Raw genomic sequence first — 264,196 nt, forward strand, 5'->3', positions numbered from 1 at the left:
GAGCTAGGTGTGAGGCAGGAGCACCGGCCCCATAGGGGGGAACAGTATTCCATTGAGCTGTGGATGAAAGCCTTGTATGTGGTGAGGAGCTCAGGTGTGCCAAGGAAGGACTTCGCACGACGGAGGATGCCCAGTCGGCGACTGGCTTTGGAGGCTAGCTTGGAAATGTGGTTTTCCCAGGAAAGATCATGGCAGATAGTGAGACCCAAAATCTTGAGCGACAGAACTTCTTGGAGAGGATTGTTGAGAAAGTCGATGGGAGGATTTTCCAGTCGGTCTTTTCGGAGAGACATAGTAAGAGAGTGAGATTTGTCAGGATTGAAAGACATGTTCCACTTGTTTGACGAGTCTGTGATTTTGTCCAGGTCTGCAGAGAGTGAGGAGGCTGCAGATTGCCGATCTGAAGGATGAGGAATGGAGCGGCAGAGAGTGGAGTCATCAGCATAGAGATGGAGAGGATTTTCAAGAGGGTCAGAGAGATGTTGTTCATTGTTGTTGTGTTGTGTTGTATTGTGTTGTTCATTGCTATGGTGATGCTGGTGATTGATTTTGATTCAATGTGATTCTGTATTGTGATTTTCTGGTCTTCTCTAGGATACAAAACGTGAACTGTTCACCTGGCAGAGGTATGCTCTCTACTGAGTGCCGTTCTAATTTTAAATGAGTTTGTTATCGAATGGATTCAGGAACAGACTGGAGCTGGTTGATGTGCAGATCCAGGATTGTTAGTTTGGTAACTTCAAAATTAAACTACAAATGATATCTGAAGTACATCCGGTAATGACATTTAATTATTTACTCTCAGTAATTATTTGTTTATTTGGAGATTATTTGGCTTTTGTAGTTGTTCTGATTTTGATAATAATAATAATGTTGTAGTTTGTCAAATATCATTGTTGTTGATTTTGTGAGTTTATTTTGAGAGGAATTGTGGAAAATTAAAATAAAGAAATTCCATATCAACCGTTTATTTTTAACCATGAATACAACAGGGGGGTTACCATTTCCTTTAATGCACACTTTGCATACATTGCTTTCCATTAATGTTTATATTTTAAACAACTTGTACATAATGTGCATAATCCCTCTGGAATAATGGGATTCCATTACACTTTGTCGGAGCTGTTTGGGAATAAGTTAACTCTTGATCAGAGCAATGGAGCTCGTACAGATTTTGACAAGAGAAGGGACAGGAAGAGACTTCAGCTGGTTGTTGTACAGATATAGATGTGTTAGTCTGGTAAGTTTATCAAACACTCCACTGGGTAAAGACTTAAGCTGGTTGTTGTCCAGATCTAGGATTGTAACTTTGGTAAAATCAAAATCAAACTCCATATTATATCTGAATTACATCCGGTAATTATATTAAATTATTTACTTTCAGTGATTATTTGTTTTTATATTCGGGGATTATTTGGCTTTTGAGGTTGTTCTGATTTTGATAATAATAATATTGTAGTTTTTAAATATTATTGTTGTTGATTTTGTTTGTTTTGTGAATCCAGAGGCTCAGATAATCATTGCTGGGGCAAGTGCAGTCCCATGGGTTGGTATGAAGCCAGGTGTACTGCAGGCTGGTCATGTGACAGGGTCAAGACTTAAATAAAACACAAGAAGAATAAATACCTTCCACCAGGTGTTGTAAAAACATAAAATTCCCACAAATGAAAGGAACAAGATCAGTGGCGACACCACAACGAAAAACACCAAAGTTCATCCTCATCATATTGTTATGGACACGGTTAAAGGATGTTATTTTACCGAGCGGTGGTATTAACGCGACCGAACAGTTATTCCCCGACTAGAACCCGATTCCACCCAAACGTTGGCCGTATCGCACCGCGGCTGCTCAATATGGAAAACTCTAAAGCGACCGAATACAAAGAGGAAGAAGACGTACAGAAGAGTAATTGGATTTATTATTTACACATATAAGCAGGAAGAAAGCAATCACGTTTATTTACAGAAGATATTAGATACACAGTGCAACGCTAGCTTACCTACAGTCTTAATTAACCCAGGGACAGAACAAACAAGGACAGACTCACGCGGGGAATGATGATAGGACTGGCGTGAGATGGATGGCTGGCGGGATAGGGAGGTCCAACTGGTCCTGCAACCGATCGACTCGTTGGGCAGCCGCCGCTCCTTCGCGGCCCTGCTCCAAACTGCCGTCCAGGCCTCACGCTGCTGTGGCTGCAGTTTCGGTGGCTCCAGCTGCAGTAAGTGCAGTTTCGGTGGCTCGAGCTGCAGTAAATGCAGTTTCGGTGGCTCGAGCTGCAGTAAATGCAGTTTCGGTGGCTCGAGCTGCAGCTCAACTCTGGACTTCTCTCGGACTCAACTCAAAGCGCCTCTCTTGGACTCAACCACTTGGACTTCCTCTCGTCTCTCTGTAAAAGCTCATCTCCTCGGGAAACGCCCTGCCGTGGGTTATAAAGGCCCCGCCCCTCAACCTTTGCGAACCCCCCCCCCCCGATCGCTCTTCCTCCGCCCTCTCTAGCCAAACCCCTGGCTCATGGTTGGTCAAGTGGGGCTGGCTCACTCCTCCCCTCTATGACGAGGTGGAGACACGCCTTTATTCTCCGACCCTGCCTCGTGGTCAATGGCGGCAATTGGAGGGGAGGTTCTTGGCAATGGCACTCGAGGCCTGGCAATGACGAAAGGGGAAATGAAAGTTTTGGGAATGTGAATGAAGGGAATCTATCTCTTTCACTGGTGCAATGGAGTATTTCAATTAATGGGAGACACAGCCTTACCCTAAAACACATAATAAGATATAACTATCGAACAGGGGTATTCTATGATGGGCTGACGTGCATGCTCTTGGACTAATTATGGGACGCCCTTTGACCTTTACACAGCTCCGGAGGCAGGAGGCGCAGAATAAACAATATTCATCACCAATTTACCACAATACAACACAATCAAAAAAATGCAATCCTCATATCCGCAACAATATCATGGACCTCAGGAGTTCTCATACAAAAAAAACATGTTGGTGAAGTCTTTGGGTGAAACATGGAAGCAGCTTGGACCTGATGATACCCCACAGGTGAATCACTCAGACCTGATGATACCTAGCAGGTGAATCATTGAGACCTGATGATACCTAGCAGGTGAATCATTCTGATTTGATGATAACTATCAGGTGAATCATTCTGATCTGATTATACCCAACAGGTGAATCACTCAGACGTGATTTGACCCAACAGGTGAATCACCTATGTTTGGACCATCTATCTAATAACATAACACTGATCCGGTGTCTGTGTGTCCGTATGTGCGTATGTGTTCACACTTGCCCGGTCCGTTTCCTCTCCAAAATGTGAGGATGTGCTCACCGACGAGCGCCAGACACTGTGACATGTTCTGAGAAAAACATCAAACTGATGAATTTCATATTTAATTTTGAGAGAAGTAACACAGGTAACACATTTTAAATAACTTTAAAAAAACAATCGTTTGTTCCTGAATTTGACAAAGTAATTTCATATTATCTCATGAAAGTGTGAGATGATGCTGACTACACGCATGTTGCTCATGTCACCACCTCATGTATGGAGTTTCTGTTTTGCTTTTCAAAAAAACAGCTTTAGTAAAGCTCCTGTAGATCTTTCAAATGAAATATTACACTTGTCTGGAAGTTCTGCAGATGGAAAAATGTGGATCTGCAAAGCATGTCATTTGATAATGAAAGGAGGAAAGATGCCAGGACAAGGCAAATGTAACAAAATGACACTAAAACCACAATCAACAGAACTGAGAGACCTGAATTCTTTGGAATTAAGACAAATATCACAACGGATCCCTTTCATGATCTTGTTGTTCTTCCACATGGCAAACAACATGGGATCCATGGACCTGCTGTCAATGTCCTTTCCAAGCTCAATGTTGTACGTAAATAGTTTGATCCATCGAAGGTTGATCCAGTTCATCTTACCCTAGATTCAGCAGCCAACAAAATTATTCCTTCAAGATTATCCATCCCTCATTCACTCATCCATCCATCTCTACTTCCCCTCATTCACTCATCCATCCATCTCTACTTCCCCTCATTCATTCATCCATCCATCTCTACTCCCCCTCATTCACTCATCCCATCCATCTCTACTCCCCCTCATTCACTCATCCATCCATCTCTACTTCCCCTTCTTCGACTCATCCCATCCATCTCTACTCCCCCTTCTTCGACTCATCCCATCCATCTCTACTCCCCCTTCTTCGACTCATCCCATCCATCTCTACTTCCCCTTATTCACTCATCCATCCATCTCTACTTCCCCTCATTCACTCATCCATCCATCTCTACTTCCCCTCATTCATTCATCCATCCATCTCTACTCCCCCTCATTCACTCATCCATCCATCTCTACTCCCCCTCATTCACTCATCCATCCATCTCTACTCCCCCTCCTTCGATTCATCCCATCCATCTTTACTCCCCCTCATTCACTCATCCATCCATCCATTCCTCCAACCATTGATCATGTAAAAGACAAACTGTATGTCCGAGCTATGGTTCCCACATGTTTGCCACTCTGGGTAATCTGGATTGAAGTAATCGATCGTGTTTTTTTTTTTATACAAGATCGAGGCTCGTGAAAGAGCTAACATTAATCACACAAAAAGTCAAACCGACACATAAAACACAAAATAAGGGGAGCAGTAGGCAAGATGGGGAGAGAGGGGGAAGGACACAAACACAATATTTGAGAGCAGGGACACCGAGAGAAATGTGGGAGGGAGAGGGCTTTGGGGGAGGTGAGAGAGGTATAAAACATATGAACACTGCAAGGACTTTCAGGAATGAAATTTAAATTTCAAACAAAGTGTATCTGGGATGAATTAGTGGGGGTAGAAAAGATCAAGGTTTTGTATGGGGGAAGATAAGAGATGGTGGTGAACAGCTGTTTTGAAGACCTGGAGGGAGGAGTGGGATTGAAGGGAGTGGGGGAGTTTGTTCCAGAGGTGGGAGAAAAGGGGAATGAAAGAGTGAAGGTGAGCAGAGAGCCTAGATTTTGGCAGTTTAACCATAAGAGGGTTCCTTGCAGATCTTTTGCGACCTGAAGGAATATTGGGGGGACAGAGCACAGAGAGAGCTGGGGGAGCAAGGCCGGAGAGGAGTCGGTAGAAGACAGAAAGACCACCAACCTGCCTGCGGTGAGTGAGTGAAAGGCCCTCAGAGATAGCTTCATCGCAGGAGATTCCAATGATTCTGAAATCTTTGGTTTCAACAGCGTGAAGCCGAGCTAGGTGTGAGGCAGGAGCACCGGCCCAGAGTGGGGAACAGTATTCCATTGAGCTGCGGATGAAAGCCTTGTATATGGTGAGGAGCTCAGGTGTGCCAAGGAAGGACTTTGCACGACGGAGGATGCCCAGTCGGCAACTGGCTTTGGAGGCCAGCTTGGAAATGTGGTTTTCCCAAGAAAGATCATGGCAGATAGTGAGACCCAAAAGCTTGAGCGACAGAACTTCTTGGAGAGGATTGTTGAGAAAGTATATGGGAGAGTGAGGAGGCTGCAGACTGCCAATCTGAGGGATGAGGAATGGAGCGGCAGATTGTGGAGTCAGCAGCAAAGAGATAGAGGGGATTTTCCAGAGAGTCAGAGAGATCATTGATGAAGACCAGAAATAGCACAGGGCCCAGAACACTGCCTTGGGGAACTCCAGCCAGAACAGGAAGGGGAGATGAGAGAAATCCATTCAGGGCCACATGTTACCTACGACCAGAGAGGAAGTCCGCAAGCCATGAGTGGATATTTCCATGGATACCATAGGAGGAGACTTTGCTGAGCAGAGCTGGGTGCCAGACTGTATCGAAGGCACGTGATATGTCAAAATGACTCTCATGACTCTCAACGTGTGTGGGTCACTTTACACTGATGGAGCTCCTGCCATGCTCAGAAACAAATCAGACTTAGCTACCCTTGTGAAGAAGGAGATGCTCCATGTCACTGTCACGCACTGTGTGTTGCATCGTCATGCACTTGCCACGAAGACGCTGCCAGAACACCTGAAGAATGTTTTGTCAATTGCTGTGCGTGCAGTAAATTTTATCAGAGGACATGCCCTGAATCACCATCTCTTCAAAGTTTTTTGTGAAGAAATTGGAGCTGAACATAGTGTTCTTCTTTTCCACACGGAAGTGAGATGGCTTTCTCGTGGCCCGGTGCTTACTCGTGTCTTCGAACTGCACGAATAAATGAAGCAGTTTCTTCGAAAGCAAGACGGTGGCATGGCTGATCACTTTGAAAATAGGGAGTTCATTTTTCCCTGGCATACCTGGCAGATACTGTATATTCACACACCTCAACGATTTGAACACATCCAAGGAACAGGGATGAACATGATCACTGCCAGGGAAAAGGTGTCCGTCTTCACCCAAAAACTTCCAATTTGGATGCAGCGCATTGAGAATGGAAATTTTGCAAACTTTCCGAAACTTGATGAGGCTGCTAATGCGGGAAAAAAACTATCCATCGTGACTGAAGTGAAAGAACATTTGCAGGTGCTAATTCAGTCCTTCCAAGGATACTTTCACCATGGAGAGGTTTCTATTGCACAGAGATGGATACGGGATCCATTTATTTTCAACCTGGATTCCATGGATGATGGTGATGTAATGAAAGATGATCTTGTTGAGAGCTGGACGCCAATGAAAAAATCCAAATGGAGTTTGAATCAATGCAGTGAGACATCTTCTGGTGTGCACAACTCAAAACGTTCCCACAGTTAGCAGAGAGACATCTGGAGATCCTCGTGCCATTTGCGACCACCTATTTGTGCGTGACAGGTGTTTCAACACTCCTACACATCAAAACAAAGGCCAGGAACCGTTTGGATGCAAGTGACAACATGCGTGTGGCTATTTCAAAGAAAGAACCTCGTTTCAGCATCATCATTGATGAAAAATAACAACAAAAGAGCCACTAGAAATGTGTCTGTGTGTCGTGTGTGGTATGTTTTTCTACAATAGTTATTATTGCACTGAAATCTACTTCAACAAAGTGACTTTTCAGCTAACACTCTGCATTATGATTATTGTTTCCATAAATGTGTTATTTATAATGTGAAAATAAAGAAACTTTATTAATCTATTGTAGTTTTAAGTCATTTTTGACAAGGCGTATTATGAAAACTCAAGGGGTACGGGCCCTTTAAATGGTTAAGAAGTACCCTTTAGAACCCATTAGAATTACACTTTAAAATTACCCTTTAAAATTACCCTTTGGAATTACACTTTATAATCCTTTCGAATTATCCTTTATAACACTTCAGAATTATCCTTTGAATCCCATAAATCAGGGTTTCTCCACCTTTTTGCCTCCACGGCGCCCATGTGTCCAATAAAATATTCCAGGGACCCCCAGGGCTCGGCTTCGATAAGATAACTCTCCCCTTTTTACGGCGTAGCCATAAAACAGGGTGATGATAGCCGGCGAAGCCGGTGTTGTGAATGAACGTGTATGTATTACGTTGAAAAGCCAGATTATGCTGGATCCTTTGAGAATTTCGAAGCTTTGACGCACCAAATCGCTCCATGCAGGCCGCCATCTTGCGGATGCGGAAGTATGCATAAAAAATTGCGAAAAAGTTCAATAGGAGTTTGTTTCACCCGTCTTTGTTTGATTCACAATCTTATGCACCTCTAATTTGTAATTAAAATACTTTAAGACTAATCTCGTTCCCCGGGCCCGCAGGCAGCACATGCCCTGGTTATCATCAACGAAAATCTTCACCAAACACTGGAATCAATGAGATTCGAGCATTTGAAAAAATATTTCAAAAACCAAATCGCTCCATGGAGGCCGCCATCTTGCGGATGCGGAAGTATGCATAAAATTGAGAAAAAGTTCAATAGGAGATTGTTTCACCCGTCTTTTTTTGATTCACAATCTAATGCACCTCTAATTTGTCATTAAAATACTTTAAGACCAACCTCGTTCCCCGGGCCCGCACGGGCCCTGGTTATCTTCAACGAAAATCGTCACCAGACACCGGAACCAATGAGATTCGAGCATTTGAAAAAATATTTCAAAAAAGCTTATTACCACGTTTCGGAGGCTGAAAACGGCGTCAAATATTCTAAAATTGACGAATAATTATTTTTTAGAAATCTCGCGGCCATAGGGGATAGTTTTTCACGGCCGGAAATATCCGAAGTTGAGACAGAATTCACCGAATTAATCAAGAAGGAAATTTTATAAATTTTAATCTCATCCAGAATGCAAATGGTGTCATTTTGAACTAGGTACGGTACCTACTACACCTACCGACGACCAACTACCTAACCTACTGATGCCACAGTGATGGGTAAAATAGTGGCAAGAGGCTTTGGCTTCGCCGGCTCATTGCGGCTTTGCAGTCGGGTACCAGTAATTTTACGGAAATAATGGGCAAAGCCGTTTGGAACAGTGTTTGTCTGTCCGTATGTATGTATGTATGTATGCATGTATGTCCCCTCAAACGTACACCAATCAGAGCTGAGGATCTGGTCACATGACAGGGGTGATGTGATGTCATTACGGCGGTGTGCCGGCTGACTCCACATACCGCCATTTTCATTCCGATGCCGTTCAGGCCAGACATATCGTTGAACCTGTTATGTGTCACAATCTGCATGCTCTACCTTTTCATTCAGTGTGAAACACAAACAAACACGTGAAACACATGAAGTGAAACACATTAAAATAAGGCTCGTTTGTAACACTCAATTGTTGTAGTGTATGTGGTTGTTGTTGTTTGTGGGTTGTTTCTGTATAGTTTTATAAATTTTAAATATTGCTTCGCAAATATCACTAGTGCACTGTATATATAATTTTGTTTGCTCGTTTCGTGTCCTAAAGGGTTTCTACTGTCATAGAGTAATAAATGTTTCCATTCAAACTGCTGTGTGAAGAAACCATAAATACCGCTTCTTCTTCTTCTTCAAACTCACAAAGTCTGTTAAAACTGGCAAATTCGTGATTAAACAAACGATTTTTGACGTTGTCGATGTTTGGTTTCTGTGTTTACAGCGTTTGTCTCTCTGTATGTATGTATGTCCCTCACATTTATCCTACATATTGGGTGAGTTTTATACCCACAATTACACTTCTGAAAGGTAGAATGGAATTCCATTTTGATTTGCCAGTTATGTTTCATTCAACATCCTTTAGGGAACGTTCAAATATTACGTCATATACCTGGTTGGGGCAAATTATCACACTTGATAATTGGGGGGAACTGAAATGAAATGATGACAACAGGGTGATGATATGTGATGGGGGCGGGGGGGGGAGGAGGTGGTGCATGCCCCCCAGATCAAATATCATTAAAACTTTGATTAAGAGCTCTTGAAACATTGAAACATTTCTTTTGATTTCCTCCAACCACCCTCAGCCTGGTGTTCATATAAAATCCATGACTATTCTACCGAACCTTTGAAAGAGTAGATCGGGGTGTGAAACACTAGTCTGGGGTATTGTGTTGTTCATTGCTATGGTGATGCTTGTGATTGATTTTGATTCAATGTGATTCTGTATTGTGATTTTCTGGTCTTCTCTGGGATACAAAACGTAAACTGTTCACCTGGCGGAGGTATGCTCTCTACTGAGTGCCGTTCTAGTTTTAAATAAGTTTGTTATCGAATGGAATCAGGAACAGACTGGAGCTGGTTGATGTGCAGATCCAGGATTGTTAGTTTGGTAACTTCAAAATTAAACTACAAATTATATCTGAAGTACATCCGGTAATGACATTTAATTATTTACTCTCAGTGACTATTTGTTCATATACAGACTTGACATTTAATATGGAATTTTTTTTTTTTTCTTGACTTGGGTTTACTTTCTGAACTCAGTATATCAATCTGGTGAGTTTCTTTTATGCTTCGGTGATTTCTTTGTCAAAAGAACCATGTCACTGATTGTCTTTCGCAGCAAGAAGTCAATAACAGGATAATATCACAGGTGGCGTGACAAAATGTAAGGACAGGTACATTTGACGATTGGCTTCACAATCGGGTATATAAGGGTTGTTGGTTCTGTATTAGTGGAAAACAACTGCTGCACGTCTACAAAAGTTATTGCCGCTTCCTCTGGAGATGGTCCGTCAACTTGACAATGCTGTTTGTCATGGAGTGGTGGCTTTACGAAATTCCGGCATGAAACAGCGTGCTATTGCTTGGCAGTATGGCATCACTCAAGGTCAGGTGTCAAAGATCCTGAAACGAAATGCTCAGAGGGGACGTCCCCGCATAATCACAAGGAGAGATGATCGCCAGCTGCACCGGTTAGTCTGCAATGGCCGTACCAAGTCAGCTAATCGGCTTAGGGCTGAGTGGCAGCAACTGACAAATGTGCCTGTATCCAGAAGGCTAGTCAACCAACAAATTGGTTCAAGCAGGCTATCGTTCCAGGCGTCCCCTGAGAAAGCCATGCCTGACCAGACAACACAGCCAGCGCCGATTGCAATGGGCCAGAGAGCACCATCAATGGCAGCCAGGCCCCTGGAATCACGTGACCTTCAGTGACGAGTCTATATTTCTGGTCTATCGTCAAGATGGCCGCGTCCGAGTGTGCAGACAAGTGCATGAAGCCGACAACGAAGATTGTATAGTGCCAAGAGTCCAAGCTGGAGGTGGTGGGGTGACCGTTTGGGCTGCTTTTCATGCAGGGGGCAAAACTGACCTGGTTGTTCTGAATGGAAACCTGAACCAGTTCAAGTACAGGGCCATTCTGGAAGAAACATTGCTTCCATTTTCTCGTGCAGCCTTTCGAGGAAACTTTGTCTTCCAAGATGACAATGCACGGCCTCATCGTGCTCGCATGATCCAACACTTTCTTGCTGACCGTGGTGTAGAGCATATGGAGTGGCCTGCCATGTCCCCGGATATGAATCCGATAGAGAACTTGTGGGCAGAATTAACGCGTCAAATCGACCACTTGGACCAGCAGCCGACCTCTGTGCGTGAATTGCAGCAGGCTATTGTCACTGCATGGCAAGCGATTCATGTCCAAACCTTGGCAAATCTCGTGAACAGCATGCCTCAACGTGTACGTGCTCTCCTGAATGCTCGTGGGGGTTACACGAAGTACTGAACTGTAATTTTACTGTCCGTAATCCCAGTCATGATTTAACTTTTGTTTTTGTTGAAAAAAATTTTGGCTCATGTGTAAAATAAAGAGATACTTCTGGAAAACGTACAGAAGTTTAACACAGTACTGTCCGTGAATTGAGTTCGATATCAGTTTACATCACTTTCAAGGATCAATTTATTTGCTTCGAAATGTCAAATGTGGTTTTTGTTTCTTTTAAAGGTCACATTAACAAAATCTAGAATAATTTCAACATAATTCCAATGAACTTTTGGTTCTAAGTCATCTTGAAAAGTAAGTTCACCCCCACAAAAAAAATGCCATTTTAAATGCCAAGTCTGTATTTGGGGATTATTTGTCTTTTGTAGTTGTTCAGGATTTTGATAATAATAATAATGTTGTAGTTTGTCAAATATCATTGTTGTTGATTTTGTGAGTTTATTTTGAGAGGAATTGTGGAAAATTAAAATAAAGAAATTCCATATCAACCGTTTATTTTTAACCATGAATACAACAGGGGGGTTACCATTTCCTTTCATGCACACATTGCTTTACATTAATGTTTATATTTTAAACAACTTGTACATAATGTGCATAATCCCTCGGGAATAATGGAAATCCATGATACTTTGTAGGAGCTGTTTGGGAATAAGTTAACTCTTGATCAGAGCAATGGAGCTCGCACAGATTTTGACAAGAGAAGGGACAGGAAGAGACTTCAGCTGGTTGTTGTACAGATATAGATGTGTTAGACTGGTTAATTTATCAAACACTCCGTTAGGGAGGGACTTCAGCTGGTTGATGTGCAGATATAGATGTGTTAGTCTGGTAAGTTTATCAAACACTCCACTGGGTAAAGACTTCAGCTGGTTGGTGTGCAGACCCAGATATGTGAGTTGTGTAAGTTTATCAAACACTCCATTAGGGAGAGACTGGAGCTTGTTTTGTTGCAGATCCAGATATGTGAGTTGTGTAAGTTTATCAAACACTCCATTAGGGAGAGACTGGAGCTTGTTTTGTTGCAGATCCAGATATGTGAGTTGTGTAAGTTTATCAAATACGGTTCGGGAGAGACTGGAGCTTGTTTTGTTGCAGATCCAGATATGTGAGTTGTGTAAGTTTATCAAACACTCCGTTAGGGAGAGACTGGAGCTTGTTTTGTTGCAGATCCAGATATGTGAGTTGTGTAAGTTTATCAAACACTCGGTTCGGGAGAGACTGGACGTGGTTTTGTTGCAGATCCAGATATGTGAGTTGTGTAAGTTTATCAAACACTGCATTAGGGAGAGACTGGAGCTTGTTTTGTTGCAGATCCAGATATGTGAGTTGTGTAAGTTTATCAAACACTCGGTTCGGGAGAGACTGGAGCTTGTTTTGTTGCAGATCCAGATATGTGAGTTGTGTAAGTTTATCAAACACTCCGTTAGGGAGAGACTGGAGGTGGTTTTGTTGCAGATCCAGATATGTGAGTTGTGTAAGTTTATCAAACACTCCGTTAGGGAGAGACTGGAGCTTGTTTTGTTGCAGATCCAGATATGTGAGTTGTGTACGTTTATCAAACACTCCGTTAGGGAGAGACTGGAGGTGGTTTTGTTGCAGATCCAGATATGTGAGTTGTGTAAGTTTATCAAACACTCCATTAGGGAGAGACTGGAGCTTGTTTTGTTGCAGATCCAGATATGTGAGTTGTGTAAGTTTATCAAACACTCCATTAGGGAGAGACTGGAGCTTGTTTTGTTGCAGATCCAGATATGTGAGTTGTGTAAATTTATCAAACACTCCATTAGGGAGAGACTGGAGCTTGTTTTGTTGCAGATCCAGATACGTGACTTGTGTAAATTTATCAAACACTCCACTAGGAAGAGACTGGAGCTTGTTGTTGTCCAGACCCAGGATTGTAAGTTTGGTAAAATCAAAATCAAACTACAAATTATATCTGAAGTACATCCGGTAATTATATTAAATTATTTACTTCCAGTGATTATTTGTTTTTATATTCGGGGATTATTTTGCTTTTGTAGTTGTTCTGATTTTGATAATGATGATGTAGTTTTTAAATATCATTGTTGTTGATTTTGTGTGTTTCGTGAATCCAGAGGCTCAGATAATCATTGCTGGGACAACTGAATCCCATTGGTTGTTATAAAGTCAGGTGTACTGCAGGCTGGTCATGTGACAGGGTCAAGACTTAAACAAAACACAAGAAGAACAAGCATTCTGAGTATTGCGCTGCAATACATGTCCGCTACCGGCAGTGTGAATTATATAATTACCAACTCACGTTCTGAGGTAACTCGGCTAAAAATTATCCGATTTTCACCAAATAAAGTTCATGAATGGTTGCACAGACCGCTACTTCTCACTAAAAGTGGAAACAAAATGTAAATCGGAGGCAAAATAAGCCCGCAAGGTCGCTCCATGGAGCAGCCTGCACGTATTGCACTGTGTGAATTATATAATTACCAACTCACGGTCTGAGGTAACTCGGCTAAAAATTATCCGATTTGCACCAAATAAAGTTCAGGAATGGTTGCACAGACCCCTACTTCTCACTAAAAGTGGAAACCGAATGTAAATTGGAGTTAAAACAAGGAATATTAACAGCTTTGACTTACCGCACTCCAAATTATAGTCCGGAAAACTGTTGGGGAAATTACCAAAGTTCAAAGTGCCGTAACTTTGTCAAAAACGATCGAAACGTCGTGAAGTTCGAACTTGACCTGTAACGTATCATGAGGAAACCATGTACCAAGTTTGAAATCATTAGCATTAAGCTTTTCGAAAAAAAGTCCGGAAAACTGTTCTTTACGTGACGGACTGACGGACTTACGGACGGAGGGACGGCGTGCAAACCTATAGTCCACTCCACTGTACACCGGTAGGGGACTAATAATGAGAAGCTATGCCATATTGTAATTCTGGGATGCTGGTCAAAGTTCAGGGAGAGGGAGGGGGGGGGGGGTTACCCCGAATGCGGGCATTAGAAGACTCAAAGTATTTTCAAATGTTTCCAAATGAAAGGTTGACTCCAGAAACATTGGTAAAGACACCACGTTTTTGGGGGTATGATGAATGGTTGAGAAGTTATGCACATTTGTAATTCTGAGTTGTGAAGCAACGGGTTTGGGGTAGGGGTACCCCCATATATGGCAGAAGGAATCATCCAACACTACTTTTAGTACTTCCATATAAAAGATTGCCTGGTGTTGGCTTAGCGGTTAGGGTGCCGGCTTGGGATCCGAGGATCCTGGGTTCGAATCCCGGTCAATCGCTGAATTAACACCAGGGGGGTTGACTCAGCCTGACCATCCTTCTGAGGTCGGCAAATTGAGTACCAGTTCACTGGTAATTCCCTGTGTATCGCAAGAGGCGACGAACAGAGTTGGCGCCAGGAAGGGCATCCGGCCATAAAACATTGCTTCAAAAAGGGGACCACGGTGCCCCAAAAAGGGCCATAAAACATTGCTTCAAAAAGGGGACCACGGTGCCAAAAAAGGGCCATAAAACATTGCTTCAAAAAGGGGACCACGGTGCCCAAAAAAGGGCCATGAAACATTGCTTCAAAAAGGGGACCACGGTGCCCCAAAAAGGGCCATAAAACATTGCTTCAAAAAGGGGACCACGGTGCCAAAAAAGGGCCATAAAACATTGCTTCAAAAAGGGGACCACGGTGCCCAAAAAAGGGCCATAAAACATTGCTTCAAAAAGGGGACCAAGGTGCCCAAAAAAGGCCAACCCCCGCTCTGTGGGGAAAATGGGCTCTAAAGGTGGTTCATATGAAAGATTGCCCCTGAAAACCTAGGGAAAGATGGTGATTTTGTTGGTTTATCTTGAAAATTGGTCGAGTTGTGCCTATCTGAAAATTCGGCAATTTAATGGAAAATGAGTTAAAATCGACAACTTTCATCCACGAAATACACCATGTTCGACTCCAAAGACTTTACAAGACTTTTGGTATGTTATAAGGTTGACTTATCTTCGACAGATACATGAGGTTTCATTTCTGTTGCAATTAGTGGTGGGTCTTGTTGTATATTGACTGGACTAACATTGCAGGGTGGTGGTGGTGGTGGTGGTGGTGTGATGGGGTGATGGTGTGGGGTGTGTTTTCATGGCACACATTGGGCCCCTTGATAAAATTGGAGCAACGTTTGAATGCCACAAGATATGTGAACATCATTGCCAATCAGGTGCATCCCTTCATGGCAGCAGTGTATCCATCTGCGAATATATTTCTTCAGCAGCATAATGTCACCATGCCACAAGGCTTGTCCAGGAATGGTTTCACGAACATGACAGTGAATTCAGCTTACTGTAGTGGCCTGCCCAGTCACCAGATCTCAATCCAATTGGGCATCTGTGGGATGAGATGGAATGAGCTATTCCGAGTAGAGATCCACTTCCAGCCAACTTGACACAACTTTGAGAAGCATTGGAGTCAACACGGGCCAACATCCCTGTGGAACACGTTCGACACTTTGTAGAGTCGATGCCCCGACGAACTGAGGCTGTTCTGAGGACAAAAGAGGAAGCAACTCAATATTAGGGGAAGGTGTTCCAAATGTTTTGTACACCAAAGATGCATCAACACGGTATATTTTTTGCAGAAATTCGAATTTTTTTCGCTGTTTGGGAAAACCTCAAAAAAAGAAAATTCGAAACCTCCTCCCCTTTACGAAGAAGAAGAATATTTAGCCTTTTAATAGCAAAATGGCTCACTTTATAAATCGGAAAAAGACACATCATATCTATTTTTTAGAGGATCAAGGGATAGATGATCGTCGAGGTAGTCTCATCGTTTGAGTTCCCCTTTCAGGAAACATCACTTAACTATAGCTGTCCCATTTGGTATGAGGTTGGATCCACTTATTTGATCCACTCACAATCGATTATATCTTGGCATAAAAATTATGGAGAGCAATGAAAATGATTACAGAATGGACTGGAAATTTGTTTGTGTTGTTGTATGCTTTGGTATTGTTCCTTTCAATTGTGTGTTTGGAATTGATATAACAGGGCAGTATTTGTGTTGTTGCTGCTGCTGCTTTTGCTTTTGTTGTTGGAATTTTTGTGTTGTCATTTTGTGGTTGTTGTTGTTGCTGCTTTTTTTGTTGGCATTTTTGTATTGTTGGCATTTTGTGGTTGTTGGCATTGTTTAAACTTGCCCCAGCCACCTGACCAGCCTGCAGAACATATATCTTCATACTAACCCATGGGACTGCAGCTGTTCACCCCGATCAGTACATTTTCATTTCCTACTTGTATGTCCGTCCCATGACATTTCACACTTGTCTCGTAAACATAAAAGACGAATATAAATTTTCTCTTTTAAAAAGTTATTGCAGGGATTGGTGAACAACTAAAGTGACTTTAATAAACGCTCTGATATGATAAAATAACATTTATAACTAAACATATCTACCAAATAAACACAATGTCAGTTGTGTGTTTGTACAGGTGTCTGTCCTCCTTCATAAAGGTAGGTTTTAAAGGCCAATATTTCAACACGAATGTGTGTTTTCCATAAAGAATATTTATTTTAAAAATATTTATTACATATTAAAAAAAAATTAGATTATAAAAAATATAAAAAGATAAAAAACATTTTCCATTAAGAGTACTTATATCTCTTGTATTGGAATTGTAGACGGTGGCTTGCAAACAGCCTCAAGGGCATTGTACAAAAGCGTTAAAAAAAAAAATAATAATAATAATAATTACAAGGTGCAGGAAGGTGAAATTCGCTGCACATGATGTGCAACCTGCTCAGAGTAAAATAGTGTTTATTTATGTCCAGAGGATGTCCCATAAATAAAGAAGATATAAGCACAAATGACACTCGGCCAAGGCTTCAGAATTTGGCATTCTCACTCGGCTGAAAAATATTGGCACCCTTGCATTTTTTCAAATAATGCACCATCTCTTCCAGAAATTGTTCAAATTAAAAAATCTTTTGGTATCCACATTTGTATTTCTTTGGTTTCCAGTGGAAAAAAACCCAAAAATGCTGAAAAAATTACTAAATCTTAGCTTATTCCACACAGAAATCCTAAAATGGTCTGGACAATATTATTGGCACCTTTCAGAAGTTGTTAGAAATAATTAGATTTCAAGCAGGTGATTCTCCTTTACTTTGGAATTGAACTCACCAGTGGTGAGATGCAGGTGCCTGCAATATAAAAATCACTCATTCAACCAGTTTGAATAGAGAAAAGGAGTCATTCTGCTGGTTTGTGTCACTGTGTGGATTGCAATGAGAATGGAGAAAAGAAAGAAAACCAGAGAATTGTCTGAGGAGGTCAGACACAAGATTGTAGCCAAGCATGGACAATCTCAAGGCTACACGTCCATCTCCAGAGATCTTGATGTTCCTGTGTCCACCGTACGCAATGTTATCAGGAAGTTTAAGGCCCATTCATTTTTGAACTTGCATTGTATTGCTGGATTGGCATCTATTTGCACACTGTGTATCGTAAGTGGGGAGGTGTAAGATTGCCTGAGCACTCGGATAATTTCACTCGGTCACATCTGTGTGCTAAAAGGCGCGACCCACCAAAGGGGAACGTATTGACCTCCCGAGTACGTCAATTTGTTACATAAAGGTTTATATGCACATCCTTTCATGAATGTTTCAAAATTAAGTGTACTAAATGTTCCTGTGTATGTGGGGGGTTTTTTATTTTATTTTTGGTCTCTCAGGATTTGGGGAATTTTCTTTTTTTTTTACCAAAAAAAACGTCACGTTAATGCATTAATGGGTCATAATGACCCGGGATTTGTCAGGCAGGTTATTTTTATAAAAAAACAAAATACAATTATCTCTATTGCTGTATTCTTTGAGGTGTGTTTTCTTGGTTTATATCGATGTCTCTTTACTCGACTAATCTTGCTAACACATTCTATTTTGTTTGTCATTTGTTTGTTAAACTTTTTAAACAACCCTCATAGCTCAGGATATTGGAGTCGCCAATGTTCAAATCACAAAAATGATGTTGATCCTTTTCTAGCAATGTTTGTATTTCCTAAAAAAAGTACAGTGATGTCCCATAATGTCTTTGTCCTGTTCATAAGAATTCTGACCTCGGAAGGATCACAGGCTGAGTCAATGCACCTGGTGTTACTTCATCGTCTTGAGAGGGGCTCGATCTCAGGACCCTAATATTTTAAGTCAGCCATCTTAACCGTGAAGATCATCAATTTAAGTCTTAATGAAATGAACAATTTGATGTTTCTATGGAAACGTTTTTTTGGTGGGTGGGGTGGACCTTACAAGTATCATGTTCTGCACAACGTTTGTCTGTTTGTTTGTGAACAAGATATCTCAAAAGATGTGGATGGATTTGGATGAAACGTGATGGATAATTTGGGCGTTTGACACAGAAGAATTTTGGTGAAGATCCCAATACGGATCCGGACATGATAATTTTTTGATTTTGTAAGTTATTCTTCACCATTGAATGATGGAACCAAAAACTATATAGCGTCATATTTCAAAAAGTTGTGGACGGCTTATAACAAAAACGTGGTAGATGAGTTGGTCAGGAGGCAAGAACAAGCCGATTGCATTTTGGTTCATGTCCGAATGTATATCTAGCCTATCATTGGGATATGAAAGATAAACTGTTTAGCCTGGCGGAGGTATACGCTCTATCAAGTGCTGTTCTAGTCTCACTTTATTGATTACTAGCAGGAGAATCTGGCGTTGCCGGGGGTGGGGGTGGGGGGAGGCAGGAGAGGGAGGCGTGAGGAAGGGAGTGAGGGGAGTGGAAGGGGAAGGTTGAGGAGGGAGGGGAAAGATTATACTGGAGTCCCTCCATAGAGAGAGTTACGACAACCCGGAATGAGAAGCCATTTTGTTTCCATTGTTTGTGCCACGCACTAGTGCACTGCCCGCTAGTGTGTATACATTGTGCGTAACCGAGTACAAAATTTGAGTGCCTACATTGTGTAATTTGTGATTTGCACCGTGCCCCTCGCTTTTGATATGATTTTCTCTTAGTCCAAGATAAGAATCGGATTTTGTTTATTGCAATAATCTTTGTTCAGAAATGTAGTTTTATGTGGGGAGGAGAGGGAGGAGAGGGGGAAAAGGAATAAAAGGGAAAGAGGGGCCAGGAAGTGCCTATCATTTTCTGGACTACCTTGCTCTCTTGCGTCTTACTTTCTTGACTGGCATGCATGCACACAAAGCCGACAATGTGAACATTTTCAAATCTCTGTTAAAGACTCATTTATTTGAAAATGCCGACATCTGATTATATCTTAGGTTTTCTTCTTGTATAATTTGTATTTGTATATTCATCTCGTTGGCTTTCTTCTCTTTTCTAAGCGCTTAGAGGCTCCTCCAATTTACGCTATATAAATTCCTATTATTATAACAACATTGCCTTAAAACCATCTTGACAAATGACAGAAAGGTTGATTTTAAATATGAAAATTAAAAAGTGATTTAACTTTTCATGTCGGTGCACCGGGAGAAATACATATGCACAATTAAATTGTAATCTATCTATAATTCCAGTAATCTCTGTGTGTATGTGTGTGTGTATGTGTGTGTGTATGTCTGTGTGTCTGTGACCGCTGTTTCTCGACAACCACGGGTCCGATATACTTGAAACTTGCCAGGTATATTGCTGGGGACCTGAGGATGTGCCTTTTCAAGGTTTCATATTAATCGGAGAAGTAGTTACCGAGCTATGTCCAAAAAACGATTCAACCAATCAGAGAGCAGCGAGCTATCACGTGTGCCGAACGTGGCGAACAGACTCTGCCTCGGACGGCACATTTGAGAGCGTATTCATTTATTTCACGTTGGCAAACTATGTTGGCGCTATGTTGGCGTTAAACTATGTTTTAAAACTAATTAAAACTAATTTGCGATTCATTGTAACTGCGATATGCGACCTTCCGGACAGTCAAATGAGGACGTCACTTCCGGACTTACGGATAGTCATAGTGACGACGTACTGATGCTGAACGTGGCGAGCAGACGCTGCCTTGGACGGCACATTTGAGAGCGTATTCATTTATTTGACGTTGCAATCTGTGTTGATTGTTGTAAGGTACGATCGATTGTAGTACACGTTTATAATAACTCTGCCGATACAGGCCCGATTAACTGCAGCGCCATCCGAGCTGCGGCGTCGGGACGATACATTCATTGTACGGTCACATCACGCACTTACGGGCACGCCCATGGGCCCATGGGCACGCCCATGCATGCATGGGCGAAGACATTTTTTTTTTTTTTTTTGGCAAGGAACGGGCACCCACGTACGGGCACGTCCTAGTTATATAAAAGGCCCAGAAATTGTAATCCAGACTTGCAATGGGAGAGAATGCATGTAAAACATACCCATTTTTCATAGCAATGTACAATTAGTTGCATGGTGTACATCTAAACTATTCCAAATTACATACATCTATCTATAATTCCAGTAATCTCTGTGTGTATGTGTGTGTGTATGTGTGTGTGTATGTGTGTGTGTCGTTTGTCTGTGACCGCTGTTTCTCGACAACCACGGGTCCGATATACTTGAAACTTGCCAGGTATATTGCTGGGCACCTGAGGATGTGCCTTTTCAAGGTTTCATATTAATCGGAGAAGTAGTTACCGAGCTATGGCGATTTATTTACCCGTACTCGCAAGCCGTTCGCTTTGGCTTTGCGAATGGACCAAACCATTTCATGTAAATAGAGAGGGGGGGGGGGTTCTACCGTACTCGCAAGCCGTTCGCTTTGGCTTTGCGAATGGACCAAACCATTTCATGTAAATAGAGGGGGGGGATTGTCACCGTACTCGCAAGCCGTTCGCTTTGGCTTTGCGAATGGACCAAACCATTTCATGTAAATAGAGGGGGGGGGATATAATTTTAGATATATATATATATAGTACGGGCATGCCCTAGTGTACATAATAATAATAATAATAATAACAGTATTTATATAGCGCCTTAGCATGAAATGAACAAAGCGCTTCACAACATATCTTGAAGACTACAACTTACATTACACAATCTTAGAAGAAAAGACTTAAAGCTACTTTTCAAAAAATACAATGAAGTCACTTTGGAAATAAATGTGTTTTGAGTTTTGCTTTGAAAGTTTTTATGTTGTGTGAGGTCCGAATAGTTATTGGTAGTTTGTTCCAGGGGGCAGGTACTGAGTTGCAAAAGGCTTTGTCCCCGTATGGCATATGAGTTCTATTACAGACAAGGAGAGTCTTATCAGCGTGTGATCTTAAGTATTTGGCATCATTAGAATGAGTGTGAGTATTAAAGACAATACTCACATTATTAAATATTATCAAAGACAACAAACAAAACGAGACAATAAAATAGAGCGTTCCTCGTATGTATTCAATGCAAGGCCAGAAACACGTGAAGATCGGACAGGAAACAACATGGCGTCCACAGACCACGTGACCAATTTTTTTCGGACTCATCATGTCGCAACTCTCTATACAGGGATTCTAAGATATACTACATATACGTATTTTGGGGTTGGGGTAGCTTTGACAGGCCCCTACGTTTTGGGGGAGGGGGGAAGGGAAGGAGGAAAACTTTACCGTGCAAAGAGTGCTTTAACCTCAATGTTGCCCAGGTAAAAAAGGAAATTGTAACACCCTCTGCCACCATGACACACGGGACACATTTACATAGATAATTTACACCCCTTTCCCGGTGCCCCACACCCCCAAATGAGGCCGTGGCCACATAGCCTATGTTGCCCCCCAGACAAAGTTGTATTTGTAACCCGAGTAAAGTAAATAAGTGTTTATAGCTGGAGTACCCGGCGTTGCTCAAGTGAAAAAGAAACATTAACATATTTGAAATGAGGGCAAATATCATGGAAAAGCAATTACATCCAAATCAGAATCCATCACAAATGTCAACTCATCATTTTACCTTTTAGTTGAATATATGCTGCTGAATGTACCGTTGATCATGTTTCTGAGTTAAGTATGATGACGTTCAGGAAGAAGAAGAAGCCTTTATATCTATATATATACACAAGATCGAGGCTCGAGTAAGAGCAAACAGTAATCACAAAAAAAAAGAACGGACGCAAAGAAAACATCATAAAGGGAGCGGGAGACAAGAAGGGGAGAGAGAGGGAAGCACTCAAGTACAACAGTAGTAGAGAACAGGGACATCGGAAGATCTGTGGGAGGGAGAGGGCTTGGGGGGAGGAAGCGTGGGAAGATGGGAGAGGTAAAGACCACATGGACACAGCGAGGACTTCCAGGAAAGAAGTCGGTATTTCAAAAAAGTGGATCTGGGATGAATTAACGGGGGTAGAAAAGATCAAGGTTTTGGATGGGGGAAGATAAGAGATGGTGGTGAACAGCTGTTTTAAAGACCTGGAGGGAGGAGTGGGATTAAACCAACTTGAGTTGATTGACTTGATTGACTTGACTTTATTGTTGTTTATTGACTTGACTTGATTGTTGTTGATTGATTGACTTGATTGTTGTTGATTGATTGAGTTGATGTGATTGAGTGGGAGCCTTTCCACCAACTTCCACCACTTCCGGAATTGTTTGATTATTTGTGTTTAAATGTCTGGTGATTGTTTTGTATTTATTTATGCCAATGTGTACCTGAATATTACTGTCATTAATCAAAAAGGCTTTGGCACTCTCGAGCGATTCTTTTTTTAACCCAACAAAACGAACTTTTTATTTTAAAATTTCTCTTTTTTTGCCAAAAATACTTCCAGACAGTCACTGATGAACCTCTGAAACTTGGCAAAGATCGGTTCAGCCATCTCTGAGAAAATGGCGACAAACACACACACACACAGACAAAGTAACGGCTCTCTTATATAGTAGATTGATTATTGGGATATTTAACATCCACTTTTGAATTTTATGCTCATTAAGGCTAAATTGCGTCAATGCAGGTGAATATGAAAAAAACATCAAACTATATTCCCCATGGTGAGTCGATCATATATTTGTATAAAGTTTCTCATTGACCTGTTAAGTGGTTCTGGAGAAGAAGGCTTTATTTACGTTTTTAATATCAATCCAATATGACCTCCAGATCACGAGACCGATGACATCGTAAATTTAATTCCTCACTCACATTGGATCGCAGATCAGATTTATGAAGTTTTAGATTTTTTGGATAAGGATTTCGATTCAACCAATTATGGCTGGAATACCACTTCACTGATGACGCCATCATTATCACCCTATATACCCCAAGTAGAGTTGATGACACATGCAATGTTTCAATTTTTTCGTTGAGTGGTTTCAGAGAAAAAAACATGTTCAAATCATTTCCTTTTATCCAATATGGTTGCCATACCATGTGACCTATGACCTCAGAGTTATCAATAAAATTTAATGCATGGGGAGTCCGTCCTGTATTTTTAGTTTTGCCTCGATCGGACAAGCAGTGCATGGAAAAACTTTTTTAAAGCAAAAATATATAGACGTGGACAGACAGACAGACAGACAGACAGGCGTTGCAATAGTCTCATATCCCCTTTGGGGCAAGAATAACAATGTGAAGGATGTTTTGTCTCCAAACAAGATACATGGACAAACCTTTGGGCACAGATTACAAAATAGGAAGTGTTTGTAACCAGATGCTAATAAAAAGCTATAAATATGAGAAAGTCATGTGAACATCATTTATATGTGAGTAACTCACTGTATTAAACTCAAAAATCATTTGAGGACACAAATAAACTGTAACAATAATTACTACAATGTCACAGGTTCAGGAAGTGGAGACATCTGCTGTGCTGTTCCTGCATGGATGATCCAACTCAACAAGGCAATCGATTATATCTCATTCTCAATCCATAATGTGAAGAACCACAACTTCCCCAAGTCACATCATCAAACACATCAACCATCAACTCATTTGAACATATTTCCTCATTGTGGTGTCATATAAGCCACGAGGAAAAACCACTCCCAAGAAGGCTCAACCCGCAGTATCTCCCTTACAGATGGTGCAGTAACAAAAATGACAAAACTACGAAAGATTCCCTCATCCCGTCGATATTACCTGTAGATATACCTGAGGATGCCCTTCAAAAGCCTGAACTGTTGTTTTGTATTTTAGTCATCTTGAGGGATTTCAAATGGCCCTGATTTTTCATGGGAATCATTTCCATGTCCGGCTTAAGTGAACCCAAGGACTTAAGGATGAACGTCAACATTTGGATTGGTGGCACTTGGACCAGCCAAGGCAGCCAGCCATATTATCCTCTTCCTGAAGATGATGAGTGAGCCAGTCGGGTTTGTCATCATAGTCTAATATTGATTGGGTAATTCTCCTAAGATAAGCTCATTTACAACAAATATCGACTCAATATTCTTCACATTCACACCTTCTGCCAGATATGAACCTATATTAACCTCTATGACGTCACTCTAGTGTTCTCACCAATCGGTGATGACTTTACTCTGATTGACTAAAGTGTTAAGTAATCTATAATAATAAAAGGCAATGTGTGTCCATTACTTTGTCAGTCAGTGTGTCTCCAACATAACTCCAAAACCATGAAACCTAGTAGGCCCCAAACTTTGCGACTTTCTAAGGGAACTCCAATGGAGTGCATGAATGAAAAGTGGATGTTTGGATAAATCTCAACACTCCTTTTTAAGATAATTAACCAGCTTGTTAAATTATAACAAAATCAGTCTTTATCCTCGGTCAGCCCGCTATCCCTCACAGGGGTCTTGAGTTTAGGCCTGCTCAAAAATGCCTTGCCTTGGAACAGGCCGCAACAGTTTCTGCACGATTAAGCGTTCAAAATGTGTTTTTTCACTTTCCTCACTCACATCTTCGAATGTCTGATCTTCATACCGACGAATCACTGTATTAAACTCTTTAAACAATGCTACCTTTCACTTGCCAAGAAGCGGTTCCTTATCAACCGTTTTGTTGGAGTAGATATATTTATTTATATAAATATTTAAACAAAGAAGCACACTAACCCTATGACATGACGCTGACATCATGTGCATAAATGATACCAACACATTACCTCCAAACTAGGAGGCATCCGTGTGGTACTCAAGTCTCAATGTATGTATATATATACAGTAGATATATTTATTTATATATATATTTATATAGAAACCACCTCGGACCCCCTGGAGGTCTTAACCCCCACCAGGGTCCGGTGACCCTGCTGGCTCGAGACACCTGCTCGGGCGGCGCCCCGATGGACAAGAGACGCCACACTCCACCAGACTCCCCTTGGGGCCCAGGTCGTACCATGACACCCATGGTCGGACCCCACGTCCAAATCTCGCCAGCACAGCCCCCCAGCTGGCCGGCATCACCAAATTTCGAAAGGGACAACTTTTCCCCGAGACCATCCCCAATGACCTCTCCTGGTCGAAATTCCACAGCCCGGGGACCAATTCCCACGAAGGCTGTTCCAAATCAAATTCCCATTGCGATTTGATTTTTGATTTTCTTTTTAAAAATTTGACCTCACGTGTCCAATCTCCGCAGCTGCAGGTGACAACCAGTTCCTCAGGTTGTTCTGCCCCTCCCTGCAGCTGTTCCAAATTTCCTACAGGGACCAGATCTTCGGAGGCTCTATTTCCCGACTCCTCCACATCCGAATCCAGCTCGGAGCCAACATACTCCCCCTGCTGGGTATGCAATTTCGGAGCCGATGGTGCCCATTCATCGTTTCTAATGAGGGTCCCCTCGATCACCTCAACCTCCTCCTCGGACCGACTCACCTCAACCCCCAAGCTCCCTTGGACCTGGTCAACCGCTTCCTCAATGGTATTGTCCCAGGTCTTCAGCCACTGTGTCAAATCATGCTCATCCCCATCCCCAATCAATTGTCCCCACCAGGCCTTCATCAATAAATACCTTGGTCCGGTTCCGTAACACGGACCTCTAATATCTTTACCCCCTGTTGATCTGCACAACCACCCTGGTGCAGCAAAATTTCAAATTGCTCCATGCAAATTGCTGGTATGTTGCGGCATCCACACCAGCCCCATAGCCTTCCAGGCCTTCATGTAACAAACATTCCCCATTTAAATTTGCACACTCCTCATTTACTTCAAACACTCCCCATTCGCCTCCAAACGTGCCACCTCCCGTTTTAAGTCCGTTGCAATTCCCTGCTCCTGTGCCCCATCACCACCATTCTTTTGTTCTTCCTTCAATTCACTCGTCCATCCAACAATTTTTCCGGTTTGAGAATTAATTTGCTCACTCATTCCCTTCATTTAAATCTTTTTTTCATCCATTTTGTTATTCATTCCCCTCATATCGTTACTCATTCCCTTCATTTCTCCCCTCAATTGTTCACTCTGAGCATTCACTTCATTCCTTTGGGCATCCATTTTGTTATTCATTTCTTTCATTTCTCCCCTCAATTCGCCCAATAATTGAGCCAGGCCCTGGTCGGGTATCGCGGCCGCTCCATTCCTTTCCCGCCATGGGGCAGGGGGGTTCCACCACTACCCTACAATTCCCCTATATTCGGCCCACTTCCATAGCCTTCAACATCCCCAACTCGTTCATCCATACCACTCCCTTCCTCCATCCGCGGTGAGGAAGTCGTTTTCCCGTGCGCGTATTTAATTTTACCTCAGAAAAGCAAATTATAATTTTTCGAAAACGCGATGTTGCGTCTCGCACGCCCAATTGACTATACAAATTTTATCGCCTCCAACTAAAAAAAATTTTTTTTATCCAAATGCTGGGCGCAATTTGCACCCAGTCGGTGTCGATCTAACACCCTCGGACACCGAGTGTCCGCGAGAGTCCGGATCCCTACTGCCTGACACCCATTTTACTCAGAGGGTAGAGGATGATGTGGTTGAGCTTGAAAGTCGTTGGATGTCAATGAAAGCTAGTCTGTTGGGAGCCGTTGGTGAGGTATGTGGATGGACAAAAGGACCACCGAGGCACTCGGAAACATTGTGGTGGGATGATGAAGTTGGAAAGAGGATTGCCGAGAAGAGGAAGAAGGGCAAGGAGTGGCAGAAGGCGAAGGGTATGGGCGCAGAAAAAGCAAAGCATGAAATTTATAAGGCAGCCAAGAAGGCTGCAAAGAAAGAGGTAGCAAAGGCGCAGGAGGCATGGAGGAAAATGTTCGGAGAACGCTTGGATTCGGAAGAAGGTCAGAGAGCGGCATTCAGGATTGCAAAGCAGATAGCGAAAGAGAGGTGTGATGTGATGGGGCCGAGTTGCTTGAAGGATGAAGTGGGACAAATCGTTGTGGACCCAGATGGAATTAAAGGAAGATGGAAAATATATATGGAAATGCTGTTGAATACAGAGAATGAATGGGATGGCAATATAGAGAGTAACCCAGTTTTAGGACCGGCAGAGAAGATAACTGAGAAGGAAGTTGAGGAAGCGATAAAAGCAATGAAGAGTAGAAAAGCGGGAGGGCCGACGGGAGTTGTGGGAGATATGTTGAAGGCAGCAGGAAGTTGGGGCGTGAAGAGAATAACAGATCTGTAATCTGGTGGTGAAAGAAGGTCGCATCCCAGTGGATTGGGAACTGAGTACCCTCGTCCCTCTATACAAGGGGAAAGGTGACCCTCTGGAGTGTGGCTCGTACCGAGCGATAAAGTTATTGGAGCATGGAATGAAGGTATTGGAAAGGGTGTTGGAAAGGAGGATAAGGAAGAAGGTGAAGATCGATGAAATGCAGTTTGGATTTATGCCAGGAGAGGACCGACAGACACGCTCTTTATTGTGAGGCAGTTGCAGGAGAAGTACATGGAGAGGAGGAAGAAGTTGTTTCTTGGGTTTGTTGAACTGGAGAAAGCATTCGATAGGGTTCCACGCGAAGTATTGACATGGGCATTGAGGAAGTTAGGAGTGGAGGAATGGTTGATCAGAGTAGTGATGGCAATGCACAAAAGAGCGTGCACAGCTGTAAGGACGAAGGACGGGGAACAGTGGTGAGTTTGAGGTGAAGGTGGGACTGCATCAGGGGTCGGTACTAAGTCCACTACTATTTGTAGCTGTGATAGAGGTGCTGGCTCAGAACGTAAAGGAGGGTTTACCGTGGGAGTTATTGTATGCAGATGATCTGGTGTTGATTGCAGAAAGTATGGATGGACTGAAGGAAAAGATGAGCAAGTGGAAGGAATGTATGGAGACAAAAGGTCGGAAGGTGAATATTGGAAAGACTAAGGTGATGGCAAGTGGTAAAGCATGTGGTGAGGTGGAAAGAACTGGGAAGTGGGCCGTGTGCTGTGTGCAGGAAGGGTGTCGGAGTGACCTCCATTCAATGTACAATGTGCGCTGAGTGGGTTCATCAAAAATGCAGTGGTTTGAGAGGGTCATTAACCAGTGTGGCATCTACATTCAAATGTAAGGTGTTCACCTTACATGTTCAAACCTGGTGTTGGCTTCGCGGTTAGGGTGCAGGCTTGGGATCATAGGATCCTGGGTTAGAATCCTGGTCGATCGCTGAATTAACGCCAGGGGGGTTGACTCAGCCTGTCATCCTTCCGAGGTCTGCAAATTGAGTACCAGCTTGCTGGGATGAATGATCACGGTGTGTACCCCGATTTAGAATAGGTACACCATATCCCTGCGCATCGTAAGAGGCGACCAAGGGTTGGCGTCAGGAAGGGCATCTGGCGATAAAAAAAAAACCATTGCCTCAAAGAGGGAATCATGATTGTCATGGGACCCTCAAGGCTAACCCTCGCTCTTGCACTGAAAATGGCCTTAAAACGATCATTCATTCATTCATTCACAGAGGGAGCTGCAGATGGAGGAAATGTTGAGTTGGATCTTGGAGACGGCGTGAAGCTGGAAGGTGTGAAAACATTTTGCTATCTCGGAGACATGCTGAATGGAGAAGGTGGATCAGACTCGGCAACGGTTGCTGGAGTGAGATGTGCATGGAAGAAGTTTCGGGAACTGAGTGGCGTGCTGATGAGGAGGGGAGTGTCGTTCAAGCTGAAGGGAAAGGTGTATGCTGCATGTGTGAGAAGTGTTATGATTTATGGGAGCGAGACATGGGTAATGAACGTAGAGCAGCAACGAAGACTGGAAAGGGTGGAAATGCGAATGGTTCGGTGGATGTGTGGAGTATCGTTGAGAGAGTGGAAGACAAATGATGAATTGCGAAAGATGATGGGAATAGAGCCTGTGATTGATGCTGTGAAAAGGACCAGGTTGAGATGGTTTGGTCATGTGTTGAGGAAGGATGAAAGTGACTGGTTGAGAAGAATGATGGAAATGAATGCAGAAGGAAGTAGAGGACGGGGAAGACCGAGAAAGACTTGGCTAAAGATGGTGGAAGAAGAAATGCGGGCAAGGGGGTTAACAAGGAGAGATGCAGAAAATAGGGCAAAATGGAGAAGATTGTCATGGGGACCGCAAGGCTAACCCCCGCTCCAGCAGGGAAAATGGCCTTAAAATGCATGTTGTTGTTGTTGTTGTGTACATGATGTGCATAATCCCATGGGAATAATGGGATTACATGATACTTTGTCAGAGCTGTTTGGGAATAAGTTAACTCTTGATCAGAGCAATGGAGCTCGGACCGATTTTGAAAAGACAAGGGACATGAACAGACTTCAGCTGGTTGGTGTGCAGACCCAGCGTTGTTAGTCTGGTAAGTTTATCAAACACACCACTGGGTAAAGACTTCAGCTGGTTGTTCCACAGATACAGCTCTGTTAGTCTGGTAAGTTTATCAAACACTCCATGAGGGAGAGACTGGAGCTTGTTGCTTTGCAGATCTAGGATTGTTAGTTTGGTAAAATCAAAATTAAACAGCAAATTATATCTGAACTACATCCGGTAATTATATTAAACTAGGGCATGCCCGTACTATATATAAGCTAGGACGTGCCCGTACGTGGGTGCCCGTTCCTTGCCAAAAAAAAAAAAAAAAAAAATTTGTGTAGGGGTGTGTGTGTGTGTAAACATCCTAGGGCGTGCCCGTACGTGGGTGCAAAAAAACATGCGTGCAAACAACAACAACAAAAAAAAACTTTGAAACCACGTGGCAGTAACGACCACAGAACCCCCCCCCCCCCCCTCTATTTACATGAATGGTTTGGTCCATTCGCAACGACCACAGAACCCCCCCCCCTCTATTTACATGCAATGGTTTGGTCCAAAGCGAACGGCTTGCAGTGTTTGGTAAAGAAATCGCCATAGCTCGGTAAGTACTTGTCCGATTAATATGAAACCTTGAAAAGGCACATCCTCGGGTCCCCAGCAATATACCTGGCAAGTTTAAAGTATATCGGACCCGTGGTTGTCGAGAAACAGCGGTCACAGACAAACATACACACATACACACATACAAACACACAGAGATTACTGGAATTATAGATAGACTAGGGCATGCCCGTACTATATATAAGCTAGGACGTGCCCGTACGTGGGTGCCCGTTCCTTGCCAAAAAAAAAAAAAAAAAAAATTTGTGTAGGGGTGTGTGTGTGTAAACATCCTAGGGCGTGCCCGTACGTGGGTGCAAAAAAACATGCGTGCAAACAACAACAACAAAAAAAAACTTTGAAACCACGTGGCAGTAACGACCACAGAACCCCCCCCCCCCTCTATTTACATGAATGGTTTGGTCCATTCGCAACGACCACAGAACCCCCCCCCCCCCTCTATTTACATGCAATGGTTTGGTCCATTCGCAACGCCAAAGCGAACGGCGAACGGCTAAATCGCCATAGCTCGGTAAGTACTTGTCCGATTAATATGAAACCTTGAAAAGGCACATCCTCGGGTCCCCAGCAATATACCTGGCAAGTTTAAAGTATATCGGACCCGTGGTTGTCGAGAAACAGCGGTCACAGACAAACAGACGTACAGACGTACAGACGTACAGACGTACAAACGTACAAACGTACAGAGATTACTGGAATTATAGATAGATAATTTACTCTCAGTGATTATTTGTTTTTATATTTGGGGATTATTTGGATTTTGTTGTAGTTCTGATTTTGATAATAATAATAATAATAATAATAATAATGTAGTTTTTAAATATTATTGTTGTTGATTTTGTGTGTTTTGTGAATCCAGAGGCTCAGATAATATGATTGCTGGGACAACTGCGGTCCCATTGGATGTTATAAAGCCAGGTGTACTGCAGGCTGGTCATGTGACAGGGTCAAGACTTAAACAAAACACAAGAAGAATAAAGACCTTCCACCAGGTGTTGTAAAAACATAAAATACCCACAAATGAAAGGAACAAGATCAGTGGCGACACCACAACGAAAAACACCAAAGTTCATCCTCATCATATCAAGGACCTTAGGAGTTTTTATACCAAAAAACATGTTGCTGAAGTCTTTGGGTGAAACATGGAAGCAGCTTGGACCTGATGATACCCAACAGGTGAATCACTCAGACCTGATGATACCTCGCATGTGAATCATTGAGACCTGATGATACCTAGCAGGTGAATCATTCTGATCTGATTATACCCAACAAGGTGAATCACTCAGACGTGATTTGACCCACAGGTGAATCACCGATGTTTGGACCATCCATCTAATAACATAACACTGATCCGGTGTCTGTGTGTCCGTATGTGTTCACACTTGCCCGGTCCGTTTCCTCTCCAAAATGTGAGGATGTGCTCACCGACGAGTACCAGAGACTGTGACATGTTCCGAGAAAAACATCAAACTGATGAATTTCATATTTAATTTTGAGAGAAGTAACACAGGTACCGTACCTTCCGAAACCGTGCATTTTAAATAACTTTTAAAAAACAATCGTTTATTCCTGAATTTGATAAAGTAATTTCATATTTTCTCATGAAAGTGTGAGATGATGCTGACTACACGCATGTTGCTCATGTTACCACCTCATGTATGGAGTTTCTGTTTTGCTTTCCAAAAAAACAGCTTTAGTAAAGCTCCTGTAGATCTTTCAAATGAAATATTACACTTGTCTGGAAGTTCTGCAGATGGAAAAATGTGGATCTGCAAAGCATGTCATTTGATAATGAAAGGAGGAAAGATGCCAGGACAAGGCAAATGTAACAAAATGACACTAAAACCACAATCAACAGAACTGAGAGACCTGAATTCTTTGGAATTAAGACAAATATCACAACGGATCCCTTTCATGATCTTGTTGTTCTTCCACATGGCAAACAACATGGGATCCATGGACCTGCTGTCAATGTCCTTTCCAAGCTCAATGTTGTACGTAAATAGTTTGATCCATCGAAGGTTGATCCAGGTCATCTTACCCTAGATTCAGCAGCCAACACAATTATTCCTTCAAGATTATCCATCCCTCCTTCGACTCATCCCATCCCTCTCTACTTCCCCCCCATTCATTCATCCATCCATCTTTACTTCCCCTCAATTACTCATCCATCCATCTCTACTTCCCCTCATTCACTCATCCATCCATCTCTACTTCCCCCCCATTCATTCATCCATCCATCCATCCATCCATCCATCTCTACTTCCCCTCATTCACTCATCCCATCCATCTCTACTTCCCCTCATTCACTCATCCCATCCATCTCTACTTCCCCTCATTCACTCATCCATCCATCTCTACTTCCCCCCCATTCATTCATCCATCCATCTTTACTTCCCCTCATCCCATCCATCTCTACTTCCCCTCATTCACTCATCCATCCATCTCTACTTCCCCCCCATTCATTCATCCATCCATCTTTACTTCCCCTCAATTACTCATCCATCCATCTCGACTTCCCCTCATTCACTCATCCATCCATCTCTACTTCCCCCCCATTCATTCATCCATCCATCTTTACCTCCACTCAATTACTCATCCATACATCTCTACTTCCCCTCATTCACTCATCCATCCATCCATTCCTCCAACCATTGATCATGTAAAAGACAATCTGTGTATCCGAGCTATGGTTCCCACATGTTGCCACTCTGGGTAATCTGGATTGAAGTGATCGATCGTGGTTATTGAAACATGTATCATGTTTTATGTTTGGATTGTATACACAAGATAAACTACAACGGCACTCAGTAGAGAGTATACCTCCACCTGGTTGGCTCAATGGTGACAAATCACTTTAAAAATTATTGTAGCCGGATCCGGATCTTCACCGAAATCTAATCATTTAGTCCTCGTCACATCCGCTACATCTCTGCCAAATTTCGTACGAATCCGTCCAAAACTTTTTTGAGATATTTAGTTCACAAACGGACAGACAAACAAACAGACAGACAGACAGGGGTGACAACATAACCTACATCCACCTTTGGTGGTGAAGGTAATTAATTATTGGTTATCTATTATATACTAGCGAGGTACCGTTCCCGTGCTATGCATGGGTGGGAGGCCATAAGCAAACAAACAATGCGGAAACGGTGAACGCTAAACCATGGAACCAATAAATTCCATATTCCTGTGCCACCTGTAGTCGAACATTAAGCAAGGTCAGCAGGTTCTTGAAGGACTTCCACGAAAAACGTAGCAGTTTGAATGGTTCCATACCCAGTCAATGGCGAATCTGTATAAGGCGATCCAAGAATGTCCCGTTTGAATGGTTCCATACCCAGTCAATGGCGAATCTGCATGTTGCGATCCGTGAATGTCACGCTTAGAAAGTATAAACCCTCATGTAATTTCGTCATTCACTTGAACTCAATATCTCTATTTTCATTCCAAACAGCGTAACTCCAATCACAAATTAAATAACATTAATATAAAAAATAAACTTTTACCAACATCCGTGACAAAAACAAATATTTAAACCCGGATGTGAAGAAGATCCGTGCAGTTGGATGAATACAATTACGAATTCAAAATCGTATTCACTCAATCCCAAACGTCATTCCAATCATAAATTGATCGTTTAACCAAATACTGCTTTCAATGACGGTTGTATTGGGATATTATCAAACCAACTCATTGCCGTCATCTGTCGACTTCCGGATTCGCGGGCGATTCGTATCGAGTTAATTTCAAAATCATAATTTTATTGAGGAATTTTTTTTAACCTCCTTCCTACCTTCGAACATCCGCTGGGACCCCAAAACGTTCCACAGGAAGTTTGGCGGGGCTCGCCCCAACACAGAGGGAGTGTTTTGGGGATGGACGAACAGACAGACAGACAGACACTCCTGTTTTATAATACTAGGGCATTGCCCGTACGTGGGTGCCCGTTCCTTGCCAAAAAAAAAAAAAAACGCTACCCGTACGCTCTACCCCGCCCGTACGCCCGTAAACAAAAAAAACAACGCTCTTCGCTTCCGCCCTTCGCTCTGACTGAATTGGGAGAAATAATGCGCATAAGAAATCGAATTACGTACCGTAATGGCGGTCAGCTCGTAACGCGCTCAGCTCCGCTCGTCTCACATCGGCCACGCCTACGCAACAAAGCGTTCTGTGATTGGCTGCCGGAAGTGAAGTCTTCACTGTCCGGAAGTTCGCAAATCGCAGTTACGATGAATCGTTTTAATTTAATCGCAGTTTGAATTCGTTTTAAAACATAGTTTAACGGCAACATAGTTTTCCAACGTGAAATAAATGAATACGCTGTCAAATGTGCCGTCCGAGGCAGAGTCTGATCGCCACGTTCGGCACACGTGATAGCTCGCTGCTCTCTGATTGGTTGAAGCGTTTTTTGGACATAGCTCGGTAAGTACTTCTCCGATTAATTTAAAACCTTGAAAAGGCACATCCTCGGGTCCCCAGCAATATACCTGGCAAGTTTCAAGTATATCGGACCCGTGGTTGTCGAGAAACAGCGGTCACAGACACACAGACACACAGACACACAGACACACAGACACACAGACACACAGAGATTGCTGGAATTATAGATAGATAGATGCAGATCTGGTGACGTTTTGCCACTCCTTCATACCCTTAGTTATTGTAAAGTTCACTTAAACTGCCAATAAATATTTGAGAGTAAAACTGCAGTAATAACTGCACCATTTTAAGAACAAGTGTCCTTTACCAAATTCTACACATGTCCTTTACTAAATTCTACACGTGTCCTTTACTAAATTCTCCACGTGTCCTTTACTAAATTATACACGTGTCGTTCACTAAATTATACATGTGTCCTTTACTGGATTCTACATGTGTCCTTTACCAAATTCTACACGTGTCCTTTACTAAATTCTACACGTGTCCTTTACCAAATTCTACACGTGTCCTTTACTAAATTCTCCACGTGTCCTTTACTAAATTCTCCACGTGTCCTTTACTAAATTCTCCACGTGTCCTTTACGAAATTATACATGTGTCCTCTACTAGATTCTACATGTCCTTTACTAAATTCTACATGTGTCCTTCACTAAATTCTCCACGTGTCCTTTACTAAATTCTCCACGTGTCCTTTACCAAATTCTACACGTGTCCTTTACTAAATTCTACACGTGTCCTTTACTACATTCGACACGTGTCCTTTACTACATTCGACACGTGTCCTTTACTAAATTCTACACGTGTCCTTTACTAAATTCTACACGTGTCCTTTACTAAATTATACATGTGTCCTTTATTAAATTCTCTACGTGTCCTTTACTAAATTATACGTGTCCTTTACTAGATTCTACATGTGTCCTTTACTAAATTCTACATGTGTCCTTCACTAAATTCTGCAAGTGTCCTTTACTAAATTATACGTGTCCTTTACTAAATTCTACACGTGTCCTTTACGAAATTCTACACGTGTCCTTTACGAAATTCTACACGTGTCCTTTACCAAATTCTACACGTGTTCTTTACGAAATTCTACACGTGTCCTTTACCAAATTCTACACGTGTTCTTTACTAAATTCTACACGTGTCCTTTACTAAATTCTCCACGTGTCCTTTACTAAATTCTCCACGTGTCCTTTACTAAATTATACATGTGTCCTCTACTAGATTCTACATGTCCTTTACTAAATTCTCCACGTGTCCTTTACCAAATTCTACACGTGTTCTTTACCAAATTCTACACGTGTTCTTTACTAAATTCTACACGTGTTCTTTACTAAATTCTACACGTGTCCTTTACTAAATTCTCCACGTGTCCTTTAGTAAATTCTCCACGTGTCCTTTACTAAATTATACATGTGTCCTCTACTAGATTCTACATGTCCTTTACTAAATTCTCCACGTGTCCTTTACTAAATTCTCCACGTGTCCTTTACCAAATTCTACACGTGTCCTTTACTAAAATCTACACGTGTCCTTTACTACATTCGACACATGTCCTTTACTACATTCGACACGTGTCCTTTACTAAATTCTACACGTGTCCTTTACTAAATTCTACACGTGTCCTTTACTAAATTATACATGTGTCCTTTACTAAATTCTCTACGTGTCCTTTACTAAATTATACATGGGTCCTTTACTAGATTCTACATGTGTCCTTTACTAAATTCTACATGTGTCCTTCACTAAATTCTGCAAGTGTCCTTTACTAAATTATACGTGTCCTTTACTAAATTCTACACGTGTCCTTTACGAAATTCTACACGTGTCCTTTACTAAATTCTACACGTGTCCTTTACTAATTTCTACACGTGTCCTTTACTAGATTCTAAATGTGTCCTTTACTAAATTCTACATATGTCCTTCATTAAATTCTACACGTGTCCTTCACTAAATTCTGCAAGTGTCCTTCACTAAATTCTGCAAGTGTCCTTTACTAAATTATACATGTGTCCTTTACTGGATTCTACATGTGTCCTTTACCAAATTCTACACGTGTCCTTTACTAAATTCTACACGTGTCCTTTACTAAATTCTACACATGTCCTTTACTAAATTCTACACATGTCCTTTACTAGATTCTACATGTGTCCTTCACTAAATTCTATAACTGTCCTCAGACTATAAAACTAGAAACCCTTCAGCATTATCCTTTAAGATCACCCTTTAGAATTACCCTTTAGAATTAATTACCCTTTCAAATTAGGTTTCCTCTCCATCCAGTGTGGAGGAAAACCTATTGTTTCTGCTATCGTTTTTCTTCTTATTCTTCCACCCCTGTTTTTCACGTCCAAAAACTTTAAAATGAATGTTCTCAGCAACCGTTGGTCCGATTGACATGACATTTTTCACCAAGTGATTGGCTATACATGTAGAATGTTATACTGTTAATTATGACATCATACGTCACGTGGTATGGGGCCATCTTGAGAAAAAAACCTTCAACTTCTCCGAAAACGGAGAAGCCCCGCTATATCTCAAACGGCTGAATGGAAAAATTGATTCATGGCTCATTATCAAGAACTCTGAAATGGGACGGAAAAAATGTTTATTTAGGATATTGAAGCTGCTGACATTATGAGGTTAGAATTCGACAAATAGAACCCTTAATGCCACGAATATTATTTTATTTTTTACATGACCGAAGTGAAAAAAAAATAAGAATCCAAAGTTTTTTGACGTCATACGTCTCATGGTTCGGCCGCCATATTGTTTTCGTGAAAAATACGAAAAGCCCTTTCAGATTTAGCCCAAACTTTGCAAGCATTATCACATACCCACAACGAACAAAAATTTTAGCGATCATGACGTCGTAGGTCAAAAGGTTTCGGAATTATGACGTTTTAAAGCATAAACTTCTCCCTCAATTTTGAAGATATCAAGTGGAAACTTCAAACATACACAACATGACCAAGTGTATGTGGACACCCGAACATCACACATCTCATCCCAAAATCATGGGCATTAGTATGGAGTTGGTCGCCACATTGCTGCTACGACAGCCTCCACTCTTCTGGGAAGGCTTTCCACTTGATGTTGGAACATTGCTGCGGGAATTTGCTTCCATTCAGCCACAAGAGCATTCGTGAGGTCGGGCACTGATGTTGGGCGATGATGCCAGGCTGGTATTCGGCGTTCCAATTCATCCCAAAGGTGTTCGACGGGGTTGCGGTCAGGGCTCTGTCCAGTCCAGTCAAGATCTTCCATCGACAAATGATCTCGACAAACCATTTCTGTATGGACTTCACTTTGTGCACGGGGGCATTGTCATGCTGAAACAGGAAAGGGACTTCTCCAAACTGTTCCCACAAAGTTGGAAGCACACAATCGTCTAGAATATCATTGTATGCTGTCGCATTAAGATTTTGCTTCACTGGAACTAAGGGGCCGAGCCGGAACCATGAAAAACAACCCCAGACCATTATTCCTCCTCCACCAAACTTTACAGTTGGCACTATGCATTTGGGCAGGTAGCGTTCTCCTGGCATCCGCCAAACCCAGATTCGTCCATTGGACTGCCAGATGGTGAAGCATGATTCATCACTCCAGAGAACGCGTTTACGCTGCTCCAGTCGAATGGCGGCGAGCTTTACAACACTCCAGCTGACGCTTGGCATTGCGCATGGTGATCTTACGCTTGTGTGGGGCTGCTCGGCCATGGAAACCCATTTCATGAAGCTCCCGATGAACAGTTGTTGTGCCGACGTTGCTTCCAGAGGCAGTTTGGAACCTGGTAGTGAGTGTTGCAACTGAGGACAGACAAATTTTACACACCACACGCTTCAGCACTCGGCGGTCCCGTTCTGTGAGCTTGTGTGGCCTACCACGTCGCAGCTCAGCAGTTGTTGGTCATAGACGTTTCCACTTCAGAATAACCACACTTACAGGTGACCGAGGCAGCTCTAGCAGGACAGAAATTTGACGAACTGACTTGTTGGAAAGGTGGCATCCTATGACGGTGCTGTGTTGAAAGTCACTGACCTCTTCTGTACAGCCCATTCTACTGCCAATGTTTGTCTATGGAGATTCCATGGCTGTGTGCTTGATTATATATACCCTGTCAGCAATGGGTGTGGCTGAAATACCGAATGTCCGAATCCACTGATTAGGAGTGTCCGCATACTTTTGGGCATGTAGTGAATGTTCCCCATTTTGGGAAGCTCAAATAGTCTTTTGGAATTTGCGTCACGTCGTGTGGTTTGGCCGCATTATATGATTAAACGGAAATTTAAAAAAATCTTTGTCTTGAACCGCTGCATTGATTGACCTGAACCTTTAATGTAATGTACCGTAAACTGGGGCTACTTTGAACATTTTTTTTCTTTCCCATAGAACCCTGGCTAATGTAATAAATATATCTGACTCCTTTCATTACTCAAATAGGGGGACTGAATGAAGCTAATGATAGCATGCATCAAAACTTCTTAGCTGTGCATATAAAAAAATTTTTTTTAAAGAAATTAGGTGTTCACAGTAACCCCGCGAATGAGGCTACTTTGAATCTGTGTGGATTTGCTATACATAGTCAAAGGAACCCCTCTGTTGGGGTGTCATTGAACGCTATAACTGTTTTAAAAAATAAAATGACAAAAACAACATTTCAGAAAACTTTTTTAAAATAATACCGGTACTGGATATCAATTTTGGATTGTGAAAAATTTGAAAATCGGCATAATGAGGAATATGATACCATTTTATCATAAAACTTCCGTTAACAATTATATTACTTGTATTGCGCTTTACCAAGGCAATACAATCACAAGAAACATGTGAAATTACAGTAATACGGTTCCAATAGTGAAGAACAAATCGACGGAATGGACGGTGCAAAATAACCCTTTGTATAGAGGTCATATCACATTGGGGTATGTGTCCCCACCCTCCCCTCCTACTGCATTTTAAAGTTTTGCAGTTCCTTCGCATTGAATGTAAGTCCACCCCTTCTTTCCTCTTTTGGGGGACTCAGCAGTCTAACCAACTGGTTTACAGTAACATTACCCTCATCAGGTACGGATGGCCAAACAAATTTATTGTCAACTTTCTTCGATGACCTCATGAACTTCATAGTAGTAGTGTATATATGTTGCTTCTGGGACACTCTCATTTTCCCATTGACTTACATGTTAATTTTTCCCCTCCCTCATTGCCCCTAAACACCTCTATTTCTCTCACCCTGTTCTTTACGAACCTTCTAACCTTTTGACATGTTATCCTTATTCATTAGACCACTTAAACAATGGTCCTTCTGTGTGAACCTGTGATCCTTCTGACCTTATGGACCTTTTAACCTTTTACTCTTAATATCATCTGGTGAATCATCTTTGACCCACTCAAACATCAACCCTACAAATATTTGTTTATGTGTGGGAAATAATTTAATTCTCCTCCAACTTCCATCACCATACTCAAACCTTTTTAAAATTAATTATTCGCTTTTGAGAAATGACGTTGTTTCACTGACTTGGATAACTTCCCAGAAAGTTTTCATTGTTTCGTTTCCTGTTTTCACACACGCCTTGAGATTCCTCGAAATGCTGTCAGCCAGTTCTCTTCCCTGAATACATTTTACATTATAAAAAGCCGTATTCAGTTCAATTTTAAACATTGTGAATCGACGAAGATGAACGACAACTTGTCTTATTCCAGTGATGAAGAATACTCACCAGGGTAAGTTTCATTCAGAATTGAACTGTTGGTGAGAGCTTTGTATGTGATTAATTTAAAGTTATATGACATGATATATATATTTTTATTACAGCAATTCAGGTTTTGAAAATGACCTGGTCTTGGCAGAAAATGAAGTTTTTCCGAAAGAGATTTACAACGAGGCGAATGGGCATTTAAACCATTTGCCTGTTTCACCGTTCTTGGAAGATTCATATGCAAGGTAAGATACTAAATATAATACATTTGTGTTAAACGACGCTGCCTTAGTGTGTGTGTGTGTGTGTGTGTGTGTGTGTGTGTGTGTGTGTGTGTGTGTGTGTGTGTGTGTGTGTGTTCGTGTGTGTATGTGTTTGTGTGTGTGTTCGTGTGTGTATGTGTGTGTGTGTATGTATCTGTGAATGTGTGTGTGTATGTGTGTGTTCATGTGAATGTGTGTTTGTGTGTTCGTGTGTGTATGTGTGTTTGTGTGTGTGTATGTGTGTGTATGTGTGTGTGTGTGCGTGTGTGTGATGTTTTGTCAAGCTTACTTCAGCATAGTAATTTCTCCTTATTTTCTTTGCAGCCTCGAAGACCAAAGCTTGGAGTGGGATGATTTTGATCTCCCCAGGAATGGTTATTTCCTGTCATCCTGTGATATCCTTAATTTTCATCTCAACGATCTTGACGCTAAGCTGGATTTTTTGGAGGTAAGCATGTGTGTGTCAATGTGTGGGTACACCGTTTCGAATAGGTACACCATATCCCTGTGCATTGTGGGAGGTGATTCAGGGTATATCATTCATTTATTTCTCTCCTTGTTTTACCCCTCTTGCCTTTGACAGAAAGAGATTCAAAACCTGAAGATATCTGCTGCTGTTGAAACTACCTTTGACTTATGTTGGGAAGAGATTGATGATTTGTGCTGGGAAGAAGTTAAATGTGTAATACCTCAAGAAAAATGTCTTAAAAATATAAAGATTTTGTTTAAAATATTATTTATATATATATGCTTTGTCCAGAATTATTTAATTATTAATTACAAGAAAAGAATAAAGGTTAGAAGGAAGGGAGAGTGCGTTCCCCCACCCTTGATCCCCCCTCATCCCACCCCTCCCCTCCCCTTGTGTGTGTGGGGAAGGTGGGGGTGGGATGAGGGGGGATCAAGGGTGGGGGAACGCACGGGGGGTGGGGGGTGATGGGTGTGGGCGGGGTCTGTGTGGGCGGGGTCTGTGTGGGCGTGGCTTATGATTATTTATTTATTTAATTTTTTTTTTATATTACCACGAATTAAATTAGCTAATCTGGGTGGGGTGAATAGAAATGTTGTTTAATGAATTATTAGCTTTGTTTTTTGTAATTCTTGCGAGTAAAATGAACCCAAGATTTCTTCTCGATTTATATCATTTAATTTGTAAGTCCAAGGGTTTGTAGCCATTACATCAACGATTATAAATAATTCATTAGTCCATTTTTGTGTATAACCTTTCTCAAAATGGCTTTTCCATTTGTATATCCTTACAATATCACCAACTTTGAACTTGGGCTTTCTCAAATTAATCTCCTTTTCATATTCTAATTTTGTAAATGTTTCTGATGGTTTTGATTTTGTTGATGAATGAACTGTATTGTTGTAATCATCTACAATATCCTGAATTAAATACACCCATTTTTGAGAACCGAGTTGTGTGAATTTTTTATATAATTTCTCTTTCAAAGTACGATTAAAACGCTCAATAACAACTGCCTTTCTTTCATTAAAGGTGCTGTATAATTTAATACCCCTCCCCTTAAGAAATTTCATGAATATTTTGTTGTAGAACTCTGTTCCCTCATTGGTCCACAGTTTCTTTGGTTTTCTTTTATCACTATCAAATATTAGCTTAAAGGCTAACATTAAAGTATCACCCCTTTTATTTTTTAAAGGGACAACCCAGGTAAATCTACTCAAATCAATAACGGTTAAAGCATACCTGTATCCCCTGTCATTATTCAATTCAATGAAATCAGCGGACCATATGTGGTCAGTGTATTTAGAATAAACTTTTCTTCTTTTAAACTTTGTGATTATAGGTTTGTGTAATTCATTAGCCAAAAGCTCCTCAGTCTTGATGACATCATTGGAGTCTAATAGTTTTTTGAGGGTGAATAACCAAGACCAAGTTTCAATTTGACACTTATCATTTTTTTAACAATAAACCGATCAACTTTCTCTCTCAATGTAGGATTTTGTATCAAAGACAAATTATATAACATTTCTCTGTCTGCTTCATGTTTTTCATCCAATGTAGTGGTTTTCCCATAAGCAATATCATGCTTCATACACACTTCATCAACCCTATTTATAGGTTTAGACCAAGGTTTAGGATTGTCAGCCTCATCTAATCTTTTATCTAGGTTTGTTCCAGGACCACAGAACGAATATCCAGATAGATGTAGTTCCCCTGGAATTCCAGTTGTTGTAAATTTACTTCCTGAGAGAAACCTTTGTATGTCTCCTCCTCTTTTAGGAGAGATGAATTGGCACTTTTTAGAGCCACACACTTGACATATTCCTTTTTGATAAACTATTATTTTTAGCTTTAACATAAGAGATATTTTTAGATTTAGTTTTCTTTTTACATTTGAGACAATAACTCATATTTATTTATCAGAAAAATTCCGACAGAGGATCAAAACCTTTTTGGTTTTCAACATATACATTTCTATCTTAATTTTTAAAACATAAAGAATCCTAAGGAATGCCTTCACTCTCTCCTCCATTTATTTACAAATAAAACTAACTAAAGTCAATAACACCAACATCATCAACCACATAATCTTTTCCTTCTTCTTCTTCTTCACCACTTTCTCGTTTAAATCTCCTCCCTGAAAGTGAAGACATTGACGCCGTTATTCTTGAAAATAATATTTCCATTAGACTTTTCATTTCTTTATTTTCCTCCTCAGTGCGTTGAGTTTGATTTATTTGCTGTAATACCTTCAATCTTTTATTAATCTCACTGATTTCCATCTTTTTATATTTTTCCTCCCTCTCTCTTTGCTCCCTCTCCTCCTTCTCTCTTTTCTCCCTTTCCTCCCTCTCCTCCTTCTCTCTTTTCTCCCTTTCCTCCCTCTCCTTTTTTTCCCTTTCCTCCTTCTCCTTTTTCTCCCTCTCTTCCTTCTCTCTTTTCTCCCTTTCCTCCCTCTCCTTTTTCTCCCTCTCCTCCTTCTCCTTTTTCTCCCTCTCCTTTTTCTCCCTTTCCTCCTTCTCCTTTTTCTCCCTTTCCTCCTTCTTTTTCTCCCTTTCCTCCTTCTCCTCCTTCTCTCTTTCCTCCTTCTCTTCTTTAACTCCTTCCTCATCCCTTGCTACCCTTGAGCTTGAGCCCCAAAGAATATTATACATATACTCATCTGGATTTTGAGATATTCTTGTATCTATAATTATTTTTCTCATAATAGGATACCAATAAGATTTGTTGACGATTTCTAAAAGAGTTTTATATTTCATAACTTTGAGAAGTTCATTTTTATTTAATATTTTAAACAAGTCTCTATTTGTGGGTTTAACAATATCAGTATAAGGCCAGTTTTTAATGACAAAATTCCCATGTATATGCTCCAAATCATAAGGTATGTAATACCGAGCACCCTTTTCTTGTAGGTATCCTTGAATACAAAAATTATAATTCTCTTGTAGTCTTCTTCCTGCCATTTATGTATCAGAAATATATGTGAGATTAATATTATGACAGGTAATACCACCCCATCTTCCCACTACCAAATTGGTTTGTATTCCTTGGCTTTCTATCCTTATCTCATGACCTTCCTTCTTTGTCATGCTAACCATCGCTATACTATCATATATTTTTCTTTTCTTAAAACCATGTATTTGTTGTTTATTAATTGTACTTCCACATAAATCCTTATCCTCACCAAGTGGATAATATTCTTCTTTACGAGACTGATTAAAATCATGTAGGTCTTCTATGTTTATTGAAAAAGACCAATTATACCCTAAATCAGGCATATCATACCCCCATTTATTAATTCGCATATTAACTATATGTCCTTCTTTATAAAATTCAATTGTAAGCAGGTAGTTAAATTCAATGAGGAAAGGTGTATGGTCAGTATAACCAGGTGTTGTGGTTGTAAATTTTACTTGTTTAACAAAACGTGCTGTTTTCTTTAAAAATATATATTGTGATAAATCACTTAATCTAATTAAGTCATTCGCATCTGTAGGGTTTGGATAATTGATTAATTTATAAGTATTCTTCATATTAATATTTTTACTTACACTATATTTTTGTCGTTCAGCCTGTGCCTTTGTATAATAATTTGATAAATCAATATCCTGAGAGGATTTTCCAAAGATAGAACCATCTTTTCCAACATAAGTCATTTATATTAGATTAAAAATGATATCATAAAAATTTTCATTATTGTTGAGTTGAAATAATACATATAAACATAATTGACCACAACATTTAGAATTAATTTCTTGAACTTGAAATGTTTGATAAACACCATTCTGTAAGAATTGTATTACTTCAACAGGTGGTGGCATACCATAACTATCAAAATAATATTTATCCTGACTATTATGAATACAAACCCAATGAGAACCATTCTGTGTGTCTAAATTCATAATAATATTCTTTGTATTCTTATTTATATGTATTAATTCATCTCTCATACAAATAACCACATTATCAATTTTTAGTGTTTTACAATACTTAGCTAGTTCTATATTTGACGTTGTATTCTTTCCAAATTGTTTAAACCATTTATCCATTTATTTATGAGAAAGATACAATCCATTACCCCGTTTAGTTAGTTTAACACCCGCTTGAGCGATAGAGGAAAGCATATCTCCAACCAACAATCTAGCTTTATCAGGTAGACTTTCAAGTTTTTGAGCAAAATCTACAATTACACCACTTCCACTAATTTGTTTCTCCAACTCCTTGTTATGTCTTTCCAATTCTTTTTGAGCTTTTAGTTGTGCCTTCCTTTCGTTAGCAGTTTTTACCGCTGCTGAAATACCACCAGTCAATGCTCCCGCCGCACTTAAACCAGCAAATAAAGGAATTAGAAACGGGAGAAATCCTCCTCTTGACTCGTCTATTGAATATTTCTTTAACATAGGTTTCGTCATTTTAATTTTAAGTGATCCAACATCATTTAGTGTTTTTACTTGTGTGTGTGTGAGTAAAACATCAATTCTTACAGCTCCTTTTCTTTGAATTGTATTAACATTAATAATACAAGGCTTTTGATTTTGAATAAAACCACCTTTAGATGATTTTATTAGATTTATTATTAGATTAGATTAGATTAGATTAGATTAGATTAGATTGATTAGATTTATTAGATTAGATGATGATGCTGATGATGATTTAGATGATTTAGATGATGATGATGAGATGATTTTGAATACAAGATGTTAATTTATTAAGATTGATTTGATTAACATATACCCCAACCATTTATTTATGAGAAAAAACCTATGTGATATTAATCATAACACCATTATCTGTATTAATCTGTAATTCTGTTTCCTCCAAAAGCAAACAATATGCATTAACCTCTTCACTCTCCCCTCTTTCAATGTATAGAGAAGTATCCACTCGATTAGACTTTATAGTTTCCTTTTGAGAACTCAGGTCAATTGCGTAGATTGTATAAAGTTTTTGAAACGCAACCATATCCAAAATAGGATCATTATTACCATTACTTTCACACACCTTTTGGTAGGACTTGTAGGCTTCCGCATAATCATTTTTTTCCCAATCAATTTCCAATCTATCTCGCGGATAAAATGTGCCATCAAGAGAAACCCGAAGTTGTTTCACCTTAGCATTATCACTCAGGGCATTATTCTTATTAGTACCGTCCTCTCCATCTGGTTTTTAAAAAATGAGCCAGAGGTATCGTGGCTTTCCTTGAAGAACACCCAAATTCCAAATGTAGGTAGTGTGTTCCAGTTTAACGTGTTGACATCTTCTTTTAAGGTATGATACATTTAGCGGTTTCTTTGAGTTAAGTCTTCTATTTAACATCTCTTCCGTTTTAAGATTAGGAGTATATTCACTGATATACCAACACAAATCATTAATAACAAATTTATTATTTTCTCCAAAAGCATTTTCAACCCCAAAAAGCAATCTATTTACATTATCATTCCTTTGTAGTTGAAATCTAATTTTAAGACCATACAAAACTTTATCATAATCACAAAATCCAAATATACCTTTCAGAGGTACTGCTACGGTAAAACTATTCTCAGCTTTTGCGTCATCATTATACATTGACTTCCTTTGACTATAACCAGGGTCTGCGTTTGTACCCGTTGACATATCAGGAATAAAACCTTCAACAGCTCCCTTACCCATTCTATCACTAAACGAATATAGTGTAAATTTCATCATTTCAGATGTAGCAGAGACATAATCAACCGCTTCAACCTCTTGTGTTCCAATATACAGGCGGACACTATCAAACATTTTCCAGAAGAAATCATTTACGAGTGTAGCATTAGTATTATTCGCAGCCTTAGTGAATTTAAATTTACACAGCAAGAAACTATCAGCTATATTCAAGTAAGTTTGTTGATTATTTATTTCAAAACTTTTTGTTCCGTTTGAATTCCAGTCTGTTCCTGTAATAGCATTTACCTTAAAATAGTATTCCTTTTTAGTGGAGTTTGAAATGATAATCGTATCATCCAAATCATAGATACTATCAATCGCTTCCATACTTGTATTTATATAGCATTAAAATTGTTGAAACCCTGACCCAAGTATTTTAATGATTTTTTGTCGTTCTTGTGAAGATAGTTGAGTTTTACCTTTTTTTATTTCTTTGATTGTTTGTAATTTATGAGACTCCTTTTGAGCATCTTTTATACTCTTTATAGCACCCGCAACTGAACCCACGGCAGAAGCAGTTGAACCAATTAGGTCTTTATGTTTAAGGATGGTTGAACCAATACCCATTAGAGTATCAATTATCCCATCTCCTTTATTAAGAAATTGATGACCCACACCCCGTTGTCTCTTTGGTTTATAGTATCCTCTACCCACATACCTTGTATAGTATGGTGAAAGGTACATGCCCTCCCCTGTAATTATTTTATATTTTCCCAACTCGTGTTTTCTCACAATAACCATTATTTATTTATTGAAAAACTTCACGTAGGTGAATTCTGATGGATATAATTTCATCATTAAAGGATATCATACGATTATCTTGGTCGGTTATCCTAAAATTTACTCTGTATATGGTTTTTCCTGACACAGGTAAATAGACAAGATTTTTTGGTTCCATATTAAATTTATAACCAATCGGGGTTGAGTATGCACTGAATGAAAATATTGTATTTGTTCTTATTCCATCGTTATAAGCACCATCAATCAAATCACAATGAATTAATACTGAATTTATACCGGAGGATATTTGAATGACATTATCACTGTAAGACGTCCCGTTAGTTTCAATCTTTTTTGAAGAGAAACCCAATAGCTCTCTGAACGAATTTTCAATCGTGAAATCAACTTTATAATTATTTTTAAGTTTAATCGTTGATTTTGAAGTGTGTTTTTGAATATCTATTACAATATTTTTTGGTTCATCACCTTGTTCTTTCATAAGGCGAGAGACTTCAGAAGATATTTGAGAAATCTCGTAAGCTCCGGGTGAAACGGTTATAGTTTTATATCCACTTCCTGGATTATAACTAAACTTGTTGTTTTTCTCTGTGATATTAAACAAGGTATTATAAGTTTCCATCGACAATAAAGATGCCTCATATGAGGTAAGGGGGTCAAGTTGTAGTGGGTAAGGGAATGAAGCTGTGTAATCGCTCGTTGTGAAATTAAAACTAAGAATTGTGCTTCTCATCTTATTTAATATCTAATAAAATATCTTTGAATTGACATTTATTAATTATTTTCATATTCATCAACTGATCTAAAATGGCTGAGGATTCATTAAAACAATTGTTGTTTCCAGCCTTCTTACTACCTAACAACAATAATAGCCTATTAACTAATTGTGATGGGTCATTTGGAAGAAAACTAACACCCGAACCAAGCTTACTTAAAGCATCAATAATATGTTTCTCCTTCTCATTCTTCTTACTTTTACCAGCAACAGAAACTCCATAATCAAGTGCATTTAGCAACTCAATATATACCCTATCTTCCTCTCTTTCCATATCAAGTGGTTCCTCAAAATATTTTGAACCGCTGAATCCGGGGTTTGTTAGAAGAAACATTAATCTTGGAGTTAATTTAACATTTGGTTGAGTAGAACTCAAGAACATCAATTCATCATTAAATATCAATACCTTTTCTTTCACAAGATGGAACACTGCTGGTTCTTCTGTTGGAATGAGACCTGCTCTGGTTTTTGAATCTGCCAAATATTCATTGTTTTGAAGAGCTTCCACTACATAATTAGGGGGTTGATTTACCTCCTCAAGTTTCTGAAATAATTCTTCATCATTATATTCTAATTTTCCAAGTTCTTGTTTTGTTATCTGACTAAAATCTTTGAGCATTTGAAGTTTTTTCGGAGTAAATTCTACCGTGGGAACTGTAGGGTGTTGAGTTTTTAAAAGCGGTTTAAAAAATTTCTCTTGTTTTCTTTCAAAGGCTTCTTCACCAGTTAGTTTCTGTCTCCGTTTCTTCTTTATCTCTTCCTGTTGCTTTACAACTTTTGAAACCAACTCTTGATGTTCTTTAAACTTTCTTGCTCTTTCTTCGGTATTCATTTTCTGTATTTATTTATTGAAAAATATCATTTAATGAATTGTAAAGGTCAATGGGAAAATTTTCCTTTTCTTTGTCATTATAGTAAATGTGTTGAAATAAATCCTTTTCTTTAAATATTTCATCAAATTCTTTATTGGTATTAATACGAGTTGTTATTTCTTCTTCACTAATACTTGTATCTCTGCTTTTCATACGTTTGCGTTGAGTCTCCTCATCGATATCAAAACCGAATGATAAAATCTTAACTCCATCACCACACAACTGTTTAATAATTTGTCTCATTCCTTCAGGATTAGTTTCTAAAATCCCAAGACCATTAGATTTTACTTTATTTAACTCACTCTTACAATGTGAATATTTTGTAGAACCAAGAGAGACCTCCTCAAATATTTGACCTTCGTTCCTCAATCGCATATGTTCCTCCATTAAAATGTAGTAATAATCTTTCCCTTCTACTTCTCCTGGTCGCTTTGCTCTGGTTGTAGTACTCACAAAACGAATCATAGGGTGTTTTTAAAAAAAACTTACAATCTTTTCATTTTTACTATTCAAGAGTTTAGATTTATGAAAGTTCTTTCCTGAAGCAGATTTACCCACAAGATTAATAATAATAGTTATCATTTATATATGTAATTATGTTTAAAATAAAAATACATCCTTTAATATCTCATCTTGTTTCACAACAATATATTTATATTTTTCAATCGTGTGTTTCATATAATTTTCAAATTCTTTTTTACTACATAACGTAGAGCAATTATCTCTCCAAAAATTATTTACATCTATTGAATTTAACTTAAATAAAATAAAAGTATTGGCATTGTTTCTTATTGAGCGTCGAGGGAGTTGAAAATATGATTGACTAAGATATATACAATTACAAGAAGAATGTCTCCCTCTTGTATAGTAGCTATCCATTACTGTTTGGTTTCTCTCATTAACACAATCATCAAAGATGACGAGGTTCTTTTTTGATTTATCTAAATCTTGAGGTGAAGGTATATCATCCGTATTATCACTGAGAATACAAGTTATGGGTTTTGGTTTCGATTTTGATTTCTGTGTATCACAAAATAATTGTATTATATCTTCAATATTATAATCATTTAGTTTGTTTTGAAGTTTAAATAAACCGATAATGTCTTCCTTTTTAAGACCCGCATTAAAACCCTGTGAGAGTAGTTGATACTCGGGTTGAAAACTTGACTTTGTAAAAATTATTAAATTATCATAATCTAAAAAATTAGGACCAAGGAGCATCTTTAAAAGTAAACAGGTTTTCCCACATCCGCTTGAACCAACTATTAGACATCTCAATGAATTTGGAATGTTTTTATGGTTATTAAATTTTATCTTATTTTCCCAAACGGGTAAAAAATCATTCATTTATATATTTGGAAAACAAGTCATCTAACTTTTTTTGAGCTATTTTAGAAACTCTATATTTTATCCTGAGTTCGGGTTTAATTTCAAAATAATTCATTATTTTATTTATATAGTATCTTGTATTAACATTTCCATTTTTTTTTTTTTTTTTTTTTTTTTTTTGTATACAACATCGAGGCTCGTGAAAGAGCGAACATTAATCACACAGAAAGACAAACCGACCCATAAAACATATAACATCGGGAGCGGTAGACAAGATGGGGAGAGAGGGGGAAGGACACAAACACAACATTTGAGAGCAGGGACCGAGAGACATGGAGACATCGAGAGATCTGAGAGAGGGCGAGGGCTTTGGGGGGGGGGGGCATGGGAAGGGGGCGGTGGGAGAGGTATAAAACATATGGACACTGCCAGGACTTCCAGGAAAGAAGTTGGAATTTCAAACAAGGTGGATCTGGGGTGAATTAGCGGGGGTAGAAAAGATCAAGGTTTTGCATGGGGGAAGATAAGAGATGGTGGTGAACAGCTGTTTTAAAGACCTGGAGGGAGGAGTGGGATTGAAGGGAGTGAGGGAGTTTGTTCCAGAGGCGGGAGAAAAGAGGAATGAAAGAGTGAAGGTGAGCAGAGAGCCGAGATTTCGGCAGTTTAACCATCAGAGGGTTGCTGGCAGATCTTGTGCGACCTGTAGGAATATTTGGGGGACAGAGCACAGAGAGAGCTGGGGGTGCAAGGCCGGAGAGGAGTCGGTAGAAGACAGAAAGACCACCTACCTGCCTGCGGTGAGTGAGTGAAAGGCCCTCAGAGATAGCTTCATCGCGGGAGATTCCAATAATTCTGAAAGCTTTGGTTTCAACAGCGTGAAGCCGAGCTAGGTGTGAGGCAGGAGCACCGGCCCATAGGGGAGAACAGTATTCCATTGAGCTGCGGATGAAAGCCTTATATGTGGTGAGGAGCTCAGGTGTGCCGAGGAAGGACTTCGCACGACGGAGGATGCCCAGTCGGCGACTGGCTTTGGAGGCCAGCTTGGAAATGTGGTTTTCCCAAGAAAGATCATGGCAGATAGTGAGACCCAAAATCTTGAGCGACAGAACTTCTTGGAGAGGATTGTTGAGAAAGTAGATGGGAGGGTTGTCCAGTCGATCTTTTCGGAGAGACATAGTAAGAGTGTGAGATTTGTCAGGATTGAAAGACATGTTCCACTTGTTTGACCAGTCTGTGATTTTGTCCAGGTCTTCAGAGAGTGAGGAGGCAGCAGACTGCCGATCTGAGGGAAGAGGAATGGAGCGGCAGAGAGTGGAGTCATCAGCAAAGAGATAGAGAGGATTTTCGAGAGAGTCAGAGAGATCATTGATGAAGACCAGAAAAAGCACGGGGCCCAGAACACTGCCTTGGGGAACTCCAGCCTGAACAGGAAGAGGAGATGAGAGAAACCCATTCAGGGCCACACGTTGACGACGACTAGAGAGGAAGTCCGCCAGCCATGCGTGGAGATTTCCATGGATACCAAAGGAGGAGAGTTTGGTGAGCAGAGCGGGGTGCCAGACCGTGTCGAAGGCAGGTGATATGTCGAGGGAGACAGCTCTAATTTCCTGTTTGGCATTGAGGACCTCCATCCATTGTTGAGACAGCAGAAGCAGCATGTCCAGAGTAGAGTGACCTGGTCTGAAACCAAATTGATGATCAGAGATCAAGCCATTGGAGAAGAGGAAAGATTTCATATCCGAAGCAATGATGGATTCCATGACTTTGCTGATAATAATTGGGAGAAGGCTGATTGGTCTGTAGTTGCTAGGATCTGTTTTTGCACCTTTTTTGTGCAAAGCGGTGATGTTGGCTGATTTCCAAGCAGATGGCAGTTGACCTTGAGCAAAAGAGAGGGTGAAGAGAACAGAGAGAGGGTGAGATAGAGCAGCAGAGCAGGATTTTAGGACCCGTGGGCTGATGCTGTCGGGTCCAGTTGCAGAATCAGAGTCGAGGGTTGACAGAAACTTTTCCACCTTGTCAGGAGGAAAGGACACGGAGTCCAGGAGCAGCAGGGTACGACTGGGTATGGTGGGTACAGAGAGGGATGGGTTTGGGACACAAGATTTAGAGGCAAACACAGAGTTGAGGCATTCAGCTTTTTCACGTGCGGAGTCAGCTGTGTAGCCGTTTGAGGTAAGGGAGGGGATGGAGGGGGAACAAACACCAGAAACGGATTTGACCAGACGCCACCAGGATTTGGAAGAGGGAGACAGATAAGAGAGTTCGGTCTTGAGAACGGAGAGATATTGTTTCCTGGCTCTCCTGAGGGTGGACACACACTTGTTTCGGGCTTTGTGAAAGGAAATGAGATTTCCTTCCGTTGGATTTGCTTTCCAGGAGACGAAGGCAAGTTGTTTCTGGGCAACAGCCTCACCACAAGATTCCATGTACCATGGACGGGAGGAAGGGTATGACAACTGAAGACGAGATGGGATAAATCTGTGCATGAGAGAGAGCAATTTACTTTGGAAGAATTCCCAGGATGAGTTGATGTCAGAGGTGGTAGAGATGGGAGACCAGTCCAGATGATTGATGGCTGCTTGGAGACCGTGCCAGTTGGCCTGAGTGAAATGCCAGACTCGTCGACGCTGAGCAGGCTCCCTGAGGATGGTCAGAGAGATGTCCACTTTAACAAGGACATGATCAGATGATCCGATCGGAGCAGAAGAAGAGCAGCAGACATTTTCAGGGAAGTTAGTCATAACCAAGTCCAGAAGAGAAGATGTTCCGTTGACTGAGATCCGGGTCGGGAAATTGACAGATTGTGTCAGTCCCAGTGAGTCGCAGAAGTCCTTTGCTGAAGAGCCATGGCTGGTGAGAGAGGTACCCACACCCAGCCAACTGGCATGGTGACAATTGAAATCACCACATATGAGGAAGAGAGAGTTGGGATGAGTAGATAGAAGTTGGTCCATATCATCAGACAGCGAGATGTAGATGGAGTCATCACTGTTTGGTGGACGGTACAACACACATATGAACAAGAGGTGGGAGCGAAGGGGAAGCCGTAGCCAGAGGTATTCCTGGGGGTGAGGTGGAGAGAGTGCAGTGCAGGGCGAGTGAGGAAGAGAGTTTTTGATAAAGATAGCAACCCCGCCTCCAGGACGAGGCTCAGGTCTATCATACCGGAGGAGGGAGTAGCCCGGGAGAGATACTATGGAATCAGAGACATCATAAAGGAGGAAAGTTTCTGTTGAGCAGATCACGTCTGGTTTGACAGAAGCAACCTGTATGGAGAGATCAGTTAAGTTTGAACGAAGGCCCCGGATGTTTGAGGTCCATACCGTTAATGAAGAGGAAGGGGGAGCATCAGATACAGAACAGGGGGGAGGAGGGGTAGGGTAAGATGTGGAAGAGGTGGAAGAGATAGGGAGAGCTGTTGAAGGTGTGTCAGAGATTTCAGAATAGCTCGGAGAAAGGGAAGGATGGGGCGGACAAAAGGTTTGATGGTGATTGGGTGAGCCACAATGAGGTGTTATTTGAGGAGGGGGAAGAGCGAGGCAGAAGGTTGGGGGAGATGGAGGTGAGAGTTTGAAGGGGGAAGAAGCGGGGAGGACGCTTTGAGGAGGGGGAGTGAGAGGGGGGAAATTGAGAAGCAATGAGGGTGGGGAGATTTGAAGGGGAGGGGTGAGGGGGGAGTTTGGGAGGGAAGGGACAAGGGGAGGGATTTGAAAGGGATGGGATATGGGGGAGATTTGGAGGGGAGGGGTGAGGCAGGAGTCTAGGAGGGGAGGGGCGAGGGGGCGTCTTGGCGGGGAGGGGTGAGGGGGTAGTTTAGGAGGGAGGGGGCAAGGGGGGAGATTTGAAAGGGATGGGTGATGGGGAAGATTTGGAGGGGAGGGGTGATGGGGAAGATTTGGAGGGGAGGGGTTATGGGGAAGATTTGGAGGGGAGGGGTGAGATTGGATTTTTGAAAGTGTACGATTTATGGGAAACGAACATTTATTGCAAAATGAGTTTCTTGTGACCTTCGAGTTAAAAATACGTTTAAGGACGCTGGATGGAGGATGGAGTGCAGGAGAGTTTAGGGAATGTAGAAAAAAGGCACTATAGGAGATGGATATTTTTTTTGGGATGAATTGATTTGGTGAGCAAGTCGAAAGCAGCCTTTTAAAGAAGAAGAAGAAAAAGGTGTTATAAAATATGACGGAATACATAACTTGAGGGGAAAGTGTAAACATTGAAGGTTAATGAGTGAAAACTATCTGGGGAAATGGGGGAGAAACACGTGGTCGAAGAACGAACGAATAAGAATGAATAAACGAATGAGAACAGAGAAGGAAATGTTTTGTTTTTTTTTTTGTTTTTTTTTTTAGTTGAGATTTACACAAGGAAGTAGGCTATGGGTGAAAAGCCTGGGAATACAGAGAACGAAAGTTATTGGATCACAAACGACGGACCGCTGAGAGAAAAACAAAGCCTCAAGGTTGTACAGTGCACACTGTACAAGGCCTCAAGACACGACACGGCAAACAGACGATCAATTTATGAAAGATAAACACCGAGAAACAACCAAAGTTGCACACAATAACTTCACACGCCGAAAGATAAATACAGTTTCGACAAAATACAATTGTGAACAGACTTAACTTCGAAAAACGTGGAGACCGTCAATAACAATAACATTAAAATTATTTTGAATAATAAATATCATTAAACCCTTATACATTTCCTCAATACAAATAGTCTCTTCCCTTGAAAGAAATGGTGTATTATCATCACAATACTTAACATTCATCTCTCTTAATAATCTTGTAAAGTAATTCATTTTTGGTTCTAATTTAAAAGAGTTATATATATTTTTTTTTTTTTTATTATCATTAATTAAAATTAAATCACAGAAAATACATTGTTTATATGAACCCTCATTATTAAGCCCTATTCTATCACAAGCCGGACAATTCTCTAATTTATCATATGGAGAGTCTGGAAATTCTAAATATCCTTCAGAACTTATCATATTTATATAGTAAATTTTTACTTAAACTAAACGCAAGTTTATTCATTAATAAATACAATGTTTCAAAGCACAAAAGACAAATTTCAATCAATCTCTACTTCGGTGGAAGATATAGAAAAATATGTCAAAGATGTTAAATTGAACAAAGATAAATATGGAAATTTTTGGGTAAAACCAGTTATGGAAAATAACATGAGCCCCTCTATTTCATTTAAAGGAAGAGCTCTAACTATACCTGGAAAGACATCCATTAAAGTAAATCTAACAAAAGTTTCTCCTCTACTCCTGGCAATTTATTCAAAGCTTGAAAAAGTGATTGACCACGATACTTTGAAAAAGAATGATAAGACCATCAACAATACTCGTGGAGAAATTTGTATTTACTTTAATAATCCAAAGGGTGTAGATCTAAGTAAAATGAATGATGTTAATATTTCTGGTGAAATGTCATTTCGTTCTATGATAGTTAGAGATTATTTAAAGATAACTTTTGATATTAAAAATGTAGAGATTGAATCCGTTAATGAAAGAAAGTATATTGGTATAGATGGAAAGGTTTTTTCTGCTAATTAAATATGAGTCATTACAGCAGTGAAGATTTTACTATTTCATTGAACTCGGACAATAGTGATGATAGTATTTCATTGAACTCGGACGATGGTGATGATAGTATTTCATTGAACACAGATGATAGTTATGATACTAATAGTTTGTGCTCAAATGATAGTTATGAGAGTAGCTTTATTGATGACTCTGAGTATGATTCTGAGTATTCATGTGATAGTTATGACTTCGATGATTCTGAGTGAAAAAGTGTTTTAGTTTAAGCACAGCGATATATATAAAACGGAGCTGTAAAGCTCAAAAGTGTTTTATTTTAAGCACAGTGATATATATAAAACACCACGTTTTCTCACGCTATAAATATGGTTTATTGTGATACTTGCGAGAAGGAAGTAAAATATTATAAACAACATATTCTCACCGCAAAACATACAGACAACATTCTTAACAAACTTTCCCCTCTTCCACCTAAAACAAAACATTGTAAGGTCTGTAAAACAACCATCCTCAAGAAGGGGTTTAAAGCCCATCTTAAAACTAACAAACACTTGTCAAAATTGTTTACTATTAAAAACTCTGATGGTGCATTCAAAGGACATATTAAAATAAGAGTCTTTAACTTCAAACCTCCTGAACCAGAGTCTATAGTTGATGCTGTAGAAATAGTTAAACCTGCTGTTCAAACGTTGATTGAAAAAACACTAAAAGAAATGAAACCACTTAAATTTTATATGGGAGTAAAATTAGAAATGACAAAGGACGAAGGAGTTATAGATACACCATACATGAGAACTGAGCCACACTTTATATCTTCATATCAAGATTTTAAAACATCAGGAGTCTATGATGAACTAATTAAACAAGAGCAAGATGTGGATAATTCAATCGTAGGAAGTGGATTCAATATAGGAAAAATTATTTACATAGACATTCATATTCTTAAATCAGATCCTCTAAAAGCTTCTTCTTACATTGATTTACCCAGTGTTATCAAAAATAGAAAAGCAGTTATCATTATCAAAAATAAAGACAATAAATGTTTTCTCTGGTCTATTCTAGCACACTTACATCCTCCACATTTTCATGATGAAAGAGTATCTCATTATAAAAAATATGAGAATACATTAAATACGAAAGATCTAAAGTTTCCGATGACTTTAAATGATATTCCTAAATTTGAAAAGTTGAATAATTTATCAGTTAATGTTTATGGTCTAACAGAAACAAACAACATTCAGGTTTTAAAGCTTTCTGACAATTGTAAACAAACTCATATTAATCTTCTATATTTTAATTCAGACGAAAATTCACATTATACATACATCAAAGATATTACAAAATTAATAAAACCACAAGTATGTAAAAGAACAAATAAAATATATATTTGTATGCGTTGTCTTAACTTCTTCCATACACAAGAAAGATTAGATAAACATTCAAATTATTGTGGTGAACATAAATCAACGGTAATCAACATGCCTAAAAAAGACTCAAAGATCACATTCAAAGATGAAAAGAAAACAATAAAACATCCATTTGTTATATATGCTGATTTTGAAAGTATTTTAGAAAAAATTGATACTGCTTCTCCAGATCCAAAAGAATCATACACAAATAAATATCAAAAACATACTCCTTGTGGTTTTTGTTATTATATCAAATCATCCGTTGGTGATAAATATAACAAGTTAGAGATGTATAGAGGCTCAAATACCCCAGAGGAGTTTGTGAAACGACTTAAAGGTGGGCACGATTCGGAAAATTTTAAGTCCGCTTACCGCTTATCCGCTCCGCCAGCCCGTGTAGTCCGATTCGCTTATCCGCTTCAGCGGCCGAAAATCTTAGTCCGCTTACCGCTTATCCGCTTATCCGCTTCGATTCGATTTTTTTAAAGCGCTTTGACGTTTTTAAAGCGATTTTTGACGTTTCTAAAGGGAATTTAATGCTTTTTAAGCCTAAATAGCCATTTCTAACTACTACAAAGACAAACAAAGCTTTTAAGATCAAAAATATACATTTTTATTTAAATAAAATTTATTCAAAATTTATTGAAATAAAGTTTTCCACTCGACTCTACTCTACTCTACAGTTAATTTAAATATAATTTTAATATATGCAAGTTACATTAAAGAAAAATCAATTTGCCCGTCCTTTCTTTGACAAGAGAGTCTACTAGTCAACAGACTAGCAGTCTGTTGACTAGTCCTCGTCTTCCTCCTCCACCTCGTGGGCCTTCTTGAGGATTTGGAGGTTGCCCTTCATGAAGACGAGGGCCTCGAAGTTCGGTGTAGCCAGGGCCGACCTCTTAGGCCTGAGGATGTCCGACCCGTAGCTGAACATGCGCTCGACCGAGGCAGAGTCAGAAATCTCTCCATCTTGACGTTATTGCCGCTCTAGCGTCCAATAAAATATTCAGTTTTCACTTATTATTCACTTAAATAAATATTCACAATTCTAGAGTAACGGCTCAGGCTAACAGCTGATTTGGCGAATCGCGATGCGCTTTAATTTTTCGGTAGTCCGCTTACGCTTATCCGCTTCGGTTTCCGGGGGTTGTTCCGATTCGCTTATCCGCTTCGAAAACGTTAGTCCGCTGCAGCGGATAAGCGGACTTTCGAAGTGGACCGCCCACCTTTGAAACGACTAGAAAAAGACTGTGTTCGATTAACCAAGATAATGAGAGAAACCAATAAACCAATGTCCTTAACAAGTAAAGAAAAAAGGGAATTTATAAAAAACAATGTCTGTCATATTTGTGAGGAGAAAATTGGTAAAGGTCTAAAGGTTAGAGACCATTGTCATCTCACTGGTAAATATAGAGGTCCGGCTCATCAAAGTTGTAATATTAATTATCAACTCCGCTCTTTCATTCCTGTCTTTCTTCATAACAACGCTCATTATGATACACATCTATTTATCAAGGAACTCTCAAAGACTTCTGGAAGTATCTCAGCAATTCCAAACACGGATCAGAAATACATTTCATTCACAAAAACAATTCACACATCTCCTATTACTCATATCAGATTTCTTGATACATTTAAATTCATGGCAAGTCCATTGGCTAACTTGGTTCAAAATCTAAAAGAGTTTCCATGTCTTTCAGAGTATTTTTTAGATAAAGATTTTCTAACACAAAAGGGAATTTACCCCTATGACTATATGGACTCATTTGAGAGATTCAATGAAACACAACTTCCTTTAAAAGAAAATTTCTATAACAAATTAAATAATAGTCATATATCTGATAAAGATTATGTACCTGCACAAAATGTTTGGAAAAAATATAACATTAAGAATCTTGGTGAGTATCATGATTTGTACCTCAAAATTGATGTGCTTTTGTTGGCTGATGTGTTTGAGGCTTTCAGAACAATCTGTCATTCTGGATATGGATTGGATCCTGCTCACTATTACACTGCTCCTGGATTGGCTTGGAGCGCGATGTTAAAAATGACAAAACAAGCTTTGGATTTGATAACCGATGTTGATATGCTTTTGATGATTGAAAAGGCAAAGAGAGGAGGAATTTCACAAGTCTGTTCAAAGAGATATGCTAAAGCAAATAACAAGTACATTCCAAATTATGATCCATCGGTAGAGAGCTCCTACTTGATGTATTATGATGCGAACAACCTGTATGGCTGGGCAATGTCTCAGGCTCTTCCTTATGGAAAACTTAGATGGGTAAAGGAAAAAGATTACAAAAAGGTTTTACAAGATGTATGTATCTCTACACAAAAAGAATTGGATGATTCAAAGGTTGGTTATTATTTTGAGGTCGATTTGAAATATCCAGAGGAACTTCATAACCTACACAAAGATCTCCCATTTGCTTGTGAAAAGGAAAGTCCAAAGAAGGAGTGGTTAAGTGATTATCAACAATCATTTAATATAGGTGAATCAACAGAAAAATTACTTACTACATTATATAACAAGAAAAATTATGTTCTACACCAAAGAAATTTGCGACAATATTTATCAAAAGGTCTAAGAGTAGAGAAGATCCATAGGGTTCTAAAGTTCAATCAAAGTCATTGGTTGAAGGGGTACATTGATTTTAATAAACAAAGAAGAACAGAGTCAAAAACAGATTTTGAGAAAGCCTTTTATAAATTGATGAATAATGCGGTCTTTGGTAAGACCATGGAAAATGTGAGAAAAAGACAAAATATCAGACTATCAACATCTTGGAAACAAGCATCAAAATTAATTAATAGACCGAGTTTTACTAGAGCTGAGGTCTTTACTGAGAACTTTTGTGCGATCCATTTGATTAAAGAGAGTATTGAAATGAACAAACCTATTTATATTGGAACATCAATTCTTGATTTATCAAAGTCATTAATGGATGATTACTTTTATAATAACTTGAGGAAGAAATATCAAAATGATGTTCATCTACTTTATATGGATACAGATAGTTTTATTTTGCAAAATAATACTGATGATGTTTATTCAGACATGAAAAAGGACATTAATATCTATGACACTAGTAATTACAGTCCAGAGAGTGAGTTGTTCTCTTCTAAAAATAAAAAGGTGATTGGAAAGTTTAAGGATGAATTAGGAGGAAATGTCATGAGTGAATTTGTGGGATTGAGGTCAAAGGCTTATGCTTATAAATACATTGTGAATAACGTTGAAAAAACTGATAAGAAGTTAAAAGGCATAAAGAAAAATGTCATTAAAGAAACAATAAACTTTAAGGATTATTATAACTGTTTAACAACAAAGAAAGAAGAGTTTAGAAAGATTAATGGAATAAGAAGTTATAAACATAAATTATATTCAGAAGAGGTGAATAAGAAAGCATTGGGGGCTTTTGATGATAAGAGGTTTATTTTAGAAAATGGAATTGATAGTCTCCCTTATGGTTATATAAGTATATAAGTGATAAGTTAAAAAGGGGGGTTAGGGATTTTAACGGGCTACCGCCGCCTTTTTACTATTATATAAATGATAGAACCAAGTACCAACCAGACTAAAGAGTGGAGGTGTAATCAACCTTGGTATATAAATGGTAAACATAACGAATGTGAAAAATATCAAATAGGTATAATTGAAAAGACAACTGGTAAAAAAATTTACAAAACAAATAAGAGAATTAATTTAAATACCGGTGAATTGGGTAAAAAAGATGGAAATATTTTTGAGTGGACGGAAAACTTTGATGGTTGCCAGGAAAATATATACTTTAATTTTAAAATGGTATGTGGCACTGGAGGCGCTCAAACAAGAACATTGAGGGAGGTTTACCATTTTATCTTAGCTCAGTTAAAATATCTTAATAAAGAACCAAACTCAAACATCTTTTTTGTTAATATATTAGATGGTGAAGGGAGTGGCAAGAGAATTAAATTATTTCCCACGCATAAACAAATATTTGTAGGGTCGTTGTTTGAGTGGGTCAAAGATGATTCACCAGATGATATTAAGAGTAAAAGGTTAAAAGGTCCATAAGGTCAGAAGGATCACAGGTTCACACAGAAGGACCATTGTTTAAGTTGTCTAATGAATAAGGATAACATGTCAAAAGGTTAGAAGGTTCGTAAAGAACAGGGTGAGAGAAATAGAGGTGTTTAGGGGCAATGAGGGAGGGGAAAAATTAACATGTAAGTCAATGGGAAAATGAGAGTGTCCCAGAAGCAACATATATACACTACTCATAGTGCAATCATCTTCATTGACTATCACTAATTTGGCCACATAAAATTTGACAGAAGTTTTCACTTGGAATTTTACAACATAATAGTTGCCAATGGATGGTACTATGTCATCTGGCAGGACTTCCTCTTCAGACGCGATGCTATCACTTATCTGATCCTCGCTTTCTTCTACTTCGCTTGATTCTGTCTCTGCGTCATCAATGCTGCCATCATCACTCTGTGACCCATGACTGATTATGTCATCGATGGCATTGCTGGTTGGTTCCTGTAAGTCCTCTGCACTTATGCTTTTCCCCGGCTCTACAGATATTTTCTTCCTTCTCTTTTTGGGGGGAGCTTGCTGGTCTCCAACCCCACGCATATTCTTCAGAATCCCTACGACTACTTCTGACACTGTTGTAGGTATGGCAGCATCATTTTCGTCACTGTCTGGTAGCCGCTTAATAACCCCGTGTCCTAGAGTGGGGTGACGCTTCATGAAATCATTTGCCCAATCAAATGATGGAAAATTATTGTGGAACTGCGCCACCATTCTCCCTTGTTTTTCCAGATAGGAATGTGCCAACATCCGGAGGTCTTTTAAATCAAATGGAAATCCCCAATCAGCGACAATCTTCAAATGATCGGCAAAAGCCTGCTCCTCTTCAATAGTGAATACTGTAGGATGTCCGGGTTTTTTGGTATGTTTTCCCTTGAGTTTATTGTGCAGTGTTCCCGCTGGAATGTTGAATGATTTGTGTGCCTCTCTTTGGCTCATTGTGCCTTGCTCCACTGCACGGACTGCCATATGTAGTTGCTCAGTTGTGTAGTTGCGGTACTGCCTGGAACCTTCAACCCGTTTGTACGTTCGGACCATGTTTTACCAGATCAGATACCTGAAAATGAACACGTGTAGGGTGAGGTATAGAATACAGACTTTAATATAATACTTGTGCTTACAGACATCCAAAGAACAGCTTTACATTTGTCAATCAATGTATTATATCCTTGGTGTTACACGATTTTCTATTACCGGGGTTACTTTGAACACGTTCAAAATAACCCCGATTGTGACGAAAACATGCATGGGTAATGGTCAATTGACCCCTGTGATCCTATACCCAAACCATATTGACTAAGATTTGGTACCCCAATAGAGTAATTATTACTTAATATTATGTTAGTATTTTAGGAAAAAATGAGTTATACTTACAAGTCAGGAGGTGAAATTTTAAGACAGTTTGCTGCATACCATGTGCTCAGCATGAGGTGTCGGCCATTTTGAATGGTCAATATCCTTGGTCAATATCATTAATGTCCACATTTTTAATAATAAACAAACACAAAATCAATTAAACTAAATAATATCTTGTTTTATTTAAAACTTTTTTAATTATTAACTAAGTATATCATAAATCATTTTCTTACGTGTGTGTTCAAAGTAGCCCTGTGATTCAAAGTAGCCCCAGTTTATGGTAGCTGTTCTGTTATCAAGGGGAATATTGTTTAAAATTTCAACATGATTGGTTGTACGGTCTGGAAGCCAGAAGTCGTTATTTTTTGAAGAAGAAGAAACACAACACTTCTCAGGCCATCTAACTGACTGTGCCACTGCCATTTTTCAGATTTATTTCCTTTAAAAATCATTTTCTCTGCAATAGTTGCACCGATTAACATGAAATTTTTATCATAATTTGCGCCTCTGTCTGCAGAATATTTTACTTGTAATTATGATATCATAGGTCACGTGGTACAGGCGCCATATTGGAAAAAAACTTCATAATTCGACAAGTAAAAAACAATCCGATCAGGATGAAATTTTTTGAGCATCATCTCGGTATAAATTGATGGAGAAGAAAAATAATAATGACATCATGGGTGACATGGTTCGTCCGCCATATTGTTTTAAGGGAGAAGCCTGAAAAAACACGAAAAACCCATTTTCTATGAAACGACTGAACAGATCGAGGCCAAATTTACATGCATGACCGCATACCCATGACAAACAAATAGTTCCTGGGTGATGACACCGTAGGTGACATGGTTTGTGAGCTATAATTTTTTGAAGCATAAAACTTTAACCCTTTGAGTACGGGATTTTTTTTGATAAAAATACCCCCAGTACGGGATTAGTTTGGCATTTTTGTACGGGAATGCAACCACGTACTGACGATCTATTTATCGGTATAGTCGATGACGTGTCGTAACGTCACCGTACAAAAAACTTTTTCATGGGTTGCGGCACTGGATGTCATCCATACCCAAAGGGTTAAAACCTACATCCTCCCTCATTTTTGATCATTTTGAGTGCAAACTTCACAAGTATGTTCCACATGTTTTCGTGCTAAAATGCCCTTTTGGAATTTTCGACAGATCACATGCTTTAGCAGCGATAAATAATTCAACGGCAATTAAAAAAACCTTGTATCTATTGAACCGTGTTATTAATAGATGTGAAACCTGAAAGTAATGAAGAAGGGGTCAAGTGAAATAAGTGTGTAAAATTTCAACATGATAGGTTGTTCGGTTTGGCAGCCATAAAAATTGAAGGGACTACCTTTTGAACCACCTTTAGGGACCATTTTTCCCCGCAGAGCAGGGATTGGCCTTTTTCGGGCACCTTGGTCCCCTTTTTGAAGCAATGTTTTTATGGCCGGATGCCCTTCCTGCTGCCAACCCTGTTAGTCGCCTCTTGTGTTTGTTTGTGTTTCACAATGAATGAAAAACATAAAGGTGGAGTATGCAGATTATGATACATGACAGGTTCAACGATATGTTCGGCCTGAACAGCATAGGAATCAAAATGGCGGTGTGTGGAGTCAGCCGTTGTACCGCCGTAATGACATCACATCACCCCTGTCATGTGACCAGATCCTCAGCTCTGATTGGTGTACGTTTTGAGGATACATACATACATACATACATACATACATACATACATACATATGGACAGGCAAACACTGTTGTGGACGACTTTGCCCTATGGGCTATGCCGTAAAAAGGGGAGGGGTATCTTATCTCGGCCTAGCCATGGGGGTCCCTGGAATATTTTATTGGACACATGGGTGCCGTGGAGGCACAAAGGTTGACAAACCCTGATTAAGAGGATTCAAATGGTAATTCTGAAGTGTTGTAAAGGGTAATTCTAAAGGATTATAAAAGATAATTCTAAAGGATAATTCTAAAAGGGTAATTCCAAAGGGTAATTATAAGGTGTAATTCTAAAGGGTAATTCCAAAGGGTAATTGTAAAGGATAATTCTAAAGGGTAATTCTAAAGGGTAATTCTAAAGGGTAATTCTAAAGGGTAATTCTAAAGGGTAATTCCAAAGGGTAATTTCAAATGGTAATTTCAAAGGGTAATTCCAAAGGATTATAAAGCGTAATTGTAAAGGATTATAAAGGGTAATTCTAAAGGGTAATTCAAAAGTGTAATTCCAAAGAGTTATTCTAAAGGGTTATTCTAAAGAATAATTCTAAAGTGTAATTCTAATGGGTTCTAAAGGGTAATTATAATGGGTAATTTTTATGGGTTATGAAGGGTATTTCTAATTGGTAATTCGCAAGGGTAATTTGGAAGGATAATTGTAAAGGGTTGTTTTTATGGGTTATAAAGGGTATTTCTAATGCGTTATAAAGGGTAATTATAAAGGGTAACTATAACTGCCACTTTATAACTGCTGGCAGTGATCACCGATTTCCTCCGCCTTCCCGCTTTCATACAACCCTTTTTTGACACAACCCCGCTTTGACACAATCCCGCTTTGACACAACCCCGCTTTCACACAACCCCGCTTTCATACAATCCCACTTTCATCATCATTAAAGCAACACTGAAGAGTCACATGGCTGGAGAAGATGTAATGTCGAGCTTCTTATACTTCACATAATAACAACTGCAACTTTCCAGACCATGAACCAATCATACTGAAATTTTAAACGCTTGTTCCACTTGACGATATCTACATTCCATTTCAACTTTTACTTTGAACAATCTGGTGGTTCAATAATTTTTTAAAAATATATCTCCCTTCAATTTTTATTAGCCTGGTGTTGGTTTAATGGTTAGGGTGCCGGCTTGGGATCCTAGGATCTATGATTCGAATCCCATTCGATCGCTGAATTAACGCCAGGGGGATTGACTCAGCCTGTCATCCTTCCGAGGTCGGCAAATTGAGTACCAGTTCACTGGTAATTCCCTGTGTGTCACAAGAAACACATAAAGTGAAACACATGAAAATAAGTATAAAATAAAATAATATCTTTTATAACTCTCGATTGTGATCGTGTATGTGGTTGTTGTGGTTTGTGAATCAATTCTGTGTTGTTTTATAAATTTTTCTATTGCTTCGCAAATATCACTAATGCACTGTATATATAATTTTTTTGCTCATTTCGTGTCCTAAAATTTTTCTACTGTCATCTATATATATATATATATAAAGTAGAGTTGGCCTCTGTGTCTGTATCCTGATCTACGATCTCTAAGATCTCGAGAACCCGTGGACGGATTTGCGAGCGGAAAGTACTGTTCGACTCGGGATGGTCCCAGGAATGTCACGGAGACATAAACATTTAAAAAATTTCGGGTTTTAAAATTAGCGTAGCAGAAGCATTGCCGGCGCAGAAGCGGCAGAAGAGAGAGGGATTCGAAGGGAGGGAGCGCAGCGCTTCTAGCGCTTCTGACTACAGCACACCTTAAAATTAAAAAAACTTCGGGTTTTAAAATTAGTGTGTTACGCGTAATTAGCGCTAGCAGAAGAGGGAGGGAATCTAAGGGAGGGAGCGCACTGCTCCCTCCAGCGCTTCTGTTAGCGTAATTAGCGTATTTCGGAACGTTAATTTTTCAACTTCATTATTCGGAATCAGTACGTCCCAGAGAACCTTCGTAACGTTAATTTTTCAACTTCATCCGATTGACATGGGACCAACGGCATGTGCAAAGAGTGAAACATACAGGCTACATTTATTTGACGACAATGAGTTCCGACTTCCGACCTCGGTGGGATGACAGGCTGAGTCAACCCCCCTGGTGTGAAGGGGGAGGAGGAGGGGAGGGGGAAGAGAAGGGGAGGGGAACGAGGGGGAAGGGGATGGGGGGGGGAGGGGGAGGGGAGAAGGGGGAGGGGGAGGGGGAAGGGGGAGGGGAGGGGGGGGAGGGGAAAGGGGGGGGAGGGGGAGGGGAGGGGCCCTTCTTCCCCTGGGCACCCCCGCACCCTTCCCTCCCCCCTTCCCCTCCCCCCTCCCCCCCCCCCTTCCCCTTCCCCCCTCCCCCCCTTCCCCCTCCCCCCCATTCCCCTCCCCTCCTCTTCCCCCTCCCCTCCTCCTCCCCCGCTTCCCCCTCCCCCCTCCCCCCCGTTCCCCTCCCCTCCTCTTCCCCCTCCCCTCCTCCTCCCACTCCCGTGCAAAGCCGGGTACCTCTGCTAGTAGAATAATAAATGTTTCCATTCAAACTGCTGTGTGAACAAACCATACTGTCCTGTGATTCCCCTCAGTGAAGAACGGGAAATCACGAATAGCAATCGAGCGTTACTTCGAAGCGTTCAGTTCAAGAGCGGATTTTATATCCACACGCGGGCAGAAGAAACACGAAGAAGAAGCTGGAAGCTTTAACCTGACGTGATCCGCCGAGCAGTCTTCAATCCTGCAAAAAGTAACTCAAACGGATTTAGAATATATAGGGAAAATAATGTACGGATTTATTTACAACGGAATGTCGGGAATACAAAGGAAATGCAATGAACTAAACTCCTAAATTGGGATCCCTCACACCAGACTGATAACACACACGATGCGAGAATTTAAATGAAAAAAAAAGCGTCGTGTGTGTGGGCTTAGCTCAACCACTCGAAGTCTCATCGGGGTTCGTCCGGAGCTTTGGCAGAAACCGCCCGGTCGTTGGCGGGAAGTGGGCCTCAGTCCGCCTCGTTCGCGTGCTGCAAGGCCTCACCGGACATCTCGCTCGCCCCCAACCTCGTCACGCTCCAGCGGCAAGCCACCCTTGTATGCATCGTCCGCTTGGAGAACCGCAGTTCCCAGGCTGCGGCTCTTCCCATTGCCTCTGCATGTCTCCCGGTGGCGTCTTCGACACGGTCGGTCCAAGCACAAGAGCACGAGGGAGAAGCAGAAGGGAACCAGCGGAGGGCAAGATCGGAGGGCCAGCGATGGTCAGAAAGCAAGAGAATGTCCAACGCAAGAGAGCAGAGAGAGAGAAAATGTTGAACGCCCTCCCTTTATATAATCTCCCCTTGGTGAATCAGCTGGTTCCTTCTTGCCTCTGGGCTTCAGCTGCATGCCGATTGGTCCTCCGTACCACTGGTGTGATCTCCCAATCAAACCCCTCAACCAATCCGTCGCGAGGTGGGCATGGCCTCAGCTGGCCTGAACAATGTTTTATCGCCATGTTGGCACAATGCGTGGGCGCTTCCTGGCTGCACATCCGGTGAGTATTATTGTGGGGGGGTAATTTAATTAGTATGCGTGGTGCTATAAGGCCTGCCGAGTGTTTATTGGTCTAGTGCCATAAGGGACAATGGATAAATTACAAGGTCTCACGAACAGGGAAATTAGCATAATCCCTATGATAATTAGCACAAGGCCATCCTCGTATAACCACAAATATACAAGCTTAATCCAACATCCGGGCTGAACAGGTTCCTGACTTACGTACATCGAAAAGGTTCCTCCTACCCCCAATCATCGGAGCATCTACCGATACAGATCTACCTGAATCTATATATTACAACCCCAAAATTCATACCCACACTTTAATGCTTTTTCTTGTTCTTGATACTCGCAAAGAGGTTTTTCGGACTGGCAAATTGGTGATTAAACAAACGATGTTTTATGTTGTCGATGTTTGGTTTCTGTGTTTACAGCGTTTGTCTCTCCATATGTATGTTTTCCCTCACATATTTATCCTACATATTGGGTGTGTTTTATACCCACAATTACACTTCTGAAAGGTAGAATGTAATTCCATTTGGCTTTGCCAGTTATGTTTCTTTCAACACCCTTTAGGGAACGTTCATATATTACGTCATACATCTGGTTGGGGCGAGTTATCACACTTGATAATTGGGGGGAACTGAAACGATGACAACAGGGTGATGATATATGATGGGGGTGGGCGGGGGTGGTGGGGAGGGGGGAGGTGGTGCATGCCCCCCAGATCATATATCATTAAAACTTTGATTAAGAGCTCTTCAAACATTGAAACATTTCTTATGACTTCCTCCAACCACTCTAAGCCTGGTGTTCATATAAAATCCATGACTATTCGGCCGAACCTTTGAAAGAGTAGATCGGGGTGTGAAACACTAGTCTGGGGTATTGTGTTGTTCATTGCTATGGTGATGCTTGTGATTGATTTTGATTCAATGCGATTCTGTATTGTGATTTTCTGGGCTACTCTGGGATACAAAACGTAAACTGTTCACCTGGCGTAGGTATGCTCTCTACTGCGTGCCGTTCTAGTTTCAAATGAGTTTATTGTCGAAGTTTCACATGGAATCAGGAACAGACTGGAGCTGGTTGTTCTGCAGATCAAGGATTGTTAGTTTGGTAACTTCAAAATTAAACTACAAATTATATCTGAAGTCCATCCGGTAATGACATTAAATTATTTACTCTCAGTGATTATTTGTTTTTATATTTGGGGATTATTTGGCTTTTGTGGTTGTCCAGGATTTTGATAATCTTGCTATAATTCACCAAATGTCCATCTGTCCGTCTGTTCCCAGGTACCGCAAAAACGGCTGAACCGATCGCAACGATATTTTTTGTGGGTAATCCTGGGACCCCCTGGAGTAAAATGGCTGTATTGTTTTTCCAATTTTCCAGTTTTTCCAAACACGATGGAATAATATTGTTGCGGGTCTTCAAAGCCCGTTCCCGTTGCAAAGGGGAGATTAAGCCCCTTTTTCTCTCTGGGTCTTCGAAACCGCGAGACTGAGTCGCCACTTCCGGGCAGATGTGGAAAAGGGTCTCGGGACAATTTCGCACGTACCTTGAGTACCCACGCCGCAGTGGAAGCGGGGATTGAGTCTCACACGAACCACGCGTGATTGCGTATGCCCGAGCAGATGGCGTATCACGTGACCCGTGCTGTTACCTTTCTTATAGAACCCGATCAGAGCGATCTAATTCGTACCATGCTAAGCCAATGATGGAAAACACAAGATGGTCGAATCAAAAGGAAGAACAGATTTATATACTATTTACAATGATTTGGAAGAAGAAGAGACACAGGGCAGTCTTAATCAGTCTTACTTACAGTCACGTGAAAAAGTAAGGACACCCCATGTAAAGTTTTGACCTTTTCAACATATTTCAACATACAGCTATTTGATCTTCATTTCAGCAATATTTATAGATAAAGGTGATATAATATAACAAATATCATGAAACATTTACCTTTTGTAGTCCATTGTATAATTTAAATAAACATAAATGAAAATTTCACATGTGGAAAAAGAAAGTACACCCCTACATTTGTCACTACTTCAAATACCTAAAATTAGAATCAGGTGCACCAGCTCAGGTGCAAATGATTAGAACATCGTTAGAGAGGATCTTGGATGGATCTGTCTTATTTAAACCTCAGACATTTAGTTTGGTTTGCTCTTTGTTGTTGAAGTGTGCAGCGTCACCATGCCTAGATCAAAAGAGCGCTCTGAGGCCTTCAGAAAGAAGGTTATAGATGCCTACGAGTCTGGGAAGTGATTTAAAAAGATCTCCAAACAATTTGAAATAAATCATTCGACTGTCCAGACGATCATCCACAAGTGGAGAAGATTCCAAACAACTGCCAACTTGTTCCAGCCAGGCCGCCCCAGCAAGTTCAGCCTGAGAGCAGACCGCAAGATGCTGAAAGAAGTCTCGAAGAACCCCAGAATGTCATCACGGGACCTACAGGTAGCTCTTGCCACTGTTGATGTCAAAGTGCACGAGTCTACCATTAGAAAGAGGCTGCACAAATTTGATCTCCATGGGAGGTGTGCCTGGAGGAAACCTTTGCTGTCCAGAAAGAACATCAGGGAAAGACTAAGGTTTGCCAATGAACACCTGGGCAAGGACCAGCACTTCTGGAACAATGTGCTCTGGACAGATGAGTCAAAGGTAGAGCTATTTGGCCACAGTACCAGAAGACACGTTTGGCGAAAACCAAAGACAGCATTTGACCACAAGAACCTGATACCAACTGTAAAGCATGGTGGTGGAAATATTATGGTTTGGGGCTGCTTTGCTGCATCAGGGCCTGGGCAGCTCACCATCGTAGAATGCACTATGAATTCTTCATTGTACCAGAGGGTGCTTGAGTATAATGTGAGGCCATCTGTCGGAAAGTTGAAGCTCAACTGAAGGTGGACCTTGCAACATGACAATGACCCTAAACATACCAGTAAATCCATCAAGGAATGGCTGAAAAGAAAGAAATGGAGGGTTCTGGAATGGCCAAGTCAAAGCCCGGGTCTAAATCCCATCGAGATGTTGTGGGAGGATTTGAAACGAGCTGTGCATGCAAGAAACCCCTCAAACATCGCACAGCTGAAAAAATTCTGCATGGAGGAGTGGGCAAAAATTTCTCCCATTCGATGTCAGAGACTGGTACACAGTTATACGAAATGCCTACTTGAGGTTGTTTCTGCAAAAGGGGGCAATACCACCTATTAGATCCAAGGGTGTACTTACTTTTTCCACATGCGAAATTTGCATTTATGTTTATTTAAATTATACAATGGACTACATATCTGTATGTTGAAATATGTTGAAAAAGTCAAAACTTTACATGGGGTGTACTTACTTTTTCACGTGACTGTATAAAGCCCAGACAATGGGCCCACATACACAAACAGGGAGATGGAGGAAGAGGAGTTCATTCGCAAAGCGCGCCTGCTTCGGTCGCTCTGGGAACAGCTCACCTGGTGTGGCCCCCTGGCGGTCACAGCACGTGTCCCGGCGAAGGCAGGCAGGTGGGAAAATCCTCGCGGCGCGTATATCCCCAAAGGCAGGCAGAAGGAAAATACGTGCGTCTGTGGCCCGGTGCGGGTCGTCTTTACAGCGCGATTAATACTGTGCGGAGTACGGGGAGCAGGGCAAAGTTCGTATACACAGAGTTATTCAGTTCCTCCGACATGACTCGACACAACGCAATCTCACGCGCATCTTCTCACAACTCCGATTCGTAACTCTTCTCACCCGAACTGCTCTGACTCTCAACTCATAACTCAGCGTGTCTCCTCTGTGGTCTGACGTGGGGGGGCTCTGGGCACAGGGTTATATCGGCCCGCCCTAGCCCGCATCAAATGTTCCAAACCCCGCCTCTTGCACCAGTGGTGAGCCACTCCCCTCGAGCCCTGATTGGCGGCTCGTTCTTACCGGTCACTCCCACTCCTCCTGCCCCGCCTTCCTTCGGCCTCGGTCGACTTGTTCAGGCCTGCCTCATGGTATTTTGCGCCAAAACCAAAAGCATCGAAGCATAATAAGGGCACCTAATTTTCACTGGCCTACTCAACGCAAAACTAACACAGGAAAAGGACGACGCTTACATTTACGAAGAAATAACTGAACTATTGCGAGGCTACATGTTGTAGTGTAACTACCTAGGAGGGGAAATTAACCTTTATTATAGAACCACAAAACCGCAGCAATATTTACCGATATGAACAGTGATGTGGCTTTTATTGAAATTATACAAATACTGCTTAGATTTTGAGGAGAATTATGAACCTGCCGCGAATGTGGAAGTGGACAGATGACGGCAATGTGCGGGTTTGATAATATCCAAATACAACCGTCATTTAAAACAGTATCTTGTTAAAGTATCAATTTATGATTGGAATTGAGTGAATACAATTACGATTTTGAATTCGTAATTGTATTCACCCACCCGTACGGAACATCACATCAGAATTTCAACATTTGTTTGTCACGAATGTTGTTAAAAGTTTTTTTAAAATTTTTTAATGTTATTTAATTTGTGATTGGAGTTATGTTGTTTGGAATGAAAAAAGAGATATTGAGTTCAAGTGAATGAGGACATGCCGTGATGGTTTCTACTTTCTAAACATGAAATTCGCGGATCGCCAAATGCAGATTCGCCACGGACCCACGATCAATGTTTCTATACGTGAACGCACCCGTTTGTTTGTGAACGGGTCCGTTTTTCATGGAAGTCCTTCACAAACTTACTGTCCATGTCTGATGTGTGACTAAAGGTGCTACAGAGATCTTTGAGAGATCTCGCGAGATCTTGGAGACGGTGGCAGAGGTTTTCGGCGGGCCACACGGTCTCCACGTTTTTCAAAGTTAAGTCTGTTCACAATTGTATTTTGTCGAAACTGTATTTATCGTTCGGTGTGTGAACTTATAGTGTCCCCCTTGGAAGTTTCTCGGTGTTTATCTTTCATAAATTAATCGTTTGTTTGCCGCGTCACGAGCAAGGCCTTGCAGCCTCAGGCTTCCCCCGTCGAAGGTTGTTCCTTCCTTCGCTGTTTTGCTAGCTTTTTTGATTTCCCCTTCTCCACCAAGCTTCACCAAACATCTACTATTTGTCTAACGTTGTAACCCCCACACCCCCCCCCAAAAACAAACAAAAAACAAACCAAAAAAACTTTTATTTCCCTTTCTCCTCGTGTGCTTTTGCCTCTGCCCACGTGCGCTGTCTCGCCCCGCCCCCATTTTCCCCTTGCCTTCCACCTTTTGCCCTGTTCAAGTGACTCGTGGTCGTCGCTCTAGGCTTCCTCTCCCCATTGGTATTTTTGTGAATATAAGATTGTTCTTCACAGTTCTGTTTAAATATGTTTCAACTATCCCCTTCAGTGTTTTATTCAGTGGTTTATTCCAACACGCTGTTTTTCTTCTTCTTTAAAAGGCTCCTTTCAATTTCCTCTTCAACTCATTCCATTTCAAAAAAATATTCAATCTCTTATGATTCCAAATCACTCCATGCTCTAAATTCTCATTCATTCCATCCCTCCTCCATCGTTCTTAAACGAATCGCTAACTTGAAAATCACAACAAACCCAATTTGTTATATATGTTCATCTTTCATTAATCATCCACTTTCTAAACTCCCCCCTTGCCCCTCCCCTTCAAATCTCCCCCCCAAACCATCCCTCCCAAATTCTCCCTCCTCCCACCTCCTTCTCAAAGCTGCCTCCTCCCCACTTCCTCTCCCTCCTATGTTATACCTCCACCTCCCCCAACCTTCTACTTTCCTCTGCCCCTCCTCAAACAAACTCTCACTGTGCCTCATTCCATCACCATCAAACCTTTCGTCCTCCTCATCCTTCCCTTTCTTGTAACTCTTCTGTGATCTCTGACACACTATCAACTGCTCTTCCTACATCCCCCTCTCACCCTTCATCTGACCCTACCCCTCCCCTCCCCTGTCCTGCACCCGATGCTCCCCCTCTCTCCTCACTAACGGTATGGACCTCAAACATCCGGGGCCTTCGCTCAAACCTGATTGATCTCTCCATTCAGGTTGCTTCTGAAAATCCAGACTTGATCTGCTTAACAGAAACTTTCCTCCTTCAAGATGTCTCTGATTCCTTAATATCTCTTCCTGGTTACTCCCTCCTCCGGTACGATAGACCTGATCCTCGTCCTGGTGGTGGGGTGGCTATCTTTATCAAAAACTCTCTTCCTCACTCTTTCTGCACTGCCCTCTCTCCATCCCACCCACAGGAGTACCTCTGGCTATGGCTTCCCACCTTTTGTTCATATGTGTTCTGTACCGTCCTCCAAACAGTGATGACTCCATTTACATTTCTCTGTCAGACAACATGGACCAACTTCTATCAACTCATCCAAACTCTCTCTTCCTCATATGTGGCGACTTCAACTGTCATCATGCCAGCTGGCTGGGTGTGGGTTCATCTCTCAACAGCCATGGCACCTCAGCAAAGGACTTCTGCGACTAATTGGGACTGACACAATCTGTCAATTTCCCGACCCGGATCTCAGTCAATGGAGTATCTTCTCTTCTGGACTTGGTTATGACTAACTTCCCTGCAAATGTCTGCTGCTCTTCTTCTGCTCCAATCGGTTCTTCTGATCATGTGCTTGTTAAAGTGGACATCTCACTGGCCATTCTCAGAGAGCCTCCTCAGCGCCGACGAGTCTGGCATTTCACTCAGGCCGACTGGCACGGTCTGCAAGCAGCCATCAATCAACTGGACTGGTCTCCCATCTCTAATGCCTCTGACATCAATTCTTCCTGGGAATTCTTCCAAAGCAAACTGCTCTCTCTCATGCACAGATTTATCCCACCTCGTCTTCAGTTGTCTTACCCTTCCTCCCGTCCATGGTACACTGAATCTTGTGGTGAGGCAGTTGCCCTGAAACAACTTGCCTTTGCGTCTTGGAAGGCAAATCCAACTGAAGGCAATCTCAGTTCCTTCCACCAAGCTCAAAACAAGTGTGTTTCTACCCTCAGGAGTGCCAGGAAGCACTATCTCTCCACACTCAAGATTGAACTCTCAAACCTGTCTCCTTCCTCCAAATCCTGGTGGCGTCTGGTCAAATCCGTTTCTGGTGTTTGCTCCCCCTCCATCCCCTCCCTTACCTCAAATGACTACACAGTTGACACCGCACGTGACAAAGCCGAATGCCTCAACTCTGTGTTTGCCTCAAAATCTTGTGTCCCAAACCCATCTCTCTCTGTTCCCACCTTTCCCAGTCGAACCCAACTGCTCCTGGACTCTGTGTCCTTCTCTCCTGACAGGGTGGAGAAGTTTTTATCAAACCTCGACTCTGATTCTGCAACTGGACCAGATGGCATCAGCCTTCGATATGGTCTGGCACCCAGCTCTGCTCACCAAACTCACCTCCTATGGTATTCAGGGAAATCTCCACTCATGGCTTGCGGATTTCCTCTCTGGTCATAGGCAACGTGTGGCCCTGAATGGATTTCTCTCATCTTCCCTTCCTGTTCTGGCTGGAGTTCCCCAAGGTAGTGTTCTGGGCCCTGTGCTATTTCTGGTCTTCATCAATGACCTCTCCGACTCTCTGGAAAATCCTCTCTATCTCTTTGCTGATGACTCCACTACCTGCCGCTCCATTCCTCATCCCTCAGATCGGCAGTCTGCAGCCTCCTCACTCTCTGCAGACCTGGACAAAATCACAGACTGGTCAAACAAGTGGAACATGTCTTTCAATCCTGACAAATCTCACACTCTTACAATGTCTCTCCGAAAGGACAGACTGGACAACCCTCCCATCTACTTTCTCAACAATCCTCTCCAAGAAGTTCTGTCGCTCAAGCTTTTGGGTCTCACTATCTGCCATGATCTTTCTTGGGAAAACCACATTTCAAAGCTGGCCTCCAAAGCCAGTCGCCGACTGGGCATCCTCCGTTGTGCGAAGTCCTTCCTTGGCACACCTGAGCTCCTCACCACTTACAAGGCTTTCATCCGCAGCTCAATAAAATACTGTTCCCCCCTCTGGGCTGGTGCTCCTGCCTCACACCTTGCTCGGCTTCACGCTGTTGAGGCCAAAGCTTTCAGAATCATTGGAATCTCCTGCGATGTAGTCAACTCCGAGGGCCTTTCACTCACTCACCGCAGGCAGGTTGGTGGTCTTTCTGTCTTCTACCGACTCCTCTCCGGCCTTGCTCCCCCAGCTCTCTCTGTGCTCTGTCCCCCCAATATTCCTTCAGGTCGCACAAGATCTGCCTGCAACCCTCTTATGGTTAAACTGCCAAAGTCTAGGCTCTCTGCTCACCTTCACTCTTTCATTCCTCTTTTCTCCTGCCTATGGAACAAACTCCCACTCTTTTCAATCCCACTCCTCCCTCCGGGTCTTTAAAACAGCTGTTCACCACCATCTCTTATCTTCCCCCATCGAAAACCTTGATCTTTTCTACCCCCGGTAATTCACCCCAGAGTCCTTGCAGTGTTCATATGTTTTATTCCTCTCCCACCTCCCCCCCAAGTCCTCCCGATGTCCCTGCTCTCAAATGTTGTGTTTGTGTCCTTCCCCCTCTCTCCCCATCTTGTCTGCCGCTCCCCTTGTTTTTTGTGTTTTGTGTGTCGGTTTGTCTTTTTGTGCGATTAATGTTAGCTCTTTCACGAGCCTCGATCTTGTATACAAAAAAAAACAGGAATGTGGAATTTATTGGTTTCATGCTTTAGCATTCGCCGTTTCTGCATTGTCTGTTTGCTTCTGGCCTCTCACTCGTGCATAGCACGGGTACCTCACCAGTAATAATAATGTAGTTTTTCAAATATCATTTTTGTTGATTTTGTGAGTTCATTTTGAGAGGAATTGTGGAAAATTAAAATAAAGAAATTCCATATCGACCGACTCTTTTATTTTCAATCATAAATACAACAGGGGGGTTACGACTTCCTTTCATACACACTTTGCATACATTGCTTTGCATTAATGTTTGTACTTTAAATAACTTGTACATAATGTGCATAAGGCCAGATTTAAAAAAAGAGTTGGTGATCGTCCTTTTTTCTCAAAAGTTCGGGTAGGGAGGGAGGTTTTTTTTTTGTTTTTTTTCCCCCTACTTTCCATTGAGTTTTGTTGACATGGAAAAATATGAAATAAACTCCTTTCTCCTCAAAATGATTTAATTTCTTCATTCATCTCACAGATTTACAGACATTGCCCAAATCTCTATGAAACACAGTGTTTGTGTGATTTTGGATGATGTTGAACGTCCAAGCTGAGCTTGGTAGTGAAAGGGCAAGACACCTGTGCATGTATATCCACCATGACATCGGAAAAACAGATAAACACCATGCCCTTGGCACCTTGAAACTATCGAGCATGTTGAACAAGGTTTCTGCCACGCTTTGGTACTGGCTTTGCAGTACAAATGTTACAATGAGGGTATTGCCCTGCCTTTTCAACCAAATTCTCCTCAGTACCACAGTGGATGCAGAGCATTTCATCGCCAGCAGAGTCGTACGCTAGTTATATAGGGGAAGCACAGTTCAGATTGGCACGAACATAAAGATCAGCGAGTCTGGTATCCTGTTCAGGATCGTCATCACCATTGTTGTTGATCTCCGTGAACACACTTCCACAGCTGTAGAGAATGGTGTCCATAGCAGCACGAATCAATAGATTTCAGCGGGAAAAATCTCACACAATAGCCGCCATGAATGGCTAACGTAAAATGGGTGAAGTTGCCCGAGGCACTTGCGACGCTCTGCGCAGCATGCACCGCGCAGCACGCACTGCGCAGGCGGTGCAGAACGGCGCCAAATTTGACTGTGAAAAGATCGTTTTTTAATGATTTTTTCAAAATAAAAAATAAAAAAAAGTTTCGGGTCGGGTGTGTTTCGTAGGGTCGGGCGGGGACGATCACCAACTCTTTTTTCTTAATCTGGCCTAATCCCATGGGAATAATGCGATTCCCTGATAATTTGTAGGAGCTGTTTGGGAATAAGTTAACTCTTGATCAGAGCAATGGAGCTCGTACAGATTTTGACAAGACAAGGGACAGGAAGAGCCCAGCTGGTTTTGGTACAGCCACAGTTCAGTGAGTTTGGTTAGTTTATCAAACACTCCACGAGGAAGAGACTTCAGCTGGTTTTGGTCCAGATCCAGACGTGTGAGTTGTGTTAGTTTATCAAACACTCCACTAGGAAGAGACTTCAGCTGGTTATAGTCCAGTTCCAGACGTGTGAGTTGTGTTAGTTTATCAAACACTCCACTAGGAAGAGACTTCAGCTGGTTTTGGTCCAGATCCAGACGTGTGAGTTGTGTTAGTTTATCAAACACTCCACTAGGAAGAGACTTCAGCTGGTTATAGTCCAGTTCCAGACGTGTGAGTTGTGTTAGTTTATCAAACACTCCACTAGGAAGAGACTTCAGCTGGTTTTGGTACAGCCACAGTTCAGTGAGTTTGGTTAGTTTATCAAACACTCCACGAGGAAGAGACTTCAGCTGGTTATAGTCCAGTTCCAGACGTGTGAGTTGTGTTAGTTTATCAAACACTCCACTAGGAAGAGACTTCAGCTGGTTTTGCTCCAGATCCAGACGTGTGAGTTGTGTTAGTTTATCAAACACTCCACGAGGAAGAGACTTCAGCTGGTTATAGTCCAGTTCCAGACGTGTGAGTTGTGTTAGTTTATCAAACACTCCACTAGGAAGAGACTTCAGCTGGTTTTGGTCCAGATCCAGGATTGTTAGTTTGGTAACCTCAAAATTTTACAGCAAAATATATCTGAAGTACATCCGGTAATGACATTAAATTATTTACTCTCAGTGATTATTTGTTTTTATATTTGGAGATTATTTGGCTTTTGTAGTTTTCAAGGATTTTGATAATCTTGCTATAATTCACCAAATATCTATCTGTCCGTCTGATCCCAGGTACCGCAAAAACGGCTGAACCGATCGCAACGATATTTTTTGGGGGGGGGGGGAGGGTAATCCTGGGACACCCTGGAGTAAAATAGGCTGTATTGTTTTCCAATTTTCCAGTTTTTCCAAACACAATGGAAAAATATTTACCGATATGAAGTGATGTGGCTTTTTTTGAAATTCTTCAAATACTGTTTAGATTTTGATGAGAATTATGAACCTGCCGCGAATGTGGAAGTGGACAGATGACGGCAATGTGCGGGTTTGATAATATCCAAACACAACCGTCATTTAAAACAGTATTTTGTTAAAGTATCAATTGATGATTGGAATTGAGTGAAAACAATTACGATTTTGAATTCGTAATTGTATTCACCCACCCGTACGGAACTTCACATCAGGATTTATACATTTGTTTATGTCACGAATGTTGTTAAAAGTTTATTTTTTTATATTAATGCTATTTAATTTGTGATTGGAGTTATGTTGTTTGGAATGAAAAAAGAGATATCGAGTTCAAGTGAATGAGGACATGCCGTGATGGTTTCTACTTTCTAAACGTGAAACTTGCGGATCGCCATATGCAGATTCGCCACGGACGGCAATGAATAAAAGAGCGCGCACAGTTGTAAGGACGAAGGACGGGAACAGTGGTGAGTTTGAGGTGAAGGTGGGAGTGCATCAGGGGTCGGTACTAAGTCCACTACTATTTGTAGCTGTGATGGATGTGCTGGCTCTGAACGTAAAGGAGGGTTTACTGTGGGAGTTGTTGTATGCAGATGATCTGGTGTTGATTGCAGAAAGTATGGATGGACTGAAGGAGAAGATGAACAAGTGGAAGTAATATATGGAGACAAAAGGTCTGAAGGTGAATATCGGAAAATCGAAGGTGATGGCAAGTGGTAAAGCATGTGGTCAGGTGGAAAGAACTGTGAAGTGGCCGTGTGCTGTGTGCAGGAAGGGTGTCGGAGTGAATTCCATTCAATGTACAATGTGCGCTGAGTGGGTTCATCAAAAATGTAGTAGTTTGAGAGGGTCATTAACCAGTGTGGCAGCTACATTCAAGTGTTCGGTGTGCAAAGAGGGAGCTGCAGATGGAGGAAGTGTTGAGTTGGATGTTGGAGACGGCGTGAAGCTGGAAGGTGTGAAAACATTTTGTTACCTAGGAGACATGCTAAATGGAGAAGGTGGATCAGACTCGGCAACGGTTGCTGGAGTGAGGTGTGCATGGAAGAAGTTTCGGGAACTGACTGGCATGCTGACGAGGAGGGTAGTGTCGTTGAAGCTGAAGGGAAAGGTGTATGCTGCACGTGTGAGAAGTGTTATGATTTATGGGAGCGAGACATGGGTAATGAACGTAGAGCAGCAACGAAGGCTGGAAAGGGTGGAAATGCAAATGGTTCGGTGGATGTGTGGAGTATCGTTGAGAGAGAGGAAGACAAATGATGAATTGCGTATGATGATGGGAATAGAGCCTGTGATTGATGCTGTGAAGAGGAACAGGTTGAGATGGTTTGGTCATGTGTTGAGGAAGGATGAAAGTGACTGGTTGAGAAGAGTGATGGAAATGAAGGTAGAAGGAAGTAGAGGACGGGGAAGACCGAGAAAGACTTGGCTGAAGATGGTGGAAGAAGAAATGCAGGCAAGGGGGTTAACAAGGAGAGATGCAGAAAATAGGGCAAGATGGAGAAGATTGTCATGGGGACCGCAAGGCTAACCCCCGCTCTAGCAGGGAAAATGGCCTTAAAATGCTTGTTGTTGTTGTTGTTTTGATTATTTGTTTGTATACTGAAACGCAAAAGAAACTTACCACCTTTGAAACCTTTAAATATCAACAATAACACTGCGTGTAGTAAATGTGTGAACTTATTTGTGGACAATAGTGTCCTCACTGTCAGACAAAACGGTCACAGATGGTCACTTGAACCTTCAATGGTCACTTCATAGCACAGCTGTTGAACAGCCGTTTTGACTGTCAGTGATTAGCCAAGGGGTATGGGATGATTTTAATGATCTGCACGTGATGTCTTGATATTGGCTTTAAAAAGGCCAGTGCAAAATCGGCATTTCAATCAACATGCCACGATTGTCAAGGGATCAACGGCAGCGTGCCCTGGGCATGCTGCAAGGCGGACTGAGCTACCGTTAGGTGGCACGTCGCCTTGGCTGTTCACACCAGACGATATCGGCCCTGGTGGACAGAGACACGCTCCACAACTCTGCAGATGACAGACCTCGATCAGGGAGGCCAAGAGTCACCACTGCAAGGCAGGACAGGCAGATGGTCCGAAGTCACCTGCGGGATCGATTCCGTCCAGCATCCCGCACTGCGGCAGAAACTCCGGGGCGTGCAAACCCACGGATCTCCAATGATACTGCACGAAGACGACTGCATGACTATGGTCTGACTGCCAGAAGACCATACAGAGGCCCCGTGATGACGGCTGCCCATCGCCGCAACCGACAGAGATGGTGCCAGCAGCATCAGCGGTGGACCTTGGCGCAGTGGAACGAGGTCGCTTTCAGCGATGAGTCAAGGTTCTGTGTGGACAGTCCTGATGGGCGTGAGCGTGTCTGGAGAAGAACTGGCGAGCGATATGCCGATTGTTGCGTGCGTCCAGCCAACAGGTGGGGTGGCCCAAGTGTGATGGTGTGGGCCGTCATATCAGGCCGGTACAGGACGCCACTGGTGGTTGTGGATGGGAATCTTAATGCCCAGCGGTATGTGGATAACATCCTGCGACCTCATCTGCTGCCATTCCTGCTAGACCACCCAGAACTGAGAACCTTTCAGCATGACGACGCTCGTCCCCATGCTGCTCGCTTTACCACTGCATTTCTCCAAGGCGAGAACATCAACACCATGCAGTGGCCTGCGCTCTCCCCTGACCTGAATCCCATAGAGCACCTGTGGGATGAGCTTGGGAGACGCGTAGTTGGCAGGGCCAGGACACGAGCAGAGCTGCTTCAGACATTGAGGACTGAGTGGGACAGAATCCAGCAGCATTCCATCCAAAGACTGGTAGGCAGTATACGCTGACGATGCACTGCCTGTATCCAAAACAATGGTGGCCACACACGCTATTGAAAGGGGACTGACATTGCACCCTGTGCTGTTCTGTACTGTAGAACAAACTGATGAAATGGTGTATCTTGGTCAAAAACTTGACATGTCATCAATAAAATGCCAATATTTCAATTAGCAATTGTTGGTTTGTTTTATTCTGAACTGTTACAATTTAGGACTGTCCACACAGAACCTTGACTCATCGCTGAAAGCGACCTTGTTCCACTGCGCCAAGGTCCACCGCTGATGCTGCTGGCACCATCTCTGTCGGTTGCGGCGATGGGCAGCCGTCATCACGGGGCCTCTGTATGGTCTTCTGGCAGTCAGACCATAGTCATGCAGTCGTCTTCGTGCAGTATCATTGGAGATCCGTGGGTTTGCATGCCCCGGAGTTGCTGCCGCAGTGTGGGATGCTGGACGGAATCGATCCCGCAGGTGACTTCGGACCATCTGCCTGTCCTGCCTTGCAGTGGTGACTCTTGGCCTCCCTGATCGAGGTCTGTCATCTGCAGAGTTGTGGAGGGTGTCTCTGTCCACCAGGCCCGATATTGTCTGGTGTGAACAGCCAAGGCGACGTGCCACCTCACGGTAGCTCAGTCCACCTTGCAGCATGCCCAGGGCACGCTGCCGTTGATCCCTTGACAATCGTGGCATGTTGATTGAAATGCCCATTTTGCACTGGCCTTTTTAAAGCCAATATCAAGACATCACGTGCAGCTCATTGAAATCATCCCATACCCCTTGGCTAATCACTGACAGTCAAAACGGCTGTTCAACAGCTGTGCTATGAAGTGACCATTGAAGGTTCAAGTGGCCATCCGTGACCGTTTTGTCTGACAGTAAGGACACTATTGTCCACAAATAAGTTCACACATTTACTACACGCAGTGTTATTGTTGATATTTAAAGGTTTCAAAGGTGGTAAGTTTCTTTTGCGTTTCAGTATATATTTGGGGATTATTTGGCTTTTGTAGTTGTTCTGATTTTGATAATAATAATAATGTTGTAGTTTGTCAAATATTGTTGTTGATTTTGTGAGTTGATTTTGAGAGGAATTGTGGAAAATTAAAAGAAAGAAATTCCATATCAACCGTTTATTTTTAACTATGAATACCACAGGGGGGGGGGGGGGGGGTGGGGGGAGTTTCCTTTCATGCACACTTTGCATACATTGCTTTACATTAATGTTTATATTTTTAATAACTTGTACATAATGTGCATAATCCCTCTGGAATAATGAGACTCCATGATAGTTTGTAGGAGCTGTTTGGGAATAAGTTAACTCTTGATCAGAGCAATGGAGCTCGTACAGATTTTGACAAGAGAAGGGACAGGAAGAGACTTCAGCTGGTTGGTGCGCAGATTTAGATGTGTTAGTCTGGTAAGTTTATCAAACACTCCACTGGGTAAAGACTTCAGCTGGTTGTTGCGCAGAACCAGCGCTGTTAGTTTGGTTAGTTTATCAAACACTCGGTTAGGGAGAGATTGAAGCTTGTTTTGTTGCAGATTCAGATATGCGAGTTGTGTAAGTTCATCAAACACTCCACTAGGAAGAGACTGGAGCTTGTTGCTTTGCAGATACAGGATTGTAAGTTTGGTAAAATCAAAATCAAACTCCAAATTATATCTGAATTACATCCGGTAATTATATTAAATTATTTACTTTCAGTGATTATTTGTTTTTATATTTGGGGATTATTTGGCTTTTGTAGTTGTTCTGATTTTGATAATGATGATGTAGTAGTTTTTAAAATATTATTGTTGTTGATTTTGTATGTTTTGTGAATCCAGAGGCTCAGATAATAATCATTGCTGGGACAACTGCAGTCCCATTGGTTGTTATAAAGCCAGGTGTACTGCAGGCTGGTCATGTGACAAGGTCTGTTGTGCACCAAGTAGTGGTACCACCCATTTATTATCTTGAAATTTTATAGCTGGCCCATGAAATTCCTATGGCAGGACATGTGGGAATCAGGAAAATTCAGGTTAGGATCATGGCGCAATTTTATTGGCCGAAATTGCATCAGGACATCGTGGCGCACTGTTAGACCTGTCATACCTGTCAAATGATAGGGAAGCCACAGCCATCGATTAAACCAGCTCCCCTTATAACCATGCCTGTTTCTAATGAGCCAGGGTGCACATCATTTGCTTCACATGATGTTGATGTTGGGAATGCTCGACCAATTAAGCAACACCCATATTGTCTAAATCCTGACAAGTTAGCTAAGGTTCACGAAGAGGTACTATATATGCGAGAGCATGACATCCTCAAACCCAGTCAGAGCAGCAGGAGTTCGCCCATTGTACTCATACCCAAACCCGATGGTTCCACAAGATTATATATGGACTATCGGGAGGTGAATGCGGTAACCCGCAGTCCCGCACCGATTTGGATCCCATCCTGGGAATGGAAGATTGCATAGACATGGTAGGTAAGGCTGCTTATGTTAGCAAAATAGCCTTGCTTAAAGGTTATGTGATGCACATGTGTATTAGCCCTGCTGCCTGTAAATGTCACAACGAGATGTGGCTGTTTGTTTACTGCACTGCATTATGCTGTGCTGAGACTAACAATTGTGTACCTGCCTTTGTAAAAGAAAACTTTGCTTGGGGTAAAATTTTCTTCTTTTAGAGGGGTGGGGCGGGGGGGGGGGAGGGAGGGGGTGTTACGGTCTGTGACTTCTTCTTCACCACTCACCCTCATTTCCCCCCCCCCCCTTCCCCCTCCACCTCACCCCTGGGTTTGACTCGTTATGGTTGCGACCTCTTTTCCTCGCTGATGCTTCTTCTTCCTCCCCCTCCCCCACTGAGTTTGACTTATGTGGTTCAGCCCATGAGTGATTGGGTATGGGGCAGGAGAGAGACAGGAAGCTGATGCAGATGATGAGGGTGTGGCTGTTTTGAGGAGTGCTTTGGACTTTTGACTCAGAAAGCTGCAATGAGGGGATTTCCCAGGTAAGAGACTTCGTCGGCGAAGAAAAGACCGTAGTGAACACACATTCATGTTAAACGATTGGCCTTTAACACCTCCCCTTGCAGACATCAGTACAAACACACAAACAGACATTGTTTTTTACGTGGTAGATTGTTGCATGTCATCAGCTGTTCTACGTTGTATATCATGGAATGTTTAATCATATTGATGTAGCCCTCCGGTGGTCTCAGTTACCTGGTTTGAATCCAGGGAGTCGTCTCAATTTGACGATGAGGTCAACTGTCTTTGAAGACCTTTTTCCCCCTGCTGGATCTCCCATCCAAATTTCGTGCTGCTCTGCAGATTGGGGACACCAAATCGGTTTATAGAGAGACAGAGGGAATCACGAGAGAGAAATACCATGCGGTGTCTGGCGAGACACCGCTGCAGGATGGCCAAGATCCGGTCCCGGCTGCTCTGTCAGTTAATGTGCTGCTGTGTCCCATTGATCTGGCCTTGAAAGGAGTGGAGAGGGTATGGCTGTAGTATGGTTCGAGTGAACCAAGCGCACACCAGTTCGCACCAAGCTGATTCGGCTTCTCCTCTGGCTTCCGTCCACACTACACCATTTTATCCCCTTGGGCCCATATTTAATCAACGACATGCCATGACCCTCCCCTCTCACTCAACATTGGCCCACGGTCTAGTCTGCGGACGGGGCAAACTCGTCTGTGACCCTTGAGCTGCCGTTGCCTCTGTTGGTGTTAACACCAAGTTTCAATTTCCCACCCATCAGGTGCTCATGGCCCATCGAACACTTCAAAAGAACATAGAGACAGATTTACAAATGTGAGAACATTAAAATTCGTGTCAAAATGGTTGAGATTTTTAGACACAGACACTGGGAGAGGGAGACAATTTCTAACCATTACATAAGTGATGCATTTCTAATATCATAAGTAATTAAGTCACGTTTACGTTATTGCATTTAATCCTGGATACATTTACACGATATTCTGCATTATTAACCCTCCAAGGCATTTCCACAACAATATATATATCGATATATATCAACTAAAGAAGCTATATCTGCACCAAAACCAGCTCCAGTCTCTCCCTCGTGGAGTGTTCGATAAACTAACCAGTCTCACATTACTGCATCTGGGGACAAACAAGCTCCAGTCTCTCCCTCATGGAGTGTTTGATAAACTAACCAGTCTCACATTACTGCATCTGGGGACAAACAAGCTCCAGTCTCTCCCTCATGGAGTGTTTGATAAACTAACCAGTCTCACATTACTGCATCTGGGGACAAACAAGCTCCAGTCTCTCCCTCATGGAGTGTTTGATAAACTAACCAGTCTCACATATCTGAATCTGGAGACAAACAAGCTCCAGTCTCTCCCTCATGGAGTGTTTGATAAACTAACCAGTCTCACATTACTGCATCTGGCGCCAAACAAGCTCCAGTCTCTCCCTCATGGAGTGTTTGATAAACTCACTAAACTCACTACTTTGGTTCTGCATACCAACCAGCTGAAATATGTTCCTGTCCCTTCTCATGACAAAGTGTGATTAACATTTTTTCCTTATTTTTGTGAAATAATTTAAACTAATAGGAAATGAATATTTAACTAATCAGTATTGCTTATAAAATTACTTTATTTGTTGATTAAATTTCAAAAAATCCTCATTAAAATAAACAGATACATATTTCAGCAACACGTATATGGTTGTTAACAATTCGTGTACTTTAACTTTATTACTTTATATTTTTATAAAACATGTTTATTTATAAATGCTATTTCATCATATCAGATTGTTTATTAAATTTACTTTAGTTCTTCACCAATCCCTACAATAACGTTTTATAAGTGAAACATGAGACAAGTGTGAAAGGTCATGGGATATACATAGAAGTAGAGAATGAAAATATAATGCTCAGAGTGACGTTCAAAGGATGAAAGGTGAAATAAAAGAATATTAATTGTTTTTGTCCAATAATATAATTTTTAGACTATAATTGAGTTTTGTAAATATATCAGTTTCATTTATATGGTAAATTAACACCACATTTCAGGAAACAATACCTTCACACATCTAATATAGAAAGAAGAAAGTTTGTGTGTTTGTTTATGCATTCAGATCCTGCAGGAACGAGTGCAACCAAACTTTGCACAGCCTCCTCTTTCAGCCAGAGGAAGGTCAAGGGCTGTTCGGATAAAAAGTAAAATTGAATTACTTTTTTTATGACATAGTTGGCCTTCAGGCCTCTGTCGGGTATTATGCTAATACACAGCCTGTGTTTTTTTATTTTTTCCTGGGAGCAATCGAGTAATATGTTTTGTGAAGATCGTATGTTGAGGTTCTATCGAGTGATTTTTTTTCAGCAACACGTATTTAATTGTCAGTGTTTCACATGCACCTATTCTTAAAAAGATTGCTTTACACAGGTTTGTTATAAACACTTCCATGTTCAGACCTCGAGCGAGTATGTTCTTATACCCTGCCTGGGTTCTTCCCAGGAATGATCGAGCAATATGTTTTGTCATTGTCATGCAGGAAATATTTAAATACATGTTTCATTGAATTTCCTGGTCAACACCAGGTACTTCAGCTAGTTCTTAATAAAAAAGGAACTTTTGTTTGTATCCAAGCTATATAACCACAATGTATATTATGTATATTACATTTTCATTAAATTCTAAAGTATATTAAATTTAAATGTATTAGGGCATGCCCGTACTATATATATATCTAAAATTATATCCCCCCCCTCTATTTACATGAAATGGTTTGGTCCAAAGCGAACGGCTTGCGAGTACGGTGACAATCCCCCCCCTCTATTTACATGAAATGGTTTGGTCCAAAGCGAACGGCTTGCGGAGTTTGGTAAAGAAATCGCCATCGCGTGCACAAACGCGCAGGAAAGCGAATGAATCGCAAATTAATTTTAATTAGTTTTAAAACATAGTTTAACGGCAACATAGTTTTCCAACGTGAAATAAATGAATACGCTCTCAAATGTGCCGTCCGAGGCAGAGTCTGTTCGCCACGTTCGGCACACGTGATAGCTCGCTGCTCTCTGATTGGTTGAATCGTTTTTTGGACATAGCTCGGTAACTACTTCTCCGATTAATATGAAACCTTGAAAAGGCACATCCTCGGGTCCCCAGCAATATACCTGGCAAGTTTAAAGTATATCGGACCGGTAGTTGTCGAGAAACAGCGGTCACAGACAAACATACAAACATACACACAGAGATTAGTGGAATTATAGATATATAATAGATATACAATGTATATTAAATTTCTAAAGGGAACGACGTCAACACATAGTTTTCCAATGAACCGGTATTTGTTCATTTGTCCAACCAAAAAGGAACATTTCTTGTGTGTCGTATTACAACAGTCGGCTGGTCGATCACGGGGTTGGACACCGCTAATCACGTGGCTCGGGCTGTTGCAACGATCCGCCATTTTAGAGTAAATGGATTGACACCAGCTCCGTTGTGCTTTGCTTTTATTACTCTCTCTCAGAGCCCAGTGAAAGATGGCAACAAATACACACATACACACACACTCATACACAAGCATACACATATACACTCATACACACACACACACACATACATGCACCCACACACACATACATGCACCCACACACACATACATGCACCCACACACACACACACACACACACACACACAGACAGACAGACAGACATACACACACAGACAGACATAGACACACACACATGCACACACACACACACACACACACACACACACACACACACACACACACACTTGCCTTTTCTTTTAACTACTGTAAGAATCTCATTCCAAATCCCTCTCGAACGTCCCTCATAACTACAAGTCAAACCACATCAAAATGTTTGTATTGTTGCACCGTACGCAGTCTATGATAGGACATCCGATCCTCCCTATCAGTACAATTACCACAACAAAAGAAATGCCCAAAAATTCACCATTTTATCAAATGCACTTACAATGATGCAGTCCACGTGTAATTTTCCTTGCTTGTACTCCAAGATGGCGGACAGCAAATGTGATGACGTCAATTGCACATGCACCCTCTATTGAAATGTGAGTTATCAAAACAACATCCTGTTTGTTATTTACACACAAGTTTGTTATTTAAATTCTCGCTTACCTGCCCAGTGAGGATCAGGATGTCACCAGCTTTTTAGAAGGGGGTTCAAATTCTAAACTGAGGCTGTGCTGCAGGTTGGAGACATATTGCCGACAAGATGGTGGAAATAACCACGTAGTGGAGAGAAGGCCCCGAGAGCACAATGTGTATGCCTTGCTCGCAGATTTCGCCGGTAATCAGATGTATTCTCCTGTTTTTCACTGTCAAAGTTCTCAAGTATTATTTTATCCTTTTACGACACTGAAATATTTTTCTGAAGATTCATTTATAAGGAGAAAATGGAGATTTTATTCATCAGGCTTGGGAGCCACACACAAGTCCTTAAATAGCCACATGCGGCTCCGGAGTCACAGGTTGCTGACCTCCGGACAAGGAGAAGGTTACAAATTGTATTACTGGGTCACAGGTTGCCGACCTCCGGACAAGGAGAAGGTTACAAATTGTATTACTGGGTCACAGGTTGCTGACCTCCGGACTGGGAGAAGGTTACAAATTGTATTACTGGGTCACAGGTTGCTGACCTCCGGACGAGGAGAAGGTTACAAATTGTATTACTGGGTCACAGGTTGCTGACCTCCGGATGAGGAGAAGGTTACAAATTGTATTACTGGGTCACAGGTTTCTGACCTCTGGACGAGGAGAAGGTTACAAATTGTATTACTGGGTCACAGGTTGCTGACCTCCGGATGAGGAGAAGGTTACAAATTGTATTACTGGGTCACAGGTTGCTGACCTCTGGACGAGGAGAAGGTTACAAATTGTATTACTGGGTCACAGGTTGCTGACCTCCAGACCTCTTTTATCTAAATTTTTATGAGTATGCCTTAGAACATCTCTCAATAACTCATTATGCTTAATGCTTATTCTCATTAACCCATTTAAAACCACGGAAGTAATGCTTCCGAAATTGCCCACCCATAAAGTTTATTAGCATCAAAATACATAAGATATGATTAATCTTTTTCCTTATCATAATCTGGAAGATATTTATTATTTGCTTTAGCATACCTCTTACTACATACTTGTGATATACCACCCCTCTTTGCTTTCTCAATCATCAATAACATATCAACATCAATGAACAAATCCAACGGCTGTTTTGTCATCTTCAACATATCAGACCAAGCTAAACCAGGTGCTGTGAAATAATTTACAGGATCGAGACCATATGATTCTTTATTATGGCAAACATCTCTGAATGTCTCGAATACATCAGCTAATAGTAATACATCAGTTTTTTCATTAAGATCATGATATTCACCCATATTAAATATGTTGAATTTATCCCATACTTCCTGTGTTCTTTTATACACTTCGACTTGTTAAGTTTATAATAGAAATTTTCTTTTGATGGAAGTTTTGCATCATTAAACTTTTCAAATGAACTCATAAAATCATAAGGATAAATACCCTTCTTATTTAACAAGTTGATATCTTCAAAGTGACTTGAAAGAATCGGAAATGACCATGTTTGATACTAAAGAAGCTAGAGGACTTGTCATGAATTTATATGAATCAAGAAATCTAATATTTGTTCTGGGATTTGTATTTATATTTTTCTGAATGAAATGTAGTTTTGATCTGTCTTTGGAATCGCTGAAATATCACCGGGTGTTTTGCTGAGTTGTTTCATGAATAAATGGGTGTCATAATGTGAGTTGTTATGAAGGAGTACGGGTATAAATGATGGTGTTTTATAATTTAGACTCATGAGCTGCTCCTCTGAACTTTCCTGATATGTGGCAATGATCTCTGACCTTTTTATTTTCAATATTCTCTGAACATATATGACAAGTATTACTATTTTTATAATCTTCTTCTTCTTCATTAGGTAGCGACATTTCTTTATTTGTTTTATACATTATATTAACAAGTCTTACACAATCATCCTCAAGTCTCTTAACAAATTCCTCAGCTGCATCTTCTCCTCTGTAAAGTTCTAACTTGTTATACTCTTCACCAACCGATGATTTAACATAAAAACAAAATCCACAAGGAACATGTTTCTGATACTTTTTGATATCTTCATCTGATTCCAATATACAGACTTGGCATTTAATATGGAATATTTTTTTTGTGGGGGTGAACTTACTTTTCAAGATGACTTAGAACCAAAAGTTCATTGGAATTATGTTGAAATTATTCTAGATTTTGTTAATGTGACCTTTAAAAGAAACAAAAACCACATTTGACATTTCGCAGCAAATAAATTGATCCTTAAAAGTGATGTAAACTGATATCGAACTCAATTCACGGACAGTACTGTGTTAAACTTCTGTACGTTTTCCAGAAGTATCTCTTTATTTTGCACATTAGCCAAAAAAAAATTCAACAAAAACAAAAGCTAAATTATGACTGGGATTACGGACAGTAAAATTACAGTTCAGTACTTCGTGTAACCCTCACGAGCATTCAGGAGAGCACGTACACGTCGAGGCATGCTGTTCACGAGATTTGCCAAGGTTTTGACAGGAATCGCTTGCCATGCAGTGACAATAGTCTGCTGCAATTCACGCACAGAGGTAGGCTGCTGGTCCAAGTTGTCGATTTGACGCGTTAATTCTGCCCACAAGTTCTCTATCGGATTCATATCCGGGGACATGGCAGGCCACTCCATATGCTCTGCACCACGGTCAGCAAGAAAGTGTTGGATCATGTGAGCACGATGAGGCCGTGCATTGTCATCTTGGAAGACAACGTTTCCTCGAAATGCTGCACGAGCAAATGGAAGCAATGTTTCTTCCAGAATGACCCTGTACTTGAACTGGTTCAGGTTTCCATTCAGAACAACCAGGTCAGTTTTGCCCCCTGCATGGAAAGCAGCCCAAACGGTCACCCCACCACCTCCAGCTTGGACTCTTGGCACGATACAATCTTCGTTGTGGGCTTCATGCACTTGTCTGCGCACTCGGACGCGGCCATCTTGACGATAGACCAGAAATCTAGACTTGTCACTGAAGGTCACGTGATTCTAGTGTCCTGGCGGCCATTGACGGTGCTCTCTGGCCCACTGCAATCGGCGCTGGCTGCGTTGGCTGGTCAGGCGTGGCATTCTCAGGGGACGCCTGACACGATAACCTGCTTGAACCAGTCGTTGGTTGACTAGCCTTCTGGATACAGGCACATTTCTCAGTTGCTGCCACTCAGCCCTAAGCCGATTAACTGACTTGGTACGGCCATTGCAGACTAACCGGTGCAGCTGGCGATCATCTCTCCTTGTGGTTCTGCGTGGACGTCCTGGCCTCGGTATTGGAGTAGGGGCACCCCTCTGAGCATTTCGTTTCAGGATCTTTGACACCTGACCTTGAGTGATGCCATACTGCCGAGCAATAGCACGCTGTTTCATGCCAGAATTTTGTGAAGCCACCACTCCATGACAAACAGCATTGTCAAGTTGACGGACCATTTCCAGAGGAAGCGGCAATAACTTTTGTAGACGTGCAGCAGTTGTTTTCCACTAATACAGAACGCAACAACCCTTATATACCTGATTGTGAAGCCAATCGTCAAATGTACCTGTCCTTACATTTTGTCACGCCACCTGTGATATAATCCTGTTATTGACTTCTTGCTGCGAAAGACAATCAGTGACATGGTTCTTTCAACAAAGACATCACCGAAGGGTAAAAGAAACTCACCAGATTGATATACTGAGTTCAGAAAGTAAACCCAAGTCAAGAAAAAAAAAAAATTCCATATTAAATGCCAAGTCTGTATATAAATCAAACTTTGTAAAAATAAATAAATAAATAAATAAACTCTTACCTCCATTGATAGGAGGTTTGAATCCAGTTCATCAATTTGAAGGTTGAGTTCCATAAGGTAGTTTGACCCCAAGGGAGGCCAAAGTTATCCCACTCCAGCTCAGCACAGCAGTCCATTCTCAAGAGAAGCAGGAAATTGTTTAAATTTATCCTGTGCTTCAACCCTTTATATAAGACTGGTGGGTGTGGTTTCCTTTTGAAATTCCCTGGGAAATTCCCAGCCTTGTGGGACAGAACATAACAGGAAATGATGTAATAGTGGGCGGGGCTTAGGAGGGGGTCAGATGAGATAATTAAGACAACAACAACAACAACAGGCATTTTAAAGGCCATTTTCCCTGCAAGAGCGGGGGTTAGCCTTGCGGTCCCCAAGACAATCATCTCCATTTTGCCCTATTTTCTGCATCTCCCCTTGTTAACCCCCTTGCCCGCATTTCTTCTTCCACCATCTTTAGCCAAATCTTTCTCGGTCTTCCCCGTCCTCTACTTCCTTCCACATTCATTTCCATCACTCTTCTCAACCAGTCACTTTCATCCTTCCTCAACACATGACCAAACCATCTCAAACTGTTTCTCTTCACAGCATCCATCACAGGCTCTATTCCCATTATCTTTTGCAATTCATCATTTGGCTTCCTCTCTCTCAACGATACTCCACACATCCACCGAACCATTCGCATTTCCACCCTTTCCAGCCTTCTTTGCTGCTCTACATTCATTACCCACGTCTCGCTCCCATAAATCGTAACACTTCTCACACATGCAGCATACACCTTTCCCTTCAGCTTCAACGACACTCCCTTCCTCGTCAGCATGCCACTCAGTTCCCGAAACGTCTTCCATGCACATCTCACTCCAGCAACCGTTGCCGAGTCTGATCCACCTTCTCCATTCAGCATGTCTCCTCGGTAACAAAATGTTTTCACACCTTCCAGCTTCACGCCGTCTCCAAGATCCAACTCAACATTTCCTCCGTCTGCAGCTCCCTCTGTGCACACCTTACACTTGAATGTTGCTGCCACACTGGTTAATGACCCTCTCAAACCACTACATTTTTGATGAACCCACTCAGCGCACATTGTACAAGGAATTGAGTTCACTCTGACACCCTGCGGCTTTTCTGTGCATGCGCAAGATTGGAGGTCTCGTCTCTTCAAAGCTGTCCATGCGCGCTCGCTTTCGAAGTTAAGTAACTTTTCACAATTGTGTTTTTGTCGAAACTGTATCTTTCTCTCGGTGTATGTAACTATTGGTGTCTTTAATAGTATTCTTGGTGTTGGTTTTTCATACCCCAACTTGGTGTTGGTATGTAACTATTGGCGAGACTTCCCTTGATTAAGGGAAGTCTCGCGAGATCACGGCGAGGTCACGTCTTTTCGAAGCTGCTCCATGCGCTCACGCTTTCGAAGCTAAGTGATATTTCTCAATCGTGTTTTTGTCGAGACTGTATCTATCCTTCGGTGTATGTACCTATAGCGTATCTTTTGGAAAATTTTCGGTGCTAATTTTTCGTACATGTATACACAATCGTCGGTTAATGGTATCGAGTATTCTGCGGACTAGTACTCGTAGGCTTGGACTACCGTACCGTCTCCGACCTTGTGGTTTGTTTTTCTCTCAGCGATTTAATTATTTTCGTTCACTGTTTCGTCCCAGTCGTTCACCCCGTACCTCCTTGTTTAATATCTGTACTCAAAAAACAAAAAAACAAACAAAAAAAAACCCCCAAAAAAACTATTTCCTTCCCAGGTCTTATTCGTTTATTTGTTCTTTTTGTTCGTTCGTTCTTCGTTCGCGATCACGCGGTTAGAAATGTATAATCTCTCCCCTGAACAACTATTTTATCTCATATATTATAACACCCTTTTCTTCTTTTCCTACAAAAGGATGCTTTTGTCTTGCTCATCAAATCTATTCATTCCAAAAAATATATATAATACCATCTCTTACAGTTCCTCCTTTCTACATTCCCTAAACTATCCAGAACTCCATCCCTCCTCCAGTGTCCTCAAACGTATTTTTGACTCGAAGGTCTCAAACTCATTTTGCAAAAAATGTTCGTTTCCCATGATTCGTACACTTTCCAAAATCCAATCTCACCCCTCCCCTCCAAATCCTCCCCATCACCCATCCCTTTCAAATCTCCCCCCTTGCCCCTTCCCTCCCCTCCCTCCTAAACTCCCCCCACACCCCTCCTCCTCAAAGCATCCTCCCTGCTTCTTCCTCCTTCCAACTTTCACCTTCATCTCCCCAAACCTTCTGCCTTGCTCTTCCCCCTCCTCAAATAACACCTCACTGTGCCTCACCCAATCTCCATCAAACCTTTTGTCCGCCCCATTCTTCCCTTTCTCCAAGCTGTTCTGAAATCTCTGACACACCTTCAACAGCTCTCCCTACCTCTTCCTCCTCTTCCACATCTTAACCTACCCCTCCCCCCCCCTGTTCTGGACCCGATGCTCCCCCTTCCTCTTCATTAACGGTATGGACCTCAAACATCCGGGGCCTTCGCTCAAACTTGACTGACCTCTCCATACAGGTTGCTTCTGACAAACCAGATGTGATCTGCTTAACAGAAACTTTCCTCCTTCATGATGTCTCTGATGCCTTGGTATCTCTCCCAGGTTACTCCCTCCTCCGGTATGATAGACCTGAGCCTCGTCCTGGAGGTGGGGTTGCTATCTTTATAAAAAAACTCTCTTCCTCACTCGCCCTCCACTGCCCTCTCTCCACCTCACCCCCAGGAATACCTTTGGCTATGGCTTCCCCTTCGCTCCCACCTTTTGTTCATATGTGTGTTGTACCGTCCACCAATCAGCGATGACTCCATCTACATCTCACTGTCTGATAATATGGACCAACTTCTATCTACCCATCCCAACTCTCTCTTCCTCATATGTGGTGATTTCAATTGTCACCATGCCAGTTGGCTGGGTGTGGGTACCTCTCTCACCAGCCATGGCTCTTCAGCAAAGGACTTCTGCGACTCACTGGGACTGACACAATCTGTCAATTTCCCGACCTGGATCTCAGTCAACGGAGCATCTTCTCTTCTGGATTTGGTTATGACAAACTTCCGTGAAAATGTCTGCTGCTCTTCTTCTGCTCCAATCGGCTCATCTGATCATGTGCTTGTCAAAGTGGACATCTCTCTGACCATTCTCAGAGAGCCTCCTCAGCGTCGACGAGTCTGGCATTTCACTCAGGCCAACTGGCACGGTCTTCAAGCAGCCATCAATCATCTGGACTGGTCTCCCATCTCTACCGCCTCTGACATCAACTCATCCTGGGAATTCTTTCAAAGTAAATTGCTCTCTCTCATGCACAGATTTATACCATCTCGTCTTCAGTTGTCATACCCTTCCTCCCGTCCATGGTACATGGAATCTTGTGGTGAGGCTGTTGCCCTGAAACAACTTGCTTTCGTCTCCTGGAAAGCAAATCCAACGGAAGGAAATCTCATTTCCTTTCACAAAGCCCGAAACAAGTGTGTGTCCACCCTCAGGAGAGCCAGGAAACAATATCTCACCATTCTCAAGACCGAACTCTCTTATCTGTCTCCCTCTTCCAAATCCTGGTGGCATCTGGTCAAATCTGTTTCTGGTGTTTGTTCCCCCTCCATCCCCACCCTCACCTCAAACGGCTTAACGGCCGACTCCGCACGTGAAAAAGCTGAATGCCTCAACTCTGTGTTTGCCTCTAAATCTTGTGTCCCAAACCCATCCCTCTCTGTACCCACCGTACCCAGTCGTACCCAGCTGCTCCTGGACTCTGTGTCCTTTCCTCCTGACAAGGTGGAAAAGTTTCTGGCAACCCTCGACTCTGATTCTGCAACTGGTCCTGACGGCATCAGCCCACGTGTCCTAAAATCATGTTCTTCTGCACTTTCACTCCCTCTTTCTGTTCTCTTCACCCTCTCTTTTGCTCAAGGTCATCTGCCATCTGCTTGGAAATCAGCCAACATCACCGCTTTGCACAAAAAAGGTGCAAAAACAGATCCCAGCAACTACAGACCAATCAGCCTTCTCCCAATTATCAGCAAAGTCATGGAATCCATCATTGCTTCAGATATTAAATCTTTCCTCTTCTCCAATGGCTTGATCTCTGATCATCAATTTGGTTTCAGACCTGGTCACTCTACTCTGGACATGCTGCTTCTGCTTTCTCAACAATGGATGGAGGTCCTCAACGCCAAACAGGAAATTAGAGCTGTCTCCCTTGACATTTCACGTGCCTTCGATACGGTCTGGCACCCTGCTCTGCTCTCCAAACTCTCCTCCTTTGGTATCCATGGAAATCTCCACGCATGGCTGGCGGACTTCCTCTCTGGTCGTAGTCAACGTGTGGCCCTGAATGGGTTTCTCTCATCTCCTCTTCCTGTTCAGGCTGGAGTTCCCCAAGGTAGTGTTCTGGGCCCTGTGCTTTTTCTGGTCTTCATCAATGATCTCTCTGACTCTCTTGAAAATCCTCTCTATCTCTTTGCTGACGACTCTACTCTCTGTCGCTCCATTCCTCATCCCTCAGATCGGCAGTCTGCAGCCTCCTCACTCTCTGCAGACCTGGACAAAATCACAGACTGGTCAAACAAGTGGAACATGTCTTTCAATCCTGACAAATCTCACACTCTTACAATGTCTCTCCGAAAGGACCGACTGGACAACCCTCCCATCTACTTTCTCAACAATCCTCTCCAAGAAGTTCTGTCGCTCAAGCTTTTGGGTCTCACTATCTGCCATGATCTTTCTTGGGAAAACCACATTTCCAAGCTGGCCTCCAAAGCCAGTCGCCGACTGGGCATCCTCCGTCGTGCGAAGTCCTTCCTTGGCACACCTGAGCTCCTCACCACATACAAGGCTTTCATCCGCAGCTCAATGGAATACTGTACCCCCTCTGGGCTGGTGCTCCTGCCTCGCACCTTGCTCGGCTTCACGCTGTTGAGGCCAAAGCTTTCAGAATCATTGGAATCTCCTGCGATGTAGTCAACGCCGAGGGCCTTTCACTCACTCACCGCAGGCAGGTTGGTGGTCTTTCTGTCTTCTACCGACTCCTCTCCGGCCTTGCTCCCTCAGCTCTCTCTGTGCTCTGTCCCCCCAATATTTCCTTCAGGTCGCACAAGATCTGCCTGCAACCCTCTTCTGGTTAAACTGCCAAAGTCTAGGCTCTCTGCTCACCTTCACTCTTTCATTCCCCTTTTCTCCCGCCTCTGGAACAAACTCCCCCACTCCCTTCAATCCCACTCCTCCCTCCAGGTCTTTAAAACAGCTGTTCACCACCATCTCTTATCTTCCCCCATCGAAAACCTTGATCTTTTCTACCCCCGGTAATTCACCCCAGAGTCCTTGCAGTGTTCATATGTTTTAATCCTCTCCCACCTCCCCCCAAGTCCTCCCGATGTCCCTGCTCTCAAATGTTGTGTTTGTGTCCTTCCCCCTCTCTTTTGTGTCCTTCCCCCTCTCTCCCCATTTTGTCTACCGCTCCCCTTGTTTTTTGTGTTTTGTGTGTCGGTTTGTCTTTTTGTGTGATTAATGTTAGCTCTTTCACGAGCCTCGATCTTGTATACAAAAAAAACAAAAAAAACAAAAAAAAACCTGTGTACAGAATCGTCGGGCTTTCATATCGCGTATTCTGAGGCCTAAGTGTAGTACTAGGCTACCGTGTCCGACCTTGGCTTGAGGCTTTGTTTTTGTCTCAGCGGTTCTTCGATCGCGCTGCAATTACTTTCTGGTCTCTGATTTTCCTGGTCTTTTCACCCCATACTTCCTTGTTTTAAAATCTCCTCAAAAAAAAAAAAACCAAAAAAATATTTCCTTCTGTTCTTATTCGTTTATTCGTTCTTATGTGTTCGTTCGTTCTTCGACCACGTTGTTTGTGATCACGTGATCACGTTGTTAAAAAATGTCTAATCTGTCCCCTGAAGACCTGTATTCTGTCATATTCTATAACACCTTTTTCTTCTTCTTCCATAAAAGGATGCTTTCGACTTGCTCACCAAATCTATTCATTCCAAAAAAAAATTCCATCTCTTATAGTGCATCTTTCATTCATTCCCTAAACTCTCCAGCACTCCACCCATCCTTCAGCGTCCTCAAACGTATTTTTGACTCGAATGTCTCAAGAAACTCATTTTGCAATAAATGTTCGTTTCCCATTAATCGTACACTTTTCAAAATCCAATCTCACCCCTCCCCTCCAAATCTTCCCCATCACCCCTCCCCTCCAAATCTTCCCCATCACCCCTTCCCTCCAAAACTTCCCCATCACCCCTTCACTCCAAATCTTCCCCATCACCCCTCCCCTTCAAAACTTCCCCCTTGCCCCTCCCCTCCAAATCTTCCCAATCACCCATTCCTTTCAAATCTCCCCCCACACCCCTCCCCTCCAAGACTCTCCCTCGCTCCTCCCCTCCTACACTCCCCTCTCACCCCTCCTCCTCAAAGCGTCCTCCCCGCTTCTTCCCCCTTCCAACTTTCACCTTCATCTCCCTCAACCTTCTGCCTCGCTCTTCCCCCTCGTCAAATAACACCTCACTGCGCCTCTCCCAATCACCATCAAACCTTTTGTCCGCCCCATTCTTCCCTTTCTCCAAGCTATTCTGTAATCTCTGACACACCTTCAACAGCTCTCCCTACCTCTTCCTCCTCTTCCACATCTTACCCTACCGCCCCCCCCCCCTGTTCTGTATCCGATGCTCCCCCTTCCTCTTCCTTCACAGTATGGACCTCAAACATCCGGGGCCTTCGCTCAAACATCCGGGGCCTTCGCTCAAACATCCGGGGCCTTCGCTCAAACTTGTCTGATCTCTCCATACAGGTTGCTTCTGACAAACCAGACGTGATCTGCTTAACAGAAACTTTCCTCCTTCATGATGTCTCTGATTCCTTGGTATCTCTCCCAGGTTACTCCCTCCTATCATCCGGTATGATAGACCTGAGCCTCGTCCTGGAGGTGGGGTTGCTATCTTTATAAAAAACTCTCTTCCTCACTCGCCCTGCACTGCCCTCTCTCCACCTCACCCCCAGGAATACCTTTGGCTACGGCTTCCCCTTCGCTCCCACCTTTTGTTCAAATGTGTGTTGTACCGTCCACCAAACAGTGATGACTCCATCTACATCTCGCTGTCTGAGAATATGGACCAACTTCTATCTACCCATCCCAACTCTCTCTTCCTCATATGTGGTGATTTCAACTGTCACCATGCCAGTTGGCTGGGTGTGGGTACCTCTCTCACCAGCCATGGCTCTTCAGCAAAGGACTTCTGTGACTCACTGGGACTGACACAATCTGTCAATTTCCCGACCCGGATTTCAGTCAACGGAGCATCTTCTCTTCTGGACTTGGTTATGACTAACTTCCCTGAAAATGTCTGCTGCTCTTCTTCTGCTCCAATCGGCTCTTCTGATCATGTGCTTGTTAAAGTGGACATCTCTCTGACCATTCTCGGAGAGCCTCCTCAGCGTCGACGAGTCTGGCATTTCACTCAGGCCAACTGTCACGGTCTTCAAGCAGCCATCAATCATCTGGACTGGTCTCCCATCTCTACCGCCTCTGACATCAACTCATCCTGGGAATGCAACTGGACCTGATGGCATCAGCCCACGGGTCCTAAAATCCTGTTCTTCCGCTCTTTCACTCCCTCTCTCTGTTATCTTCACCCTCTCTTTTGCTCAAGGTCATCTTCCATCTGCTTGGAAATCTGCCAACATCACCGCTTTGCACAAAAAGGTGCAAAAACGGATCCCAGCAACTACAGACCAATCAGCCTTCTCCCAATTATCAGCAAAGTCATGGAATCCATCATTGCTTCAGATATGAAATCTTTCCTATTCTTCAATGGCTTGATCTCTGATCATCAATTTGGTTTCAGACCTGGACACTCTACTCTGGACATGCTGCTTCTGCTTTCTCAACAATGGATGGAGGTCCTCAATGCCAAACAGGAAATTAGAGCAGTCTCCCTTGACATATCATGTGCCTTCGATACGGTCTGGCACCCCGCTCTGCTCACCAAACTCTCCTCTTTTGGTATCCATGGAAATCTCCACGCATGGCTGGCGGACTTCCTCTCTAGTCGTAGTCAACGTGTGGCCCTGAATGGGTTTCTCTCATCTCCTCTTCCTGTTCAGGCTGGAGTTCCACAAGGCAGTGTTCTGGGCCCTGTGCTTTTTCTGGTCTTCATCAATGATCTCTCTGACTCTCTTGAAAATCCTCTGTATCTCTTTGCTGATGACTCCACTCTCTGTCGCTCCATTCTTCATCCCTCAGATCGGCAGTCTGCAGCCTCCTCACTCTCTGCAGACCTGGACAAAATCACAGACTGGGAAAACAAGTGGAACATGTCTTTCAATCCTGACAAACTATGGACACTGCAAAGGACATTTATGCTGCTGTGGCTCGTAAGATGGGTGTGCAACAACCTACAGTCTTTCTTGCATCCAAATGGTGGGTAGATAAGTTCATGTCCCATCATAAAGTGAAAAGTGTTAAGATATCTGGCGAGGCGGCAAGTGGGGACAAGTCTGCAGCCCGTAAGTACCCTGGATCTCACACTCTTACGATGTCTCTCCGAAAAGACCGACTGGACAACCCTCCCATCCACTTTCTGAATAATCCTCTCCAAGAAGTTCTGTCACTCAAGCTTTTGGGTCTCACTATCTGCCATGATCTTTCCTGGGAAAACCACATTTCAAATCTGGCCTCCGAAGCCAGTCGCCGACTGGGCATCCTCCGTCGTGCAAAGTCCTTCCTTGGCACACCTGAGCTCCTCACCACATACAAGGCTTTCATCCGCAGCTCAATGGAATACTACTCTCCCCTCTGGGCTGGTGCTCCTGCCTCACACCTAGCTCGTCTTCACGCTGTTGAAACCAAAGCATTCAGAATCATTGGAATCTCCCGCGATGAAGCTAACTCCAAGGGCCTCTCACTCACTCACCGCAGGCAGGTTGGTGGTCTTTCCGTCTTCTACCGACTCGTCTCTGGCCTTGCCCCCCCAGCTCTCTCTGGGCTCTGTCCCGTAAATATTCCTACAGGTCGCACAAGATCTGCCTGCAACTCTCTTATGGTCAAACTGCCAAAATCAAGACTCTCTGCTCACCTTCACTCCTTCATTCCTCTTTTCTCCCGCCTCTTGAACAAACTCCCTCACTCTCTTCAATCCCACTCCACCCTCCAGGTCTTTAAAACAGCTGTTCACCACCATCTCTTATCTTCCCCCATCCAAAACCTTGATCTTTTCTACCCCCGCTAATTTCACCCCAATTCCACTTTTTTGAAATACCAACTTCTGTCCTGGAAGTCCTTGGTGTCCTTGTGTTTTATACTTCTCCCTCCCCCCCGCCTCCTCCCCCCAAGCCCTCTCCCTTCCACACATCTCCCTGCTCTCAAATGTTGTGTTTGTGTGCTTCCTCTTCTCTCCCCATCTTGTCTTCCGCTCCCTCTTTTTATATTGTTACAGACGCGGTTTTGGATGTTAGTTTACCGAGCGGTTTGGTATGACCGCGTCTGCACAGTTTACCCGATTCCACTCGAACATTGGCCAAATCGCGCTATGCTAAATCAATTAAGGAAAGGACACAACGGCTGGGTTAGATGACACGACACCAGGGGTACAGTTCTCAAGACCTCCGGAGGAGGTTATAATATTTGTATGCGGAACGTTTAGATTACAAGGACAAGAGGTACAGCATAGGAAGGTAGGCACTTAGACACACTTATCTTATTCCCGACAGACCACAGATAAACGGGACAAGACTGACTCACACAGGGATTGATGGCAAGGAAGGGCAGGTAGTCGATGGACAGCACAAGGTGCACCTTGGCTCAGGGACAGGATAGCGCGGTCCAAAAGATGCAGGGAGGTATCGTCGCGCTGGAGGTGGCGTCTGGTTCTTCTTCAAGCTGGGGCCGCATCTGACGTCACCTCCGGTAAGTGGCTGCGTATATCCAGCGGGGAGTGACACGCCCTCGGCTCGTTAGCTCCGCCCCAGATGGAATCGGCCCGCCGCTTCTTATTGGGTGCGGGGGGGTTACCGGGCTCCGCCCTTGACGAGGAGCTGACAGTCAGCCTCTTCGTGGTAACCCCGTCGGAGCGCATGGGCAATGGCGGCTAACCGAGCCGGAGTGAGGACGCCCACTCCCCGCACCGCCGCCGCCCCCACTGTGGTTGTAGTTGTTGTTGTTGTTGTAGTTCCATGAGATGATGGGAGGAGGTATGGGGAGGTCCTAAACTCACTACTGGTGCCATACAATCACATTCTGGTGCAACGAAGAGTCAGAATTAATGGAAACGAGTCCTTAACTGACATAGCCTAAGAATAACTAGCAAGATGTCCTATAGTTGTCTACGTGAGATGCGGTGAACCTGGGCACGACATTTAATGGGGGAAAAAGGGGAAGGTCGGTTCTACAGAGTGTTGTTTACAGACAATGGGACTAGGGAATGGGGGATTGGGGATAGTTGGGGAGTATTGGGGAAATAGGGGAATATTTACAAGCGGATATGGATGGAGCCCAAATCCCATATCCGCAACAATATATTTTGTTTGTCTGGTCGATTTGTTTGTGAAGTAAATGTTAGCTCTTTCACGAGCCTGGATTCAGTATCCAAAAAAAACCAAAAAAAAAAAACCCTTCCTGCACATAGCACATGGCCACTTCCCAATTCTTTCCACCTCACCACATGCTTTACCACTTGCCATCACCTTTGTTTTTCCGATATTCACCTTCAGACCTTTCGTCTCCATACATCCTTCCACTTGTTCATCTTCTCCTTCAGTCCATCCACACTTTCTGCAATCACCACCAGATCATCTGCATACAACAACTCCCACGGTAAACCCTCCTTTACGTTCCGAGCCAGCACCTCCATCACAGCTACAAATAGTAGTGGACTTAGTACCGACCCCTGATGCACTCCCACCTTCACCTCAAACTCACCACTGTTCCCGTCCTTCGTCCTAACAGCTGTGCGCGCTCTTTTGTACATTGCCATCACTACTCTGATCAACCATTCCTCCACTCCTAACTTCCTCAATGCCCATGTCACTACTTCACGTGGAACCCTATCGAATGCTTTCTCCAGATCAACAAACCCAAGAAACAACTTCTTCCTCTTCTCTACTTCTCTTGCAACTGCCTCACAATCAAAAGTGCATCTGTCGTTCCTCTTCCTCGCATAAATCCAAACTGCATTTCGTCAATCTTCACTTTCTTCCTTATCCTCCTTTCCAACACCCTTTCCAATACCTTCATTCCATGCTCCAATAACTTTATCGCTTGATACGAGCCACAGTCCACAGGGTCACCTTTCCCCTTGTATAGAGGGACGCGGGTTCCCAATCCACTGGAATGCGGCCTTCTTTCACCACCAGATTGCAGATCTCTGTCATTCTCTTCACACCCCAATTTCCCGCTGCCTTCAACATATCTCCCACAACTCCCGTCGGCCCTCCCACTTTTCTACTCTTCATTGCTTTAATCGCTTCCTCAACTTCCTTCTCGGTTATCTTCTCTGCCGGTCCTAAAACTGGGTTACTCTCTATGTTGCCATCCCATTCATTCTCTGCATTCAACAGTATTTCCATATATCTCTTCCATCTTCCTTTAATTCCATCTGGGTCCACAACGATTTGTCCCACTTCATCCTTCAAGCAACTCACCCCCATCACACCTCTCTTTCGCTATCTGCTTTGCAATCCTGAATACCGCTCTCTGACCCGCTTCCAAATCCAAGCGTTCTCCGAACATTTTCCTACACGCCTCCTGCGCCTTTGCTACCTCTTTCTTTGCAGCCTTCTTGGCTGCCTTATAACTTTCATGCTCTTCCTTTTCTGCCCCCATACCCTTCACCTTCTGCCACTCCTTGAACTTCTTCCTCTTCTCGTCGATCTTCTTTCCAACTTCATCATCCCACCACCATGTTTCCGAGTGCCTCGGTGATCCTTTTGTCCATCCACATAGCTCACCAACGGCTCCCAACAGACTATCTTTCATTGACATCCACCCACTTTCAAGCTCAACCACATCATCCTCCACCATACTCAGCCTCTCTTTTAATGCCTCCCTCACTGTCACCTCTTTCAACCTCCACACCTTCATTCTCGGTTGGTACTTCACCCGCTGAGCTCTCCTCGCACCTTTCAACCTTATGTCGCAGACAACCAAGTGGTGCTGTGAAACAGCCTCCTCCCCCGGGATCACATTTGTGTCCCGGAGGTGCCCCCTATTTCGCCTACACACCATCAGGTGGTCAACGGTTGTCGTCGACCCACCTGACGTGTATGTAACAAGCTTATTATCCTCTTTCTGGAACTGAGTATTCCAAATCAACAAATCAGCTCCATCAGCAAACTCCAAAATCCTTTCACCTTCTCCATTTCTCACAACATATTCGTAACCCCCATTAACTCCCTCAAAACCGTCCATACTCCTTCCCACATGTCCATTTAGGTCTCCTCCTACCACAACAACTTCCTTATCTTTCACGTTTTCCATCAGCTTCTCTATTGCACACCAGAACTTGTCCTTCTCTTCATCGCTCCGACCAACCTGCAGAGCATATCCCGAGATGACGTTCACCAAGAGCTTTCCAATCATCATTTTCACCATCATCAACCTTTCACTCACTCTGGTCACAGTCACCACACTGTCTACAAACTCCTCAGAAAACAGGACACCAACACCATTCACGCCTTCTGGGCACCCTTGCCACACAAACTTGTATTTCTGTCCCTGCCTACCCTTCACCATTCTCACACCACTTCCCTTCCATCTTGTCTCCTGCACACAACATATGTCCACTCTTCTTCTGACCAATACTTCCACCACTTCTCCTGATCTCCCTGTCATTGTCTCTAGAATCCATGTCCCAAACCTCAGAAACCGATCTCCACGTCGGGCATCACACTTTTCGTCGTCATAAATGGAGTGATTTCCACCCTTGCTTCGATCGGGTTCCCCACCTTGAGTTTTGACGAGAGGGAGTGGGGTCCCCCACGGTGTAATTCGGGTTGTACCCTGCCCATATCTCGTTGTAATTGTCATGGTTCTCTTTTTGAGGCAATGTTTTTATGGCCGGATGCCCTTCCTGACGCCAACCCTTTTAGTCGCATCTTACGACACGTAGGGATACGGTGTACCTATTCTAAACTGGGGTACACACCGGGGATGAGATGATGATGATGATGAGCTGAGATCATTAAGAGAAGTATATAATTTCATATTAGCTCAACAGCGACATGTAGAGTCAAATTCTAATGTAATATTTATCAATATTGTTGTGGATATCGAGCTCGTTGACATACTGAGGGGGGGGGGGGGGGGGTTAAGCCCTGCTCCCCCTCGAGCTTTGAGTCCACGAGGCCCCTACCCACTCTACACTCGTGGGGGCGGATTGCTGAGCAATTCCAGCCACCAAACCCACAGCTAACACGTGGAAAGGTTAACGGTCACAACCCGAGTACCTTCAACACACGCAGCTGCGAGAACGGGGGCTGAACCTCGCACGAGTCACGCGGGTATGGTCTGCCCGAGCCGTTTGTGCGTCGCGTAACTCGTGCCGTTAATCACTATGAACCCAATTGAGCGGTTTTAACTCGTGCAATGCGAGGCCAATGGTGAAGGGACAAAAACGGCCAAGTTGGAAACAAACCACAGGATTTATTCACAAATGTACAATGGTGATATAAAATGGACACAGAGGAGAACCTTAACAGCCTTACTTACGTTTCCCGGACAAGGGCCCACAGATTCGTTCGGGGAAGGGGAGGAAGAGGGGAATGCGCACAAAGCGTGGCCGCTTGGTGCAGTTCGCCCGGACGGCTCGTTGGGCGGGTCCCCCCGAGGATGTTCGCGGCAGGGACGTCGATCTCAGTCGTGCACGTAACGGGAATCCACGGAGCGTGTCCCAACGTCAGCGAGGCAAAGCGCACGTGCAGGGAGTCCAGACAGAGGTCGTCAGGGCAGAGAGCGCGTTAAGAATCCCGGGACAGAGAGAGACCTGAGGGCTAATCCAGAGCCAGAGATCGTCAGAGTCCAGGGCCAGAGAGATCGTCCTGCCAGAGAGTTTGGGGGTCCGGGCCGGGTTTTATAGCCCCCGGAGCCCCACTAGAATGTTCCACGGGCCTCCACTGGCTGCCGGGGGGTCACGTGTCGTGACAGCCCCTCATTAGTCACTCCCCTTAGCTCTCATTGGCCGCCGTTATTGGCCACTCCCCTTAGCTCTCATTGGCCGCCGTTATTGCCCACTCCCTTTAACTCCCATTGGCCGTTATTTCCTGGCCACTCCCTTTAGCTCCCATTGGCCGTTCGCTGCTTACCAGCCACGTCCTCCAGCTCCTCCCTCGGGCCTCCTAGACTTGTCCTAGGCCCATGACATGGCATTCTGGGCTTCAATGAGGCCTACCCTTTCTCTACCTGCCTCAACGCATACTAACACTGGGAAGGAGACTTTACTTCACATTTAATAAGAAATAACTGACTAAGCGAGGCTACATGTTGTGGTGCAATAAGTATAGGGGGGTTGTCTTTATTTGCAAAACCACAACAATATCTTCGATGGTGATTCTGCTTTTAAGAAAATTAAGCTATTACCTAAAAATGAAACACAAATATTCGTTGGGTCTCTGTACGAGTCTAATGAAAAATGGGGAGAGTTAGTCAGTTAAAAGAGGTAGAAAAAGGTGTAATTTTTCAAGAGAGGGGGTTTGAGTCAATAAGTTTCCATAATTTTCCCCATTGACTTCAATGTTAAATTTAATGTGTCCTAGAACCCCCATTCTTCCTCGACTACTATTCGAGCTTTCCCAAATGAGAACCATACACTACATGCCCAAAAGTATGTGGACACCCCTTCTAATTAGTGGATTCCGTATTTCAGCCATACCCATTGCTGACAGGTATACTGTATCTATCTATAATTCCAGTAATCTCTGTATGTCTGTGACCGCTGTTTCTCGACAACCACGGGTCCGATATACTTTAAACTTGCCAGGTATATTGCTGGGGACCCGAGGATGTGCCTTTTCAAGGTTTCATATTAATCGGAGAAGTAGTTACCGAGCTATGTCCAAAAAACGATTCAACCAATCAGAGAGCAGCGAGCTATCACGTGTGCCGAACGTGGCGAACAGACTCTGCCTCGGACGGCACATTTGAGAGCGTATTCATTTATTTCACGTTGGCAAACTATGTTGCCGCTATGTTGGCGTTAAACTATGTTTTAAAACTAATTAAAACTAATTTGCGATTCTTTCGCTTTCCTGCGCATTTGTGCACGCTATGGCGATTTCTTTACCAAACTCCGCAAGCCGTTCGCTTTGGACCAAACCATTTCATGTAAATAGAGGGGGGGGGGGGGGGGGGATTGTCACCGTACTCGCAAGCCGTTCGCTTTGGACCAAACCATTTCATGTAAATAGAGGGGGGGGGGGGGATTGTCACCGTACTCGCAAGCCGTTCGCTTTGGCTTTGCGAATGGACCAAACCATTTCATGTAAATAGAGGGGGGGGGGGGGGGGATATAATTTTAGATATATATATAGTACGGGCATGCCCTAGTATAATCAATCACACAGCCATGCAATCTCCATAGACAAATATTGGCACTAGCACAGGCTGCACTGAAGAGCTCAATGACTTTCAACGTGGCACCGTCATGGGATGCCACATTTACAACAACTCAGGTCATCAAATTTCTGTCCTGCTAGAGCTGCCCAGTCACCTGTAAGTGTGGTTATTCTGAAGTGGAAACGTCGAGGAGCAACAACAGCTCAGCCGCGAAGTGGTAGGCCACACAAGCTCACAGAATGGGACCACAGTGTGCTGAAGGTGAAGCAAGTAGCGCGTAAAAATCGTCTGTCCTTGGTTGCAACAATCACTGCCGAGTTCCAAACTGCCTCTGGAAGCAGTGTCAGCACAACAACTGTTGTTGCACAAGTGTCAGCACAACAACTGTTCGTCGGGAGCTTCATCAAATGGATTTCCATGGCCGAGCAGCCGCACACAAGCGGCAAGCAAGATCATGTGCAATGCCAAGTGTCGGCTGGAGTGGTGTAAAGCTCGCTGCCATGGGACTCTGGAGCAGTGGAAACGCGTTCTCTGGAGTGGTGAATCACCCTTCACCATTAGACAGTCCAACGGTCGAATCTGGGTTTGGCGGATGCCATGAGAACGCTACTGCCCAAATGCATCGTGCCAACTGTAAATTTTGGTGGAGAAGGAATAATGGTCTGGGGCTGTTTTTCATGGTTCGGGCTCGGCCACTTGGTTCCAGTGAATGGAAATCTTGATGCAACAGCATACTGTCATGTGTCTACCCTGTAGTGAACACTGCAGGGCGACACATGACCAAACGAGCTTTAACTCCGAGGCGTTCAGTGAAAAATGACGGTGTTCTTTACACGCGAGGGAAAGGAGAATGACGAACTGAACTGGATGGCTTCCACCAGACGTCTGCAAATCTGCGATAATTAACTCCAAGCCGACACAGGATTTAAAATGTACTAAAATACTGCCTTTATTGAAGAAATGCCGGAAACAAAATAATGCACAACAAAAACTATGATTCCTAAATGGGTCATCCCCACACAGACCTGTATAAAGGGTAATATAATAGAACGAAAGTAAATATGTGTGTGTGTGTGGGCACTTTGGTCTAAGCTGCTCTTGAACCTCATCAGGAATCGTCCAGGCCCCAAGAGCGCAATCCGAGCGCGGCACAGGCTCTGAAGGGAATTAGGCCTCAGCGCGCCCTCGTTCACTCAGCCGCGCTCATCCGCCCGATCGTCCAGACGTCCAATGTCCCTGGCGCAAGAGTACTACAAAATCTTCACGTGCTCATCAATGAATCCCCCGCACCCGGTGGATGCCACAATACCCAACGCTACCTGCAGATCCATCCCAATGTACCCAAATTTCTGCGGGCCCCAATTATATTTTAAAAAACGACAACATTATTATTATTATTATTATTATTATTATTATTATTATTATTATCAAAATCAGAGCAACTACAAAAGCCAAATAATCCCTAAATATAAAAACAAATAATCACTGAGAGTAAATAATTTAATATCATCACCGGATGTACTTCAGATATAATTTGCTGTTTAATTTTGAGATTACCAAACTAACAATCCTAGGTCTGGATAACAACAAGCTCCAGTCGTTACCCAGTGGAGTGTTTGATAAACTTACAAGTCTAACACATCTATATCTGTACAACAACCAGCTGAAGTCTCTTCCTGTCCCTTCTCTTGTCAAAATCTGTACGAGCTCCATTGCTCTGATCAAGAGTTAACTTATTCCCAAACAGCTCCTACAAACTATCATGGAATCCCATTATTCCCAAGGGATTATGCACATTATGTACAAGTTGTTTAAAATATAAACATTAATGGAAAGCAATGTATGCAAAGTGTGCATTAAAGGAAATGGTAAACCCCCCTGTTGTATTCATGGTTAAAAATAAAAGTCTGTTGATATGGAATTTCATTATTTTAATTTTCCACAATTCCTTTCAAAATAAACTCACAAAATCAACAACAATGATATTTGACAAACTACAACATTATTATTATTATTATCAAAATCAGAACAACTACAAAAGCCAAATAATCCCCAAATATATAAACAAATAATCACTGAGAGTAAATAATTAAATGTCATTACCGGATGTACTTCAGATATAATTTGTAGTTTAATTTTGAAGTTACCAAACTAACAATCCTGGATCTGCACATCAACCAGCTCCAGTCTGTTCCTGATTCCATTCGAAAACAAACTCATTTAAAACTAGAAATGGCACTCAGTAGAGAGCATACCTCCGCCAGGTGAACAGTTTACGTTTTGTGTCCCAGAGAAGACCAGAAAATCACAATACAGAATCACATTTAATCAAAATCAATCACAAGAACCACCATAGCAATGAACAACACAATACCCCCCCGGTCGAGTGTTTCATACCCCGATATACTCTTTTAAAGGTTCGGCAGAATAGTCATGGATTTTACATGAACACGTGAACATCTATACAGTACAACATTATATGAACACAAACCACTCCTGGTGGCGTCTGGTCAAATCCGTTTCTGATGTTTGTTCCCCCTCCATCACCTTCCTTACCTCAAACGGCTACACAGTTGACACCGCACACGACAAAGCCAATGCCTCAACCTTGTGTTTGACTCAAAATCTTGTGTCCCAAACCCATCTCTCTCTGTACCCACCTTACCCAGTCGAACACAGCTGCTCCTGGACTCTGTGTCCTTCTCTCCTGACAAGGTAGAGAAGTTTCTGTCAAGCCTCAACTCTGATTCAGCAACTGGACCAGACGGCATCAGCCCACGGGTCGTAAAATCCTGCTCTGCTGCTCTAACTCACCCTCTCTCTGTTCTCTTCACCCTCTCTTTTGCTCAAGGTCATTTGCCATCCGCTGGGAAATCAGCCAACATTTCCGCATCACACAAAAAATGTGGAAAAACAGATCCTTACAACTACAGACCAATCATCAGCAAGGTCATGGAATCGATCATCAATTCGGATATCAAATCCTTCCTCTTCTCCAATGGCTTGATCTCCGATCATCAATTTGGATTCAGACCAGGTCATTCTACTCTGGACATACTCCTTCAGCTGTCTCAACAATGGATGGAGGTCCTCAACGTCAAACAGGAAATCAGAGCTGTCTCCCTTGACATATCACGTGCCTTCGATACGGTCTGACACCCGCCCTGCTCACCAAACTCTCCTCTTATGGTATCCATGGAAATCTCCACGCTTGGCTTGCGGACTTCCTCTCTGGTCGTAGTCAACATGTGGCCCTGAATAGTTTTCTCTCATCACCCCTTCCTATTCTGGCTGGAGTTCCCCAAGGTAGTGTGCTGGGCCCTGTGCTTTTTCTGGTCTTCATCCATAATCTCTCCTACTCTCTGGAAAATCCTCTCTATATCTTTGCTGATGACTCCACTCTCTGCCGCTCCATTCCTCATATCTCAAATCGGCAGTCTGCAGCCTCCTCACTCTCTGCAGACCTGGACAAAATCACAGACTGGTCAAACAAGTGGAACATGTCTTTCAATCCTGACAAATCTCACACTCTTACAATGTCTCTCCGAAAGGACCGACTGGACAACCCTCCCATCTACTTTCTCAACAATCCTCTCCAAGAAGTTCTGTCGCTCAAGCTTTTGGGTCTCACTATCTGCCATGATCTTTCTTGGGAAAACCACATTTCCAAGCTGGCCTCCAAAGCCAGTCGCCGACTGGGCATCCTCCGTCGTGCGAAGTCCTTCCTTGGCACACCTGAGCTCCTCACCACATACAAGGCTTTCATCCGCAGCTCAATGGAATACTGTTCTCCCCTCTGGGCCGGTGCTCCTGCCTCACACCTTGCTCGGCTTCACGCTGTTGAGGCCAAAGCTTTCAGAATCATTGGAATCTCCTGCGATGTAGTCAACACCGAGGGCCTTTCACTCACTCACCGCAGGCAGGTTGGTGGTCTTTCTGTCTTCTACCGACTCCTCTCCGGCCTTGCTCCCCCAGCTCTCTCTGTGCTCTGTCCCCGCAATATTCCTTCAGGTCGCACAAGATCTGCCTGCAACCCTCTTATGGTTAAACTGCCAAAGTCTAGGCTCTCTGCTCACCTTCACTCTTTCATTCCCCTTTTCTCCCGCCTCTGGAACAAACTCCCCCACTCCCTTCAATCCCACTCCTCCCTCCAGGTCTTTAAAACAGCTGTTCACCACCATCTCTTATCTTTCCCCATCGAAAACCTTGATCTTTTCTACCCCCGGTAATTCACCCCAGAGTCCTTGCAGTGTTCATATGTTTTATTCCTCTCCCACCTCCCCCCAAGTCCTCCCGATGTCCCTGCTCTCAAATGTTGTGTTTGTGTCCTTCCCCCTCTTCCCCCTCTCTTTTGTGTCCTTCCCCCTCTCTCCCCATCTTGTCTGCCGCTCCCCTTGTTTTTTGTGTTTTCTGTGTCGGTTTGTCTTTTTGTGTGATTAATGTTAGCTCTTTCACGAGCCTCGATCTGGTATACAAAAAAAAAAAGAAAAAAAAAAGAAAAAAAAAAGACCTTCCACCAGGTGTTGTAAAAACATAAAATACCCACAAATGAAAGGAACAAGCTTAGTGGCGACACCACAACGAAAAACACCAAAGTTCATCCTCATCATATCAAGGACCACAGGAGTTTTTATACCAAAAAACATGTTTCTGAAGTCTTTGGGTGAAACATGGAAGCAGCTTGGACCTGATGATACCCAACAGGTGGATCACTCAGACCTGATGATACCTCGCAGGTGAATCATTGAGACCTGATGATACCTAGCAGGTGAATCATTCTGATCTGATTATACCCAGCAAGGTGAATCACTCAGACGTGATTTGACCCACAGGTGAATCACCGATGTTTGGACCATCCATCTAATAACATAACACTGATCCAGTGTCTGTGTGTCCGTATGTGTGTATGTGTTCACACTTGCCCGGTCCGTTTCCTCTCCAAAATGTGAGGATGTGCTCACCGACGAGTACCAGAGACTGTGACATGTTCCGAGAAAAACATCAAACTGATGAATTTCATATTTAATTTTGAGAGAAGTAACACAGGTAACACAGGTACCGTACCTTCCGAAACCGTGCATTTTAAATAACTTTAAAAAAACAATCGTTTATTCCTGAATTTGACAAAGTAATTTCATATTTTCTCATGAAAGTGTGAGCTGATGCTGACTACACACATGTTGCTCATGTCACCACCTCATGTATGGAGTTTCTGTTTTGCTTTCCAAAAAAACAGCTTTAATAAAGCTCCTGTAGATCTTTCAAATGAAATATTACACTTGTCTGGAAGTTCTGCAGATGGAAAAATGTGGATCTGCAAAGCATGTCATTTGATAATGAAAGGAGGAAAGATGCCAGGACAAGGCAAATGTAACAAAATGACACTAAAACCACTTTCAACAGAACTGAGAGACCTGAATTCTTTGGAATTAAGACAAATATCACAACGGATCCCTTTCATGATCTTGTTGTTCTTCCACATGGCAAACAACATGGGATCCATGGACCTGCTGTCAATGTCCTTTCCAAGCTCAATGTTGTACGTAAATAGTTTGATCCATCGAAGGTTGATCCAGGTCATCTTACCCTAGATTCAGCAGCCAACAAAATTATTCCTTCAAGATTATCCATCCCTCCTTCGACTCATCCCATCCCTCTCTACTTCCCCCCCATTCATTCATCCATCCATCTTTACTTCCCCTCAATTACTCATCCATCCATCTCTACTTCCCCTCATTCACTCATCCATCCATCTCTACTTCCCCTCATTCACTCATCCATCCATCTCTACTTCCCCCCCATTCATTCATCCATCCATCTCTACTTCCCCTCATTCACTCATCCCATCCATCTCTACTTCCCCTCACTCACTCATCCCATCCATCTCTACTTCCCCTCATTCACTCATCCATCCATCTCTACTTCCCCCCCATTCATTCATCGATCCATCTTTACTTCCCCTCATTCACTCATCCCATCGATCTCTACTTCCCCTCATTCACTCATCCATCCATCTCTACTTCCCCCCCATTCATTCATCCATCCATCTTTACTTCCCCTCAATTACTCATCCATCCATCTCGACTTCCCCTCATTCACTCATCCATCCATCTCTACTTCCCCCCCATTCATTCATCCATCCATCTTTACTTCCCCTCATTCACTCATCCCATCCATCTCTACTTCCCCTCATTCACTCATCCATCCATCTCTACTTCCCCCCCATTCATTCATCCATCCATCTTTACTTCCCCTCAATTACTCATCCATCCATCTCGACTTCCCCTCATTCACTCATCCATCCATCTCTACTTCCCCTCATTCACTCATCCATCCATCCATTCCTCCAACCATTGATCACGTAAAAGACAATCTGTGTATCCGAGCTATGGTTCCCACATGTTGCCACTCTGGGTAATCTGGATTGAAGTGATCGATCGTGGTTATTGAAACATGTATCATGTTTTATGTTTGGATTGTATACACAGGATAAACTACAACGGCACTCAGTAGAGAGTATACCTCCACCTGGTTGGCTCAATGGTGACAAATCACTTTTAAAATTATTGTAGCCGGATCCGGATCTTCACCGAAATCTAATCATTTAGTCCTTGTCACATCCGCTACATCTCTGCCAAATTTCGTCCGAATCCGTCCAAAACTTTTTTGAGATATTTAGTTCACAAACGGACAGACAAACAAACAGACAGACAGACAGGGGTGACAACATAACCTACATCCACCTTTGGTGGTGAAGGTAATTAATTATTGGTTATCTATTATATACGAGCGAGGTACCGTTCCCGTGCTATGCATGGGTGGGAGGCCATAAGCAAACAAACAATGCGGAAACGGTGAACGCTAAACCATGGAACCAATAAATTCCATATTCCTGTGCCACCTGTAGTCGAACATAAAGCAAGGTCAGCAGGTTCTTGAAGGACTTCCACGAAAAACGTACCAGTTTGAATGGTTCCATACCCAGTCAATGGCGAATCTGTATATGGCGATCCAAGAATGTCCCGTTTGAATGGTTCCATACCCAGTCAATGGCGAATCTGCATGTTGCGATCCGTGAATGTCACGCTTAGAAAGTATAAACCCTCATGTAATTTCGTCATTCACTTGAACTCAATATCTCTATTTTCATTCCAAACAGCGTAACTCCAATCACAAATTAAATAACATTAATATAAAAAATAAACTTTTACCAACATTCGTGACAAAAACAAATATTTAAACCCGGATGTGAAGAAGATCCGTGCAGTTGGGTGAATACAATTACGAATTCAAAATCGTATTCACTCAATCCCAAACGTCATTCCAATCATAAATTGATAGTTTAACCAAATACTGTTTTCAATGACGGTTGTATTGGGATATTATCAAACCAACTCATTGCCGTCATCTGTCGACTTCCGGATTCGCGGGCGATTCGTATCAAGTTAATTTCAAAATCATAATTTTATTGAGGAATTTTTTTAACCTCCTTCCTACCTTAGAACATCCGCTGGGACCCCAAAACGTTCCACAGGAAGTTTGGCGGGGCTCGCCCCAACACAGAGGGAGTGTTTTGGGGACGGACGAACAGACAGACAGACAGACAGACACTCCTGTTTTATAATATAGATGCAGATCTGGTGACGTTTTGCCACTCCTTCATACCCTTAGTTATTGTAAAGTTCACTTAAACTGCCAATAAATATTTGAGAGTAAAACTGCAGTTATAACTGCACCATTTTAAGAACAAGTGTCCTTTACTAAATTATACATGTGTCCTTTACTAAATTCTCCACGTGTCCTTTACTAAATTATACACGTGTCGTTCACTAAATTATACATGTGTCCTTTACTGGATTCTACATGTGTCCTTTACCAAATTCTACACGTGTCCTTTACTAAATTCTACACGTGTCCTTTACCAAATTCTACACGTGTCCTTTACTAAATTCTACACGTGTCCTTTACTAAATTCTCCACGTGTCCTTTGCTAAATTCTCCACGTGTCCTTTACTAAATTCTCCACGTGTCCTTTACTAAATTCTCTACGTGTCCTTTACTAAATTATACATGTGTTCTTTACTAGATTCTACATGTGTCCTTCACTAAATTCTGCAAGTGTCCTTTACTAAATTATACATGTGTCCTTTACTAAATTCTACACGTGTCCTTTACCAAATTATACACGTGTCCTTTACTAGATTCTACATGTGTCCTTTACTAAATTCTACATATGTCCTTCATTAAATTCTACACGTGTCCTTCACTAAATTCTGCAAGTGACCTTCACTAAATTCTGCAAGTGTCCTTTACTAAATTATACACGTGTCCTTTACTAGATTCTACATGTGTCCTTTACTAAATTCTGCATATGTCCTTCATTCAATTCTACATGTGTCCTTCACTAAATTCTGCAAGTGTCCTTCACTAAATTCTATAACTGTCCTCAGACTATAAAACTAGAAACCCTTCAGCATTATCCTTTTAGGATCACCCTTTAGAATTACCCTTTAGAATTAATTACCCTTTCAAATTATGTTTCCTCTCCATAGTGTGGAAGAAAACCTATTGTTTCTGCTATAGTTTTTCTTCTTATTCTTCCACCCCTGTTTTTCACGTCCAAAAACTTTAAAATGAATGTTCTCAGCAACCGTTGGTCCGATTGACATGACATTTTTCACCAAGTGATTGGCTATACATGTAGAATGTTATACTGTTAATTATGACATCATACGTCACGTGGTATGGGGCCATCTTGAGAAAAAAACCTTCAACTTCTCCGAAAACGGAGAAGCCCCGCTATATCTCAAACGGCTGAATGGAAAAATTGATTCATGGCTCATTATCAAGAACTCTGAAATGGGACGGAAAAAATGTTTATTTAGGATATTGAAGCTGCTGACATTATGAGGTTAGAATTCGACAAATAGAACCCTTAATGCCACGAATATTATTTTATTTTTTACATGACCGAAGTGAAAAAAAAATAAGAATCCAAAGTTTTTTGACGTCATACGTCTCATGGTTCGGCCGCCATATTGTTTTCGTGAAAAATACGAAAAGCCCTTTCAGATTTAGCCCAAACTTTGCAAGCATTATCACATACCCACAACGAACAAAAATTTTAGCGATCATGACGTCGTAGGTCAAAAGGTTTCGGAATTATGACGTTTTAAAGCATAAACTTCTCCCTCAATTTTGAAGATATCAAGTGGAAACTTGAAACATACACAACATGACCAAATGTATGTGGACACCCGAACATCACACATCTCATCCCAAAATCATGGGCATTAGTATGGAGTTGGTCGCCACATTGCTGCTACGACAGCCTCCACTCTTCTGGGAAGGCTTTCCACTTGATGTTGGAACATTGCTGCGGGAATTTGCTGCCATTCAGCCACAAGAGCATTAGTGAGGTCGGGCACTGATGTTGGGCGATTATGCCTGGCTGGCAGTCGGCGTTCCAATTCATCCCAAAGGTGTTCGATGGGGTTGCAGTCAGGGCTCTGTCCAGTCCAGTCAAGATCTTCCATCGACAAATGATCTCGACAAACCATTTCTGTATGGACTTCACTTTGTGCACGGGGGCATTGACATGCTGAAACAGGAAAGGGACTTCTCCAAACTGTTCCCACAAAGTTGGAAGCACACAATCGTCTAGAATATCATTGTATGCTGTCGCATTAAGATTTTGCTTCACTGGAACTAAGGGGCCGAGCCGGAACCATGAAAAACAACCCCAGACCATTATTCCTCCTCCACCAAACTTTACAGTTGGCACTATGCATTTGGGCAGGTAGCGTTCTCCTGGCATCCGCCAAACCCAGATTCGTCCGTTGGACTGCCAATCAATCAGCATGATTCATCACTCCAGAGAACGCGTTTACGCTGCTCCAGTCAAATGGCGGCGAGCTTTACAACACTCCAGCTGACGCTTGGCATTGCGCATGGTGATCTTACGCTTGTGTGGGGCTGCTCGGCCATGGAAACCCATTTCATGAAGCTCCCGATGAACAGTTGTTGTGCCGACGTTGCTTCCAGAGGCAGTTTGGAACCTGGTAGTGAGTGTTGCAACTGAGGACAGACAAATTTTACGCACCACACGCTTCAGCACTCGGCGGTCCCGTTCTGTGAGCTTGTGTGGCCTACCACGTCGCAGCTCAGCAGTTGTTGGTCATAGACGTTTCCACTTCAGAATAACCGCACTTAGAGGTGACCGAGGCAGCTCTAGCAGGACAGAAATTTGACGAACTGACTTGTTGGAAAGGTGGCATCCTATGACGGTGCTGTGTTGAAAGTCACTGACCTCTTCTGTACAGCCCATTCTACTGCCAATGTTTGTCTACGGAGATTCCATGGCTGTGTGCTTGATTATATATACCCTGTCAGCAATGGGTGTGGCTGAAATACCGAATCCACTGATTAGGAGTGTCCGCATACTTTTGGGCATGTAGTGAATGTTCCCCATTTTGGGAAGCTCAAATAGTCTTTTGGAATTTGTGTCACGTCGTGTGGTTTGGCCGCATTATATGATTAAACGGAAATTTAAAAAAATCTTTGTCTTGAACCGCTGCATTGATTGACCTGAACCTTTAATGTAATGTAGCTGTTCTGTTATCAAGGGGAATATTGTTTAAAATTTCAACATGATTGGTTGTACGGTCTGGAAGCCTAAAGTCGTTATTTTTTGAAGAAGAAACACAACACTTCTCAGGCCATCTAACTGACTGTGCCACTGCCATTTTTCAGATTTATTTCCTTTAAAAATCATTTTCTCTGCAATAGTTGCACCGATTAACATGAAATTTTTATCATAATTTGCGCCTCTGTCTGCAGAATATTTTACTTGTAATTATGATATCATAGGTCACGTGGTACAGGCGCCATCTTGGAAAAAACTTCATAATTCGACAAGTAAAAAACTTAATCCGTTCAGGATGAAATTTTTTGAGCATCATCTCGGTATAAATTGATGGAGAAGAAAAATAATAATGACATCATGGGTGACATGGTTCGTCCGCCATATTGTTTTAAGGGAGAAGCCTGAAACAACACGAAAAACCCATTTTCTATGAAACGACTGAACAGATCGAGGCCAAATTTACATGCATGACCGCATACCCATGACAAACAAATAGTTCCTGGGTGATGACGCCGTAGGTGACATGGTTTGTGAGCTATAATTTTTTGAAGCATAAACCTTTAACCCTTTGAGTCCGGGATTTTTTTTGATAAAAATACCCCCGGTACGGGATTAGTTTGGCATTTTTGTACGGGAATGCAACCACGTACTGACGATCTATTTATCGGTATAGTCGATGACGTGTCGTAACGTCACCGTACAAAAAACTTTTTCATGGGTTGCGGCACTGGATGTCATCCATACCCAAAGGGTTAAAACCTACATCCTCCCTCATTTTTGATCATTTCGAGTGCAAACTTCACAAGTATGTTCCACATGTTTTCGTGCTAAAATGCCCTTTTGGAATTTTCGACAGATCACATGCTTTAGCAGCGATAAATAATTCAACGGCAATTTTAAAAACCTTGTATCTATTGAACCGTGTTATTAATAGATGTGAAACCTGAAAGTAATGAAGAAGGGGTCAAGTGAAATAAGTGTGTAAAATTTCAACATGATAGGTTGTTCGGTTTGGCAGCCATAAAAATTGAAGGGACTACCTTTCGAACCACCTTTAGGGACCATTTTTCCCCGCAGAGCAGGGATTGGCCTTTTTCCGGCACCTTGGTCCCCTTTTTGAAGCAATGTTTTTATGGCCGGATGCCCTTCCTGCTGCCAACCCTGTTAGTCGCCTCTTGTGACACACAGGGAATTACCAGTGAACTGGTACTCAATTTGCCGACCTCGGAAGGATGACAGGCTGAGTCAATCCCCCTGGCGTTAATTTAGCGATCGAATGGGATTCGAATCAAAGATCCTAGGATCCCAAGCCGGCACCCTAACCATTAAACCAACACCAGGCTAATAAAAATTGAAGGGAGATATATTTAAAAAAAATTCTTGAACCACCAGATTGATCAAAGTAAAACTTGAAATGGAATGTAGATATCGTCAAGTGGAACAAGCGTTTAAAATTTCAGTATGATTGGTTCATGGTCTGGAAAGTTGCAGTTGTTATAATGTGAAGTATAAGAAGCTCGACATTACATCTTCTCCAGCCATGTGACTCTTCAGTGTTGCTTTAATGATGATGAAAGTGGGGTTGTATGAAAGCGGGGTTGTGTGAAAGCGGGGTTGTGTCAAAGCGGGATTGTGTCAAAGCGGGGTTGTGTCAAAAAAGGGTTGTATGAAAGCGGGAAGGCGGAGGAAATCGGTGATCACTGCCAGCAGTTATAAAGTGGCAGTTATAGTTACCCTTTATAATTACCCTTTATAACCCATTAGAAATACCCTTTATAACCCATAAAAACAAGTACAAAAAGTTTTAATTAAAACAAAAGCCGCGTCGTTGTTACACAATGCGTAGATGCAGCTGTGCCTATAACGTCGATGTTATAAGCACAGGACATTCCTATTGATTCGATTACTTGATGTTATTTTTGTGCAAAGTGAAAATATATCTCGGCAATTTCCCGTGTGTGGCGACGAATTTTTAATATATCTCGGCATTTTCCCGTCTGTTATTTCAGGCGGTGTATGACTGACCATGCCGCGATGTAAAAAAAATATATATCTCGGCAATTTCCCCTATGTGGCGACACGTGAACGAAGCTATGCTCCTCTCTGCACATTATTGTGACAACGTATAAATTAAATATTTCATCGTGACGATTGTCATCAAATGGACGAATTTTTAATATATCTCGGCATTTTCCCATCTGTTATTTCGGGCGGTGTATGACTGAGCATGCCGCGATAAAAAAAAAAAAATCTCAATGGACTTGAAGTTACAGGCCTTTGAGAATTCATTTCGTTCTATAAAGGGCAACCTTCATCGGATTTTCTTCCCGTTTTTTTTCAACCGAGTCTAAAACTATGTTAGCGACTGTGAAAAATGAAATGATATATCGAATTTGATTTGAAATAAAACTGTGTGAGAGAGGAAGACACCACGGGCCTACAAAACAGGCCTCAAAGCTATGCGAGTTAATAAAATGGTGGATATTTGTTTATATGAAGCCTCTCCCAAAATGGGTTTAGCTATGGTTCCCAGAATGGGTGGAGCTTTGAGGTTTTGTCTTCTCTGCAAGAACAACAAGAAGAAGAAGAAAAAGAAGCAGTGGTAACAACAACAACAGCAGAGGGCACTCTATGAGCAGCGTCTGCGACGCGGCTAACAACCCTTTACAATTATCCTTCCAAATTACCCTTGCGAATTACCAATTAGAAATACCCTTCATAACCCATAAAAATTATCCATTATAATTACCCTTTAGAACCCATTAGAATTACACTTTAGAATTATTCTTTAGAATTACCCTTTAGAATAACTCTTTCGAATTACACTTTTGAATTACCCTTTAGAATTACCCTTTATAATCCTTTACAATTACGCTTTATAATCCTTTGGAATTACCCTTTGAAATTACCCTTTGAAATTACCCTTTGGAATTACCCTTTGGAATTACCCTTTAGAATTACCCTTTAGAATTACACTTTAGAATTACCCTTTAGAATTACCCATTAGAATTACACTTTAGAATTACCCTTTAGAATTACCCTTTAGAATTACTCTTTAGAATTACCCTTTAGAATTACCCTTTAGAATTACACTTTAGAATTACCTTTTAGAATTACCCTTTAGAATTACCCTTTAGAATTACTCTTTAGAATTACCCTTTAGAATTACCCTTTAGAATTACCCTTTATAATCCTTTACAATTACGCTTTATAATCCTTTGGAATTACCCTTTGAAATTACCCTTTGAAATTACCCTTTGGAATTACCCTTTGAAATTACCCTTTGGAATTACCCTTTGGAATTACCCTTTGGAATTACCCTTTAGAATTACCCTTTAGAATTACCCTTTAGAATTACACTTTAGAATTACTCTTTAGAATTACCCTTTAGAATTACCCTTTAGAATTACCCTTTATAATCCTTTACAATTACGCTTTATAATCCTTTGGAATTACCCTTTGAAATTACCCTTTGAAATTACCCTTTGGAATTACCCTTTGAAATTACCCTTTGGAATTACCCTTTGGAATTACCCTTTAGAATTACCCTTTAGAATTACCCTTTAGAATTACACTTTAGAATTACCCTTTAGAATTACCCATTAGAATTACCCTTTAGAATTACCCTTTAGAATTACTCTTTAGAATTACCCTTTAGAATTACCCTTTAGAATTACACTTTAGAATTACCCTTTAGAATTACCTTTTAGAATTACCCTTTGGAATTACCCTTTGGAATTACCCTTTAGAATTACCCTTTAGAATTACCCTTTAGAATTACCCTTTAGAATTACCCTTTGGAATTACCCTTTAGAATTACACCTTATAATTACCCTTTGGAATTACCCTTTAGAATTACACGTTATAATTACCCTTTGGAATTACCCTTTAGAATTACCCTTTAGAATTACCCTTTAGAATTATCCTTTAGAATTATCCTTTACAATTACCCTTTGGAATTACCCTTTAGAATTACACCTTATAATTACCCTTTGGAATTACCCTTTTAGAATTATCCTTTAGAATTATCTTTTATAATCCTTTAGAATTACCCTTTACAACACTTCAGAATTACCATTTGAATCCTCTTAATCAGGGTTTGTCAACCTTTGTGCCTCCACGGCACCCATGTGTCCAATAAAATATTCCAGGGACCCCCATGGCTAGGCCGAGATAAGATACCCCTCCCCTTTTTACGGCATAGCCCATAGGGCAAAGTCATCCAGAACAGTGTTTGCCTGTCTGTATGTATGTATGTATGTATGTATGTATGTATGTATGTGTGTATCCTCAAACGTACACCAATCAGAGCTGAGGATCTGGTCACATGACAGGGGTGATGTGATGTCATTACGGCGGCTGACTCCACACACCGCCATTTTGATTCCTATGCTGTTCAGGCCGAACATATCGTTGAACCTGTCATGTATCATAATCTGCATACTCCACCTTTATGTTTTTCATTCATTGTGAAACACAAACAAACACCTAAAAAACAACAAGACGTGAAACACATGAAAATAAGTCTAAAATAAAATAATATCTTTTATAACTCTCGATTGTGATCGTGTATGTGGTTGTTGTTGTTTGTGAATCAATTCTGTGTTGTTTTATAAATTTTTCTATTGCTTCGCAAATATCACTAATGCACTGTATATATAATTTTTTTGCTCATTTCGTGTCCTAAAAATTTTCTACTGTCATAGAATAATAAATGTTTCCATTCAAACTGTTGTGTGAACAAACCATACTGTCCTGTGATTCCCCTCAGTGAAGAACGGGAAATCACGAATAGCAATCGAGCGTTACTTCGAAGCGTTCAGTTCAAGAGCGGATTTTATATCCACACGCGGGCAGAAGAAACACGAAGAAGAAGCTGGAAGCTTTAACCTGACGTGATCCGCCGAGCAGTCTTCAATCCTGCAAAAAGTAACTCAAACGGATTTAGAACATATAGGGAAAATAATGTACGGATTTATTTACAACGGAATGTCGGGAATACAAAGGAAATGCAATGAACTAAACTCCTAAATTGGGATCCCTCACACCAGACTGATAACACACACGATGCGAGAATTTAAATGAAAAAAAAGCGTCGTGTGTGTGGGCTTAGCTCAACCACTCGGTCTCATCGGGGTTCGTCCGGAGCTTTGGCAGAAACCGCCCGGTCGTTGGCGGGAAGTGGGCCTCAGTCCGCCTCGTTCGCGTGCTGCAAGGCCTCACCGGACATCTCGCTCGCCCCAACCTCGTCACGCTCCAGCGGCAAGCCACCCTTGTATGCATCGTCCGCTTGGAGAACCGCAGTTCCCAGGCTGCGGCTCTTCCCATTGCCTCTGCATGTCTCCCGGTGGCGTCTTCGACAGGGTCGGTCCAAGCACAAGAGCACGAGGGAGAAGCAGAAGGGAACCAGCGGAGGGCAAGATCGGAGGGCCAGCGATGGTCAGAAAGCAAGAGAATGTCCAACGCAAGAGAGCAGAGAGAGAGAAAATGTTGAATGCCCTCCCTTTATATAATCTCCCCTTGGTGAATCAGCTGGTTCCTTCTTGCCTCTGGGCTTCAGCTGCATGCCGATTGGTCCTCCGTACCATTGGTGTGATCTCGCAATCAAACCCCTCAACCAATCCGTCGCGAGGTGGGCATGGCCTCAGCTGGCCTGAACAATGTTTTATCGCCATGTTGGCACAATGCGTGGGCGCTTCCTGGCTGCACATCCGGTGAGTATTATTGTGGGGGGGGAATTTAATTAGTATGGGTGGTGCTATAAGGCCTGCCGAGTGTTTATTGGTGTAGTGCCATAAGGGACAATGGATAAATTACAAGGTCTCACGAACAGGGAAATTAGCATAATCCCTATGATAATTAGCACAAGGCCATCCTCGTATAACCACAAATATACAAGCTTAATCCAACATCCGGGCTGAACAGGTTCCTGACTTACGTACATCGAAAAGGTTCCTCCTACCCCCAATCATCGGAGCATCTACCGATACAGATCTAACTGAATCTATATATTACTACCCCAAAATTCATACCCACACTTTAATGCTTTTTCTTGTTCTTTTTTTTTTTTTTTTTTTTTTTTTTTTTTTTGTATACTGAATCGAGGCTCGTGAAAGAGCTAACATTTACTTCACAAACAAATCAACCAGACAAACAAAATATATAAAAAGCGGGAGCGGAAAACAAGATGGGGAGAGAAGGTGAAGCACACAAACACAACATTTGAGAGCAGGGAGATGTGTGGAAGGGAGAGGGCTTGGGGGGAGGAGGCATGGGAAGGGGGGGGGGGGGTGGAGGGAGAAGTATAAAACACAAGGACACCAATGACTTCCAGGACAGAAGTTGGTATTTCAAAAAAGTGGAATTGGGGTGAAATTAGCGGGGGTAGAAAAGATCAAGGTTTTGGATGGGGGAAGATAAGAGATGGTGGTGAACAGCTGTTTTAAAGACCTGGAGGGTGGAGTGGGATTGAAGAGAGTGAGGGAGTTTGTTCCAGAGGCGGGAGAAAAGAGGAATGAAGGAGTGAAGGTGAGCAGAGAGTCTTGATTTTGGCAGTTTGACCATAAGAGGGTTGCAGGCAGATCTTGTGCGACCTGTAGGAATATTTGCGGGACAGAGCCCAGAGAGAGCTGGGGGGGCAAGGCCAGAGAGGAGTCGGTAGAAGATGGAAAGACCACCAACCTGCCTGCGGTGAGTGAGTGAGAGGCCCTTGGAGTTAGCTTCATCGCGGGAGATTCCAATGATTCTGAATGCTTTGGTTTCAACAGCGTGAAGACGAGCTAGGTGTGAGGCAGGAGCACCAGCCCAGAGGGGAGAGCAGTATTCCATTGAGCTGCGGATGAAAGCCTTGTATGTGGTGAGGAGCTCAGGTGTGCCAAGGAAGGACTTCGCACGACGGAGGATGCCCAGTCGGCGACTGGCTTTGGAGGCCAGATTTGAAATGTGGTTTTCCCAGGAAAGATCATGGCAGATAGTGAGACCCAAAAGCTTGAGTGACAGAACTTCTTGGAGAGGATTATTCAGAAAGTGGATGGGAGGGTTGTCCAGTCGGTCTTTTCGGAGAGACATCGTAAGAGTGTGAGATTTGTCAGGATTGAAAGACATGTTCCACTTGTTTGCCCAGTCTGTGATTTTGTCCAGGTCTGCAGAGAGTGAGGAGGCAGCAGACTGCCGATCTGAGGGATGAAGAATGGAGCGACAGAGAGTAGAGTCATCAGCAAAGAGATACAGAGGATTTTCAAGAGAGTCAGAGAGATCATTGATGAAGACCAGAAAAAGGACAGGGCCTAGAACACTGCCTTGTGGAACTCCAGCCTGAACAGGAAGAGGAGATGAGAGAAACCCATTCAGGGCCACACGTTGACTACGACTAGAGAGGAAGTCCGCCAGCCATGCGTGGAGATTTCCATGGATACCAAAAGAGGAGAGTTTGGTGAGCAGAGCGGGGTGCCAGACCGTATCGAAGGCACGTGATATGTCAAGGGAGACTGCTCTAATTTCCTGTTTGGCATTGAGGACCTCCATCCATTGTTGAGAAAGCAGAAGCAGCATGTCCAGAGTAGAGTGTCCAGGTCTGAAACCAAATTGATGATCAGAGATCAAGCCATTGGAGAAGAGGAAAGATTTCATATCTGAAGCAATGATGGATTCCATGACTTTGCTGATAATTGGGAGAAGGCTGATTGGTCTGTAGTTGCTGGGATCTGTTTTTGCACCTTTTTTGTGCAAAGCGGTGATGTTGGCAGATTTCCAAGCAGATGGAAGATGACCTTGAGCAAAAGAGAGGGTGAAGAGAACAGAGAGAGGGAGTGAAAGAGCGGAAGAACAGGATTTTAGGACCCGTGGGCTGATGCCGTCAGGTCCAGTTGCAGAATCCGAGTCGAGGGTTGACAGAAACTTTTCCACCTTGTCAGGAGGAAAGGACACAGAGTCCAGGAGCAGCTGGGTACGACTGGGTACGGTGGGTACAGAGAGGGATGGGTTTGGGACACAAGATTTAGAGGCAAACACAGAGTTGAGGCATTCAGCTTTTTCGCGTGCGGAGTCAGCCGTGTGGCCATTTGAGGTGAGGGAGGGGATGGAGGGGGAACAAACACCAGAAACAGATTTGACCAGAAGCCACCAGGATTTGGAAGAGGGAGACAGATAAGAGAGTTCGGTCCTGAGAACGGAGAGATATTGTTTCCTGGCTCTCCTGAGCGTGGACACACACTTGTTTCGGGCTTTGTGAAAGGAAATGAGATTTCCTTCCGTTGGATTTGCTTTCCAGGAGACGAAAGCAAATTGTTTCTGGGCAATAGCCTCACCACAAGATTCCGTGTACCATGGACGGGAGGAAGGGTATGACAACAGAAGACGAGATGGGATAAATCTGTGCATGAGAGAGAGCAGTTTGCTTTGGAAGAATTCCCAGGAGGAATTTATGTCAGAGGCAGTAGAGATGGGAGACCAGTCCAGATGATTGATGGCTGCTTGAAGACCGTGCCAGTTGGCCTGAGTGAAATGCCAGACTCGTCGACGCTGAGGAGGCTCTCTGAGAATGGTCAGAGAGATGTCCACTTTAACAAGCACATGATCAGAAGAACCGATTGGAGCAGAAGAAGAGCAGCAGACATTTTCAGGGAAGTTAGTCATAAGCAAGTCCAGAAGAGAAGATGCTCCGTTGACTGAAATCCGGGTCGGGAAATTGACAGTTTGTGTCAGTCCCAGTGAGTCACAGAAGTCCTTTGCTGAAGAGCCATGGCTGGTGAGAGAGGTACCCACACCCAGCCAACTGGCATGGTGACAGTTGAAATCACCACATATGAGGAAGAGAGAGTTGGGATGGGTAGATAGAAGTTGGTCCATATTCTCAGACAGCGAGATGTAGATGGAGTCATCACTGTTTGGTGGACGGTACAACACACATATGAACAAAAGGTGGGAGCGAAGGGGAAGCCGTAGCCAAAGGTATTCCTGGGGGTGAGGTGGAGAGAGGGCAGTGCAGGGCGAGTGAGGAAGAGAGTTTTTTATAAAGATAGCAACCCCACCTCCAGGACGAGGCTCAGGTCTATCATACCGGAGTAGGGAGTAACCTTGGAGAGATACCAAGGAATCAGAGACATCGTGAAGGAGGAAAGTTTCTGTTAAGCAGATCACGTCTGGTTTGTCAGAAGCAACCTGTATGGAGAGATCAGACATGTTTGAGCGAAGGCCCCGGATGTTTGAGGTCCATACTGTTAAGGAAGAGGAAGGGGGAGCATCGGATACAGAACAGGGGGGGGGGGAGCGGTAGGGTAAGATGTGGAAGAGGAGGAAGAGGTAGGGAGAGCTGTTGAAGGTGTGTCAGAGATTACAGAATAGCTCGGAGAAAGGGAAGGATGGGGCAGACAAAAGGTTTGATGGTGATTGGGAGAGGCGCAGTGAGGTGTTATTTGACGAGGGGGAAGAGCGAGGCAGAAGGTTGAGGGAGATGAAGGTGAAAGTTGGAAGGGGGAAGAAGCGGGGAGGACGCTTTGAGGGGGAGGGGTGAGAGGGGAGTCTAGGAGGGGAGGAGTGAGGGAGAGTCTCGGAGGGGAGGGGAGTGGGGGGAGATTTGAAAGGAATGGGTGATTGGGAAGATTTGGAGGGGAGGGGCAAGGGGGAAGATTTGAAAGAGATGGGTGATGGGGATGATTTGGAGGGGATTTATACTCGCAAAGAGGTTTTTCGGACTGGCAAATTGGTGATTAAACAAACGATGTTTTATGTTGTCGATGTTTGGTTTCTGTGTTTACAGCGTTTGTCTCTCCGTATGTATGTATGTCCCTCACATATTTATCCTACATATTGGGTGTGTTTTATACCCACAATTACACTTCTGAAAGGTAGAATGTAATTCCATTTGGCTTTGCCAGTTATGTTTCTTTCAACACCCTTTAGGGAACGTTCATATATTACGTCATACATCTGGTTGGGGCGAGTTATCACACTTGATAATTGGGGGGAACTGAAACGATGACAACAGGGTGATGATATATGATGGGGGTGGGCGGGGGTGGTGGGGAGGGGGGAGGTGGTGCATGCCCCCCAGATCATATATCATTAAAACTTTGATTAAGAGCTCTTCAAACATTGAAACATTTCTTATGACTTCCTCCAACCACTGTAAGCCTGGTGTTCATATAAAATCCATGACTATTCGGCCGAACCTTTGAAAGAGTAGATCGGGGTGTGAAACACTAGTCTGGGGTATTGTGTTGTTCATTGCTATGGTGATGCTTGTGATTGATTTTGATTCAATGCGATTCTGTATTGTGATTTTCTGGGCTACTCTGGGATACAAAACGTAAACTGTTCACCTGGCGTAGGTATGCTCTCTACTGCGTGCCGTTCTAGTTTCAAATGAGTTTATTGTCGAAGTTTCACATGGAATCAGGAACAGACTGGAGCTGGTTGTTCTGCAGATCAAGGATTGTTAGTTTGGTAACTTCAAAATTAAACTACAAATTATATCTGAAGTCCATCCGGTAATGACATTAAATTATTTACTCTCAGTGATTATTTGTTTTTATATTTGGGGATTATTTGGCTTTTGTGGTTGTCCAGGATTTTGATAATCTTGCTATAATTCACCAAATGTCCATCTGTCCGTCTGTTCCCAGGTACCGCAAAAACGGCTGAACCGATCGCAACGATATTTTTTGTGGGTAATCCTGGGACCCCCTGGAGTAAAATGGCTGTATTGTTTTTCCAATTTTCCAGTTTTTCCAAACACGATGGAATAATATTGTTGCGGGTCTTCAAAGCCCGTTCCCGTTGCAAAGGGGAGATTAAGCCCCTTTTTCTCTCTGGGTCTTCGAAACCGCGAGACTGAGTCGCCACTTCCGGGCAGATGTGGAAAAGGGTCTCGGGACAATTTCGCACGTACCTTGAGTACCCACGCCGCAGTGGAAGCGGGGATTGAGTCTCACACGAACCACGCGTGATTGCGTATGCCCGAGCAGATGGCGTATCACGTGACCCGTGCTGTTACCTTTCTTATAGAACCCGATCAGAGCGATCTAATTCGTACCATGCTAAGCCAATGATGGAAAACACAAGATGGTCGAATCAAAAGGAAGAACAGATTTATATACTATTTACAATGATTTGGAAGAAGAAGAGACACAGGGCAGTCTTAATCAGTCTTACTTACAGTCACGTGAAAAAGTAAGGACACCCCATGTAAAGTTTTGACCTTTTCAACATATTTCAACATACAGCTATTTGATCTTCATTTCAGCAATATTTATAGATAAAGGTGATATAATATAACAAATATCATGAAACATTTACCTTTTGTAGTCCATTGTATAATTTAAATAAACATAAATGAAAATTTCACATGTGGAAAAAGAAAGTACACCCCTACATTTGTCACTACTTCAAATACCTAAAATTAGAATCAGGTGCACCAGCTCAGGTGCAAATGATTAGAACATCGTTAGAGAGGATCTTGGATGGATCTGTCTTATTTAAACCTCAGACATTTAGTTTGGTTTGCTCTTTGTTGTTGAAGTGTGCAGCGTCACCATGCCTAGATCAAAAGAGCGCTCTGAGGCCTTCAGAAAGAAGGTTATAGATGCCTACGAGTCTGGGAAGTGATTTAAAAAGATCTCCAAACAATTTGAAATAAATCATTCGACTGTCCAGACGATCATCCACAAGTGGAGAAGATTCCAAACAACTGCCAACTTGTTCCAGCCAGGCCGCCCCAGCAAGTTCAGCCTGAGAGCAGACCGCAAGATGCTGAAAGAAGTCTCGAAGAACCCCAGAATGTCATCACGGGACCTACAGGTAGCTCTTGCCACTGTTGATGTCAAAGTGCACGAGTCTACCATTAGAAAGAGGCTGCACAAATTTGATCTCCATGGGAGGTGTGCCTGGAGGAAACCTTTGCTGTCCAGAAAGAACATCAGGGAAAGACTAAGGTTTGCCAATGAACACCTGGGCAAGGACCAGCACTTCTGGAACAATGTGCTCTGGACAGATGAGTCAAAGGTAGAGCTATTTGGCCACAGTACCAGAAGACACGTTTGGCGAAAACCAAAGACAGCATTTGACCACAAGAACCTGATACCAACTGTAAAGCATGGTGGTGGAAATATTATGGTTTGGGGCTGCTTTGCTGCATCAGGGCCTGGGCAGCTCACCATCGTAGAATGCACTATGAATTCTTCATTGTACCAGAGGGTGCTTGAGTATAATGTGAGGCCATCTGTCGGAAAGTTGAAGCTCAACTGAAGGTGGACCTTGCAACATGACAATGACCCTAAACATACCAGTAAATCCATCAAGGAATGGCTGAAAAGAAAGAAATGGAGGGTTCTGGAATGGCCAAGTCAAAGCCCGGGTCTAAATCCCATCGAGATGTTGTGGGAGGATTTGAAACGAGCTGTGCATGCAAGAAACCCCTCAAACATCGCACAGCTGAAAAAATTCTGCATGGAGGAGTGGGCAAAAATTTCTCCCATTCGATGTCAGAGACTGGTACACAGTTATACGAAATGCCTACTTGAGGTTGTTTCTGCAAAAGGGGGCAATACCACCTATTAGATCCAAGGGTGTACTTACTTTTTCCACATGCGAAATTTGCATTTATGTTTATTTAAATTATACAATGGACTACATATCTGTATGTTGAAATATGTTGAAAAAGTCAAAACTTTACATGGGGTGTACTTACTTTTTCACGTGACTGTATAAAGCCCAGACAATGGGCCCACATACACAAACAGGGAGATGGAGGAAGAGGAGTTCATTCGCAAAGCGCGCCTGCTTCGGTCGCTCTGGGAACAGCTCACCTGGTGTGGCCCCCTGGCGGTCACAGCACGTGTCCCGGCGAAGGCAGGCAGGTGGGAAAATCCTCGCGGCGCGTATATCCCCAAAGGCAGGCAGAAGGAAAATACGTGCGTCTGTGGCCCGGTGCGGGTCGTCTTTACAGCGCGATTAATACTGTGCGGAGTACGGGGAGCAGGGCAAAGTTCGTATACACAGAGTTATTCAGTTCCTCCGACATGACTCGACACAACGCAATCTCACGCGCATCTTCTCACAACTCCGATTCGTAACTCTTCTCACCCGAACTGCTCTGACTCTCAACTCATAACTCAGCGTGTCTCCTCTGTGGTCTGACGTGGGGGGGCTCTGGGCACAGGGTTATATCGGCCCGCCCTAGCCCGCATCAAATGTTCCAAACCCCGCCTCTTGCACCAGTGGTGAGCCACTCCCCTCGAGCCCTGATTGGCGGCTCGTTCTTACCGGTCACTCCCACTCCTCCTGCCCCGCCTTCCTTCGGCCTCGGTCGACTTGTTCAGGCCTGCCTCATGGTATTTTGCGCCAAAACCAAAAGCATCGAAGCATAATAAGGGCACCTAATTTTCACTGGCCTACTCAACGCAAAACTAACACAGGAAAAGGACGACGCTTACATTTACGAAGAAATAACTGAACTATTGCGAGGCTACATGTTGTAGTGTAACTACCTAGGAGGGGAAATTAACCTTTATTATAGAACCACAAAACCGCAGCAATATTTACCGATATGAACAGTGATGTGGCTTTTATTGAAATTATACAAATACTGCTTAGATTTTGAGGAGAATTATGAACCTGCCGCGAATGTGGAAGTGGACAGATGACGGCAATGTGCGGGTTTGATAATATCCAAATACAACCGTCATTTAAAACAGTATCTTGTTAAAGTATCAATTTATGATTGGAATTGAGTGAATACAATTACGATTTTGAATTCGTAATTGTATTCACCCACCCGTACGGAACATCACATCAGAATTTCAACATTTGTTTGTCACGAATGTTGTTAAAAGTTTTTTTAAATTTTTTTAATGTTATTTAATTTGTGATTGGAGTTATGTTGTTTGGAATGAAAAAAGAGATATTGAGTTCAAGTGAATGAGGACATGCCGTGATGGTTTCTACTTTCTAAACATGAAATTCGCGGATCGCCAAATGCAGATTCGCCACGGACCCACGATCAATGTTTCTATACGTGAACGCACCCGTTTGTTTGTGAACGGGTCCGTTTTTCATGGAAGTCCTTCACAAACTTACTGTCCATGTCTGATGTGTGACTAAAGGTGCTACAGAGATCTTTGAGAGATCTCGCGAGATCTTGGAGACGGTGGCAGAGGTTTTCGGCGGGCCACACGGTCTCCACGTTTTTCAAAGTTAAGTCTGTTCACAATTGTATTTTGTCGAAACTGTATTTATCGTTCGGTGTGTGAACTTATAGTGTCCCCCTTGGAAGTTTCTCGGTGTTTATCTTTCATAAATTAATCGTTTGTTTGCCGCGTCACGAGCAAGGCCTTGCAGCCTCAGGCTTCCCCCGTCGAAGGTTGTTCCTTCCTTCGCTGTTTTGCTAGCTTTTTTGATTTCCCCTTCTCCACCAAGCTTCACCAAACATCTACTATTTGTCTAACGTTGTAACCCCCACACCCCCCCCCAAAAACAAACAAAAAACAAACCAAAAAAACTTTTATTTCCCTTTCTCCTCGTGTGCTTTTGCCTCTGCCCACGTGCGCTGTCTCGCCCCGCCCCCATTTTCCCCTTGCCTTCCACCTTTTGCCCTGTTCAAGTGACTCGTGGTCGTCGCTCTAGGCTTCCTCTCCCCATTGGTATTTTTGTGAATATAAGATTGTTCTTCACAGTTCTGTTTAAATATGTTTCAACTATCCCCTTCAGTGTTTTATTCAGTGGTTTATTCCAACACGCTGTTTTTCTTCTTCTTTAAAAGGCTCCTTTCAATTTCCTCTTCAACTCATTCCATTTCAAAAAAATATTCAATCTCTTATGATTCCAAATCACTCCATGCTCTAAATTCTCATTCATTCCATCCCTCCTCCATCGTTCTTAAACGAATCGCTAACTTGAAAATCACAACAAACCCAATTTGTTATATATGTTCATCTTTCATTAATCATCCACTTTCTAAACTCCCCCCTTGCCCCTCCCCTTCAAATCTCCCCCCCAAACCATCCCTCCCAAATTCTCCCTCCTCCCACCTCCTTCTCAAAGCTGCCTCCTCCCCACTTCCTCTCCCTCCTATGTTATACCTCCACCTCCCCCAACCTTCTACTTTCCTCTGCCCCTCCTCAAACAAACTCTCACTGTGCCTCATTCCATCACCATCAAACCTTTCGTCCTCCTCATCCTTCCCTTTCTTGTAACTCTTCTGTGATCTCTGACACACTATCAACTGCTCTTCCTACATCCCCCTCTCACCCTTCATCTGACCCTACCCCTCCCCTCCCCTGTCCTGCACCCGATGCTCCCCCTCTCTCCTCACTAACGGTATGGACCTCAAACATCCGGGGCCTTCGCTCAAACCTGATTGATCTCTCCATTCAGGTTGCTTCTGAAAATCCAGACTTGATCTGCTTAACAGAAACTTTCCTCCTTCAAGATGTCTCTGATTCCTTAATATCTCTTCCTGGTTACTCCCTCCTCCGGTACGATAGACCTGATCCTCGTCCTGGTGGTGGGGTGGCTATCTTTATCAAAAACTCTCTTCCTCACTCTTTCTGCACTGCCCTCTCTCCATCCCACCCACAGGAGTACCTCTGGCTATGGCTTCCCACCTTTTGTTCATATGTGTTCTGTACCGTCCTCCAAACAGTGATGACTCCATTTACATTTCTCTGTCAGACAACATGGACCAACTTCTATCAACTCATCCAAACTCTCTCTTCCTCATATGTGGCGACTTCAACTGTCATCATGCCAGCTGGCTGGGTGTGGGTTCATCTCTCAACAGCCATGGCACCTCAGCAAAGGACTTCTGCGACTAATTGGGACTGACACAATCTGTCAATTTCCCGACCCGGATCTCAGTCAATGGAGTATCTTCTCTTCTGGACTTGGTTATGACTAACTTCCCTGCAAATGTCTGCTGCTCTTCTTCTGCTCCAATCGGTTCTTCTGATCATGTGCTTGTTAAAGTGGACATCTCACTGGCCATTCTCAGAGAGCCTCCTCAGCGCCGACGAGTCTGGCATTTCACTCAGGCCGACTGGCACGGTCTGCAAGCAGCCATCAATCAACTGGACTGGTCTCCCATCTCTAATGCCTCTGACATCAATTCTTCCTGGGAATTCTTCCAAAGCAAACTGCTCTCTCTCATGCACAGATTTATCCCACCTCGTCTTCAGTTGTCTTACCCTTCCTCCCGTCCATGGTACACTGAATCTTGTGGTGAGGCAGTTGCCCTGAAACAACTTGCCTTTGCGTCTTGGAAGGCAAATCCAACTGAAGGCAATCTCAGTTCCTTCCACCAAGCTCAAAACAAGTGTGTTTCTACCCTCAGGAGTGCCAGGAAGCACTATCTCTCCACACTCAAGATTGAACTCTCAAACCTGTCTCCTTCCTCCAAATCCTGGTGGCGTCTGGTCAAATCCGTTTCTGGTGTTTGCTCCCCCTCCATCCCCTCCCTTACCTCAAATGACTACACAGTTGACACCGCACGTGACAAAGCCGAATGCCTCAACTCTGTGTTTGCCTCAAAATCTTGTGTCCCAAACCCATCTCTCTCTGTTCCCACCTTTCCCAGTCGAACCCAACTGCTCCTGGACTCTGTGTCCTTCTCTCCTGACAGGGTGGAGAAGTTTTTATCAAACCTCGACTCTGATTCTGCAACTGGACCAGATGGCATCAGCCTTCGATATGGTCTGGCACCCAGCTCTGCTCACCAAACTCACCTCCTATGGTATTCAGGGAAATCTCCACTCATGGCTTGCGGATTTCCTCTCTGGTCATAGGCAACGTGTGGCCCTGAATGGATTTCTCTCATCTTCCCTTCCTGTTCTGGCTGGAGTTCCCCAAGGTAGTGTTCTGGGCCCTGTGCTATTTCTGGTCTTCATCAATGACCTCTCCGACTCTCTGGAAAATCCTCTCTATCTCTTTGCTGATGACTCCACTACCTGCCGCTCCATTCCTCATCCCTCAGATCGGCAGTCTGCAGCCTCCTCACTCTCTGCAGACCTGGACAAAATCACAGACTGGTCAAACAAGTGGAACATGTCTTTCAATCCTGACAAATCTCACACTCTTACAATGTCTCTCCGAAAGGACAGACTGGACAACCCTCCCATCTACTTTCTCAACAATCCTCTCCAAGAAGTTCTGTCGCTCAAGCTTTTGGGTCTCACTATCTGCCATGATCTTTCTTGGGAAAACCACATTTCAAAGCTGGCCTCCAAAGCCAGTCGCCGACTGGGCATCCTCCGTTGTGCGAAGTCCTTCCTTGGCACACCTGAGCTCCTCACCACTTACAAGGCTTTCATCCGCAGCTCAATAAAATACTGTTCCCCCCTCTGGGCTGGTGCTCCTGCCTCACACCTTGCTCGGCTTCACGCTGTTGAGGCCAAAGCTTTCAGAATCATTGGAATCTCCTGCGATGTAGTCAACTCCGAGGGCCTTTCACTCACTCACCGCAGGCAGGTTGGTGGTCTTTCTGTCTTCTACCGACTCCTCTCCGGCCTTGCTCCCCCAGCTCTCTCTGTGCTCTGTCCCCCCAATATTCCTTCAGGTCGCACAAGATCTGCCTGCAACCCTCTTATGGTTAAACTGCCAAAGTCTAGGCTCTCTGCTCACCTTCACTCTTTCATTCCTCTTTTCTCCTGCCTATGGAACAAACTCCCACACTCTTTTCAATCCCACTCCTCCCTCCGGGTCTTTAAAACAGCTGTTCACCACCATCTCTTATCTTCCCCCATCGAAAACCTTGATCTTTTCTACCCCCGGTAATTCACCCCAGAGTCCTTGCAGTGTTCATATGTTTTATTCCTCTCCCACCTCCCCCCCAAGTCCTCCCGATGTCCCTGCTCTCAAATGTTGTGTTTGTGTCCTTCCCCCTCTCTCCCCATCTTGTCTGCCGCTCCCCTTGTTTTTTGTGTTTTGTGTGTCGGTTTGTCTTTTTGTGCGATTAATGTTAGCTCTTTCACGAGCCTCGATCTTGTATACAAAAAAAAACAGGAATGTGGAATTTATTGGTTTCATGCTTTAGCATTCGCCGTTTCTGCATTGTCTGTTTGCTTCTGGCCTCTCACTCGTGCATAGCACGGGTACCTCACCAGTAATAATAATGTAGTTTTTCAAATATCATTTTTGTTGATTTTGTGAGTTCATTTTGAGAGGAATTGTGGAAAATTAAAATAAAGAAATTCCATATCGACCGACTCTTTTATTTTCAATCATAAATACAACAGGGGGGTTACGACTTCCTTTCATACACACTTTGCATACATTGCTTTGCATTAATGTTTGTACTTTAAATAACTTGTACATAATGTGCATAAGGCCAGATTTAAAAAAAGAGTTGGTGATCGTCCTTTTTTCTCAAAAGTTCGGGTAGGGAGGGAGGTTTTTTTTTTGTTTTTTTTCCCCCTACTTTCCATTGAGTTTTGTTGACATGGAAAAATATGAAATAAACTCCTTTCTCCTCAAAATGATTTAATTTCTTCATTCATCTCACAGATTTACAGACATTGCCCAAATCTCTATGAAACACAGTGTTTGTGTGATTTTGGATGATGTTGAACGTCCAAGCTGAGCTTGGTAGTGAAAGGGCAAGACACCTGTGCATGTATATCCACCATGACATCGGAAAAACAGATAAACACCATGCCCTTGGCACCTTGAAACTATCGAGCATGTTGAACAAGGTTTCTGCCACGCTTTGGTACTGGCTTTGCAGTACAAATGTTACAATGAGGGTATTGCCCTGCCTTTTCAACCAAATTCTCCTCAGTACCACAGTGGATGCAGAGCATTTCATCGCCAGCAGAGTCGTACGCTAGTTATATAGGGGAAGCACAGTTCAGATTGGCACGAACATAAAGATCAGCGAGTCTGGTATCCTGTTCAGGATCGTCATCACCATTGTTGTTGATCTCCGTGAACACACTTCCACAGCTGTAGAGAATGGTGTCCATAGCAGCACGAATCAATAGATTTCAGCGGGAAAAATCTCACACAATAGCCGCCATGAATGGCTAACGTAAAATGGGTGAAGTTGCCCGAGGCACTTGCGACGCTCTGCGCAGCATGCACCGCGCAGCACGCACTGCGCAGGCGGTGCAGAACGGCGCCAAATTTGACTGTGAAAAGATCGTTTTTTAATGATTTTTTCAAAATAAAAAATAAAAAAAAGTTTCGGGTCGGGTGTGTTTCGTAGGGTCGGGCGGGGACGATCACCAACTCTTTTTTCTTAATCTGGCCTAATCCCATGGGAATAATGCGATTCCCTGATAATTTGTAGGAGCTGTTTGGGAATAAGTTAACTCTTGATCAGAGCAATGGAGCTCGTACAGATTTTGACAAGACAAGGGACAGGAAGAGCCCAGCTGGTTTTGGTACAGCCACAGTTCAGTGAGTTTGGTTAGTTTATCAAACACTCCACGAGGAAGAGACTTCAGCTGGTTTTGGTCCAGATCCAGACGTGTGAGTTGTGTTAGTTTATCAAACACTCCACGAGGAAGAGACTTCAGCTGGTTATAGTCCAGTTCCAGACGTGTGAGTTGTGTTAGTTTATCAAACACTCCACTAGGAAGAGACTTCAGCTGGTTTTGCTCCAGATCCAGACGTGTGAGTTGTGTTAGTTTATCAAACACTCCACGAGGAAGAGACTTCAGCTGGTTATAGTCCAGTTCCAGACGTGTGAGTTGTGTTAGTTTATCAAACACTCCACTAGGAAGAGACTTCAGCTGGTTTTGGTCCAGATCCAGGATTGTTAGTTTGGTAACCTCAAAATTTTACAGCAAAATATATCTGAAGTACATCCGGTAATGACATTAAATTATTTACTCTCAGTGATTATTTGTTTTTATATTTGGAGATTATTTGGCTTTTGTAGTTTTCAAGGATTTTGATAATCTTGCTATAATTCACCAAATATCTATCTGTCCGTCTGATCCCAGGTACCGCAAAAACGGCTGAACCGATCGCAACGATATTTTGGGGGGGGGGGGGGGGGGAGGGTAATCCTGGGACACCCTGGAGTAAAATAGGCTGTATTGTTTTCCAATTTTCCAGTTTTTCCAAACACAATGGAAAAATATTTACCGATATGAAGTGATGTGGCTTTTTTTGAAATTCTTCAAATACTGCTTAGATTTTGATGAGAATTATGAACCTGCCGCGAATGTGGAAGTGGACAGATGACGGCAATGTGCGGGTTTGATAATATCCAAACACAACCGTCATTTAAAACAGTATTTTGTTAAAGTATCAATTGATGATTGGAATTGAGTGAAAACAATTACGATTTTGAATTCGTAATTGTATTCACCCACCCGTACGGAACTTCACATCAGGATTTATACATTTGTTTATGTCACGAATGTTGTTAAAAGTTTATTTTTTTATATTAATGCTATTTAATTTGTGATTGGAGTTATGTTGTTTGGAATGAAAAAAGAGATATCGAGTTCAAGTGAATGAGGACATGCCGTGATGGTTTCTACTTTCTAAACGTGAAACTTGCGGATCGCCATATGCAGATTCGCCACGGACGGCAATGAATAAAAGAGCGCGCACAGTTGTAAGGACGAAGGACGGGAACAGTGGTGAGTTTGAGGTGAAGGTGGGAGTGCATCAGGGGTCGGTACTAAGTCCACTACTATTTGTAGCTGTGATGGATGTGCTGGCTCTGAACGTAAAGGAGGGTTTACTGTGGGAGTTGTTGTATGCAGATGATCTGGTGTTGATTGCAGAAAGTATGGATGGACTGAAGGAGAAGATGAACAAGTGGAAGTAATATATGGAGACAAAAGGTCTGAAGGTGAATATCGGAAAATCGAAGGTGATGGCAAGTGGTAAAGCATGTGGTCAGGTGGAAAGAACTGTGAAGTGGCCGTGTGCTGTGTGCAGGAAGGGTGTCGGAGTGAATTCCATTCAATGTACAATGTGCGCTGAGTGGGTTCATCAAAAATGTAGTAGTTTGAGAGGGTCATTAACCAGTGTGGCAGCTACATTCAAGTGTTCGGTGTGCAAAGAGGGAGCTGCAGATGGAGGAAGTGTTGAGTTGGATGTTGGAGACGGCGTGAAGCTGGAAGGTGTGAAAACATTTTGTTACCTAGGAGACATGCTAAATGGAGAAGGTGGATCAGACTCGGCAACGGTTGCTGGAGTGAGGTGTGCATGGAAGAAGTTTCGGGAACTGACTGGCATGCTGACGAGGAGGGTAGTGTCGTTGAAGCTGAAGGGAAAGGTGTATGCTGCACGTGTGAGAAGTGTTATGATTTATGGGAGCGAGACATGGGTAATGAACGTAGAGCAGCAACGAAGGCTGGAAAGGGTGGAAATGCAAATGGTTCGGTGGATGTGTGGAGTATCGTTGAGAGAGAGGAAGACAAATGATGAATTGCGTATGATGATGGGAATAGAGCCTGTGATTGATGCTGTGAAGAGGAACAGGTTGAGATGGTTTGGTCATGTGTTGAGGAAGGATGAAAGTGACTGGTTGAGAAGAGTGATGGAAATGAAGGTAGAAGGAAGTAGAGGACGGGGAAGACCGAGAAAGACTTGGCTGAAGATGGTGGAAGAAGAAATGCAGGCAAGGGGGTTAACAAGGAGAGATGCAGAAAATAGGGCAAGATGGAGAAGATTGTCATGGGGACCGCAAGGCTAACCCCCGCTCTAGCAGGGAAAATGGCCTTAAAATGCTTGTTGTTGTTGTTGTTTTGATTATTTGTTTGTATACTGAAACGCAAAAGAAACTTACCACCTTTGAAACCTTTAAATATCAACAATAACACTGCGTGTAGTAAATGTGTGAACTTATTTGTGGACAATAGTGTCCTCACTGTCAGACAAAACGGTCACAGATGGTCACTTGAACCTTCAATGGTCACTTCATAGCACAGCTGTTGAACAGCCGTTTTGACTGTCAGTGATTAGCCAAGGGGTATGGGATGATTTTAATGATCTGCACGTGATGTCTTGATATTGGCTTTAAAAAGGCCAGTGCAAAATCGGCATTTCAATCAACATGCCACGATTGTCAAGGGATCAACGGCAGCGTGCCCTGGGCATGCTGCAAGGCGGACTGAGCTACCGTTAGGTGGCACGTCGCCTTGGCTGTTCACACCAGACGATATCGGCCCTGGTGGACAGAGACACGCTCCACAACTCTGCAGATGACAGACCTCGATCAGGGAGGCCAAGAGTCACCACTGCAAGGCAGGACAGGCAGATGGTCCGAAGTCACCTGCGGGATCGATTCCGTCCAGCATCCCGCACTGCGGCAGAAACTCCGGGGCGTGCAAACCCACGGATCTCCAATGATACTGCACGAAGACGACTGCATGACTATGGTCTGACTGCCAGAAGACCATACAGAGGCCCCGTGATGACGGCTGCCCATCGCCGCAACCGACAGAGATGGTGCCAGCAGCATCAGCGGTGGACCTTGGCGCAGTGGAACGAGGTCGCTTTCAGCGATGAGTCAAGGTTCTGTGTGGACAGTCCTGATGGGCGTGAGCGTGTCTGGAGAAGAACTGGCGAGCGATATGCCGATTGTTGCGTGCGTCCAGCCAACAGGTGGGGTGGCCCAAGTGTGATGGTGTGGGCCGTCATATCAGGCCGGTACAGGACGCCACTGGTGGTTGTGGATGGGAATCTTAATGCCCAGCGGTATGTGGATAACATCCTGCGACCTCATCTGCTGCCATTCCTGCTAGACCACCCAGAACTGAGAACCTTTCAGCATGACGACGCTCGTCCCCATGCTGCTCGCTTTACCACTGCATTTCTCCAAGGCGAGAACATCAACACCATGCAGTGGCCTGCGCTCTCCCCTGACCTGAATCCCATAGAGCACCTGTGGGATGAGCTTGGGAGACGCGTAGTTGGCAGGGCCAGGACACGAGCAGAGCTGCTTCAGACATTGAGGACTGAGTGGGACAGAATCCAGCAGCATTCCATCCAAAGACTGGTAGGCAGTATACGCTGACGATGCACTGCCTGTATCCAAAACAATGGTGGCCACACACGCTATTGAAAGGGGACTGACATTGCACCCTGTGCTGTTCTGTACTGTAGAACAAACTGATGAAATGGTGTATCTTGGTCAAAAACTTGACATGTCATCAATAAAATGCCAATATTTCAATTAGCAATTGTTGGTTTGTTTTATTCTGAACTGTTACAATTTAGGACTGTCCACACAGAACCTTGACTCATCGCTGAAAGCGACCTTGTTCCACTGCGCCAAGGTCCACCGCTGATGCTGCTGGCACCATCTCTGTCGGTTGCGGCGATGGGCAGCCGTCATCACGGGGCCTCTGTATGGTCTTCTGGCAGTCAGACCATAGTCATGCAGTCGTCTTCGTGCAGTATCATTGGAGATCCGTGGGTTTGCATGCCCCGGAGTTGCTGCCGCAGTGTGGGATGCTGGACGGAATCGATCCCGCAGGTGACTTCGGACCATCTGCCTGTCCTGCCTTGCAGTGGTGACTCTTGGCCTCCCTGATCGAGGTCTGTCATCTGCAGAGTTGTGGAGGGTGTCTCTGTCCACCAGGCCCGATATTGTCTGGTGTGAACAGCCAAGGCGACGTGCCACCTCACGGTAGCTCAGTCCACCTTGCAGCATGCCCAGGGCACGCTGCCGTTGATCCCTTGACAATCGTGGCATGTTGATTGAAATGCCCATTTTGCACTGGCCTTTTTAAAGCCAATATCAAGACATCACGTGCAGCTCATTGAAATCATCCCATACCCCTTGGCTAATCACTGACAGTCAAAACGGCTGTTCAACAGCTGTGCTATGAAGTGACCATTGAAGGTTCAAGTGGCCATCCGTGACCGTTTTGTCTGACAGTAAGGACACTATTGTCCACAAATAAGTTCACACATTTACTACACGCAGTGTTATTGTTGATATTTAAAGGTTTCAAAGGTGGTAAGTTTCTTTTGCGTTTCAGTATATATTTGGGGATTATTTGGCTTTTGTAGTTGTTCTGATTTTGATAATAATAATAATGTTGTAGTTTGTCAAATATTGTTGTTGATTTTGTGAGTTGATTTTGAGAGGAATTGTGGAAAATTAAAAGAAAGAAATTCCATATCAACCGTTTATTTTTAACTATGAATACCACAGGGGGGGGGGGGGGTGGGGGGAGTTTCCTTTCATGCACACTTTGCATACATTGCTTTACATTAATGTTTATATTTTTAATAACTTGTACATAATGTGCATAATCCCTCTGGAATAATGAGACTCCATGATAGTTTGTAGGAGCTGTTTGGGAATAAGTTAACTCTTGATCAGAGCAATGGAGCTCGTACAGATTTTGACAAGAGAAGGGACAGGAAGAGACTTCAGCTGGTTGGTGCGCAGATTTAGATGTGTTAGTCTGGTAAGTTTATCAAACACTCCACTGGGTAAAGACTTCAGCTGGTTGTTGCGCAGAACCAGCGCTGTTAGTTTGGTTAGTTTATCAAACACTCGGTTAGGGAGAGATTGAAGCTTGTTTTGTTGCAGATTCAGATATGCGAGTTGTGTAAGTTCATCAAACACTCCACTAGGAAGAGACTGGAGCTTGTTGCTTTGCAGATACAGGATTGTAAGTTTGGTAAAATCAAAATCAAACTCCAAATTATATCTGAATTACATCCGGTAATTATATTAAATTATTTACTTTCAGTGATTATTTGTTTTTATATTTGGGGATTATTTGGCTTTTGTAGTTGTTCTGATTTTGATAATGATGATGTAGTAGTTTTTAAAATATTATTGTTGTTGATTTTGTATGTTTTGTGAATCCAGAGGCTCAGATAATAATCATTGCTGGGACAACTGCAGTCCCATTGGTTGTTATAAAGCCAGGTGTACTGCAGGCTGGTCATGTGACAAGGTCTGTTGTGCACCAAGTAGTGGTACCACCCATTTATTATCTTGAAATTTTATAGCTGGCCCATGAAATTCCTATGGCAGGACATGTGGGAATCAGGAAAATTCAGGTTAGGATCATGGCGCAATTTTATTGGCCGAAATTGCATCAGGACATCGTGGCGCACTGTTAGACCTGTCATACCTGTCAAATGATAGGGAAGCCACAGCCATCGATTAAACCAGCTCCCCTTATAACCATGCCTGTTTCTAATGAGCCAGGGTGCACATCATTTGCTTCACATGATGTTGATGTTGGGAATGCTCGACCAATTAAGCAACACCCATATTGTCTAAATCCTGACAAGTTAGCTAAGGTTCACGAAGAGGTACTATATATGCGAGAGCATGACATCCTCAAACCCAGTCAGAGCAGCAGGAGTTCGCCCATTGTACTCATACCCAAACCCGATGGTTCCACAAGATTATATATGGACTATCGGGAGGTGAATGCGGTAACCCGCAGTCCCGCACCGATTTGGATCCCATCCTGGGAATGGAAGATTGCATAGACATGGTAGGTAAGGCTGCTTATGTTAGCAAAATAGCCTTGCTTAAAGGTTATGTGATGCACATGTGTATTAGCCCTGCTGCCTGTAAATGTCACAACGAGATGTGGCTGTTTGTTTACTGCACTGCATTATGCTGTGCTGAGACTAACAATTGTGTACCTGCCTTTGTAAAAGAAAACTTTGCTTGGGGTAAAATTTTCTTCTTTTAGAGGGGTGGGGCGGGGGGGGGGGGGAGGGAGGGGGTGTTACGGTCTGTGACTTCTTCTTCACCACTCACCCTCATTTCCCCCCCCCCCCCCCCCTTCCCCCTCCACCTCACCCCTGGGTTTGACTCGTTATGGTTGCGACCTCTTTTCCTCGCTGATGCTTCTTCTTCCTCCCCCTCCCCCACTGAGTTTGACTTATGTGGTTCAGCCCATGAGTGATTGGGTATGGGGCAGGAGAGAGACAGGAAGCTGATGCAGATGATGAGGGTGTGGCTGTTTTGAGGAGTGCTTTGGACTTTTGACTCAGAAAGCTGCAATGAGGGGATTTCCCAGGTAAGAGACTTCGTCGGCGAAGAAAAGACCGTAGTGAACACACATTCATGTTAAACGATTGGCCTTTAACACCTCCCCTTGCAGACATCAGTACAAACACACAAACAGACATTGTTTTTTACGTGGTAGATTGTTGCATGTCATCAGCTGTTCTACGTTGTATATCATGGAATGTTTAATCATATTGATGTAGCCCTCCGGTGGTCTCAGTTACCTGGTTTGAATCCAGGGAGTCGTCTCAATTTGACGATGAGGTCAACTGTCTTTGAAGACCTTTTTCCCCCTGCTGGATCTCCCATCCAAATTTCGTGCTGCTCTGCAGATTGGGGACACCAAATCGGTTTATAGAGAGACAGAGGGAATCACGAGAGAGAAATACCATGCGGTGTCTGGCGAGACACCGCTGCAGGATGGCCAAGATCCGGTCCCGGCTGCTCTGTCAGTTAATGTGCTGCTGTGTCCCATTGATCTGGCCTTGAAAGGAGTGGAGAGGGTATGGCTGTAGTATGGTTCGAGTGAACCAAGCGCACACCAGTTCGCACCAAGCTGATTCGGCTTCTCCTCTGGCTTCCGTCCACACTACACCATTTTATCCCCTTGGGCCCATATTTAATCAACGACATGCCATGACCCTCCCCTCTCACTCAACATTGGCCCACGGTCTAGTCTGCGGACGGGGCAAACTCGTCTGTGACCCTTGAGCTGCCGTTGCCTCTGTTGGTGTTAACACCAAGTTTCAATTTCCCACCCATCAGGTGCTCATGGCCCATCGAACACTTCAAAAGAACATAGAGACAGATTTACAAATGTGAGAACATTAAAATTCGTGTCAAAATGGTTGAGATTTTTAGACACAGACACTGGGAGAGGGAGACAATTTCTAACCATTACATAAGTGATGCATTTCTAATATCATAAGTAATTAAGTCACGTTTACGTTATTGCATTTAATCCTGGATACATTTACACGATATTCTGCATTATTAACCCTCCAAGGCATTTCCACAACAATATATATATCGATATATATCAACTAAAGAAGCTATATCTGCACCAAAACCAGCTCCAGTCTCTCCCTCGTGGAGTGTTCGATAAACTAACCAGTCTCACATTACTGCATCTGGGGACAAACAAGCTCCAGTCTCTCCCTCATGGAGTGTTTGATAAACTAACCAGTCTCACATATCTGAATCTGGAGACAAACAAGCTCCAGTCTCTCCCTCATGGAGTGTTTGATAAACTAACCAGTCTCACATATCTGCATCTGGCGCCAAACAAGCTCCAGTCTCTCCCTCATGGAGTGTTTGATAAACTCACTAAACTCACTACTTTGGTTCTGCATACCAACCAGCTGAAATATGTTCCTGTCCCTTCTCATGACAAAGTGTGATTAACATTTTTTCCTTATTTTTGTGAAATAATTTAAACTAATAGGAAATGAATATTTAACTAATCAGTATTGCTTATAAAATTACTTTATTTGTTGATTAAATTTCAAAAAATCCTCATTAAAATAAACAGATACATATTTCAGCAACACGTATATGGTTGTTAACAATTCGTGTACTTTAACTTTATTACTTTATATTTTTATAAAACATGTTTATTTATAAATGCTATTTCATCATATCAGATTGTTTATTAAATTTACTTTAGTTCTTCACCAATCCCTACAATAACGTTTTATAAGTGAAACATGAGACAAGTGTGAAAGGTCATGGGATATACATAGAAGTAGAGAATGAAAATATAATGCTCAGAGTGACGTTCAAAGGATGAAAGGTGAAATAAAAGAATATTAATTGTTTTTGTCCAATAATATAATTTTTAGACTATAATTGAGTTTTGTAAATATATCAGTTTCATTTATATGGTAAATTAACACCACATTTCGGGAAACAATACCTTCACACATCTAATATAGAAAGAAGAAAGTTTGTGTGTTTGTTTATGCATTCAGATCCTGCAGGAACGAGTGCAACCAAACTTTGCACAGCCTCCTCTTTCAGCCAGAGGAAGGTCAAGGGCTGTTCGGATAAAAAGTAAAATTGAATTACTTTTTTTATGACATAGTTGGCCTTCAGGCCTCTGTCGGGTATTATGCTAATACACAGCCTGTGTTTTTTTATTTTTTCCTGGGAGCAATCGAGTAATATGTTTTGTGAAGATCGTATGTTGAGGTTCTATCGAGTGATTTTTTTTCAGCAACACGTATTTAATTGTCAGTGTTTCACATGCACCTATTCTTAAAAAGATTGCTTTACACAGGTTTGTTATAAACACTTCCATGTTCAGACCTCGAGCGAGTATGTTCTTATACCCTGCCTGGGTTCTTCCCAGGAATGATCGAGCAATATGTTTTGTCATTGTCATGCAGGAAATATTTAAATACATGTTTCATTGAATTTCCTGGTCAACACCAGGTACTTCAGCTAGTTCTTAATAAAAAAGGAACTTTTGTTTGTATCCAAGCTATATAACCACAATGTATATTATGTATATTACATTTTCATTAAATTCTAAAGTATATTAAATTTAAATGTATTAGGGCATGCCCGTACTATATATATATCTAAAATTATATCCCCCCCCCTCTATTTACATGAAATGGTTTGGTCCAAAGCGAACGGCTTGCGAGTACGGTGACAATCCCCCCCCTCTATTTACATGAAATGGTTTGGTCCAAAGCGAACGGCTTGCGGAGTTTGGTAAAGAAATCGCCATCGCGTGCACAAACGCGCAGGAAAGCGAATGAATCGCAAATTAATTTTAATTAGTTTTAAAACATAGTTTAACGGCAACATAGTTTTCCAACGTGAAATAAATGAATACGCTCTCAAATGTGCCGTCCGAGGCAGAGTCTGTTCGCCACGTTCGGCACACGTGATAGCTCGCTGCTCTCTGATTGGTTGAATCGTTTTTTGGACATAGCTCGGTAACTACTTCTCCGATTAATATGAAACCTTGAAAAGGCACATCCTCGGGTCCCCAGCAATATACCTGGCAAGTTTAAAGTATATCGGACCGGTAGTTGTCGAGAAACAGCGGTCACAGACAAACATACAAACATACACACAGAGATTAGTGGAATTATAGATATATAATAGATATACAATGTATATTAAATTTCTAAAGGGAACGACGTCAACACATAGTTTTCCAATGAACCGGTATTTGTTCATTTGTCCAACCAAAAAGGAACATTTCTTGTGTGTCGTATTACAACAGTCGGCTGGTCGATCACGGGGTTGGACACCGCTAATCACGTGGCTCAGGCTGTTGCAACGATCCGCCATTTTAGAGTAAATGGATTGACACCAGCTCCGTTGTGCTTTGCTTTTATTACTCTCTCTCAGAGCCCAGTGAAAGATGGCAACAAATACACACATACACACACACTCATACACAAGCATACACATATACACTCATACACACACACACACACACACATACATGCACCCACACACACATACATGCACCCACACACACACACACACACACACACACACACACACACACACACAGACAGACAGACATACACACACAGACAGACATAGACACACACACATGCACACACACACACACACACACACACACACACACACACACACACACACACACACTTGCCTTTTCTTTTAACTACTGTAAGAATCTCATTCCAAATCCCTCTCGAACGTCCCTCATAACTACAAGTCAAACCACATCAAAATGTTTGTATTGTTGCACCGTACGCAGTCTATGATAGGACATCCGATCCTCCCTATCAGTACAATTACCACAACAAAAGAAATGCCCAAAAATTCACCATTTTATCAAATGCACTTACAATGATGCAGTCCACGTGTAATTTTCCTTGCTTGTACTCCAAGATGGCGGACAGCAAATGTGATGACGTCAATTGCACATGCACCCTCTATTGAAATGTGAGTTATCAAAACAACATCCTGTTTGTTATTTACACACAAGTTTGTTATTTAAATTCTCGCTTACCTGCCCAGTGAGGATCAGGATGTCACCAGCTTTTTAGAAGGGGGTTCAAATTCTAAACTGAGGCTGTGCTGCAGGTTGGAGACATATTGCCGACAAGATGGTGGAAATAACCACGTAGTGGAGAGAAGGCCCCGAGAGCACAATGTGTATGCCTTGCTCGCAGATTTCGCCGGTAATCAGATGTATTCTCCTGTTTTTCACTGTCAAAGTTCTCAAGTATTATTTTATCCTTTTACGACACTGAAATATTTTTCTGAAGATTCATTTATAAGGAGAAAATGGAGATTTTATTCATCAGGCTTGGGAGCCACACACAAGTCCTTAAATAGCCACATGCGGCTCCGGAGTCACAGGTTGCTGACCTCCGGACAAGGAGAAGGTTACAAATTGTATTACTGGGTCACAGGTTGCCGACCTCCGGACAAGGAGAAGGTTACAAATTGTATTACTGGGTCACAGGTTGCTGACCTCTGGACTGGGAGAAGGTTACAAATTGTATTACTGGGTCACAGGTTGCTGACCTCCGGACGAGGAGAAGGTTACAAATTGTATTACTGGGTCACAGGTTGCTGACCTCCGGATGAGGAGAAGGTTACAAATTGTATTACTGGGTCACAGGTTTCTGACCTCTGGACGAGGAGAAGGTTACAAATTGTATTACTGGGTCACAGGTTGCTGACCTCCGGATGAGGAGAAGGTTACAAATTGTATTACTGGGTCACAGGTTGCTGACCTCTGGACGAGGAGAAGGTTACAAATTGTATTACTGGGTCACAGGTTGCTGACCTCTGGACTGGGAGAAGGTTACAAATGGTATTGCTGGGTCACAGGTTGCTGACCTCTGGACGAGGAGAAGGTTACAAATTGTATTACTGGGTCACAGGTTGCTGACCTCCAGACCTCTTCTATCTAAATTTTTATGAGTATGCCTTAGAACATCTCTCAATAACTCATTATGCTTAATGCTTATTCTCATTAACCCATTTAAAACCACGGAAGTAATGCTTCCGAAATTGCCCACCCATAAAGTTTATTAGCATCAAAATACATAAGATATGATGAATCTTTTTCCTTATCATAATCTGGAAGATATTTATTATTTGCTTTAGCATACCTCTTACTACATACTTGTGATATACCACCCCTCTTTGCTTTCTCAATCATCAATAACATATCAACATCAATGAACAAATCCAACGGCTGTTTTGTCATCTTCAACATATCAGACCAAGCTAAACCAGGTGCTGTGAAATAATTTACAGGATCGAGACCATATGATTCTTTATTATGGCAAACATCTCTGAATGTCTCGAATACATCAGCTAATAGTAATACATCAGTTTTTTCATTAAGATCATGATATTCACCCATATTAAATATGTTGAATTTATCCCATACTTCCTGTGTTCTTTTATACACTTCGACTTGTTAAGTTTATAATAGAAATTTTCTTTTGATGGAAGTTTTGCATCATTAAACTTTTCAAATGAACTCATAAAATCATAAGGATAAATACCCTTCTTATTTAACAAGTTGATATCTTCAAAGTGACTTGAAAGAATCGGAAATGACCATGTTTGATACTAAAGAAGCTAGAGGACTTGTCATGAATTTATATGAATCAAGAAATCTAATATTTGTTCTGGGATTTGTATTTATATTTTTCTGAATGAAATGTAGTTTTGATCTGTCTTTGGAATCGCTGAAATATCACCGGGTGTTTTGCTGAGTTGTTTCATGAATAAATGGGTGTCATAATGTGAGTTGTTATGAAGGAGTACGGGTATAAATGATGGTGTTTTATAATTTAGACTCATGAGCTGCTCCTCTGAACTTTCCTGATATGTGGCAATGATCTCTGACCTTTTTATTTTCAATATTCTCTGAACATATATGACAAGTATTACTATTTTTATAATCTTCTTCTTCTTCATTAGGTAGCGACATTTCTTTATTTGTTTTATACATTATATTAACAAGTCTTACACAATCATCCTCAAGTCTCTTAACAAATTCCTCAGCTGCATCTTCTCCTCTGTAAAGTTCTAACTTGTTATACTCTTCACCAACCGATGATTTAACATAAAAACAAAATCCACAAGGAACATGTTTCTGATACTTTTTGATATCTTCAACTGATTCCAATATACAGACTTGGCATTTAATATGGAATATTTTTTTTGTGGGGGTGAACTTACTTTTCAAGATGACTTAGAACCAAAAGTTCATTGGAATTATGTTGAAATTATTCTAGATTTTGTTAATGTGACCTTTAAAAGAAACAAAAACCACATTTGACATTTCGCAGCAAATAAATTGATCCTTAAAAGTGATGTAAACTGATATCGAACTCAATTCACGGACAGTACTGTGTTAAACTTCTGTACGTTTTCCAGAAGTATCTCTTTATTTTGCACATTAGCCAAAAAAAAATTCAACAAAAACAAAAGCTAAATTATGACTGGGATTACGGACAGTAAAATTACAGTTCAGTACTTCGTGTAACCCTCACGAGCATTCAGGAGAGCACGTACACGTCGAGGCATGCTGTTCACGAGATTTGCCAAGGTTTGGACAGGAATCGCTTGCCATGCAGTGACAATAGTCTGCTGCAATTCACGCACAGAGGTAGGCTGCTGGTCCAAGTTGTCGATTTGACGCGTTAATTCTGCCCACAAGTTCTCTATCAGATTCATATCCGGGGACATGGCAGGCCACTCCATATGCTCTGCACCACGGTCAGCAAGAAAGTGTTGGATCATGTGAGCACGATGAGGCCGTGCATTGTCATCTTGGAAGACAACGTTTCCTCGAAATGCTGCACGAGCAAATGGAAGCAATGTTTCTTCCAGAATGACCCTGTACTTGAACTGGTTCAGGTTTCCATTCAGAACAACCAGGTCAGTTTTGCCCCCTGCATGGAAAGCAGCCCAAACGGTCACCCCACCACCTCCAGCTTGGACTCTTGGCACGATACAATCTTCGTTGTGGGCTTCATGCACTTGTCTGCGCACTCGGACGTGGCCATCTTGACGATAGACCAGAAATCTAGACTTGTCACTGAAGGTCACGTGATTCTAGTGTCCTGGCTGCCATTGACGGTGCTCTCTGGCCCACTGCAATCGGCGCTGGCTGCGTTGGCTGGTCAGGCGTGGCATTCTCAGGGGACGCCTGACACGATAACCTGCTTGAACCAGTCGTTGGTTGACTAGCCTTCTGGATACAGGCACATTTCTCAGTTGCTGCCACTCAGCCCTAAGCCGATTAACTGACTTGGTACGGCCATTGCAGACTAACCGGTGCAGCTGGCGATCATCTCTCCTTGTGGTTCTGCGTGGACGTCCTGGCCTCGGTATTGGAGTAGGGGCACCCCTCTGAGCATTTCGTTTCAGGATCTTTGACACCTGACCTTGAGTGATGCCATACTGCCGAGCAATAGCACGCTGTTTCATGCCAGAATTTTGTGAAGCCACCACTCCATGACAAACAGCATTGTCAAGTTGACGGACCATTTCCAGAGGAAGCGGCAATAACTTTTGTAGACGTGCAGCAGTTGTTTTCCACTAATACAGAACGCAACAACCCTTATATACCTGATTGTGAAGCCAATCGTCAAATGTACCTGTCCTTACATTTTGTCACGCCACCTGTGATATAATCCTGTTATTGACTTCTTGCTGCGAAAGACAATCAGTGACATGGTTCTTTCAACAAAGACATCACCGAAGGGTAAAAGAAACTCACCAGATTGATATACTGAGTTCAGAAAGTAAACCCAAGTCAAGAAAAAAAAAAAATTCCATATTAAATGCCAAGTCTGTATATAAATCAAACTTTGTAAAAATAAATAAATAAATAAATAAACTCTTACCTCCATTGATAGGAGGTTTGAATCCAGTTCATCAATTTGAAGGTTGAGTTCCATAAGGTAGTTTGACCCCAAGGGAGGCCAAAGTTATCCCACTCCAGCTCAGCACAGCAGTCCATTCTCAAGAGAAGCAGGAAGTTGTTTAAATTTATCCTGTGCTTCAACCCTTTATATAAGACTGGTGGGTGTGGTTTCCTTTTGAAATTCCCTGGGAAATTCCCAGCCTTGTGGGACAGAACATAACAGGAAATGATGTAATAGTGGGCGGGGCTTAGGAGGGGGTCAGATGAGATCATTAAGACAACAACAACAACAACAGGCATTTTAAAGGCCATTTTCCCTGCAAGAGCGGGGGTTAGCCTTGCGGTCCCCAAGACAATCATCTCCATTTTGCCCTATTTTCTGCATCTCCCCTTGTTAACCCCCTTGCCCGCATTTCTTCTTCCACCATATTTAGCCAAATCTTTCTCGGTCTTCCCCGTCCTCTACTTCCTTCCACATTCATTTCCATCACTCTTCTCAACCAGTCACTTTCATCCTTCCTCAACACATGACCAAACCATCTCAAACTGTTTCTCTTCACAGCATCCATCACAGGCTCTATTCCCATTATCTTTTGCAATTCATCATTTGGCTTCCTCTCTCTCAACGATACTCCACACATCCACCGAACCATTCGCATTTCCACCCTTTCCAGCCTTCTTTGCTGCTCTACATTCATTACCCACGTCTCGCTCCCATAAATCGTAACACTTCTCACACATGCAGCATACACCTTTCCCTTCAGCTTCAACGACACTCCCTTCCTCGTCAGCATGCCACTCAGTTCCCGAAACGTCTTCCATGCACATCTCACTCCAGCAACCGTTGCCGAGTCTGATCCACCTTCTCCATTCAGCATGTCTCCTAGGTAACAAAATGTTTTCACACCTTCCAGCTTCACGCCGTCTCCAAGATCCAACTCAACATTTCCTCCGTCTGCAGCTCCCTCTGTGCACACCTTACACTTGAATGTTGCTGCCACACTGGTTAATGACCCTCTCAAACCACTACATTTTTGATGAACCCACTCAGCGCACATTGTACAAGGAATTGAGTTCACTCTGACACCCTGCGGCTTTTCTGTGCATGCGCAAGATTGGAGGTCTCGTCTCTTCAAAGCTGTCCATGCGCGCTCGCTTTCGAAGTTAAGTAACTTTTCACAATTGTGTTTTTGTCGAAACTGTATCTTTCTCTCGGTGTATGTAACTATTGGTGTCTTTAATAGTATTCTTGGTGTTGGTTTTTCATACCCCAACTTGGTGTTGGTATGTAACTATTGGCGAGACTTCCCTTGATTAAGGGAAGTCTCGCGAGATCACGGCGAGGTCACGTCTTTTCGAAGCTGCTCCATGCGCTCACGCTTTCGAAGCTAAGTGATATTTCTCAATCGTGTTTTTGTCGAGACTGTATCTATCCTTCGGTGTATGTACCTATAGCGTATCTTTTGGAAAATTTTCGGTGCTAATTTTTCGTACATGTATACACAATCGTCGGTTAATGGTATCGAGTATTCTGCGGCCTAGTACTCGTAGGCTTGGACTACCGTACCGTCTCCGACCTTGTGGTTTGTTTTTCTCTCAGCGATTTAATTATTTTCGTTCACTGTTTCGTCCCAGTCGTTCACCCCGTACCTCCTTGTTTAATATCTGTACTCACAAAAAACAAAAAAACAAACAAAAAAAAACCCCCAAAAAAACTATTTCCTTCCCAGGTCTTATTCGTTTATTTGTTCTTTTTGTTCGTTCGTTCTTCGTTCGCGATCACGCGGTTAGAAATGTATAATCTCTCCCCTGAACAACTATTTTCTCTCATATATTATAACACCCTTTTCTTCTTTTCCTACAAAAGGATGCTTTCGTCTTGCTCATCAAATCTATTCATTCCAAAAAATATATATAATACCATCTCTTACAGTTCCTCCTTTCTACATTCCCTAAACTATCCAGAACTCCATCCCTCCTCCAGTGTCCTCAAACGTATTTTTGACTCGAAGGTCTCAAACTCATTTTGCAAAAAATGTTCGTTTCCCATGATTCGTACACTTTCCAAAATCCAATCTCACCCCTCCCCTCCAAATCCTCCCCATCACCCATCCCTTTCAAATCTCCCCCCTTGCCCCTTCCCTCCCCTCCCTCCTAAACTCCCCCCACACCCCTCCCCTCCGAGACTCTCCCTCGCTCCTCCCCTCCTAGACTCCCCTCTCACCCCTCCTCCTCAAAGCATCCTCCCTGCTTCTTCCTCCTTCCAACTTTCACCTTCATCTCCCCAAACCTTCTGCCTTGCTCTTCCCCCTCCTCAAATAACACCTCACTGTGCCTCACCCAATCTCCATCAAACCTTTTGTCTGCCCCATTCTTCCCTTTCTCCAAGCTGTTCTGAAATCTCTGACACACCTTCAACAGCTCTCCCTACCTCTTCCTCCTCTTCCACATCTTACCCTACCCCTCCCCCCCCCTGTTCTGTATCTGATGCTCCCCCTTCCTCTTCATTAACGGTATGGACCTCAAACATCCGGGGCCTTCGCTCAAACTTGACTGACCTCTCCATACAGGTTGCTTCTGACAAACCAGATGTGATCTGCTTAACAGAAACTTTCCTCCTTCATGATGTCTCTGATGCCTTGGTATCTCTCCCAGGTTACTCCCTCCTCCGGTATGATAGACCTGAGCCTCGTCCTGGAGGTGGGGTTGCTATCTTTATAAAAAAACTCTCTTCCTCACTCGCCCTCCACTGCCCTCTCTCCACCTCACCCCCAGGAATACCTTTGGCTATGGCTTCCCCTTCGCTCCCACCTTTTGTTCATATGTGTGTTGTACCGTCCACCAATCAGCGATGACTCCATCTACATCTCACTGTCTGATAATATGGACCAACTTCTATCTACCCATCCCAACTCTCTCTTCCTCATATGTGGTGATTTCAATTGTCACCATGCCAGTTGGCTGGGTGTGGGTACCTCTCTCACCAGCCATGGCTCTTCAGCAAAGGACTTCTGCGACTCACTGGGACTGACACAATCTGTCAATTTCCCGACCCGGATCTCAGTCAACGGAGCATCTTCTCTTCTGGATTTGGTTATGACAAACTTCCGTGAAAATGTCTGCTGCTCTTCTTCTGCTCCAATCGGCTCATCTGATCATGTGCTTGTCAAAGTGGACATCTCTCTGACCATTCTCAGAGAGCCTCCTCAGCGTCGACGAGTCTGGCATTTCACTCAGGCCAACTGGCACGGTCTTCAAGCAGCCATCAATCATCTGGACTGGTCTCCCATCTCTACCGCCTCTGACATCAACTCATCCTGGGAATTCTTTCAAAGTAAATTGCTCTCTCTCATGCACAGATTTATACCATCTCGTCTTCAGTTGTCATACCCTTCCTCCCGTCCATGGTACATGGAATCTTGTGGTGAGGCTGTTGCCCTGAAACAACTTGCTTTCGTCTCCTGGAAAGCAAATCCAACGGAAGGAAATCTCATTTCCTTTCACAAAGCCCGAAACAAGTGTGTGTCCACCCTCAGGAGAGCCAGGAAACAATATCTCACCATTCTCAAGACCGAACTCTCTTATCTGTCTCCCTCTTCCAAATCCTGGTGGCATCTGGTCAAATCTGTTTCTGGTGTTTGTTCCCCCTCCATCCCCACCCTCACCTCAAACGGCTTAACGGCTGACTCCGCACGTGAAAAAGCTGAATGCCTCAACTCTGTGTTTGCCTCTAAATCTTGTGTCCCAAACCCATCCCTCTCTGTACCCACCGTACCCAGTCGTACCCAGCTGCTCCTGGACTCTGTGTCCTTTCCTCCTGACAAGGTGGAAAAGTTTCTGGCAACCCTCGACTCTGATTCTGCAACTGGTCCTGACGGCATCAGCCCACGTGTCCTAAAATCATGTTCTTCTGCACTTTCACTCCCTCTTTCTGTTCTCTTCACCCTCTCTTTTGCTCAAGGTCATCTGCCATCTGCTTGGAAATCAGCCAACATCACCGCTTTGCACAAAAAAGGTGCAAAAACAGATCCCAGCAACTACAGACCAATCAGCCTTCTCCCAATTATCAGCAAAGTCATGGAATCCATCATTGCTTCAGATATTAAATCTTTCCTCTTCTCCAATGGCTTGATCTCTGATCATCAATTTGGTTTCAGACCTGGTCACTCTACTCTGGACATGCTGCTTCTGCTTTCTCAACAATGGATGGAGGTCCTCAACGCCAAACAGGAAATTAGAGCTGTCTCCCTTGACATTTCACGTGCCTTCGATACGGTCTGGCACCCTGCTCTGCTCTCCAAACTCACCTCCTTTGGTATCCATGGAAATCTCCACGCATGGCTGGCGGACTTCCTCTCTGGTCGTAGTCAACGTGTGGCCCTGAATGGGTTTCTCTCATCTCCTCTTCCTGTTCAGGCTGGAGTTCCCCAAGGTAGTGTTCTGGGCCCTGTGCTTTTTCTGGTCTTCATCAATGATCTCTCTGACTCTCTTGAAAATCCTCTCTATCTCTTTGCTGACGACTCTACTCTCTGTCGCTCCATTCCTCATCCCTCAGATCGGCAGTCTGCAGCCTCCTCACTCTCTGCAGACCTGGACAAAATCACAGACTGGTCAAACAAGTGGAACATGTCTTTCAATCCTGACAAATCTCACACTCTTACAATGTCTCTCCGAAAGGACTGACTGGACAACCCTCCCATCTACTTTCTCAACAATCTTCTCCAAGAAGTTCTGTCGCTCAAGCTTTTGGGTCTCACTATCTGCCATGATCTTTCTTGGGAAAACCACATTTCCAAGCTGGCCTCCAAAGCCAGTCGCCGACTGGGCATCCTCCGTCGTGCGAAGTCCTTCCTTGGCACACCTGAGCTCCTCACCACATACAAGGCTTTCATCCGCAGCTCAATGGAATACTGTTCCCCCCTCTGGGCTGGTGCTCCTGCCTCGCACCTTGCTCGGCTTCACGCTGTTGAGGCCAAAGCTTTCAGAATCATTGGAATCTCCTGCGATGTAGTCAACGCCGAGGGCCTTTCACTCACTCACCGCAGGCAGGTTGGTGGTCTTTCTGTCTTCTACCGACTCCTCTCCGGCCTTGCTCCCTCAGCTCTCTCTGTGCTCTGTCCCCCCAATATTTCCTTCAGGTCGCACAAGATCTGCCTGCAACCCTCTTCTGGTTAAACTGCCAAAGTCTAGGCTCTCTGCTCACCTTCACTCTTTCATTCCCCTTTTCTCCCGCCTCTGGAACAAACTCCCCCACTCCCTTCAATCCCACTCCTCCCTCCAGGTCTTTAAAACAGCTGTTCACCACCATCTCTTATCTTCCCCCATCGAAAACCTTGATCTTTTCTACCCCCGGTAATTCACCCCAGAGTCCTTGCAGTGTTCATATGTTTTAATCCTCTCCCACCTCCCCCCAAGTCCTCCCGATGTCCCTGCTCTCAAATGTTGTGTTTGTGTCCTTCCCCCTCTCTTTTGTGTCCTTCCCCCTCTCTCCCCATTTTGTCTACCGCTCCACTTGTTTTTTGTGTTTTGTGTGTCGGTTTGTCTTTTTGTGTGATTAATGTTAGCTCTTTCACGAGCCTCGATCTTGTATACAAAAAAAACAAAAAAAACAAAAAAAAACCTGTGTACAGAATCGTCGGGCTTTCATATCGCGTATTCTGAGGCCTAAGTGTAGTACTAGGCTACCGTGTCCGACCTTGGCTTGAGGCTTTGTTTTTGTCACAGCGGTTCTTCGATCGCGCTGCAATTACTTTCTGGTCTCTGATTTTCCTGGTCTTTTCACCCCATACTTCCTTGTTTTAAAATCTCCTCAAAAAAAAAAAAACCAAAAAAATATTTCCTTCTGTTCTTATTCGTTTATTCGTTCTTATGTGTTCGTTCGTTCTTCGACCACGTTGTTTGTGATCACGTGATCACGTTGTTAAAAAATGTCTAATCTGTCCCCTGAAGACCTGTATTCTGTCATATTCTATAACACCTTTTTCTTCTTCCATAAAAGGATGCTTTCGACTTGCTCACCAAATCTATTCATTCCAAAAAAAAATTCCATCTCTTATAGTGCATCTTTCATTCATTCCCTAAACTCTCCAGCACTCCACCCATCCTTCAGCGTCCTCAAACGTATTTTTGACTCGAATGTCTCAAGAAACTCATTTTGCAATAAATGTTCGTTTCCCATTAATCGTACACTTTTCAAAATCCAATCTCACCCCTCCCCTCCAAATCTTCCCCATCACCCCTCCCCTCCAAATCTTCCCCATCACCCCTTCCCTCCAAAACTTCCCCATCACCCCTTCACTCCAAATCTTCCCCATCACCCCTCCCCTTCAAAACTTCCCCCTTGCCCCTCCCCTCCAAATCTTCCCAATCACCCATTCCTTTCAAATCTCCCCCCACACCCCTCCCCTCCAAGACTCTCCCTCGCTCCTCCCCTCCTACACTCCCCTCTCACCCCTCCTCCTCAAAGCGTCCTCCCCGCTTCTTCCCCCTTCCAACTTTCACCTTCATCTCCCTCAACCTTCTGCCTCGCTCTTCCCCCTCGTCAAATAACACCTCACTGCGCCTCTCCAAATCACCATCAAACCTTTTGTCCGCCCCATTCTTCCCTTTCTCCAAGCTATTCTGTAATCTCTGACACACCTTCAACAGCTCTCCCTACCTCTTCCTCCTCTTCCACATCTTACCCTACCGCCCCCCCCCCCCTGCTCTGTATCCGATGCTCCCCCTTCCTCTTCCTTCACAGTATGGACCTCAAACATCCGGGGCCTTCGCTCAAACATCCGGGGCCTTCGCTCAAACATCCGGGGCCTTCGCTCAAACTTGTCTGATCTCTCCATACAGGTTGCTTCTGACAAACCAGACGTGATCTGCTTAACAGAAACTTTCCTCCTTCATGATGTCTCTGATTCCTTGGTATCTCTCCCAGGTTACTCCCTCCTATCATCCGGTATGATAGACCTGAGCCTCGTCCTGGAGGTGGGGTTGCTATCTTTATAAAAAACTCTCTTCCTCACTCGCCCTGCACTGCCCTCTCTCCACCTCACCCCCAGGAATACCTTTGGCTACGGCTTCCCCTTCGCTCCCACCTTTTGTTCAAATGTGTGTTGTACCGTCCACCAAACAGTGATGACTCCATCTACATCTCGCTGTCTGAGAATATGGACCAACTTCTATCTACCCATCCCAACTCTCTCTTCCTCATATGTGGTGATTTCAACTGTCACCATGCCAGTTGGCTGGGTGTGGGTACCTCTCTCACCAGCCATGGCTCTTCAGCAAAGGACTTCTGTGACTCACTGGGACTGACACAATCTGTCAATTTCCCGACCCGGATTTCAGTCAACGGAGCATCTTCTCTTCTGGACTTGGTTATGACTAACTTCCCTGAAAATGTCTGCTGCTCTTCTTCTGCTCCAATCGGCTCTTCTGATCATGTGCTTGTTAAAGTGGACATCTCTCTGACCATTCTCGGAGAGCCTCCTCAGCGTCGACGAGTCTGGCATTTCACTCAGGCCAACTGTCACGGTCTTCAAGCAGCCATCAATCATCTGGACTGGTCTCCCATCTCTACCGCCTCTGACATCAACTCATCCTGGGAATGCAACTGGACCTGATGGCATCAGCCCACGGGTCCTAAAATCCTGTTCTTCCGCTCTTTCACTCCCTCTCTCTGTTATCTTCACCCTCTCTTTTGCTCAAGGTCATCTTCCATCTGCTTGGAAATCTGCCAACATCACCGCTTTGCACAAAAAGGTGCAAAAACGGATCCCAGCAACTACAGACCAATCAGCCTTCTCCCAATTATCAGCAAAGTCATGGAATCCATCATTGCTTCAGATATGAAATCTTTCCTATTCTTCAATGGCTTGATCTCTGATCATCAATTTGGTTTCAGACCTGGACACTCTACTCTGGACATGCTGCTTCTGCTTTCTCAACAATGGATGGAGGTCCTCAATGCCAAACAGGAAATTAGAGCAGTCTCCCTTGACATATCACGTGCCTTCGATACGGTCTGGCACCCCGCTCTGCTCACCAAACTCTCCTCTTTTGGTATCCATGGAAATCTCCACGCATGGCTGGCGGACTTCCTCTCTAGTCGTAGTCAACGTGTGGCCCTGAATGGGTTTCTCTCATCTCCTCTTCCTGTTCAGGCTGGAGTTCCACAAGGCAGTGTTCTGGGCCCTGTGCTTTTTCTGGTCTTCATCAATGATCTCTCTGACTCTCTTGAAAATCCTCTGTATCTCTTTGCTGATGACTCTACTCTCTGTCGCTCCATTCTTCATCCCTCAGATCGGCAGTCTGCAGCCTCCTCACTCTCTGCAGACCTGGACAAAATCACAGACTGGGAAAACAAGTGGAACATGTCTTTCAATCCTGACAAACTATGGACACTGCCAAGGACATTTATGCTGCTGTGGCTCGTAAGATGGGTGTGCAACAACCTACAGTCTTTCTTGCATCCAAATGGTGGGTAGATAAGTTCATGTCCCATCATAAAGTGAAAAGTGTTAAGATATCTGGCGAGGCGGCAAGTGGGGACAAGTCTGCAGCCCGTAAGTACCCTGGATCTCACACTCTTACGATGTCTCTCCGAAAAGACCGACTGGACAACCCTCCCATCCACTTTCTGAATAATCCTCTCCAAGAAGTTCTGTCACTCAAGCTTTTGGGTCTCACTATCTGCCATGATCTTTCCTGGGAAAACCACATTTCAAATCTGGCCTCCGAAGCCAGTCGCCGACTGGGCATCCTCCGTCGTGCAAAGTCCTTCCTTGGCACACCTGAGCTCCTCACCACATACAAGGCTTTCATCCGCAGCTCAATGGAATACTACTCTCCCCTCTGGGCTGGTGCTCCTGCCTCACACCTAGCTCGTCTTCACGCTGTTGAAACCAAAGCATTCAGAATCATTGGAATCTCCCGCGATGAAGCTAACTCCAAGGGCCTCTCACTCACTCACCGCAGGCAGGTTGGTGGTCTTTCCGTCTTCTACCGACTCGTCTCTGGCCTTGCCCCCCCCAGCTCTCTCTGGGCTCTGTCCCGTAAATATTCCTACAGGTCGCACAAGATCTGCCTGCAACTCTCTTATGGTCAAACTGCCAAAATCAAGACTCTCTGCTCACCTTCACTCCTTCATTCCTCTTTTCTCCCGCCTCTTGAACAAACTCCCTCACTCTCTTCAATCCCACTCCACCCTCCAGGTCTTTAAAACAGCTGTTCACCACCATCTCTTATCTTCCCCCATCCAAAACCTTGATCTTTTCTACCCCCGCTAATTTCACCCCAATTCCACTTTTTTGAAATACCAACTTCTGTCCTGGAAGTCCTTGGTGTCCTTGTGTTTTATACTTCTCCCTCCCCCCCGCCTCCTCCCCCCAAGCCCTCTCCCTTCCACACATCTCCCTGCTCTCAAATGTTGTGTTTGTGTGCTTCCTCTTCTCTCCCCATCTTGTCTTCCGCTCCCTCTTTTTATATTGTTACAGACGCGGTTTTGGATGTTAGTTTACCGAGCGGTTTGGTATGACCGCGTCTGCACAGTTTACCCGATTCCACTCGAACATTGGCCAAATCGCGCTATGCTAAATCAATTAAGGAAAGGACACAACGGCTGGGTTAGATGACACGACACCAGGGGTACAGTTCTCAAGACCTCCGGAGGAGGTTATAATATTTGTATGCGGAACGTTTAGATTACAAGGACAAGAGGTACAGCATAGGAAGGTAGGCACTTAGACACACTTATCTTATTCCCGACAGACCACAGATAAACGGGACAAGACTGACTCACACAGGGATTGATGGCAAGGAAGGGCAGGTAGTCGATGGACAGCACAAGGTGCACCTTGGCTCAGGGACAGGATAGCGCGGTCCAAAAGATGCAGGGAGGTATCGTCGCGCTGGAGGTGGCGTCTGGTTCTTCTTCAAGCTGGGGCCGCATCTGACGTCACCTCCGGTAAGTGGCTGCGTATATCCAGCGGGGAGTGACACGCCCTCGGCTCGTTAGCTCCGCCCCAGATGGAATCGGCCCGCCGCTTCTTATTGGGTGCGGGGGGGTTACCGGGCTCCGCCCTTGACGAGGAGCTGACAGTCAGCCCCTTCGTGGTAACCCCGTCGGAGCGCATGGGCAATGGCGGCTAACCAAGCCGGAGTGAGGACGCCCACTCCCCGCACCGCCGCCGCGCCGCCCCCACTGTGGTTGTAGTTGTTGTTGTTGTTGTAGTTCCATGAGATGATGGGAGGAGGTATGGGGAGGTCCTAAACTCACTACTGGTGCCATACAATCACATTCTGGTGCAACGAAGAGTCAGAATTAATGGAAACGAGTCCTTAACTGACATAGCCTAAGAATAACTAGCAAGATGTCCTATAGTTGTCTACGTGAGATGCGGTGAACCTGGGCACGACATTTAATGGGGGAAAAAGGGGAAGGTCGGTTCTACAGAGTGTTGTTTACAGACAATGGGACTAGGGAATGGGGGATTGGGGATAGTTGGGGAGTATTGGGGAAATAGGGGAATATTTACAAGCGGATATGGATGGAGCCCAAATCCCATATCCGCAACAATATATTTTGTTTGTCTGGTCGATTTGTTTGTGAAGTAAATGTTAGCTCTTTCACGAGCCTGGATTCAGTATCCAAAAAAAACCAAAAAAAAAAAACCCTTCCTGCACATAGCACATGGCCACTTCCCAATTCTTTCCACCTCACCACATGCTTTACCACTTGCCATCACCTTTGTTTTTCCGATATTCACCTTCAGACCTTTCGTCTCCATACATCCTTCCACTTGTTCATCTTCTCCTTCAGTCCATCCACACTTTCTGCAATCACCACCAGATCATCTGCATACAACAACTCCCACGGTAAACCCTCCTTTACGTTCCGAGCCAGCACCTCCATCACAGCTACAAATAGTAGTGGACTTAGTACCGACCCCTGATGCACTCCCACCTTCACCTCAAACTCACCACTGTTCCCGTCCTTCGTCCTTACAGCTGTGCGCGCTCTTTTGTACATTGCCATCACTACTCTGATCAACCATTCCTCCACTCCTAACTTCCTCAATGCCCATGTCACTACTTCACGTGGAACCCTATCGAATGCTTTCTCCAGATCAACAAACCCAAGAAACAACTTCTTCCTCTTCTCTACTTCTCTTGCAACTGCCTCACAATCAAAAGTGCATCTGTCGTTCCTCTTCCTCGCATAAATCCAAACTGCATTTCGTCAATCTTCACTTTCTTCCTTATCCTCCTTTCCAACACCCTTTCCAATACCTTCATTCCATGCTCCAATAACTTTATCGCTTGATACGAGCCACAGTCCACAGGGTCACCTTTCCCCTTGTATAGAGGGACGCGGGTTCCCAATCCACTGGAATGCGGCCTTCTTTCACCACCAGATTGCAGATCTCTGTCATTCATTTCACACCCCAATTTCCCGCTGCCTTCAACATATCTCCCACAACTCCCGTCGGCCCTCCCACTTTTCTACTCTTCATTGCTTTAATCGCTTCCTCAACTTCCTTCTCGGTTATCTTCTCTGCCGGTCCTAAAACTGGGTTACTCTCTATGTTGCCATCCCATTCATTCTCTGCATTCAACAGTATTTCCATATATCTCTTCCATCTTCCTTTAATTCCATCTGGGTCCACAACGATTTGTCCCACTTCATCCTTCAAGCAACTCACCCCCATCACACCTCTCTTTCGCTATCTGCTTTGCAATCCTGAATACCGCTCTCTGACCCGCTTCCAAATCCAAGCGTTCTCCGAACATTTTCCTACACGCCTCCTGCGACTTTGCTACCTCTTTCTTTGCAGCCTTCTTGGCTGCCTTATAACTTTCATGCTCTTCCTTTTCTGCCCCCATACCCTTCACCTTCTGCCACTCCTTGAACTTCTTCCTCTTCTCGTCGATCTTCTTTCCAACTTCATCATCCCACCACCATGTTTCCGAGTGCCTCGGTGATCCTTTTGTCCATCCACATAGCTCACCAACGGCTCCCAACAGACTATCTTTCATTGACATCCACCCACTTTCAAGCTCAACCACATCATCCTCCACCATACTCAGCCTCTCTTTTAATGCCTCCCTCACTGTCACCTCTTTCAACCTCCACACCTTCATTCTCGGTTGGTACTTCACCCGCTGAGCTCTCCTCGCACCTTTCAACCTTATGTCGCAGACAACCAAGTGGTGCTGTGAAACAGCCTCCTCCCCCGGGATCACATTTGTGTCCCGGAGGTGCCCCCTATTTCGCCTACACACCATCAGGTGGTCAACGGTTGTCGTCGACCCACCTGACGTGTATGTAACAAGCTTATTATCCTCTTTCTGGAACTGAGTATTCCAAATCAACAAATCAGCTCCATCAGCAAACTCCAAAATCCTTTCACCTTCTCCATTTCTCACAACATATTCGTAACCCCCATTAACTCCCTCAAAACCGTCCATACTCCTTCCCACATGTCCATTTAGGTCTCCTCCTACCACAACAACTTCCTTATCTTTCACGTTTTCCATCAGCTTCTCTATTGCACACCAGAACTTGTCCTTCTCTTCATCGCTCCGACCAACCTGCAGAGCATATCCCGAGATGACGTTCACCAAGAGCTTTCCAATCATCATTTTCACCATCATCAACCTTTCACTCACTCTGGTCACAGTCACCACACTGTCTACAAACTCCTCAGAAAACAGGACACCAACACCATTCACGCCTTCTGGGCACCCTTGCCACACAAACTTGTATTTCTGTCCCTGCCTACCCTTCACCATTCTCACACCACTTCCCTTCCATCTTGTCTCCTGCACACAACATATGTCCACTCTTCTTCTGACCAATACTTCCACCACTTCTCCTGATCTCCCTGTCATTGTCTCTAGAATCCATGTCCCAAACCTCAGAAACCGATCTCCACGTCGGGCATCACACTTTTCGTCGTCATAAATTGAGTGATTTCCACCCTTGCTTCGATCGGGTTCCCCACCTTGAGTTTTGACGAGAGGGAGTGGGGTCCCCCACGGTGTAATTCGGGTTGTACCCTGCCCATATCTAGTTGTAATTGTCATGGTTCTCTTTTTGAGGCAATGTTTTTATGGCCGGATGCCCTTCCTGACGCCAACCCTTTTAGTCGCATCTTACGACACGTAGGGATACGGTGTACCTATTCTAAACTGGGGTACACACCGGGGATGAGATGATGATGATGATGAGCTGAGATCATTAAGAGAAGTATATAATTTCATATTAGCTCAACAGCGACATGTAGAGTCAAATTCTAATGTAATATTTATCAATATTGTTGTGGATATCGAGCTCGTTGACATACTGAGGGGGGGGGGGGGTTAAGCCCTGCTCCCCCTCGAGCTTTGAGTCCACGAGGCCCCTACCCACTCTACACTTGTGGGGGCGGATTGCTGAGCAATTCCAGCCACCAAACCCACAGCTAACACGTGGAAAGGTTAACGGTCACAACCCTGAAAGGTACCTTCAACACACGCAGCTGCGAGAACGGGGGCTGAACCTCGCACGAGTCACGCGGGTATGGTATGCCCGAGCCGTTTGTGCGTCGCGTAACTCGTGCCGTTAATCACTATGAACCCGATTGAGCGGTTTTAACTCGTGCAATGCGAGGCCAATGGTGAAGGGACAAAAACGGCCAAGTTGGAAACAAACCACAGGATTTATTCACAAATGTACAATGGTGATATAAAATGGACACAGAGGAGAACCTTAACAGCCTTACTTACGTTTCCCGGACAAGGGCCCTCAGATTCGTTCGGGGAAGGGGAGGAAGAGGGGAATGCGCACAAAGCGCGGCCGCTTGGTGCAGTTCGCCCGGACGGCTCGTTGGGCGGGTCCCCCCGAGGATGTTCGCGGCAGGGACGTCGATCTCAGTCGTGCACGTAACGGGAATCCACGGAGCGTGTCCCAACGTCAGCGAGGCAAAGCGCACGTGCAGGGAGTCCAGACAGAGGTCGTCAGGGCAGAGAGCGCGTTAAGAATCCCGGGACAGAGAGAGACCTGAGGGCTAATCCAGAGCCAGAGATCGTCAGAGTCCAGGGCCAGAGAGATCGTCCTGCCAGAGAGTTTGGGGGTCCGGGCCGGGTTTTATAGCCCCCGGAGCCCCACTAGAATGTTCCACGGGCCTCCACTGGCTGCCGGGGGGTCACGTGTCGTGACAGCCCCTCATTAGTCACTCCCCTTAGCTCTCATTGGCCGCCGTTATTGGCCACTCCCCTTAGCTCTCATTGGCCGCCGTTATTGCCCACTCCCTTTAACTCCCATTGGCCGTTATTTCCTGGCCACTCCCTTTAGCTCCCATTGGCCGTTCGCTGCTTACCAGCCACGTCCTCCAGCTCCTCCCTCGGGCCTCCTAGACTTGTCCTAGGCCCATGACATGGCATTCTGGGCTTCAATGAGGCCTACCCTTTCTCTACCTGCCTCAACGCATACTAACACTGGGAAGGAGACTTTACTTCACATTTAATAAGAAATAACTGACTAAGCGAGGCTACATGTTGTGGTGCAATAAGTATAGGGGGGTTGTCTTTATTTGCAAAACCACAACAATATCTTCGATGGTGATTCTGCTTTTAAGAAAATTAAGCTATTACCTAAAAATGAAACACAAATATTCGTTGGGTCTCTGTACGAGTCTAATGAAAAATGGGGAGAGTTAGTCAGTTAAAAGAGGTAGAAAAAGGTGTAATTTTTCAAGAGAGGGGGTTTGAGTCAATAAGTTTCCATAATTTTCCCCATTGACTTCAATGTTAAATTTAATGTGTCCTAGAACCCCCATTCTTCCTCTACTACTATTCGAGCTTTCCCAAATGAGAACCATACACTACATGCCCAAAAGTATGTGGACACCCCTTCTAATTAGTGGATTCCGTATTTCAGCCATACCCATTGCTGACAGGTATACTGTATCTATCTATAATTCCAGTAATCTCTGTATGTCTGTATGTCTGTGACCGCTGTTTCTCGACAACCACGGGTCCGATATACTTTAAACTTGCCAGGTATATTGCTGGGGACCCGAGGATGTGCCTTTTCAAGGTTTCATATTAATCGGAGAAGTAGTTACCGAGCTATGTCCAAAAAACGATTCAACCAATCAGAGAGCAGCGAGCTATCACGTGTGCCGAACGTGGCGAACAGACTCTGCCTCGGACGGCACATTTGAGAGCGTATTCATTTATTTCACGTTGGCAAACTATGTTGCCGCTATGTTGGCGTTAAACTATGTTTTAAAACTAATTAAAACTAATTTGCGATTCTTTCGCTTTCCTGCGCATTTGTGCACGCTATGGCGATTTCTTTACCAAACTCCGCAAGCCGTTCGCTTTGGACCAAACCATTTCATGTAAATAGAGGGGGGGGGGGGGGGGGGGGATTGTCACCGTACTCGCAAGCCGTTCGCTTTGGACCAAACCATTTCATGTAAATAGAGGGGGGGGGGGGGGATTGTCACCGTACTCGCAAGCCGTTCGCTTTGGCTTTGCGAATGGACCAAACCATTTCATGTAAATAGAGGGGGGGGGGGGATATAATTTTAGATATATATATAGTACGGGCATGCCCTAGTATAATCAATCACACAGCCATGCAATCTCCATAGACAAATATTGGCACTAGCACAGGCTGCACTGAAGAGCTCAATGACTTTCAACGTGGCACCGTCATGGGATGCCACATTTACAACAACTCAGGTCATCAAATATCTGTCCTGCTAGAGCTGCCCAGTCACCTGTAAGTGTGGTTATTCTGAAGTGGAAACGTCGAGGAGCAACAACAGCTCAGCCGCGAAGTGGTAGGCCACACAAGCTCACAGAATGGGACCACAGTGTGCTGAAGGTGAAGCAAGTAGCACGTAAAAATCGTCTGTCCTTGGTTGCAACAATCACTGCCGAGTTCCAAACTGCCTCTGGAAGCAGTGTCAGCACAACAACTGTTGTTGCACAAGTGTCAGCACAACAACTGTTCGTCGGGAGCTTCATCAAATGGATTTCCATGGCCGAGCAGCCGCACACAAGCGGCAAGCAAGATCATGTGCAATGCCAAGTGTCGGCTGGAGTGGTGTAAAGCTCGCTGCCATGGGACTCTGGAGCAGTGGAAACGCGTTCTCTGGAGTGGTGAATCACCCTTCACCATTAGACAGTCCAACGGTCGAATCTGGGTTTGGCGGATGCCATGAGAACGCTACTGCCCAAATGCATCGTGCCAACTGTAAATTTTGGTGGAGAAGGAATAATGGTCTGGGGCTGTTTTTCATGGTTCGGGCTAGGCCACTTGGTTCCAGTGAATGGAAATCTTGATGCAACAGCATACTGTCATGTGTCTACCCTGTAGTGAACACTGCAGGGCGACACATGACCAAACGAGCTTTAACTCCGAGGCGTTCAGTGAAAAATGACGGTGTTCTTTACACGCGAGGGAAAGGAGAATGACGAACTGAACTGGATGGCTTCCACCAGACGTCTGCAAATCTGCGATAATTAACTCCAAGCCGACACAGGATTTAAAATGTACTAAAATACTGCCTTTATTGAAGAAATGCCGGAAACAAAATAATGCACAATAAAAACTATGATTCCTAAATGGGTCATCCCCACACAGACCTGTATAAAGGGTAATATAATAGAACGAAAGTAAATATGTGTGTGTGTGTGGGCACTTTGGTCTAAGCTGCTCTTGAACCTCATCAGGAATCGTCCAGGCCCCAAGAGCGCAATCCGAGCGCGGCACAGGCTCTGAAGGGAATTAGGCCTCAGCGCGCCCTCGTTCACTCAGCCGCGCTCATCCGCCCGATCGTCCAGACGTCCAATGTCCCTGGCGCAAGAGTACTACAAAATCTTCACGTGCTCATCAATGAATCCCCCGCACCCGGTGGATGCCACAATACCCAACGCTACCTGCAGATCCATCCCAACGTACCCAAATTTCTGCGGGCCCCAATTATATTTTAAAAAACGACAACATTATTATTATTATTATTATTATTATTATTATTATTATTATCAAAATCAGAGCAACTACAAAAGCCAAATAATCCCTAAATATAAAAACAAATAATCACTGAGAGTAAATAATTTAATATCATCACCGGATGTACTTCAGATATAATTTGCTGTTTAATTTTGAGATTACCAAACTAACAATCCTAGGTCTGGACAACAACAAGCTCCAGTCGTTACCCAGTGGAGTGTTTGATAAACTTACAAGTCTAACACATCTATATCTGTACAACAACCAGCTGAAGTCTCTTCCTGTCCCTTCTCTTGTCAAAATCTGTACGAGCTCCATTGCTCTGATCAAGAGTTAACTTATTCCCAAACAGCTCCTACAAACTATCATGGAATCCCATTATTCCCAAGGGATTATGCACATTATGTACAAGTTGTTTAAAATATAAACATTAATGGAAAGCAATGTATGCAAAGTGTGCATTAAAGGAAATGGTAACCCCCCTGTTGTATTCATGGTTAAAAATAAAAGTCTGTTGATATGGAATTTCATTATTTTAATTTTCCACAATTCCTTTCAAAATAAACTCACAAAATCAACAACAATGATATTTGACAAACTACAACATTATTATTATTATTATCAAAATCAGAACAACTACAAAAGCCAAATAATCCCCAAATATATAAACAAATAATCACTGAGAGTAAATAATTAAATGTCATTACCGGATGTACTTCAGATATAATTTGTAGTTTAATTTTGAAGTTACCAAACTAACAATCCTGGATCTGCACATCAACCAGCTCCAGTCTGTTCCTGATTCCATTCGATAACAAACTCATTTAAAACTAGAAATGGCACTCAGTAGAGAGCATACCTCCGCCAGGTGAACAGTTTACGTTTTGTGTCCCAGAGAAGACCAGAAAATCACAATACAGAATCACATTGAATCAAAATCAATCACAAGAACCACCATAGCAATGAACAACACAATACCCCGGTCGAGTGTTTCATACCCCGATATACTCTTTTAAAGGTTCGGCAGAATAGTCATGGATTTTACATGAACACGTGAACATCTATACAGTACAACATTATATGAACACAAACCACTCCTGGTGGCGTCTGGTCAAATCCGTTTCTGATGTTTGTTCCCCCTCCATCACCTTCCTTACCTCAAACGGCTACACAGTTGACACCGCACACGACAAAGCCAATGCCTCAACCTTGTGTTTGACTCAAAATCTTGTGTCCCAAACCCATCTCTCTCTGTACCCACCTTACCCAGTCGAACACAGCTGCTCCTGGACTCTGTGTCCTTCTCTCCTGACAAGGTAGAGAAGTTTCTGTCAAGCCTCAACTCTGATTCAGCAACTGGACCAGACGGCATCAGCCCACGGGTCGTAAAATCCTGCTCTGCTGCTCTAACTCACCCTCTCTCTGTTCTCTTCACCCTCTCTTTTGCTCAAGGTCATCTGCCATCCGCTGGGAAATCAGCCAACATTTCCGCATCACACAAAAAATGTGGAAAAACAGATCCTTACAACTACAGACCAATCATCAGCAAGGTCATGGAATCGATCATCAATTCGGATATCAAATCCTTCCTCTTCTCCAATGGCTTGATCTCCGATCATCAATTTGGATTCAGACCAGGTCATTCTACTCTGGACATACTCCTTCAGCTGTCTCAACAATGGATGGAGGTCCTCAACGTCAAACAGGAAATCAGAGCTGTCTCCCTTGACATATCACGTGCCTTCGATACGGTCTGACACCCGCCCTGCTCACCAAACTCTCCTCTTATGGTATCCATGGAAATCTCCACGCTTGGCTTGCGGACTTCCTCTCTGGTCGTAGTCAACATGTGGCCCTGAATAGTTTTCTCTCATCACCCCTTCCTATTCTGGCTGGAGTTCCCCAAGGTAGTGTGCTGGGCCCTGTGCTTTTTCTGGTCTTCATCCATAATCTCTCCTACTCTCTGGAAAATCCTCTCTATATCTTTGCTGATGACTCCACTCTCTGCCGCTCCATTCCTCATATCTCAGATCGGCAGTCTGCAGCCTCCTCACTCTCTGCAGACCTGGACAAAATCACAGACTGGTCAAACAAGTGGAACATGTCTTTCAATCCTGACAAATCTCACACTCTTACAATGTCTCTCCGAAAGGACCGACTGGACAACCCTCCCATCTACTTTCTCAACAATCCTCTCCAAGAAGTTCTGTCGCTCAAGCTTTTGGGTCTCACTATCTGCCATGATCTTTCTTGGGAAAACCACATTTCCAAGCTGGCCTCCAAAGCCAGTCGCCGACTGGGCATCCTCCGTCGTGCGAAGTCCTTCCTTGGCACACCTGAGCTCCTCACCACATACAAGGCTTTCATCCGCAGCTCAATGGAATACTGTTCTCCCCTCTGGGCCGGTGCTCCTGCCTCACACCTTGCTCGGCTTCACGCTGTTGAGGCCAAAGCTTTCAGAATCATTGGAATCTCCTGCGATGTAGTCAACACCGAGGGCCTTTCACTCACTCACCGCAGGCAGGTTGGTGGTCTTTCTGTCTTCTACCGACTCCTCTCCGGCCTTGCTCCCCCAGCTCTCTCTGTGCTCTGTCCCCGCAATATTCTTTCAGGTCGCACAAGATCTGCCTGCAACCCTCTTATGGTTAAACTGCCAAAGTCTAGGCTCTCTGCTCACCTTCACTCTTTCATTCCCCTTTTCTCCCGCCTCTGGAACAAACTCCCCCACTCCCTTCAATCCCACTCCTCCCTCCAGGTCTTTAAAACAGCTGTTCACCACCATCTCTTATCTTCCCCCATCGAAAACCTTGATCTTTTCTACCCCCGGTAATTCACCCCAGAGTCCTTGCAGTGTTCATATGTTTTATTCCTCTCCCACCTCCCCCCAAGTCCTCCCGATGTCCCTGCTCTCAAATGTTGTGTTTGTGTCCTTCCCCCTCTTCCCCCTCTCTTTTGTGTCCTTCCCCCTCTCTCCCCATCTTGTCTGCCGCTCCCCTTGTTTTTTGTGTTTTCTGTGTCGGTTTGTCTTTTTGTGTGATTAATGTTAGCTCTTTCACGAGCCTCGATCTGGCATACAAAAAAAAAAAGAAAAAAAAAAGAAAAAAAAAAGACCTTCCACCAGGTGTTGTAAAAACATAAAATACCCACAAATGAAAGGAACAAGCTTAGTGGCGACACCACAACGAAAAACACCAAAGTTCATCCTCATCATATCAAGGACCACAGGAGTTTTTATACCAAAAAACATGTTTCTGAAGTCTTTGGGTGAAACATGGAAGCAGCTTGGACCTGATGATACCCAACAGGTGGATCACTCAGACCTGATGATACCTCGCAGGTGAATCATTGAGACCTGATGATACCTAGCAGGTGAATCATTCTGATCTGATTATACCCAGCAAGGTGAATCACTCAGACGTGATTTGACCCACAGGTGAATCACCGATGTTTGGACCATCCATCTAATAATATAACACTGATCCAGTGTCTGTGTGTCCGTATGTGTGTATGTGTTCACACTTGCCCGGTCCGTTTCCTCTCCAAAATGTGAGGATGTGCTCACCGACGAGTACCAGAGACTGTGACATGTTCCGAGAAAAACATCAAACTGATGAATTTCATATTTAATTTTGAGAGAAGTAACACAGGTAACACAGGTACCGTACCTTCCGAAACCGTGCATTTTAAATAACTTTAAAAAAACAATCGTTTATTCCTGAATTTGACAAAGTAATTTCATATTTTCTCATGAAAGTGTGAGCTGATGCTGACTACACACATGTTGCTCATGTCACCACCTCATGTATGGAGTTTCTGTTTTGCTTTCCAAAAAAACAGCTTTAATAAAGCTCCTGTAGATCTTTCAAATGAAATATTACACTTGTCTGGAAGTTCTGCAGATGGAAAAATGTGGATCTGCAAAGCATGTCATTTGATAATGAAAGGAGGAAAGATGCCAGGACAAGGCAAATGTAACAAAATGACACTAAAACCACTTTCAACAGAACTGAGAGACCTGAATTCTTTGGAATTAAGACAAATATCACAACGGATCCCTTTCATGATCTTGTTGTTCTTCCACATGGCAAACAACATGGGATCCATGGACCTGCTGTCAATGTCCTTTCCAAGCTCAATGTTGTACGTAAATAGTTTGATCCATCGAAGGTTGATCCAGGTCATCTTACCCTAGATTCAGCAGCCAACAAAATTATTCCTTCAAGATTATCCATCCCTCCTTCGACTCATCCCATCCCTCTCTACTTCCCCCCCATTCATTCATCCATCCATCTTTACTTCCCCTCAATTACTCATCCATCCATCTCTACTTCCCCTCATTCACTCATCCATCCATCTCTACTTCCCCTCATTCACTCATCCATCCATCTCTACTTCCCCCCCATTCATTCATCCATCCATCTCTACTTCCCCTCATTCACTCATCCCATCCATCTCTACTTCCCCTCACTCACTCATCCCATCCATCTCTACTTCCCCTCATTCACTCATCCATCCATCTCTACTTCCCCCCCATTCATTCATCGATCCATCTTTACTTCCCCTCATTCACTCATCCCATCGATCTCTACTTCCCCTCATTCACTCATCCATCCATCTCTACTTCCCCCCCATTCATTCATACATCCATCTTTACTTCCCCTCAATTACTCATCCATCCATCTCGACTTCCCCTCATTCACTCATCCATCCATCTCTACTTCCCCCCCATTCATTCATCCATCCATCTTTACTTCCCCTCATTCACTCATCCCATCCATCTCTACTTCCCCTCATTCACTCATCCATCCATCTCTACTTCCCCCCCATTCATTCATCCATCCATCTTTACTTCCCCTCAATTACTCATCCATCCATCTCGACTTCCCCTCATTCACTCATCCATCCATCTCTACTTCCCCTCATTCACTCATCCATCCATCCATTCCTCCAACCATTGATCACGTAAAAGACAATCTGTGTATCCGAGCTATGGTTCCCACATGTTGCCACTCTGGGTAATCTGGATTGAAGTGATCGATCGTGGTTATTGAAACATGTATCATGTTTTATGTTTGGATTGTATACACAGGATAAACTACAACGGCACTCAGTAGAGAGTATACCTCCACCTGGTTGGCTCAATGGTGACAAATCACTTTTAAAATTATTGTAGCCGGATCCGGATCTTCACCGAAATCTAATCATTTAGTCCTTGTCACATCCGCTACATCTCTGCCAAATTTCGTCCGAATCCGTCCAAAACTTTTTTGAGATATTTAGTTCACAAACGGACAGACAAACAAACAGACAGACAGACAGGGGTGACAACATAACCTACATCCACCTTTGGTGGTGAAGGTAATTAATTATTGGTTATCTATTATATACGAGCGAGGTACCGTTCCCGTGCTATGCATGGGTGGGAGGCCATAAGCAAACAAACAATGCGGAAACGGTGAACGCTAAACCATGGAACCAATAAATTCCATATTCCTGTGCCACCTGTAGTCGAACATAAAGCAAGGTCAGCAGGTTCTTGAAGGACTTCCACGAAAAACGTACCAGTTTGAATGGTTCCATACCCAGTCAATGGCGAATCTGTATATGGCGATCCAAGAATGTCCCGTTTGAATGGTTCCATACCCAGTCAATGGCGAATCTGCATGTTGCGATCCGTGAATGTCACGCTTAGAAAGTATAAACCCTCATGTAATTTCGTCATTCACTTGAACTCAATATCTCTATTTTCATTCCAAACAGCGTAACTCCAATCACAAATTAAATAACATTAATATAAAAAATAAACTTTTACCAACATTCGTGACAAAAACAAATATTTAAACCCGGATGTGAAGAAGATCCGTGCAGTTGGGTGAATACAATTACGAATTCAAAATCGTATTCACTCAATCCCAAACGTCATTCCAATCATAAATTGATAGTTTAACCAAATACTGTTTTCAATGACGGTTGTATTGGGATATTATCAAACCAACTCATTGCCGTCATCTGTCGACTTCCGGATTCGCGGGCGATTCGTATCAAGTTAATTTCAAAATCATAATTTTATTGAGGAATTTTTTTAACCTCCTTCCTACCTTAGAACATCCGCTGGGACCCCAAAACGTTCCACAGGAAGTTTGGCGGGGCTCGCCCCAACACAGAGGGAGTGTTTTGGGGACGGACGAACAGACAGACAGACAGACAGACACTCCTGTTTTATAATATAGATGCAGATCTGGTGACGTTTTGCCACTCCTTCATACCCTTAGTTATTGTAAAGTTCACTTAAACTGCCAATAAATATTTGAGAGTAAAACTGCAGTTATAACTGCACCATTTTAAGAACAAGTGTCCTTTACTAAATTATACATGTGTCCTTTACTAAATTCTCCACGTGTCCTTTACTAAATTATACACGTGTCGTTCACTAAATTATACATGTGTCCTTTACTGGATTCTACATGTGTCCTTTACCAAATTCTACACGTGTCCTTTACTAAATTCTACACGTGTCCTTTACCAAATTCTACACGTGTCCTTTACTAAATTCTACACGTGTCCTTTACTAAATTCTCCACGTGTCCTTTACTAAATTCTCCACGTGTCCTTTACTAAATTCTCTACGTGTCCTTTACTAAATTATACATGTGTCCTTTACTAGATTCTACATGTGTCCTTCACTAAATTCTGCAAGTGTCCTTTACTAAATTATACATGTGTCCTTTACTAAATTCTACACGTGTCCTTTACCAAATTATACACGTGTCCTTTACTAGATTCTACATGTGTCCTTTACTAAATTCTACATATGTCCTTCATTAAATTCTACACGTGTCCTTCACTAAATTCTGCAAGTGACCTTCACTAAATTCTGCAAGTGACCTTCACTAAATTCTGCAAGTGTCCTTTACTAAATTATACACGTGTCCTTTACTAGATTCTACATGTGTCCTTTACTAAATTCTGCATATGTCCTTCATTCAATTCTACATGTGTCCTTCACTAAATTCTGCAAGTGTCCTTCACTAAATTCTATAACTGTCCTCAGACTATAAAACTAGAAACCCTTCAGCATTATCCTTTTAGGATCACCCTTTAGAATTACCCTTTAGAATTAATTACCCTTTCAAATTATGTTTCCTCTCCATAGTGTGGAAGAAAACCTATTGTTTCTGCTATAGTTTTTCTTCTTATTCTTCCACCCCTGTTTTTCACGTCCAAAAACTTTAAAATGAATGTTCTCAGCAACCGTTGGTCCGATTGACATGACATTTTTCACCAAGTGATTGGCTATACATGTAGAATGTTATACTGTTAATTATGACATCATACGTCACGTGGTATGGGGCCATCTTGAGAAAAAAACCTTCAACTTCTCCGAAAACGGAGAAGCCCCGCTATATCTCAAACGGCTGAATGGAAAAATTGATTCATGGCTCATTATCAAGAACTCTGAAATGGGACGGAAAAAATGTTTATTTAGGATATTGAAGCTGCTGACATTATGAGGTTAGAATTCGACAAATAGAACCCTTAATGCCACGAATATTATTTTATTTTTTACATGACCGAAGTGAAAAAAAAATAAGAATCCAAAGTTTTTTGACGTCATACGTCTCATGGTTCGGCCGCCATATTGTTTTCGTGAAAAATACGAAAAGCCCTTTCAGATTTAGCCCAAACTTTGCAAGCATTATCACATACCCACAACGAACAAAAATTTTAGCGATCATGACGTCGTAGGTCAAAAGGTTTCGGAATTATGACGTTTTAAAGCATAAACTTCTCCCTCAATTTTGAAGATATCAAGTGGAAACTTGAAACATACACAACATGACCAAATGTATGTGGACACCCGAACATCACACATCTCATCCCAAAAACATGGGCATTAGTATGGAGTTGGTCGCCACATTGCTGCTACGACAGCCTCCACTCTTCTGGGAAGGCTTTCCACTTGATGTTGGAACATTGCTGCGGGAATTTGCTGCCATTCAGCCACAAGAGCATTAGTGAGGTCGGGCACTGATGTTGGGCGATTATGCCTGGCTGGCAGTCGGCGTTCCAATTCATCCCAAAGGTGTTCGATGGGGTTGCAGTCAGGGCTATGTCCAGTTCAGTCAAGATCTTCCATCGACAAATGATCTCGACAAACCATTTCTGTATGGACTTCACTTTGTGCACGGGGGCATTGACATGCTGAAACAGGAAAGGGACTTCTCCAAACTGTTCCCACAAAGTTGGAAGCACACAATCGTCTAGAATATCATTGTATGCTGTCGCATTAAGATTTTGCTTCACTGGAACTAAGGGGCCGAGCCGGAACCATGAAAAACAACCCCAGACCATTATTCCTCCTCCACCAAACTTTACAGTTGGCACTATGCATTTGGGCAGGTAGCGTTCTCCTGGCATCCGCCAAACCCAGATTCGTCCGTTGGACTGCCAATCAATCAGCATGATTCATCACTCCAGAGAACGCGTTTACGCTGCTCCAGTCGAATGGCGGCGAGCTTTACAACACTCCAGCTGACGCTTGGCATTGCGCATGGTGATCTTACGCTTGTGTGGGGCTGCTCGGCCATGGAAACCCATTTCATGAAGCTCCCGATGAACAGTTGTTGTGCCGACGTTGCTTCCAGAGGCAGTTTGGAACCTGGTAGTGAGTGTTGCAACTGAGGACAGACAAATTTTACGCACCACACGCTTCAGCACTCGGCGGTCCCGTTCTGTGAGCTTGTGTGGCCTACCACGTCGCAGCTCAGCAGTTGTTGGTCATAGACGTTTCCACTTCAGAATAACCGCACTTAGAGGTGACCGAGGCAGCTCTAGCAGGACAGAAATTTGACGAACTGACTTGTTGGAAAGGTGGCATCCTATGACGGTGCTGTGTTGAAAGTCACTGACCTCTTCTGTACAGCCCATTCTACTGCCAATGTTTGTCTATGGAGATTCCATGGCTGTGTGCTTGATTATATATACCCTGTCAGCAATGGGTGTGGCTGAAATACCGAATGTCCGAATCCACTGATTAGGAGTGTCCGCATACTTTTGGGCATGTAGTGAATGTTCCCCATTTTGGGAAGCTCAAATAGTCTTTTGGAATTTGTGTCACGTCGTGTGGTTTGGCCGCATTATATGATTAAACGGAAATTTAAAAAAATCTTTGTCTTGAACCGCTGCATTGATTGACCTGAACCTTTAATGTAATGTAGCTGTTCTGTTATCAAGGGGAATATTGTTTAAAATTTCAACATGATTGGTTGTACGGTCTGGAAGCCGAAAGTCGTTATTTTTTGAAGAAGAAACACAACACTTCTCAGGCCATCTAACTGACTGTGCCACTGCCATTTTTCAGATTTATTTCCTTTAAAAATCATTTTCTCTGCAATAGTTGCACCGATTAACATGAAATTTTTATCATAATTTGCGCCTCTGTCTGCAGAATATTTTACTTGTAATTATGATATCATAGGTCACGTGGTACAGGCGCCATCTTGGAAAAAACTTCATAATTCGACAAGTAAAAAACTTAATCCGTTCAGGATGAAATTTTTTGAGCATCATCTCGGTATAAATTGATGGAGAAGAAAAATAATAATGACATCATGGGTGACATGGTTCGTCCGCCATATTGTTTTAAGGGAGAAGCCTGAAACAACACGAAAAACCCATTTTCTATGAAACGACTGAACAGATCGAGGCCAAATTTACATGCATGACCGCATACCCATGACAAACAAATAGTTCCTGGGTGATGACGCCGTAGGTGACATGGTTTGTGAGCTATAATTTTTTGAAGCATAAACCTTTAACCCTTTGAGTCCGGGATTTTTTTTGATAAAAATACCCCCGGTACGGGATTAGTTTGGCATTTTTGTACGGGAATGCAACCACGTACTGACGATCTATTTATCGGTATAGTCGATGACGTGTCGTAACGTCACCGTACAAAAAACTTTTTCATGGGTTGCGGCACTGGATGTCATCCATACCCAAAGGGTTAAAACCTACATCCTCCCTCATTTTTGATCATTTCGAGTGCAAACTTCACAAGTATGTTCCACATGTTTTCGTGCTAAAATGCCCTTTTGGAATTTTCGACAGATCACATGCTTTAGCAGCGATAAATAATTCAACGGCAATTTTAAAAACCTTGTATCTATTGAACCGTGTTATTAATAGATGTGAAACCTGAAAGTAATGAAGAAGGGGTCAAGTGAAATAAGTGTGTAAAATTTCAACATGATAGGTTGTTCGGTTTGGCAGCCATAAAAATTGAAGGGACTACCTTTCGAACCACCTTTAGGGACCATTTTTCCCCGCAGAGCAGGGATTGGCCTTTTTCCGGCACCTTGGTCCCCTTTTTGAAGCAATGTTTTTATGGCCGGATGCCCTTCCTGCTGCCAACCCTGTTAGTCGCCTCTTGTGACACACAGGGAATTACCAGTGAACTGGTACTCAATTTGCCGACCTCGGAAGGATGACAGGCTGAGTCAATCCCCCTGGCGTTAATTTAGCGATCGAATGGGATTCGAATCAAAGATCCTAGGATCCCAAGCCGGCACCCTAACCATTAAACCAACACCAGGCTAATAAAAATTGAAGGGAGATATATTTTAAAAAAATTCTTGAACCACCAGATTGATCAAAGTAAAACTTGAAATGGAATGTAGATATCGTCAAGTGGAACAAGCGTTTAAAATTTCAGTATGATTGGTTCATGGTCTGGAAAGTTGCAGTTGTTATAATGTGAAGTATAAGAAGCTCGACATTACATCTTCTCCAGCCATGTGACTCTTCAGTGTTGCTTTAATGATGATGAAAGTGGGGTTGTATGAAAGCGGGGTTGTGTGAAAGCGGGGTTGTGTCAAAGCGGGATTGTGTCAAAGCGGGGTTGTGTCAAAAAAGGGTTGTATGAAAGCGGGAAGGCGGAGGAAATCGGTGATCACTGCCAGCAGTTATAAAGTGGCAGTTATAGTTACCCTTTATAATTACCCTTTATAACCCATTAGAAATACCCTTTATAACCCATAAAAACAAGTACAAAAAGTTTTAATTAAAACAAAAGCCGCGTCGTTGTTACACAATGCGTAGATGCAGCTGTGCCTATAACGTCGATGTTATAAGCACAGGACATTCCTATTGATTCGATTACTTGATGTTATTTTTGTGCAAAGTGAAAATATATCTCGGCAATTTCCCGTGTGTGGCGACGAATTTTTAATATATCTCGGCATTTTCCCGTCTGTTATTTCAGGCGGTGTATGACTGACCATGCCGCGATGTAAAAAAAATATATATCTCGGCAATTTCCCCTATGTGGCGACACGTGAACGAAGCTATGCTCCTCTCTGCACATTATTGTGACAACGTATAAATTAAATATTTCATCGTGACGATTGTCATCAAATGGACGAATTTTTAATATATCTCGGCATTTTCCCATCTGTTATTTCGGGCGGTGTATGACTGAGCATGCCGCGATAAAAAAAAAAAAATCTCAATGGACTTGAAGTTACAGGCCTTTGAGAATTCATTTCGTTCTATAAAGGGCAACCTTCATCGGATTTTCTTCCCGTTTTTTTTCAACCGAGTCTAAAACTATGTTAGCGACTGTGAAAAATGAAATGATATATCGAATTTGATTTGAAATAAAACTGTGTGAGAGAGGAAGACACCACGGGCCTACAAAACAGGCCTCAAAGCTATGCGAGTTAATAAAATGGTGGATATTTGTTTATATGAAGCCTCTCCCAAAATGGGTTTAGCTATGGTTCCCAGAATGGGTGGAGCTTTGAGGTTTTGTCTTCTCTGCAAGAACAACAAGAAGAAGAAGAAAAAGAAGCAGTGGTAACAACAACAACAGCAGAGGGCACTCTATGAGCAGCGTCTGCGACGCGGCTAACAACCCTTTACAATTATCCTTCCAAATTACCCTTGCGAATTACCAATTAGAAATACCCTTCATAACCCATAAAAATTATCCATTATAATTACCCTTTACAACCCATTAGAATTACACTTTAGAATTATTCTTTAGAATTACCCTTTAGAATAACTCTTTCGAATTACACTTTTGAATTACCCTTTAGAATTACCCTTTATAATCCTTTACAATTACGCTTTATAATCCTTTGGAATTACCCTTTGAAATTACCCTTTGAAATTACCCTTTGGAATTACCCTTTGGAATTACCCTTTAGAATTACCCTTTAGAATTACCCTTTAGAATTACACTTTAGAATTACCCTTTAGAATTACCCATTAGAATTACACTTTAGAATTACCCTTTAGAATTACCCTTTAGAATTACTCTTTAGAATTACCCTTTAGAATTACCCTTTAGAATTACACTTTAGAATTACCCTTTAGAATTACTCTTTTGAATTACCCTTTAGAATTACCCTTTATAATCCTTTACAATTACGCTTTATAATCCTTTGGAATTACCCTTTGAAATTACCCTTTGAAATTACCCTTTGGAATTACCCTTTGGAATTACCCTTTGGAATTACCCTTTGGAATTACCCTTTAGAATTACCTTTTAGAATTACCCTTTGGAATTACCCTTTGGAATTACCCTTTAGAATTACCCTTTAGAATTACCCTTTAGAATTATCCTTTACAATTACCCTTTGGAATTACCCTTTAGAATTACACCTTATAATTACCCTTTAGAATTACCCTTTAGAATTACCCTTTAGAATTATCCTTTACAATTACCCTTTGGAATTACCCTTTAGAATTACACCTTATAATTACCCTTTGGAATTACCCTTTTAGAATTATCCTTTAGAATTATCTTTTATAATCCTTTAGAATTACCCTTTACAACACTTCAGAATTACCATTTGAATCCTCTTAATCAGGGTTTGTCAACCTTTGTGCCTCCACGGCACCCATGTGTCCAATAAAATATTCCAGGGACCCCCATGGCTAGGCCGAGATAAGATACCCCTCCCATTTTTACGGCATAGCCCATAGGGCAAAGTCATCCAGAACAGTGTTTGCCTGTCTGTATGTATGTATGTATGTATGTATGTATGTATGTATGTATGTATGTATGTATGTATGTATGTATGTGTGTATCCTCAAACGTACACCAATCAGAGCTGAGGATCTGGTCACATGACAGGGGTGATGTGATGTCATTACGGCGGCTGACTCCACACACCGCCATTTTGATTCCTATGCTGTTCAGGCCGAACATATCGTTGAACCTGTCATGTATCATAATCTGCATACTCCACCTTTATGTTTTTCATTCATTGTGAAACACAAACAAACACCTAAAAAACAACAAGACGTGAAACACATGAAAATAAGTCTAAAATAAAATAATATCTTTTATAACTCTCGATTGTGATCGTGTATGTGGTTGTTGTTGTTTGTGAATCAATTCTGTGTTGTTTTATAAATTTTTCTATTGCTTCGCAAATATCACTAATGTACTGTATATATAATTTTTTTGCTCATTTCGTGTCCTAAAAATTTTCTACTGTCATAGAATAATAAATGTTTCCATTCAAACTGCTGTGTGAACAAACCATACTGTCCTGTGATTCCCCTCAGTGAAGAACGGGAAATCACGAATAGCAATCGAGCGTTACTTCGAAGCGTTCAGTTCAAGAGCGGATTTTATATCCACACGCGGGCAGAAGAAACACGAAGAAGAAGCTGGAAGCTTTAACCTGACGTGATCCGCCGAGCAGTCTTCAATCCTGCAAAAAGTAACTCAAACGGATTTAGAATATATAGGGAAAATAATGTACGGATTTATTTACAACGGAATGTCGGGAATACAAAGGAAATGCAATGAACTAAACTCCTAAATTGGGATCCCTCACACCAGACTGATAACACACACGATGCGAGAAGTTAAATGAAAAAAAAGCGTCGTGTGTGTGGGCTTAGCTCAACCACTCGGTCTCATCGGGGTTCGTCCGGAGCTTTGGCAGAAACCGCCCGGTCGTTGGCGGGAAGTGGGCCTCAGTCCGCCTCGTTCGCGTGCTGCAAGGCCTCACCGGACATCTCGCTCGCCCCAACCTCGTCACGCTCCAGCGGCAAGCCACCCTTGTATGCATCGTCCGCTTGGAGAACCGCAGTTCCCAGGCTGCGGCTCTTCCCATTGCCTCTGCATGTCTCCCGGTGGCGTCTTCGACAGGGTCGGTCCAAGCACAAGAGCACGAGGGAGAAGCAGAAGGGAACCAGCGGAGGGCAAGATCGGAGGGCCAGCGATGGTCAGAAAGCAAGAGAATGTCCAACGCAAGAGAGCAGAGAGAGAGAAAATGTTGAACGCCCTCCCTTTATATAATCTCCCCTTGGTGAATCAGCTGGTTCCTTCTTGCCTCTGGGCTTCAGCTGCATGCCGATTGGCCCTCCGTACCATTGGTGTGATCTCCCAATCAAACCCCTCAACCAATCCGTCACGAGGTGGGCATGGCCTCAGCTGGCCTGAACAATGTTTTATCGCCATGTTGGCACAATGCGTGGGCGCTTCCTGGCTGCACATCAGGTGAGTATTATTGTGGGGGGGGAATTTAATTAGTATGGGTGGTGCTATAAGGCCTGCCGAGTGTTTATTGGTGTAGTGCCATAAGGGACAATGGATAAATTACAAGGTCTCACGAACAGGGAAATTAGCATAATCCCTATGATAATTAGCACAAGGCCATCCTCGTATAACCACAAATATACAAGCTTAATCCAACATCCGGGCTGAACAGGTTCCTTGAAGGAGCCGGGGCTCCCACGTCGATCGGAAGAATGGACGCGACAAAAAGCTAGAATTCAGCTGAGTTGCTTTAATGAAATCAAACACTCAGGCACTCTGAAAAACCGTTTATCAGTCAGCAATATATATCTATTCCGCCAGGGGGTTTGCCCAGGCCCGGCGCCAGGGGGCGTGGCCCAGCGTCCTGGCTGCGGCCTGGCAAGTTGAGGGCGAGCCTGGGCGTCCTGGACGAGCCCGGCATGGTGATCGCTCCGCGTCCTTGATAGGTGCAAGGCGATTGTGAAAACTCAGCGGCAGCCGCGACACACGTCCCCCCAGAATCGACTTGCACCGGCAGGGTCAATTTGAGGGGGGTCCTGATGACCCGGCCGAAGCGACCCCTGGCGGGTCGTGGGAGGGGGTCCGGTGAGGTGGTGGGCGGTCGAGTGGGGGGCACCGTGGACGGGGGACGGCCTCGCCGCGGCGGAAGGGCCACCCGTGGTGGGTGGTCGACGTCCACGTGCACCGGCTTGAGGCGGTCCACAGCAATCCGGTCCGACCTGCCGCCGATGTCGATGACGAACGACTTGTCGTCCCGTCGCAGCACCCGGAAGGGCCCGTCGTACGGCGGCTGGAGTGGCCACCGATGTGCGTCGTGACGCACAAAAACATACTCCGCTGTGCGGAGTGCTGGGGGGACGTAGGACTGGGGGTCACCGTGGTGGGATGTTGGCACGGGGGCAAACCGTCGGGCGGCCTCCTGGAGGTCCGAGCGCTGGTGAGCTGCGGACCAGGGACTGGTAGCGTCGGGCACAAATTCGCCCGGGACGCGTAGCACCTGGCCATAGACCAGCTCGGCGGTGGATGCCTGGAGGTCCTCCTTGGGGGCCGTGCGAAGGCCCAAAAGGACCCACGGCAGCCGGTCGGCCCACCCGACGTCTTGAAGGCCGGCCATGAGCGCGGCCTTCATGGAGCGGTGGAATCGCTCGCACAACCCGTTTGCTTGGGGGTGGTAGGCCGTAGTACGGTGGAGCTTGATCCCCAGGTTGCGGGCGACCGCGCCCCACAGCTCGGAGGTGAACTGTGGACCGCGGTCTGACGAGATGTCCGCCGGTGCGCCGAAGCGGGCGACCCAGGTGGCGATGAAAGCCTGCGCCACGTCGGCGGTGGTGGTGGAGACGAGGGGAACGGCCTCCGGCCACCTGGTGGTCCTGTCCACCATGGTGAGCAGGTGTGTGAACCCCCGTGACGGGGGCCCACCAGATCCACGTTGACGTGGTCGAAACGTCGTTCGGGCACGGTGAAAGGTGCCAGCGGGGCCTGGGTGTGTCGGTGGACCTTGGCCCGTTGGCAGGCCGTGCAGGCGCTGGTCCAATCGCGGACGTCCCGACGAAGGCCGTGCCAGACGAAACGCGCCGACACCAGCTTCTGGGAAGCTTTCCGGCCCGGGTGGGAAAGACCGTGGAGGGAGGCGAAGATGCGGCGTTGCCAGGCGACGGGCACGATGGGGCGAGGCTGGCCTTGGGAGACGTCGCAGAGCAGGACAGTGTCCGTGCAGGGGATGTCGGCCAGGCGGAGGCCCGTGTCCGCCGCCCGGAGGGCTTGCACCGTGGTGTCGGTGGTTTGGTCCGCCGCCATAAGCGCAAAATCCACGCGCAGGTGGACCGCGTTCGCGCTGGCCCGGGAAAGACAGTCGGCCACGGCGTTGTTTTTGCCGGCGACGTGCCGGATGTCCGTGGTAAACTCCGACACGGCGGAGAGGTGGCGCTGTTGGCGGGCCGACCATGGCTCCGTGACCTTGGCCATGGCGTAAACCAACGGCTTGTGGTCGACGAACGCCGTGAAAGGTCGGCCCTCCAGGAGGTGGCGGAAATGGCGGACGGCCAGGTGTAGACCGAGGAGCTCCCGGTCAAACGTGCTGTATTTGAGCTCGTTCGGCCGGAGCTGCCGGCTGAAAAAAGCGAGTGGCTGCCAAACCCCGTTCACCCATTGCTCATGTACGGCGCCCACCGCGTAGTCGGAAGCATCCGTGGTGAGGGCGATGGGAGCGTTGAGCACCGGGTGAGCGAGCAGTGTTGCGTCGGCGAGGGCCCGCTTTGAGCCTTGGAAGGCCGCATCCATTGCTGCGGACCAGGCGATGTCGTGCTTGGCCGGCATGCCCCGGAGGGCTTCGTAGAGGGGCCGCATAAGCTGAGCAGCGCGGGGCACGAAGCGGTGATAAAAATTCACCATTCCCAGGAATTCCTGCAGGGCCTTTATGGTGCGGGGACGCGGGAACGTGGTGATGGCCTCGACCTTGGTTGGCAGCGGCACGGCCCCGTTCTTGGTGATGTGATGGCCCAAAAAATCAACGGCCGTCATGCCGAAGTGGCATTTGGCCGGGTTGACGATGAGGCCGTGCTCGCTGAGGCGCTCGAACAGTGTCCGGAGGTGGAGGAGGTGCTCGGCCCGGGACGTGCTGGCGACGAGGATGTCGTCCAGGTAAACGAAAAGGAACGGCAGGTCACGCAGCACGCCGTCCATCAAGCGCTGGAACGCCTGAGCCGCGTTCTTGAGACCAAACGGCATCCGCAAGAATTCGAATAAGCCGAACGGCGTGATGACTGCCGTTTTAGGGACGTCGGCCGCCCTGACAGGTACCTGGTGATATCCCCGTATGAGGTCAATTTTCGAAAAAATGACCCGTCCCGCCAGACGGGCGGAGAAGTCTTGGATATGCGGGATCGGGTACCTGTCGGGGGTGGTAGCGTCATTGAGACGGCGGTAGTCGCCACACGGGCGCCATCCACCCCCCGGCTTTGGCACGATGTGCAGTGGCGAGGCCCACGCGCTATCGGAGCGCCGCACGATGCCGAGGTGCTCCAACGCGTCGAATTCGGCCTTCGCTACGGCGAGCTTGGCTGGGTCGAAGCGGCGGGCCCTGGCGTAGACCGGCGGGCCCGTGGTTGGTATGTGGTGCTCGATCCCATGCCGTACTGCGACGGCCGAAAACGTCGGCCGCGTGAGGGCCGGGAACTCCGTGAGCAGGCGAGCAAACTCGTTCGCCGCCGGGACGGCGCATGCCAGCTCGGTCGGCGCGGAGCTGCTCAATGTGCATACCAGGGAGCTGAAGGTTTCAGCGTTGATTAAACGACGCCGTTGGACGTCCACCAGCAGTCCGTGTGCGCAGAGGAAGTCGGCGCCTAGCAGAGCCACGGGCACGTTGGCGGTTACAAACGTCCAAGCAAAGCGTTGGCCGCCGAAGCAGAGGGTGACGTTGCGCGGGCCGAAGGTGCGGATAGTCGATCCGTTGGCCGCAACTAAGGAGGGGCCGCAAACCGCGGATTGCCTGTCCTGGTCAGAGGCGGGTATGACGCTCAGTTGGGCGCCGGTGTCGCACAGGAAGCGCCGTCCGGACGCTTTATCCGTGATGAACAGTAAGTTGCCCGTGTGGCCGGCGCTCATGGCTGGTAATGAACGCCGGCCCGGCCGTTTCCCGGCCTGCCGAAGGTGCACGGGGGTCGGCATGTCCGGGCCTTCTGTCCGAACCTGGCATGATAGTAACACCACGCTTGGTCAGGTGGAGGCCTCGGTCGTCGTGCCGGAGGTGGTCGGCTCGGTAGAGCGGCCGCCAATGGCGTCGGCAGTTCGGCCGTCGACCGTGCCGGGTGCTCGGGCGCCCTGGGTGTTGCGTCGGACGGCGGTGGGTCCCATGTCGCCGCTACGATGCGCTGTCCTGCGGCGGAGATCTTGTCGGCTTCTCTGGCAAGGGCCCGGGGATCTGTGATCGTCGTGCTTGCCAGGGCGAGGCGTACCGGGTTAGGCAGCTGACGGAAGAACAGCTCCCGGAACAGGATTGCCGGAGAGTGCTCGCCGAGCAGTGAAAGCATGTAGTCCATGCGCTCGGAAGGGCGCGTGTCGCCGAGCTCAGGCAGATCGAGCAGGCGCCGTGCGCGTTCCGCCGATGGGAGGGCGAAAGCATCGAGGAGCAGCTTCTTAATCGCGCCGTATTTGTCAGCGGCTGGCGGGCTTTCGAGGAGGCTCAGGGCGCGGGCCGCGGTAACCGACCCGAGCGCAGCTACCACATGGTGGAAGCGGGTGTCGTCGGCCGTGATGCCTCACAGGGCGAACAGGGACTCCGCCTGTGCGAACCAAACCGCCGCGTGAGCCTCCCAGAAGGTAGGCAGTTTAAGGGCGACTGCCGTGTCCATGTCGATAGGTCACCAATGAAGGAGCCGGGGCTCCCACGTCGATCGGAAGAATGGACGCGACAAAAAGCTAGAATTCATCTGAGTTGCTTTAATGAAATCAAACACTCAGGCACTCTGAAAAACCGTTTATCAGTCAGCAATATATATCTATTCCGCCAGGGGGTTTGCCCAGGCCCGGCGCCAGGGGGCGTGGCCCAGCGTCCTGGCTGCGGCCTGGCAAGTTGAGGGCGAGCCTGGGCGTCCTGGACGAGCCCGGCATGGTGATCGCTCCGCGTCCTTGATAGGTGCAAGGCGATTGTGAAAACTCAGCGGCAGCCGCTACATCCTGACTTACGTACATCGAAAAGGTTCCTCCTACCCCCAATCATCGGAGCATCTACCTATACAGATCTACCTGAATCTATATATTACTACCACAAAATTCCTAACCACACTTTAGTGCTTTTTCTTGTTCTTGATACTCACAAAGAGGTTTTTCGGACTGGCAAATTGGTGATTAAACAAACGATGTTTTATGTTGTCGATGTTTGGTTTCTGTGTTTACAGCGTTTGTCTCTCCGTATGTATGTATGTCCCTCACATATTTATCCTACATATTGGGTGTGTTTTATACCCACAATTACACTTCTGAAAGGTAGAATGTAATTCCATTTGGCTTTGCCAGTTATGTTTCTTTCAACACCCTTTAGGGAACGTTCATATATTACGTCATACATCTGGTTGGGGCGAGTTATCACACTTGATAAATGGGGGGAACTGAAACGATGACAACAGGGTGATGATATATGATGGGGGTGGGCGGGGGTGGTGGGGAGGGGGGAGGTGGTGCATGCCCCCCAGATTATATATCATTAAAACTTTGATTAAGAGCTCTTCAAACATTGAAACATTTCTTATGACTTCCTCCAACCACTGTAAGCCTGGTGTTCATATAAAATCCATGACTATTCGGCCGAACCTTTGAAAGAGTAGATCGGGGTGTGAAACACTAGTCTGGGGTATTGTGTTGTTCATTGCTATGGTGATGCTTGTGATTGATTTTGATTCAATGTGATTCTGTATTGTGATTTTCTGGGCTACTCTGGGATACAAAACGTAAACTGTTCACCTGGCGTAGGTATGCTCTCTACTGCGTGCCGTTCTAGTTTCAAATGAGTTTGTTGTCGAAGTTTCACATGGAATCAGGAACAGACTGGAGCTGGTTGTTCTGCAGATCAAGGATTGTTAGTTTGGTAACTTCAAAATTAAGCGACAAATTATATCTGAAGTACATCCGGTAATGACATTAAATTATTTACTCTCAGTGATTATTTGTTTTTATATTTGGGGATTATTTGGCTTTTGTGGTTGTCCAGGATTTTGATAATCTTGCTATAATTCACCAAATGTCCATCTGTCTGTCTGTTCCCAGGTACCGCAAAAACGGCTGAACCGATCGCAACGATATTTTTTGTGGGTAATCCTGGGACCCCCTGGAGTAAAATAGGCTGCATTGTTTTTCCAATTTTCCAGTTTTTCCAAACACGATGGAATAATATTGTTGCGGATCTTCAAAGCCCGTTCCCGTTGCAAAGGGGAGATTAAGCCCCTTTTTCTCTCTGGGTCTTCGAAACCGCGAGACTGAGTCGCCACTTCCGGGCAGACGTGGAAAAGGGTCTCGGGACAATTTCGCACGTACCTTGAGTACCCACGCCGCAGTGGAAGCGGGGATTGAGTCTCACACGAACCACGCGTGATTGCGTACGCCCGAGCGGATGGCGTATCACGTGACCCGTGCTGTTACCTTTCTTATAGAACCCGATCAGAGCGATCTAATTCGTACCATGCTAAGCCAATGATGGAAAACACAAGATGGTCGAATCAAAAGGAAGAACAGATTTATATACTATTTACAATGATTTGGAAATCCCGGTGTGTGTACCCTGGATAAGAATAGGTACACCGTATCCCTGCGTGTCGTAAGAGACGACTAAGAGGGTTGGCGTCAGGAAGGGCATCCGGCCATAAAAACATTGCCTCAAAAAGGGAACCATGACAATTACAACTACATATGGGCAGGGTACAGCCCGAAGTGGAGATCGGTTTCTGAGGTTTGGGACATGGAATGTAGGGACAATGACAGGGAGATCAGGAGAAGTGGTGGAAGTATTGGTCAGAAGAAGAGTGGACATATGTTGTGTGCAAGAGACGAGATGGAAGGGAAGTGGTGTGAGAATGGTGAAGGGTAGGCAGGGACAGAAATACAAGTTTGTGTGGCAAGGGTGCCCGGAGGGTGTGAATGGTGTTGGTGTCCTGTTTTCTGAGGAGTTTGTAGACAGTGTGGTGAGTGTGACTAAAGTGAGTGATAGGTTGATGATGGTGAAAATGATGATTGGAAAGCTCTTGGTGAACGTCATCTCGGGATATGCTCGGCAGGTTGGTCGAAGCGATGAAGAGAAGGACAAGTTCTGGTGTGCGATAGAGAAGCTGATGGAAAATGTGAAAGATGAGGAAGTTGTTGTGGTAGGAGGAGACCTAAATGGACATGTGGGAAGGAGTATGGATGGTTTTGACGGAGTTCATGGGGGTTACGGATATGGTGTGAGAAATGGAGAAGGTGAAAGGATTTTGGAGTTTGCTGATGGAGCTGATTTGTTGATTTGTAATACTCAGTTCCAGAAAGAGGATAATAAGCTTGTTACATACACGACAGGTGGGTCGACGACAACCGTTGACTACCTGATGGTGCGTGGGCGAGATAGGGGGCACCTCCGGGACACAAAGGTGATCCCGGGGGAGGAGGCTGTTTCACAGCACCACTTGGTTGTCTGCGACGTAAGGGTGAAAGGTGCGAGGAGAGCTCGGCGGGTGAAGTACCAACCGAGAATGAAGGTGTGGAGGTTGAAAGAGGTGACAAGTAAGGGAGGCATTAAAAGAGAGGCTGAGTAGGGTTGAGGATGATGTGGTTGAGCTTGAAAGTGGTTGGATGTCAATGAAAGCCTGTCTGTTGGGAGCCGTTGGTGAGGTATGTGGATGGACAAAAGGACCACCGAGGCACTCGGAAACATGGTGGTGGGATGATGAAGTTGGAAAGAGGATTGACGAGAAGAGGAAGAAGTTCAAGGAGTGGCAGAAGGCGAAGGGTACGGGAGCAGAAACAGCAGAGCATGAAAGTTATAAGGCAGCCAGGAAGGCTGCAAAGAAAGAGGTAGCAAAGGCGCAGGAGGCATGTAGGAAAATGTTCGGAGAACGCTTGGATTCGGAAGAGGGTCAGAAAGCAGTATTCAGGATTGCAAAGCAGATAGCGAAAGAGAGGTGTGATGTGATGGGGGTGAGTTGCTTGAAGGATGAAGTGGGACAAATCGTTGTCGACCCAGATGGAATGAAAGGAAGATGGAAAAGATATATGGAAATGCTGTTGAATACAGAGAATGAATGGGATGGCAACATAGAGAGTAACCCTGTTTTAGGACCGGCAGAGAAGATAACTGAGAAGGAAGTTGAGGAAGCGATAAAAGCAATGAAGGGTAGAAAAGCGGGAGGGCCGACGGGAGTTGTGGGAGATATGTTGAAGGCAGCAGGAAGTTGGGGTGTGAAGAGAATGACAGAGATCTGTAATCTGGTGGTGAAAGAAGGCTGCATTCCAGTGGCTTGGGAACTGAGTACCCTCATCCCTCTATACAAGGGGAAAGGTGACCCTCTGGAGTGTGGCTCGTACCGAGCGATAAAGTTATTGGAGCATGGAATGAAGGTATTGGAAAGGGTGTTGGAGAGGAGGATAAGGAAGAAAGTGAAGATCGACGAAATGCAGTTTGGATTCATGCCAGGAAGAGGAATGACAGACGCGCTTTTCATTGTGAGGCAGTTGCAGGAGAAGTACATGGAGAAGAGGAAGAAGTTGTTTCTTGGGTTTGTTGATCTGGAGAAAGCATTCGATAGGGTACCACGCAAAGTATTGACATGGGCATTGAGGAAGTTAGGAGTGGAGGAATGGTTGATCAGAGTTGTGATGGCAATGTACAAAAGAGCGCGCACAGCTGTAAGGACGAAGGACGGGAACAGTGGTGAGTTTGAGGTGAAGGTGGGAATGCATCAGGGGTCGGTACTAAGTCCACTACTATTTGTAGCTGTGATGGAGGTGCTGGCTCAGAACGTAAAGGAGGGTTTACCGTGGGAGTTGTTGTATGCAGATGATCTGGTGTTGATTGCGGAAAGTATGGATGGACTGAAGGAAAAGATGAACACGTGGAAGGAATGTATGGAGACAAAAGGTCTGAAGGTGAATATCGGAAAGACGAAGGTGATGGCAAGTGGTAAAGCATGTGGTGAGGTGGAAAGAACTGGGAAGTGGCCCTGTGCTGTGTGTAGGAAGGGTGTCGGAGTGAACTCCATTCAATGTACAATGTGCGCTGAGTGGGTTCATCAAAAATGTAGTGGTCTGAGAGGGTCATTAACCAGTGTGGCAGCTACATTCAAATGTAAGGTGTGCACAGAAGGAGCTGCAGATGGAGGAAATGTTGAGTTGGATCTTGGAGACGGCGTGAAGCTGGAAGGTGTGAAAACATTTTGCTACCTCGGAGACATGCTGAATGGAGAAGGTGGATCAGACTCGGCAACGGTTGCTCGAGTGAGATGTGCATGGAAGAAGTTTCGGGAACTGGGTGGCGTGCTGATGATGAGGGGAGTGTCGTTGAAGCTGAAGGGAAAGGTGTATGCTGCATGTGTGAGAAGTGTTATGATTTATGGGAGCGAGACATGGGTAATGAACGAAGAGCAGCAACGAAGGTTGGAAAGGGTGGAAATGCGAATGGTTCGGTGGATGTGTGGAGTATCGTTGAGAGAGAGGAAGACAAATGATGAATTGCGAAAGATGCTGGGAATAGAGCCTATGATTGATGCTGTGAAGAGGAACAGATTGAGATGGTTTGGTCATGTGTTGAGGAAGGATGAAAGTGACTGGTTGAGAAGAGTGATGGAAATGAATGTAGAGGGAAGCAGAGGACGGGGAAGACCGAAAAAGACTTGGCTAAAGATGGTGGAAGAAGAAATGCGGGCAAGGGGGTTAACAAGGAGAGATGCAGAAAATAGGGCAAAATGGAGAAGATTGTCATGGGGACCGCAAGGCTAACCCCCGCTCTAGCAGGGAAAATGGCCTTTAAAATGCATGTTGTTGTTGTTGTTACAATGATTTGGAAGAAGAAGAGACACAGGGCAGTCTTAATCAGTCTTACTTACAGTCACGTGAAAAAGTAAGTACACCCCATGTAAAGTTTTGACCTTTTCAACATATTTCAACATACAGCTATTTGATCTTCATTTCAACAATATTGATAGATCAAGGTGATATAATATAACAAATATCATGAAACATTTACCTTTTGTAGTCCATTGTATAATTTAAATAAACATAAATGCAAATTTCGCATGTGGAAAAAGAAAGTACACCCCTACATTTGTCACTACTTCAAATACCTAAAATTAGAATCAGGTGCACCAGCTCAGGTGCAAATGATTAGAACATCGTTAGAGAGGATCTTGGAGGGATCTGTCTTATTTAAACCTCAGACATTTAGTTTGGTTTGCTCTTTGTTGTTGAAGTGCGCGGCGTCACCATGCCTAGATCAAAAGAGCGCTCTGAGGCCTTCAGAAAGAAGGTTATAGATGCCTACGAGTCTGGGAAGGGATTTAAAAAGATCTCCAAACAATTTGAAATAAATCATTCGACTGTCCAGACGATCATCCACAAGTGGAGAAGATTCCAAACAACTGCCAACTTGTTCAAGCCAGGCCGCCCCAGCAAGTTCAGCCTGAGAGCAGACCGCAAGATGCTGAAAGAAGTCTCGAAGAACCCCAGAATGTCATCACGGGACCTACAGGTAGCTCTTGCCACTGTTGATGTCAAAGTGCACGAGTCTACCATTAGAAAGAGGCTGCACAAATTTGATCTACATGGGAGGTGTGCCTGGAGGAAACCTTTGCTGTCCAGAAAGAACATCAGGGAAAGACTAAGGTTTGCCAATGAACACCTGGGCAAAGACCAGCACTTCTGGAACAATGTGCTCTGGACAGATGAGTCAAAGGTAGAGCTATTTGGCCACAGTACCAGAAGACATGTTTGGCGAAAACCAAAGACAGCATTTGACCACAAGAACCTGATACCAACTGTAAAGCATGGTGGTGGAAATATTATGGTTTGGGGCTGCTTTGCTGCATCAGGGCCTGGGCAGCTCACCATCATTGAATCCACTGTGAATTCTTCATTGTACCAGAGGGTGCTTGAGTATAATGTGAGGCCATCTGTCGGAAAGTTGAAGCTCAACTGAAGGTGGACCTTGCAACATGACAATGACCCTAAACATACCAGTAAATCCATCAAGGAATGGCTGAAAAGAAAGAAATGGAGGGTTCTGGAATGGCCAAGTCAAAGCCCGGGTCTAAATCCCATCGAGATGTTGTGGGAGGATTTGAAACGAGCTGTGCATGCAGGAAACCCCTCAAAAATTGCACAGCTGAAATAATTCTGCATGGAGGAGTGGGCAAAAATTTCTCCCAGTCGATGTCAGAGACTGGTACACAGTTATAAGAAATGCCTACTTGAGGTTGTTTCTGCCAAAGGGGGCAATACCACCTATTAGATCCAAGGGTGTACTTACGTTTTCCACATGCGAAATTTGCATTTATGTTTATTTAAATTATACAATGGACTACATAGCTGTATGTTGAAATATGTTGAAAAAGTCAAAACTTTACATGGGGTGTACTTACTTTTTCACGTGACTGTGTAAAGCTCAGACAATGGGCCCACATACACAAACAGGGAGATGGAGGAAGAGGAGTTCGCGCGCAAAGCGCGCCTGCTTCGGTCGCTCTGGGAACAGCTCACCTGGTGTGGCCCCCTGGCGGTCACAGCACGTGTCCCGGCGAAGGCAGGCAGGCAGGAAAATCCTCGCGGTGCATATATCGGCAAAGGCAGGCAGAAGGAAAATACGCGTGTCTGTGGCCCGGTGCGGGTCGTCTTTACAGTGCGATTAAGACTGCGCGGAGCATGGGGAGCAGGGCAAAGTTCGTATACACAGACTTATTCAGTTCCTCCGACATGACTCGACACAACGCAATCTCACGCGCATCTTCTCACAACTCCGATTCGTAACTCTTCTCACCCGAACTGCTCTGACTCTCAACTCATAACTCAGCGTGTCTCCTCTGGGGTCTGACGTGGGGGGCTCTGGGCACAGGGTTATATCGCCCCGCCCTAGCCCACATCAAATGTTGCAAACCCCGGCTCTTGCGCCAGTGGTAAGCCACTCCCCTCCAGCCCTGATTGGCGGCTCGTTCTTACCGGTCACTCCCACTCCTCCTGCCCCGCCTTCCTTCGGCCTCGGTCGACTTGTTCAGGCCTGCCTCATGGTATTTTGCACCAAAACCAAAAGCATTGAAGCATAATAAGGGCACCTAATTTTCACTGGCCTACTCCGCAAAACTAACACAGGAAAAGGACTACGCTTACATTTACTAAGAAATAACTGAACTATTGCAAGGCTACATGTTGTCGTGTAACTAACTAGGAGGGGAAATTAACCTTTATTATAGAACCACAAAACCGCAACAATATTTACCGATATGAACAGTGATGTGGCTTTTATTGAAATTATACAAATACTGCTTAGATTTTGAGGAGAATTATGAACCTGCCACGAATGTGGAAGTGGACAGATGACGGCAATGCGCGGGTTTGATAATATCCAAATACAACCGTCATTTAAAACAGTATCTTGTTAAAGTATCAATTGATGATTGGAATTGAGTGAATACAATTACGATTTTGAATTCGTAATTGTATTCACCCACCCCTACGGAACTTCACATCAGAATTTCAACATTTGTTTGTCACGAATGTTGTTAAAAGTTTTTATTTATTTATTAATGTTATTTAATTTGTGATTGGAGTTATGTTGTTTGGAATGAAAAAAGAGATATTGAGTTTAAGTGAATGAGGACATGCCGTGATGGTTTCTACTTTCTAAACATGAAATTCGCGGATCGCCAAATGCAGATTCGCCACGGACCCACGATCAATGTTTCTATATGTGAACGAACCCGTTTGTTTGTGAACGGGTACGTTTTTCATGGAAGTCCTTCACAAACTTGCTGACCATGTCTGATGTGTGACAAAAGGTGCTACAGGAATGTGGAAGTTATTGGTTTCATGCTTTAGCATTCGCCGTTTCTGCATTGTCTGTTTGCTTCTAGCCTCTCACCCGTGCATAGCACGGGTACCTCACCAGTAATAATAATGTCGTTTTTCGAATATCATTTTTGTTGATTTTGTGAGTTCATTTTGAGAGGAATTGTGGAAAATTAAAATAAAGAAATTCCATATCGACCGACTCTTTTATTTTCAATCATAAATACAACAGGGGGGTTACGACTTCCTTTCATACACACTTTGCATACATTGCTTTGCATTAATGTTTGTACTTTAAATAACTTGTACATAATGTGCATAATCCCATGGGAATAATGCGATTCCCTGATAATTTGTAGGAGCTGTTTGGGAATAAGTTAACTCTTGATCAGAGCAATGGAGATCGTACAGATTTTGACAAGAGAAGGGACAGGAACAGACCAGCTGGTTTTGGTACAGCCACAGTTTAGTGAGTTTGGTTAGTTTGTCAAACACTCCACGAGGAAGAGACTTCAGCTGGTTTCGGTCCAGTTCCAGATGTGTGAGTTGTGTTAGTTTATCAAACACTCCACTAGGAAGAGACGGAAGCTGGTTTTGGTCCAGATCCAGACGTGTGAGTTGTGTTAGTTTATCAAACACTCCACTAGGAAGAGACTTCAGCTGGTTATAGTCCAGATCCAGACGTGTGAGTTGTGTTAGTTTATCAAACACTCCACTAGGAAGAGACGGAAGCTGGTTTTGGTCCAGATCCAGGATTGTTAGTTTGGTAACATCAAATTTAACAGCAAAATATATCTGTCGTACATCCGGTAATGACATTAAATTATTTACTCTCAGTGATTATTTGTTTTTATATTTGGGGATTATTTGGCTTTTGTAGTTTTCAAGGATTTTGATAATCTTGCTATAATTCACCAAATATCCATCTGTCCGTCTGTTCCCAGGTCCCGCAAAAACGGCTGAACCGATCGCAACGATATTTTGGGTGGGTAATCCTGGGACCCCATGGAGTAAAATAGGCTGTATTGTTTTTCCAATTTTCCAGTTTTTCCAAACACGATGGAAAAATATTTACCGATATGAAGTGATGTGGCTTTTTTTGAAATTCTTCAAATACTGCTTAGATTTTGATGAGAATTATGAACCTGCCGCGAATGTGGAAGTGGACAGATGACGGCAATGTGCGGGTTTGATAATATCCAAACACAACCGTCATTTAAAACAGTATCTTGTTAAAGTATCAATTGATGATTGGAATTGAGTGAAAACAATTACGATTTTGAATTCGTAATTGTATTCACCCACCGGTATGGAACTTCACATCAGGACTTATACATTTGTTTATGTCACGAATGTTGTTAAAAGTTTATTTTTTATATTAATGCTATTTAATTTGTGATTGGAGTTATGTTGTTTCGAATGAAAAAAAAGATATCGACTTCAAGTGAATGAGGACATGCCGGGATGGTTTCTACTTTCTAAACGTGAAACTTGCGGATCGCCATATGCAGATTCGCCACGGACGGCAATGTATAAAAGAGCGCGCACAGCTGTAAGGACGAAGGACGGGAACAGTGGTGAGTTTGAGGTGAAGGTGGGAGTGCATCAGGGGTCGGTACTAAGTCCACTAGTATTTGTAGCTGTGATGGAGGTGCTGGATCTGAACGTAAAGGAGGGTGTACTGTGGGAGTTGTTGTATGCAGATGATCTGGTGTTGATTGCAGAAAGTATGGATGGACTGAAGGAGAAGATGAACAAGTGGAAGTAATGTATGGAGACAAAAGGTCTGAAGGTGAATATCGGAAAATCGAAGGTGATGGCAAGTGGTAAAGCATGTGGTCAGGTGGAAAGAACTGGGAAGTGGCCATGTGCTTTGTGCAGGAAGGGTGTCGGAGTGAATTCCATTCAATGTACAATGTGTGCTGAGTGGGTTCATCAAAAATGTAGTAGTTTGAGAGGGTCATTAACCAGTGTGGCAGCTACAATCAAGTGTTCGGTGTGCAAAGAGGGAGCTGCAGATGAAGGAAATGTTGAGTTGGATCTTGGAGACGGCGTGAAGCTGGAAGGTGTGAAAACATTTTTGTTACCTAGGAGATGTGCTGAATGGAGAAGGTGTATCAGACTTGGCAACGGTTGCTTGAGTGAGATGTGCATGGAAGAAGTTTCGGGAACTGACTGGCATGCTGACGAGGAGGGGAGTGCCGTTGAAGCTAAAGGGAAAGGTGAATGCTGCATGTGTGAGAAGTGTTATGATTTATGGGAGCGAGACATGGGTAATGAACGTAGAGCAGCAACGAAGGCTGGAAAGGGTGGAAATGCGAATGGTTCGGTGGATGTGTGGAGTATCGTTGAGAGAGAGGAAGACAAATGATGAATTGCGAAAGAAGATGGGAATAGAGCCTGTGATGGATGCTGTGAAGAGGAACAGGTTGAGATGGTTTGGTCATGTGTTGAGGAAGGATGAAAGCGACTGGTGTAGAAGAGTGATGGAAATGAATGTAGAAGGAAGTAGAGGACGGGGAAGACCGAGAAAGACTTGGCTAAAGATGGTGGAAGAAGAAATGCGGGCAAGGGGGTTAACAAGGGGAGATGCAGAAAATAGGGCAAAATGGAGAAGATTGTCATGGGGACCGCAAGGCTAACCCCCGCTCTTGCAAGGAAAATGGCCTTAAAATGCCTGTTGTTGTTGTTGTTTTGATTATTTGTTTTTATATTTGGGGATTATTGGCTTTTGTAGTTGTCCTCATTTTGATAATAATAATAATGTTGTAGTTTTTAAACATCATTATTGTTGATTTTGTGTGTTTTGTGAATCCAGAGGGTCAGATAATCATTGCTGGGACGAATGCGGGCCCATTGGATGTTATAAAGCCAGGTGTACTGAAGGCTGGTCACGTGACTGGGTCAAGACTTAAAGAAAACACAAGAAGAATAAAGACCTTCCACCAGGTGTTGTAAAAACATAAAATACCCACAAATGAAAGGAACAAGTTCAGTGGCGACACCACAACGAAAAACACCAAAGTTCATCCTCATCATATCATGGACCTCAGGAGTTTTTATACCAAAAAACATGTTGGTGAAGTCTTTAGGTGAAACATGGAAGCAGCTTGGACGTGATGATACCCAACAGGTGAATCATTCTGACCTGATGATACCAAGCAGGTGAATCATTCTGATTTGATAATACCTATCAGGTGAATCATTCTGACCTGATGATACCGAGCAGGTGAATCATTCTGATTTGATAATACCTATCAGGTGAATCATTCTGATCTGACGATACCGAGCAGGTAAATCATTCTGATCTGATGATCCCGAGCAGGTGAATCATTCTGATCTGATGATACCGAGCAGGTGAATCATTCTGATTTGATAATACCTATCAGGTGAATCATTCTGATCTGACGATACCGAGCAGGTAAATCATTCTGATCTGATGATCCCGAGCAGGTGAATCATTCTGATCTGATGATACTAAGCAGGTGAATCATTCTGATCTGACGATACCAAGCAGGTGAATCATTCTGATTTGATAATACCTATCAGGTGAATCATTCTGACCTGATGATACCTCGAATGTGAATCATTCTGATTTGATAATACCTATCAGGTGAATCATGCTGATCTGACGATAACGAGCAGGTAAATCATTCTGATCTGATGATCCCGAGCAGGTGAATCATTCTGATCTGATGATACCGAGCAGGTGAATCATTCTGATTTGATGACATCTCACAGGTGAATCACTCAGACCTGATTATTCCCAACAGGTGAATTACGCAGACCTGATTTGACCCAACAGGTGAATCAGCTATATTTGGACCATCTGTCTAATAACATAACACTGATCCGGTGTCTGTGTGTCCGTTTGTGTGTTCACACTTGCCCGGTCCGTTTCCTCTCCAAAATGTGAGGATGTGCTCACCGACGAGCGCCAGACACTGTGACATGTTCTTGGAAAAACATCAAACTGATGAATTTCATATTTAATTTTGAGAGAAGTAACACAGGTACCGCACCTTCCTAAACCGTGCATTTAAAAATAACTTTCAAATTAATCGTTTATTCCTGAATTTGACAAAGTAATTTCATATTATCTCATGAAAGTGTGAGCTGATGCAAACTACACGCATGTTGCTCATGTCACCACCTCATGTATGGAGTTTCTGTTTTGCTTTCCAAAAAAACAGCTTTAATAAAGCTCCTGTAGATCTTTCAAATGAAATATTACACTTGTCTGGAAGTTCTGCAGATGGAAAAATGTGGATCTGCAAAGCATGTCATTTGATAATGAAAGGAGGAAAGATGCCAGGACAAGGCAAATGTAACAAAATGACACTAAAACCACAATCAACAGAACTGAGAGACCTGAATTCTTTGGAATTAAGACAAATATCACAACGGATCCCTTTCATGATCTTGTTGTTCTTCCACATGGCAAACAACATGGGATCCATGGACCTGCTGTCAATGTCCTTTCCAAGCTCAATGTTGTACGTAAATAGTTTGATCCATCGAAGGTTGATCCAGGTCATCTTACCCTAGATTCAGCAGCCAACAAAACGATTCCTTCAAGATTATCCATCCCTCCTTCGACTCATCCCATCCATCTCTACTCCCCCTCATTCACTCATCCATCCATCTCTACTTCCCCTTCTTCGACTCATCCCATCCATCTCTACTCCCCTTCCTTCGACTCATCCCATCCATCTCTACTCCCCCTTCTTCGACTCATCCCATCCATCTCTACTCCCCCTTCTTCGACTCATCCCATCCATCTCTACTTCCCCTCATTCACTCATCCATCCATCTCTACTTCCCCTCATTCACTCATCCATCCATCTCTACTTCCCCTCATTCCCTCATCCATCCATCTCTACTTCCCCTCATTCACTCATCCATCCATCTCTACTTCCCCTCATTCACTCATCCATCCATCTCTACTTACCCTCATTCACTCATCCATCCATCCATCCATTCCTCCAACCATTGATCATGTAAAAGACAATCTGTGTAACCGAGCTATGGTTCCCACATGTTGCCACTCTGGGTAATCTGGATTGAAGTGATCGATTGTGGTTATTGAAACATAGTTCATGTTTTATGTTTGGATTGTATACACAGTATAAACTACAACGGCACTCAGTCGAGAGTATACCTCCACCTGGTCGGCCATATCACTCAATGGTGAATAATCACTCAAAACATTCTGCTGGCCGGATCCAGATTCGGATCTTTACCAAAATCGAACCGATTCTTCCTTGTCACAAACTTCGCAAGTATGCTCCACATGTCTTAGTGCTAAAATGGCCTTTCAGAATTTGCAACAGGTCACATGGTTTTGCAGCCATAAATAACTAAAGGGATATATGTAAAAAAAATAATCTTGAACTACCAGATTGATCAACGTAAAACTTAGTGGAACAAGCGTTTTAAATTTCAGTATGATTGGTTGTACGGTTTGGAAGGTAGCAGTTATTATTACGTGAAGTAGAAGAAACTCCACATATTATCTTCTCCAGCCATGTGACTTTTCAGTGTGGCTTTATTTATGATGAAAGCGGGGTTGGGTCAAAGCGGGGTTGTGTCAAAAAGGTGTTGTATGAAGTGTCAAAGGGGGGTTGTGTCCAAAAGGGGTTGTGTGAAAGCAGGAAGGCGGAGGAAATCTGTCATCACTGCCAGCAGGTATAAAGTGGCCGTTCTAGTTACCCTTTATAATTACCATTTATAGCCCATAATAATTACCCATTATAATTACCCTTTGGCACTCTTTTGAAGCCATGACAAAAACACTTTAGAATTATCCTTCAAAATTACCCTTTATAATTACCCTTTATAACCCATTACGAATAACTCTTTACAATTAACCTTTAGAATTACCCATGCGAATTACCAATTAGAATTACCCTTTATAATTACCCTTTAGCATTAACCTTTAGAATTACCGTTGAGAATTACCCTTTGGAATTACCCTTTGGAATTACCTTTTCGCATTAACCTTTGGAATTAGCCTTCAGAATTACCGTTTAGAATTACCTTTTAGCATTATAAATACTAGGGCATTGCCCGTACTATATATACAGTATATCTAAAATTATATCCCCCCCCTCTATTTACATGAAATGGTTTGGTCCAAAGCGAACGGCTTGCGAGTACGGTGACAATCCCCCCCCCTCTATTTACATGAAATGGTTTGGTCCAAAGCGAACGGCTTGCGGAGTTTGGTAAAGAAATCGCCATAGCGTGCACAAACGCGCAGGAAAGCGAAAGAATCGCAAATTAGTTTTAATTAGTTTTAAAACATAGTTTAACGCCAACATAGTTTGCCAACGTGAAATAAATGAATACGCTCTCAAATGTGCCGTCCGAGGCAGAGTCTGTTCGGCACGTTCGGCACACGTGATAGCTCGCTGCTCTCTGATTGGTTGAATCGTTTTTTGGACATAGCTCGGTAACTACTTGTCCGATTAATATGAAACCTTGAAAAGGCACATCCTCGGGTCCCCAGCAATATACCTGGCAAGTTTAAAGTATATCGGACCCGTGGTTGTCGAGAAACAGCGGTCACAGACAAACAAACACACAGAGATTACTGGAATTATAGATAGATATATAACCACCTTTAGAGGCCATTTTTCCCCTGCAAAGCGGGGGTTGGCCTTTTTCGGGAACCGTGGTTGTTGTTGTTTTTCGGTCCCCTTTTTGAAGCAATGTTTTACGGCCGGATGCCCTTCCTGACGCCAACCCTTTTTGCCGCCTTTAACGACAAACAGGGAATTACCAGTGAGCCGGCACCCTAGCCGCTAACCCAACACCAGGGTTAGCATTAACCATTGGAATTACCGTTTAAAATTACCTTTTAGCATTAACCTTTGGAATTACCGTTTAAAATTACCTTTTAGCATTAACCTTTGGAATTACCGTTTAGAATTACCTTTTAGCATTAACCTTTGGAATTACCGTTTAAAATGACCTTTTAGCATTAACCTTTGGAATTACCGTTTAAAATTACCTTTTAGCATTAACCTTTGGAATTACCGTTTAGAATTACCTTTTAGCATTAACCTTTGGAATTACCGTTTAAAATTACCTTTTAGCATTAACCTTTGGAATTACCGTTTAAAATTACCTTTTAGCATTAACCTTTGGAATTACCGTTTAGAATTACCTTTTAGCATTAACCTTTAGAATTAACGTTTAGAATTACCTTTTAGCATTAACCTTTAGAATTACCGTTTAGAATTACCTTTTAGCATTAACCTTTGGAATTACCGTTTAGAATTACCTTTTAGCATTAACCTTTGGAATTACCATTTAGAATTACCTTTTAGCATTAACCTTTGGAATTACCGTTTAAAATTACCTTTTAGCATTAACCTTTAGAATTACCGTTTAGAATTACCTTTTAGCATTAACCTTTGGAATTACCGTTTAGAATTACCTTTTAGCATTAACCTTTAGAATTACCGTTTAAAATTACCTTTTAGCATTAACCTTTGGAATTACCGTTTAGAATTACCTTTTAGCATTAAGCTTTGGAATTACCGTTTAGAATTACCTTTTAGCATTAACCTTTAGAATCACCCATTGGAATTACCCTTTGGAATTACCGTTTAGAATTACCTTTTAGCATTAACCTTTAGAATTACCGTTTAGAATTACCTTTCAGCATTAACCTTTGGAATTACCATTTAAAATTACCTTTTAGCATTAACCTTTGGAATTACCGTTTAGAATTACCTTTTAGCATTAACCTTTGGAATTACCGTTTAGAATTACCCATTGGAATTACCCTTTGGTATTACCGTTTAGAATTACCTTTTAGCATTAACCTTTAGAATTACCGTTTAGAATTACCTTTTAGCATTAACCTTTAGAATTACCGTTTAGAATTACCTTTTAGCATTAACCTTTGGAATTACCGTTTAAAATTACCTTTTAGCATTAACCTTTGGAATTACCATTGAGAATTACCCTTTAGGATTACCCTTTGGAATTACCCATTGGAATTACTCTTTGGAATTACCCTTCAGAATTACCCTTTAGAATTACCCTTTAGAATTAAACTTTAGAATTACCGTTTAGAATTACAATTAGCATTACACTTTACAACATCGGTTCTTAACCAGGAGTACCTGTACCCCCTGGGGGTACAACACCTCCAAGCTGGGGGTACGACACACGCTGCCCCAAAATAGTGTTGGGGACTACAAAAAGTATTGTTGGGGCCTGAGACACAAAATAAAGTTCAACAGGTACCCTTGTCAAATGACATTATCCGTTCCAGGATTGGTGACATGAGTAGAGATATCTTGCAGCAGGTGATCGCAGACATCAAAGCCAGTCCTGTCCAAGTGAGTCTTCAGTTAGGTGAGTCAACTAAAGTCCGTTTTTTGTGGTCAGTTGTTGGTATTTGTGCAGTACGTGAAGGAGAAAGAAGTGATGGAAGAATTCTTGTTTTGTGAACCGCTGACAACCACAAAAGCAATCGATGTGTTCAATCTCATGAAAGATTTCTTCTTCAAGCCTTTTTTTTTTTTTGTATACAAGATCGAGGCTCGTGAGAGAGCCAACATTAATCGCACAAAAAGTCAAACCGACACATAAAACACAAAATAAGGGGAGCGGTAGACAAGATGGGGAGAGAGGAGGAAGGACACAAACACAACATTTGAGAGCAGGGACATCGGGAGAAATGTGGGAGGGGGAGGGCTTGGGGGGAGGTGGGAGAGGTATAAAACATATGAACACTGCAAGGACCTCCAGGAAAGAAAGTGGTATTTCAAAAAAGTGTATCTGGGGTGAATTAGCGGGGGTAGAAAAGATCAAGGTTTTGGATGGGGGAAGATAAGAGATGGTGGTGAACAGCTGTTTTAAAGACCTGGTGGGTGGAGTGGGATTAAGGGGAGTGGGGGAGTTTGTTCCAGAGGTGGGAGAAAAGAGGAATGAAGGAGTGAAGGTTAGCAGAGAGCCTAGATTTTGGCAGTTTAACCATAAGAGGGTTGCTGGTAGATCTTGTGCGACCTGCAGGAATATCAGGGGGACAGAGCACAGAGAGAGCTGGGGGAGCAAGGCCGGAGAGGAGTCGGTAGAAGACAGAAAGACCACCAACCTGCCTGCGGTGAGTGAGTGAAAGGCCCCCGGAGTTAGTTTCATCGCAGGAGATTCCAATGATTCTGAACGCTTTGGTTTCAACAGCGTGAAGAGGAGCTAGGTGTGAGGCAGGAGCACCGGCCCAGAGGGGGGAACAGTATTCCATTGAGCTGTGGATGAAAGCCTTGTATGTGGTGAGGAGCTCAGGTGTGCCAAGGAAGGACTTCGCACGACGGAGGATGCCCAGTCGGCGACTGGCTTTGAAGGCTAGCTTGGAAATGTGGTTTTCCCAGGAAAGATCATGGCAGATAGTGAGACCCAAAATCTTGAGCGACAGAACTTCTTGGAGAGGATTGTTGAGAAAGTCGATGGGAGGATTTTCCAGTCGGTCTTTTCGGAGAGACATAGTAAGAGAGTGAGATTTGTCAGGATTGAAAGACATGTTCCACTTGTTTGACCAGTCTGTGATTTTGTCCAGGTCTGCAGAGAGTGAGGAGGCTGCAGATTGCCGATCTGAAGGATGAGGAATGGAGCGGCAGAGAGTGGAGTCATCAGCAAAGAGGTGGAGAGGATTTTCAAGAGGGTCAGAGAGATGTTGTTCATTGTTGTTGTGTTGTGTTGTATTGTGTTGTTCATTGCTATGGTGATGCTGGTGATTGATTTTGATTCAATGTGATTCTGTATTGTGATTTTCTGGTCTTCTCTAGGATACAAAACGTGAACTGTTCACCTGGCAGAGGTATGCTCTCTACTGAGTGCCGTTCTAATTTTAAATGAGTTTGTTATCGAATGGATTCAGGAACAGACTGGAGCTGGTTGATGTGCAGATCCAGGATTGTTAGTTTGGTAACTTCAAAATTAAACTACAAATGATATCTGAAGTACATCCGGTAATGACATTTAATTATTTACTCTCAGTAATTATTTGTTTATTTGGGGATTATTTGGCTTTTGTAGTTGTTCTGATTTTGATAATAATAATAATGTTGTAGTTTGTCAAATATCATTGTTGTTGATTTTGTGAGTTTATTTTGAGAGGAATTGTAGAAAATTAAAATGAAGAAATTCCATATCAACCGTTTATTTTTAACCATGAATACAACAGGGGGGTTACCATTTCCTTTAATGCACACTTTGCATACATTGCTTTCCATTAATGTTTATATTTTAAGCAACTTGTACATAATGTGCATAATCCCTCTGGAATAATGGGATTCCATTACACTTTGTCGGAGCTGTTTGGGAATAAGTTAACTCTTGATCAGAGCAATGGAGCTCGTACAGATTTTGACAAGAGAAGGGACAGGCAGAGACTTCAACTGTTTGTTGGACAGATATAGATGTGTTAGTCTGGTAAGTTTATCAAACACTCCACTGGGTAAAGACTTCAGCTGGTTGTTGTCCAGATCCAGACGTGTGAGTTGTGTTAGTTTATCAAACACTCCACTAGGAAGAGACGGAAGCTGGTTTTGGTCCAGTTCCAGATGTGTGAGTTGTGTTAGTTTATCAAACACTCCACTAGGAAGAGACTTCAGCTGGTTTCGGTCCAGATCCAGACGTGTGAGTTGTGTTAGTTTATCAAACACTCCACTAGGAAGAGACGGAAGCTGGTTTCGGTCCAGATCCAGACGTGTGAGTTGTGTTAGTTTATCAAACACTCCACTAGGAAGAGACGGAAGCTGGTTTTGGTCCAGATCCAGACGTGTGAGTTGTGTTAGTTTATCAAACACTCCACTAGGAAGAGACGGAAGCTGGTTTCGGTCCAGATCCAGGATTGTTAGTTTGGTAACATCAAATTTAACAGCAAAATATATCTGTCGTACATCCGGTAATGACATTAAATTATTTACTCTCAGTGATTATTTGTTTTTATATTTGGGGATTATTTGGCTTTTGTAGTTTTCAAGGATTTTGATAATCTTGCTATAATTCACCAAATATCCATCTGTCCTTCTGTTCCCAGGTCCCGCAAAAACGGCTGAACCGATCGCAACGATATTTTGGGTGGGTAATCCTGGGACCCCATGGAGTAAAATAGGCTGTATTGTTTTTCCAATTTTCCAATTTTCCAGTTTTTCCAAACACGATGGAAAAAAATTTACCGATATGAAGTGATGTGGCTTTTTTTGAAATTCTTCAAATACTGCTTAGATTTTGATGAGAATTATGAACCTGCCGCGAATGTGGAAGTGGACAGATGACGGCAATGTGCGGGTTTGATAATATCCAAACACAACCGTCATTTAAAACAGTATCTTGTTAAAGTATCAATTGATGATTGGAATTGAGTGAAAACAATTACGATTTTGAATTCGTAATTGTATTCACCCACCGGTATGGAACTTCACATCAGGATTTATACATTTGTTTATGTCACGAATGTTGTTAAAAGTTTATTTTTTATATTAATGCTATTTAATTTGTGATTGGAGTTATGTTGTTTGGAATGAAAAAAAAGATATCGACTTCAAGTGAATGAGGACATGCCGGGATGGTTTCTACTTTCTAAACGTGAAACTTGCGGATCGCCATATGCAGATTCGCCACGGACGGCAATGTATAAAAGAGCGCGCACAGCTGTAAGGACGAAGGACGGGAACAGTGGTGAGTTTGAGGTGAAGGTGGGAGTGCATCAGGGGTCGGTACTAAGTCCACTAGTATTTGTAGCTGTGATGGAGGTGCTGGATCTGAACGTAAAGGAGGGTGTACTGTGGGAGTTGTTGTATGCAGTTGCTTCTGATGTTGATTGCAGAAAGTATGGATGGACTGAAGGAGAAGATGAACAAGTGGAAGTAATGTATGGAGACAAAAGGTCTGAAGGTGAATATCGGAAAATCGAAGGTGATGGCAAGTGGTAAAGCATGTGGTCAGGTGGAAAGAACTGGGAAGTGGCCATGTGCTTTGTGCAGGAAGGGTGTCGGAGTGAATTCCATTCAATGTACAATGTGTGCTGAGTGGGTTCATCAAAAATGTAGTAGTTTGAGAGGGTCATTAACCAGTGTGGCAGCTACAATCAAGTGTTCGGTGTGCAAAGAGGGAGCTGCAGATGAAGGAAATGTTGAGTTGGATCTTGGAGACGGCGTGAAGCTGGAAGGTGTGAAAACATTTTTGTTACCTAGGAGATGTGCTGAATGGAGAAGGTGGATCAGACTTGGCAACGGTTGCTTGAGTGAGATGTGCATGGAAGAAGTTTCGGGAACTGACTGGCATGCTGACGAGGAGGGGAGTGCCGTTGAAGCTAAAGGGAAAGGTGAATGCTGCATGTGTGAGAAGTGTTATGATTTATGGGAGCGAGACATGGGTAATGAACGTAGAGCAGCAACGAAGGCTGGAAAGGGTGGAAATGCGAATGGTTCGGTGGATGTGTGGAGTATCGTTGAGAGAGAGGAAGACAAATGATGAATTGCGAAAGAAGATGGGAATAGAGCCTGTGATGGATGCTGTGAAGAGGAACAGGTTGAGATGGTTTGGTCATGTGTTGAGGAAGGATGAAAGTGACTGGTGTAGAAGAGTGATGGAAATGAATGTAGAAGGAAGTAGAGGACGGGGAAGACCGAGAAAGACTTGGCTAAAGATGGTGGAAGAAGAAATGCGGGCAAGGGGGTTAACAAGGGGAGATGCAGAAAATAGGGCAAAATGGAGAAGATTGTCATGGGGACCGCAAGGCTAACCCCCGCTCTTGCAAGGAAAATGGCCTTAAAATGCCTGTTGTTGTTGTTGTTTTGATTATTTGTTTTTATATTTGGGGATTATTGGCTTTCGTAGTTGTCCTCATTTTGATAATAATAATAATGTTGTAGTTTTTAAACATCATTATTGTTGATTTTGTGTGTTTTGTGAATCCAGAGGGTCAGATAATCATTGCTGGGACGAATGCGGGCCCATTGGATGTTATAAAGCCAGGTGTACTGAAGGCTGGTCACGTGACTGGGTCAAGACTTAAAGAAAACACAAGAAGAATAAAGACCTTCCACCAGGTGTTGTAAAAACATAAAATACCCACAAATGAAAGGAACAAGATCAGTGGCGACACCACAACGAAAAACACCAAAGTTCATACTCATCATATCATGGACCTCAGGAGTTTTTATACCAAAAAACATGTTGGTGAAGTCTTTAGGTGAAACATGGAAGCAGCTTGGACGTGATGATACCCAACAGGTGAATCATTCTGACCTGATGATACCAAGCAGGTGAATCATTCTGATTTGATAATACCTATCAGGTGAATCATTCTGACCTGATGATACCTCGCAGGTGAATCATTCTGATTTGATAATACCTATCAGGTGAATCATTCTGATTTGATGATACCTCGCAGGTGAATCATTCTGATTTGATAATACCTATCAGGTGAATCATTCTGACCTGATGATACCGAGCAGGTGAATCATTCTGATTTGATAATACCTATCAGGTGAATCATTCTGATCTGACGATACCGAGCAGGTAAATCATTCTGATCTGATGATCCCGAGCAGGTGAATCATTCTGATCTGATGATACCGAGCAGGTGAATCATTCTGATTTGATAATACCTATCAGGTGAATCATTCTGATCTGACGATACCGAGCAGGTAAATCATTCTGATCTGATGATCCCGAGCAGGTGAATCATTCTGATCTGATGATACTAAGCAGGTGAATCATTCTGATCTGACGATACCAAGCAGGTGAATCATTCTGATTTGATAATACCTATCAGGTGAATCATTCTGACCTGATGATACCTCGAATGTGAATCATTCTGATTTGATAATACCTATCAGGTGAATCATGCTGATCTGACGATACCGAGCAGGTAAATCATTCTGATCTGATGATCCCGAGCAGGTGAATCATTCTGATCTGATGATACCGAGCAGGTGAATCATTCTGATTTGATGACATCTCACAGGTGAATCACTCAGACCTGATTATTCCCAACAGGTGAATTACGCAGACCTGATTTGACCCAACAGGTGAATCAGCTATATTTGGACCATCTGTCTAATAACATAACACTGATCCGGTGTCTGTGTGTCCGTTTGTGTGTTCACACTTGCCCGGTCCGTTTCCTCTCCAAAATGTGAGGATGTGCTCACCGACGAGCGCCACACACTGTGACATGTTCTTGGAAAAACATCAAACTGATGAATTTCATATTTAATTTTGAGAGAAGTAACACAGGTACCGCACCTTCCTAAACCGTGCATTTAAAAATAACTTTCAAATTAATCGTTTATTCCTGAATTTGACAAAGTAATTCCATATTATCTCATGAAAGTGTGAGCTGATGCAAACTACACGCATGTTGCTCATGTCACCACCTCATGTATGGAGTTTCTGTTTTGCTTTCCAAAAAAACAGCTTTAATAAAGCTCCTGTAGATCTTTCAAATGAAATATTACACTTGTCTGGAAGTTCTGCAGATGGAAAAATGTGGATCTGCAAAGCATGTCATTTGATAATGAAAGGAGGAAAGATGCCAGGACAAGGCAAATGTAACAAAATGACACTAAAACCACAATCAACAGAACTGAGAGACCTGAATTCTTTGGAATTAAGACAAATATCACAACGGATCCCTTTCATGATCTTGTTGTTCTTCCACATGGCAAACAACATGGGATCCATGGACCTGCTGTCAATGTCCTTTCCAAGCTCAATGTTGAACGTAAATAGTTTGATCCATCGAAGGTTGATCCAGGTCATCTTACCCTAGATTCAGCAGCCAACAAAACGATTCCTTCAAGATTATCCATCCCTCCTTCGACTCATCCCATCCATCTCTACTCCCCCTCATTCACTCATCCATCCATCTCTACTTCCCCTTCTTCGACTCATCCCATCCATCTCTACTCCCCTTCCTTCGACTCATCCCATCCATCTCTACTCCCCCTTCTTCGACTCATCCCATCCATCTCTACTCCCCCTTCTTCGACTCATCCCATCCATCTCTACTTCCCCTCATTCACTCATCCATCCATCTCTACTTCCCCTCATTCACTCATCCATCCATCTCTACTTCCCCTCATTCCCTCATCCATCCATCTCTACTTCCCCTCATTCACTCATCCATCCATCTCTACTTCCCCTCATTCACTCATCCATCCATCTCTACTTACCCTCATTCACTCATCCATCCATCCATCCATTCCTCCAACCATTGATCATGTAAAAGACAATCTGTGTAACCGAGCTATGGTTCCCACATGTTGCCACTCTGGGTAATCTGGATTGAAGTGATCGATTGTGGTTATTGAAACATAGTTCATGTTTTATGTTTGGATTGTATACACAGTATAAACTACAACGGCACTCAGTCGAGAGTATACCTCCACCTGGTCGGCCATATCACTCAATGGTGAATAATCACTCAAAACATTCTGCTGGCCGGATCCAGATTCGGATCTTTACCAAAATCGAACCGATTCTTTCTTGTCACAAACTTCACAAGTATGCTCCACATGTCTTCGTGCTAAAATGGCCTTTCAGAATTTGCAACAGGTCACATGGTTTTGCAGCCATAAATAACTAAAGGGATATATGTAAAAAAAATAATCTTGAACTACCAGATTGATCAACGTAAAACTTAGTGGAACAAGCGTTTTAAATTTCAGTATGATTGGTTGTACGGTTTGGAAGGTAGCAGTTATTATTACGTGAAGTAGAAGAAACTCCACATATTATCTTCTCCAGCCATGTGACTTTTCAGTGTGGCTTTATTTATGATGAAAGCGGGGTTGGGTCAAAGCGGGGTTGTGTCAAAAAGGTGTTGTATGAAGTGTCAAAGGGGGGTTGTGTCCAAAAGGGGTTGTGTGAAAGCAGGAAGGCGGAGGAAATCTGTCATCACTGCCAGCAGGTATAAAGTGGCCGTTCTAGTTACCCTTTATAATTACCATTTATAGCCCATAATAATTACCCATTATAATTACCCTTTGGCACTCTTTTGAAGCCATGACAAAAACACTTTAGAATTATCCTTCAAAATTACCCTTTATAATTACCCTTTATAACCCATTACGAATAACTCTTTACAATTAACCTTTAGAATTACCCATGCGAATTACCAATTAGAATTACCCTTTATAATTACCCTTTAGCATTAACCTTTAGAATTACCGTTGAGAATTACCCTTGAGGATTACCCATTGGAATTACCCTTTGGAATTACCTTTTAGCATTAACCTTTGGAATTACCCTTCAGAATTACCTTTTAGCATTATAAATATATATAACCACCTTTATAGGCCATTTTTCCCCTGCAAAGCGGGGGTTGGCCTTTTTCGGGAACCGTGGTTGTTGTTGTTTTTCGGTCCCCTTTTTGAAGCAATGTTTTACGGCCGGATGCCCTTCCTGACGCCAACCCTTTTTGCCGCCTTTAACGACAAACAGGGAATTACCAGTGAGCCGGTACTCAATTAGCCGACCTCGGAAGGATGACAGGCTGAGTCAACCCCCCTGGCGTTAATTCAGCGATCGACCGGGATTCGAACCCAGGATCCTAGGAATAATAAGCCGGCACCCTAGCCGCGAGCCCAACACCAGGGTAAGCATTAACCATTGGAATTACCGTTTAAAATTACCTTTTAGCATTAACCTTTGGAATTACCGTTTAAAATTACCTTTTAGCATTAACCTTTGGAATTACCGTTTAGAATTACCTTTTAGCATTAACCTTTGGAATTACCGTTTAAAATTACCTTTTAGCATTAACCTTTGGAATTACCGTTTTAAATTACCTTTTAGCATTAACCTTTGGAATTACCGTTTAGAATTACCTTTTAGAATTAACCTTTGGAATTACCGTTTAAAATTACCTTTTAGCATTAACCTTTGGAATTACCGTTTAAAATTACCTTTTAGCATTAACCTTTGGAATTACCGTTTAGAATTACCTTTTAGCATTAACCTTTAGAATTACCGTTTAGAATTACCTTTTAGCATTAACCTTTGGAATTACCGTTTAAAATTACCTTTTAGCATTAACCTTTGGAATTACTGTTTAAAATTACCTTTTAGCATTAACCTTTGGAATTACCGTTTAGAATGACCTTTTAGCATTAACCTTTGGAATTACCATTTAAAATTACCTTTTAGCATTAACCTTTAGAATTACCGTTTAAAATTACCTTTTAGCATTAACCTTTGGAATTACCGTTTAAAATTACCTTTTAGCATTAACCTTTGGAATTACCGTTTAGAATTACCTTTTAGCATTAACCTTTGGAATTACCGTTTAAAATTACCTTTTAGCATTAACCTTTGGAATTACCGTTTAAAATTACCTTTTAGCATTAACCTTTGGAATTACCGTTTAGAATTACCTTTTAGCATTAACCTTTAGAATTACCGTTTAGAATTACCTTTTAGCATTAACCTTTGGAATTACCGTTTAGAATTACCTTTTAGCATTAACCTTTGGAATTACCGTTTAGAATTACCTTTTAGCATTAACCTTTGGAATTACCGTTTAGAATTACCTTTTAGCATTAACCTTTAGAATCACCCATTGGAATTACCCTTTGGAATTACCGTTTAGAATTACCTTTTAGCATTAACCTTTAGAATCACCCATTGGAATTACCCTTTGGAATTACCGTTTAGTATTACCTTTTAGCATTAACCTTTAGAATCACCCATTGGAATTACCCTTTGGAATTACCGTTTAGTATTAACTTTTAGCATTAACCTTTAGAATTACCGTTTAGAATTACCTTTCAGCATTAACCTTTGGAATTACCGTTTAGAATTACCTTTTAGCATTAAACTTTGGAATTACCGTTTAGAATTACCTTTTAGCATTAACCTTTAGAATTACCGTTTAAAATTACCTTTTAGCATTAACCTTTGGAATTACCGTTTAGAATTACCTTTTAGCATTAACCTTTAGAATTACCGTTTAGAATTACCCTTTAGCATTAACCTTTGGAATTACCGTTTAGAATTACCTTTTAGCATTAACCTTTAGAATTACCGTTTAAAATTACCTTTTAGCATTAACCTTTGGAATTACCGTTTAAAATTACCTTTTAGCATTAACCTTTGGAATTACCGTTTAGAATTACCTTTTCGCATTAACCTTTGGAATTACCGTTTAGAATTACCTTTTAGCATTAACCTTTAGAATCACCCATTGGAATTACCCTTTGGAATTACCGTTTAGAATTACCTTTTAGCATTAACCTTTAGAATTACCGTTTAGAATTACCTTTCAGCATTGACCTTTGGAATTACCATTTAAAATTACCTTTTAGCATTAACCTTTGGAATTACCGTTTAGAATTACCTTTTAGCATTAACCTTTGGAATTACCGTTTAGAATTACCCATTGGAATTACCCTTTGGTATTACCGTTTAGAATTACCTTTTAGCATTAACCTTTAGAATTACCATTTAAAATTACCTTTTAGCATTAACCTTGAGAATTACCATTTAGAATGACCTTTTAGCATTAACCTTTAGAATTACCGTTTAAAATTACCTTTTAGCATGAACCTTTGGAATTACCGTTTAGAATTACCTTTTAGCATTAACCTTTAGAATTACCATTTAGAATGACCTTTTAGCATTAACCTTTAGAATTACCGTTTAGAATTGCCTTTTAGCATTAACCTTTAGAATTACCATTTAAAATTACCTTTTAGCATTAACCTTTAGAATTACCATTTAGAATGACCTTTTAGCATTAACCTTTAGAATTACCATTTAAAATTACCTTTTAGCATTAACCTTTGGAATTACCGTTTAGAATTACCTTTTAGCATTAACCTTTGGAATTACCGTTTAGAATTACCTTTTAGCATTAACCTTTAGAATCACCCATTGGAATTACCCTTTGGAATTACCGTTTAGAATTACCTTTTAGCATTAACCTTTAGAATTACCGTTTAGAATTACCTTTCAGCATTAACCTTTGGAATTACCATTTAAAATTACCTTTTAGCATTAACCTTTGGAATTACCGTTTAGAATTACCTTTTAGCATTAACCTTTGGAATTACCGTTTAGAATTACCCATTGGAATTACCCTTTGGTATTACCGTTTAGAATTACCTTTTAGCATTAACCTTTAGAATTACCGTTTAGAATTACCTTTTAGCATTAACCTTTAGAATTACCATTTAGAATTACCTTTTAGCATTAACCTTTGGAATTACCGTTTAAAATTACCTTTTAGCATTAACCTTTGGAATTACCGTTGAGAATTACCCTTTAGGATTACCCTTTGGAATTACCCATTGGAATTACTCTTTGGAATTACCCTTCAGAATTACCCTTTAGAATTACCCTTTAGAATTAAACTTTAGAATTACCGTTTAGAATTACAATTAGCATTACACTTTACAATATCGGTTCTTAACCAGGAGTACCTGTACCCCCTGGGGGTACAACACCTCCAAGCTGGGGGTACGACACACGCTGCCCCAAAATAGTGTTGGGGACTACAAAAAGTATTGTTGGGGCCTGAGACACAAAATAAAGTTCAACAGGTACCCTTGTCAAATGACATTATCCGTTCCAGGATTGGTGACATGAGTAGAGATATCTTGCAGCAGGTGATCGCAGACATCAAAGCCAGTCCTGTCCAAGTGAGTCTTCAGTTAGGTGAGTCAACTAAAGTCCGTTTTTGTGGTCAGTTGTTGGTATTTGTGCAGTACGTGAAGGAGAAAGAAGTGATGGAAGAATTCTTGTTTTGTGAACCGCTGACAACCACAAAAGCAATCGATGTGTTCAATCTCATGAAAGATTTCTTCTTCAAGCCTTTTTTTTTTTTTTGTATACAAGATCGAGGCTCGTGAGAGAGCCAACATTAATCACACAAAAAGTCAAACCGACACATAAAACACAAAATAAGGGGAGCGGTAGACAAGATGGGGAGAGAGGAGGAAGGACACAAACACAACATTTGAGAGCAGGGACATCGGGAGAAATGTGGGAGGGGGAGGGCTTGGGGGGAGGTGGGAGAGGTATAAAACATATGAACACTGCAAGGACCTCCAGGAAAGAAAGTGGTATTTCAAAAAAGTGTATCTGGGGTGAATTAGCGGGGGTAGAAAAGATCAAGGTTTTGGATGGGGGAAGATAAGAGATGGTGGTGAACAGCTGTTTTAAAGACCTGGTGGGTGGAGTGGGATTAAGGGGAGTGGGGGAGTTTGTTCCAGAGGTGGGAGAAAAGAGGAATGAAGGAGTGAAGGTTACCAGAGAGCCTAGATTTTGGCAGTTTAACCATAAGAGGGTTGCTGGTAGATCTTGTGCGACCTGCAGGAATATCAGGGGGACAGAGCACAGAGAGAGCTGGGGGAGCAAGGCCGGAGAGGAGTCGGTAGAAGACAGAAAGACCACCAACCTGCCTGCGGTGAGTGAGTGAAAGGCCCCCGGAGTTAGTTTCATCGCAGGAGATTCCAATGATTCTGAACGCTTTGGTTTCAACAGCGTGAAGAGGAGCTAGGTGTGAGGCAGGAGCACCGGCCCAGAGGGGGGAACAGTATTCCATTGAGCTGTGGATGAAAGCCTTGTATGTGGTGAGGAGCTCAGGTGTGCCAAGGAAGGACTTCGCACGACGGAGGATGCCCAGTCGGCGACTGGCTTTGGAGGCTAGCTTGGAAATGTGGTTTTCCCAGGAAAGATCATGGCAGATAGTGAGACCCAAAATCTTGAGCGACAGAACTTCTTGGAGAGGATTGTTGAGAAAGTCGATGGGAGGATTTTCCAGTCGGTCTTTTCGGAGAGACATAGTAAGAGAGTGAGATTTGTCAGGATTGAAAGACATGTTCCACTTGTTTGACCAGTCTGTGATTTTGTCCAGGTCTGCAGAGAGTGAGGAGGCTGCAGCTTACCGATCTGAAGGATGAGGAATGGAGCGGCAGAGAGTGGAGTCATCAGCAAAGAGGTGGAGAGGATTTTCAAGAGGGTCAGAGAGATGTTGTTCATTGTTGTTGTGTTGTGTTGTGTTGTATTGTGTTGTTCATTGCTATGGTGATGCTGGTGATTGATTTTGATTCAATGTGATTCTGTATTGTGATTTCCTGGTCTTCTCTAGGATACAAAACGTGAACTGTTCACCTGGCAGAGGTATGCTCTCTACTGAGTGCCGTTCTAATTTTAAATGAGTTTGTTATCGAATGGATTCAGGAACAGACTGGAGCTGGTTGATGTGCAGATCCAGGATTGTTAGTTTGGTAACTTCAAAATTAAACTACAAATGATATCTGAAGTACATCCGGTAATGACATTTAATTATTTACTCTCAGTAATTATTTGTTTATTTGGGGATTATTTGGCTTTTGTAGTTGTTCTGATTTTGATAATAATAATAATGTTGTAGTTTGTCAAATATCATTGTTGTTGATTTTGTGAGTTTATTTTGAGAGGAATTGTAGAAAATTAAAATAAAGAAATTCCATATCAACCGTTTATTTTTAACCATGAATACAACAGGGGGGTTACCATTTCCTTTAATGCACACTTTGCATACATTGCTTTCCATTAATGTTTATATTTTTAACAACTTGTACATAATGTGCATAATCCCTCTGGAATAATGGGATTCCATTACACTTTGTCAGAGCTGTTTGGGAATAAGTTAACTCTTGATCAGAGCAATGGAGCTCGTACAGATTTTGACAAGAGAAGGGACAGGAAGAGACTTCAGCTGGTTGTTGTACAGATATAGATGTGTTAGTCTGGTAAGTTTATCAAACACTCCACTGGGTAAAGACTTCAGCTGGTTGTTGTCCAGATCTAGGATTGTAACTTTGGTAAAATCAAAATCAAACTCCATATTATATCTGAATTACATCCGGTAATTATATTAAATTATTTACTTTCAGTGATTATTTGTTTTTATATTCGGGGATTATTTGGCTTTTGTAGTTGTTCTGATTTTGATAAAAAATAATATTGTAGTTTTTAAATATTATTGTTGTTGATTTTTTTTTTTTGTGAATCCAGAGGCTCAGATAATCATTGCTGGGGCAAGTGCAGTCCCATGGGTTGGTATGAAGCCAGGTGTACTGCAGGCTGGTCATGTGACAGGGTCAAGACTTAAATAAAACACAAGAAGAATAAAGACCTTCCACCAGGTGTTGTAAAAACATAAAATACCCACAAATGAAAGGAACAAGTTCAGTGGCGACACCACAACGAAAAACACCAAAGTTCATCCTCATCATATTGTTACGGACGCGGTTAAAGGATGTTATTTTACCGAGCGGTGGTATTAACGCGACCGAACAGTTATTCCCCGACTAGAACCCGATTCCACCCAAACGTTGGCCGTATCGCACCGCGGCTGCTCAATATGGAAAACTCTAAAGCGACCGAATACAAAGAGGAAGAAGACGTACAGAAGAGTAATTGGATTTATTATTTACACATATAAGCAGGAAGAAAGCAATCACGTTTATTTACAGAAGATATTAGATACACAGTGCAACGCTAGCTTACCTACAGTCTTAATTAACCCAGGGACAGAACAAACAAGGACAGACTCATGTGGGGAATGATGATAGGACTGGCGGGAGATGGATGGCTGGCGGGATAGGGAGGTCCAACTGGTCCTGCAACCGATCGACTCGTTGGGCAGCCGCTGCTCCTTCGCGGCCCTGCTCCAAACTGCCGTCCAGGCCTCACGCTGCTGCGGCTGCAGTTTCGGTGGCTCCAGCTGCAGTAAGTGCAGTTTCGGTGGCTCGAGCTGCAGTAAATGCAGTTTCGGTGGCTCGAGCTGCAGTAAATGCAGTTTCGGTGGCTCGAGCTGCAGCCCAACTCTGGACTTCTCTCGGACTCAACTCAAAGCGCCTCTCTTGGACTCAACCACTTGGACTTCCTCTCGTCTCTCTGTAAAAGCTCATCTCCTCAGGAAACGCCCTGCCGTGGGTTATATAGGCCCCGCCCCTCAACCTTTGCGAACCCCCCCGATCGCTCTTCCTCCGCCCTCTCTAGCCAAACCCCTGGCTCATGGTTGGTCGAGTGTGGCTGGCTCACTCCTCCCCTCTATGACGAGGTGGAGACACGCCTTTATTCTCCGACCCTGCCTCGTGGTCAATGGCGGCAATTGGAGGGGAGGTTCTTGGCAATGGCACTCGAGGCCTGGCAATGACGAAAGGGGAAATGAAAGTTTTGGGAATGGGAATGAAGGGAATCTATCTCTTTCACTGGTGCAATGGAGTATTTCAATTAATGGGAGACACAGCCTTACCCTAAAACACATAATAAGATATAACTATCGAACAGGGGTATTCTATGATGGGCTGACGTGCATGCTCTTGGACTAATTATGGGACGCCCTTTGACCTTTACACAGCTCCGGAGGCAGGAGGCGCAGAATAAACAATATTCATCACCAATTTACCACAATACAACACAATCAAAAAAAAGCAATCCTCATATCCGCAACACTGCACCCTCCTCCTCTTAGGCACGGCCCGGGCCTACAACTTTTATTTAGTGTGACACGCAGGTGTAGTTCCCTCTACTTTTAACCTGACCCTGAGTGCGACAGTTTTAAAACATAAATAAATGTGTCCCGCTGCTCCATTGCACCCTGCCTAACAAACTTACGCCCACAGTTAACCGAATTGCGGAATGGTCTTCAAACTATACACTGACGGTGGGGAGCATTATTTACAATGACTCTGCTTTTATTTACAAAACTAACCCAGGACCTGTAATTGTTCTTTCTGGGGGGGGAGACAGTCTGCTCTGCATCAATGCACCATTAAAGCACCTATAACGCACCAACACACCCTCAAGCACCAATCGGTGCAGTCACCACAGTTCATCAGTGTTCAATGCATGTTCAATAATAAAAATAAATCAACAACCCCTAACCCTGCAGGTGATCTCTTGCTCTTCAGCTCCCTCTGCTGGTTATTATTATTGTCTTCCAGTTGTTGTCTTTCTCTTTTGCTTTTCTTACTGGCGGCCTATTTGCAATAAAGTGTGCCCAACGTGTCCATTTTATTTTCTTTATTTATGGCCCACAGGGCCGACTAGTGTGGTTCACCTGTGGGGCATCGGTGCCCTGTGGCCAAGGTCCGCCAGCAAGATTTCGGGCCCTCATGGCCGGTTCCAGCAGAGGGGCCATGCCCCAACCCATGGGGTCCATACGTGGTGCTCAGCCACAGGCATGTGGTCCATCATGTGGTGCATCGATGCAGACAGCTGGTTCTGGGAATTCCGGGCGCACAATGGAGGACTCACGCACGCTCCCCTCAGCGCCCAATGGCGCACAGGTCATGTGGGAGACAAAAGAGATAAATAAGCGAGGGGTAAGGTCACAAGGGTACACATCAATAAGGCAATGCAAGGCGAAATGCGTACGGAGGGCGAAGTGAGAAAGCTCGTCCCTACCGTACGTCACCCCCCTGTCACCTACACTACCCTTGCCCTTACCCCATATGTACAAAATCTACACATTACCAATCCGTCGCTACCGTCACGTCTTCCCCTTATTTCCCTTATACCAAATTCGTCTTCACTCCCCCACTATCCAAAATTTGCCATCATCAATTCGTCATCAATCCTCATAAGGAGGAAGAGATGGAACATCAAGCACAATGTCACACCCACGTCATGATGCGTCTCACAATCCAAAACATTTGCACATAAAAAATAATCAAAACATGGCATGGTGTGGAGTTATGTCACCTCAGGTGAGTGGATGCAGATGGTGCGAGGAGACTCCAATCCTAACTATCCTCTAAATGACTTTAACACACGTTACACTACCCGGGGTCTTTCCCTGCCAATCCATTGGCCACTTACACTATGGGTTCTAATAACCAATTCCCATTGACCAAACTGTGGTGCTGCTCAATTTGGGGTCTCACTCCCCCGATTCATCTCCCGGTGCCCTTGCACAATTTCTGGGCCGAGACGTGTAGCTCTCCCAGCAGGTCTACCCACCTGCACACCTCCACCACTGTAGTTGCCACCCGAGCTTACCTAGCTCCTCACCCTAACCTAACTAACTGGGGAAGGCCCCTCCTGGCTCTGTCACCCCACTCGGTGCCCTCTGGCACTGGGCTACCCGGGTCCGTCCTCCGGATCCTCGGGCCCCATCCACAACAACTACTCCCGGCTCCCAGAACCCCCCTGCGGCCTCACCTGGCCGACATCCTCACAGTGGTGGAGTGCCCAATCCAACTACACACACTAACAGGCTACACGCCCAGCCATTTCCACAACACTAATGCACCCATCCAAATACCATTCTCTCACCCGCACCACAGATGCCAATATCCAACCACAATTTACCTATACCCTCTACCTAACACTTACACTACCCGCCCCGGGTATTCGTGATGGGGTCCTCTCTTCCCCCATTCACACCTTCGCACCATCCACTCCACTCCATTGTTTCCACCATACTCACTCCACGACCATCCATTCCAATACTCCATTTATTCCACATTACCATTTATTCCATACACCTGTTCCTCATACCTGTTGTTGCACACCTGTGCACTCACACCTGGTGCCACCTGCACCCTCCTCCTCTTCCTGGACCAGTTGGTCAACACAACACGCAATCACCACTACTCCCTCATACACTGCTCCATACACCTGTTCAGTTGCACACCTGTGCAATCACACCTGTTCAATCACACCTGTTCCTCACACACTGCTCAATACACTTGAATACACCTCCAACACTCACACGGCATCACCTGAACTACCTGTTGCCCTGCTAACTTAGTGCTCCCCGTCTTCCCTTTAAACTAAGCACATACCACGTCATTATAATCCACACTAATCTACCTGCGTCCCCACTACAGGTATCCTTGTCACTAACTAATCTTACCGTTACCTAATGTCATCTTCGCTAGATCCCTACACACAATATCCTAACCCACCCGGGCTAGTTTTCACTGCCATAAACCCCATAAACCTAGTGCTCCTTTGCCCCCCTCTGTGAGGGATGACAGAGTTGCCATCCCACCACATCGGGGACGTTCCACTACGAATTTTGCTCACCAAATTTCAGCCAATCTAAAATTTTGCCAATCATCTGCCAATCACCGTACCAATCATCAAATTTTGCCTTTTTCTAATTTTGGGTCCAAAACACTAACCTCATCACCCGTCTACTTATTAGATCCTCTCGGTGCGCCAATTCACATCTACAGCCCGGCTTCGTAATGCCGAGCAATGAATGCGGGTTGTTTGGCGCCGGCGGCTGGATGCGTCCGGCACTCGGTGCAGGGACGGGGGCTTACCCGTGCCGAGATCCCAAGCACCACCTCGGCGCGGAACCATCCAATTGCCCGATCTCGACCTGCCGGAACTTCTCCACAAAAGGGGGTCACCATGACGACCCTCCCTATCGGGATGCCCGCTCCGCCTAGTGGAGCACGGACGCGGCCGTTCGAAACGCGGCCCAGCGTGGATGACGTACGGCGGTCCTTTCGAACCCGCCGTGGCTCGGATCCCCGCTGGTCCTCGCGGCACGCGAAGCTGCCCGACGCGCACCGAGGGCCCGACTCGGCTAAATGTCATTCTAACCGCTAACCCGGTTACCGTCGATGCCTCACCTGCATGCTTACACGCATACGCTACCCCTTTCTTGCTCATACATCCAGCCGTCTCCCTGCTCTTGGTCATTGCACCTTTTCTTACACACCCAGGTACACTCATTCCACTCACAGACTTGGTCACACACCTGACCACCGAACACTTTGGCACACATTCGTTGTTCGCACACCTAACCAACACACCTCTTCGCGCTCCCTTCTCGGTCACCTCCTCTGTGACAATCACGGGTGTGCTCTCACTCGCACACCCAACCACGTGCCTCACTACTAATTCCAGCGTGCATTGCCATACACGCTCTACCATTCCAGGTGTGCTTCCTTCCATTCCAGGTGTACATCCTCGCTCACCTGTCACAACGAACTCACGCTCCGTGTCACTCTCACTATTTTCACCACCACTCTTGACAGCGCACTCACCCTTACTCTCGACAGCGCACTCTTTCCTCATGCACCTGTCCGTTACACACCTTTCTCGCGCACACTCTCCCGTTACTTCTTCTGTAACACTCACCACAGGCGTGCATTCTCCCTTACTCTTGACAGCGCACTCTTTCCTCATGCACCCGTCCGTTACACACCTTTCTCGCGCACACTCTTGCGCACACTCTCCCGTTACTTCCGCCGTAACACTCACCACAGGTGTACACTCTCTCATTACATCCTCTGTAACACTCACCACACCGCGCTTCCATGTGCCCCCTCGCACACGCGCTACGACCGACTCACTCTTGACAGCACACTCACTCCTTGGCGCGCACTTTTTCCTCACACACCCCAGAGTCGGACATTCTCGCACACCTCCTCCTTCGCACACCAGACCTGTCGCACACTTCACCAACGGCCTTTCACGAACACCCGGATCCAAACCAATCCCCAAGCCGACTGAAGCTCCCCTCACATCATATACATTTCCGAATATATCGCCACTCACCTTGACACCTCGTCTCCGCACCTCCTCTGCCACCTGCAAACTCTTTATTTGGTTAGTGAGCACATCATCATGATTTGAACACAGACCTTGCACATACTCCATCACTTCCTCCCTTTTCTCTTTTTTTGTTTCCCTCCGTCTCTTCTTAATTTCACTCACCCCTTCTTCCACCTCCTCTAATTTTTCCTTTACTTCCTTCATCTCCCTGTGCGCCCCCTCTATCTCTTCCTCTAACGCCACTTTAACCGTTTCTATGTGCGTCCTCACCTCTCGGTCCTTCGTCTCCATTACTTCTGTCACCTCCTCCAACTTCTTCGTCAACCCCTCATGTACCATCTGACATTCCTTCTGTGTCGCTATTAATTCGTTCTTAATGTCTTTTTGTGTCGCTTTTAACCCCCCGATTATTGCCGTGTTCTTTTCCACTTGGTCCACAAGTTCCTTTTGTCCCACTGTCAGCTGTTCTACTCCCTTCGTCAGACCCTCTATTCCCCCCTGTAAGCTAGCCATATTATTCCTCACCTCTTTCTCTATACGCTTTTCACCTCGCTTTACCTCCTCGCGTACCCCCGAGACCTCCTCACTTACACCTCGTCGTATCTCCTCTTTCATCTCCTCCCTCTCTTTTGTAGATGCTACCCTCATCTGTCCCAATTCATCCCTCTGAGCATCCAATTTACTTTCTAACCCGATTTTCACCTCCTCTATCTGGTTCCCCATCTGTTCGATTTCCCGGGCGGATTGCTCCCCTATTTCCCGCAATTTGTCTTCCATCCTATTTTCTAACCCCATTAACCCATTTTTCACCCCCTCTAACTGATTCTCCTGGGCAGCCATTCTATTTTCCACCCCCGTTAACCCATCTTTCACCCCTTTTATCCCATTGTCTAACCCCTCAAATTTAGCTTCTAGCCGTTCCCCCATTTCTCTCATTTTGCCCCCCATTTCGCCCCCCATTACCCCCAATTGCTCACTCTGAGCCCTTATTTGCTCACTCTGAGCATCCATCCGGTTCCCCATTTGCTCACTCTGAGCCTTCATTTGCTCACTCTGAGCATCCATCCGGTTCCCCATTTTGGCTTCCAATTGCTCACTATTCTTGTCCATAAGGGCCTTCATTTGGATCATAAAAAGATTCCAATCCACCAGTGGCGCTGCTACGGTCGCGGGCGTGGCAAAATTTGGTGCCGCTACACCCACGTGCGCGAGGACGCCATTTTGTGCGTCTGATACTCCCTCAACCACATTGCCAATGTTCTCCTCTACTTCGTCCCTCTGATCCTGGGTTACTCCTAACCCCTCCTCTAGCTCACCCACCGGCATCCGATCGCCTTGACCAGCCATGGCGCGATTTCAAAATTCGGGTTTTCCTTTAAAACAACACAAATTTCCAGCAGCTTGTAATTTTGAGCGCGTTAAGCGCGCTTCGGGCCTCGTATCTCACTCCCCGACACCAATTGTTACGGACGCGGTTAAAGGATGTTATTTTACCGAGTGGTGGTATTACCGCGACCAAACAGTTATTCCCCGACTAGAACCCGATTCCACCCAAACGTTGGCCGTATTGCACCGCGGCTGCTCAATATGGAAAACTCTAAAGCGACCGAATACAAAGAGGAAGAAAACGTACAGAAGAGTAATTGGATTTATTATTTACACATATAAGCAGGAAGAAAGCAATCACGTTTATTTACAGAAGATATTAGATACACAGTGCAACGCTAGCTTACCTACAGTCTTAATTAACCCAGGGACAGAACAAACAAGGACAGACTCACGCAGGGAATGATGATAGGACTGGCGGGAGATGGATGGCTGGCGGGATAGGGAGGTCCAACTGGTCCTACAACCGATCGACTCGTTGGGCAGCCACCGCTCCTTCGCGGCCCTGCTCCAAACTGCCGTCCAGGCCTCACGCTGCTGTGGCTGCAGTTTCGGTGGCTCCAGCTGCAGTAAGTGCAGTTTCGGTGGCTCGAGCTGCAGTAAATGCAGTTTCGGTGGCTCGAGCTGCAGTAAATGCAGTTTCGGTGGCTCGAGCTGCAGTAAATGCAGTTTCGGTGGCTCGAGCTGCAGTAAATGCAGTTTCGGTGGCTCGAGCTGCAGCTCAAATCTGGACTTCTCTCGGACTCAACTCAAAGCGCCTCTCTTGGACTCAACCACTTGGACTTCCTCTCGTCTCTCTGTAAAAGCTCATCTCCTCGGGAAACGCCCTGCCGTGGGTTATATAGGCCCCGCCCCTCAACCTTTGCGAACCCCCCCGATTGCTCTTCCTCCGCCCTCTCTAGCCAAACCCCTGGCTCATGGTTGGTCGAGTGGGGCTGGCTCACTCCTCCCCTCTATGACGAGGTGGAGACACGCCTTTATTCTCCGACCCTGCCTCGTGGTCAATGGCGGCAATTGGAGGGGAGGTTCTTGGCAATGGCACTCGAGGCCTGGCAATGACGAAAGGGGAAATGAAAGTTTTGGGAATGGGAATGAAGGGAATCTATCTCTTTCACTGGTGCAATGGAGTATTTCAATTAATGGGAGACACAGCCTTACCCTAAAACACATAATAAGATATAACTATCGAACAGGGGTATTCTATGATGGGCTGACGTGCATGCTCTTGGACTAATTATGGGACGCCCTTTGACCTTTACACAGCTCCGGAGGCAGGAGGCGCAGAATAAACAATATTCATCACCAATTTACCACAATACAACACAATCCAAAAAATGCAATCCTCATATCCGCAACAATATCATGGACCTCAGGAGTTCTCATACAAAAAAAACATGTTGGTGAAGTCTTTGGGTGAAACATGGAAGCAGCTTGGACCTGATGATACCCAACAGGTGAATCACTCAGACCTGATGATACCTAGCAGGTGAATCATTGAGACCTGATGATACCTAGCAGGTGAATCATTCTGATTTGATGATAACTATGAGGTGAATCATTCTGATCTGATTATACCCAACAGGTGAATCACTCAGACGTGATTTGACCCAACAGGTGAATCACCTATGTTTGGACCATCTATCTAATAACATAACACTGATCCGGTGTCTGTGTGTCCGTATGTGCGTATGTGTTCACACTTGCCCGGTCCGTTTCCTCTCCAAAATGTGAGGATGTGCTCACCGACGAGCGCCAGACACTGTGACATGTTCTGAGAAAAACATCAAACTGATGAATTTCATTTTTAATATTGAGAGAAGTAACACAGGCAACACATTTTAAATAACTTTTAAAAAACAATCGTTTGTTCCTGAATTTGACAAAGTAATTTCATATTATCTCATGAAAGTGTGAGATGATGCTGACTACACGCATGTTGCTCATGTCACCACCTCATGTATGGAGTTTCTGTTTTGCTTTTCAAAAAAACAGCGTTAGTAAAGCTCCTGTAGATCTTTCAAATGAAATATTACACTTGTCTGGAAGTTCTGCAGATGGAAAAATGTGGATCTGCAAAGCATGTCATTTGATAATGAAAGGAGGAAAGATGCCAGGACAAGGCAAATGTAACAAAATGACACTAAAACCACAATCAACAGAACTGAGAGACCTGAATTCTTTGGAATTAAGACAAATATCACAACGGATCCCTTTCATGATCTTGTTGTTCTTCCACATGGCAAACAACATGGGATCCATGGACCTGCTGTCAATGTCCTTTCCAAGCTCAATGTTGTACGTAAATAGTTTGATCCATCGAAGGTTGATCCAGTTCATCTTACCCTAGATTCAGCAGCCAACAAAATTATTCCTTCAAGATTATCCATCCCTCATTCACTCATCCATCCATCTCTACTTCCCCTCATTCACTCATCCATCCATCTCTACTTCCCCTCATTCATTCATCCATCCATCTCTACTCCCCCTCATTCACTCATCCCATCCATCTCTACTCCCCCTCATTCACTCATCCATCCATCTCTACTCCCCCTCATTCACTCATCCATCCATCTCTACTCCCCCTCCTTCGATTCATCCCATCCATCTTTACTCCCCCTCATTCACTCATCCATCCATCCATTCCTCCAACCATTGATCATGTAAAAGACAAACTGTATGTCCGAGCTATGGTTCCCACATGTTTGCCACTCTGGGTAATCTGGATTGAAGTAATCGATCGTGTTTTTTTTTTTATACAAGATCGAGGCTCGTGAAAGAGCTAACATTAATCACACAAAAAGTCAAACCGACACATAAAACACAAAATAAGGGGAGCAGTAGGCAAGATGGGGAGAGAGGGGTAAGGACACAAACACAATATTTGAGGGCAGGGACACCGAGAGAAATGTGGGAGGGAGAGGGCTTGGGGGGAGGTGAGAGAGGTATAAAACATATGAACACTGCAAGGACTTTCAGGAATGAAATTTGAATTTCAAACAAAGTGTATCTGGGATGAATTGGCGGGGGTAGAAAAGATCAAGGTTTTGTTTGGGGGAAGATAAGAGATGGTGGTGAACAACTGTTTTGAAGACCTGGAGGGAGGAGTTGGGATTGAAGGGAGTGGGGGAGTTTGTTCCAGAGGTGGGAGAAAAGGGGAATGAAAGAGTGAAGGTGAGCAGAGAGCCTAGATTTTGGCAGTTTAACCATAAGAGGGTTCCTTGCAGATCTTTTGCGACCTGAAGGAATATTGGGGGGACAGAGCACAGAGAGAGCTGGGGGAGCAAGGCCGGAGAGGAGTCGGTAGAAGACAGAAAGACCACCAACCTGCCTGCGGTGAGTGAGTGAAAGGCCCTTGGAGTCAGCTTCATCGCAGGAGATTCCAATGATTCTGAAATCTTTGGTTTCAACAGTGTGAAGCCAAGCTAGGTGTGAGGCAGGAGCACCGGCCCAGAGTGGGGAACAGTATTCCATTGAGCTGCGGATGAAAGCCTTATATATGGTGAGGAGCTCAGGTGTGCCAAGGAAGGACTTTGCACGACGGAGGATGCCCAGTCGGCGACTGGCTTTGGAGGCCAGCTTGGAAATGTGGTTTTCCCAAGAAAGATCATGGCAGATAGTGAGACCCAAAAGCTTGAGCGACAGAACTTCTTGGAGAGGATTGTTAAGAAAGTATATGGGAGAGTGAGGAGGCTGCAGACTGCCAATCTGAGGGATGAGGAATGGAGCGGCAGATTGTGGAGTCATCAGCAAAGAGATAGAGGGGATTTTCCAGAGAGTCAGAGAGATCATTGATGAAGACCAGAAATAGCACAGGGCCCAGAACACTGCCTTGGGGAACTCCAGCCAGAACAGGAAGGGGAGATGAGAGAAATCCATTCAGGGCCACATGTTACCTACGACCAGAGAGGAAGTCCGCAAGCCATGAGTGGATATTTCCATGGATACCATAGGAGGAGACTTTGCTGAGCAGAGCTGGGTGCCAGACTGTATCGAAGGCACGTGATATGTCAAAATGACTCTCATGACTCTCAACGTGTGTGGGTCACTTTACACTGATGGAGCTCCTGCCATGCTCAGAAACAAATCAGACTTAGCTACCCTTGTGAAGAAGGAGATGCCCCATGTCACTGTCACGCACTGTGTGTTGCATCGTCATGCACTTGCCACGAAGACGCTGCCAGAACACCTGAAGAATGTTTTGTCAATTGCTGTGCGTGCAGTAAATTTTATCAGAGGACATGCCCTGAATCACCATCTCTTCAAAGTTTTTTGTGAAGAAATTGGAGCTGAACATAGTGTTCTTCTTTTCCACACGGAAGTGAGATGGCTTTCTCGTGGCCCGGTGCTTACTCGTGTCTTCGAACTGCACGAATAAATGAAGCAGTTTCTTCGAAAGCAAGACGGTGGCATGGCTGATCACTTTGAAAATAGGGAGTTCATTTTTCCCTGGCATGCCTGGCAGATACTGTATATTCACACACCTCAACGATTTGAACACATCCAAGGAACAGGGATGAACATGATCACTGCCAGGGAAAAGGTGTCTGTCTTCACCCAAAAACTTCCAATTTGGATGCAGCGCATTGAGAATGGAAATTTTGCAAACTTTCCGAAACTTGATGAGGCTGCTAATGCGGGAAAAAAACTATCCATCGTGACTGAAGTGAAAGAACATTTGCAGGTGCTAATTCAGTCCTTCCAAGGATACTTTCACCATGGAGAGGTTTCTATTGCACAGAGATGGATACGGGATCCATTTATTTTCAACCTGGATTCCATGGATGATGGTGATGTAATGAAAGATGATCTTGTTGAGAGCTGGACGCCAATGAAAAAATCCAAATGGAGTTTGAATCAATGCAGTGAGACATCTTCTGGTGTGCACAACTCAAAACGTTCCCACAGTTAGCAGAGAGACATCTGGAGATCCTCGTGCCATTTGCGACCACCTATTTGTGCGTGACAGGTGTTTCAACACTCCTACACATCAAAACAAAGGCCAGGAACCGTTTGGATGCAAGTGACAACATGCGTGTGGCTATTTCAAAGAAAGAACCTCGTTTCAGCATCATCATTGATGAAAAATAACAACAAAAGAGCCACTAGAAATGTGTCTGTGTGTCGTGTGTGGTATGTTTTTCTACAATAGTTATTATTGCACTGAAATCTACTTCAACAAAGTGACTTTTCAGCTAACACTCTGCATTATGATTATTGTTTCCATAAATGTGTTATTTTTAATGTGAAAATAAAGAAACTTTATTAATCTATTGTAGTTTTAAGTCATTTTTGACAAGGCGTATTATGAAAACTCAAGGGGTACGGGCCCTTTAAAAGGTTAAGAAGTACCCTTTAGAACCCATTAGAATTACACTTTAAAATTACCCTTTAAAATTACACTTTATAATCCTTTCGAATTATCCTTTATAACACTTCAGAATTATCCTTTGAATCCCATAAATCAGGGTTTCTCCACCTTTTTGCCTCCACGGCGCCCATGTGTCCAATAAAATATTCCAGGGACCCCCAGGGCTCGGCTTCGATAAGATAACTCTCCCCTTTTTACGGCGTAGCCATAAAACAGGGTGATGATAGCCGGCGAAGCCGGTGTTGTGAATGAACGCGTACGTATTACGTTGAAAAGCCAGATTATGCTGGATCCTTTGAGAATTTCGAAGCTTTGACGCACCAAATCGCTCCATGCAGGCCGCCATCTTGCGGATGCGGAAGTATGCATAAAAAATTGCGAAAAAGTTCAATATGAGTTTGTTTCACCCGTCTTTGTTTGATTCACAATCTTATGCACCTCTAATTTGTAATTAAAATACTTTAAGACCAATCTCGTTCCCCGGGCCCGCAGGCGGCACATGCCCTGGTTATCATCAACGAAAATCTTCACCAAACACTGGAACCAATGAGATTCGAGCATTTGAAAAAATATTTCAAAAACCAAATCGCTCCATGGAGGCTGCCATCTTGCGGATGCGGAAGTATGCATAAAATTGAGAAAAAGTTCAATAGGAGATTGTTTCACCCGTCTTTTTTTGATTCACAATCTAATGCACCTCTAATTTGTCATTAAAATACTTTAAGACCAACCTCGTTCCCCGGGCCCGCACGGGCCCTGGTTATCTTCAACGAAAATCGTCACCAGACACCGGAACCAATGAGATTCGAGCATTTGAAAAAATATTTCAAAAAAGCTTATTACCACGTTTCGGAGGCTGAAAACGGCGTCAAATATTCTAAAATTGACGAATAATTATTTTTTAGAAATCTCGCGGCCATAGGGGATAGTTTTTCACGGCCGGAAATATCCGAAGTTGAGACAGAATTCACCGAATTAATCAAGAAGGAAATTTTATAAATTTTAATCTCATCCAGAATGCAAATGGTGTCATTTTGAACTAGGTACGGTACCTACTACACCTACCGACGACCAACTACCTAACCTACTGATGCCACAGTGATGGGTAAAATAGTGGCAAGAGGCTTTGGCTTCGCCGGCTCATTGCGGCTTTGCAGTCGGGTACCAGTAATTTTACGGAAATAATGGGCAAAGCCGTTTGGAACAGTGTTTGTCTGTCCGTATGTATGTATGTATGTATGCATGTATGTCCCCTCAAACGTACACCAATCAGAGCTGAGGATCTGGTCACATGACAGGGGTGATGTGATGTCATTACGGCGGTGTGCCGGCTGACTCCACATACCGCCATTTTCATTCCGATGCCGTTCAGGCCAGACATATCGTTGAACCTGTTATTGTCCAATAAATCTAGCAATCATTTAACTGGACCTAGAACAAATTGCAATAGAAGGTTTTTTGGCTTTAACTTGTTTATTAGGTCCCTCTGATGAACATATAAAAAGTCTTCAACTTTTAGACAACTGGAAAGTGGTTAATTTGCATAAATTCAAGATGGCCGCCGTCCAAAGCTTCAATTTTGCCTAGGCCTATACTAATCCCATCATCTTGTTTCTTGTTTCAACAGATTGGACCATGTCTAATGGTGCGACATCTACCGAAGCCATGGAAGAAGAGGTGGTGCATAATCCCTGCGGCATTTGCTCAAACACGTTAGACGAAGGAGAAACAGTCAAGCTGAGGGCGAAGGGAGCAGATACTATCAACAAGGCCAGTACTGAACGTGGAACGCCGTCAATTACCGTGTCCGAGGGCCAAACGGTGCACATTGATTGCCGAAAGATGCATGTCAATACGAAGCCAAATAGAATCCCTGGGAAGCAGAAGAAACGTCCTGAAAAACCTGCTCTTCGTTCTCAGGAACCACACTTTTGTTTTACAGAGAACTGCTTTTTTTGTGGTAGAAAAATCTATTTGGACACAAAGTATGCTTCAAAAGAAGTGTATCCAGTACGCACCTTCAACTTTCAAAGGACAATACTTTCTGCATGTGATGCCAGGGCTGATGAGTGGGCTGAGACTGTTAGAGGCCGAATTAACTTTGCACGCGATCTTCCAGCAGCTGACGCAATATATCACAAGCAGTGCAGCTCAAATTTCCAGACACATAGGCAGATCCCCTCCAAATATCGTGATTCCGCAGACAGTGAACCTCCTCGCAAGGGTCGCAAAGTAGATGCGTCACGAGAGGAAGCATTTCTGCTCGCAATCGAGGACCTAGTCAGTGGCAATGATGATGAACAGACTACAGTGGTTGATGTCGTTGATAGAATGTCCCAGTTGTGCCCTGATGTTGAAGCGTATAGTGTAAAGTACATGAAACAGAAACTTATTTCATATTTTGGAGATGAACTGGTTATTAGTAACGTGCATGGACGCAGCGATGTTGTAACTGTCAAAGAAACTGCTGCAAAGATTTTGCAACAATTCAAAGACTCACCACAGACTGATGATGAGGAAGCAGGAAAAAGAAAGATCGTCAGGGCTGCGGCACAGTTGATCAAAGCAGATATAAAGAACATTGATACTTGTAGAGATTTCTATCCAGATCCTTCTGAACTCCGGTCGCTGGAAAAGAATGTGGCGTACGTTCCGCAGTCCCTTCGTATATTTCTGCAAGAGACGTTCAGTGGCAAGTCATGTGATCTTGAAGTTGCATCAATTGGACAAAGTATCATGCAACTTACCAGACCAAGGGCCATTGTAGCACCCATTCAGTATGGATTGGCGGTTCAAATGCACCAGCACTTTGGTTCCCGCTTCCTTGTGGACAGTTTACACAGCCACGGCTTCTGTCTGCCTTACGCAGAAGTTTTGAGGTTTTCGAAGTGTGCTGCCAATTTCAGGGGCACCAACATATCCACTGCAGGCAGGTTTGGACAGTTCGTTGCAGACAATGTTGATCACAACTTGCGTACGCTTGATGGGCGAGGAACATACCATGGTATGGGTATAATTGTTGCTGTCACCCCTGGAGTAAGAAACACAACATCAATACCAAGATTGCAGTCACCTGGAAACAACTTCACGGCAGCTCAAATTGAAATCAAATACTACCGCAGTGTTCGTAAGAAGGGTGGGCCTCTCGAATTTAGAAAGCTTGACCCCATTTCAGCATCTGACAAGCTTGAAAATCTGGACATACTGTGGAAAACGTCATGGTTGCTTCGACCAAAACGACCAGGCTGGTCCGGCTTAATGCAGAGTGTGTGCCATGGACCACACCCAGGGAAATCATCCGTCCATTTCTTGCCCATGATTGACATGGACCCTACTGACATGAGTTGTATTTACTCAACACTTCACTTCGTTGCTGCGGAAAGCCATCGCCAAGGAACGACGCCAATGCTGACATTCGACCAACCGCTTTATTGGAAAGCGAAGACGATCATTGTTCATGAGAAGGAAGGAAGCGAACTGAAACCCATTGTTTTGAACCTTGGTGGCTTTCACTCTGTGATGAGCTTTTTGGGATGCATGGGCCATGTTATGGAAGCATCTGGGCTTAAGGAGGTTTTGGAACTTATATATGCTGAAAATGCTGTGACCCAAATGCTGAGTGGGAAAGCCTATGCACGAGCAATCAGAGGCCACTTCTTGGTTGACACAGCCTTGAGTTCGATTGTGTTAGGCAGGGCATACGGTCTCAACCTCTCAATGGTAGATGAGGAAAGTGACGAATGCAAGGACTTCCAGGAGGCTGCAGATCTTTTGGATAAGCTGTTGCGTGAAGACGTTTCACCGGATGAAGTCTGCAGTAAAGACGTTTTCAACAGAATTTGTGAAAAACTTAAAGCTGAGAAGAGCTCCTTAGCAGAGCATAAGATGGGAAAGCTATGGATTCAATACATGGACATGATTGACTTGCTGCGTCGCTTCCTGAGGGCACTGAGAATGGGCGATTTCCTACTGTACCTCAGAACACTCCAGGAGATGTTGCCGTACTTTGCAGCGTGTGGTCATAACAATTATGCCAAGTCAGCCCATGTGTACATTCAAGACATGATTGAACTTGAACAGCTCAACCCAGACATGTTCTGCCAATTGAACTCCGGTCTATTTGTGATCCGCCGAAGTGATCGGCTGTGGGCAGGACTGCCAAGCGACTTGGTTATAGAGCAGGTTTTGATGCGCTCTTTGAAAACGAATGGTGGATTGACACGTGATAGGGGCATGGAGGAAACGCAACGCCTGCGCTGGTTACTTGATATGCCAGCCTGCGCTGAGGTGAGTGAAGTTATGCAAGAACTCACAGGGAAGCATTTCCACACCTCTGAGCAGCACAAAGAAATGACTGAAGCAAGGCGTGAACGAGATAGGAAGGACACAGAGAAGGTTCTCACATTCTTCAAGGATTATGATCCATTTCAAGAATCAAATGAACTCAGGAATATTGCCAACGGTGTGACAGGACCAGCCTCGGCCAATCCTCATTTACTGTATGAGGTTGGTATGAACATTGTGCAGAAGATGGAAGGTAGCAATGCTTTTGACTTTTCATTTAGGAAGAAAGATCAAGTTGCGTCGTTGGGTAAAAAGGTTACAATCAGTGCTGAAAAAGTAGCAATCGACCCACAGCTCCTTTTCCAGAGGCTCCTCATCTTTGCTAATAACAGAGAGTTAGGTGTTGAAGAGGTCTTTGCGTATGAGTTGTCTAGCTACCCTACTGCTCTGTTCGATAAGTGGGGGAGGCTCAGGGAAGCCAATAAAACACAGCTAGGAGATGAGATAGCTGCTGTTGCTCCCAGGTCGGCATTGGAATCATTTGAGGAAGAAAGGACTGTGACCCATGTTCTGGATGGTGGTTCCTTATTGCAAAGAATTCCATGGAAGAAGGGTGACACATTTGAGGACATTGCAAACATGTACATGAAGCATGTTTCCAAAAACTTTCTCAACCTGGTGGTTGTAGTCGACGGTTATAAATCAGGACCTACTACCAAGGACATGACACACAATCGACGATCAAAAGGAGTCTTTGGTCAAAAGGTGATGTTCACTCCAACCATGCCCCTTAGGTCAAAAAAGGAAAACTTCTTGTCAAACACGGACAATAAGCAAAACTTCATTGCCTTATTGTGTGAAACATTCAAGGCAAATGGAATTGACTGTGTCAATGCGCCAGCAGATGCAGATGTCATGATTGCGAAGAAGGGAATTGAACATGCAAGGGAAACCGTGACATATGTGATAGGTGAGGACACAGACTTGTTGGTGCTGTTGTGTCATTATGCGGAACGAGGGATTAATGATTTGTACTTCAAGTCGAGCAAGGACGGTGGGAAATGTTGGCATATTAACTCTGTAGCAGAAGCTCTGGGTGAAAGCATCTGCCGTGTCCTGCCAGTTGTCCATGCACTCTGTGGATGTGACTCAACCTCACGACTGTATGGTATTGGTAAAAGGGCTGCCTTGAGGAAAGTGAGGGAAGAGAACGGTTTCTTGAAATGTATAGAAGCATTCTGTTGCCAAAGTGGAACTAAAGACGCGATATCATCAGCTGGTGAAAAGGCCTTGGTTTATTTGTACGGGGGAAAAGGAAATGACACCCTTTACGGACTGCGAAAGACAAAGTTTTGCAACAAGGTGGCAAAAAGTTCAACTACCGTTGAAGTTCAAAGCCTTCCCCCAACAACCGATGCAGCCAAATACCACTCGTTCCGAGTTTATTGTCAGGTCCAGGAATGGATGGGGAACAGTGTGGACCCCGAGAAATGGGGCTGGTGTCTGCGGAAGGGACAGCTTGAACCGAAGACGATGGATTCGCCAGTGGCTCCTGATTCACTACTGAAATTGGTCAGATGTCAGTGTAAGGGCAACTGTGACACTCAACGCTGTAGTTGCAAACGGAATGAGCTTGAATGTTCCAGTGCATGTGGTGAATGTAAAGGACTCTGTCAAAATAGCAACTTTGATGCAAGCACCGATGATCCAAGTGAATACGAACTCCTATCATGAATGACATCATTGCCTCTGAATGACGTCATACTACGTCATGGTGACGTCATATCACATTTGCAATGCCTCATTCTGTATTTTGATATCATATTCCAGTTGTTTGTAATACATTTATAGGGTCTAGGAGCAGCCAGAAAAAAGTTAGCTGTAAATTGAAGCTTTGGACGGCGGCCATCTTGAATTTATGCAAATTAACCACTTTCCAGTTGTCTAAAAGTTGAAGACTTTTTATATGTTCATCAGAGGGACCTAATAAACAAGTTAAAGCCAAAAAACCTTCTATTGCACTTTGTTCTGGGTCCAGCTCTACTTTGACTGGACTATATGTGTCACAATCTGCATGCTCTACCTTTTCATTCAGTGTGAAACACAAACACGTGAAACACATGAAGTGAAACACATTAAAATAAGGGTCGTTTTTAACACTCAATTGTTGTAGTGTATGTGGTTGTTGTTGTTTGTGGGTTGTTTCTGTATAGTTTTATAAATTTTTCTATTGCTTCGCAAATATCACTAGTGCACTGTATATATAATTTTGTTTGCTCGTTTCGTGTCCTAAAGGGTTTCTACTGTCATAGAGTAATAAATGTTTCCATTCAAACTGCTGTGTGAAGAAACCATAAATACCGCTACTTCCTCTTCTTCAAACTCACAAAGTCTGTTAAAACTGGCAAATTCGTGATTAAACAAACGATTTTTGACGTTGTCGATGTTTGGTTTCTGTGTTTACAGCGTTTGTCTCTCTGTATGTATGTATGTCCCTCACATTTATCCTACATATTGGGTGAGTTTTATACCCACAATTACACTTCTGAAAGGTAGAATGGAATTTCATTTGGATTTGCCAGTTATGTTTCATTCAACACCCTTTAGGGAACGTTCATATATTACGTCATATACCTGGTTGGGGCAAATTATCACACTTGATAATTGGGGGGAACTGAAATGAAATGATGACAACAGGGTGATGATATGTGATGGGGGAGGGGGGGGGAGGTGGTGCATGCCCCCCAGATCAAATATCATTAAAACTTTGATTAAGAGCTCTTGAAATATTGAAACATTTCTTTTGATTTCCTCCAACCACCCTCAGCCTGGTGTTCATATAAAATTCATGACTATTCGGCCGAACCTTTGAAAGAGTAGATCGGGGTGTGAAACACTAGTCTGGGGTATTGTGTTGTTCATTGCTATGGTGATGCTTGTGATTGATTTTGATTCAATGTGATTCTGTATTGTGATTTTCTGGTCTTCTCTGGGATACAAAACGTAAACTGTTCACCTGGCGGAGGTATGCTCTCTACTGCGTGCCGTTCTAGTTTTAAATAAGTTTGTTATCGAATGGAATCAGGAACAGACTGGAGCTGGTTGATGTGCAGATCCAGGATTGTTAGTTTGGTAACTTCAAAATTAAACTACAAATTATATCTGAAGTACATCCGGTAATGACATTTAATTATTTACTCTCAGTGACTATTTGTTCATATACAGACTTGGCATTTAATATGGAATTTTTTTTTTTTTTCTTGACTTGGGTTTACTTTCTGAACTCAGTATATCAATCTGGTGAGTTTCTTTTACGCTTCGGTGATTTCTTTGTCAAAAGAACCATGTCACTGATTGTCTTTCGCAGCAAGAAGTCAATAACAGGATAATATCACATGTGGCGTGACAAAATGTAAGGACAGGTACATTTGACGATTGGCTTCACAATCGGGTATATAAGGGTTGTTGGTTCTGTATTAGTGGAAAACAACTGCTGCACGTCTACAAAAGTTATTGCCGCTTCCTCTGGAGATGGTCCGTCAACTTGACAATGCTGTTTGTCATGGAGTGGTGGCTTTACGAAATTCCGGCATGAAACAGCGTGCTATTGCTTGGCAGTATGGCATCACTCAAGGTCAGGTGTCAAAGATCCTGAAACGAAATGCTCAGAGGGGTGTCCCTACTCCAATACCGAGGCCAGGACGTCCCCGCATAATCACAAGGAGAGATGATCACCAGCTGCACCGGTTAGTCTGCAATGGCCGTACCAAGTCAGCTAATCGGCTTAGGGCTGAGTGGCAGCAACTGACAAATGTGCCTGTATCCAGAAGGCTAGTCAACCAACAAATTGGTTCAAGCAGGCTATTGTTCCAGGCGTCCCCTGAGAAAGCCACGCCTGACCAGACAACACAGCCAGCGCCGATTGCAATGGGCCAGAGAGCACCATCAATGGCAGCCAGGCCCCTGGAATCACGTGACCTTCAGTGACGAGTCTATATTTCTGGTCTATCGTCAAGATAGCCGCGTCCGAGTGTGCAGACAAGTGCATGAAGCCGACAACGAAGATTGTATAGTGCCAAGAGTCCAAGCTGGAGGTGGTGGGGTGACCGTTTGGGCTGCTTTTCATGCAGGGGGCAAAACTGACCTGGTTGTTCTCAATGGAAACCTGAACCAGTTCAAGTACAGGGCCATTCTGGAAGAAACATTGCTTCCATTTTCTCGTGCAGCCTTTCGAGGAAACTTTGTCTTCCAAGATGACAATGCACGGCCTCATCGTGCTCGCATGATCCAACACTTTCTTGCTGACCATGGTGTAGAGCATATGGAGTGGCCTGCCATGTCCCCGGATATGAATCCGATAGAGAACTTGTGGGCAGAATTAACGCGTCAAATCGACCACTTGGACCAGCAGCCGACCTCTGTGCGTGAATTGCAGCAGGCTATTGTCACTGCATGGCAAGCGATTCATGTCCAACCCTTGGCAAATCTCGTGAACAGCATGCCTCAACGTGTACGTGCTCTCCTGAATGCTCGTGGGGGTTACACGAAGTACTGAACTGTAATTTTACTGTCCGTAATCCCAGTCATGATTTAACTTTTGTTTTTGTTGGAATTTTTTTTGGCTAATGTGCAAAATAAAGAGATACTTCTGGAAAACGTACAGAAGTTTAACACAGTACTGTCCGTGAATTGAGTTCGATATCAGTTTACATCACTTTCAAGGATCAATTTATTTGCTTCGAAATGTCAAATGTGGTTTTTGTTTCTTTTAAAGGTCACATTAACAAAATCTAGAATAATTTCAACATAATTCCAATGAACTTTTGGTTCTAAGTCATCTTGAAAAGTAAGTTCACCCCCACAAAAAAAATGCCATTTTAAATGCCAAGTCTGTATTTGGGGATTATTTGTCTTTTGTAGTTGTTCAGGATTTTGATAATAATAATAATGTTGTAGTTTGTCAAATATCATTGTTGTTGATTTTGTGAGTTTATTTTGAGAGGAATTGTGGAAAATTAAAATAAAGAAATTCCATATCAACCGTTTATTTTTAACCATGAATACAACAGGGGGGTTACCATTTCCTTTCATGCACACATTGCTTTACATTAATGTTTATATTTTAAACAACTTGTACATAATGTGCATAATCCCTCGGGAATAATGGAAATCCATGATACTTTGTAGGAGCTGTTTGGGAATAAGTTAACTCTTGATCAGAGCAATGGAGCTCGCACAGATTTTGACAAGAGAAGGGACAGGAAGAGACTTCAGCTGGTTGTTGTACAGATATAGATGTGTTAGACTGGTTAATTTATCAAACACTCCGTTAGGGAGGGACTTCAGCTGGTTGTTGAGCAGAACCAGCTTTGTGAGTTGTGTAAGTTTATCAAACACTCCATTAGGGAGAGACTGGAGCTTGTTTTGTTGCAGATCCAGATATGTGAGTTGTGTAAGTTTATCAAACACTCCATTAGGGAGAGACTGGAGGTTGTTTTGTTGCAGATCCAGATATGTGAGTTGTGTAAGTTTATCAAACACTCCGTTAGGGAGAGACTGGAGCTTGTTTTGTTGCAGATCCAGATACGTGACTTGTGTAAGTTTATCAAACACTCCACTAGGAAGAGACTGGAGCTTGTTTTGTTGCAGATCCAGATATGTGAGTTGTGTAAGTTTATCAAACACTCCACTAGGAAGAGACTGGAGCTTGTTTTGTTGCAGATCCAGATATGTGAGTTGTGTAAGTTTATCAAACACTCCGTTAGGGAGAGACTGGAGCTTGTTTTGTTGCAGATCCAGATATGTGAGTTGTGTAAGTTTATCAAACACTCCGTTAGGGAGAGACTGGAGCTTGTTTTGTTGCAGATCCAGATACGTGACTTGTGTAAGTTTATCAAACACTCCACTAGGAAGAGACTGGAGCTTGTTTTGTTGCAGATCCAGATATGTGAGTTGTGTAAGTTTATCAAACACTCCGTTAGGGAGAGACTGGAGCTTGTTTTGTTGCAGATCCAGATATGTGAGTTGTGTAAGTTTATCAAACACTCCATAAGGGAGAGACTGGAGGTGGTTTTGTTGCAGATCCAGATATGTGAGTTGTGTAAGTTTATCAAACACTCCATTAGGGAGAGACTGGAGGTGGTTTTGTTGCAGATCCAGATATGTGAGTTGTGTAAGTTTATCAAACACTCCATTAGGGAGAGACTGGAGGTGGTTTTGTTGCAGATCCAGATATGTGAGTTGTGTAAGTTTATCAAACACTCCGTTAGGGAGAGACTGGAGCTTGTTTTGTTGCAGATCCAGATACGTGACTTGTGTAAGTTTATCAAACACTCGGTTCGGGAGAGACTGGAGGTGGTTTTGTTGCAGATCCAGATATGTGAGTTGTGTAAGTTTATCAAACACTCCGTTAGGGAGAGACTGGAGCTTGTTTTGTTGCAGATCCAGATACGTGACTTGTGTAAGTTTATCAAACACTCCACTAGGAAGAGACTGGAGCTTGTTGTTGTCCAGACCCAGGATTGTAAGTTTGGTAAAATCAAAATCAAACTACAAATTATATCTGAAGTACATCCGGTAATTATATTAAATTATTTACTTCCAGTGATTATTTGTTTTTATATTCGGGGATTATTTTGCTTTTGTAGTTGTTCTGATTTTGATAATGATGATGTAGTTTTTAAATATCATTGTTGTTGATTTTGTGTGTTTCGTGAATCCAGAGGCTCAGATAATCATTGCTGGGACAACTGAATCCCATTGGTTGTTATAAAGCCAGGTGTACTGCAGGCTGGTCATGTGACAGGGTCAAGACTTAAACAAAACACAAGAAGAACAAGCATTCTGAGTATTGCGCTGCAATACATGTCCGCTACCGGCAGTGTGAATTATATAATTACCAACTCACGTTCTGAGGTAACTCGGCTAAAAATTATCCGATTTTCACCAAATAAAGTTCATGAATGGTTGCACAGACCGCTACTTCTCACTAAAAGTGGAAACAAAATGTAAATCGGAGGCAAAATAAGCCCGCAAGGTCGCTCCATGGAGCAGCCTGCACGTATTGCACTGTGTGAATTATATAATTACCAACTCACGGTCTGAGGTAACTCGGCTAAAAATTATCCGATTTTCACCAAATAAAGTTCATGAATGGTTGCACAGACCGCTACTTCTCACTAAAAGTGGAAACAAAATGTAAATCGGAGGCAAAATAAGCCTGCAAGGTCGCTCCATGGAGCAGCCTGCACGTATTGCACTGTGTGAATTATATAATTACCAACTCACGGTCTGAGGTAACTCGGCTAAAAATTATCCGATTTGCACCAAATAAAGTTCAGGAATGGTTGCACAGACCCCTACTTCTCACTAAAAGTGGAAACCGAATGTAAATTGGAGTTAAAACAAGGAATATTAACAGCTTTGACTTACCGCACTCCAAATTATAGTCCGGAAAACTGTTGGGGAAATTACCAAAGTTCAAAGTGCCGTAACTTTGTCAAAAACGATCGAAACGTCGTGAAGTTCGAACTTGACCTGTAACTTATCATGAGTAAACCATGTACCAAGTTTGAAATCATTAGCATTAAGCTTTTCGAAAAAAAGTCCGGAAAACTGTTCTTTACGTGACGGACTGACGGACGGAGGGACGGCGTGCAAACCTATAGTCCACTCCGCTGTACACCGGTAGGGGACTAATAATGAGAAGCTATGCCATATTGTAATTCTGGGATGCTGGTCAAAGTTCAGGGAGGGGGGGGGGGGGATTACCCCGAATGCGGGCATTAGAAGACTCAAAGTATTTTCAAATGTTTCCAAATGAAAGGTTGACTCCAGAAACATTGGTAAAGACACCAAGTTTTTGGGGGTATGATGAATGGTTGAGAAGTTATGCACATTTGTAATTCTGAGTTGTGAAGCAACGGGTTTGGGGTAGGGGTACCCCCATATATGGCATAAGGAATCATCCAACACTACTTTTAGTACTTCCATATAAAAGATTGCCTGGTGTTGGCTTAGCGGTTAGGGTGCCGGCTTGGGATCCGAGGATCCTGGGTTCGAATCCCGGTCAATCGCTGAATTAACACCAGGGGGGTTGACTCAGCCTGCCATCCTTCTGAGGTCGGCAAATTGAGTACCAGTTCACTGGTAATTCCCTGTGTATCGCAAGAGGCGACGAACAGGGTTGGCGCCAGGAAGGGCATCCGGCCATAAAACATTGCTTCAAAAAGGGGACCACGGTGCCCCAAAAAGGGCCATAAAACATTGCTTCAAAAAGGGGACCACGGTGCCAATAAAGGGCCATAAAACATTGCTTCAAAAAGGGGACCCAGGGTGCCCAAAAAAGGGCCATAAAACATTGCTTCAAAAAGGGGACCACGGTGCCAATAAAGGGCCATAAAACATTGCTTCAAAAAGGGGCCCACGGTGCCAATAAAGGGCCATAAAACATTGCTTCAAAAAGGGGACCACGGTGCCCAAAAAAGGCCAACCCCCGCTCTGTGGGGAAAATGGGCTCTAAAGGTGGTTCATATGAAAGATTGCCCCTGAAAACCTAGGGAAAGATGGTGATTTTGTTGGTTTATCTTGAAAATTGGTCGAGTTGTGCCTATCTGAAAATTCGGCAATTTAATGGAAAATGAGTTAAAATCGACAACTTTCATCCACGAAATACACCATGTTCGACTCCAAAGACTTTACAAGACTTTTGGTATGTTATAAGGTTGACTTATCTTCGACAGATACATGAGGTTTCATTTCTGTTGCAATTAGTGGTGGGTCTTGTTGGACTAACATTGCAGGGTGGTGGTGGTGGTGGTGGTGGTGGTGGTGGTGGTGTGATGGGGTGATGGTGTGGGGTGTGGGGTGTGTTTTCATGGCACACATTGGGCCCCTTGATAAAATTGGAGCAACGTTTGAATGCCACAAGATATGTGAACATCATTGCCAATCAGGTGCATCCCTTCATGGCAGCAGTGTATCCATCTGCGAATATATTTCTTCAGCAGCATAATGTCCCATGCCACAACTTGTCCAGGAATGGTTTCACGAACATGACAGTGAATTCAGCTTACTGTAGTGGCCTGCCCAGTCACCAGATCTCAATCCAATTGGGCATCTGTGGGATGAGATGGAATGAGCTATTCCGAGTAGAGATCCACTTCCAGCCAACTTGACACAACTTTGGGAAGCATTGGAGTCAACACGGGCCAACATCCCTGTGGAACACTTTCGACACTTTGTAGAGTCGATGCCCCGACGAACTGAGGCTGTTCTGAGGACAAAAGAGAAAGCAACTCAATATGAGGAAGGTGTTCCAAATGTTTTGTACACCAAAGATGCATCAACACGGTATATTTTTTGCAGAAATTCGAATTTTTTTCGCTGTTTGGAAAAACCTCTGAAAAAAATTAATTCTAAACCTCCTCCCCCTTACGAAGAAGAAGAAGATTTAGCCTTTTAATAGCAAAATGGGTCACTTTATAAATCGGAAAAAGACATATCATATCTATTTTTTAGAGGATCAAGGGATAGATGATCGTCGAGGTAGTCTCATCGTTTGAGTTCCCCTTTCAGGAAACATCACTTAACTATAGCTGTCCCATTTGGTATGAGGTTGGATCCACTGCTTTGATCCACTCACAATCGATTATATCTTGGCATAAAAATTATGGAGAGCAATGAAAATGATTACAGAATGGACTGGAAATTTGTTTGTGTTGTTGTATGCTTTGGTATTGTTCCTTTCAATTGTGTGTTTCGAGTTGATATAACAGGGCAGTATTTGTGTTGTTGCTGCTGCTGCTTTTGCTTTTGTTGTTGAAATTTTTGTGTTGTCATTTTGTGGTTGTTGTTGTTGCTGCTTTTTTTGTTGGCATTTTTGTATTGTTGGCATTTTGTGGTTGTTGGCATTGTTTAAGCTTGCCCCAGCCACCTGACCAGCCTGCAGAACATATATCTTCATACTAACCCATGGGACTGCAGCTGTTCACCCCGATCAGTACATTTTCATTTCCTACTTGTATGTCCGTCCCATGACATTTCACACTTGTCTCGTAAACATAAAAGACGAATATAAATTTTCTCTTTTAAAAAGTTATTGCAGGGATTGGTGAACAACTAAAGTGACTTTAATAAACGCTCTGATATGATAAAATAACATTTATAACTAAACATATCTACCAAATAAACACAATGTCAGTTGTGTGTTTGTACAGGTGTCTGCCCTCCTTCATAAAGGTAGGTTTTAAAGGCCAATATTTCAACACGAATGTGTGTTTTCCATAAAGAATATTTATTTAAAAATATTTATTACATAAAAAAAAAAAATTAGATTATAAAAAATATAAAAAGATAAAAAAAACATTTTCCATTAAGAGTACTTATATCTCTTGTATTGGACTTGTAGACGGTGGCTTGCAAACAGCCTCAAGGGCATTGTACAAAAGCGTTAAAAAAATAAATAATAATAATAATAATTACAAGGTGCAGGAAGGTGAAATTCGCTGCACATGATGTGCAACCTGCTCAGAGTAAAATAGTGTTTATTTATGTCCATAGGATGTCCCATAAATAAAGAAGATATAAGCACAAATGACACTAGGCCAAGGCTTCAGAATTTGGCATTCTCACTCGGCTAAAAAGTATTGGCACCCTTGCATTTTTTCAAATAATGCACCATCTCTTCCAGAAAATTGTTCAAATTAAAAAATCTTTTCGTATCCACATTTGTATTTATTTGGTTTCCAGTGGAAAAAAACCCCAAAATGCTGAAAAAATTACTAAATCTTAGCTTATTCCACACAGAAATCCTAAAATGGTCTGGACAATATTATTGGCACCCTTCAGAAGTTGATAGAAATAATTAGATTTCAAGCAGGTGATTCTCCTTTACTTTGGAATTGAACTCACCTGTGCTGAGATGCAGGTGCCTGCAATATAAAAATCACTCATTCAACCAGTTTGAATAGAGAAAAGGAGTCATTCTGCTGGTTTGTGTCACTGTGTGGATTGCAATGAGAATGGAGAAAAGAAAGAAAACCAGAGAATTGTCTGAGGAGGTCAGACACAAGATTGTAGCCAAGCATGGACAATCTCAAGGCTACACATCCATCTCCAGAGATCTTGATGTTCCTGTGTCCACCATACGCAATGTTATCAGGAAGTTTAAGGCCCATTCATTTTTGAACTTGCATTGTATTGCTGGATTGGCATCTATTTGCACACTGTGTATCGTAAGTGGGGAGGTGTAAGATTGCCTGAGCACTCGGATAATTTCACTCGGTCACATCTGTGTGCTAAAAGGCGCGACCCACCAAAGGGGAACGTATTGACCTCCTGAGTACGTCAATTTGTTACATAAAGGTTTATATGCACATCCTTTCATGAATGTTTCAAAATGAAATGTACTAAATGTTCCTGTGTATGTGGGGGGTTTTTTATTTTATTTTTGGTCTCTCAGGATTTGGGGAATTTTCTTTTTTTTTTAACAAAAAAAATGTCACGTTAATGCATTAATGGGTCATAATGACCCGGGATTTGTCAGGCAGGTTATTTTTCTAAAAAAACAAAATACAATTATCTCTATTGCTGTATTCTTTGAGGTGTGTTTTCTTGGTTTATATCGATGTCTCTTTACTCGACTAATCTTGCTAACACATTCTATTTTGTTTGTCATTTGTTTGTTAAACTTTTAAAACAACCCTCATAGCTCAGGATATTGGAGTCGCGAATGTTCAAATCACAAAAATGATGTTGATCCTTTTCTAGCAATGTTTGTATTTCCTAAAAAAAAGTACAGTGATGTCCCATAATGTCTTTGTCCTGTTCATAAGAATTCTGACCTCGGAAGGATCACAGGCTGAGTCAATGCACCTGGTGTTACTTCATCGTCTTGAGAGGGGCTCGATCTCAGGACCCTAATATTTTAAGTCAGCCATCTTAACCGTGAAGATCATCAATTTAAGTCTTAATGAAATGAACAATTTGATGTTTCTATGGCAACGTTTTTTTGGTGGGTGGGGTGGACCTTACAAGTATCATGTTCTGCACAACGTTTGTCTGTTTGTTTGTGAACAAGATATCTCAAAAGATGTGGACGGATTTGGATGAAACGTGATGGATAATTTGGGCGTTTGACACAGAAGAATTTTGGTGAAGATCCCAATATGGATCCGGACATGAGGATTTTTTGATTTTGTAAGTTATTCTTCACCATTGAATACAACAACAACAACATGCATTTTAAAGGCCATTTTCCCTGCTAGAGCGGGGGTTAGCCTTGCGGTCCCCATGACAATCTTCTCCATTTTGCCCTATTTTCTGCATCTCTCCTTGTTAACCCCCTTGCCCGCATTTCTTCTTCCACCATCTTGAGCCAAGTCTTTCTCGGTCTTCCCCGTCTTCTACTTCCTTCTACATTCATTTCCATCACTCTTCTCAACCAGTCACTTTCATCCTTCCTCAACACATGACGAAACCATCTCAACCTGTTCCTCTTCACAGCATCAATCACAGGCTCTATTCCCATCATCTTTTGCAATTCATCATTTGTCTTCCTCTCTGTCAACGATACTACGCACATCCGTCGAACCATTCGCATTTCCACCCTTTCCAACCTTCGTTGCTGCTCGACATTCATTACCCATGTCTCACTCCCATAAATCATAACACTTCTCACACATGCAGCATACACCTTTCCCTTCAGCTTCAACGACACTCCCCTCATCATCAGCATGCCACTCATTTCCCGCAACTTCTTCCATGTACATCTCACTCGAGCAACCGTTGCCGAGTCTGATCCACCTTCTCCATTCAGCATGTCTCCGAGGTAGCAAAATGTTTTCACACCTTCCAGCTTCACGCCGTCTCCAAGATCCAACTCAACATTTCCTCCATCTGCAGCTCCCTCTGTGCACACCTTACATTTGAATGTAGCTGCCACACTGGTTAATGACCCTCTCAGACCACTACATTTTTGATGAACCCACTCAGCGCACATTGTACACTGAATGGAGTTCACTCCGACACCCTTCCTACACACAGCACAGGGCCACTTCCCAGTTCTTTCCACCTCACCACATGCTTTACCACTTGCCATCACCTTCGTCTTTCCGATATTCACCTTCAGACCTTTTGTCTCCATACATTCCTTCCACTTGTTCATCTTTTCCTTCAGTCCATCCATACTTTCCGCAATCAACACCAGATCATCTGCATACAACAACTCCCACGGTAAACCCTCCTTTATGTTCTGAGCCAGCACCTCCATCACAGCTACAAATAGTAGTGGACTGAGTACCGACCCCTGATGCACTCCCACCTTCACCTCAAACTCAGCACTGTTCCCGTCCTTCGTCCTTACAGCTGTGCGCGCTCTTTTGTACATTGCCATCACTACTCTGATCAACCATTCCTCCACTCCTAACTTCCTCAATGCCCATGTCAATACTTTGCGTGGAACCCGATCGAATGCTTTCTCCAGATCAACAAACCCAAGAAACAACTTCTTCCTCTTCTCCATGTACTTCTCCTGCAACTGCCTCACAATGAAAAGCGCGTCTGTTGTTCCTCTTCCTGGCATAAATCCAAACTGCATTTCGTCGATCTTCACTTTCTTCCTTATCCTCCTCTCCAACACCCTTTCCAATACCTTCATTCCATGCTCCAATAACTTTATCGCTCGGTACGAGCCACACTCCAGAGGGTCACCTTTCCCCTTGTATAGAGGGACGAGGGTACTCAGTTCCCAATCCACTGGAATGCGGCCTTCTTTCACCACCAGATTACAGATCTCTGTCATTTTCTTCACACCCCAACTTCCTGCTGCCTTCAACATATCTCCCACAAATCCCGTCGGCCCTCCCGCTTTTCTACCCTTCATTGCTTTTATCGCTTCCTCAACTTCCTTCTCAGTTATCCTCTCTGCTGGTCCTAAAACTGGGTTACTCTCTATGTTGCCATCCCATTCATTCTCTGTATTCAACAGCATTTCCATATATCTTTTCCATCTTCCTTTAATTCCATCTGGGTCGACAACGATTTGTCCCACTTCATCCTTCAAGCAGCTCACCCCCATCACATCACACCTCTCTTTCGCTATCTGCTTTGCAATCCTGAATACTGCTTTCTGACCCTCTTCCGAATCCAAGCGTTCTCCGAACATTTTCCTACATGCCTCCTGTGCCTTTGCAACCTCTTTCTTTGCAGCCTTCCTGGATGCCTTATAACTTTCATGCTCTGCTGTTTCCGCTCCCGTAACCTTCGCCTTCTGCCACTCCTTGAACTTCTTCCTCTTCTCGTCAATCCTCTTTCCAACTTCATCATCCCACCACCATGTTTCCGAGTGCCTCGGTGGTCCTTTTGTCCATCCACATACCTCACCAACGGCTCCCAACAGACTAGCTTTCATTGACATCCAACCACTTTCAAGCTCAACCACATCATCCTCGACCCTACTCAGCCTCTCTTTTAATGCCTCCCTTACTGTCACCTCTTTCAGCCTCCACACCTTCATTCTCGGTTGGTACTTCACCCGCCGAGCTCTCCTCGCACCTTTCACCCTTACGTCGCAGACAACCAAGTGGTGCTGTGAAACAGCCTCCTCCCCCGGGATCACCTTTGTGTCTCGGAGGTGCCCCCTATCTCGCCTACGCACCATCAGGTAGTCAACGGTTGTCGTCGACCCACCTGACGTGTATGTAACAAGCTTATTATCCTCTTTCTGGAACTGAGTATTACAAATCAACAAATCAGCTCCATCAGCAAACTCCAAAATCCTTTCACCTTCTCCATTTCTCACACCATATCTGTAACCCCCATGAACTCCGTCAAAACCATCCATACTCCTTCCCACATGTCCATTTAGGTCTCCTCCTACCACAACAACTTCCTCATCTTTCACGTTTTCCATCAGCTTCTCTATCGCACACCAGAACTTGTCCTTCTCTTCATCGCTCCGACCAACCTGCGGAGCATATCCCGAGATGACGTTCACCAAGAACTTTCCAATCATCATTTTCACCATCATCAACCTATCACTCACTCTAGTCACAGTCACCACACTGTCTACAAACTCTTCAGAAAACAGGACACCAACACCATTCACGCCTTCTGGGCACCCTTGCCACACAAACTTGTATTTCTGTCCCTGCCTACCCTTCACCATTCTCACACCACTTCCCTTCCATCTCATCTCTTGCACACAACATAATATGTCCACTCTTCTTCTGACCAATACTTCCACCACTTCTCCTGACCTCCCTGTCATTGTCCCTACATTCCATGTCCCAAACCTCAGAAACCGATCTCCACTTTGGGCTGTACCCTGCCCACATGTAGTTGTAATTGTCATGGTTCTCTTTTTGAGGCAATGTTTTTTATGGCCGGATGCCCTTCCTGACGCCAACCCTCTTAGTCGCCTCCTACGACACGCAGGGATACGGCGTACCTATTCTTATCCAGGGTACACACTGGGAAACGTTTAAAACATGGAAATCCTGGGAGGGGGGGGTGGGGGGGGGGGGGTCAGCGCTGCGGTTTAAACAAATTTAAATAAATATTTCAACAAAACCATGAAAACAATCTGGGAAAAGTCTCTAAGTGAGAACGTGGATTTGAGAAAGCAGGAGCAGAGGTGAAAGAACAAACGCGAATATAGGGGGCGGGGCACAAGTCGAGACGAGGAGGCCGCACGAGACACCAGGCCGCACGAGGCGCGAACAAAGAAACGACTAATTACACACAAATTTGCAACAACTACAAAACCAAAACCAAATAGAAACACACAATAACACATACACAACAAAATACGCAGCGGAAATTTGACAAAGAAACGAACGGGAAAACACTCAAACTTTGATGCCGTGGAGAGATCAAAGCAAGCCCCATCGCTCGAGGGACCGGAACCGGAACCCATTCTTCACCATTGAATGATGGAACCAAAAACTATATAGCGTCATATTTCAAAAAGTTGTGGACGGCTTATAACAAAAACGTGGTGGATGAGTTGGTCAGGAGGCAAGAACAAGCCGATTGGATTTTGGTTCATGTCCGAATGTATATCTGGCCTATCATTGGGATATGAAAGATAAACTGTTTAGCCTGGCGGAGGTATACGCTCTATCAAGTGCTGTTCTAGTCTAACTTTATTGATTACTAGCAGGAGTACCTGGCGTTGCCGGGGGTGGGGGTGGGGGGAGGCAGGAGAGGGAGGCATGAGGAAGGGAGTGAGGGGAGTGGAAGGGGAAGGTTGAGGAGGGAGGGGAAAGATATACTGGAGTCCCTCCATAGAGAGAGTTACGACAACCCGGAATGAGAAGCCATTTTGTTTCCATTGTTTGTGCCACGCACTAGTGCACTGCCCGCTAGTGTGTATACATTGTGCGTAACCGAGTACAAAATTTGAGCGCCTACATTGTGTAATTTGTGATTTGCACCGTGCCCCTCGCTTTTGATATGATTTTCTCTTCGTCCAAGATAAGAATCGGATTTTGTTTATTGCAATAATCTTTGTTCAGAAATGTAGTTTTATGTGGGGAGGAGAGGGAGGAGAGGGGGAAAAGGAATAAAAGGGAAAGAGGGGACAGGAAGTGCCTATCATTTTCTGGACTACCTTGCTCTCTTGCGTCTTACTTTCTTGACTAGCATGCATGCACACAAAGCCGACAATGTGAACATTTTCAAATCTCTGTTAAAGACTCATTTATTTGAAAATGCCGACATCTGATTATATCTTAGGTTTTCTTCTTGTATAATTTGTATTTGTATATTCATCTCGTTGGCTTTCTTCTCTTTTCTAAGCGCTTAGAGGCCCCTGCAATTTACGCTATATAAATTCCTATTATTATAACAACATTGCCTTAAAACCATCTTGACAAATGACAGAAAGGTTGATTTTAAATATGAAAATTAAAAAGTGATTTAACTTTTCATGTAGGCGCACCGGGAGAAATACATATGCACAATTAAATTGTAATTATATAAAAGGCCCAGAAATTCTAATCCAGACTTGCAATGGAAGAGTATGCATGTAAAACATACCCATTTTTCATAGCAATGTACAATTAGTTGCATGGTGTACATCTAAACTATTCCAAATTACATACATGCTAGGACGTGCCCGTACGTGGGTGCCCGTTCCTTGCCAAAAAAAAAAAAAAAATGTCTTCGCCCATGCATGCATGGGCGTGCCCATGGGCCCATGGGCGTGCCCGTAAGTGCGTGATGTGACCGTACAATGAATGTATCGTCCCGACGCCGCAGCTCGGATGGCGCTGCAGTTAATCGGGCCTGTATCGGCAGAGTTATTATAAACGTGTACTACAATCGATCGTACCTTACAGCGTCTGCTCGCCACGTTCAGCATCAGTACGTCGTCACTATGACTATCCGTAAGTCCGGAAGTGACGTCCTCATTTGACTGTCCGGAAGGTCGCATATCGCAGTTACGATGAATCGCAAATTAGTTTTAATTAGTTTTAAAACATAGTTTAACGCCAACATAGCGCCAACATAGTTTGCCAACGTGAAATAAATGAATACGCTCTCAAATGTGCCGTCCGAGGCAGAGTCTGTTCGCCATGTTCGGCACACGTGATAGCTCGCTGCTCTCTGATTGGTTGAATCGTTTTTTGGACATAGCTCGGTAACTACTTCTCCGATTAATATGAAACCTTGAAAAGGCACATCCTCAGGTCCCCAGCAATATACCTGGCAAGTTTCAAGTATATCGGACCCGTGGTTGTCGAGAAACAGCGGTCACAGACACACACACATACACACATACACACACACATACACACAGAGATTACTGGAATTATAGATAGATGTACATCTATCTATAATTCCAGTAATCTCTCTGTGTGTGTGTGTGTGTGTGTGTGTGTGTATGTGTGTATGTCTGTGTGTTTGTCTGTGACCGCTGTTTCTCGACAACCACGGGTCCGATATACTTGAAACTTGCCAGGTATATTGCTGGGGACCCGAGGATGTGCCTTTTCAAGGTTTCATATTAATCGGACAAGTAGTTACCGAGCTATGTCCAAAAAACGATTCAACCAATCAGAGAGCAGCGAGTTATCACGTGTGCCGAACGTGGTGAACAGACTCTGCCTAGGACGGCACATTTGATAGCGTATTCATTTATTTCACGTTGGCAAACTATGTTGGCGTTAAACTATGTTTTAAAACTAATTAAAACTAATTTGCGATTCTTTCGCTTTCCTGCGCGTTTGTGCACGCTATGGCGATTTCTTTACCAAACTCCGCAAGCCGTTCGCTTTGGACCAAACCATTTCATGTAAATAGAGGGGGGGGATTGTCACCGTACTCGCAAGCCGTTCGCTTTGGACCAAACCATTTCATGTAAATAGAGGGGGGGGGATATAATTTTAGATATATATATAGTACGGGCATGCCCTAGTAATAATAATAACAATAATAACAGTATTTATATAGCGCCTTAGCATGAAATGAACAAAGCGCTTCACAACATATCTTGAAGACTACAACTTACATTACACAATCTTAGAAGAAAAGACTCAAAGCTACTTATCAAAAAATACGATTAAGTTACTTTGGAAATAAATGTGTTTTGAGTTTTGCTTTGAAAGTTTTTATGTTGTGTGAGGTCCGAATAGTTATAGGTCGTTTGTTCCAGGGGGCAGGTACTGAGTTGCAAAAGGCTTTGTCCCCGTATGGCATATGAGTTCTATTACAGACAAGGAGAGTCTTATCAGCGTGTGATCTTAAGTATTTGGCGTCATTAGAATGAGTGTGAGTGTTAAAGACAATACTCACATTATTAAATACTAGGGCATGCCCGTACTATATCTATATCTAAAATTATATCCCCCCCCTCTATTGACATGAAATGGTTTGGTCCAAAGCGAACGGCTTGCGAGTACGGTGACAATCCCCCCCCTCTATTTACATGAAATGGTTTGGTCCAAAGCGAACGGCTTGCGGAGTTTGGTAAAGAAATCGCCATAGCGTGCACAAACGCGCAGGAAAGCGAAAGAATCGCAAATTAGTTTTAATTAGTTTTAAAACATAGTTTAACGCCAACATAGTTTGCCAACGTGAAATAAATGAATACGCTCTCAAATGTGCCGTCCGAGGCAGAGTCTGTTCGGCACGTTCGGCACACGTGATAGCTCGCTGCTCTCTGATTGGTTGAATCGTTTTTTGGACATAGCTCGGTAACTACTTGTCCGATTAATATGAAACGTTGAAAAGGCACATCCTCGGGTCCCCAGCAATATACCTGGCAAGTTTAAAGTATATCGGACCCGTGGTTGTCGAGAAACAGCGGTCACAGACAAACAAACAAACACACAGACATACACACATACACACACACACACACACACACACACACACACACACACACACACACACACACACACACACAGAGATTACTGGAATTATAGATAGATTATCAAAGACAACAAACAAAGCGAGACAATAAAATAGAGCGTTCCTCGTATGTATTCAATGCAAGGCCAGAAACACGTGAAGATCGGACAGGAAACAACATGGCGTCTAGACCACGTGACCACTTTTTTCGGACTCTTCATGTCACAACTCTCTATACAGGGACTCTAAGATATACTACATATACGTATTTTGGGGTTGGGGTAGCTTTGACAGGCCCCTACGTTTTGGGGGAGGGGGGAAGGGAAGGAGGAAAACTTTATCGTGCAAAGAGTGCTTTAACCTCAGTGTTGCCCAGGTAAAAAAGGAAATTGTAACACCCTCTGCCACCATGACACACGGGACACATTTACATAGATAATTTACACCCCTTTCCCGGTGCCCCACACCCCCAAATGAGGCCGTGGCCACATAGCCTATGTTGCCCCCCAGACAAAGTTGTATTTGTAACCCGAGTAAAGTAAATAAGTGTTTATAGCTGGAGTACCCGGCGTTGCTCAAGTGAAAAAGAAACATTAACATATTTGAAATGAGGGCAAATATCATGGAAAAGCAATTACATCCAAATCAGAATCCATCACAAATGTCAACTCATCATTTTACCTTTTAGTTGAATATATGCTGCTGAATGTACCGTTGATCATGTTTCTGAGTTAAGTATGATGACGTTCAGGAAGAAGAAGAAGCCTTTATATCTATATATATATACACAAGATCGAAGCTCGAGTAAGAGCAAACAGTAATCACAAAAAAAAAAAAGGACACAAAGAAAACATATCATAAAGGGAGCGGGAGACAAGAAGGGGAGAGAGAGGGAAGCACTCAAGTACAACAGTAGTAGAGAACAGGGACATCGGAAGATCTGTGGGAGGGAGAGGGCTTGGGGGGAGGAAGCGTGGGAAGGTGGGAGAGGTAAAGACCACATGGACACAGCGAGGACTTCCAGGAAAGAAGTCGGTATTTCAAAAAAGTGGATCTGGGATGAATGAACGGGGGTAGAAAAGATCAAGGTTTTGGATGGGGGAAGATAAGAGATGGTGGTGAACAGCTGTTTTAAAGACCTGGAGGGAGGAGTGGGATTAAACCAACTTGAGTTGATTGACTTGATTGACTTGACTTTATTGTTGTTTATTGACTTGACTTGATTGTTGTTGATTGATTGACTCGATTGTTGTTGATTGATTGAGTTGATGTGATTGAGTGGGAGCCTTTCCACCAACTTCCACCACTTCCGGAATTGTTTGATTATTTGTGTTTAAATGTCTGGTGATTGTTTTGTATTTATTTATGCCAATGTGTACCTGAATATTACTGTCATTAATCAAAAAGGCTTTGGCACTCTCGAGCGATTCTTTTTTTCACCCAACAAAACGAACTTTTTATTTTAAAATTTCTCTTTTTTTGCCAAAAATACTTCCAGACAGTCACTGATGAACCTCTGAAACTTGGCAAAGATCGGTTCAGCCATCTCTGAGAAAATGGCGACAAACACACACACACACAGACAAAGTAACGGCTCTCTTATATAGTAGATTGATTATTGGGATATTTAACATCCACTTTTGACTTTTATGCTCATTAAGGCTAAATTGCGTCAATGCAGGTGAATATGAAAAAAACATCAAACTATATTCCCCATGGTGAGTCGATCATATATTTGTATAAAGTTTCTCATTGACCTGTTAAGTGGTTCTGGAGAAGAAGGCTTTATTTACGTTTTTAATATCAATTCAATATGACCTCCAGATCACGAGACCGATGACATCGTAAATTTAATTCCTCACACATTGGATCGCAGATCAGATTTATGAAGTTTTAGATTTTTTGGATAAGGATTTCGATTCAACCAATTATGGCTGGAATACCACTTCACTGATGACGCCATCATTATCACCCAAAATACCCCAAGTGGAGTTGATGACACATGCAATGTTTCAATTTTTTCGTTGAGTGGTTTCAGAGAAAAAAACATGTTCAAATCATTTCCTTTTATCCAATATGGTTGCCATACCATGTGACCTATGACCTCAGAGTTGTCAATAAAATTTTATGCATGGGGAGTCCGTCCTGTATTTTTAGTTTTGCCTCGATCGGACAAGCAGTGCATGGAAAAACTTTTTTAAAGCAAAAATATATAGACGTGGACAGACAGACAGACAGACAGACAGGCGTTGCAATAGTCTCATATCCCCTTTGGGGCAAGAATAACAATGTGAAGGATGTTTTGTCTCCAAACAAGATACATGGACAAACCTTTGGGCACAGATTACAAAATAGGAAGTGTTTGTAACCAGATGCTAATAAAAAGCTATAAATATGAGAAAGTCATGTGAACATCATTTATCTGTGAGTAACTCATTGAATTAAACTCAAAAATCATTTGAGGACACAAATAAACTGTAACAATAATTACTACAATGTCACAGGTTCAGGAAGTGGAGACATCTGCTGTGCTGTTCCTGCATGGATGATCCAACTCAACAAGGCAATCGATTATATCTCATTCTCAATCCATAATGTGAAGAACCACAACTTCCCCAAGTCACATCATCAAACACATCAACCATCAACTCATTTGAACATATTTCCTCATTGTGGTGTCATATAAGCCACGAGGAAAAACCACTCCCAAGAAGGCTCAAACCGCAGTATCTCCCTTACAGATGGTGCAGTAACAAAAATGACAAAACAACGAAAGATTCCCTCACCCCGTCGATATTACCTGTAGATATACCTGAGGATGCCCATCAAAAGCCTGAACTGTTGTTTTGTATTTTAGTCATCTTGAGGGATTTCAGATGGCCCTGATTTTTCATGGGAATCATTTCCATGTCCGGCCTTTGTGAACCCAATGACTTAAGGATGAACGTCAACATTTGGATTGGTTGCACTTGGACCAGCCGAGGCAGCCAGCCATATTATCCTCTTCCTGAAGATAATGAGTGAGCCAGTCGGGTTTGTCATCATAGTCTAATATTGATTGGGTAATTCTCCTAAGATAAGCTCATTTACACCAAATATCGACTCAATGTTATTCACATTTACACCTTCTGCCAGATATGAACCTATATTAACCTCTATGACGTCACTCTAGTGTTCTCACCAATCGGTGATGACTGTACTCTGATTGACTAAAGTGTTAAGTAATCTATAATAATAAAAGGCAATGTGTGTCCATTACTTTGTCAGTCAGTGTGTCTCCAACATAACTCCAAAACCATGAAACCTAGTAGGCCCCAAACTTTGCGACTTTCTAAGGGAACTCCAATGGAGTGCATGAATGAAAAGTGGATGTTTGGATAAATCTCAACACTCCTTTTTAAGATAATTAACCAGCTTGTTAAATTATAACAAAATCAGTCTTTATCCTCGGTCAGCCCGCTATCCCTCACAGGGGTCTTGAGTTTAGGCCTGCTCAAAAATGCCTTGCCTTGGAACAGGCCGCAACGGTTTCTGCACGATTAAGCGTTCAAAATGTGTTTTTTCACTTTCCTCACTCACATCTTCGAATTTCTGATCTTCATACAGACGAATCACTGTATTAAACTCTTTAAACAATGCCTTTCACTTGCCAAGAAGCCGTTCCTTATCAACCGTTTTGTTGGAGTAGATATATTTATTTATACTTGTATATATTTATATTTGTATATATTTGTATACATTTAAACAAAGAAGCACACTAACGCCATGACATGACGCTGACATCATGTGCATAAATTATACCAACACATCACCTCCAAACTAGGAGGCATCCATGTGGTACTCAAGTCTCAATGTATATATATACAGTATATTGTGGCGGACACAAGCAAGGTACACGAATTCAGCGCACCAGCAGGTGGCGCGAACATCCAGGCGGGGAACTGGAATGCATGCCCCACCTATCGACCAACCGGCCACGCCCGGGGACGAGGCGTGGCCTCGGCACATATATGCAGGCTCTAAGCTCGGGCCCGCTCAGTGCTGCAGTTCGAGCTTTCATAATAAAGACTCTTGGTTTTATCAAACGCGTTGTGGCCTACCACTTTGGCAAGCAAGTTGTGTGCGCAGCACCACACTTCACTGGTGACCCCGATTGGTTCAGCCGTTGCTGACCACCAAACGCGCCATGGCCAACAACGCTGTCGCGGTAAAACTCCCAGAGTTTTGGGAAGCACAGGCCGATGTGTGGTTCGTGCAGGCCGTAGCGCAATTCCAGCTTCGAGGCATAACGGCGGACGAGACCCGTTCCTACCACGTGGTCGCCTCCCTCGGGCCCGGCACTGCCGCCCGAGTCGTGTCCATCCTGCGGCACCCGCCGGCCGACCACTAGTACAGGGCGCTCAAACGTCTCCTCATCGCCACGTTCGGCCTCACTGAGATCGAACGGGCCGACCGCCTCCTGGACCTTCCCGAACTCGGCGACACACGATCATCCGTGCGGATGGATTATATGCTGTCGCTGCTGGGTGACCAAGCCCCGGATTTTTTATTTCGGGCGCTTTTCATACGCCAGCTACCGCTCCAGGTACGCCTCGCGCTGGCGGGTTCCAACATAAGGGAACCCCGCGCCCTGGCCGTAGAGGCCGACAAGGTCTTCGCGGCTTGCGACACGCGGGCGAGTTACGGTGCGTCCATCGTGGTTCCCGAGGCAGATGCTACAGCGTCCCTCATGGCCGCTGCCACGCCCCGACCACCACCACCACCACCACCACCGCCGTCGAGAAAACCGCCGCCGCCCCCGCCGCCCCAAGCCTGGTGCTATTTCCACACCAGGTTCGGCCACAAGGCTAAGAAGTGTTACCCGCCATGCTCGTTTGGCAGGTCGGGAAACGACCAAGCCAGCGCTCGGTAGCGGCCCTGAGCATCGGCAATTTCGGCAGCCTCCTCTTTATCACGGACACCTTGTCCGGGCGCCGTTTCCGATACAGGAGCGCAGGTAAGCGTAATCCCAGCCTACACGTCCGACAAGCGAACCGCGGGCCGGGGCCCCGCTTTGCTTGCCGCCAACGGTACACCCATCCGCACGTTCGGGAAGCGCTGCCTCTCCATGCGGTTCGGAGGGCAGCGCTTTCAATGGTCATTCGTGACCGCTAGCGTGCCCATGGCATTGCTCGGTGCGGACTTCCTATGTGCGCACGGATTGTTGGTCGACGTAAAGCGCAGACGGCTCGTCCAGGCTGAAACCTTTAGCTCCCTCGCTTGTTCGCTGAGCAGCTCATCGAGCGGCTCACTGAGTGGCTCACCTAGCGGCTTGCTGGATGGTTCCGTCCCGGCGAGATTGGTTTGTACGCTTCCAGCAGCACACGACTTTACCCGCCTACTCGCCAGTTTCCCGGCCCTCACGCGGCCCACCTTTTCAGCGGTGGCCGTTAAGCACGGGGTGGAGCATCACATCCCCACGGTCGGGCCGCCTGTCTATGCCCGGGCACACCGGCTCGAGCCCACGAAGCTCGCAGTGGCGAAAGCGGAGTTCGCCACGCTGGAGCGGCTGGGGATCGTGCGGCGCTCCAACAGCGCATGGGCTTCCCCGCTGCACATCGTGCCAAAGCCCGGCGGGGGATGGCGGCCGTGCGCGGACTACCGCCGGCTCAACGATGCCACCACCCCCGACCGCTACCCGGTCCCACACATTCAGGACTTTTCCGCCCGTTTGGCCAACACGACCGTGTTTTCGAAGGTGGACCTCATCCGGGGCTACCATCAGGTCTCCGTCCAACCGGACGACATCCCGAAGACGGCCGTCATCACCCCTTTCGGCCTTTTCGAATGTCTAAGGATGCCCTTCGGGTTGAAGAATGCGGCTCAGGCGTTCCCGCGGCTTATGGATAGCGTCTTACACGACTTACCTTTCCTGTTCGTCTACATGGACGACATCCTAGTCACGAGCGCATCCCGGGAGGAGCACCTGCTCCACCTCCGCACGCTTCTCGAACGCCTGGGCCAGCGTGGCCTAATCATCAACCCTGCCAAGTACCGTTTCGGTGTGACCACCGTCGACTTCATGGGGCACCGCATCACCGAGCACGGGGCCGTCCCTTTACCAGCCAAGGTGGAGGCGGTCAGGGATTTCCCGCGGCCCCACACGTTCAAGGGGCTCCAGGAGTTCCTGGGCATGGTAAACTTTTACCACCGCTTCGTGCCCCACGTCGCCCAGCTCCTCCGCCCCTTGCACGAGGCCCTCAGGGGCAAGCCGGGCAAAAGTGACATCGCATGGTCGGAGCCGATGGCCGCGGCGTTCGCGGGCGCAAAGCTGGCTCTGGCTGACGCCACCATGCTGGCGCACCCGGCGCCCGACGCACCGATCGTCCTCCCCACCGACGCGTCGGATTACACGGAGGGCGCGGTGCACGAGCAATGGGTGCGTGGTGCTTGGCAACCGCTGGCGTTTTTCAGCCGGCAGCTTCGCCCGCATGAACGCCGGTACAGCACCTTCGACCGCGAGTTGCTCGGACTCCACCTGGCGGTCCGACACTTCCGCCATCTGCTGGAGGGCCGCCCGTTCATGGCCTTCGTTGACCACAAGCCCCTTGTGTTCGTGATGGCCAAGGTCGCCGAGCCATGGTCGGCACGGCAGCAGCGCCACCTCTCTGCCGTGTCCGAGCACACGACGGACATCTGTCACATGGCGGGTAAGGACAACCCGGTGGCGGATTGCCTTTCCCGGTCCGTCATGCACGCGGTCCACCTCGGGATCGACTATGCCCGGATGGCGGAGGCCCAGACCACCGACCCCGGTGTCCAGGCCTTGCGGACCGCCATCACGGGCCTCCGCGTCACCGAGGTGCCGTTCGACACCGCGGGCACGGACCTCCTATGCGACGTCTCCCTCGGCCGGCCTCGCCCCATCGTGCCCGCTGGCTGGCAGCGCCCGGTGTTCGATGCCATCCACGGCCTGTCCCACCCTGGTGCGAGGGCATCCCAGAAACTTGTCGGGGCAAAGTTCGTCTGGCATGGCCTCCGGAAGGACGTCTGCGACTGGGCCAGGACGTGCCTAGCGTGCCAGCGCGCAAAGGTCCACCGCCACACCCAGGCACTGTTGGCCCCGTTTACGGTGTCTGAGCGGCGGTTTGACCACATGCACGTCGACTTGGTGGGACCTCTGCCCCCCTCGCAAGGGTTCACCCACCTCCTCACCATGGTCGACCGCACCACACGGTGGCCGGAGGCCGTCCCATTGGCGGCGACATCTGTGGCTGAGGTGTCGCAAGCCTTTATCGCCACTTGGGTTGCCCGGTTCAGTGCCCCCTCGGACATCACCTCGGAGCTCTGGGCCGCGGTGGCGCAAGGACACAGGGTGAAGCTACACCACACCACGGCCTACCACCCCCAGGCCAATGGCCTGTGCGAGCGCTTTCATCGCTCCATGAAGGCCGCGCTCCGGGCCAGCCTCTGCGACGGTGGCTGGGTCGACAGAATCCTCTGGGTCCTGCTGGGCCTCAGGACGGTGCCCAAGGACGACCTGCGCGCGTCCTCGGCCGAGCTGGTCTTCGGGAAACCAATGCGGGTACCGGGTGAATTTATCCCCGACTCCACAGCTCCTTGGTCCGCGGCACAACAGCGCTCCGCCCTACTTCAGGAGACCGCCCGGAGGTTCGCCCCGGTGCCAACGGCACACCACGGTTGCCCGCCTTCCCATGTCGCCCCGGAGCTTCGCACGGCAAAGTACGTGTTCATCCGGCACGACGCCCACCGGGCACCGCTGCGGCCCCCGTACGATGGGCCCTTCCGCGTGTTGGAGGCCGGGGACAGGTTTTTCACGGTCGACATCGGCAGTGCCCCAGATCGCATTTCCGTGGACCGCCCAAGCCGGCCCACCTCGATCCGGACCACCCGCCGCCAGCGGCTCTGCCTCCGCGTCGAGGCCGCCCCCCGGCGGTCGGACCCCCGGCACCCCCACCAGCAGCTCTGCCTCCACGTCGAGGCCGCCCCCCAGCGGTCGGACCCCCGGCGCCCACCAGCCCTGCCGTCCCGCCACCCCCCAGACCGGCACCCATCGCCAGGGGGCGTTTCGGCCGGGTCATCCGGCTTCCCCGCAAACTCACCCTTCAGATGCGCGGGAATTCTGGGGGGGCGCGTGTGGTGGACACAAGCAAGGTACACGAATTCAGCGCACCAGCAGGTGGCGCGAACGTCCAGGCGGGGAACTGGAATGCATGCCCCGCCTATCGACCGACCGGCCATGCCCGGGGACGAGGCGTGGCCTCGGCACATATGTGTGTGCTCTAAGCTCGGGCCCGCTCAGTGCTGCAGTTCGAGCTTTCATAATAAAGACTCTTGGTTTTATCTAACGCGTTGTGGCCTACCTCTTTGGCAAGCAAGTTGTGTGCGCAGCACCACACTTCAATATATATATATATATATATATATATATATATTATATATATATATATATATATATATATATATATATATATATATATATATATAATATATATATATATATATATATATATATATATATATATATATATATATATATATATATATATATATATATAATATATAATATATATATATATATATATATATATATATATATATATATATATATATATATATATATATATATATATATATATATATATATATATATATATATATATATATATATATATATATATATATATATATATATATATATATATATATATATATATATATATATATATATATATATATATATATATATATATATATATATATATATATATATATATATATATATATATATATATATATATATATATATATATATAATATATATATATATATATATATATATATATATATATATATATATATATATATATATATATATATATATATATATATATATATATATATATATATATATATATATATATATATATATATATATATATATATATATATATATATATATATATATATATATATATATATATATATATATATATATATATATATATATATATATATATATATATATATATATATATATATATATATATATATATATATATATATATATATATATATATATATATATATATATATATATATATATATATAATATATATATATATATATATATATATATATATATATATATATA

At 43.7% G+C, this 264,196-nt stretch overlaps 3 protein-coding genes and 1 pseudogene across 3 annotated transcripts; all 4 read right to left on the bottom strand.

Annotated features, from left to right (window-relative positions):
* Positions 1-11,731: 11,731 nt before the first annotated feature.
* Positions 11,732-14,985, bottom strand: LOC144892178 (uncharacterized; annotated as a pseudogene).
* Positions 14,986-78,086: 63,101 nt separating this feature from the next.
* Positions 78,087-143,359, bottom strand: LOC144892179 (uncharacterized). The gene is made up of 5 exons (XM_078777442.1): positions 143,349-143,359; positions 138,575-138,898; positions 135,073-135,091; positions 83,452-83,694; positions 78,087-78,899 (listed from the first exon to the last, which is right to left on the bottom strand). Exons 1-5 carry the CDS (start codon positions 143,357-143,359, stop codon positions 78,087-78,089), a joined length of 1,410 nt encoding a protein of 469 aa, XP_078633568.1.
* Positions 143,360-143,465: 106 nt separating this feature from the next.
* LOC144892180 (uncharacterized) lies at positions 143,466-197,924 on the bottom strand. The gene is made up of 2 exons (XM_078777443.1): positions 197,547-197,924; positions 143,466-143,750 (listed from the first exon to the last, which is right to left on the bottom strand). The coding sequence occupies exons 1-2, from the start codon at positions 197,922-197,924 to the stop codon at positions 143,466-143,468; spliced, it is 663 nt and encodes a 220-aa protein (XP_078633569.1).
* A 42,140-nt stretch (positions 197,925-240,064) lies between these two features.
* Positions 240,065-256,588, bottom strand: LOC144892181 (uncharacterized). The gene is made up of 3 exons (XM_078777444.1): positions 256,535-256,588; positions 240,956-242,235; positions 240,065-240,134 (listed from the first exon to the last, which is right to left on the bottom strand). The coding sequence occupies exons 1-3, from the start codon at positions 256,586-256,588 to the stop codon at positions 240,065-240,067; spliced, it is 1,404 nt and encodes a 467-aa protein (XP_078633570.1).
* Positions 256,589-264,196: the final 7,608 nt, after the last annotated feature.

The sequence above is a fragment of the Myxine glutinosa genome, chromosome 5 (assembly GCF_964187855.1).
Source record: "Myxine glutinosa chromosome 5, kmMyxGlut1.1, whole genome shotgun sequence".
Lineage (NCBI taxonomy): Eukaryota > Metazoa > Chordata > Myxini > Myxiniformes > Myxinidae > Myxine > Myxine glutinosa.

What these genes read in the sequence shown, in the direction of transcription:
- LOC144892181 (XM_078777444.1), bottom strand. Translation starts at nt 256,588, where the DNA reads ATGGCTGAACCGATCTTTGCCAAGTTTCAGAGGTTCATCAGTGACTGT. An exon ending in TCATCAGTGACTGTCTGGAA is followed by an intron (nt 242,236 to 256,534) that starts GTATTTTTGGCA and finishes TATAATTTGTAG; the next exon opens with TTTGATTTTGATTTTACCAA. An exon ending in CTGTACAACAACCAGCTGAA is followed by an intron (nt 240,135 to 240,955) that starts GTCTCTTCCTGT and finishes CTTGCCATGCAG; the next exon opens with TGACAATAGCCTGCTGCAAT.
- LOC144892180 (XM_078777443.1), bottom strand. Translation starts at nt 197,924, where the DNA reads ATGTCATTACCGGATGTACGACAGATATATTTTGCTGTTAAATTTGAT. An exon ending in GGCTGTACCAAAACCAGCTG is followed by an intron (nt 143,751 to 197,546) that starts GTCTGTTCCTGT and finishes CAAAGCAACAAG; the next exon opens with CTCCAGTCTCTTCCTAGTGG.
- LOC144892179 (XM_078777442.1), bottom strand. An exon ending in CTCTTCCTGTCCCTTCTCTT is followed by an intron (nt 78,900 to 83,451) that starts GTCAAAATCTGT and finishes TAAAATTTTGAG; the next exon opens with GTTACCAAACTAACAATCCT.